This window comes from Schistocerca serialis, chromosome 7 (genome assembly GCF_023864345.2).
Source record: "Schistocerca serialis cubense isolate TAMUIC-IGC-003099 chromosome 7, iqSchSeri2.2, whole genome shotgun sequence".
Taxonomy (NCBI): Eukaryota; Metazoa; Arthropoda; class Insecta; order Orthoptera; family Acrididae; genus Schistocerca; species Schistocerca serialis.
In genome coordinates, this window is record NC_064644.1 from 124,234,781 (window position 1) to 124,478,573 (window position 243,793).

General features: G+C 41.4%; 1 protein-coding gene across 1 annotated transcript; it reads right to left on the bottom strand.

Annotated features, from left to right (window-relative positions):
* Positions 1-98,924: 98,924 nt before the first annotated feature.
* Positions 98,925-242,369, bottom strand: LOC126412782 (post-GPI attachment to proteins factor 2-like). The gene is made up of 5 exons (XM_050082552.1): positions 242,218-242,369; positions 199,693-200,018; positions 145,605-145,869; positions 145,235-145,447; positions 98,925-99,450 (listed from the first exon to the last, which is right to left on the bottom strand). The coding sequence occupies exons 2-5, from the start codon at positions 199,852-199,854 to the stop codon at positions 99,284-99,286; spliced, it is 807 nt and encodes a 268-aa protein (XP_049938509.1). The 5' UTR covers positions 199,855-200,018; positions 242,218-242,369; the 3' UTR covers positions 98,925-99,283.
* Positions 242,370-243,793: the final 1,424 nt, after the last annotated feature.

Genomic DNA, 243,793 nt, shown 5'->3' on the forward strand with positions numbered 1-243,793 from the left:
AAACGGCGGTGCGGGACGGTGTCAAATGCCTTCCTGAAGTCAAGGAACACGGCATCTACCTGAGCACCGTTCTCTACGGTGCTGTGGATCTCACGGAGGAACGGAGATAGCTGAGTTTCGCAGGATCTCTGTTTGCGGAATCCATGTTGATTTTTATAAAGGACAGTTTCCTTATCGAAGAACGTCGTAATTCTTGAGCATAAAACATGTTCCATAATTCTACAAACAGACTGACGTCAACGATAAATGTCTATAATTGTGTTCATCTGTCCTACGGCCCTTCTTAAAAACGGGAATGACCTGCGCTTTGTTCCAGTCGCTAGGTACTCTTCGTTGCTCAAGCAATCTACGATAAATTACCTTTATAAGACGAAAAAGTTCTTTCGCATAATCTTTGTAGAATATTATAGGTATCTCATCTGGCCCTGGCGCGTTCCCACTACTACGAGTAAGCGATTGCAGTTGTTGTTCTATTCCGCGATCGATTATCTCAATATCTGTCATACTGACGTTCATACGACGATTGAGAGGAGGGACCGTTCCGGCCACGGTGGTCTAGCGGTTCTAGGCGCGCAGTCCGGAACCGCGCGACTGCTACGGGCGCAGGTTCGAATCATGCCTCGGGCATGGATGTGTGTGATGTCCTTAGGTTAGTTAGGTTTAAGTAGTTCTAAGTTCTAGGGGACTGATGACCACAGTAGTTAAGTCCCATAGTGCTCAGAGCCATTTGAACCATTTGGAGGGACCGTGTACGGTCTTCCGCGGTGAAACTATTTCCGAAGACCGAATTCAGTATTTCGGCCTTCTCTCTGTCATCTTCCGTTTCGGCGCCAGTATGGTCACTGAGTGAATGAATAGATGATTTTGATCCACTTACTGATTTTATTTTGGTCCCTTTATATCCCAAACCAGCGAACCAACCAAACTGATTTTACGTATGACCAAAACCTCTTAGAGTTTTTACTCAGACCTGTTGAAAAACGCTTTACTTTCAAAGCCACTAAAACCTTCTCTTATTGCTCTCCTTATTCTTATTTTCGTGTCGTTCAGCTTTTGTTTGTCAGCAAGGTTCTTAATTCTCTTGAAGCTGAGGTCAAGCTCTCTTTGTTTACGTAGCAGTTTTCTAACACGGCTATTGTACTATGGTGGGTCTTTTCCATTCCTTAAGACCTTACTCGGAACATATTTGTCTAGGGCATATTGCACGATTTCTTTGATTTTTTTCCATTTGTTTTCCACTTCTTCGTCCTCGTCACCGAATTTGATGCTGACCGCTCAGATACTCTGAAATTTGTATCCTGCCACTATTGCTAAGCAAAAATATTTTCCCACCTTTCTTAAATTTCTTTGTCAGACTCGTTCTCATAGATGCTATCACAGCCTTACGATAACTGATACCTTCCTCTACTTTAACTGAATCGATAAGTTCAGGTCTGTTCGTTGCCAGGTCTAAGACGTTGCCCTGACGAATTGGTTCTCTAATTATCTGCTTAAAGTAATTTTCGGCCTAGACCTCCAGGATAATGCCGCACGAATCCCTATCTGGCACCAGTTTTGGTAGGTGACACTCCCAATGTATACCTGGCAGGTTAAAGTCACCCGCTATTACAACGGTATGATCAAGAAAATTACCAACGATATTCTGCAAGTTCTGTCTGAAGCGCTCTACCACTAGCGCTCCTGACCCAGGCGGTCTATAAAAACATCCGATTACCGTTTTTGACCGATCTTTGATACTTAACTTCACCCAGAAGCCGACCGCGATGGCCGAGCGTTTCTAGGCGCTTCAGTCGGGAACCGCGCGACTGGTACGGTCGCTGGTTCGAATAATACGTCTGGCATTGATGTGTGTGATGTCATTAGGTTAGTTAGCTTTAAGTAGTTCTAAGTGACTGATGACCTCAGATGTTAAGTCCCATAGTGCTCAGAGCCATTTGAACCTTCACCCAGAATAATTCACAATCGGAATCCGTGATAACTTCGCTAGATTTTATCGAATACTTTACTGCAATAAACACGCCGTTACTACTGCTGACCCTTACGATAAACTCGATGAACTCAGTGTTTGGTTGTCATTAACATTCGGTTTCAACCAAGTACTATCTGTGTAACTTCCTGGCAGATTAAAACTGTGTGCCGGACCGAGACTCGAACTCAGTACCTTTGTCTTTCGCGGGCAAGTGCTCTACCACCTGAGCTACCCAAGCACGACTCACGCCCCGTCCTCACAGCTTTACTTCTTTCATATCAGCGCACACTCCGCTGCAGAGTGAAAATCTCATTCTGGAAACATCCCCCAGGCTGTGGCTAAGCCATGTCTCCGCAATATCCTTTCTTTCAGGAGTGCTAGTTCTGCAATTATCACAGGAGAGCTTCTGTAAAGTTTGGAAGGTAGGAGACGAGGTACTGGCAGAAGTAAAGCTGTGAGGACGGGGTGTGAGTCGTGCTTGGGTAGCTCAGTTGGTAGAGCACTTGCCCGCGATCGGCAAAGGTCCCGAGTTCGAGTCTCGGGCCCGCATCTCATGGTCGTGCGGTAGCGTTCCCGCTTCCCACGCCCGGGTTCCCTGGTTCGATTCCCGGCGGGGTCAGGGATTTTCTCTGCCTCGTGATGGCTGGGTGTTGTGTGCTGTCCTTAGGTTAGTTAGGTTTAAGTAGTTCTAAGTTCTAGGGGACTGATGACCATAGATGTTAAGTCCCATAGTGGTCAGAGCCATTTTTCGAGTCTCGGTCCGGCACACAGTTTTAAGCTGGCAGGAAGTTTCATACCAACGCACACTCCGCTGCAAAGTGACAATCTCATTCTAACTATCTGTGTAATTCTTCAGTTTCTCGCAGTGTATTTCTTGCTCGAACAGTCCACAGGTATACTGCCGGTCCATAGTGTCTAACGGGCACAATATTTCGGCGATCAGATACGTCGCCATCGTCAGGTGCGCTGACGAACTGAGCTCCCAAGTTTGTTTTTTTTTCCCAATTCCCTCCTCTGATGGAGGAGGGCGGGCTGTTTGAGGGCATGCTGGCGTCTCTTTTCAGCCGTTGGGTTTTTACATGGTTATTTTTTTATTTGGTACAATTTATTTTTCCTGCAAGTGCATTTTTATAATTTGTTGACAATTTTGTTTCTGCATGTTTTTAGCAGAATGAAGACATTATAAACAAGTATTTTAACATAATAAATTTAAATTTATAGTAAAAGAAAAGATAATGAAAGTAACATAAACAATTTTGTTAACATTGTACAATTTAAGTTTACAAGAAATGAAGGTAAGTGAAGATGAATGAGGATAAAGTAACCAGGTATATTAGCGGTGAAAGAGCAGAGGTATATAGAATACAAAATAAATGGGGCGCAAAAGACATATAGAATGTAAATTTATGTTAACATTATGGGAATTTATTGGATGATTGATACATGTCTTGTGCTTATGTATGTGGTTGATATTGTGGTGTGTGAAGTTGATACATGTATATATATAGTTAGTCTGTGTCTATTACAGATTCCGAGCGTAGCTGGCTTTATATATATATATATATATATATATATATATATATATATATATATATATATATATATATATATATTCTCCCATAGTTTAATTTGCAGAATACATAACAAATAGGTGTATGTGATACATCATTTATCCTGTTTCTTCTTTTCCTTTCCCTGAGAGGGGGTGAGCGCTGTTTGGTGTTGTTTGGATTGTTTGCGTTTCCTGTGGTGGATTGTTGTGTGTGTGTGTGTGTGTGTGTGTGTGTGTGTGTGTGTGTGTGTGTGTGCGGGTGTGAGTGTGTTTGTGGCTAATCTGTTGTTCTTTCGTCAAGGTGAGTTGGTGTTGTTGTGTCTGCGGTTAAGGGTAGTAGGATGGGGATGAGGTCAGGGAATGTTTTGGCTGTGTTTTGGGCTATTGTGCGTGATGGGGGAATGTATCTGTATTTCGGTTTTCTGTTTTCTCTTGCGTTTATGGTGAGAATGTCCTCTCCTCCATGTCCGGTCTGTTGTGGATAATGTGATTTCCATATCTCGCCCTCAGTTTGGTTATTCTGGTTTGGAGTGGTTCTATACCAGAGCTCGTATATACTTCGTTGCTGGGGGTTGTAGGGGGTAACTTAGTGATGCTGCGTATTAACCTCCTTTCCGTTTTATACAGTTTTTCCGCTACGTGGGCCTGTATTCCCCCGAGTGGGGCGACTGCATATTCGAGTATTGGTCTTATAAATGTTTTGTATGTATGTAGGGCTGTTTCGTCGCTGCATCCGTGGAAGCGTCCTTGAACCTGTCTTATTAAGTTTTGTCGTAGTCGTGTTTTGTTCAGAAGGTGATTTAGGTGCGTTTTCGAGGGCGGGCGGGCGTCTTAAATCCCCTCCCCCTGTGAGGCGTTCTCTCCGCGGTCCGCGCCCGCGGCCGCGCCTCGGCGGCGCTCAGACGCTGAGATCTCCAGTCCTACCTGCGAGGGCGCACGTTCCATGTGCGTGCAGACGGCGGCACGTCGACGGCGCGCCACATACGTGCCAGAGTGCCGCAGGGGTCAGTCCTTGGCCCCCTGCTGTACTCCCTCTTCACCGCCGACGTCCCGAAGACGACGCCGAGAGTTCATCTGGCGCTCTACGCCGATGACACCGCGCTGTACACGCGCAGCATGAGCGCGCAGCTGATGCGCCGCCGCCTGCAGCTCGCCTGCAATGAGATTGGAGCCTGGGCCACCAAATGGCGGCTCAAGTTCAACGCCGGGAAGAGCCAGGCGGTGGTGTTTACTCGCCGCCGCATTCCCGTCGCGCTGCCGCCAGTGCGGATCATGGGAGGCCCCATCCTGTGGTCGCGTACTGGAAAGTACCTCGGCGTCACTGGGGTCCACACATCAGGGAGCTGAGGGGCCGGGCGCTTGGACGGATGCGCTCGCTCTACCCCCTCCTCAACCCCACGACGACACTGCCCCCCCACTGCGGCCTCACGCTCTACCTAGCACTAATCAGGCCAGTGCTGGAGTACGCGGCCGTGGTGTGGGGAAATGCCGCCGACACACACGTCCAGACGCTGCAACGGGTGCAGAACAAAGCCCTTCGGCTGGCGCTCCACCTGCCAAGGGACTACGACACCCGTATGCTTCACGACATCGCGGGAGTTCCGATGCTGAAGCGCCGCTTCCGCGCGCTCGCACGAAACTTCTACGAGTCGGCGAGGACATCCAGGAACCCGCTGGTCAGTGGACTGGGAAACCAACTCCACTGGCGCCCAGCGACCAGATGGCCGGACCGGTTGCTGGAATAACTCCAGCACCCAGTGAGGACGACCCACAGTTGTGAATTCGAGATGACCTACCATAAAGTGAGGACCGCATCCATCTTGAGAATACAACACGCAGGAACAGCAGTTGACCTGCTTAACCTGCTTCAAATCGTGCAGGGAATTGCACTTGAGTCACACGGTAAGCTGAGATCCCACAGCAAACATACCAAGTGTACGCTGGCATTCCTTCCCGCCTGGGCTGCCATTTCCCTGAGGGACTCCTATCACCCGCCTAACATTGGAACGCCCAATGACAAGTATACCCACCCTCTGCACTTGTCTGGACGGGGCAGGAAAATCCGCCGCTGACCCAATAGGAGAGGCATCTCGTGCTGGCTCAGAGTTATCATCAACACTGGGTAGCAACTCGCACATGTGCTAAGGAGTAGGGAGCCAGCCGCGCGACCTGCTCCCTTTCGTCTTCCGTCCAGTGACGCGAGAACCCACTTCTGTCTACCACCCACTCTGAGGTGAGGACGGACCGGTATCAAAAGATGCAGCGTCATCCGGGTCACAAGAGGATTCCAAAGGGACCAAAGGAGTCGCAGGTCTCGTCCCCAGCGTCCCGATGGCGCCACAACTTTGAACATTAGTCAGAAGCATGTCGACGGTAGCCAACGTTGCTTCCAGTTATTTACGAACAGCAGCCAATTCTCCTTGCGTCCGGTCACAACAAGCTTAGTTCCTAGCCATATCGTAGTGTGCAAAAATAGATATAAAATCTTAAATGGCGCTACTGTGTTTGGAATGTACGCAAATGTAACGAGGAGAACAATGAAACGCTAAATACTGCTCTTCAGATTTCTCAGGATGTCCTGCGACAGCAAACTCTTAAACAGAAATAAATTTCTCTATTGAGGTGGATGTACCTCTTACTAGAAACTCTGCTTACGCAAAAGCTGCTGACCGAAATAAGTACGCAAACCAGAATGCACTGGTCTAAACTACACTCCTGGAAATGGAAAAAAGAACACATTGACACCGGTGTGTCAGACCCACCATACTTGCTCCGGACACTGCGAGAGGGCTGTACAAGCAATGATCACACGCACGGCACAGCGGACACACCAGGAACCGCGGTGTTGGCCGTCGAATGGCGCTAGCTGCGCAGCATTTGTGCACAGCCGCCGTCAGTGTCAGCCAGTTTGCCGTGGCATACGGAGCTCCATCGCAGTCTTTAACGCTGGTAGCATGCCGCGACAGCGTGGACGTGAACCGTATGTGCAGTTGACGGACTTGAGCGAGGGCGTATAGTGGGCATGCGGGAGGCCGGGTGGACGTACCGCCGAATTGCTCAACACGTGGGGCGTGAGGTCTCCACAGTACATCGATGTTGTCGCCAGTGGTCGGCGGAAGGTGCACGTGCCCGTCGACCTGGGACCGGACCGCAGCGACGCACGGATGCACGCCAAGACCGTAGGATCCTACGCAGTGCCGTAGGGGACCGCACCGCCACTTCCCAGCAAATTTGGGACACTGTTGCTCCTGGGGTATCGGCGAGGACCATTCGCAACCGTCTCCATGAAGCTGGGCTACGGTCCCGCACACCGTTAGGCCGTCTTCCGCTCACGCCCCAACATCGTGCAGCCCGCCTCCAGTGGTGTCGCGACAGGCGTGAATGGAGGGACGAATAAAGACGTGTTGTCTTCAGCGATGAGAGTCGCTTCTGCCTTGGTGCCAATGATGGTCGTATGCGTGTTTGGTGCCGTGCAGGTGAGCGCCACAATCAGGACTGCATACGACCGAGGCACACAGGGCCAACACCCGGCATCATGGTGTGGGGAGCGATCTCCTACACTGGCCGTACACCACTGGTGATCGTCGAGGGGACACTGAATAGTGCACGGTACATCCAAACCGTCATCGAACCCATCGTTCTACCATTCCTAGACCGGCAAGGGAACTTGCTGTTCCAACAGGACAATGCACGTCCGCATGTATCCCGTGCCACCCAACGTGCTCTAGAAGGTGTAAGTCGACTACCCTGGCCAGCAAGATCTCTGGATCTGTCCCCCATTGAGCATGTTTGGGACTGGATGAAGCGTCGTCTCACGCGGTCTGCACGTCCAGCACGAACGCTGGTCCAACTGAGGCGCCAGGTGGAAATGGCATGGCAAGCCGTTCCACAGGACTACATCCAGCATCTCTACGATCGTCTCCATGGGAGAATAGCAGCCTGCATTGCTGCGAAAGGTGGATATACACTGTACTAGTGCCGACATTGTGCGTGCTCTGTTGCCTGTGTCTATGTGCCTGTGGTTCTGTCAGTGTGATCATGTGATGTATCTGACCCCAGGAATGTGTCAATAAAGTTTCCCCTTCCTGGGACAATGAATTCACGATGTTCTTATTTCAATTTCCAGGAGTGTATATGCTATGTACCGGTACGAAATTTAAACTTAGCGGCGTGATGTGGCGGTCTGACGGCGGTGAAATTACACTAGGAAGCCGCCTTGCACAAGGATATGCACGCAAAAATAAAAACTTACAGTAATTTGCTAACCACTAGTCTGCACAGTAAAATACACAGGTATAGTTCTTTGCAGTAACGCGTGAAAAGAAACAGAAACTAAACTAAATTGTTGTGTATCAGGCAAATGCTGCTGCTGCTGTACCTCTGCTGGCGCGTCCGCTCGGCTCGGCGTCTCTCGGTACATTCAGTTAGCAACAGAGCTTAAGAAAAAAAAAAGAGAAAGCTTGCCAAATGGCATTCAATTACATTAACTTATTTAGCACAAACAGATACAAAAACTACAGTTCGGCCGTGGGCGACCTGACTTCTACAGCTATTGCTGCCAACACATACGTAAGTTCAAAATGGTTCAAGTGGCTCTGAGCACTATGGGACTTAACATCTATGGTCATCAGTACCCCAGAACTTAGAACTACTTAAACCTAACTAACCTAAGGACATCACACAACAAACAGTCATCACGAGGCAGAGAAACATACGTAAGTAATCATTGGTTATTAAACAAAACTATTTTTGTGTGGAAACTTCTAATCAGAACATGGTGTAGCTTCTCGCTATGGAGTGTCACTGCATGAGGTAGCCTTATTTTAAAATACTCAGTGAGTAATGGTCTTTCAGTTGATGAATGTAATTACTTGGGGGAAGGAATGTGGATATTCTTCACGACATCTTCAGTTGCTCCGAGGAAATATTGTGGAATTTGTACAACGTCACTCGGCGGCAGACCTGTGAAACTATTTACAACGTATTCGTCGCAAAAACTTGTAGAGTCACAACAGGGGGAGGACTGTTTGAAGCATGTTTATTCAACTGAAGGAAAAAAAAAGTATCATTCGTTACCTCCTGCCAAGCTGAGATTAATTTCTCCAAAGAGTTTTTCACATTAAAAAATGGACGTTTGTCTAATAGTTTCTGGCCCATTTTGCATGATCATTGGACATCATAGACAATCCACCTGTGTTTTTTTTCTGTTCAAGATACGGGTCCAAGAAATTAGAACATAGTGAAATTTGCCGAAAGCTGCACTCCAGTTTCTTGTTCATTTTCCTAGTCAAATATAAAGCGTAATGAACTGGATGAGGTATGTAATCATAGCTGTTCAAAATGGTTCAAATGGCTCTGAGCACTATGGGACTCAACTGCTGAGGTCATAAGTTCCCTAGAACTTAGAACTACTCAAACCTAACTAACCTAAGGACAACACACACATCCATGCCCGAGGCAGGATTCGAACCTGCGACCGTAGCGGTCGCGCGGTTCGAGACTGTAGCGCCAGAACCGCTCGGCCACCAGCGGCCGGCAATCATAGATGTTATTTATTACAATGGCAGAGCAATTAGCAATAACAAATGTATCAGTTTGAAGGTGTGCCAAAATCCTCTTGAGAGGAGTGTCGACTGCCGGAGTGATATCCTGCTCCTCCATGACTTATCACAGCACTCAAAAACACTTTCAGCAGATCCTGACTGAGTTTATATGCCAGTACGAAACTCCTTCGTGGTGCCAATCTGCTTCTGACAGCGTCATACACAACTAAAGATAAATACAGATTGTTAATTATACCTATAAAGCCAATTCTCGTTGAGTGAACCAGTTAATTTCCTTCGGAAGACTCTTAATGTACACTGGCAGTCTTTTGTTTGCTTTACTTACCGGTATCACTATATTGAGGCAAAAGTCATAAAATAAAAACGCTTATTTTGCGTAAAAACTGGATATTATGTATATGAACGGAATTCATTTCTTACAAAAACATAGCAAAACGTTTCATACATTTTGTTGAGGAACTGTCAGAGAAGTAATTCTGACTGCCAAACTGATATTATGTCTTATACGCCTATGGAAGCGGTGGATTAAAAGACTCCCAGCGCAACAAAAGCAAGAATTCACTGAAGAACTGTAATTCTGTTGCTTGTAAACAGAACTGTCAAAAAATGGTTCAAATGGCTCTGAGCACTATGGGACTTAACTTCTGAGGTCATCAATCCCCTAGAACTTAGAACTACTTAAACCTAACTAACCTAAGGACATCACACACATCCATTCCCGAGGCAGGATTCTAACCTGCGACCGTAGCGGTCGCGCGGTTCCAGACTGTACCGCCTAGTACAGCTCGGCCGGTTCTGCCGCCAAACAGAAATGTCAGTACGTTCCACGTGCCACATATAAAAACGATAAAAATCGTTTTAATATTATGAATTTCGGAGAAAAATGAGGTTAACTGTACTATTATATGTGTCGTAGCAATAAGGCAAATTGGTTGATTGTTAAATCAATGCTTGATTACAGTTATTAATGAGAAAAACTGTAACTGTCAACTCCAGACTGCGCGTAATGTCAGAAACTCGGCTTTCAGCCCCGAATCGCGTGACTTAGACGTTGGCGTCAGTGTAATGACTTCACGCGCAATCTATATTAATGATCTATGGTCACAGTAGTAGGGTCACGTGACACTATAGGTCCTACGAGTTCGAGCGACTATCTCCGGTGGAGAATGAGTTTCGCTACTATTGTAGATCAGTTTAATAATTCCTAGCTGTGTGTTTAAATATATGCAAGCTGTCGCTAACGAATGTCAAAGTTAAGGCCTTTGGTGGGTCTCCTAATTTTCATTGGCATACTGACTTTAGCGGAACCTTCTAATAATGCAAACTGTATTGCAATACCTCATTTTGACAGATATTATGCAGCCAATAAAAACGACCGAAAGCATAAACGTACATTTCAGACTGCTTCCTTGCAGAATACATTCCTCCTGCCAGTCATTCATTGTAAATTGTATTCAGTTTATTATTTTGAAATGAACATTATCTTCTGTTGAGGTTCTTAATAGTCATATGAAGTAACTACTTCCATTTCTTCATTAAGCTGTAACCATCTGTTACATGAACAACATAATAATTTTTACAGGACTTTTCTCACTGTGTAATTACCTATATACGTTAGTACTACTAAAGTGTCACCAGAAATGTCAATTTACTTAAAACTGAAATTCAGTATTTCTGAAGACAACTACAAATCAGTGTTATGATACTGAATCTGCTGAAGAGGAGTAAGAGTTATCAGGTGTATATTTGTATTTTGAGCGGCGTATAGCACATAATTTCTAAATCTAAATTCCATTTGCGAACTTGGCTATGGATTATGAAATAGTTGGTATCACTTAGTTGTTGATAGGATCCAAGGCGGCTCCCAAGGCTGTCAGATTGAAATTTATGCAGCAAAACGTAGTCAACTCTATAATTTTCCAACAAATCTAAGATTAATTGAGGGAAAGATTCTGTTGTTAAGATCAGTGCTGAAATGTCTGTCAGGACAAAGCAGCACTTGGTGGGACTGACGGTCTCCAAATTTTCAGCCAATGACACGTATCACGTAAAATCTGTATGTGACTACAGGATACTCCTCTGTTGGCTTCTCTGCTAGGATCATTAAATTTCTGGCCGCAAGACACAGTTTGCTCAGATACCCCACTCAAGAAGAGTATTTTTTTTATTTGACTAAACCGCACCATTATATAGAGCGTCGGGTAAGATCAGGAAGAGATCGTGTAAAACAACGTGGCCTGTATCTATACAGACAGCGCGTTAGGGGCGGGGACGGTAGTGGGGGAGGCTCCCTTGTCAACGGCCATGTGCGGTAAGAGGGGCGCTTACGACAGCTGAAACTTTCGCTCCATATCTCACGTAACTTGTAAGCTACAGCTACCTGGTTTGGAAAACAATCTTATTAAAGATCATGTCAGCATGGCCAGTAATTCAACAAATACAAAAGTTCAAAATAGCATTATCAACCAAATATCTGAGCTATGGGGAAATTTGGGTACTGATTTGTTTTAGAGCCAACAGATTGAAAAAAAAAAAAAGACAGTAATGCAGTTTAACTGCAATACTGCTTTATGCCTGCATTTGAAGTGAATAGCAATAGCTCAAATAATTACTATGAAACCTTTACAGTAATCATTTCTTTATGACAATCTGCCGTTTTACTCCCTGATCTGAACATTAAAGTCGGCCGCTGTGGCCGAGCGGTTTTAGGCGCTTCAGTCTGGAACCGCGCGACCGCTACGGTCGCAGGTTCGAATCCTGCCTCGGGTATGTGTGTTTGTGATGTCCTTAGGTTAGTTATGTTTAAGTAGTTTGCCGGCCAGAGTGGCCGTGCGGTTCTAGGCGCTACAGTCTGCAACCGAGCGACCGCTACGGTTCTAAGTTCTAGGCGACTGATGACCTCAGAAGTTAAGTCGCATAGTGCTCAGAGCCATTTGAACCATTTGAACATTAAAAACACATCTGGAACAAAGTCGGGTTTTCCTCCTGTAGAGGAATCATTTATTTGTTTTCAAGACGCGGATAAATTTCTTGCATTCTGCATGGCTGTACCTTCACATAACATACGATTTTTATCTGTATGTACTACAGTGAGAAGTTGTCCTTTTGAAAGTGCCACTTTTATTCGTTTCCTTGATACATCTGACCACTCACTGCATCTAATGTGAGAACCATGAATGTATCTTTCTTCGACTTAGTTGATGAACCTGCCCTTTTTACGTTAACTTCTCACGTTATTAAGAAACCCAGTACCTATCTACATCTACAGTTATACTCCGCAAGCCACCCAACGGTGTGTGGCGGAGGGCACTTTACGTGCCACTGTCATTACCTCCCTTTCCTGTTCCAGTCGCGTATGGTTCGCGGGAAGAACGACTGTCTGAAAGCCTCCGTGCGCGCTCTAATCTCTCTAATTTTACATTCGTGATCTCCTCGGGAGGTATAAGTAGGGGGAAGCAATATATTCGATACCTCATCCAGAAACGCACCCTCTCGAAACCTGGCGAGCAAGCTACACCGCGATGCAGAGCGCCTCTCTTGCAGAGTCTGCCACTTGAGTTTGTTAAACATCTCCGTAACGCTATCACGGTTACCAAACAACCCTTTGACGAAACGCGCCGCTCTTCTTGGATCTTCTCTATCTCCTCCGTCAACCCGATCTGGTACGGATCCCACACTGATGAGCAATACTCAAGTATAGGTCGAACGAGTGTTTTGTAAGCCACCTCCTTTGTTGATGGACTACATTTTCTAAGCACTCTCCCAATGAATCTCAACCTGGTACCCGCCTTACCAACAATTAATTTTACATGATCATTCCACTTCAAATCGTTCCGCACGCATACTCCCAGATATTTTACAGAAGTAACTGCTACCAGAGTTTGTTCCGCTATCATATAATCATACAATAAAGGATCCTTCTTTCTATGTATTCGCAATACATTACATTTGTCTATGTTAAGGGTCAGTTGCCACTCCCTGCACCAAGTGCCTATCCGCTGCAGATCTTCCTGCATTTCGCTACAATTTTCTAATTCTGCAACTTCTCTGTATACTACAGCATCGTCCGCGAAAAGCCGCATAGAACTTCCGACACTAATCACAGCAGCACGGACTTCGGGGCGTTCCGCCGGCGACCGACCCCCCATCTCTTCAAATCAGTAGACCAGTACTTGAGTCGTCTCAGTGCAACGGATCTCAACGCCTGAGCGTAAAGACTTTGGACGACAGTCAGTGCCACTCAAATCATTTTGTTTTCTTCGGTCGAATCGGCTGACGTTAACATACTTCATATATCTAACGAACATTTAAACGTATAAACAAGACAAGAATGTAAAAATAGAAACTGGTGTACCGGTAGCCTAGTTTGTGCAGTAACAGCCATAATGATGAAATACCTCCTTTAAATTCTGTATTTTCTTTGATTAATGGAGCTAGTGTCTTTAATGTCAGGCATTGTTTATGTGTCGTGGAGAAATAATGTATTAATCTACTCACAACTTGTTCATAATGTGAATTTTACTTCTCCTCTCTTTCATGGAGTAGAGAAGCCTTGGGGAATACCTGTAGCTACGTTTTCCCCCTCGAACTTTATTCCGCTTATTGTTTGATGGGAACTACTAGTGACTGCTGCAACCCTCTCTAGTAAACTTTTAATGGGGTTTTTGCTTCCTCAGACCTCTTTCAGCTTTTATGACAGCGCAGTTTCCTGTACACGATATGAAGCGCTTCCCCTGCACCTACAGTGTGTGGAGAACGCGATGCCATCCCTTGAAGTACACAGGCTAGCAGGTGAGAGACGGTTGACAACTGTGGTGGCCACTGCCAACAAATGAAGCGCACAGCTCAGCAGGCAACACGCATCGGAGGTGGACCCCCCTTAAGAGCGAAGGAATGGACTCGCCCAGTGGCCAGGACGAGAATGCATTTCTGCGCGGGGACCACGCTATCCTGCATGACCCCAATGTAAGCTCTGTCCCTCGTGGAACCACGTGTCGTGCCACTGTAGTGCGAACTATGGAGGAACAAGACGACTCACACAATTTTAGATCAAAGCAACAGTGCAATTCAGAGTGGCAACAAGTTATCTGCCCCTAGTGAGTTTTTCGGAGCACAGGACTTAACTTTGGTGTTCTCTGCGTTGGAGACTGTAACAGCGCCTAGCCCATCTAATAACAATGGAAATGTTAAAGTACCTAAGCGGAACATTGGGGTTGTGTCAGACAAAGCAGTTTCAGCTTATACTGGACAACATAAGTAGCCTAAAAACTTTCATTTTTAAGGTTGCTATCTTTAACAGGTGAAGATGGAGAAGTAAGGACATAGATGGAATGAAAATAACATGAAGGGAGCTGTGGAGAAAGTGAGATGTTCGGAAAGTGAAATATGGGAGCAAATAAGAAATATTCAGTTCCAACAAGTAGACCTGCATTACGTGACAGAGTTAAATCTTCATGGGGAAATAGAGAGGGGGCATGAAATCCGCTTTTGCAAATACTACTTTCTTTGAGAACATTTAATTGTGTAGAGGAAACAGCATTGTGCGAAAATATTAAAATTTTAGACAGCCAGTTTATGTCTTTGAATACAGAAGAGTTCTTAAATCTAGTGTACAAATATGTAGGACAACTGCAAATTAATCACCGATTCAGGAGGACGGAAATGAAAGCGGGTAAGGACTTTTAATGACTGTACGAGGAGACAAGGTTGAGAATAGTTGAATCCACGATTTTGCAGTGAGAAGCAGGTTTCAATAAGGAACAAGTTGAAGGATTTTTTTTTTTTAGAAACTACGTGAGCTGATTGACAAGTTCAAGTTTATAAGCATTTACTACCCAATTAAAAGTTTTTTGCAACAAAACGACTTTTTCACAAATTAAAATTCCATGTCGAATACAAACTTCCAAAACTCAAACGACAAGAACGCAAAGAGTGGATTATTGTACTTCTTTTATTACACAATAGACTTATTCTATTGCCTTCATAAGGCCTATTCTCCTACTCCCTACCCCCCTCGACTCTAACAGTAAGCTGCGACGATTTAGTCTATTGTCACAGCAGCACGGACTTCGGGGCGTTCCGCCGGCGACCGACCCCCCGTCTCTTCAAACCAGTAGACCAGTACTTGAGTCGTCTCAGTGCAACGGATCTCAACGCCTGAGCGTAAAGACTTTGGACGACAGTCAGTGCCATTCAATTCATTTTGTTTTCTTCGGTCGAATCGGCTGACGTTAACATACGCAAAACATGTTTTGTGAGAATTTTTAAAGTTTATTACACTAAAGAAGGAGTTTGTGGCGTCCTGAGATGACAAATATAACAACGGGGATGTGGCTCAGAATCTGAAGTCGCTACTTCATTGGAAACCACAAATTTCGAACAACTTAAAAATTTATTGATAATTTGTTGAATGCTACCTTATATTACATAATGCGTGTTCTGTGGCTGTTTAGCCATTTCAGTCTCATGTCTGTGCTTAAAATGCAGCATGTCAAGAAAAATCAGTATTTCAAATTTTAAGCCTAATTTATAACGTCAAAGAATTAGATTTTCAAATGAGAAAGGTGGCGTGTGTCAATTTTGGTGGCTTAGGTTACTTCAGCGTATCTTTTTTGGATCGTGATAGGTGAGCATTAGTTACTTACAAATTATTATTACAGCTTACTGGTGCTTTTATGCCAGTAGTATGGTGACTCTGTTATATGAGGTGGTTTGCAAATATGATGTATGTGTTTCCACTTTTCAGTGCTTTAGGTATGCAGGGTGTATTATTCTAAAATACAGGGCTATTCAAAAAGAAGGACCAGATTTAAGTCATTTATTGCTTCCGAACTACAAAAGATAAAACACAATTCCAACGTTCCTGGAAAGAGAAAGATCAAATTTTTATGCATTCAATATGAGCACCATGTGTTACACGACACATATCAGAACGCTGGCTCATTTCCTGCCAACACACTAATCAGCTGGTCTCCCAATTCACAGCTTCATCAATGCGATACCGCAGACTTTCAAGAGAGACAGACGTAGGGGGGATAGAAAAGCGGTCTTTTACGCAACCCCGCAGATAAAAGTCACAAGGCGTCACATCTAGAGACCTGGGAGGCTACCTCCTCTTCCAATCCAAAGTCCTGGAACGGCGCCATTTAGGTAACGTCGGACGTAACATGTCGTTTCGTAGGGCGGGCAACCACAGCCAAACTTTGACATTTTTTCAAAGACAATTCCGTACTGGCTGTATGAATGATTTTTATTAAGTATGCGACCGGTTTAGCACCACTTATCGGTGCATCCTCAGGCAATATACACTATTAATAACATAGTAACGTTGAACATAGTTAACATTAAAAAAAAAAACTTTTTAAAAAATTTTTTAAATGATGCGAGCGGCAATGACCGTGAAAGTTGAGAGGAGCCGCGGCCCAACTGCACTACCGCTTTCACCAGATGACGGTATATTGGACGTGAATGGTGGGGAGTGGCTACAGGGCAATGTTCAACGTTACCATGTTATAAATGGCGTATATTGCCTGAGGATGCACCGATAAGTGGTGCGAAACCGGTCGCAGATTTAATAAAAATCATTCATACAGCCAGCGCTGAATTTTCTCTGAAAAAACGTCGGACGTGCTTAGAGAATTTCTCTAGTCAGAGGTAATAATATCTTTTACGGTTCACCTATAACGTCTTTTGATTGCACTTGGAGCAGCTAATCTGATAGACATCATAAAAATGGTGATTGTGGGTAAACTATAAAAAATAAACGTGTGTTCTCGCTGGAATATTTCGTGGATTTTTTTAGATATATGTTTTAATATGACATTAAATTATGTACGTCATACTGATTAGGCAGCGAGTTGCTGTCGACAAGCTCTTTACTTTATATAGCAGATTACATTTAAACGTCTGATCAAACTTTCGGCAAATATATGTTATGACAAGTATGATTAAACTGGCCTTCAAACAAATAAAAAATCTACATTCAAAGCGATGCATTCGCGTCGGAGCTGTGATGCCAAAGACACAAAGACGTTAAACGTATAACACCCGATGAGTTCGTCCGATGTGGGAGGGGAGGGGACGGTGCACATTGCGAGCGTCGCTTATCCAACACTTAGTCTACATAACAATACTACCGACACGAGAACAAAGTCACGGGTAGAAGCTAACTGAATATATAAATAAATACACACTGTTACTAATAGATGCAGAATTTTCGCAAATGCTTACAGGTGGCACGCTGTTTATGTACTGTAGTAATGTACAGCTATGCCTTGAACAGATCAGCAGACACAGTATGTAGAAGAGTTTTACAGTCTGTCATTGTTCGTCCCTTTTCTCGCTCATTTGTTAAATGAGATGTCATTAAGACTCCCTGCAACTCAACTAAAAGGAATCGGGCATCTACAAAAATTGCTGCCGCAAAACCTTAGTGATACAGAACATGTTTTACAAAGTGTTGAAAATGTGGAAAAGTCTCCTGTAGAGGCCTGCAAAAGATCCAAGTCTTGTGTCAGTTGCTGTGTACATTTCGTGTAACAAACAGCGCTGTGAAGAGACCTTTCTCAACCTTACGCCATTGAAGACATCTTCGCAGCAGAGAGACAGAAGATTGTTCAGACTGACTGGCACTGACACATTTCCATCAATGTGCTACATCAACGACGGACACTGAGGGAACACGAATGGAGACTTTCGTTGAATCATATATTTATTTTCGTTGAATCACATATTTATGATATGTGTATCATTTGTGATAATGACTATAAAGAAATTCATTTCTAATATGTAATATTATGTGTTTATTTTAAAATTTGACTCACAAAGCCTATAAGGACACGTTCACCCTTCTAATACTTGTGCCCCGCCCCCAGAAAAAGATTCTGTATCCTCCCCTAACGAACCCACTCCTTCCCTTGGGGGTGTTGATTCCCACACTTTTCGCAGTCGACAACGACAGTTCACAGTGCGATAAGGAACAGGAGGACGACACTGACAACGTTCGACACTGCGGCCACCTCATGGCCGTTTCAGCCCTACTCTAAATACTAAGTATATCGTTGGGCTGCACTCCGATTGAACATTATCTGGCTGCTTTGGAGTGTAGTGTGACTGCAGTTTTTGCTGTGGTATAGAGGATGTAACCACTAGAGACCTTTGAAAACCATTCGACGAAATGTGAACATGTTCCGAAGCAGAAATACGTTGTTATGCTTTTTCACCCCTCCTTTTTCAGGCACCATTGTGGCGTGATCACGTTGGTGGGTAGGGTTGGGAGAGGGGGGGGGGAGGGAGTGCAAAATTACTTAAGAAGTACATGAATGAAAAGACAAAATCCCCCCCCCCCTACCCCTCTGACACTCTCCAAATTCTACAACACTCTCTGTGCGTCACACAAGCACCTTAATTGACCACATTACATGTGTACCAGTTAAGAACTTCCACACACTTTCTGCCTTGCAGCTGTTTTAGTGCCTGAAGGCAACGGTCTTGTAAGGTGTCAGGCAAATCCAACACCTTCCATGAAAACCCTGGCATGATAAGCAAATCCAGTAGTATGTCACATAGCTCCGAATAAATCGTGACATTAAATTAACCAAAGTAATACGAGTAACGAGTGAGCAAATGGAATACCACAGACTAACACAAGAATGCCTAAATGCATGTCATGCCTTCCCACCGTGAGACAGACGCAGTTCCGAGGGGAGAAATGAGAACAGAAGCCGAGAGCAGAACCGTGTTAAGCGAGAAGGCCCTACGATAAGGGACGGACACCCACGTCGCCAGCTAACCGCTACGACCACACCACCCGCAAGTTTTTAGCGCGAGACTTTTTCGCGGCCGGCCGCGGTGGTCTCGCGGTTCTAGGCGCGCAGTCCGGAACCGTGCGACTGCTGCAGTCGCAGGTTCGAATCCTGCCTCGGGCATGGATGTGTGTGCTGTCCTTAGGTTAGTTAGGTTTAAGTAGTTCTAAGTTCTAGGGGACTGATGACCACAGCAGTTGAGTCCCATGGTGCTCAGAGCCATTTGAACCATTTTTTTGAACTTTTTCGCGTCTCTGTTACGTTAGGACCACCCCCCAGCCCATGTTAAAAGCTAGAGCCCTCCAGAAGAACAGTATAGATCTTACGATAACACAAAAAGGGCCACACCACCCGCAAGTTTTAGCGTGAGACTTTTTCGCGTCTCTGTTACGTTAGGACCATCCCCCAGCCCATGTTAAAAGATAGAGCCCTCCAGAAGAACAGTATAGATCTTACGATAACGCTAAAAGGACCACACCAGCTGCAAGTTTTAGCGTGAGACTTTTTCGCGTCTCTGTTACGCTGCAAACTTTAAAAACATTGCCCCACCACGAAAAGTATAACGTTTCTCATGGATAGACAGAATTTTTGTAGGCGGAGCTTAAGGTTAACATTGAGATCCTGATTGGTCAGATGAAAACACAGCCAGATATTTTTTTAAACCAACTTCGGTAAATTGTAGTAAGGAGAAGTTAGGAGAGAGTTGCTTCGGAGACGGCGAGGTGAACGGAGCTGCGCCAGCCGCCGCCCCCTGACGAACACCAACAAGGTAATGAACGCACGCGATGCCGCATTTTTGAGCGCATAAGGCTTCACTCAGAACTTCAGAAGTCTCATCTGTTACATCCCCTTTACGTAATACTAGTGTCGATCGTCAATTAAAGCTCATGGTGTTCACATTTGCCACTTGAAGTAAAAATCTGAAACGCGATGATTTTTCTGTTATGTAGTTCCTGAAAAGCCACATCAGCCACTGTAATTTACGACAAGTTAGATAAGTAATTAAAGATAATTGAGGGACACTGTAGACCATTTTGATAATTTTCTCTTTTGTGAAACTTAATTTAAACCTAGATTATAGATGTGATATGGCATAGGTCATCCTTCGATCCATTGTAGAACTTGGAAACCCATTCAGGGAATATTCGTTCACATTTTTGTTGAACGCAGTTGGTTTTTACCATCCTGTATTAAAACATTTCCTTTTATCAATAGTGCAATTTATAAACGATGTTTTGTGAGTAGAATAAATTTTCCAATGGTAAACTTAACTGCTTTTTCGACGTTATTTTACCAGCTAACTAAAAATAGGAAAGCCTTGAACCCCTTCCACTAAATTTAGTTAGTATTAAGATTCTTTTACAGGGAGTGCAGTGGAGCTGACGCTGAAACCATTAAGTATTTGGTTATATCATCGCTAGTCTCTCTGAACTCTTCTGAATTCTACATGTCATGTGTGGTGTGGCGTCTCCTTACCAGCAACAGGTCCCAGGTTCAAACTAGTCAATTCCCTAAAAAACACGCTCAGAGCGTCGTTGCGCGAAAGTGGTAGGGAGACACGATGTAGAACAGACAGACACCACGCAGAATGTTTAGAGTCTGAGGCGTCTTACCATGGTTCGCGCGGCTCCCCCGTCGGGGTGCAAGTCCTCCCTCTGGCATGGGTGTGTGTGTTGTACTTAGCGTAAGTTAGTTTAAGTAGTGTGCAAGCCTAGGGACGTATGATATCAGCAGCTTAGTCCCATAGGAACTTAATGTCAAAGGGGCTGCCTAACCCTCAGGCACAGGAGCAGCCACGAAGCTGAATGTGTGTCGAAGTTTGCGACAGGCACATCTGTAACGTGCTCAACTAAGGCAGGTGGCTGGCAACAAGGGAGTTGCCGAACTGGGGGCATTAGAGGGACCCTCTGCCGTTTTACTCACGCACATCTTAATGTTGTATCCCTTCCCCCACCCCTCTTCTCGCCTTCGGAGTGGCGCCAAAAAGGAGGGATAAAAAAGCATATGGACTCTTTCCTGCTTCTGATCACGCTACACTCCGCGGATCACGTTCATTGGAGTTGCAGGCTCGATGATGTCAGTCGAAGGAGGTCTGAATCGGACAGGAGATGTCAACAGTGTCAAAGCTTGTCAAGAACGTCGTCACATTGCTCATCGCACCGGGAACTACCGTTTTCGACCTCGAACTGTGTGGGAATCAACGTCCTAAGGAAGGAAATGGTCTCATTGATGCCATTTATACCACCCACGGAGGCCTTTTCCTGGTGATTCTGCGTGGCGGTGTGTCTGACATGTTTCCCTCGGCCACTTAAAACCGTTTGATTTCAATTCTGGGGGTCGCTGTTCTGATTTCCATCGCAGAGGTGTCAAACAAGGGAGGGGAGTGACGACATTCCGATGGTATGACAAGTTGTAAGGGGTTCACCACCCTGCTGGAGCAAATGTAATTTCGATGTATTGTTCACGCGCTGCCTGCGACAGAAAATATCTTTGCTGCAATAGAGTCGCAGGTCAGAGCAGTCTCGGCAGTTGTTGCAGTCGCTCGCTGCTACAGTGCAGTTGTAGTCTTTCGCTGGTACAGCGCAGTTCATAGTCACGTATTGTAAGGTAAATTTAATTATTTTTATTGGCATGCGCGTGGTTAAGTCACTTGTCTGAGAAGTTAATATGAATTTGTTTGAATTTTTTGTGATTCGTCAGCACCAATTGACTATTTGTAATATTCAATTTTTCATATAATGGACTGCAGATCTTTATCAATAATGTAAAAGATTTTCAGAGTATAATTTTTACGAGTCAACAAAAAAAGGAAGGAATAATTTTGCCTTAAGTCATTACCAGTCCCGATCCAGTCATTTATTTAAATTTAAATATTTCAGAAATTTTCTCAGATCATAGTCATGTGTTCTTTAGTAATCAGAAGACCAGCTGTGCAGGTATGTCAATAAGCAAAGTCAGGTTTTCTAATAATTCAGATCTCAGACAAATGTTGTCCAGTATTAGTAGATAGGCCAACATTGCACTAAGCTGTGCCACTGACGAGCAAATATATAGACAGTGTTATCCGGCGACACCATCACGAGGTAATAATTATTCAGTTTATTCAGATTGATTTCACAGGGCTATGGCGTAGCTCTGCTTACGTCGAAATTTATCAGTTTTCATGAATTAAAATATTAACAAAAAATTATCATTTTTATGTTTTTATACGGGAAGGTTACAACGTCTACGGTGGTATTGGGCAAAATTGTGGTGAAATTTGGTGCCAATAGACATCATTAGCCCGCCTTACAGCTCAAACGAACTTATGAGTTGTGGCCTTTTCTTTTAGCGAGTGTCGACATCTTACTGTCCGAATCGTAGCCAAACCGGAGGGTGATGTCGCAGCGTGCCACGCTTTTGCATCATTGCAGGGGAAGATTGTAGGCATCTTTGAGCCAAATTACAAACTTGTAAGTCTACATGGGATACAGTTACGGTATTTCGAAAAAGTGATCCTTTAATTTAGTTTCGAGTGTAGTTAGGTTAAAACTGGTAGCTTATAAAACCTACACACGTTCAAAGATTTTCAGGTGAGACAAACTAGTCACATGTTATTTCCACTACGCGTCACCGATGTATACCGAATCTCTGATGTAAACACGACAGGAAGGGGCGCGTAACCACTGGAGATAGTGCCACAGGTTAAGTGAAAGTCGTACTAGCAATATATACTCTAAGCCAAAAATTGATTCTCCACGAAGGAACTATCCGAATGGGACGGAAATCTGTAGATCTGATGTACAGGTACAGACAATTATTACAGTTATACGAAAATTGGATGAATTATTCAAGAGGAAGTGATTCACAAATTGAGCAAGTCAATAACACGTTGGTCCACCTCTGGCCATTATGCAAGCAATTATCCGTATTGGCATTTATTGATACAGTTGTTGGATGTCTTGCTTAGGGATGTTGTACCAAATTCTGTCCGATTGACGCATTACATCGTCAAAATCCCGAGATGGTTGAAGAAGATCCCTGCTCATAATTTTCCAAACGTTCTCTGTTGGGGAGACATCCGGCGATCTTCCTGGCCAAGGCAGGGTTTGGCAAGCAAGTAAACAAGCAGAGAAACCCTCGACGTGTGCGAGAGGGCATTATCTTCCTGAAATATGGGCGCAGGATGGCTTGTCATGAAAGGTAACAGAACGTAGAGTATCGCCGACGTACCGCTGTGCTGTTGCAGCGCCGCGGATGACAACCAAAGGCGTCCTGCTATGAAATGAATTGGCACCCCAGACCGTCGCTCATGGTTGTCGGGCCGTGTGGCAGGCGACAGTCGAGTTGGTACCCCACCAATGTCTGGAGCCCGTCCACGCACGTCTTCGTTGGTCATTGGGGCTCAGTTCGAAGTAGGACTCATCACTGAAGACATTCCTACTTCAGTCAATGAGACTGCAGCCGCATCTGCCCGACACCAGTGCAAACTGGTTTGTTACTGTTTAGATTAGATTAGATTAATTATTCATTCCATAGACCCATAAAAGAGCGAATCCTCCTGGGTGTGGAACATGTCAGATAAACACATTACAAAAATGTAATTAGAAAAACTTGAGTTTCATTAATTTTAATGATCCTCAGTCAATAAAAAGTAAAATTATGTACATGAATTAAATTTAAACTTCTGATATTTACAGGTTTAATACTTACATCTGCTATCATTAAATCCATCATTCAGACATTTGTTAGTTTCTTGGCTATTACAACCAACTATTGTCAAAAGTTAAAGTAAATTATTAATTTCAGTGGTCCTCAGTTAAGAACAGTCAGATTATGTACAAGATTTAAAATTAAACTTCCACTATTTACAGACTTAAGACCTACATCTGCTTTCCACACATCCATCATTCACACAGTAGGTTGGCTGTTACAACCAAGTATTGTCAAAAATTAAAGTATAATAAATTTTCATTAAAATGGTCTATTGCAATTGTTGAGAAACTCATGGATGGAATAGAAGGAGTTGGCCACCAAAAATTCTTTTAAATTATGTCTAAATAGTGCCTTGTCTGAAACTAAACTTTTAATGGTTGCGGGTAACTTATTGAAAATATGCGTTGCTGAATACTGGACTCCTTTCTGGGCAAGAGTAAGTGATTTCAAATCTTTATGTAAATTGTTCTTATTCCTATATTGATACTGTGTACTAAGCAGTTAGTTGGAAAAAGAGCTGTATTATTTACAACAAACTTCATTAAGGAATAAATATACTGAGAAGCTGTGGTTAATATGCCCAATTCTTTGAATAGGTTTCGACATGATGTCCTTGGATTTACACTACTCATTACTCTTATTATACGCTCCTATATTCAAAAAATTTTTCTCTGTTTGTGGAATTACCCCAAAATATTTATATCACCTATGTCTGACATCATTCGCATTGCAAACACAGACTTGTTTAGGCGCTTTATCAATTCGTTAGTAGAATGAAATTTTCACTCTACAGCGGAGTGTGCGCTGATATGAAACTTCCTGGCAGATTAAAACTGTGTGCCGGACCGAGACTCGAACTCGGGATCTTTGCCTTTCGCGGGCAAGTGCTCTACCAACTGAGCTACCTAAGCACGACTCACAGTTAGTATGTTGCTCCCAACTGAATTTATTATCAAGTTGTAATCCCAAGAATTTTACACGCTCAACTTCTATTTCTGTGTCATCATATTTTATACGCACACCAGAAGGAAATCTCTTGGGAATTCTGAACTGCATATAGTGGGTCTTTTCAAAATTTAATACAGTGAATTGGCTATGAACCACTTATTAATGTCAGTAAAAATTTGATTAGCTGCCCTTTCTAAATTTATATTTGATTTATTATTTATTGCAATGTTTGTATCATCTGCAAATAAGACAAACTTGGCATCTGTTAATGAAACAGATGACAGGTCATTAATATATACAAGAAACAGTAGTGGACCTACTGTGGAACTTTGGGGAACACCACATGTAATTTCTTCCCAGTCAGATGATGTCTGACTGCCTACTGCTGAAGTGTTACGTAATGACACCCTTTGTTTTCTATTAGTACGATATGACTGAAACCACTTTGCAGCACTACCAATGACGCCATAATATTTTAATTTACTTAAAATAATGCTGTGATTCACACAGTCAAACGCCTTTGACAGGTCACAGAATATGCCAGTTGCCTCTAATTTTTTGTCCAATGAATTAAGGACAAAAAAAATGGCTCGGAGCACTATGGGACTTAACATCTGTGGTCATCAGTCCCCTAGAACTTAGAACTACTTAAACCTAACTAACCTAAGGACATCACACACATCCATGCCCGAGGCAGGATTCGAACCTGCGACCGTGGCGGTCACGCGGTTCCAGACTGAAGCGCCTTTAACCCCACGGCCACACCGGCCGGCCAATTAAGGACATATTCGCTGTAAGTGTAAATAGCTTTCTCAATATCAGAACCCTTAAGAAACCCAAACTGTGACTATGACAGTATGTTATTTTCACTAAGGTGCTTAAGTAGACGCTTGAACATAACCTTTTCAAAGATTTTTGAAAAATCAGGCAAAAGTGATATCAGTCGGTAATTTGACGGCATTTCTTTGTCCCCTTTCTTTTGGAGAGGTATAACTTCAGCATATTTAAGCCAGTCCGGGAATGTTCCTGTGACAAGTGATTGATTACACTGTACAGAGATCAATGATACTCAGCGCAAGAGGTGTCGTGAGTTAGGCTCCCTTTCTGTGTGCCGCCTAGTAATGGTCCTTTAGTCGTTGTCACTGAATCATCAGCTGCACATCGAATCGATGATAATGGTGAATCCGGGACTGTAAGTGCCTCTCTGACATTTACTAGGTCCTCACGTTATGTTGTCTCTCTAGAACGATCGCTTCCTTCTTCACATTGTGTTCGGCCATGGTTCACCCATTCTTGCGAACGTTGTCGAATAGTGGCAGTACTTCTACACTCCTGGAAATTGAAATAAGAACACCGTGAATTCATTGTCCCAGGAAGGGGAAACTTTATTGACACATTCCTAGGGTCAGATACATCACATGATCACACTGACAGAACCACAGGCACATAGACACAGGCAACAGAGCACGCACAATGTCGGCACTAGTACAGTGTATATCCACCTTTCGCAGCAATGCAGGCTGCTATTCTCCCATGGAGACGATCTTAGAGATGCTGGATGTAGTCCTGTGGAACGGCTTGCCATGCCATTTCCACCTGGCGCCTCAGTTGGACCAGCGTTCGTGCTGGACGTGCAGACCGCGTGAGACGACGCTTCATCCAGTCCCAAACATGCTCAATGGGGGACAGATCCGGAGATCTTGCTGGCCAGGGTAGTTGACTTACACCTTCTAGAGCACGTTGGGTGGCACGGGATACATGCGGACGTGCATTGTCCTGCTGGAACAGCAAGTTCCCTTGCCGGTCTAGGAATGGTAGAACGATGGGTTCGATGACGGTTTGGATGTACCGTGCACTATTCAGTGTCCCCTCGACGATCACCAGTGGTGTACGGCCAGTGTAGGATATCGCTCCCCACACCATGCTGCCGGGTGTTGGCCCTGTGTGCCTCGGTCGTATGCAGTCCTGATTGTGGCGCTCACCTGCACGGCGCCAAACACGCATACGACCATCATTGGCACCAAGGCAGAAGCGACTCTCATCGCTGAAGACGACACGTCTCCATTCGTCCCTCCATTCACGCCTGTCGCGACACCACTGGAGGCGGGCTGCACGATGTTGGGGTGTGAGCGGAAGACGGCCTAACGGTGTGCGGGACCGTAGCCCAGCTTCATGGAGACGGTTGCGAATGGTCCTCGCCGATACCCCAGGAGCAACAATGTCCCTAATTTGCTGGGAAGTGGCGGTGCGGTCCCCTACGGCACTGCGTAGGATCCTACGGTCTTGGCGTGCATCCGTGCGTCGCTGCGGTCCGGTCCCAGGTCGACGGGCACGTGCACCTTCCGCCGACCACTGGCGACAACATCGATGTACTGTGGAGACCTCACGCCCCAAGTGTTGAGCAATTCGGCGGTACGTCCACCCGGCCTCCCGCATGCCCACTATACGCCCTCGCTCAAAGTCCGTCAACTGCACATACGGTTCACGTCCACGCTGCCGCGGCATGCTACCAGTGTTAAAGACTGCGATGGAGCTCCGTATGCCACGGCAAACTGGCTGACACTGACGGCGGCGGTGCACAAATGCTGCGCAGCTAGCGCCATTCGACGGCCAACACCGCGGTTCCTGGTGTGTCCGCTGTGCCGTGCGTGTGATCATTGCTTGTACAGCCCTCTCGCAGTGTCCGGAGCAAGTATGGTGGGTCTGACACACCGGTGTCAATGTGTTCTTTTTTCCATTTCCAGGAGTGTATTTAAATGCCGAACGAATCGCCGATTTTTCCAACTGGCGTATTTGAGCCCAGCCACTCTCAAATTCTGACGTATGCGTATATTGTCCGCCCGCCTGTCTGCGAGGCATAGTTAGTGTCCAAATGAGTACACAAAATGCAATTTGCAAAGACTTCACGTCCTGATATCGACATATCCCCTGTTTACTCTCCTTGCCAGCTCCTTGGTAAAATTGCAGCAGCGTGACTCATTCATACATTGGTCGCCGAAGTTTACAGTTCTGCATTTTCTGTCGATACCTATATGAATATGTATTTGAGAACCAATTTGCTTAACTTCTTCAAGGTGTGTCGCTTTTCCTGTCAGAGTGCATATGTGTCTTGGTAATACACATGAAGCCATCTGTTGATAAGGGCTTAATCCTCCACAACACACAGTGCAAGTAAAATAAGTTGTGACTGAGAACAGTAACTTAATTCATATTCATAAAATTGTCGGTAAATCCTAACCTGAAATGTTCGCATTTACGGGTAGAACTTTTTTTTTTTTTTTAGGAGTTCACTTTTCGCCTTGCTCAATGCTAGCTAATCGGTGTTATCGACCGCCTTTGTTGACAGTAATTTCGTTCCTGACAGGATTTCCCGGTGGTTTCCGCAGTGACGCCCTTGTGGCTCTTACGCCTGTTACCACCTCGCGGGTCCCGCTACCGCCGCAGTCCCACACAGCGGCGCCACCGTCGCCCCCGAATATTTCCGTGCAACAATCTGAAAATGCAATCTCGGGATTCCTCGACTCAAGAATCCAGCCGGCTGCCGATAGAATGCGCGCGCCGCCGCTCCGTGCCCCGCCTTGCGCCTGTATAATAATAATGGCTGCACGCAGGTGGCATTCCGCCTACGCTGCCGCCTTTTTAATAATGTTTCCTGTAGAGTTTATTTATCCATTCGTCCCGGAAAGCGCCAGAAAATGTCGCTCGCTCCACGAGGCTGCGACATTCCGCGCACCGACGTAGCGGTGATGTCTGCGCCTGCCGTGACAAATTCTTCCTCCTCCTTCACCCTTCGTTAAACTTCCGATTCTCTGGAACCTCAGATAATATGTCCAATAGCATTTGTACAATTGGCAAAAGTTTTTGATAATACTGACTGGAGCGAACGCTTTGGAATTCTAAAGATGTTCTCGTTGTGGTCTTCAGTTCAAACACTGGTTTGGTGCAGCTCTCCACGCTAATCTATCCCGCGCAAGCCGTTTCTCCTCCGAATCACTCCTGCAGCCTACATCCATATGAACCTGCTTGCTGCATTCATCTCTTGTTCTCCCTGTGCAATTCTTACCCCTCCCTCCGCTCCACCTCCCCATCCAGTCTCACCTCCACCACACACACACACACACACACACACACACACACACTCTTCCCTCCAATACTAAACTGATGATGCACTGATGTCTCCGAATTTGTCCTATCAGTCGATCCCTTCTTTTAGTCAAGTTGTGCCACAAATTTCTTTTCCTCCCAATCATGTTCAGTACTTCCTCAATAGTGACCTATCCAACAAATCTTCAGCATTGTTCTGTAGCATCGCATTTCAAACTCTTCTTTTCTCTTCTTGCCAAAACTAATTATCGTTCAGGTTTCACTTTCTTACAAAGCTACGCTCCACATAAATACACTACTGGCCATTAAAATTGCTACACCAAAAAGAAATGCAGTTGATAAACGGGTATTCATTGGACAAATAAATTATACTAGATCCGACATGTGATTACATTTTCACACAAATTGGGTGTATAGATCCTGAGAAATCAGTACCCAGAACAACCACCTCTGGCCGTAATAACGGCCTTGATACGCCTGGGCATTGAGTCGAACAGAGCTTGGATGCCGTGTACAGGTACAGCTGCCCATGCAGCTTCAACACGATACCACAGTTCTTCAAGAGTAGTGACTGGCATATTGTGACGAGCCAGTTGCTCGGCCACCATTGACCAGACGTTTTCAATTGGTGAGAGATCTCGAGAATGTGCTGGCCAGGGCAGCAGTCGAACATTTTCTGTATCCAGAAAGCCCCGTACAGGACCTGCAACATGCGGTCGTGCATTACCCTGCTGAAATGTAGGGCTTCGCAGGGATCGAATGAAGGTAGAGCCACGGGTCGTAACACATCTGAAATGTAACTTCCACTGTTCAAAGTGCCGTCAATGCGAACAAGAGGTGACCGAGACATGTCATCACGCCGGGTGATACGCCAGTATGGTGATGACGAATAGACGCTTCCAATGTGCGTTCACCGCGATGTCGCCTAACAGGGGTGCGACCATCAAATGGTTCAAATGGCTCTGAGCACTATGGGACTTAACATCTGTGGTCATCAGTCCCCTAGAACTTAGAACTAATTAAACCTAACTAACCTAAGGACATCACACACATCCATGCCCGAAGCAGGATTCGAACCTGCGACCGTAGCAGTCGCGCGGTTCCGGACTGAGCGCCTAGAACCGCTAGACCACCGCGGCCGGCGATGCGACCATCATGATGCTGTAAACAGAACCTGGATCCATCCGGAAAAATGACGTTTTGCCATTTGTGCACCCAGGTTCGTCGTTGAGTACACCATCGCAGGCGCTCCTGTCTGTGACGCAGCGTCAAGGGTAACCGTAGCCATGGTCTCCGAGCTGATAGTCCATGCTGCTGCAAACGTCGTCAAACTCTTCGTGCAGATGGTTGTTGTCTTGCAAACGTCCCCATCTGTTGACTCAGTGATCGAGACGTGGCTGCACGATCCGTTACAGCCACGCGGATAAGATGCCTGTCATCTCGACTGCTAGTGATACGAGGCCGTTGGGATTCCAGCTCGGCGTTCCGTATTACCCTCCTGAACCCACCGATTCCACATTCTGCTAACAGTCATTGGATCTCGGCCAACGCGAGCAGAAATGTCGCGATACGATAAACCGCAATCGCGATAGGCTACAATCCGACCTTTATCAAAGTCGGAAACGTGATGGTACGCATTTCTCCTCCTTACACGAGGCTTCACAACAACGTTTCACCAGGCAACGCCGGTCAACTGCTGTTTGTGTATGAGAAATCGGTTGTAAACTTTCCTCATGTCAGCACGTTGTATGTGTCGCAAACTTGTGTGTATGCTCCGAAAAGCTAATCATTTGCATATCACAGCATCTTCTTCCTGTCGGTTAAATTTCGCGTCTGTAGCACGTCATCTTCGTGGTGTAGCATTTTTAATGGCCAGTAGTGTATCTTCAGGAAACTCTGATGAACACTTAAATTTATGTAAGAAATGTATTCGGAATTGCGAGTACAATTAGACTACAGCTGCACAATTTATTAGTGACAAACGGAAATTCGTGCCGTACCAGAACTCGAACTCAGAATTCCTGCTTTACACGAGCGGTTGCCTTAACCACTTTGGCTATCCGATCACGCCTCCAAGATCGACCCAAATCTCCGTATATCACTGAGTGTTCACGTTCTGCTCACGCGCAATTGCTGTATTCCTGCATTAAATACTGTTTAAATTGCCTGTGTTTTCCTGTGTACCATGCAAAGTCCTTCACATATGCATGCATGTCTGAAAGAACAAACACTGTTACGATCGTCAGCTGTATGAAACGGAAGAAATGTATTCGAAATTGCGAACACGATTAGACTGCAGCTGTATTTACCAGTGACAAATGAAAATGCATGCTTGACTGAAAGATACTGCTTAGTACACCTAAAAACGCAGATACTGAAAACATAATTACATGCTACATAGGCTGCGACAATAATAATAATAGAGTCCCTCAGTGTGCGGGAATACAGCAATTGTGCGAGTGCAGGAGGTGGACGCTCGGTGACATACGGATATTCAGGTTGGTCCTGGCGGTGTGCTCGGGTAGAAGAAGTGATTTAAGCAACTGTTCGCGTAAATCTGGGTTCAAGTCCCAATCCAGCACCAATTTTCATTTGTCACTAATGAATTATGCAGTTGCAGTCTAATCGTATTCGCAATAACAAATACATTTCTTCCATTTCATGTAGTCGTCTATCGTAGTAGTGTCGTTCCTTCAGATACGCATGCATGTTTGAAAGGCACTGCACAGTATAGCGAAAGACACAGAAACTGCAAATGATAGTACTTAAATTTACATTAGATTAGCTAAATACCCGGCATTGTCGGGATATGTATTTATTCTCGACTTGTATCTCTTCTTTCCCCCTCTCCGTGTCCATCTCTTGCACCCCCACTCTTTGTCCATCTGCTCCTCCCTCCACTCTCAGCCCATCTCTTCCTATTCCCTTTCTCTGTCCGTTTTCTCCACCCCCTCTCTGTCCGTGTCTCTTCCCTTATCTGTGCCATCTACTCCCCCTCTCTGCCTATTCTCCTCCTACTCCCCCCTTCTCTGTCCACGTTATCACCCACACCCAGATAAGATGTTGTTGGTTCCTACCCCACAATATTTCCTTCCATATAGTAATACGTGTACAAAATTTAGTTAAAATTGGTCCAGGGGTTTAGGAGGAGCTTTGCCCGCGTAAGCACATGTCATATTTAACATGTTTCAAGCACATTCGTATACATATTTCACCGGTAGTTTTAGCGAATTTGGCCCTGCAGTTTCGTTTTCACGCAGCTCAATGTTTGTGGCCTCATATCTCCTGAACTGTGTGTCATAACATGATGTAATTTTGCAGGTACATATGGATACTGTCTGCGAAATATATTGCAAATAGATTGAGCTGTAACGAAGTAATAAATCGAAACGACATGCCTCATACGGCAGTTTTATAAATCTCGTAAGGATTTGAAATTATGTGTAAGGTTGGTTGCAAGCCACTAAGTGCTCTGATTCTCAAATACTGGATGAATATAACCTACCTATTTGCGCGTCGTGAGCTACGCTTCTTTTTGCACCCCCACCCTTTTGAAACGTAGGTCGTTCTTACCCCACAGTTGTTATTTCCAGACAGTAAGTGGTATGTATATCAAGCATTGTTAAAACCGATCTAGTGGTTTAGGAGGAGATGTGGAACATACATATAAACATCCTTTTTCATAGAATTGAAACCTCCCCTTGGAAAAATTAGTGAATTACGGTGCTGGTAAACCCCTTACGTTATATGATTTCCAAACAGCTGAGCAGAACTGAACGTACTCAGACATTTCTCTCTTTACTTATTCTGATCAGCACTAAACTGACACACAATATTTTTAGTGCAACGCAATCTGACTTTCAATAATCCCTACAAAAGAATGGCCCTGACTAACAATAACCTATACCTTTCATGAATCACTTACCTCACAAAAATCTTCGTTACTCAAACTACTGCAATATACTGAGTGCCAATACTGCCGGCTAAATAAAGGATTCTAACTACTGAAGGCACTAACTACTGATAGGCTTAGTTAGCAAATGAAAGATTTTGATAGAGAACAAACAATGTATTTACCTTAATAGTGTTCAAAAGTCATCATATATACATCAGTTCATGACATCCAGCCTTACAAATTTACTCTCTCTGATGGACACAAGTCCAGATAATCTGCTCTCAAAACTCCATCTCTCTCCCCACATCCACCACTGCTGGCGGCTCACCTCCAACTGCGCAACGCTACGCGCTGTTCGCATCGAACTGCCCAACACTACAATAGCGAATATTCCAACAATGCCAACCAGCCACAGACTGCACACAGCACAGCCAGTGATTTTCATACAAAGCGCTACGTGACCTGAACAGCCTACTTACATAGCAAACAACCTACTTTCAGAATGTATGGATGATAAACAAGTCCTCTTTTTTAGGAATGCTATTCTTATTATACCCGGTCTGTATTTTATATCCCCTCGGTTTTGACCATCACCAGCTTTGCTGCCCTAATAGCAAAACTCATCTACTACTTTGTGTCTCATTTCGTTAGGTAATCCCCTCAGCGTCGCCTGATTTAATTAGTCTACATACCACTACCGTTATGATGCATTTGTTAATGTTCATCTTATATTCCACATTCAAGGCACTGTCCAATCCGTTCAACTGCTCTTCCAAGCCCTTTGCTGTCATTACAATGTCATCAGCAAATCTTAATGTTTTTATTTCTTCTCTCTGAACTTTATTGCGTCTCCAAATTTTTCTTTGCTTTCCTTTGCGCTTGTTCAATATACAGACTAAATAACATCATGGATAGCATACAACCCTGTCACAGTCCCTGCTCAACTATTGCTTTCCTCTCATGCCCTTCGGCTCTTATAACCGCCGTCTGATTTGTGCACAAATTGTAAATAACGCTTCGCTCCACGTATTTTATCCCTTCCACCTTCAGAATTTCAAAGGGTGCGTTCCAATCGACATTGTAGAAAACTCTTTCTAAGTGTACAAATACTATAAACGTGGGTATACCGTCCTTTAACATATCTCCTAGGATACGTCTCAGTGTATTACCTCGTGTGCTCCTACACTTCTCTGGAACCCTGACTGATCTTCACTAAGATCGGCTTCTACCAGTTTTTCCTTTCTTTTGCGGTTAATTCGTGCAAGTCTTTTGCAACCTTGACAATTAAACAAATAGTTTGCTAATATTCACTGCTGTCAGCACCTGCTTTCTTTGAACTTGGAATTATTACATTATTCTTGAAGTCATACACGCCAACTTAACAAAAACTTTAAATTCAGACGTTATAGGAAAATGAAGTCGATTGGCGAACAGACTGTAGATGCTCGAACAAGAAAACTATAATGCCAAAATTTTTGTGCAGTAAGAAATGATAATGGTTTTTGTTTTGACAAATTACAATCATGTCCATCTTTAGTATTGGAGGTAAGCAGGAAGTTGATAAAAAATGCAACAGAAAAAAAAGAAAGTCGCGTGGAAAAGGGAAGTAGCGTCATTACTACTTCTGTTTAACTTATTTGAAACATGAAGAAATAGGAGATGCGTTTAAGGATCTAATGGGCATTATGTCATGAGAGCCTATTAATCACAGTTTTCGCAGTCTATCTCACAGAAAATGGCACGCCATGAAGGAATCATCCGAATCAAAAGAAAATTAGTAGTTGTGGTGTGCGTGTACAGACAAACAAATCAATACAATTTCAGAAAAATTGGATAATTTATTCATGAGAAAGAGCTCCACAAATTGAGCAAGTCAATAAGCGTTGATCAAATCTCTGGCAGTTATGCAAGCAATTGTTAGGTTTGGCATTTACTGATAGAGTTGTTGGACGTCCTCCTGTGAGATATCGTGCCAAGTTGTGTCCAACTAATGCTTTAGGTCGTCAAAATCCAGAGCTAGTTTGAGGGTCCTGCTCATAATGCTCCAGAAGTTCTCAATTGAGGAGAGATCCGGCGATCTAACTGCCCATGGTAGCGTTTGACAAGCACGAAAACAAGCATTAGCAACTCTAACCGTGTCCAGGCGGGCGTTTTCTTGCTGAAATGTAGGCCCAGGACGGCTTACCGTGAAGGGCAACGAAAAGGCGCGTAGAATATCGTAGATGTACTGTAGTGCTGTAAGGGTGCCGCAGATGACAACCAAAGGGGTCGTACTATGAAATAAAATGCCACTCCATACCATCACTCCTGGTTGTCAGGCCATATGGGGGCGACAGTCAGGTTGGTACCCCACGTCTGTCCGGGGCGTCTCCAGACGCGTCTTCTCTGGTCATCGAGGCTCATTTCGAAGCAGGACTCATCACTGAAGACAATTATACTCTAGTCAATGAGATTGCAGGCCGAATGTGCCGGACACCAGTGCAAACGTGTTAGTTAGTGTTACGCCCTTCGCCAAGGTAGCCCCTGCAGGCCCGCAACACATCTAACACGACACAGGACCGAGGTTGCCTATGCCCAAAGGCGTAAGCAATGGTAAACATTGGCTGTTTTGGAAACAGACATTCCGCATACTACTTCCTGCAGAGGGAGTTCGAGATGGCCTGCAGGAAGTATTACTACACCAACACCTGATTGGCCAAAAGGCTAGAACCAGCACCGGACGTCAGTTCATGCCGAATACCGACCTCAAGGACGTCTCCACGGAAGACTACGTCTTCGACATCGGAATAGTACTTGGAATTAAGTGTATGTGTGTTACAACGGACTCTTGTGGGAAACTTAGAAGTTATCTTTTGTTGTCTCTAGTAGGAAATTCTTACTGGCTTTGTGATTGTGACTTTTCGTTGTTATTCAGTCATTTCCATGTAGACTCACGTCAATAAAACTTGTGTTGTAATAACGTTCGAATTGTCAGTTACAACAGTTAGTGTACAGAGGTCAATGACAGTCAGCGCAGGGGATGTCGTGAGATCAGCCTCCTTTCTGTGAGTCGCCTATTAATGGTCCTTGTGGTCACTGAAAGCACCAGTTGCACGTCGGATCGATGATAATGACGAATCCTGGGCTATGAGTTCCTCTCTGACGATTGCTTGGTCCTCTCGTTCTCTCTAGGTCGACCACTTCCTTCCTTACATTCCTACCGTTATTCCTGACATGAAAGTCGCCTGAGACACACTGTCGTTTCGTTTTTCCACCGTTGAGATGGCTTCATGGGCACGAACCGATGGCCAGTAAATTGAAAAAAAAAATTTAAAAACTTCGCAAAGGCTTTATGACTTGGTACCGACATCTCCCCTGTTTACTATCCTTGCCTGCTGCTCAGTGAAATTTCGCCGCAGTGTTACACATTCAGCCATCGGTCGACAAAGTTTACAATTTTGCATTTTCCGTCGATACCTGTATGAATATCGATCTGTGAACAAACTGTATAACTCCTTCGTAGCGCGATGTTTCTTTTTTTTCCTTAGAATGTACCGGGTGATCAAAAAGTCAGTATAAATTTGAAAATTGAATAAATCACGGAATAATATAGATAGAGAGGTACAAATTGACACACATGCTTGGAATGGCATGGGGTTTTATTAGAACCAAAAAGATACAAAAGTTCAAAAAATGTCCGACAGATGGCGCTTCATCTGATCAGAATAGCAATTAGCATAACAAAGTACGACAAAGCAAAGATGATGTTCTTTACAGGAAATGCTCAATATGTCCACCATAATTCCTCAACAATAGCTGTAGTCGAGGAATAATGTTGTGAACAGCACTGTAAAGCATGTCCGGAGTTATGGTGAGGCATTGGCGTCGGATGTTGTCTTTCCGCATCCCTAGAGATGTCGTTCGATCACGATACAATTGCGACTTCAGGTAACCCCAAAGCCAATAATCGCACGGACTGAGGTCGGGGGACCTGGGAGGCGAAGCATGACGAAAGTGGCGGCTGAGCACACGATCATCACCAAATGACGCACGCAAGAGATGTTTCACGCGTCTAGCAATATGGAGTGGAGCGCCATTCTGCATAAACATCGTACGTTCCAGCAGGTGTTTATCAGACAGGCTGGGGATGACACGATTCTGTAATATATTGGCGTACCTCTCACCCGTCACGGTAGCAGTTACAAAACAAGAATCACGCATTTCCTCGAAGAAAAAAGGCCCGATAACGGTAGATGTGGTAAATCCAACCCATACCGTCACTTTCTCGTCGTGCAATGGAGTTTCCATGACAGTTCTAGGATTTTCGGTAGCCCAAATTCTGCAGTTGTGGGCGTTGACAGACCTTCGGAGCGTGAAATGAGCTTCGTCGGTCCACAACACGTTACTCAACCACCTTTTGAAACACCCACACCGCAAATGCCCTCCGCTTCACTAAATCGCCAGGTAACAGTTCATGATGCCGATGGATTTTGTACGGATAGCATCGGAAGGTACGCCTAAGTGCCAACCAAACAGTAGTGTACGGAATGCCGGTGCGACGTGCGACTGCACGAGCGCTGACTTCCCCGTGCATAGACGAATCCGCTACAGTCTCCATTTCTTCCTGAACTGTCTCAGCAGCATTACGCCTTGTGCTCGGTCGGCCACTGCGGGGTCTATCGTCTAAACAACCCGTGGCTTCGAACTTCGAAATCATTCTCGCCACAGCTGCATTTGTCAACGGACCTTTACCCGTTCGAATCCCCTTCCTATGGCGATAGGATCGTAACGCTAAACTAGCTCACTCCCCATTCTGATAATACAGCTTCACTAAAAGCGCGTTTTCAAGTAACGTCAACATGCTGCGACTGCTGGCGCATCTGAGTCTCTCTCTCGTTACAGCTCCTTTTATACACGGTTGTCATGCGCAGTCACTGACGTTTTGCTGTCCAGCGCCATCTGTCGGACATTTCATGAACTTTGTTTTTTTCGTTCTAATAAAACCCCATGTCATTCCAAGCATGTGTGTTAATTTTTACCTCTCTATCTACATTATTCCGTGGTTTATTAAGTTTTTGATCACCCTGTATATAGATAAGGAACATGCACCTTTCCCCACTGTACTTAGGGTGCTTTTTCGAGAGTGACAAATGCTTGTGAGAGTTTTCATTATCGTTTTAACTCTTTGATGGAATCGACTCACCTTAAAATTTACATTTTTGTGAATATCTTGAGAAAAGTATAAACAGACGGCTAAATTATAAGGGACAGTCAAACGAAAACGATAGAGGTGGAAGCAAGTAAGTAAACTGTTTATTATTCCAAAAGTAAACGTCATGACTGTTAATACATTTATTCCACTGTGTGACAAGTCGGTCAGTGCCTTCATGGAAAAATGTTTGCGTTTGCCTACGCAGCCATAATTGTACCCAGGCGCGCACCTCTTCGTCCGAAGCAGATCGACGGCTACGAATATCTTTCTTCAGTGCTCCAAAGATACGAAGATGGCGTGGGGAGAGATAGGGGCTGTACGGATGATGCGTAAGGGCTTTCCAGCGAAATTTCTGCAGCGTAGTCGAAACACCCTTGGCAACATGCAACCGGGCATTACCCTGCAACAGAATAATGCCGTCTGCCAACATTCTTGGGCTCTGGACTTGATGGCGCGCTTCGATTTTTGCAAAGTGTTCATATGGACGCAGGTTGTTTCGGATACTCTGCAGAAGATTCTCTGGGAAGCCCTTACAGATCCTCCACACAGCTCCGGTTTCTCCCCATGCGATTTCCATGTTCCTGGAACCCTCAAGGAAGACATTCGTGGTCGTCCATTTGCTTCGGACGAAGAGGTGCGCTCCTGGGTACAACCATGTTTCCGTAGCCAACTGCAAACATTATTTCATGAAGGCATTGACCGTCTTGTCTCACAGTGAGCTAAACGTATTAACAGTCATCGCGATTACTTCTGAAATAATAAACTGTTTACTTACGTTTTTACAATCTGTCTCGTTTTTTTTACTGCGTCTTATATTTCGTCACTGGTTCAATACCAAAAACTGGCAAGAAAACTAAAGAAAGACAAGTATTCAACCACAAAAAAATTGTGCAAAGGGCAATACACAATACCACATTCGTGGTCGTCCATTTGCTTCGGACGAAGAGGTGCGCTCCTGGGTACAACCATGGTTCCGTAGCCAACTGCAAACATTTTTTCATGAAGGCATTGACCGTCTTGTCTCACAGTGAGTTAAACGTATTAACAGTCATCGCGATTACTTCTGAAATAATAAACTGTTTACTTACTTTTTTACAATCTGTCTCGTTTTTTTTACTGCGTCTTATATTTCGTCACTGGTTCAATACCAAAAACTGACAAGAAAACTAAAGAAAGACAAGTATTCAACCACAAAAAAATTGTGCAAAGGGCAATACACTTTTTGAAGTGTGTTGTGTTAGAATGAGTGTTAAGTTAATAATATCCTCTGACTAAAGGTACTTTCATTTGAATGTTAATGTTATATATTCCATTTCCTGTAAACTGCTAATTGTTTGTGTTTAACTGCTACCAGTTACATTTATATTTATTTTTTGTTTATCTTAATATAACGCTATACGTTTCCAGCATGGTCCGGTCATGTTCGGACAGTATGCATAGATACATACACATTACCAAATGTTGTTGTTGTGGTCTTCAGTCCAAAGACTGGTTGGATCCAGCTCTACATGCTACTCTATCCTGTACGATCCTCTACATTTCCATATACCTACTGCCTTCTACATCCTTCTGAATGTGCTTTCTGTATTCATCTCTTGATTTCCCTCCATGAATTTTATTCCCCACACTTCGCTCTAATACTAAATTGGTGATGTCTTGATATTTCAGAATGTGTCCTATCAATCGATCCCCGAATTGAGGTAAGAGTATGTATGGAATTGTTGGACGGTGCATTATTTCAAATTACGTTGGTTACGTTTTCGATTTAAGACAGGCTATTGTTGAATTTCTGAAGGAAAGAGGAAAACAAGAACAAAAATTAGAAGATCCTGAATGGGTTGCAAATCTTGAATTTTCAGTGGAGCTAGCAGACTGCCCTCAGTAAGACACTGCAAGACGAGAAGCAATGGCGAAAGCGGCTGCATTTAAAAGAATAATCACGTTGTAGAAAAGACAACTTTAGCAACGAACATCATTCATTTCCCTAAACTCACTGCCATAAAAAAAGTCAGTTGTGAACAATCAGTTGTGACAATGTATGAATTACGGGAGTAGCTTTCTAAATGTTGCAGGACGCTGCCAATCTTACATCTGTTTTTCTGCTGTTTTCGAGACCATCTGCCATTTCAGTTGAAAGCGTCCCCGAGCGCATGCAGGTAGAACTTGTCGATCTACACTGTAATGCGCTTTTAAAAGACAAATACCTTTATGCCACAATCGTACAGGAGTCCTACGATGTTTTCATCGGGAATAGTTTCCCATCTCCAAAAAGAGGTCGCAAATGTGACACCCTTGTTTCGATAAACATATATGCGTGAAAGGCGTTTTTCGATTATGAAACCAAATAAGTCGTAATTATGTGGCAACCAGAGTGAAAAATCTTTGAAACTGTCTGCATCTGTACGTATGCTGACAGTTTGTCCCACGCATAAATTTTATTATGTCGTCAACGTGTAAAAAATAATTAAATAATACTGAAAGTTTGTTTTGTTTGTCATTTATATTATTCAGAAATATGAAATATGATGGTGCATGCAGTACTTTCGCTGCCCCCCCCCCCCCTGCCCACCTTGCCGCTCTTCTCACTCAGGCAGCATAGTGTGGTGGAGTGGGAAGTGAAGTGTGCATTCGGGCGAGAGAGATTCACACCTATGCTTGGGCACCACACATGAGCAGTGTTCTTGGTCATTCCTGCCCTATAGTGTTTCATAATTCCTATTACAGGCTTCTAGGGTAGGGGTCGTCAAACTTTTTGGATCAAGTGCTAATACTGAAACTGTTGGATGCCAACTCAAGCCGCATGTGTACCGATCTTGTTATTAACTGGTGATGTACATAAATTAGTGTGTTATGAGCCCCAACAGACTAAGGGTGCGACAAGGTGGCTCCCATCTGTAAGTACTGATCGTTAAAAGTCGGCACCATTCGGAACATTTCATGCTGACTTTTCTCTTGTTCGGAATGCTACTACGCTCAGATACGCAATGCTGCGACAGTGGGATTGCGCGACGAAGGGTTGTGTTGTGAGTGTGACCACATGATTAACTGATTGATAATAGTACTTGTAGGGATATTGAAACACATTATGAAATGTGAGACATGATCACAAATATTTACTGAATATTTCTTCTACTGATCACAACTATCACAACATCATTGATTTAATTTCATATTCGTCGCTACAAATATGTACCACATTTGGAGATGACAGCCTTTATATCAGTGAAGTGACAGAAGTCACTGGATACCTCCTAATATCGTGTCGAACATTCTTTTGCCCTATGTACTGCAGCAACGCGACGTTGCAAGGACTCAACAAATCGTTAGAAGTCCCCTGCAGAAATATTGAGCCATGCTGCCTCTATAGCCGTGCATAATTACGAAAACGTCGCCGGTGCAGGATTTTGTGCACGAAATGACGTCTCGATTACATCTAATAAATGTTCGATGGGATTTATGTCGGGCGATCTGGGTGGCCAAATTATTCGCTCGAATTGTCCAGAATGTTCTTCAAACTAATCGCTAACGGTTGTGATCTGATGACGTGGGGCATTTTCATCCACAAAATTTACTTCGTTGTTTGGCTGCAAGTGGTCTCGCAAGCCGCCGAATATAACCATTTCGAGGTAATGAGCTGCTGACTGCCCCGAAACTTCTGGGAAATTCCATTATGAAAGCAGTTTACTGGATGCTGTGGCGACACTCCATCTTCAAAGTGCGAGCCACCACCTGCGTCCTCTATCGGTCACTCGGTGGACTGGGATTAATCGATTTCTGGCGCAAATGCAGGGCACTCCTCATCCACCGAACAGCGACGCTGCAGATCGACAATCCGAACGGGACAACAGCATCCATATTGGATCGATACCGGCCTCAGTCACAATGCGCTCCAGTTTCAGTAGTGGGCATCCCCTTCAAGATGGCCCGCATCTCGTGGTCGTGCGGTAGCGTTCTCGCTTCCCACGCCCGGGTTCGATTCCCGGCGGGGTCGGGGATTTTCTCTGCCTCGTGATGGCTGGGTGTTGTGTGCTGTCCTTAGGTTAGTTAGGTTTAAGTAGTTCTAAGTTCTAGGGGACTGATGACCATAGATGTTAAGTCCCATAGTGCTCAGAGCCATTTGAACCCTTCAAGATGTCCTACATCGGGGAATTTTATCTCGCACGCATTTATGTCTTGGAGGCGGCTACAGATCGGAATACGTTGGCTCGACGGATCTACAAAGCTCTCCTAGGCTGTCCACCAGCACACAAACTGGGATTACGGATGCCAACGGTCGTCTGGAAGCAGGTATGGGCAAATATTAGCAACTCATTCCTGCCGTCGGACATCAGTTCGTTGTGGTACCGAGTCGCCAATGACACCTTTCCAACTAAGCAGCGTCTATCAGACATTCACCTCAGCCAGACGAACGAGTGCAGCCAGTGTGGAGCTGCCGACACAAGAGACCACCATATAGAGTGCCGCTACGTGTGGGAAGTGTGGGAGTTGTGTCGATTGACGGTGCGGCTTATGAACCAGACTGCACCTTCCAGTGCGAGACCAATATGGTTGATCCTTCCTGACCTTAAACTGCACCCAAAAACGAAGTGCACCGCCGTGGCCTGGCTACAGGGACACACTGCCTACGTCATTTTTGAGCTACAACTCAGTGACGCCGTGCATGGCCTACCTGTGTGAATGTCATCAAAGATTGCAAAGTTCACCGCAGCCTACAGTGAACATTTTGCCAACAATTTGTCGATCGCGTTGTTGTACAGATATCAGAGGACGCAAAACTTACAGTGAATACTTTCGCTAAAAGTATCCCTTTTGTTTCTCTTTTCTCATTAGAGTCTACCATTTTCTCATAGTTTCTTACATGATACACTTAGATCAATTTTGTTTACATTTCACAACTCGTACTGATTGTTTTTTTGAGAAATGTTACCAAAATGCTCTCTATGAATAACTTGTCACACATTGTTACCAAAAAGCTCTCTGTGAATAACTTGTCACACATTTCAATTGTTTTTGATTTAGTTCTGTTTTTAAAGGATTTCGATTATGAAAAATATTGACCAGCTATTCACAATCACATTTTAAAAAAAAATGGTTCAAATGGCTCTGAGCACTATGGGACTCAACTGCTGAGGTCATTAGTCCCCTAGAACTTAGAACTAGTTAAACCTAACTAACCTAAGGACATCACAAACATCCATGCCCGAGGCAGGATTCGAACCTGCGACCGTAGCGGTCTTGCGGTTCCAGACTGCAGCGCCTTTAACCGCACGGCCACTTCGGCCGGCTTCACATTTTTCTGTTCATGTATTGTTGTAACGATGTTATGTTCATAAATAAATTTAAAAAAATGCGCGTCCCTCGGGCGCATAATTTTTGGAAATCGGGATTGCGTACGCGCTGTCCTGACGAATTTAAAAAAAAGAAAAAAAACACACCATCAGCTCTTACCGACTGAAGTCGGGACTCATCTGGCCAGCGTAAGGTTTTCCAGTCGTCTAGGGTCCAAATGATATGGGCACAGGCGCAGGAGAAGCGCCGCAGGCGATGTCGTGCTAATAGCAAAGGCATTTGCATCGGTCGTCTGCTGCTATACTCCATTAACGCCAAATTTCGCCGCACTGTCATAACGGATACGTCTGTCGTACGTCGCACGTTGGTTTCTGCTGTTGTTTCACTCAGTGTTGCTTGTCTATTAGCGCTGACAGCTCTATGCAAACACCGCTACTCTCGGCCGTTAAGTGAAGCCCGTCGGCCACTGCGTTGTCCGTGGTGGAGGGATAATGCCTGAAATTAGCTATTCTCGGTACACTCTTGACACTGTGGATCTCAGAATATTGAATTCCCTATCGATTTCTGAAATGGAATGTCCCATGCGTCTAATTCCAACTAACAGTCCACGTCCAAGGTCTATTAATTTCCGCCGTGTGGCCATAACCACGTATGAAACCCTTTCACCTGAGTACAAATGACAGCTTTGCCAATGCACTACTCTTTTTATACCTTGTGTATGCGATACTACCGTCATCTGTATACAGGGTGGTCCATTGATAGTGACCGGGCCAAATATCTCACGAAATAAGCATCAAACGAAAAAACTACAGAGAACTAAACTCGTCTAGCTTGAAGGGGGAAATCAGATGGCGCTATGGTTGCCCAGCTAGATGGCGCTGCTATAGGTCAAAAGGATATCAACTGCGTTTTTTTAATTAGGAACACCCATGTTTTATTACATATTCGTGTAGTACGTAAAGAAATATGAATGTTTTAGTTGAACTCCTTTTTTCGCTTTGTGATAGATGGCGCTGTAATAGTCACAAACGTATAAGTACGTGGTATCAGGTAACATTCCGCCAGTGCGGGCGGTATTTGCTTCGTGATACATTACCCGTGTTAAAATGGACCGTTTACCAATAGCGGAAAAGGTCGATATCGTGTTGATGTATGGCTATTGTGATCAAAATGCCCAACGGGCGTATGCTATGTATACTGCTCGGTATCCTGGACGACATCATCCAAGTGTCCGGACCGCTCGCCGGATAGTTACGTTTTTAAAGGAAACATGAAGTGTTCAGCCACTTGTGAAACGTCAGCCGCGACCTGCAACAAATGATGATACCTAAGTAGGTGTTTTAGCTGCTGTCGCGGCTAATCCGAACAGCAGTAGCAGACAAATAGCGAGAATCGGGAATTTCAAAAACATCGGTATTGAGAACGCCACATCAACATCGATTGCACCCGTACCATATTTCTATGCCTTTGAACTTCGTGTATAGTTCTGCACAAGAGAAATTACGGGACGACGACAGATTTTTTGCACGAGTTCTATTTAGCGATGAAGCGTCATTCACGAACAACGGTAACGTAAACCGGCATAATATGCACTACTGGGCAACGGAAAATCCACGATGGCTGCGACAAGTGGAACATCAGCGACGTTGGAGGGTTAATGTATGGTGCGGCATTATGGGAGGAAGGATAATTTGCCCCCATTTTATCGATGGCAATCTAAATGGTGCAATGTATGCTGATTTCCTACGTTATATTCTACCGATGTTACTACAAGATGTTTCACTATATGACAATGGCGATGTACTTCCAACATGATGGATGTCCGGCACATAGCTCGCGTGCGGTTGAAGCGGTATTGAATAGCATATTTCATGACATGTGGATTGTTCGTCGAAGCACCATACCATAGCCCGCACGTTCAACGGATCTGATGTCCCCGGATTTCTTTCTGTGGGGAAAGTTGAAGGATATTTGCTATTGTGATCCACCGACAACGCCTGACAACATGCGTCTGCGCATTGTCAATGCATATGCGAACATTACGGAAGGCGAACTACTCGCTGTTGAGAGGAATGTCGTTACACGTATTGCCCAATGCATTGAGGTTGACGGACATCATTTTGAGTATTTATTACATTAATGTGGTATTTACAGGTAATCACGCTGTAACAGCATGCGTTCTCAGAAATGACAAGTTCACAAAGGTACATGTATCACATTGGAACAACTGAAATAAAATGTTCAAACGTACCTACGTTCTGTATTTTAATTTAAAAAACTTACCGGTTAGCAACTGTTCGTCTAAAATTGTGAGTGATATGTTTGTGACTATTACAGTGCCATTTATCACAAAACGAAAAAAGTGGTCCAACTAAAACATTCATATTTCTTTACCTACTACACGAATATGTAATAAAAATGGGTGTTCCTATTTTTAAAAATGCAGTTGATATCCATTTATCCTATGGTAGCGCCATCTAGCAGGCCAATCATAGCGCCATCTGGTTTCCCCCTTCAAGATAGATAAGTTTCGTTCTATGAGCATTCTCGAATCCATATTACTCCATTTGAATTTTGTGATTTTTTTATGGAACCCATGTCTGGAAATCTACCATTTGGATATACAGGGTGTTTATAAATGAATAGCGGGGTTTTAACGCTTTATAATATTTATTACATTAAACTTACAGTTATAGATGATGTGTCAAAAGAAAGAGCAACTCAAACAGTTTTGTTTGGCAGCAGTGCGCATGCGCAGCGCGCAATGTTTCCACTGCAAGTAGCGAATATGGCGACTAGTGAACAGAAAGCGTCTTGTGTTTTGCAGTTTGCAAAGACTGATACTGTAGTTACTGTGCAACGTGCGTTCCGGTTGAAGTTCGGTTCAAAATGAATTGCTCAAATGGCTCTAAGCACTGTGGGACTTAACATCTGAGGTCATCAGTCCCCTAGACTTAGAACTACTTATACCTAACTAACCTAAGGACATCAAACACATCCATGCCAGAGGCAGGATTCGAACCTGCGACCGCAGCAGCAGCAGTGCGGTTCCGGGCTGAAGCGCCTAGAACCGCTCGGCCGCAACGGCCAGCCTGAAGTTTGGTTGTGATCCTCCAAGTGATAGAAACATTCGCAGGTGGTATCATCAATTTGAAGAAACTGGCTGCCTTTGTAAAGGGAAGAGCACAGGACGACCAAGAGTGAGTGAAGAGAGAGTGAGAGAGTCGTTCACTTGTAACCCAAAGAAATCAGTCAGGAAAGCTAGTCGTGAATTACAAGTTCCCGTGTCGACTGTTTGGAAAGTTTTAAGAAAACGCGTACAACTATGTCCTTACTGTTTACAGTTATTACAGGCTCAAAAGCCGGTAGACCATGGATTATGTGCATACTTGGCAAATGAAATGTTGTTTCATGGCGATGAAGATTTTCTGGATAATGTTGTCTTCAGTGATGAATTGACGTTACATCTTAGTGGATATGTTAACACTCACGATGTGCGCATCTGGGGCTCAGAAAATCCTCACAAGGTGGTACAAATGCAACGAGATTCCCCTTAAGTTGTTTTTGTGCTGTATCCCGGCAGAAAGTTTATGGGCCTTTCTTTTTTGGTGAACCTACTGTAATTGGCACTTTTTACCTTGATACATGGAGCAGTGGCTCTTCCCTCAGTTGGAAGAAAATGAGCCAGAGAACTTCATTTTTCAGTAAGATGGTCGGCAACCTCACTGGCAGAGCGAAATAGGTGATTGGTTGTACTTCACTGTACCCAAGCGCTGGATAGGCCGTAAGGGGCCCATTGACAGGACTTGCTTTGCATAACCTCTACATTCACCCTACCTAACGCCATGCGATTTTTTCGTTTGGGGCTTCATCAAGGATCGTGAGTACGTGCCTCCGCTACCAGCGGATCTCTCTGAATTAAGAAACCAAATTGAAGCAGCTGTTGCTACAATCACTGAAGACACACTTATCAATGTTTGGGAAGAACTCAGCTATAGACTTGATGCGTGCCAATGAGAAATGGTGCTCACATTTATAAGGTTCTTGGTAAAACTGAGTTGCTCTTTCATTTGACATATCATTTATAACTGTAAGTTTAATATAATAAATATTATAACGCATTAAAACCCCGATATTCATTTATAAACTCCCTGTAAAATAAGTGTGAAGTCCAGATCACTTTAAAATCTTCCGCTTCACGGTGCTCACTCAAACAGAGAAGATGTCGCCGTCTTCAGCTAATTGGTTCGAGGCACACACGCCCATGAGTTGTCATTACTGGAAGACAAACTATGAAACATTCCCCAAGCTCACATCCTCCAACCCCACAGTGGCCGGACTACTTCCTCCTCTGCCCCTGAGATAAACAGCCAAGTCAGCTCGTGGCCGAACTCATCAACGTCAAATAAAATTAAGACGTCCTAAAATATTACAGTCTGTAAGTATTTTTGTTTCTTATTGGGCAGGAAAACTACACTCTTATAGGCTCTTAACGTTACTTAACGATTGTGGTTTCGGCTATTGGTTGCTGGATGCATATGAGAACTGTACGTCGCACGGGAACTTGTGTGGGCTGCTATTTGAGGACTGCTGTTCTAGGGGGCAATAGACAGGACTTAGTAGACAAAGTTTTGATTTGAAACCCATGTCCAGAAATCTACCATTTGGATATAAAATAAATTTGAAGATCGGATCACTTTCAGATCTCCTGCTTCATGGTGTGCATTCAAACAGAGAAGACAGCACCATCATAAGATCCTGTTGTAATTATGATTTCACTCAACACCTCCTCAGACTATAGCAAAAACTGCGAAGAACTGGTATGTCCGCAGATAGGAGAGTTGACTGTGGTGCCCTACGGACACACTGTGCTCTAAACTTCGAAGGGGATGTTTTTCGTCATGTAGAAGAGAACCTGACAGAAAATACTCGAATCATTGTCCATGCCATGGGCTCCTGTACAGCACACAGGTCAGAGTTCATAGTCAGCACTGTGTGTACCGTTAAGCTGGAGATTTGAAAATGATCCGATCTTCAAACTTACTTTATATCCAAATGGTACATTTCTGGACATGGGTTCCATATCAGAACTTAATCTACTGAGTTCCTTCTACAACCCCTAGAAGCCCATGATAGGAACTGTGAAATCCTATCAGTTATATGAGTATGTGTCACACAGACCAGTCAGTCCCAACTGAGATGATTCATTCAGTTTCAGATTGCTGAAACGCATGTGTTGCGTGTGGAAAAATACTCAAAATTGTGTATTAAATTAATTACATCACACGAATTTTCCACACTTCTTTATTGAGAAGTTTCTCACAGGTGCTGTTGCAGTCTGACGAAAGTGTTACGTGATGTTGTAATTACAACAGGGACTGATGATGGGGACATTTTCTCTGTTTGGGTGTACTGTGTGAGTGGGAGATTTGAAAGTGCTACGTTCTTCAGACTTATTTTGTGTCAAAATCCACCAATAACCAGCAATCACAAGCACCGCAGCGCTGCCCCACTCGCCTGACAGTTGTGCGCAGGCAAGCCACTTTTGCATTTCACTCCATGCCGCAAAAATATATGAGGGTGGTTTGGAAAGTTCTCAGAACAGAATAGAAAAAAAGTGCTCATATGAAAGAAACTTTTTTTATTTTTCAATGTAGTCTCCTTCTACATTAATGCACTCGGTCCAACGATGTTCCAGTGCCTTGATGCCATCTCGAAAATGTGTTTCCTCCAGGCCTGCAAAATAGTTGTCAACTCTGGCTATCAATTCTTTGTTTGAAGTGAATCTTTGCCCTCCAAGAAAAATTTTCAGTTTTTGGAAGAGATGGAAGTCTGACGGAGCTGCATCAGGTGAATAAGGCGGGTGTGGCAACAATTCATAATTTTACCAAATACTGATCACAACTTGTCACATCTGTCTAGAAAATAGTTTAGAGTAATAACATATCATGGGGCATTAAAATGGTTATTGGAGTTAAAGAATCCTTCTAGTAAGTTGACACAACAGGCAGTAAGACTAGGTGAATTTGAGTTTGAAGCACAGAAATGTGGATGGCATAAGTAAAAAAGTAGCAATATTACGAGGGGGAGGGCATAATGAGCAGCATAATGGCAAACTGCACAGGGAACAGATGATAAACGTAAGCAGTATTTTAATCAATCACAGTATTGTATGCAGGATTGGTTGCTATGCACAGAAGAAACCAAGTTGGCACAGGGGGTAGTGGTACCAGCAAAGTTAAGGAATATAGTGCTACAAGAAGATTATGATCACATATTAGTATGTCTTGGGGTTGCAGATCTACCATTAGAAGAACAGCAGAAAGGTATTGGTGGAGGAATAGGCAGATGGACTTAAGCTAGTATGTGTGGAATTGTATACAGTGTGCACAGAGAGCAGATTTGTGCTGAACAGGAGTATCATTACAGAGGTTTCCTGAACAATTCAAGTTTCTGGGACTAATGTTTTAAGTCAATTCAATAAAATACCTGCAGAAGATCCCAAACCAGCAGGCAGCAACAGTGGCAGAAGCACTTGTGAATAATCGGACACTGAGGTTTGGAGTGCCTGAAACAATAGTAACAGACCAGGAAACAAACTTCATGCCAGATATGTTCAAGGAGTTGTGTAAATTATTGAATGTAAAGAAGTTAAGGATGAGCCCTCTCCATCCACAAGTCAATGGAGGAACTGAAAGAGTGCATAGGACAATTGGGAAGATGCTTGGATACTACACTGACTCTCATCACACCGACTGGAATATCTACTTGAAGTACATCATCTCTGCCTACAACTCAGACCAGTATATGAATACGGGATTATCACCATATGGAGTAGTATATGGTCATAAAATGCCATCAACATTCAACATATTGAAATGAAGAAAGACTGGAGAGTCTGTTAAGGAATTTGCCAGAGTGATTAGGGAATTTAGAACAGAGTATGGAGGGCAAATACATGAGCACTGGAGAAGCAGGAAGAAGCAGTGGGCCATATGTCAAGAATGCCATAGTATAAGGTTGGTCAGTGGGTGATGCTATCAACTTTGTATACACTGAAGGGAAAGAAAAAGAAGTTTTTTGCAAAGTATCAGGGGCCATACCAAATGGTAGAGACTACGTAGCCAGTAAACATCAAGATTCAGTTGCCGATGTGCAGGTAGGGGGGTTAAAATCTTTTCAAGAAAGTCTGGAAGTTACTCAAGGGTAGGAGATGTAGACCAGAAAGGGTGAGTGAGAAGAAAGGTCTCAGAAGATAAACAAGTGGTTGTGAATGAAACGGTTGTCAGGAGCCCGTATGGTTTAAGGTCTAGGAGGTAGTCATTTAAAAATTTTTTTTAGGTTAGATATAGATTTAGTATAATTAGTATAAGCAACTGTGGAGCAGCAATGAAATTAAGGGGAAGAAATGTAATAGATATTCCTGCCCGCAGATGAGGTGCAGAGAAGGCGAGATGATGTGGTTCATAGCAGGACTACTGATCTTTGTTGCGGTGTTGGCATGGAAGCGTTATGGTGCCAGCACATGGAATAATAATGAAAAACACATGACTACTATGACAACAGACTGGAAAAGTAATGCAGTATTCCAGAGCTGTAGAAGAGGCAGTTAATCAGAATATCACGGAACTACAAACTGAAGCAGAAGTCTTAGATAGGGAAGTAGTAACGAAGCAGAAGTCTTAGATAGGGAAGTAGTAATGACAAAATGATTGCAGTTTGTAGAAGATAGTGTCTGGGAAGGCACAAGGGAAAATAACAGAACTCCAATAGCCTGTGCAGAGATTAGCTAGGAGTAAACTGTTGTTGCCAGATCAGTATTTAGACTGTCTAAGCAAAGTACAGAAGGAACTACCACCAGATTCGGGGTTGATTATAGAACCCGAGCAAAAAAACTTAACCTTTTTATTTCAAGGTAGCCACAGTATCAGTGAAAAAGATTGAGCAAAAGTTTACATTTCTATTTCTATACCAGTAGCAGGGAAAAAAACCACGTTACAAGTGCTACGTAGTTCATGCATATCCTGTCAAGTGAGGGATACTGAAGAATTTGTAAGAATAAAAATGCAGTGACTATTATTAATTGCAAAAGACAAGGGAAGATATCTAGAAATGGAGAAAGCAAAGTTACAAAAAAGCTACCAAGGGGAAATCACAGTCTGTCCGAATCTGATTATAAGGGAGGGGCAGGATTCCTGTGCAGCGAAATGCTAATGGGATGATAGGAGGTAAGAGACTGCAATAAAGAAGTGAGTGAGCTGGAATGGTATTTTCAGCAGATTGAGCTCCATTGGTTGTACTCTACCTTTGACAAGATGATAGTAGTGGCTAGTTGTTTTGAGCAGGGGAAGCTTTCATCAACAAAGAGGCTAGAATTAAGTGGGAGTGGTTTGATGTTAAACGGAACAGTGTGCAAGATAATGGGGATATCTCACCTTAATGTTTTACAGCCTCATTTGTATTGCCCAGAGGAGCCCTTAGAAGTGCTATCTGCCACAGATCTAACCAGCTTAAATTAAACTCTAGGGCTGAATTAATGCAGTCTATAAACACGCCTCTGAACCAATAGGAGCGATGAGTCTTCCTGGAAATCTTATTGTAATACTGGGAAAATCAGTAGTGTCAAGAGACAACATTGACTATTGCCGTACCAACTACCACAGCAGCACTTGTTCTGCTGAGCATAGTCCTTGTTTTGGTATGTAGAAGACAAAGCACAAGACTGACTTTGAACCCAGCCATTGTTCAAGGTTCCAATGGATTTGATACCCCGAGCATAAAAGCAGCAGAAGGAAGATGAATGTACAAGGGGATAATATTAAGGCTAATTGAAGTATTTTAGTTTGTAAGTTTGGAACAGAGTGTTAGAAGCTATTGTAGAAGTAGCCTAGTAATGAAATAAGTTCCATGGTGTTTCAGTTAAGGAATAGGACAAGGGGCCCAGTAGAAACATGAAAGGTTAAGTGATAGGGTAAGGAAACCGGTTGTTAGAATAATTCTTAAGAGATGAAACAGGGCCAGAAGGACCAGATGCAGGAACTCTAGTTTAAATGATAATCTAGTTTGGTTGAACTGAGGGACCGGCTCTTGATAAAAAGAACGACAATGTAGTGTACTGACTGTATTTGCCAGAGTGGAAGTGAGTTGCAACAGAGCCAGCTGTAGGCAGCCAGGAGTGTTATGCATTGTGAAGCAAACCATGGCCAACAGGTGTTGTGAACCAGAGCCAGCTGGGCGCAGTATAGCAACAGTAGATGCTGCTGTATGCTAGCAGAAAGGTGGAAGCCTTTTCTCACTTGCCAACACATACGTGTTTACAGCATGTGCTTTATTCTGGAGAATTTAAGTTCTCAGCCACTCATGTACTAAAATAGCCTCATCTCAGTATCAGAGCCTACACCATAAGCCTTTGACACCCGGAGCAACATCCCAGAATCTGCTGTTTGACAATGGGACGGGACTGCCAGCTCTGAGTCATGTGAGTAGCCACCACCAGAGCAGAGAGCCGTTTGCTTGCTAGAGGGAGGTCATGGCCACCCCCATGGAATTTTCAGCTGCAGTGCCGTGCTGTTATCACAGTCGCAGTTGGATATGTCACTGACAAACACATCCGAGTCGCACCACACTTGGCCCTGTTCTTTGCACTGTCAGTGATGCTGGATGTCTATTGTTTCACATGAGAAGCAACTGGACACCTCCATCAAGCTGTTCCTGATGTACAGGGTGCATCAAAAAGAATTTAAAAAATCGTAACTTATATTATTTGAGATATGTGTGTGAACAGTGTGCTGTTGGAAAGAGCAAACTCTTGAGTTTTACATGGTTCCCACTAGGTAGCAGCAGTGTACATTCACTTCAGTACTAGTAACAATGATGTCAGGACAACAGAAAGCATTTTGTGTTCTACGTTTTGCACAATGCACATAAATAATAACTGTTCAGCATGACTTTGATATTACATATGGTGTGGATCCTCCTACTGCACAGAGCGTTAGACAATGGCATGAACAGATTGTTTGTGTAAAGGCAAATCACCAGGCTGTCCCTGAGTGTCTGACACAGAGATCAAACATATCTGCCACAGTTTCACAAGGAGTCCGCAGAAACCCATTTGCTGTGCTGCTTGACAGCTCAACATGCCCCCAATGTCCTTCTAGCATGTGTTGCGTTAACATTTACATATGAAACCATACAAAATTCAGCTAATGCAAGCTCTTCATGAATGTGACACACAACAATGTGTGGAGTTCTGTAATTTCATTCTTGGCAAGATGGAGGATGACATTTTCTTCCAAACTTAGTGTTTAGTGACAAAGTAACATTCCATTTAAATGGAAAGGTGAACTGTCATAATGTGAGAATATGGGGTATGGAACAACCACATGAAGTTGTACAACATGATAGGGGTTCTCCAAAATTTAATATGTTTTGTGCAGTTTCATGGGAAAAGGTATATGGTCCATTTTTCTTTACCACAAACTCTGTTATAGGAAACACACATTTCAATATGCTTGAGAACTTTCTTTTCCCACAGTTAGAGACTGATTCAAATGACTTCATTTACCAACAGGATGGGGCACCACCACACTAATATCTGGAAGTGTGGGAATTTTTAAATCAAAGGATTACTGAACCATGGATCGATTGCACTGGACCAAATGATATAGCCTTACATTACTGGCCTCCAAGGTCACTGGACCTGACTGTGTGTGATTATTTCTTGTGGGGGTTTATAAAAGACTCTGTTTATGTGCCTCCATTACCAAAAACAATGAATGAACTGAGACATCACATAACAGCAGCTGTGGAAGCTGTAACTTACAAGACATGCTCTCTGCAGTGTGGGAACAATTTGAGTACAGCATTGACATATGCTGTGCATTCATGGGGGGCATACTGAACACCAATGAAAAAGTATGAAGAAAAACTTTTTGAGTTCCATTGTTTTTTCACCAAAATACAAAATTCTTTGTATCTGCTAATTAGTTTCAGAAATGTAGACGTGCCAAATCAGATGATTCTTTTTGATACACCCTGTACTGAGGCCAAGAGCCAGAATAAAGAAGTTAATTAAACAAATCTACTGTCTTCCTGACATTCATTTCACTCTCCATGAGTGACAAACCATGGATCATCTAACACCAGAAAGATTTTTAGATGATATTCCGCTTTCTGCGGGGGGGTCAATGGAGTGCAATTGAAACTCAACTGTTGTTTCATAAAGCATTCGTGGCTTTACTGGGGCTTTTGACATCCACATTTTGTTAATTAGCAGTTTACCACTCAGCTGAAATAATCATTATGGACATTAACTTTCTGCAAAACAGTGTGGAAATATTTTTAGTATTATTCTGTTACTTCAATAAATGTGATCAGTCACTGGCCGCGGTGGCCGAGCGGTTGTAGGCGCTTCAGTCCGGAACCACGTGACTGCTACAGTCGCAGGTTCGAATCCTGCCTCGGGCATGGATGTGCGTGATGTCCTTAGGTTAGTTAGGTTTAAGTAGTTCTAAGTTCTAGGGGATTGATGACCTCAGATGTTAAGTCCCATAGTGCCCAGAGCCATTTTTTTGTGATCAGTCACGAATTCTCACAACTGCCCGACAGGCACCAAAGTTTCTGTCCAGATGCTAATGCCTGTAGTATTTTAATGAAAACAAACTAAAATTAAACACAAATAAATCTGTCTATATTGAATTTGATCTTGGGAGGCAAAAAACTCATGAAAACCAAATCTTAATACATTAAAAAACAATACTCGACCAAATTTCTTGGCCTGACACTAGATGCAGAGTTAAACTGGTCTGATCATGTGAATGATGTTTGCAAAAAGCTATGTACTACCATATATGTCCTAAGAAAACTGACACCTTTTTGTAACATCACCACTCTGAGGCAAATATATTTTGCACTATTTGAATCCCATCTAAGTTATGGGATAGAGGTATGGGGATCCAGCAGTAAAGGTAATATGAAAAGTGTACTTACCTTACAAAAGAAGGCACTTAGAATTATGGGAAAGAAATGTGCCAGGGAGTCCTGCAGAAATTTGTTAAAAGAATTTAAACTACTAACTGTTCATAACCTGTATGTGCTGAAGATAGTCATTATGGCAGTAAACAGTAACAAAACACTTAATACAGAAATACACGATCACAACACTAGAGGTAGAGAGAGACCCCACATCACCTCTCATAGAACAACACTTTATGAGAAAAGCCCTCACTATGCAGGCATAAAATCACTGAATTGCTTCCATCCTAATATCTCCAAATTGCCCATTACAAAACTAAAAATGAAATTACAATTATGGCTCCTAAGCAATCCTGTATATTCAATAGATGAGTTTCTAGATTTAGTACACTCGTATGATGGAAGACCATCTATCTAGAAATATATGTAATCTCATATCTTAGACTGTGTCACAAACTGTAAATATTTGAATGTCAGATATGAATACTGTGTTACAAACTGTAGATTCCTTAATCTAAGTATGGCGATAACAATTTTTTTAATGTATAGTCCATATATGTAACTCTGTTCTTTCAACTAAATTTAGAAAAAGTTGTGTAGATAAAAGTGCCAGCCAATAATATGTAACCCTAGTAAGTAAGGCTCTGACTTATCCAGAAGACTGGAACAAAAAAAAAAAAACTTTTTTTTGTACTCAGTTGATGTTGGATCAAAATAAATAAATAAATTGAAACTGAGCATAGCAAAGCAGAAGCAGTAATGTTGAATTCCATTTTTAGATGTTCTTTTATTTAGAAAGACACATACATACGCTCCTGTTAACTTCTTGCATCACTGCAAAGATGAGTGATATAGCTGTTAGTGTCATCAGCACTATGAAATAGCTAAAATTGCTAAAAGTAAACAAGGCTCCATGGTCCAGTGAGACCCCCATCAGATTCTATAAAGAATTTTCAACTGAGTTAACTCCCATTTTAGCTGTAACATACTGTAGATCCCTTCAACAAAAAATTGTGTCCATTGACTGGATAAGGACTCAGATTACATCTGGCTACCAAAAGTGTGGAAGAAGTGATGCACACAACTACCATCCAATTCTATTGATGTCCTTCTGTTGTAGAACCTCTGAACATCCTCCAAGTTGAAACACAATGAGGTATTTCAAACATGCCAACCAGGATGTAGTCCAAAAATACTGATCATGCACAACCCAACTTGTGCTTTTCTCACACGACATCCTGAAAGCCATAGACCAAAGAATTCAAGTATTTCAGAAATGTATTTGATTCAGTACTGCACCAATGTTACAATTACATGGGATATCAAAGAATATTTGAGCCAGGGTTGAGTATTTTGTGGTAGGCAAAATGCAGCATGTTATGTTAAATGGAATGTAACTACCAGGAGTAGAAGTAACTTCTTCTGGGACATGTGTTGGGCCCATGTTGTTCATGTTGTATATTAATGACCTGATAGGCTGTATCAGTTGCCCCCTCTGACTTTTTGCATATGATATATCTATTTATAATGAAGCACTGTTTGAAAAAAACTGCACATCCTGATATGATTTTAAACTGGTGCAAAGATTGGTGAATTGCGTTAAATTTGAAATTATGAACTAAAAAAAAATATAGTATCTTATGACTAAAATTTTAATGAGTCACATTGGGGTCAGTCATCTCATACAAATACATGGGTGCAACAATTTGTAGGGATATGGGACTGAACAACCACAAAGGCTCAGACATAGATACATCACAAAGGCTCTTTCAAAGGTACATCCTGTGGCAACTTTTAGGTCACTAGTAGACTACTAAGGGAATGCAATCAGTCTACAAAGCTGATAGTTTACGAAACACTCATGTGACCCACATTACAATATTGCTCAAGTATGTGGAACCTATACTAAATGGGACTAAAAGGAGTACTGAATGTATACAATGAAATGCAACATGATTGGTCACTGCACGAACCATTAGACGTGAACTGTTTTATAATTTACAAATATCACATATCAAAGCAGACCAAAAAAGACAGCTTTTCTTTACAAAATGAACAATCCTTCTACTTCATTGAGAATACATATATTATTAATGACGTCCAATAATGTGAGTGTTGCAGTAAATCTAACAAATGCACATCTTTAGTGCAGTAATATGATCAATGTAAATAAATTGAATAAGGTGCTTTCTATTTGATGAAGCATGGCTACTATAGACTAACAATTATCTCATCCAGTTCAGTGTGTTAATGACAAGTTTAGCAATACCTCTTAAATGAAAATATGTTTCAGATATTTTGGTTTGTGGATATTACAGTAATGATGTAGACTACACTAGTAATAGCCAATCATATATGATTTGAGTAGATTTATTCAACATGAGAACACAATACAACACTTTACAAAGCATGGTGTGAAACATAATAGAAAAGACACAAGTCAATGAAATCAGCACAGAGGGGAATACAAAACCAGCAATTATGCTTTGTCATGATCAACACTCACCACAGATTCATTCTGTATCGATAAGGGCCATTTCACTTAAGACATGTGGAAGAAATATTTGGATTCTCTTTATTTTGTAAATGTGTACTATCTGTTCTTTATTCTTGTGCCCCCCCCCCCACCCCCCCCACCCACCCCCCCCCCCCCACCCCCTCAAGAACCATGGACCTTGCCGTTGGTGGGGAGGCTTGCGTGCCTCAGTGATACAGATAGCCGTACCGTAGGTGCAACCACAACGGAGGGGTATCTGTTGAGAGGCCAGACAAACGTGTGGTTCCTGAAGAGGGGCAACGACCTTTTCAGTAGCTTCAAGGGCAACAGTCTGGCCTTGTAACACTAACCAAAACGGCCTTGCTGTGCTGGTACTGAAAACGGCTGAAAGCAAGGGGAAACTACAGCCGTAATTTTTCCCAAGGGCATGCAGCTTTACTGTATGGTTAAATGATGATGGCGTCCTCTTGGGTAAAATATTCCGGAGGTAAAATAGTCCCCCATTCGGATCTCCGGGCGGGAACTACTCAGGAGGACGTCATTATCAGGAGAAAGAAAACTGGTGTTCTACGGATCGGAGCATGGAATGTCAGATCCCTTAATCGAGCAGGTAGGTTACAAAATTTAAAAAGGGAAATGGATAGGTGAAAGTTAGATGTGGTAGGAATTAGTGAAGTTCGCTGGCAGGAGGAACAAGACTTTTGGTCAGGCGAATACAGGGTTATAAATACAAAATCAAATAGGGGTAATGCAGGAGTCGGTTAAATAATGAATGAAAAAATAGGAGTGCGGGTAAGCTACTACAAACAGCATAGTGAACGCATTATTGTGGCAAAGATAGACACGAAGCACACGCCTACTACAGTAGTACAAGTTTATATGCCAACTAGCTCTGCAGATGATGAAGAAATTGATTAAATCTATGATGAGATAAAAGAAATTATTCAGATAGTGAAGGGAGATGAAAATTTAATAGTCATGGGTGACTGGAATTTGAGAGTAGGAAAAGGGAGAGAAGGAAACATAGTAGGTGAATATGTATTGGGGGTAAGAAACGAAAGCCGTCTGATAGAATTTTGCACAGAGCATAACTTAATCATAGCTAACACTTGGTTCAAGAATCATAAAAGAAGGTTGTACACATGGAAGAATCCTGGAGATACTAGAAGATATCAGATAGATTATATAATGGTAAGACAAAGATTTAGGAACCAGGTTTTAAATTGTAAGACATTTTCAGGCGCGGATGTGGACTCTGACCACAATCTATTTGTTATGAACTGTAGATTAAAACTGAAGAAACTGCAATTAGGTGGGAATTTAAGGAGATGGGACATGGATAAACTGACTAAACCAGAGGTTGTACAGAGTTTCAGGGAGAGCATAAGGGAACAATTGTCAAGAATGGGGGAAAGAAATACAGTAGAAGAAGAATGGGTAGCTTTGAGGGATGAAGCAGTGAAGGCAGCAGAGGATCAAGTAGGTAAAAAGACGAGGGCTAGTCGAAATCCTTGGGTAACAGAAGAAATATTGAATTTGATTGATGAAAGGAGAAAATATAAAAATGCAGTAAATGAAGCAGGCAAAAAGGAATACAAACATCTCAAAAATGAGATCGATAGGAAGTGCAAAATGGCTAAGCAGTGATGGCTAGAAGAAAAATGTAAGGCTGTAGAGGCTTATCTCACTAGGTGTAAGATAGATACTGCCTACAGGAAAATTAAAGAGACCTTTGGAGAAAAGAGAACCACTTGTATGAATATCAAGAGCTCAGATGGAAACCCAGTTCTAAGCAAAGAAGGAAAAGCAGAAAGGTGGAAGGAGTATATAGAGGGTATATACAGGGGCGATGTTCTAGAGGACAATGTTATGGAAGTGGAAGAGCATGTAGATGAAGATGAAATGGGAGATACGATACTGCGTGAAGAATTTGACAGAGCACTGAAAGACCTGAGTTGAAACAAGGCCCTGGGACACTACTGACAGCCTTGGGAGAGCCAGTCCTGACAAAACTCTACCATCTGGTGAGCAAGATGGATGAGACAGGCAAAATACCCTCAGACTTCAAGAAGAATATAATAATTCCAATCCCAAAGAAAGCACGTGCTGGCAGATGTGAAACTTACCGAACTATCAGTTTAATAAGTCACGGATGCAAAATACTAACACTAATTCTTTACAGATGAATGGAAAAACTTGTAGAAGCCGACCTCGGGGAAGATCAGTTTGGATTCCGTAGAAATATTGGAACACGTGAGGCAATACTGACCCTACGACTTATCTTAGAAGCTAGATTAAGGAAAGGCAAACATATGTTTCTAGCATTTGTAGACTTAGAGAAAGCTTTTGACAATGTTGACTGGAATACTCTCTTTCAAATTCTGAAGGTGGCAGGGGTAAAATACAGGGAGCGAAAGGCTATTTACAATTTGTAGAGAAACCAGATGGCAGTTATAAGAGTCGAAGGGCATGAAAGGAAAGCAGTGGTTGGGGAGGGAGTGAGACAGGGTTGTAGCCTATCCCCGATGTTATTCCATCTGTATATTGAGCAAGCAGTAAAGGAAACAAAAGAAAAATTTGGAGTAGATATTAAAATCCATGGAGAAGAAATTAAAACTTTGAGGTTCGCCGATGACATTGTAATTCTGTCAGAGACAGCAAAGGACTTGGAAGAGCAGTTGAATGGAATGGACAGTGTCATGAAAGGAGGATATAAGATGAACATCAACAAAAGCAAAACAGGGATAATGGAATGTAGTCGAATTAAGTCGGGTGATGCTGAGGGAATTAGGTTAGGAAATGAGACACCTGAAGTAGTAAAGGAGTTTTGCTATTTGGGTAGCAAAATAACTGATGATGGTCGAAGTAGAGAGGATATAAAATGTAGACTGGTAGTGGCAGGAAAGCATTTCTGATGAAGAAAAATTTGTTAACTTTGAGTATAGATATAAATGTCAGGAAGTTGTTTCTGAAAGTATTTGTATGGAGCGTAGCCATGTATGGAAGTGAAACATGGACGATAAATAGTTTGGACAAGAAGAGAATAGAAGCTTTCAAAATGTGGTGCTACAGAAGAATGCTGAAGATTAGATGGGTAGATCATATAACTAATGAGGAGGTGTTGAATAGGATTGGGGAGAAGTTTGTGACACAACTTGACTAGAAGAAGGGATCAGTTGGTAGGACATGTTCTGAGGCATCGAGGGATCACCAATTTAGTATTGGAGGGCAGCGCTGAGGGTAAAAATCGTAGAGGGAGACCAAGAGATGAATACACTAAGCAGATTCAGAAGAATGTAGGTTGCAGTAGGTACTGGGAGATGAAGAAGCTTGCACAGGATAGAGTAGCATGGAGAGCTGCATCAAACCAGTCTCAGGACTGAAGACCACAACAACATATTCTTGTGGATCTCCTCCCTATGGCTCTACTTAACAAGCAGTTTATCTAATCTAATCTAGTCTAATCATATTATGATGTCATTGTTGATGGCAATGACATTATGTGATGAAACCTTACATACACAATTATATGTATTATGTTGGTGCTAATTTTTTTGCATGTTGGTTTTTTGGTTGCTATGGGCTTATTTATGGATTGTCATTTTTAATTTGTAATTCACAGTTGCTGTTTGAGTTTACAAATTGCCATTTGTTATTTGGAGATAGTGTTTGGAGCTGCGGATGCTAGAAAATGGAGTGCCAAGTGGAGAAATTGGAACATTTCCGACATATTCTTTTGCTTGGGTAGTAGTGGGGTGACAGCAGCAGAAGCAGCCAGAAACATTTGCGCCATGCTTGGGGAAATGTCACCGGACGGAGCATGGCAAGAAAATTGTTCTCATTTTAAGGAGGATTGATTTGACATTAGTGACTCTCCACATACAGGAAGACCTTTGGTGTTTGATGAAGATCATTTAAACACATTAATCCACAATGATCCACATCAGTGTACTTAAGAATTGGAAAATGTGATGAACTGTGATCATTCCACCACAGTGCGACATTTCAAGCAATGGGGAAGATTCAAAAATTGGGTGTATGGGTACCACGTGCTCTAAGCCAAAATCACAAAAATTAGTGGATGGCCATATGTGCATATTTGCTTGCTCATCATTAATTGGCTTGTGAACAGCACCAACCATTTGTATCCTGTACTGTTACTGGTGATGAGAAATAGTGTCTTTATGCTAACATAAAGAAAAGAAAGGAATGGTTGAGCCCAAACAAAGCAGCAAGTCCCCTTGTAAAGACCTGTGTGCATCCAGAAAAGATAAAGTTATGCATCTGGTGCAACAGTGATGGTGTGGTGTACTACAAATTCCTTCCCTGAGGTGTAACCATCACAGCTGACATTTAGTGTCAACAACTGAGACATCTTGCAGACACAATCAAAGAACAACAACCAGGACAACTGTGTGAAGTGACACTGCTCCTCTAAAATGCTTGCCGGCATTCTGCTAAACTGATAAAAAACACTGTACGGGCGTTGGATTCGGAAGTCATTCCACACTCACCTTATTTTCCTGATTTTCTCCCTCAGATTTTCACCTTTGCTGCCCTCTATCAAATAACCTTCAAGGAACTTCCTTTCCAGATGAAACTGTGCTCTGAACATGGCTTGACAAGTTCTTCACCTCAAAACCACATGATTTCTACGGCTACAGAATCAAAATGATACCCCAACATGGGCAGACTGTTGTAAATTGAGAATGAGAATATATTACTGATGACTAAAGTCTGTTATGTGTATCTGTTGTATTTATTAAACTTATGGAAAAAATGCTACAAACTTATGCACCAATCCAATATTTGAGCTAATATGTATTTAAAAAATCAAATAATACATAGACACAGTGTTCAAACAAGAAGGTTGTCATATTCCAAATAAACAATAAATAGTGTTTTTTATTTCTGTTAACAAAATATGTATTTGAATACACTGAAAGGATTTTAGTGTTGTACTTCATAGACATTCAACAAACTTTCAACAGTCAACAGATTTTCAGTAAATATAAACAACTGAAGATTTGGGATGGAATAACAGTATGAATTAGGAAAATTGCTATTCATCACATAGAGGAAGCATTGGATGGCAGACAGGTACACTTAAAAGTAGACTAAGCTATTGGACAAAGGCCTTCATTTGATATAGAAAAACACACACACATTCACTCATAGTTGTGTGTGTGTGTGTGTGTGTGTGTTTTTCTAAATCTGATAAAGCCCATTGTCCAACAGCTTAGTTGACTTTTAATGTCTACTACTCAGTGCCTCATCTGTGTGGTGAGTAGCTATCTATCGTAATTTGTATTATTGTTACTTAAAAAAAAAAAAAATAGATGTCAATACGCATATGAAATAATGTTGCAGGTGAGGTCTTCTGCATGTGTACGTTGGCTGTATACTGTACATTGCTCTTTAGATTAGATTAGTTTTCGTTTTTTTTTTTAAGCTGAAATAACAATACTAATAGTATGAATATATACATTACATCATTTGTTTCTATTAAAATTTGTTTTAAGCTGAAATAACAATACTAATAGTATGAATATATACATTAAATCATTTGTTTCTATTAAAAAATTCGTCAGTGGAGTAGAAGGAGTTGGCCACTAGTAAGTCTTTCAGGCTCCTTTTAAAATGATCTTTATTTGTAACTAAATTTTTTATGTTTACTGGCAAATTATTGAAGATGAGTGTTCCTGAGCAGTGGACCCCTTTTTGAACTAAAGTAAGTGCTTTTAAGTCCTTGTGCAGATCATTTTTGTTCCTGGTATTGTATGTATGAACTGAGCTGTTTGTTGGAAAAAGAGATATATTATTTAGAACAACTTTCATTAATGAGTAAATATACTGAGAGGCAGTAGTTAGTATGCCCAGTTCTTTGAAGAGGTTTCTACAGGACATCCGTGAATTTACTCCACAAATAATACGTATTACATGCTTTTGGACTCTGAAAACTTTTGTTTGACTTAAGTTTTCTGCAATCAACCCAGACAGTTTTCCCTTCCCTTTCCTATTGAGGTGAAGGCCATGCCTAGTGTAGTCCCACCTATCGATAGCATCCACAGGAATCAAACCAATATGGGACCCTATATCCGTCCTAAAGCCGTCGGCACACGGACCGTGCTGTCGAACGTAAACGTTGAACGTGCCAAGTTCAACGTGCTGCTGAACGCTTAGGAACGATGCGACTTGTGCATACGGTACGTGGGCCCCAACGTGGTATACGCGATCGCAACGCACTCCAGCGGCAGTTTGAGGGATGTTTCTGGTTCGTAAGTCACACTGTTTACTCAACGGGCACGCGTAAAATTCCCACGTTAGCTCTATTAAAACGCACATTTCCTCTATCGTCCACGAAAAGGAAAGTGCCATGTCCAATTAATAAGGACACAGGCTTGTAAAAGTTCCATCACAAACAGTGCGGTACAAATTTAGAATACTTCTCCGAATAAGATAAACATTATTTCATCATTCCCACATTTTAGTAAAACCCCAAGGTCAGTCTTACTAGATCACTGTTCCTACCCAGCACAGAATCTCTGCAACATGTGAATTACGAAGCGTAAAAGAAAAAGGAGCAAAATATCTTTCTACAAGTAGCGCAAGCTGTCCTGTAGATTAAGCCAATCCAACAAAGTCACCCCTCATAAAAAGGTGAACTTATATTTACATAACATCAAATATTGTAGCATATTCTTATATTAAACTAATAATAAAGTATCAGAACCTAATAAAAACGCAAATGTTGGTAAACAAAATTTGGAACTGTTCAGACGCGAACCACCACCCCAACAAAAATTCATTACTGGACAGAGAGGCTACTCATTACGCTAAACATACAACACAATCCTTTTTATTAAATATATTACATTACCCCTTGCTAAAAACGTTAATAGTAGATAATTATGTTACTAATTGAAATTTAATTATAACAAATTGTACGAAGAACAATGCGCTTTGGATGGATCTTCAGTGAGTCGCTGCCTTCAAATGGCCTATTCTCATAATACGCTCGTTACAATAATTCTTTTGCCACGACTATGATGTTTCTCATTATTTTATTGGAACGAATCACACAGTTAACAACGGGGTTTCCAGTGATTCTCACTTCGCTGGTGCTCAGAAACGGCATATACATGTATAGACTTGAAATGAATGCCAATATGGCGCCTCACAACTCTGTGCTGAAGGGAGACGGCGTGCGTGTGACGTAGGTGGCGTTGTGCCATCTCATTGGTCAACGCTCAGACGCACGCTCAGAATATCTGACATGCTAGATATTGCTCTGCACATTCGGAAAGACTCCCGAACGTGCTGTTCCACGCTATGACGTCACAAAATGGGCACGCTCAACGTTCGGATGCACGGTCCGTGTGCCGACGGCTTAAGCAGCCACTCCAACTCCAAGTTCACCCTCCCTATGGAAGAGTTCAAATGAGGCCGATCATGGCGTCTCAACACAGACACAAATCCCACACTCGTATGCTTCGTTGCTGATGCTCTCATATCTCTGTTCTGATTGAAGAGAATAATCAAATGAAGGTGGACAGTGTACCCAGAATATTATAGCATACTGCATTATGGTGTTAATCTAGATGTAGTACAGGCAATATGGACAGTCTATGACATTGTGCTGTGTGTATTAATATATTCATTGCAACACTTTGTATTTAACTTTCTGTTAGTTTCATTGATGTGTGTCTGTCAATTTAGATTATCCTAGATTCACAAGTCTAAAAATCTAATTTTGAACACAGAGAATATTTCATAATGTCAGCTTTTATATCACTCCTCATTCTTGTTCTTAGACAGAAATTCAGGAAAGTAGTACTGCAAACTTTGAAGCTGAAATGGATCTTCTGTCTCATTAAGTGTTTGGTGTTTGTAAAGTATGTCAATCAATTTTGCACAGCAGCAGCAGCAGCAGTTGCAGTAGTAAAACATTTCCCTTATGATGTGCTGTTTAAAGTTTTTTCATTATTTTGAAAGGGTGTGTTAAAGGAAACAAAGTGACACTGATGTGGATAAAGCTGTAAAAAAGATGTTCACAAAATACAGGATGAGCCAAAAGGACTTTACAACTTTGGAATGACACATAAATTTATTGAAATAACTTGTCTGTTACAACTTTGGAATGACACATAAATTTATTGAAATAACTTGCAGAATTGGTGGTTGCGTCATTTTGTAGCAAACCACCTCAAGTTTGATTCATGTAGTCCATTAGTACACCCTTCCACCCAGGGGCATCAGTATAGTGCACAGTCAAAATGTCTACTTTCACTGGTGTGGAACATGCTTGCTGTGTGTTTTGATTTAATGAAATGAACTCTGCGACAGATTCATTAAAGACAGTGTTTATGTTCTTCCCCGACCAAACAATTTATCGGACCAGAAAAATCAAATCTACACTGCTGTTGCACTGTTTATCCCCAATTTGCTGCAATGAATGTGGACAGAAATAGATTATCAGTGGGATGTTTGCCCCATCACAAGTGGTAGTCACATCATACCAAAATGACACTTGACACTTTTATGTCAAATTTGATGTTGTCTGCTACAAAATGACACATCTATCGATTCTTTAAGTTATCTCAATAAATTTGTGTGTCGTTCCAAAGCTGTAGAGTCATTTTTGACTCACCCTGTATATTGTTAAATAAATCCTGAATTAAGTTCCAGTTAAGATAGCAGGGTTGTCAACAAGAACTAACATGTCACACTGAAAGTATATTTTCCAAGCACATATTAAAGCACAGACAAAACTGAACTGCCTACCTCAACAAACAGTGTTCTTATTTATACAGACATAAGATTGTTCTAGTAAAAAGCAGTCTAGTCCTGGCAACCAGAGACAGTGGTCACGTGTATGTGAGCTGTGTTTGCATGTATGCGCATGTGTATGTTGTCTGTTTTGAAAGTAGAGCTTCTGGCCAAAAGGTTACATGTTTAGCTGTCTTTTTGTTATAACATGTCTTTAATTATGTTTGACAGAAAATCACAGAGCGAAAGACAGTTCATTGGAGTAAAAATAACTTATTGCTCCTTTCTTTATTGCAACCAAAATTATACTGGAACCGTAACAACAAAAACAAAAAACAAAGATGTAATTTTATAATGTCACAGAACATGGTTGCACACAGAATGAACATAAATATCTGGTGCACTCACACCATGAAAACTGAAAATAATGCCACTAAAGAAAACTCAGTACAACAAGCTCACTGCTGTCAACACTCTCACTCTTGTTTTATTGAGTTTGTTTTGAGATCATTGACAGAGCTTTCCTGTTCGATATGAATTTGTCTCTAGTTAAAGGTTTTGAGAATAAGTCTGCCAACTGTTTGTTAGAATAAACATATCAGACTTCAATCTAATTATTTTCAGCATGTTCACGTATATAATGGTATTTAATGCCAATGTGCTTGGTGTGTTAGTGAATGTCTGTGTTTTTAATCAGGCAAATAGCACTTTGATTGTCAACATGGAGTGTTGTTGGTTTGTTCAACTGAAAACCAAATATACTGAGAAAACTATGCAACCAAACAACTTCAGTAACAGCATCTGAAGCTGCTATGTATTCTGCCTACGCTGTTGATCTGCTTGCACATTTCTGCTGACGTGAACACCATGTCACAGGACCACCTACTAACGAGCTCACATAGCCCGTTGTTCACCGACGAGTGTCACAGTCACCAGCAAAGTCAGAATCTGAGTTGACCACCAGTCCAGTAAAGTCAGCTTTGTATGTTATGGTCAGGTCCCTGGTCCCCTGTAGATACTTCATAATCCTCTTAACAGCATGCCAATGATTGAAACCTGGATTATTTAAAGACCTACTCACCATGCTCACAGTGAACATGATGTCTGGCTATGAGACAGTTGCTGCAAACATTAAGCTGCCGACTGCCTGCTGATAAGGTTTGCTTTCAATCTCCTTTATCTCACTGTGCAACATGGTTCCAACATCAAAAAGAGTGGAGTTCAGTTTTGAATCATCCATGTTGAACTTCTGAAGTAAACAATTGATGTATCTTTGCTGGCCTATATAGGTTTCTTTTGTAGAAGGGCTGTGTTCAATTTCCAATCCACAGAAGTATTTTCCATTGCCCACTGATCCCAGTGCTGTCAAAACATTTTCCAGTATTTTTGGAGACTTACGAATAAGCAAGCCATCATCCACATAAAGTACCAGGTACACATCAGTGTCATCTGTTATAGCATTTGTCTGCATTCAGTTGCACAAAGCCAAAAATTGTCAGAAACTGTACAAATTTTTGATTCCAACAATGTGGTGATTGTTTGAGTCCATATAGACTCTTCTTCAGTTTGCAAACGTTATTTGAGGCTTAAAACAAAACCTTTTGGTTGCTCCATGTAAACTTCTTCTTTCAAATCCCCATTCAGGAATACAGTCTTAACATCAAACTGTCTAATTTCCATATCTTGTGAAGCTGCTATGGCTAATAAAACTCTGATTGAATCATATCGGACCACAGGAGAGAATGTCTCTTCACAATCAATGCCCTCTCATTGTGAAGAACCTTTTGCACATAATCTAGCTTTAAAGCAGTCAATTATTCCCTCATAATTCTGCTTCACACGACAGACCCACTTACATCCAAATGCCTTGCAGTTGTGTGGTAATGGTACTAGATCCCAAGTTTTGTTCTTCTTCGAGGATGTCATATCCTCTTCCTTTGCTTGTTTTCACTTCAATGACTCTTTCGATGCCATTGCTTCTTCTAAAATTTGAGGTTCAAAGATAATGGCAGAACAAGCTATATCTTGGTCCCGAAAACAAGCAGGTGCTCACAAACTAGACTGATCTCTCAGATTCATCCTCTGATTTTCTTTCATTTGTTCACCAGTATCATCCTCTTCAGATTCCTCTCGAACATCTTTTTGATTGATGCTCAGATGTATCAGTTTTTGTATCAAGATTTGCTAAAAGTTTTCTGCACTCAGATTTAAAATGTCCCTTTTTGTGGCAGTAATAACATTCAATGTCTTTTCTATTGACCATGTTAGATGCACTGTTGTTACCGGTATTTGGACTGAGCTTGTGTGTTTTGTCCATATTAACTGCTGTTGAGTTTTCATCGCATTGTAAAAGTTTTTGTTCTTCTTTCAATAACCTTAAAGTCAAATTATTGAATGTCTGTTGGTCTTCAGCACACGAGTCCTAGGCAGCTGAAAAAGTTGCAAACTTTGCTGGCAGGCTTCCCAAAATTTTAGCCATTTTGTCAAATTCTGTAACAGGTTCCCCAATGCTTGCGTCAAGGACTCAACTTGACTGATGTGTTGTACGATTATGTCTGTTGGTGGCATTCTGTAATCAAAAAATTTCTGCTTCAAGGCCATTTTATTAACTATGGATCACTGTTCATAAATAGTCTTTAGTCTGGTCCACATTTCCACTGCATTTGTGCACATCATAACAGATTGCAATTTGCCAAATTCCATCACAGTAGATAAAATGAGCATTGCCCTAGCATTTAAGTCATCCCAAGCAGTTTGACTCTCACCAGTTTCATTTGGCCTTGGTTTCCCCTTGATGATATCGAGCACTTTTTCAGCATGAAAAATAATGTGAAACTAATATTTCCACAGCTGGAAATTTTTACCATCAAATTTCTGGATACTATATGTTTTCCCATCTTTGTGTAGGCTGAATGTAAGTCAAGGTTATAATACTCAGTTCAAAATGAAAATAAAGGTTTTTACACAATAGACCAGTGAAATACAATGCTTCCAGAACTTGATCGTCACAGTTCATGCGAACAAAACTCCAACAAAAAGCAATGAATTCACAGAACAGAAACAAATACCATGTGTATGTGTTTGCCTGGACCCATAACCCGATGTCTTTAATTATGTTTGGCGGAAAATCACAGAACAAAATACGGTATATTGGAGTGAAAATAACTTATTGCTCCTTTCTTTATTGCAACCAAAGTTACACTGTAATTGTAACAACAAAACAAAAAAAACAAAAAACAAAGATATAATTTTATAATGTCACAGAACACGGCTGCACACAGAATGAACATAAATATCTGGTGCACTCACACCATGAAAACTGAAAATGAAGCCACTAAAGAAAACTCAATACAACAAGCTCACTGCTGTCAACATTATGCCTGTCTGCAACTCAAAATCTCCACTGTATGGCGAGTAGCAGTCTATACTTTTCATAATATTGTCATTATTCCATCCTGGAGTGTCTAGTAAATACCAATATTTCGTAAATAAGTGTGTCTCAGAAGTTGCAAGAAGTGGAAATTGAGGTGGTGATTTGTACATTGCAAGCCTGCAGCTACACACACTGCACCTTAGTGGATGACATATAGCTTCTGGTACTGCTTCCCCTTCTTGCACACTTGCAAGCTGCTGTTTTGGAGTGAATACAGCTTTCTGGATATTTATCTAGGCAGAGGTCCTTTGTTTGATGGCAGTGGTGAATGTTCACATTCTAGCCTTATTATCAAGCAGTCCACATCACTGTGATATTCAAGTAAAGCTACTTCCATTGAGGCATTGCAGCGGCAGGCAGATCATCATATTTCTTTTGTTGGAAGCCCCTACTATTGATACATACCTCAGAACTATCTTCAGCTTCATAGCCAACATCTGACAAGTGAGGTAAGATTTGGTATGAGCCCGAGTAGCACTGTAATAATTTCACAATTATGATTATAAATTTATTTGCGAATACCAGGCCCTCGACTCACAATAAATGTGTCCTTCCTGGACAGGATTATATGTAACAACAAACCAGTGCAGGTTGCGAGATGTAGTTGATGACATATGGGTGTTTGGGTCTGGCCATAATTCATGTTCAGATGGCCAAAGCTTTTAAGGCAACCACTTGTGTAATGTGGGTAAGCCAAGTTTGAGTACTAGGCTAGCATAAATTTTCATTGCTGTCATCCCAATATACAGCCGAAGGTGGTTCATATTCACAACTGTGAATGTATTTCCTGAATTTTCTGTCTGACCAACCTTCCACACAGATGTAAAAATCCATATTAGATGGTTTAGATTGAAGTTTACATGTTGGAGTTTAGCATTATAATGTTCACAGTTTGTATGCAGGGTGTTTGAGTTAGGATGATGAGCAACGCACACATCCTCTGTCTCATCAGACTGAAGCAGAAAAAAATGTCCATGTTCTTTTAGTCTCTTGAAATGAATCAAGAAAAATGACTTGACCTGTAGTGTCTTGCTTTGTTGTGTTATTCATAAATGTCACAACAGACAGTTTCATATCCCAGTTCCTGTCTTCAATGTCAATGTATATTGAGTGCATATCTGCCAATGTTTCATGAAACCATTCGTTTGTGGGTGGCAGGTATCTGTTACCCTGTGGACTACATTGCCCTGTGACATTTCTTCTGATATAATCCTTGATTAAAATACTTTTCCATTATCAGAGATCATGATGTGTGGTGCCCCATACTATAAAATGATGTCTTCTTCAAGAAAGCCAACGGTTTCACGAATTTCAACAGTTGGCACAGCCTTGGTAACAGCGTAGTGAGTCAGATAGTCAGTGGACACTGTTAGTCATAATTTCCATTTTTTGACATTGAGAACCTTCCAAAGGAGACAATTTCAGGCTGGTGAAATCGAGCAGCTGCAGGAGAAATTGGTACCAGACTTTTTGGGACTAACTGAGGCACATGCTCTGGTCATTGGTATTGTTGCAGCCCAGAATAATATTCTGGGCGGCAATGCCAGAGGCCCAGCAGAATGGGTCAATGACCAGGCAGAACGCCAGCGAGTAGGTGCAAACATGGAAACAACTGCAACAGCTTGGATGAGCGAGCACTCAAGCAAGCAAACATGGGAAACTGACATGATGGAAATAGAGAAATAACATCACAATGCTGACTGCACAAAGCGTCACAAGAAAGCTCAGATCCAATGCAAGAGTAACTATCAGTTGCCAACACAGCAGAAAAGAGCATCTGAAACGTGAAACTGCAACATCCAGAGGTACCCTGGAGACTGATGATCTTAGAAAACTAGGACACATTTGGTCATACCTACCAAAGGATGATATCATTGGCATAGTGCAACAAATACTTACATCCTGACTTCCACAGCTTACTTCTCCGTTGTTTTTAGTTATGATTCAATGTTGCAGCAACTAGTACCAAGTCAGAATGTATGACACTCCATTTGCAGCCTACTGAGATGACAACAGTCTTTGATGCCATTGCCAGCTGCTGCCGAGAGCTGCTGTTGCCTCAGCCATACCACTGCTGATGAGACGACTTTGGCACCTTACAACACCATGGCCTCTGCAGCTCATGCTGATGAACCTCAGTGAGATGGTCAACCACCGTCATTCTGGGGGAACAAACTAATTACTCCTCCTTGACTTGTTGCTATGGACAGACTCTAGCATAGTGGGCTGGTCTCTCACGGAGAGGCTGTTGCATAACTCTCAATGACTACAGCTGCCTCGTGCAGAGCTGCTGGCCACCTTTCCGGGGCATAGTCTATGACATCCTGGGTATGGGGTGCGAAGAGCTGCAGGCCACCAGGCAGCATTGGCTGCTTTTATGGTTCTATTGGGTCGTTAACCATCCCTGACACAGCAGTTGCTAGAAAGCTGCAACTGTTGCTACCTGAGCTGCCACTGCCAAGCCGACAGAGGGGTGCACCTGCAACAGCACATACTGGCTAGCAAGAGCTTTGCTGGCTCAGCTCACTGCCACTGATTTGAGGAAGATGACGCTGTACTTGTTGTTAACAACTGTATAAACTGATAGTAATATACCTCACTGTACTTGTTGTTAATAAATGCATAAAGTCATAGTAATATTTTCTTATCACTTTCAGGTGTTTGAAAGATGCTCACTACCACATTCAGTGCAGTGCTATTCTGACAACTCTAGAGGTCAAGGCCCCAGTGCTCTATATTTGGTGTCAGCAAGTGGTTGCCAGCAGTAAAGATATGTATTCCGGGTAGCACACTTACACGTCATCTGTCCAGCTCCTCCTGAGTTCCACAGTAGTAGCAGTTTTATTCATCCATAGATCACTTTTTACAAGGATACAGGACGTGTCAAAGTATTTACAAGTTTAGACCAATTTAAAGTAAGCTAATTCATATACACATACATTTGCAGACTACTAGTTAGAGACAATCATTAGATTTACTCCTGGTGTATAATACTTTTTTTTTACAAATAGTGTATTAAATAATGTAATTCCATGCTGTTCACTCACACCTCACTATCAGACACCACACACACTATACACACATTGTTTCATAACACTTCACTAACTACACACACAGAGACACACGCACACTGGTGATCCCTGGGCCATTTTCTGTACTGCAGGTTCTCATTTGCTATCCTGAAAAACTGTGTCAGCTTTCCTCTATAATGAGTGAGATGTTGAGTTCAGAAAGAGGATGAGGTCTTAGTATTGCGCTATGCATATCTTGGGGGTTAGTTTTTCTAGAAAAGGAAAAAAAAGAAGGAAAAAAAACCTTAGTGTGAAGGTATTATGTGAAATGTTGGATGTTTTATAATCCTTATTATTATTATTTATTTGTATAACATTTTTTTTACCAAACCCCCTGTTCTGTTTTATGTAAGAACTCCTCCAATGTATAAAATCTATTGCTTAACAGGTACTATTTAGCTGCCTTTTTAAATAAGTGTATTTTTGCAATTTCTTTAATCTCTTTTGGTAATTTATTGTACAGTTTTATTCCTTGATAGAAAATGCTGTTTTGAGTTTATGTTTATTTTTTCTTGGTAAATGTAAGTTGAGTCTAGCTCTTGTTCCATGGTCATGGACAGAAGCTCTTGTTCCATGGTCATGGACAGAGCTGTTTGTACAGTTATGTTATTTTTGATGTGTACAACCGACTGGCAAAACGTATTCACATGGCGCAGTTAAAATCCCCAGTGTTTCGAACAAAGCTTTACAATGAGCTTGACTACTATTTTTGGTTATTATTCTTATGGCTCTTTTCTGGAATTTGAACATTGTGTCCATATTTTGTGCATTTGTTCCCCAAAAAGCCACTACATATGTGATGAGTGACTGTCTTTTGTTCGCCTTTTCTTGTTTACAGACAGGGAGAAGCATCATGACTGTGAGATGAACATGATAGTATCATACGTTAAACCACAGGACCCTGATGACTTGTCTCAGCTCCATGGAAATTGTACAGTAGTTTATGTATAGCCAGTGGCACGTGCAGAAGGTTTGGCCATGAGACACAGCAATGCATGGAATCTGACTGGGCTGTGATATGTTACAAGCATTAATGTAGTTTGTCTCTTGTTTTTGCTCTCTGAGTACAGTTTCCTTATTGTTTCTCATGTAACAGCATATGAAGGTTGCACAAATGTCAGAAACACATTCAGTGATTTTGACCAGTATGTTGGAAGCCTGGGAGGGGCAGATAGCCACATTCCTGAGAACTACAGCTGAACAGAAGAAATTGAATGATACATTATTAATGGAAATAACAGTGTTGGAAGCCAAATGCCAAACTGTGGTGATACTATGAAACAGGTGCTGACATTGGACCCAGTTTTAATATTTCCCAGCTTCAAGAGAAATTAATTTTGTCCTGCGATGTGTGCAGTGTGATGCTGGGATGCATTCTCAGCCGGAATATCAATAACAAGGAAGTTCCAGTAGCATACAAATCCAGAAAACTGAACAAAGTACAAGGAAATTATCCACTATGGAGAAGGAATGATAGTGGTTATCTATCTCATCTGTATGGTTAAATGATAATGGTGTCCTCTTGGGAAAAATATTCCTGAGGTAAAATAGTCCCCCATTCGGGTCTCCGGGCGGGGACTACTCAGGAGGACGTCGTTATCAGGAGAAAGAAAACTGGCATTCTACGGATCGAAGCATGGAATGTCAGATCCCTTAATCGGGCAGGTAGGTAACAAAATTTAAAAAGGGAAATGGATAGGTTTAAGGTAGATATAGTGGGAATTAGTGAAGTTCGCTGGCAGGAGGAACAAGACTTTTGGTCAGGTGAATACAGGGTTATAAATACAAAATCAAATAGGGATAATGCAGGAATAGGTTTAATAATGAATAAAAAATAGGAGTGCGGGTAAGCTACTACAAACAGCATAGTGAACGCATTATTGTGGCAAAGATAGACACGAAGCACACGCCTACTACAGTAGTACAAGTTTATATGCCAACTAGCTCTGCAGATGATGAAGAAATTGATTAAATCTATGATGAGATAAAAGAAATTATTCAGATAGTGAAGGGAGATGAAAATTTAATAGTCATGGGTGACTGGAATTTGAGAGTAGGAAAAGGGAGAGAAGGAAACATAGTAGGTGAATATGTATTGGGGGTAAGAAACGAAAGCCGTCTGATAGAATTTTGCACAGAGCATAACTTAATCATAGCTAACACTTGGTTCAAGAATCATAAAAGAAGGTTGTACACATGGAAGAATCCTGGAGATACTAGAAGATATCAGATAGATTATATAATGGTAAGACAAAGATTTAGGAACCAGGTTTTAAATTGTAAGACATTTTCAGGCGCGGATGTGGACTCTGACCACAATCTATTTGTTATGAACTGTAGATTAAAACTGAAGAAACTGCAATTAGGTGGGAATTTAAGGAGATGGGACATGGATAAACTGACTAAACCAGAGGTTGTACAGAGTTTCAGGGAGAGCATAAGGGAACAATTGTCAAGAATGGGGGAAAGAAATACAGTAGAAGAAGAATGGGTAGCTTTGAGGGATGAAGCAGTGAAGGCAGCAGAGGATCAAGTAGGTAAAAAGACGTGGGCTAGTCGAAATCCTTGGGTAACAGAAGAAATATTGAATTTAATTTATGAAAGGAGAAAATATAAAAATGCAGTAAATGAAGCAGGCAAAAAGGAATACAAACATCTCAAAAATGAGATCGACAGGAATTGCAAAATGGCTAAGCAGCGATGGCTAGAGGAAAAATGTAAGGCTGTAGAGGCTTATCTCACTAGGTGTAAGATAGATACTGCTTACAGGAAAATTAAGGAGACCTTTGGAGAAAAGAGAACCACTTGCATGAATATCAAGAGCTCAGATGGAAACCCAGTTCTAAGCAAAGAAGGGAAAGCAGAAAGGTGGAAGGAGTATATAGAGGGTCTATACAAGGGCAATGTTCTTAAGAGCAATATTATGGAAATGGAAGAGGATGTAGATGAAGATGAAATGGGAGATATGATACTGCGTGAAGAGTTTGACAGAGCACTGAAAGACCTGAGTCGAAACAAGGCCCCGGGAGTAGACAACATTCCATTAGAACTGCTGATAGCCTTGGGAGAGCCAGTCCTGACAAAACTCTACCATCTGGTGAGCAAGATGGATGAGACAGGCAAAATGCCCTCAGACTTCAAGAAGAATATAATAATTCCAATCCCATAGAAAGCACGTGTTGACAGATGTGAAAATTACCGAACTATCAGTTTAATAAGTCACAGCTGCAAAATACTAACGCGAATTCTTTACAGATGAATGGAAAAACTGGCAGTAGCTGACCTCGGGGAAGATCAGTTTGGATTCTGTAGAAATATTGGAACACATGAGGCAATACTGACTCTACGACTTATCTTAGAAGAAAGATTAAGGAAAGGCAAACATATGTTTCTAGCATTTGTAGACTTATAGAACGCTTTTGACAATGTTGACTGGAATACTCTCTTTCAAGTTCTGAAGGAGGCAGGGGTAAAATACAGGTAGCGATAGGCTATTTAAAATTTGTACAGAAACCAGATGGCAGTTATAAGAGTCGAGGGGCACGAAAGGGAAGCAGTGGTTGGGAAGGGAGTAAGAAAGGGTTGTAGCCTCTCCTCGATGTTATTCCATCTGTATATTGAGCAAGCAGTAAGGGAAACAAAGGAAGAATTCGGAGTAGGTATTAAAATCCATGGAGAAGAAATAAAAACTTTGAGGTTCGCTGATGACATTGTAATTCTGTCAGAGACAGCAAAGGACATGGAAGAGCAGTTGAATGGAATGGAGAGTATCTTGAAAGGAGGATATAAGATGAACATCAGCAAAAGCAAAACGAGGATAATGGAATGTAGATGAGTTAACTTGGGTGATGCTGAGGGAATTAGATTAGGAAATGAGACGCTTAAAGTAGTAAAGGAGTTTTGCTATTTGGGGAGCAAAATAACTGATGATGGTCGAAGTAGACAGGATACAAAATGTAGACTGGCAATGGCAAGGAAACCGTTTCTGAAGAAGAGAAATTTGTTAACATCAAGTATAGATTTAAGTGTCAGGAAGTCGTTTCTGAAAGTACAGCATGATCAAAAAGTCAGAATAAATTTGAAAACTGAATAAATCACGGAATAATGTAGATAGAGAGGTACAAATTGACACACATGCTTGGAATGACATGGGGTTTTATTAGAACCAAAATTATACAAAAGTTCAAAAAATGTCCGACAGATGGTGCTTCTGATCAGAATAGCAATAATTAGCACAAAAAAGTAAGACAAAGCAAAGATGATGTTCTATACAGGAAAAGCTCAATATGTCCACCATCATTACTTGACAATAGCTGTAGTCGAGGAATAATGTTGTGAACAGCACTGTAAAGCATGTCCGGAGTTATGGTGAGGCATTGGTGTCGGATGTTGTCTTTCAGCATCCCTAGAGATGTCGGTCGATCACGATACACTTGCGACTTCAGGTAACCCCAAAGCCAATAATCGCACGGACTGAGGTCTGGGGACCTGGGAGGCCAAGCATGATGAAAGTGGCGGCTGAGCACATGATCATCACCAAACGACGCGCACAAGAGATCTTTCACGTATCTAGCAATATGGTGTGGAGCGCCATTCTGCATAAACATCGTACGTTCCAGCAGGTGTTTATCAGCCAGGCTGGGGATGATGCAATTCCGTAACATATTGGTGTACCTCTCACCCATCATGGTAGAAGTACTGATGTTTTGCTGTCCAGCGCCATGTGTTGGACATTTTGTGAACTTTTTGTTTTGTTCTAATAAAACCCCACGTCATTCCAAGCACGTGTGTCAATTTTTACCTCTCTATCTGCACTATTATGTGGTTTATTAAGTTTGTTTTCAAATTTATACTGACTTTTTGATCACCCGGTATTTGTATGGAGTGTAGCCATATATGGAAGTGAAACAAGGACGATAAATAGTTTAGACAAGAAGAGAATAGAAGCTTTCGAAATGTGGTGCTACAGAAGAATGCTGAAGATTAGATGGGTAGATCACATAACTAATGAGGAGGTATTGAATAGAATTGGGGAGAAGAGGAGTTTGTGGCATAACTTTACAAGAAGAAGGGACTGGTCGGTAGGACATGTTCTGAGGCATCAAGGGATCACAAGTTTAGCATTAGAGGGCAGCGTGGAGGGTAAAAATCGTAGAGGGAGACCAAGAGATGAATACACTAAGGAGATTCAGAAGGATGTAGGTTGCAGTAAGTACTGGGAGATGAAGAAGGCACATGATAGAGTAGCATGGAGAGCTACATCAAAGCAGTCTCAGGATTGAAGACCACTACAACAACATCCCATCTTTTACTTCTGTATGGGCAAAAGGTTACAGTGGTGACAGATCGCACCAGTAGTTAACAAGACTGGCACTAAGGCTAAATGAATTTGATGATGAACTGGTTCACAAACCAGTAAAAAAGCATACTAACACTGATAGTTTATGCAGGAAAATTCCATTTCTGCAAGCACTGAGCGAGGCCGCTACCAACTAGCAAAGAGCGCAGGCCAAGGATGCTGACTACCAGGTGTTCCAGTCACCACCACAACTTGTGACAGATGATGACTTCCTGTGCAGAATGACAAACTGCAGACCACATATCCACAACATACTGGGATGAGGTTTTGAAGCAGGCAAACGACTGTGTGTTGGCAGGTCATGACAGTGATAGAGCAAATGACTGGTGATGGCAGAAAAATTTTAGTGGAGGAGTAGGAAGCAGGCTCTTGAGCAATATGTTAGGAAATGCATACCTTGTGTGCAACAGGATCACCTTATTATCAACCAGTTCCTTTGTAATGAGTACCAGAAGCACCAAAAGCATGTGAAATGACAGGACTGGATATTTTAGCTCCATTTAATAGAACTCCAGTGGGTAATAGGTATATATTGACTGTAATAAACCATTTCTCACACTTCATTATGATTGTGGTAATGCGTGACAAGCAAGCAAATATGGTAGCACCAGCAATTGTAAATAATTGATTATTCACATGTGGCACTCCTGATACTTTAATCACAGATCAAAGCACCAACTTCATGGCTGAATTGGTGGAACACTTACATCAACTACTTAGCATTCGGAAACTTAAAACAAGCCCTTACCACCCTCAAGCCAATAGGAGATCAGTCAAAGATCATTGTACAATTTCTAAGATTTAAGCTATTATGTAAATAGTAATAATGACAACTGGAAAGTGTACCTCCAGTACAACCACCACATACAATTCCAAAATGCTCACAGAACCAAATCTTGGAACCAACTGTGAACTGGTAAAGACATTTGCAAAAATGTTGTGAGACATTTGGCAAAAAATTACAGTGCAAACATGACAGCTTTAGTGTCAGGAACAGACAGGAAAAACTTGGGGAAAGTTGCCACAATACATAATTAATCAATGGTTTTAGTAGCAAATCTGTCCACATCTAAGAGTAAAATGAAGAAGTTCCTAAGTCAATATGTTGGACCATACCGAGTGGTGGAAATGACATCACCTGTGAACATTAACATACAGATGCTGACATAAACTTCTCTAATTCACAAGGGGCCTGTTAAGCCATTTAATGGAGCTGCTAGTGTGTTACCACAAGTGGCTGGTGATGGCAGTATGGAATGCCAAATCTAAAAGCAGAAAGGTAAAGGAAGTATCAGCCAATAATGAGCAAAGTGCACACAGGATGTGTTATGCACTTAGACCATGTTGATAACTAGGGTTATGACTGAGTTTTTAGATTATTTTTCATGATTATTTTGTCCACTGATTGTATTTGACTAGTTTATAAAGGGATATTACTAGTTATTTTTTCTGCTGTGTATCGTATGTTTCAGGCAGGTTGCTTTCTTTATTGGTAAATTGTATCAGTGGAAATCTGTAAGGAAATGGGCACAGGTACAAACTCGGGACATATTAGTAATTTCAGAGCAAATGGAAGCTTAGCTGCTGATGTTACTGGAAGACTTACGGGGATGTCAGATGGAAAGTATTATGATCTGCCCACATAGAGTGGTACAGACTGGTGCATCAAGGCACGCAAGGTGCAATTGTTGGTGGAAAAACCTGAAACAATTGAATGAAAAAAGGAAGTGTTAGCCCCACATTCTCATTTCCAGAGTATGGGCACACAGGGGTCTACTCAGTTTTTTCACCAGAAATAGAAATAACTGATTCTTACAAACATGGGAAATCAAACAGCATACCCAGAATGGAATTGTGGGACAGTCAAATACTAATAAACGATATGACTTGTGATGTAGTGGGCACAATGTTCCATCTTCCACCTACAGACACAAGTACAGCTACACTCTACATTCAAGTGGACACAACTTGTGTTGCATTGGCCAGGGAAGTCTCTGGAGGTGCTGCCAACCCACCCTAATCTTCCTGAATAATACTATGAATCTGGGCATCCTACATTTGCTAGATGAACTTTTAGTAGTGCAAAAAGGATGAATCACAACAGAGCAAATGCACCAACATGTGCAGAAATATTGTGACAGACAATGTCACAGCATTATTATCATAAGTGTTACGTCTTCCAATGTCGTAGTGGTCCTCATTGTGATTTGTGGAATCCACTTTTGCTTTAAACAAAGGTCTATAAACTGTTCAGAGTTACTTGTACAAAAGATACCCATTGATTGGTTTGTTAACAGAGATAAGGTTTAATAAGTGATTGCACATTAAACTAGTAGGCAACCTTATAAATTTATGGAAAACTTTATCAGTGAGAAAGTGATGACTTTGAAAAATACTAAAATGACAAGTTCAATGAACTTAATGTAGACTGTAATGTTTCAGGATTAAAGGTCAACCAGTGGGAGCAGAAGGATAATTACACTGTACAGTGTATGATTATTGGTGTCAAATATGTTTGACAAGATTGTTCCAGAGGTACTCCAAGCAGAGAAACTAGAGGTGAATTTTCTAAAGGAAGAGGTGAGTGTTGTGCTCAGAATAATATTCCAGTAGGATATTAAAAAAATTGTTAAAAATTATTCCCTGGCAATATCAGAGGCCAAACAGAATGGGTCAACAATCATGCAGAATGCCAGCAAGTGAGAAATAGTGACAGAGTACCTGCAAACATTTAAGCAATAGCAACACCCTGGATGAGTTGAGTGCTCTAGCAAACAAATGTAGAAAACTGATATCATGATGACAGAGGGATAATACTGACTGCACAAAATGTCACAAGTAAGATCAGATCCAATATGGAAGTAGCTATTCAGCTGCTGACACAGCAGAAAAGAGCATCTGAAAGGGGAAGTTGTGACATCCAGATGGATCCAAGAGCACTGATGAGCTCAGGAAACTAGGGCACACTCAGTCATTCCCACCAAAGGATAATGTCATTGGCACAGACCAACAAGTAATTATATCCTGACTTCCACAGCTTAGTTCTCAGTTACTATTCAACGCTGCAGCAACAAATACTGAGGCAGAACTAATGACACTCCATCCAAGGACTACCGAGTTGACTACGATTTATGCCATCACCAAATAGATCTGAAAAACTCTTCTGCTGAGAGCTGCTACTGCCTCATCCTCAACATTACAGATGAGATGACTTTGGTGCCTTACAGCACCTGGGCCTCTGCGGTCCTTACTAATGGATCTTGGTGAGCCACTCAAACACCACTATCATTCTGGGGGAGTAAGTGCAGTGATTGCTGCCCTAAACTCACAGCTATGGGCAGACTCCAGCATAGCAGGCTGGTCTCTTACAGAAATGCTGTTGCATAACTCTCCATGACTATGGCCACCTTGTGCAGAGCTGCTGGCTGCTTTCTGGGGCACAGTCAATGACATCAATAAGAGCACCCTGTAAACCTGGTGAGAGGAGCTGCAGGACACTGAGTGATGTTTGCTGTGTTTGCTGTCCTATTGAGTCATAAACCACTCCTGACATAGCAGCTGCTATGTGAGCTGCCACCACTACACAACAGAAGTGCACATCTGTGTCAGCAAATACTAGCTGGTAAATAATCTGTTGGTTCACCTGGCTGGGGAAGACAACACCATACTTGTTAATAAATTCGTGGCACACTTGATGCAGTGGAAGTCAGGTTAGTGAAACCTAACATAATTTCTGAAAATGTGACCACCGAACAAAGGGTGACGTACAAAAGTGCATTAGAAACCTTCAGTAAAGCAGACAGCAATGCCTTACTTGTTTTAACATCGAATACATTGGAAGAAACTTTGCAGAAGATAATGTGTTTGCGTACAGCTCAGGAGGTGTGACCAGACCTGCTCACGGTGTTTCTGAAGACAAAATTAAAACAGGAAATGGCTAAATGTACAGTAAATAATTCAGAAATGCCCAATTTGTTTTTGATTTTTTTTAAATATTAGGTAGACTACCAGATGACTATTTTTTTGTTCAAATATAGTTGGATGCTTAGATCTAGAGCGAACAGAGCAATTGAAAATCTTACAAATCGATTTGTGCATATGAGAAAGCCTTGAGAACAAAGAAGAATGATTGTAGTAAACAAGAAGCTCTCCCTACAGATTCATCAAGGCAAATAAATCCCAGGGAGAAAAAGAGGAAAAATAAATTAATATGTAATTACTGGAAGAAAACTAACCATACAATTATTAAAGTTTGCAGGAAATGGACACCTGATGGCAAACCTCCAAACCCATCTAACACAGATACAAATATGATACTTTTTGCTGTTACATCCTCTGTAATAAACTTTGAATGCAGAAATGATGACTGGTACATAGGAAATGGTGCAACAAGTCACAGTACAAATGATAAAAGTTGTTTCAAGACTTTTGAGCCACTTTCAACAGCCCTCAGTAACCACAGCTAATGGTGACACAATTGAATCAATTGGAAAAGGTGCAATTGACACTGAAGCAGCAGTTGAAGGGAAATGGCACAGAATTACTCTGTCAGATGGTTGGTATTTACCTCAGATTCACAAATATCTGTTCTCTGTCCTTGCAGCACAGGATAAACTGCCAGAAATTGTATTCATATCAACAGCAGAAATTTTTACATTCAGTGTTAATCATGTCACTAGAATGGTAGGTGTTTGCAGTCACTTTGGGGGACTTCTTAAACTGGCTGTGTGAAATGCAAAACCCAGCTCCCTCGGTGAAGTCAATGCCACTAGCAAAGACAATATTTTCCTGCTTTATCAAGACAGATTTAGACACTAAAACAAGTGCCATGTGAAATCTGTACTTAGCAGTGAGCTAAATACTAATGTGGCAATGGACAGTGAATGTGTGAAGGCTGTATTTATGGCAAGGCTCCTTGTTTACAATTTGGCACCAGGAAGAGGACTTAACAACTGGGTGAGATTACTCACAGACCTGTGTGGTCCATTTCAGAATTCAGTGACAGGATATCGGTATTTAAAGATGATTATATGAAGTTCAGGACAGTATATATCATCAAAGAAAAATCTGGAGTTGCAGGTAAGTTACGTTAGTACATAACTGAAGTAAAAACTACTGGAGATACCGTCAAGGGACTTCTGAGTGACAATGAAACAGAATTTTACAATAAAGAAGTTAAAGAAATTCTTTAGAAAGGAGGTATAATTCACTATCTCAAAATGCCGTACGCTCCAGAACAGAATGGATTTATAATGGATCAAGTCAGAATGGATGCAGTGAAAGAGAGAACTGTACAGTCGTGGAAACTGCCAGAGCTATAATGTATAGCACATGGGAACATTCCACAAAAGCTTTGGGCGGATATGGTGAATACTGCAATCTACATCTTGAACTGAACAGGACCTTTCAGTACTCCAGGAACATCTCTGTATGAATTGCAGTGTAGTAAGAAGCCAAGACTGAAACATGTGTGTGTGATAGGCTCCATCTGCTATGCTCATGTTCTGGAACATCAGAGAAGGAAGATGGACCAGAAAGCACTGAAAGGAATTCTTATTGGATATGATCACAGAGAATATTTCAGAATTTATTGTGAAGAGGAGTGCAAACTAACTAGATCACAAGATGTAATCTTTGACAAGAGGTCACTGAAATCTGAGAAACTTTTAACTTTGCCAGTGATTATTTTTAATCATTGGGATCCAACATCTCAGACTGCTGACCAGTCCATTATCGATACTCAGAGTGATGAGGATAACAAATCTATAGATAATAAGACCCTCAGGAGAAAGCTCAAGAAGACATAAATGAAGAAGCATTACCTCATCTGCATGATTGATCAAATCTCAGAGCTCCAGAAAAGTTTAGAGATTATGTGACGCATCTCTCAACACTGTCCCAAGAACCAGAAACACACAGTGAAGCCATGAAGTTGTTCAGAAGAATTTCTGGAAGGAAGTCATGTATTATGAAATAAAAGCTTTTCAGGAAAATAAAACATGGGGCCTTGTTGAACTACTGTCAGGAAAGAGGGTCATTCTGAACAGATGGATGTACAAAGTGAAAACAAATGCTATGGATCAGTCAATACATTCAAGGAAAGATTGATGATCAAATGTTACTCACAGTGGCAAGGAGTTGACTATGATCAAACATTTAGTTCTGTAGGTAAAATTTCTATCATTCAAGCACTACTCAGTTTTGCAACAAGTAAGAGCATGAAACTTGCACAAATTGATGTTTCAACAGTTTTTCCTTATGGTGACTTGAAAGAAACCATATACATGCAGCAACCTGAAGGATGCAATGATGGGTCTGGGAGAGTAAGTCACTTGAAGAAAAGTCTGTATGGACTGAAGTAGGCTCCTTGTTGCTGGAATGAAACATTCAGTAATCATCTCACTAATCTTGGATTCCAGAGGAGTGAGGCTGATCCTTACCTTTTTATGAGATAGAAAGGCTCTAAGAAAATATTCCTTCTAAGAAAATATTGTGCTTCATGTTGATGATGGTTTGATTGGCACTCACTGTGAACAGGAACTTCAAGAATTTATCAGTGATTTAATAGAAGAGTTCAAAGTTACTTCAACACCCGCATCATTTTTCTTATGTCTGGAAACTGATCAACAAGAAGATGGATCTGTTCATATAAGTCAATCTCATTATGCAGAGAAGATATTACGAGTGCTTCCACATGAATAACTGCAAGGCTGGGTTATAAAGGACAGAGTTGCAGAAGAAAGTCCTCATAACTCCGAGTTGAGTTCCCGTACAGGCAATCTGTTTATTATGTGTGGGACATGTCCTGATATTGCGTATACTGTCAGTGTGGTATCCAGAAATCTGGAAAAAGCAACAGATTAAGATATTGGAGAAGAGGATTCTGCAATACCTGAGTAGTTCAACAAATTATGGGCTTGTTTATAAAAACAGTTCAAAAAGGGGGATTTTAGAATGCTATAGTGATGCTGATCATGTTGGTAACATTGGCACAGGGTGCTCAACATCAGATGTTCATTGTCTATATTCTGGGGCACCTATCTCCTGAATTAGTCAATCTTCTGTTACCATATCCACAACTGAAGCTGAGATTGTAGCTGCTAGTGAAGCAGCTCGAGAGATAGTCTGGATGAAGAAACTTTTCACAGAATTGAGTCAGTTGAAAGCAACACCAAATTTACAGATTGACAATGAAGTTGCTATCCAGCTTGTCCAGAATCCTGAATGTCATCAATGAATGACACATATCTGTATAAGACACATCTTGGTTTGAGTGTTACATTTGTCATCAAATGTATCTAATTTCATTCATCTCCCCTTCAGATGTTTTCCTGTACATGGATGCTTGTTCATTATCTGGGTAACTGGTTGTTTAGTATCCATACAATGCATAAGAATGCTGCAGATCATCACTGTTGGCATGAATGTACGGTATACAAGCTAATAGTGGCTTAACTACCAGCCAGGAGCTCAACACTGGAAGAGGGAACAAAACTCACTGTACAAGTCAATCTATGGAGGACCAGAGAGCCCAAAAATTCTGTAGAGACAAAGTGCAGAGACAAACACAAACTCAACCAATGCTTACGACTCTCATAGCATGTGGAAAACAGTGAAAGTCTGGTTCACAGTAGTTGAAATCAGCATACGAACTGCAGGGCCAGGCCTATCACCACCCACAAGTAAACAACTAAGTGAATGGCTCTGCCTGTGCCACACTTCACATGCATCCTGTCACAGCACCCAGTACTATTCTGCTTCAATAACCACACCAGATCATCAGCATCCATCTCAATAACTGCTGATGGGATTCACCCCGATGGGTTGAAGATTGTAAAATGGTTCAAATGGCTCTGAGCATTATGGGACTTAACAGCTGAGGTCATCAGTCCCCTAGAACTTAGAACTACTTAAACCTAACTAACCTAAGGACGTCACACACATCCATGCCCGAGGCAGGTTTCGAACCTGCGACCGCTCGGTTCCAGACTGAAGTGCCTAGAACCGCTCGGCCACTCTGGCCGGCTGGAAGATTGTAGACTGGGTTGATGGTTGGACTGCCAGCACTGGCAGTGGCACAGACTCAACCACTGACGAGTGGAGGGAGGGGGTAATAGGTTAAATTTCATTGGCTTCACGCTGGCAGTTGTGGGAGCGATCCTCACCGGTGCCCCAGTCGAAGGTTGAAGATAGGACAGCAGAAGGCATGGAGGGCCCCGGCAGTGGGTGCACATGCTTTTGCAATTGAGAGCCTTTCTACAGACCAACGCTTCTGCCATCACCGTCATGTGGCTGGCTTACGGACAGTGGCAGTTGGAGCCCCACAGGTTGACAGCACAACTGATTGGAATGATGTTACCAATAAACATCCATCACAAACAGATACTGACTTTGGTGGCCCACTACTGCAGCCGCTCCTGCTGCCACCTGAAACAGCAGTTCTGTGAGGATAACGGGATGGTTCACAATGGTCTGGGGCATATGACCCACATAATAACTAATCCAAAGGACCCCACAACTGGCACCCTTGCACTCTGCAAGGTTGCATCCATTAACCAGCATCACTGTGTATGTGGCAAGAAATCTAGACAGTGCATTGTCACAGGATGAGGCACACACAGACTTTTTCATTTGAATTTTAAACTTTCCCACAAATCACTCCAACTCCAAGTTAGAAGCTGGGTGTAATGGTGGGGTAGTGAGGTGGTGGGTACCATTGTGTACACAAAAATCTGCAAACTCCGAACATTATGGAGAACAGTTTGTCAACATATAGAAAACTGGACACTGCATCAATCATCAACAACCATATGCTAGCCAAAGAGGGACTGCAAAATCAGTGTGCACCACAGGGTGCTATGACAGAACTGTCCAAGGGGGAAAAATGAAATGGCAGTGCAGACTGACTCTGTGTACAGGTTGCACAAGCCCATGCAAGGCATTCCGTATTGTGATCAAACACCGTGAAACGAATTTCCAGAAAAGCAGTTTGGTGACCATGACCTCCCAAACCATGAGAGAAAAATCCAGAAATTTCTGGTGAAATATATGCAAAGCAACAATTAAAACTGCCTGTCAATCAAACATGAAATTGGGACCAGCTGGTAACTGCGATAGTGCATTCACATTAGGATGCTGGGCGGTGGACCAGTAACAAAGGTCATAACTGTAATTATTGAGAAAGAGGGCCCACCTCTGCAACCAGCGAGCAGTCTGATCTGATAACTTAGAGCAAGGAATGAATAAGGAAATGTGGTCAGTGATGAATAAAGAAAATACAAGAAAAAGTGACATTTTTTACTGCTTTTTCCACCTGTGAATAGTTACTCACTGCAGAAAGCATCTTTGATGTGTAAGTGGTGGGCTGCTTGGTTTCATTTGTGTATATATATTTTTCTCTGTGTGTGTGTTTTTGGAGCTTACAAGCCCTCTACAGTGAGGTAATCAGTGCCCTTATGCATATTAAAAGAGACGAATGCGGGCAAAGTTACGAAAATTGTTCTGTAAGTGTCTCTCCGCTACTTTCACATGCTGCAGTCATGCCATATGGTCATGACGCATGTCTGCAGGACACAGCTCGCCTATTGCAGGTCATATAAGATTCTGACTGCTTACACTGGAGCCCACATACATTCATACAAGAAAGCTTTAATAGACAAATTGGCGATCGTGCCCTAGCTGCGACGCCTCATCATGAAGACACCGTAACAGTGCGGCGCTCAGTTAAAATGTTCTTAAATACTGTATTAGAAACATATGCATGAGTGCAACCTCTCCTGCTTTGCATCAAATCTAAAATTACTCTCAGCGTCTTCAGTAACTAAGGTGGCAGATGGTCAGAAGTGTGGATTTGTGGTTGTATTTGCTCCAAACCAGGTGTCTCCAACACACGCTGCATGCAGATCCAAATAGCATTTGGCATTATTGATCATGGATGATTGGAGAAATAGCATTCCAGGGATGGGCTGCAAGGAACTTACATGCCTGACACACCATGAGGAGCTGCTGCTGCCTGGTGTCAGTTCCCCAACCTCAGCACAGAGACTAGGTATGAGTCTGGTCCTATGAGCACCTGTGACCAGCTAAATCCCCTCATGGTGGACAGCATCAGTAATGTTTAGGTAAGAAGGCCTCGCTGACCTGTACACTGTGCACTCATAGTCTAGCTGTGAATGACAAAAGCCATGTAAAACTGGAGCAGATGTGACCTGCCTGCTACCCAAGATCTGTGGCTAAGGCACTTTATAACATTCAGTGCCTTTTGTGTTCTGGCTTTCAGGTCTCTCAGATGTGATAACCATTGGTAGTTTGGAGTAAAAAAATGATGCCCAGAAACCTTACTAAGTCTATAAAATGTGGAATGGTATCCCTCATACGCAAGTCATGTCAATTAAAAATACAATGAGACTGATTAAAATGAACACACATATACATTTATCTGCAGAAAACTGAAAACCCATCTTTGAAGGCCACTCCTCTAATCTCTGTACTGTAAGTTGCAACTGACGGGTCACTGTTGCAACACTGGAGAAGCCAAACAGTGTGCAAATGTCTGCTGCCTAAAGAATGAAATTAGCATAATAAAAGATCTTATCCAAAAAGTTCTGGAGCTTCTTCTGGTTCTTGGACAATTGTAAGTTGATGACAGCTTTGACATGCTTGTCCATAGAGACAAGAACATTTTTTCTGAGCACATGTCATAAAAAATATACCTTTAAGGAGATAAAACTGCATTTTTCAAGCATGCAATGAAGACTATTTTCCAGGAGGTGTTGGAAAACCACCTGCTGATTTTGTAAACATTCATCTCGTATGGAGACCTTCACTAAGATGTCATCAAGGTACTTTATACAATGGGGAATGTCATGAATCAACTGCTCCAAATATCATTGGTAAAGTCCCAGAACAAATTAGATTCCAAAGGGCAAGCGACTGAACTGGTAAAGTCCAAAAGGGGCATTAAGCACCAAGAAATTCTGAGAAGTTGTGTGAAACATCAACTGTACGTATGTATCACCCAAGTGAATGCATGAAAAATACTGGCCCACTGACAACTTAGCCAACAACTCCTCTGGTCATGGAAATGATAAGAAACTGTGACACATGCATGTTGATTGTCTGTTTAAAATCACCTCATAGGTGCAAGGTGCCATCTGGTTTCTGAATCACCACCAAAGTGGTGGCCCACTAAACCTGTGACACAGGAGAAAGAAACCCAAGGTGCAGCCAACACTAAAACTTGATCTTGGCCTTGTTGTGCATGGTTAAGAGAATGGGGTGGGCATGACAAAATTTAGTTATTGTTGATGTCTTTAAGGGAGACATGTGGTTCAGAATTTTCTGCCCAAACCAAGGTATTCACAAATGAAAGGTTGCATGAGTGTAGTAAGGAGTACGCATCGTGAAAGGGGACTGATTGAGATGCTGCATGTACTTTATCAACTATCTGGAAGCCAAACACACAAAAGGTGTCTAATCAAAATACATTTTGTACTAACAATGGATTTACCACTAACAACATGAGTCACTGTTCCACATTCTTACAACACGCATCTTGATGTAGTGGGTGTTGCAACATAGAGCAGTCCAAGAGCCTGCACATACCTCTGGTAATTAGGCTGATCATCATTCCCATGTCTACCTGAAACTCAAGCGGTCACCCACCCAATACCAACAATGGCAGAATATGCTGGAGCAATGCTTGTGGGGTGTCAGTGAGAGAGCCACTGAGTCCAGGGAAAACACTGGAGCCTCTAGCAACCATCCAGCAGGTTGCTGACTGTCACTAAATGTTGACAAATGTTCTGTTTTGCAGCAAGCTCCACACATGGCCTCTAAGTGTGGACAGTCCTATTGGACATGCATCAAATGACAGTTGGGGCTAGGCTGCTGGCTCTCTCATTGAACAGAAATAGGTGAAGAAGGAGAGCAACACAATGAACCTGAAAAACATTGTGAGCAGGGATTATGATGCTTTGATTGATGCTTACCAGCCAAACTTGAAGCCAGGAATATGGACAGTGCCATGATGTCACTGCACTCAAAGCATCAACGGCGTCAACATACAGCAGTTCAGTGTAAGGCAAGCCTGCCTGGTTCACCCTACAAGTCACAAGAGGCTGTTTACCATGCACATCTAACATTGCCAACTGCCATTTGTCAGGAAGTACAGCCCTTGCTGCCACCGTAAGTTCATATGATTCAGCAAATTTTGCGGCTTTGGCTGTTGAAGGGTTGGACAATGCCAATTCCCTAATTTGGACTTCCAGGTTGGGTGTTAACCAGACAGTCACACCCTTAATTAGTGAGTCTGGCTATAAAGTAGTATGTAGGGACCATTCAAACCAACACTTGCACAAGAGACCTTGCAGGTTGGCGATCAAAAACACATATGCCTGCTCAGGGTGCTTGTGATACTGGTTAAACTGCAACTGTGCTATCCTAACATAGATGTGATGACCAAAATACTGCACAAGCAACTGACAAAGTTCTTCAAAGTTACGTTTCACAACGTTAGTAGAGGGCTTCACATTCTGCATGATTCCATATAATCCCACACTTCTAGACAATAACAGGGCAAACCTATCAACAGAGCCACTCATATGCCTTACCTGGTTGTGCAGCAAGAACCAGTGCAGATAATTTTCTCAAATTTCCATATCTTTGTTGAAACCGGTAAATGGCATCAGCAGCGACAGGTGAAAAAGCATCTCTGCTGGTGTCTGGCCCACTAGCAACATGGCATGAATATGGAGTAATTACACATTCTGTTGAGCAGTTCCTGCATCTGCTCCAGCTCCAGCTTTTTTTGCCATTCCTGGAGATGCAGCTGTTCCTTCAAGAATTGCAAAAATGCTACGTCCATCGTGGCCTCAAATTTAACACTATGAAAAATTAAAAAAAAGTGTCACGCATTTTAGAATGTTCGACATCACCTCTTTAGTTTCAGTACAAGATGTGTCAATGCCGTGGAACTGTCACTGTTGGAATGAATGTAAACTATACAAGCCGACGGTGACTTGACACCTGCACACAGCCACACCTCGGATGAGGGAATCAAACTCGACATGCAGTCAATCTACAGGACAGCAGGGAGACCAAACACCACATAGAGATAAAGCATGGAGTAGACACAAACCTGACTAATGTGAAGGACTCTCATTACCATGCAGAAAACAGGGCACAGCATGAGGCAAAGGGTTGCTCTGCGGTAGTTGAAATCAGCATAACAACAGCTGGGCCAGCACGATCACCATGTACAGGTAAACTCCAGAGTCAGTGTCTCTTCCCATGCCATACTTCATGTGGAGCCTCTGTGACAGCATCCAGTACTATTCTGCTTCAATAACAACACCAGTTCATCCTTACTCATCTTGACGTTTGCTGGTGGGGACACTAAAGATTGGCACTGTTTTCTCTAATCAATCAGCTACTCCATCTTGTTCTTAATGCAATATGTAGTTGCTGTTAGAAAAAAATAGTTTTTCCTAGAAAACCTCGTTTCTTTTGTCTTCATGTTCTGAAATGTTTTACTTTACGTTCTTGCACTGTTTCATTCTTTGGTGGAATCTAGTTCTTCAATCTGAAGTTCAGCATCAAGTTTTGTTGATCCTTCTGTTAGCTGAATTCTGGATGATAATATGTCTAACATAGTATGTAAACTTATAGCTGCCAGTGAAAATAAAGATAACCAATTCTAATGTGGAATTTTGAAACTTTTTCTCTAAGTAAATGGTTATAATGTACTTAGCAAGCATTATTAAAGACACAAAATGTTTTAATAAGGGATCATACTACTACCATCAGTTGTGGAAAAAGAAAATCATATTGATGACACAGTTAAGAGATGGAGCCCGAGCATGTTTCCTTCCTTTTGAAAGGAAGCATCTCAGCATTTGATAAAATCTTCTTGGATGATCAGCCGAGTAGTGGTGTCACGTTGTCACAATGTTTTGATGAGTTTCGTACCCATCATCTTCAAGCTAGGTGGCAGGATGCTGTGTTCTGCCTATTTATACAGCTGCTGCATTGCTGACCTCTTCCGTGTGTGGACCAATCACACACTTCTGGAAGAGGGTACATCTCCAATGGTGGGGGAACATGGCATGGCCGGTGGTGGGGGAATGCAGTGCAGAAACACATGATTGGCCTACACACAGAAGAACTCAGCAGTCCAATGGCTATATAGATACACAGAACACAGCATCCCAACACTTCACCTGAAGATGATGGGTTCGAAACTCATCGAACTGTGACAAGACAGTGCCACCACTTGACTTACCATGTGAGAAGATTTTATCATTGGAATATACCTACAAAGCTTGTAGTCAAATATATCCCAGGACTTGCCTTAAGGAATTTAGAGAAATCACAAAAACGATAAATTTGTGTGGCCAGAGAGAGATTTGAACTGCTGTTCTCATGAACATAAGTCCAGTTTCTTATCAATGTGCCATTCACTTGATGAAGGAAGGCTGAAAGCCTCATGATGGAGAGAAGATTGACAAACTTACAGATGTCTATGTGTGCGGGTGGAGCAACCAAGCCATGAACATAAAAATGCAAGTGAAGCAAGACATGAGAAAGTCATATTTGTTAACAATATTGTATCACTAAACAAAGACACCTGAGTCTCAGGCCTTGTTTATCTAGAAATGTTTGATAACATTACATGTAAAAAATAGGTTTGTGATCTCTTTCATAACATTACTTAACATACTGTGGATTACTGAAATTGAAAAGAAAACATTGCAGTAGTGCAAATCATTTATTACCTCAGAACAAATGTTTTATGAGATCCTGTTTAACATTAATCTGACAGTCTGCTGATAGGTTATCACAGAAACAAAAACAATTTTTATAAAAGTATTAGGCATCAGGATTGATTTCTATATGTAAACAGCAGTGACAAAATAGTGCACTTTAATAACTTAACAGTTATTAAAATAAATACTGTTTGGTTATCACATTATCACAACCTAAAATCACACTAACTCAAGCAAAACAGAGACTGCACAATATGCTTGAGACATAATCACTGATTTTAGGGGTAATATAATATTTAATAGAGAACAGGATATTTTCAGTTTTATTTTTTGTGTCTCAGACATACAACTGTTGACAGATACTTCTACACGTGAACTGTTATTTCAAAATCACATTCTCAGAATGAACTATTAACTTGGGACAAAAGCTGTTTCTTTACATAAATCCAGCTTAAATTCTTAAGCAACTCACAACTTTTGCAATTACCTGCTACAATTCAAATTTCATTGCAGGTTGAACATGACTGATTAGACAGATAAGTTTATACAAATATTACTTCTGTCCAGAAAAGAAACACTACAGTACCTTGTATTGTGCAGAAACATTTTTCTAGAACAATTTTATGTAAATTTTTAAAAGATTTTGTGAATTTCACTTAAAGCAACTCACACACAGAAATCAGAAAGAGATCCAACTTTCTTGTATTGCTACTTGGTTGTCATTAATAATGTTTACAAAAAAAGAAATGTTTTCTAAAAATAAGTTTGTGTAACTGCTTCAGTACAAAAATACAACATAAGACACTTGGAAAGTGAACATGTCCCTTCATTCAAAGACAAACAATGTATAAATTCATTTACTGCCATTGCATTTCCAACTCAAGCTTCTCACAAAAAAATTGTAAACCCACACAACAGTGCACACAAACATTCACACCTTATTGCACTTTTCATAATAAGAGCTGTGCTCTTGTAATATAGTACATTAATTGTATCAGTTTGCATTACGGCCACACACACACACACACACACACACACACACACACACACACACACACAGTATGGCTCACTTTGCAGATTTACAGTTATTATATTATGAATTTTGGCCAATGATATAATGAAAATAAATAACCTTCTGAAAATAAATATAATTTTTAAATAAGTCTTCATAGTATTTTAGTTAAATATAAAACTTGATTTAAATAAAGACAGAAATGTGAGCTGCCTTCTTATCACGTAGGAAACAAAATAAATCATTCAACTTACACTGACTCCATATTTTACAATAAAGAAATAAAAAATAAGAATAAATATATAAGAAATTATGGTAAATGCATTTTGATTAAAATATGAGACTCCTTGGAGCTAATTAAAATCACACAAAGAGAAACCATCTATTTAATTACAGAGACTTCACTACAGTCTTTACTCAACAATCACTGACAAATAGAAGTGCAAGACAATTTGAAGCTTATGATGCTCTCTGTGTATGTGACCATAATGCCCTATCATACTGTCATATAAAAATTGAATATGAAATGCCTTCATTTAAAGCATTTTTCTTATGTAATTATGATTACTTTAACAAGAAGGCAGAAATTTACAGCAGTAGAAATGTATGGACAAGAATAACAGCCAACAGGTAAAATATGAGTATTGACAATAACTGACACACAGAGAAGATCATACTATCTACAGATTTCCACAAAAACAACAGTTTCAAAACCAGAAGATAAAAGATAATTGATGTGTCTTGCTCTCCTCACATGTGTTTTGAAAGTATTAAATTTCCAGGTCTTGTTTATGGTTTGGATTTTGCCAAATAACAAAAAATAATCTATTTGTGTACACAACAGTGATATGTAAATGTTTATGTGTAGGCAGAAACACTGTAAATACTTATAAAAAAAATATGTATAATGATAATGAAAGCTGAGGCATGAATAATTAATGACATTTACAGAAGGATGCTTGAAATAATTAGATGCTATGTATTTCACAGCAGTGTTGATAAATTACACAAACAAGTTAGTCATGTGCTCTGAGCATATGCTACACACAGCATGGTGAGATAACATAGATTCTGGCAGTTCATTAACTGAAAAGCTGTCACAAAATATACACTAACTTAACAAGAGGGTGTACAAGAAGGAGGAGCAATAAGATATATGGACTAATTGGTATTCCCAAACAAGAAACTTGTTAACTGGTTTTCTTGCAAGAGTAGAGATACAGTGAAGAGGTGGATGACATGGAAGGAAAATCTGGTGTAAAACCATGCTACAGAGAAATATGAAAAAGAGAAAAAAGCATTGGAGGAATTTAAGCCTCAGTTTTTCATTTGAGCGATTGGCAGGGAGATGCTGCATTATGTCCTGTTGCATTTTAAGTCTTCGTTTGAGAATGGAGACTTCATATGCAATAGGACAATAATACAACTGAGGCTTATCTGCCAACCACAGGAAGAGCCATTAGTATTAAATCTTGCATTCAGAAAACACAGTTTTGTGATGTGTGAATGAACTTATCATACACCACAAGCCAAAAAAAAAAAAAAAAAAAGAAAGAAAGAAAAGTGTATGGGGTATATTTGTAGGCTGTGGCAATAAAGCTCAGATAGAAGCTCTTATTAAATAAGGGACACAAGACATACATTATGAGTTGAATTTGATGAACATGAAGTGGTACATTGTTACAGACCTGCTGAAAAATGTATGCAGGGCACATAATCATACATGGTTTATGTGTTGACAAAAGACAAACCAACAGCAGCTATACAAGCATAAATGATGTGAATTAAAACAGCACTAATGAAAAAAGGCGTTTAATCTTTCACACTGAGAGGAAAAAATTGCAAGCTTGCCTTCATGCATGTGTGATAGAGAGACATTCAGAAATGGAAAAATAAATCTTGATGGGGAGTGCAGGAGCAAGATGATGAGGCAAATGAATGGGGGAAGCAAACAGAAAGGCAGAGAAAAGGAGTGTTAAGGCAAGTATTTATGGCAAACTTCTAATAACAACAAATAATTGGTGTAGCCTGACAAAAAACTATAGTAATCAAAATCTATGTCACAGTTAAAAGGAAGGAAAGGAAGCTACAATCACTTGGGCTCCCACTATTTTGTAATTGGCATTAATATTTTGAGAGAGGGAGTTGAGTGTTTTAGGTACATATTCAACTACTACTGACCAATGAAAAGAAGAGTAGATTTATGAGGCTTTGATTACAAAGCATAATAAATGATATTCATTCCTATGTGTAGCAGAAAAATGTCACAGATCACTGATACCTGATCTGACCTCAATAAGAAAGGTGACCTCTCTAATTTTAAATGTTCTTATTGTTGATGTAAATGTATTTTTTATTCAGGGTCAATTAATAATGGTACCTGCTGAATCAATTGGCAGTTATGATAACATATCAGCTCTCAAGATGTGTTACATCTCCAAGGAAAAAGATAACAACGTATCTTGTTTCATGCAGATGGGATTGAAGATGTTACACTTTGTTATTTCAGAACAAGAAACATATTCTGATTGAAGCTGTATGATATAATAGGTGCAATTGAATCTCTTAGCACATATACTTTGAAAAGTATGCATACTATTTTTCATCTGCCAAATAGCAGAATGCCTCTCTTTGGTCATGAAGTCAATGGTGGACTGCTGTTTAATCCTGTTCATCATGGACAGATTGTTGCCTTTGGAAATCATATTTCATTTTACTGATTGCAAGATAAACCAGATGGTTCAACATGAGTTGCCATAGATGTAAATGCAGTGTCCAAACATCATATACAATAGTTTTTATTGTAGCAGCTCTGACCAGACATAGAAAATATTCGGGGTGCATGAAGGATACTGTGCTACCTGATATTGTACGTTCACCAAGTTGAGGAACATCTTGGAGGGCAAAATCTTGTCAAGAGTGAAAAAATGCAAGCCAATGTACACCAATAGTTCCAGAAGCAAGAAACCGAATCACATAATCACAATCACTGGAACATGCAGCCATCTTTTGTGAAGGGATGGCTGACTACTGGTAAGTTTTTTAGGTATTTTGTACTGTAATGATCGGATCAATTACAGTTTCTTGCTGTGGAATAATAAAGTGCAAGTCTCTTTATGTCTTCCCTTGTTCTTCAACAGTAAAGTACCATATTTCTCACTGCAGGATACATACTAATCATATTGTTGATTAGTTGATTTCACCGGTAAGTATATGTTATAAAATAATATCTTAAGGCCTACAAACCAGAAAATCTTGTATGCAACAAATTTAGATGTTCACCTTGTTGTGTTGTGTTGTTTTTTTGGTTTCGTCTAGCGCTGAGAATTTGTTTAAAGGTTACAGTTCACTCATTCCAGTTCCTCTAAGGGCATTAACCAAGATACATTTTCATTAAGGTGTGACATTATAAAGGATTATTCTGCTTCATGTGAAGATTTTATCTTAGTTGACGGGGCAAAATTGATTCATTTGACTAAATTTTGTAATGCGTGTGGTGTACTATAATATGTAGGTGAAACAGGTGGCCACAAAAGCATCACACTACATATTTTGAATGCTAATGATTAGATGGCTTTCTTGCTCCTTGAGATGGGTGACAGTAACACTAAGAGAGAAGAGAAGTGGAGGGAGAGAGTGCAAGGAGGAGCAGATGAGGGGAAGGGTGGAAGAATTAGTAAGATGGAGAGAGAGAGAGTACCAAATTTAATTATAATTTTTTTGACTTTTTTTTACAAGGATACAAATGACAATATACTTATCTCCCTGACTGGTACAGTAAATGTACAGTAATTGGATCACATATCGAACTCTGTTTATAATACCGTACTCAACCTGAATCTCTTCACTATGAATTTTCCACTCATGACTAGAGAAATGTTATCTGGATAAACTTCAACCTCTGTTAGCTGTATGATACTCACACTAAGGCAACGTGACACTTCTATGAAAGTTTACACTACCCATTAGCAAAAAGTGACACTGTCCCACAATACTGAGCTACGTTAATCTAATGTTACTCTTGTCATGGAGCTAATCCCCAGAATAAGAGTAATCTTACACTCAACCATAACAAGCTTCGAAATTAAAGGATCCATACAGGTAAAACAAGATAGGAAAAAAATTCCACACACAATGTTTATCATAGGCAATTCAGTGTACATTTATAACGAAAAACAATAAAATATTAATTAGGGAATGGAAGTCCAATGAAAACAGTCTTTTAAGTCTTACTGATGGAATCATTACCACAACACACACTATCCATCACCTAATCTGAGACAAAAAGTACTGGAAGTATTAATTATGTCTAAGCAGTCACAGGAATGTTTCACAATTGTACTGCAGAATAAATTCTGAACAACATTAACAAAGCTCATAGTTATCACTTCTGTCCCATATGGGCAAACAGCTAAGATTGACAGAATTATTATGAACAGAGTACAGACTTCAAGAAAAAAATGAAATAAGAGGTAAATTTTACAAAATTCTGCACCAACATTTCAGTATCTATCTAAAATGTATACATGCTTGGTGCTTTCTTTTGTATTCTGAAGCAATTACTTTTGATATGTGCAATTAAATGATGTCCCTATGTTAATGTGTCTTATTTGGCAAGACATTAAAAGTAACAAGGATGCCTCCCTTTGTGAGCAGGTACTAGTGAAATGCACAGACTTGATACTTGAAAGTCACATTCACCTCGACTCTCAATCTACACAGTGATCTTCTAGTGCAAACCAACCACTACACTTCATGTGTTGTGTATCACAGCTGCAGAGACTAAGAAATAATACTAATGCCAGTTACTAAAATTATTATATAAATAGTGTAAGTATTAAAACCTGGTTGATGCGTTACAGAAATAGTTGGTTTTAGACCTGGAACTAATGTAACAAAATCCAACCTACAAATAATGTCAATAATCACAAAAAATATGTGTTATCAACAATGTTTATGTCTTAGATTAAGTACTAATTTTGATAAAAAAATGACTAGCCTCATTTCAAAATTTCATTCATTATAAGTCCTTTCTGTTTCCAGATGTGTGTTATTCTCTAGGCCAAATCAAAAAGAAGAAAAGGCACACAAGAGTTTCATGAGGCAATCTAGATTCAAGTACAACTAGCCACCTCAGTTTGACTTTAAGAAGATAGTAAGCACCAATGTTATGCAAACACAACTAAAACTAGTGCTAAGTTTATAATGAGAATGCAGCTGACAAGTACTTCTTTTCGTTGACTACTGTAACCACTGCTTACTAATTCTTAAATTCAGATGCAAATGTTGTACATAAAAAACAACCTGTGCCACTACTGGCTATCCCATTCCAAGAAAAGCAAGTAACGGCAGTGTCACACTTTAGTACTTGACATGGCAAAAATACCTGAGTTACTATTTCACTTTTTGTTCTGAATCCACAGAATTAAGTGGAAGCGGCACGGAAGATGAACCTTGGATAACAACAAGGTTCTCTGTAGGGAAGTCCATGACCACTGTGAAGTGGAAGGCCATGTTGGCACAAGCTATGATGTACTCACAAAGAGAGAACCAACTGAAAGCTGAAAGATAAAATTAAAGAATAATTACTGTTTTAAAAGTATTCTGGAATTACAAAATAATGATGCATAATAATGCTTCTGATATAAACTTCACAAATTATATTATAGTGCAGTTTAAACAGTATATGACTTCTCAGTTCTCTATCTTGCTGACACACACACACACACACACACACACACACACACACACAGAGAGAGAGAGAGAGAGAGAGAGAGAGAGAGAGAGAAGTAGGTGCAAGAAGGCAAATATTACTTGGAACACAGAACTGGCAAGAGTTGAGATAGATTGCACATAAATTTCTTTAGTTATTGCTCTGTTTTTTGGTGAGATTCATACATAGTATGTTTCTGGATGTCCAGCTAGGTTGATGATTTAACTGTTGTACCAAAGTAAAACTGTCAACCAACTGGACAGCAGAAACATAGTGTGAAACATCATGTTGTTTTAGACAGCATTGAGGTACAGTGAGACAAAAAATTACAAAATAATCTGGAAAAAATTAAATGTAACTGCAGGCTTTCACAACCATTATCACAGTCAATTAAATTCGTTCAGATATGTGACTGCATTGTCAATGTGTAAAATTCTCCAACGTTTCAGCCACTATCGAAAATGGCCTTCCTCAGGGTGTTTTTAGCAAATATACCCAGAAGCATTTTATTGAATGGAAAAAATTACTTTGGGAGAAACTGAAGAACGATTGCTACTGATCTCCAACTATATATCAATATACTTCTGAACTCCATATCCTTTTACTGATTAAGACTATTTACTATATTTATATGCCCATGTTGCAAAATTCCATGTAATTCTGAAAGAGCACTAATGTTTCTAGAATATTACATGTTAACTTCTGGTACATTTATAGCACAGTCAGAATGCATTATGAAGGTGTATAAAAGTGAATCTGTTGGCTGTTAACAAATTTTTAACAATATTCTGAGCTTTTAATGAAAGATAAAATCAGCCAACTGGTTGCACAAATTGAAGATTTACTTCAGATAGCTGATAGTTTCTTTGCAGAGTGGACATAGCAACATCTTTTTGAAATGTCAATATGGCCAAAGATTCCCTCAGAGGATATGTAGATATCAGAACCTACTGATAGAATTCTCAATATTTAAACAGACATCTTCACTAGAAGTTAATATACTTGCATTATACTACTGGCTTGCTGTTGTTGCATTTCTCTGTGTGGCATCTTCTATCATCATCCAGTGCCGTGACATGCTCAGGTGTTTGCAAGTACAGTGCCGCGAAACTTTCCCACTGGATGCCAGAGAGGCTATACACAAGCGACATTTGTTCTGTGATTTACTCTTTGATTGTTGATTTCTGTTCCACGTCCTACTCCTTGACATAAAGCATGAATCCCAATATTAGATATGGAATAATTTGGCATACTGAACTCTTCTCCAGCCTTTGCATGAGTTATTGATTGCAGTGTATTATTGTCTGTTCTGCCCACAGGGCTTCATTAGTAAATTGTAAAATCAAGCCGAGTCAAACCTACTTTCCTTATTCAGCACACACATATGTTAAACCGTAGATAGCGGTAATGCAAACCGGTACCGACATGCTGGTGACCCCAACGTGATCTTCTGTATGCACGCTGAATTTACGAGAAGTCCTTGCAAGAAATTGAGATGGCGAATCCACCAAAGCCGACAAATACTTCTGTGGTGCATCTACCACCCTTCGAGCCACACAATCCATCCCTGTGCTATGTGCAAGTTGAAGCAAATTTTTCCTATGCGAGTATCATGGTCAATGCCACGAAATTTGCACTAGTGGTCAGCCAGCTAGATCACCAGTATGTCGCTGAGGTTCAAGAGATCATAATTAGCCCACCCAGGAATGAACAGCTACAACTGATTGAAAGCAGAACTAATTTGGCATGTGTCCACTTCACAAGAAGAACAAATCCAGCAGGTACTTTGCACACGATCTGGAGCAGCTGGTTACCACCACCAGTGAGGGCAATTGTGGCGTCGCAGACTGACTCATCTTTAGATGCAGTGGCTGAATTAGCTGATAAGATCCAAGAGACAATGATGCCGTCAGTAGTTAGCTATGCCACCGTGGCATGTGCCTGCACGGCAACAACGGTTTCATGCATGGATTACGATATTCTCATCAACGAAGTGGGCTTGTTATCACAGCAAATCAGCAAGCTGTTACACTGCTGTGACACAGGCAACGGGAGCCGTCATTGATTCCTCTGTCACTTATGCAGCCTCGTCTACGACAGGGTCAGAACAAATAGTCTGTTGGTACCATTGCAAGTTTGGCAAGCAAGCACATAAGTGTACAACGCCCTGTGCCTACCCAAACAGCAGTGGTGATCAGAAATGAGTGCCTCCTCCGGTTACTGTCCGACATCCAGGCGCCCGTTTGTGAGTGACCGACGTTCCACCTGGAAGTACTTAGTGGACACTGGTTGTTGCACGCTTTCGCGTGGGACTTTACTATCGCAGACGCTGCTGAACCAATCATTGAAGCCAACTTCCTCACCCACTACAACCTGCCACCTGACATGAGGAACTCTTGTTTGATTGACAACACCACCGGCCTAACAACTTCCGGATTCCATCGAGACACTACTGTCCATACTGCCAAGGTAATCCAGGCAGTGGATGGCGAGTACACAAAGCTGCTTTGAGGATTTCCGGCCCTGATGCAACCAGCTGGGGCACCTAAGGAGTTAAGACATGATACTGCACATTATATTGAGACTACTGATGGACCCCCTAACTCTTGTAGGCCACGACGTTTAGCCTCATATCACCTCAAAATAGCAAAGGCATAATTTGACTGTATGTTGCGCAAAGGTGTAATCTGGCCTTCCAACAGCCCTTGGTCCTCACTATTACATCTAGTGCCAAAGAAGGAAGGTGCGTGGAGGCCATGCGGTGATTATAGAACCCTGAACGCCCAGACAATACCCGATCGTTATCCCGTACCCTTGTTGCATGATTACAATTACGCATTGAGTGGTTCACTGTTAGACTGTGCAAAGGCCTACACACAGATTCCTGTAGCCAAATGTGACATTCCAAAGACAGCCATCATCACTCCTTTTGGTTTATTCGAGAGCATGTTTATGACTTTTGGACTGAGGAATGTCGCACAGACATAGCAGCCTTTCATAGATTCTGTGCTACAGGGTTTACTTTTTGCGTTTGCATACCTGGATGACATTTTGATTTTTTCGTCGTCACCTGAGGAACATCGCCGCCATCTAACCGAAGGATTCAAGCAATTGGAACACTAAGGAATTGTGCTCAATACCTCAAAATGTGTCTTTGGCCAGCATGAAGTAGACTTTCTCGGACATAGAATTTCTGCAGCAGGATCACTACCACTACCTGAGAAGGAGGAAGCCATTTCACACTTTCCGAGGCCTGCTACAGCCAAGGAACTACGCTCTTTCCTTGGAATGTTAAATTTTTTCCTCTGTGACCTTTAGTCGCAGCACTAACTGGTCCGAAAGCCAAGGCTAATGCGCTCATAACTTGGACTCACGAAATGACTGTCGCATTTGAAGCAGCCAAGAAAAGCGTCATCAACACAGCCCTGCTGGCACATCCAGACCCTACCGCCATGTTAGCACTGGTAGACAACACTAGCCAGACTGCAACTGGCGCTGTGTTGCAAGAACAATGTAGTGACATGTGGTAGACACTCACATTTTTTTCACGTGAGTTGACAACCTCACAAAGACTTTGGAGTGCATACAACAGAGAACTTCTGGCCATTTATGAATCTGTCAAGTACTTCCTACCACAACTAGAAGCACGTGACTTTGTTATCTTTACGGATCGCAAGCCACTAACATATGCATTCTGTCAGAACAACATGAACTGTTCCCTCAGACAACACAACCAGCTCATGTTTATTTCTCAGTTTACCATTGATATACGTCATGTGTCTGGGATCGACAACGTAGTGGCCGATTGTTTGTCCAGAGTCAGCAGCATTGCCAATACGATCGGTTACGCCAACCTTGCTGCAGCACAGCAAGCTGATGTGAAATTACAGACAATTCTGTCAAATGGTGAATCAGCGCAGCCTGCAGCTGGTAGACATTCCTGGAAGCGACGTAAAGCTATATTGTGACATGTCAACATTGAAGCCGGGACCCATCCTACCTCTGGAATTTCAGAAGGATGTTTTCCATTTGCTGCTGTCACCCAGGAATATGAGCTATGACACACTTAATAACAATGCATTACGTGGTGCCTGGAATGCAAACGGACTGCTGAGAATGGGCGAGATGCTGCTTGAAATGCCAGCATAGCAAGATAAATCACCACGTCTACTCACCAGCAGGAAGCTTTCCAATCACGATAGCATGATTCACGCATGTCCACCTTGACTTGTCGGCCCACTGTCATCATCCAATGGTCACCGTTACGTACTTATGACAACTGATTGGTACACTCAGTGGCTGGAAGCTGCACCAGGGGACAATGCTACGGCAGAAACTATCACTTTCACCTTCATCACACACTGGGTGTCACGTTTTGGTTGCCCGCTGCACATTACGATGGACAGGGGACGTCAATTTGAGTCCGATTTGTTTCGAGAGTTGACAAAATTTTGTGGCACACTTCACCACTGGATGATGAGCTGCCAGCAATGGTTTAATAGAGCGATGGCAAAAAAGTTGCCCTAATGTGTCATGACAGCGGATGGACCAAAGCACTTCCTGTGGTTTTACGTAGAGTCCAAAGCACATTCAAGCCAGACCTGGATGCTTCTTCAGCCAAATTGGTTTACTGCAAAGCATTATGCCTGCCGGGAGAACTCATGGCTACCGACGCTCTGCTGAATCCTACAGGCATCCAGACGGAATTTCTTTGCCAACTGCGAGAAAATGTGGCTCCCCTCCGTCCGCAGCAACCTCACTGACACAGGGCTCCTGCCGTTTGCCCATCATGACCTATGCTCCTGCACACACGTCATGTTATGAACCCTTGCTCCAACCACCATATTTCAGCCCACACCATGTCATAACCAGAGGAAGCAAGACCGTAGACATCTTGATCAATGGGAAACAGACTACAGTCTCCATTAACAGCATGAAACTGGAGTACGTCTTTCCGGAAGCAACAATGCCTGACCTACCACGATTTCCACCTCACTCAGCAATCACTCCATTAACATTGTTGCCAACACAGATGCAGCCAGGGACTGCAGTTGACCCACCACCACGCACCTCAAGATATGTGCGACATGTCAATTTTCCAGCATGCTATTTGGAATGATGCTCTGCTTCCACCATGGGGGCTGATGTGGCGTTTTCTGTCATTGTCCAGCACTGTGATATGTGCGTGTGTTCGCAATTACAGTGCCGCGAAACTTTCCCGCTGGACACCAGAGATGCTATACACAAGCGACTTTTTTTCTGTGATTTACTCTTTGATTGTTGATTTCTGTTCCACGTCCTACTCCTTGACATAAAGCATGAATCCAAGTGTTAGATACAGAATAATTTTCCATACTGAACTCTTCTCACGCCTTTGCATGAGTTGTTGATTGCAGTGTATTATTGTCTGTTCTGCCTGCAGGGCTTCGTTAATAAATTGTTACATCAAGCCAAGTCAAGTTTACTTTCCTTATTCAGCCTACAAGCACACACAGATGTTAAACCATCAATCGCAGTAATTCAAACTGGTACGGACACTCTGTAAAGACAGGGCATTAAACAACGAATCTACTATTTTTCCCTTGTTCTAAGATCTCTGGAACTGACCAGGCCTCTCTAAGAACTAATACTGTATCCTAAGATTTCACAGGTAATAAATATTAGTCAATCTGCTTAAGGCAAATGGAGAGAAGACTGACATCAGAAAGTGAGGGTCAACAGTTATAATGAATATTTAGCTAAGTTGGCCGTCTCTTTCTGCTGCTCTTCATTCTTTTAAGAGAGATAAAGGTCAGCACATTTGTGCAGAACGAAATCACAGAGTAATCTAGTGATCAGACAGTTAGAGAAGAAAGATACCCCTGTTGAATGCTTCTGGCAAGTTAAGAATGTATGCCAGACCAAGACTCAGATCTGAACACCTATCTTTTGCATGAAATTGTCTTCCAATTGAGCTACCCAAGCACACCTAATAGACAATTTCAGTAATTTTACTTGCCTCTAGCACTTTGTACAGGAAAAATTTGACTCATTCATTTATTCATTCACACATCATGACCTGTCATGAATGAGAGCTTTCAGGGATTTGGAACAAGTCAAGTAATACATTAGCAGGCAGAGGTGATCACTACTGTATATTAACAGCAAATTATATGTAGTGCTAATCTTCTAAGACTATAATTGTAGCAATTACTTCTAGATTACCATGTATATGTATGTTTGTAGAAAAACAAATTCTTTTGGGGGCAGGAAAAAAAGATTTGTCTTCCTCATATCCTACACTCAGCAGCTGCTTTTATGCAACACTTCAAAACAAAGTAGTGATGTAACGTTATAAAGACCACTATTAGCTCTCTATGTACTGGCAGAGAGTCAATCTAATACAAATATTATGCAGAATTTGCATTCTTGAGTCCCAGTACTCTAATAAATTGCAGGAATGGCTACTGAGCTATTCTTTTACTTTGTTTTTAAATAACTGTGAATTTTCAGTTTCCTGCCTAATGTCTGCTGTTTTAGAGTTTTTAGTGCCTCAAGAATTCCGGGGTAAATTCTAGAAACACTCGGCCTTCCACCGTCTCGAACAGCTGATCGGTAGCTAAGGTAGAATATTCAAAATTTCTAAGTGTATGCATTGATGGGGTTGAACTGGAAAAAACACACTGAGGATCTGCTGAAACGTTTGAGTTCAGCTATTTATGCTATTAGGGTCATTGCAAATTCTGGCGATATACATCTGAGTAAATTAGCTTACCATGCCTATTTTCATTCTCTGCTTTCGTATGGCATCATATTCTGGGGTAACTCATCATTGAGTAAAAGAGTGCTCATTGCACAAAAGTGTGTAATCAGAATAATTGCTGGAGCTCACCCAAGATCAGTCTGCAGACACTTATTTAAAGAGCTAGAAATCTTCACTGTAGCCTCACAATATACATATTCACTTATGAAATTTGTTATTAACAATCTGAACAAATTCAAAAGTAGTACATGGCTACAACACTAGGAGAAAGGATGATCTTCACTACTCAAGGTTAAATCTAACTTTGGCTCAGAAGGGGGTAAATTATGCTGCCACAAAAGTCTTTGGTCACTTACCTAATAGCATCAAAAGTCTGACAGATAGCCATATAGCATTTAAAAGGAAATTAAAAGAATTTCTTAATGGCAACTCCTTCTACTCATTATATGAATTTTTGGATATAGTAAGTGGGTAATTTCCCAACCTCCACAAAAAAAAAAGAGTGTCATGTAATATTTTGTCTAATCTAATATCTTGTATGGACACCTTTTATTAACCTGACACGTTCCACATCATTACGAACTGTCATATTCATGATCTATGGAACAAGTACTAATCTAATCTAAGGTACGAGTGCGGGAGAGTGAGAACGTTTCTGCTGATCCACCTGTTTCTATGTGCAGGTCAGAAGTTTGTTATTAGAAGACTGTAAGAGGGGTGAGTCACTGACGATGACAAGTGTTTGCTACCAGCGCCACAGAAGACATGAGGAGAATTCAACGAATAATTCTGTCGTATTCTTTGTTGTGTTTGTGTCTGTGGTGATTGTAAAAATACTATTGAACAGTTGAAAACAGAGTGCTAAGCACATTCATGTATTGGACTCATTTGAGACTAGTTGTTGCTGTTGTGGTTTTCAGTCCTGAGACTGGTTTGAGGCAGCTCTCCATGCTAACCTATCCTGTGCAAGCTTCTTCATCTCCCAGTACTTACTGCACCCTACATCCTTCTGAATCTGTTTAGTGTATTCATCTCTTGGTCTCCCTCTACGATTTTTACCCTCCACGCTGCCCTCCAATGCTAAATTTGTGATCCCTTGATGCCTCAGAACATGTCCTACCAACCAATCCCTTCTTCTTGTCAAGTTGTGCCACCAACTCCTCTTCTCCCCAATTCTGTTCAATACCTCCTCATTAGTTGTGTGATCTACCCCACCACATTTCGAAAGCTTCTATTCTCTTCTTGTCCAAACTATTTATCGTCCATGTTTCACTTCCATACATGGCTACATTCCATACAAATATTTTCAGAAATGACTTCCTTACACTTAAATCTATACTCGATGTTAACAAATTTCTCTTCTTCAGAAATGTTTTCCTCACCACTGCCAGTCTACATTTTATATCTTCTCTACTTTGACGATCATCAGTTATTTTGCTCCCCAAATAGCAAAACTCCTTTACTACTTTAAGTGTCTCATTTCCTAATCTCATTTCCTCAGCATCCCCCTACTTAATTCGACTACATTCCATTATCCTCGTTTTGCTTTTGCTGATGTTCATCTTATATCCTCCTTTCAAGACACCATCCATTCCGTTCAACTGCTCTTCCCAGTCCTTTGCAGTCTCTAACAGAATTACAATGTCATTGGTGAACCTCAATGTTTTTATTTCTTCTCCATGGATTTTAATACCTATTCTGAATTTTTCTTTTGTTTCCTTTACTGCTTGCTCAATATACAGATTGAATAACATCGGGGAGAGGCTACAACCCTGTCTCACTCCCTTCCCAACCACTGCTTCCCTTTCATGCCCCTCCACTCTTATAACTGCCATCTGGTTTCTGTACAAATTGTAAATAGCCTTTCACTCTCTGTATTTTACCCCTGCCACCTTTAGAATTTGAAAGAGAGTATTCCAGTCAACATTGTCAAAAGCTTTCTCTAAGTCTACAAATGCTAGAAATGTAGGTTTGCCTTTCCTTAATATTTCTTCTAAGATAAGTCATAAGGTCAGTATTGCCTCACATGTTCCAATATTTCTGTGGAACCCAAACTCATCTTCCCCAAGTTCGGCTTCTACCAGTTTTTCCATTCGTCTGTAAAGAATTCGTGTTAGTATTTTGCAGCTGTGACTTATTAAACTGATAGTTCGGTAATTTTCACATCTGTCAACACCTGCTTTCTTTGGGATTGGAATTATTATATTCTTCTTGAAATCTGTCTCATACATCTTGCTCACCAGATGGTAGAGTTTTGTCAGTTCCAATGGAATGTTGTCTACTACCAGGGCCTTGTTTCGACTCAGGTCTTTCAGTGCTCTGTCGAACTCTTCATGTAGTATGGTATCTCCCATTTCATCTTCATCTACATCCTCTTCCATTTCCATAGTATTGTTGTCAAGTACATCACCCTTGTATAGACCCTCTATATACTCCTTCCACCTTCCTGCTTTCCCTTCTTTGCTTAGAACTGGGTTTCCATCTGAGCTCTTGATATTCATACAAGTGGTTCTCTTCTCTCCAAAGGTCTCTCTAATTATCTTGTAGACAGTATCTATCTTACCCCTAGTGAGATAAGCCTCTACATCCTTACGTTTGTCCTCTAGCCATCCCTGCTTAGCCATTTTGTACTTCCTGTCGATCTCATTTTTGAGACGCTTGTATTCCTTTTTGCCTGCTTCATTATATTTTCTTCTTTCATCAATTAAATTCAATATTTCTTCTGTTACCCAAGGATTTCTACTAGCCCTCATCTTTTTACCTACTTCTCTCTCTGCTGCCTTCACTACTTCATCCCTCGGAGCTACCCATACTTCTTCCACTGTACTTGTTTCCCCCATTCCTGTCAATTGTTTGGGACTAGAGACTTTTAAATTATTTCATGTCTTTGCTATGAACGAAACAAGACACATGTATGCTATTTGAATATGTGTAAATGAGTCTAACATGTAAGGAATAAGTTAGCTTGCAGAAGTTATTATCTGAGAAAGTTGAAAATATAAAGTGATGGAACTGAAAAGTATTATACGAGTACCAAAATTATTTCAAGGGTAGAGAAGTATTTTAATAAATTCCCTTAACCAGCTATAGTCTTCAGAGAAGAAGCTTGTAGGAGATCAACATAGCTGATTACCCAGAGAAGAGTATCAGGTACACACAACTTGCAACTGAATTGAGAGACGCATGTGCCTTACAACCTAATACCACACTGTCTCTTGTTGTCCGAAAATGTTTGAAGTTTTGCAGGAGAATATAAAACTCCTGCCCTTGAGATGTATGCATAGTATGTATGGACATTATTTCTACTTGTAGATTGTGGTAGTGCATTGCTGAGTTCATCCTAAATTCAGTCTTGTTACTGACCACAAATACTGTTAGTGAGTACTTATATTGTCGTATAAAAGTAAGAATTCATAGGACCCTGAAGGGGCTTCTGCAGTATGTTCATCAACTGTATACAATATTCTTATTGCATACTTCTGTAGTTGTACTTTAAATACAGTGCCCTAAAGGATTATGCCACAGGACAGAACAGAGTGAAAGTATGCTAGCAATCCTGTCTGCCTGTGAGTACACTGAGAGACTTTTGGTTCTACAATGTCAGCACAAGATTTCAGTGCTTTGGGACACCCCCATAGTCAGAAGAGTTGCTACTTTTTTAGTGAGTTACCGTTTTTTATCTCTCTAACAGATAAGTTGGCAAACTTATGTCTGATTGTAGAGTGTATATTGCCCGTCTGTGTACATTTATTGGATATCTTTCAATGGACTATTTTTGTCCCTGTGTTTTCAAAATCTGATTGGATTTTTCTTTGTAAATAGCAAATTAGTCTCAATTTTCCTTCATTCTTTTAAATGGAGACTGCACAAAGTATGTGGTTCTCATACGAAGAGAGCTTTCACAGGATATTCTGACCTAGTGTACAGATCTGGCCATACTGTAAATGTTACAGTGATCACTGCCCAGAAAGTAGAAAGTGTAGGGAATTTGTTCAGGCTATCTTGGGGGTAATGACAGTACCAATTAATGACATAAATTGACAGAAAATTTTTCTTGTCCTCTTCCCCTTCCCTCTTTTTTTCTCATTTTCTATTCTGTCCTTCTGCATTCTCCCTTTCTCCTCTTTTCTCTTTCACTTGCTGTTTTTCCCTATTCCTCTTATATCACTCATTTTGCAAACATGATTTGGTTTTGCACTGCTTTTGGAACATCATGTATTAATCAGCAATAACACAGGTGAAAGCTGCACAAGCTGTAGAGGACCATTTGTACTAGGAAGCAGGTACACTGTATAATGATCCATGCTCTGAAATATGCAAACAGTTCCCTGTGGCTTTATTACAGAGCACACTGCCAAAAACTTCTATGCTAAGAAATTTTAATTGGCTGATGAGTGACGAGAAATTTACATCACTGCCTACACTACTGCATCCGATAATGACTACACTGTAAACTGTCATCTGAAGATAAGCTTTCTGATTTTGCACAGCTTTGTAGAGCATGGGTTTTAGTGGTAAGATTCCACTGTGCTGTGTGTGTTTCTTTCTCTTATGAGGTTTTTTTTTATTTTATTAGCAGGTATTTTACAATAACAGTAAGATGATGTAGTATAACCATGGAGACTCATTGCAGCGATTGTTGGGAAAAATAATGTTGCAAAATGAATTATATAGGAGGAATAGGAAACAACAGCATGAGAAAGAGAAAAGAGAAGGAAGAAAGAATGCATAAGGAGAGAACAGCAAATGAGAAAACTGAGAAGGAAGGGGAAGAGGACAAGGAGAATTAAAAGAGGGACAGGAAAAGAAAAAAGAGGGGGATAAAACAGAAATGGAGAAGGAGAAGCAGGAGAAAAAGGAAAGAGAGGAGAAAAGCTAGACAGAAATAATGCAGAGGATAGAAAACAACCAGGAAATTCATGCAATTTAGGGAGAAAATGTTCTTAGTAATTCATAACTTGGCCAAAAATAACCAAGTAAAATTTTGTAAAGGTAGATGAGAGAATAGGAAAATGCTGAAAGGTCAGTATAGAAAATCAAATAACACATAAAATCCCATGGAATAAAACCACAAGTTGCACATGAAAATAGAAACAGTTGGAGATGGAATGAAATCCACACAAATAATAAAGACAGTATTTCAGAGGCAGGCAGGCAGCCTTTTCAGTTTGAGGTGAGAGGGGAGCACACCTGGCAGAATTTCTCAACCAGGTCAATGATTTTCATGATACTGGCAATTATAGTGATTGGGAAGTAATTGTAAGGACATTCCAGAATCTGATTGGAGAAGCTAAATTAAGAGGTTCACATTTACAAACTACTTGTAGCTTGTTTCTTGAATTTCATAAGAACTTTGGGAGCTTAAGGCCAAGCATACTCAGGAGCACTGTCATCACAATATTCGCCTGTGGGAACCATACCATAATTGATACAGCACACAGAGAAAGTATCTGATACAACTAGCAGAGAAAGTATAGTATCTAGGCATGCCTTTCGAAGAGCAAGGTTTAATCACAACAATTTCTGAATAGCTTCTAGTGATAATGCAGGAGTTGTTGATAATAGCTAATGTCTGCACAATCAAAAGGACATTGGAGATTTAGATGAGGTAAAAACATCATCCTAGTGGTAAAAATGATCATTATGAGGTGAGAAGCTTGAAATCAAGGAACAGAAATGGGTATGACTGGCTGTGGCTTTATCAGAACAGCTTAAATACAAAAATCTGTGACACTTTGGAAAGAGACCAAGAGATACAATAACAAATGATGATAAAGTAGAAGTTTGAACACTCATATCCAAAGTAGCCATTAATTGCACCATTTTCTCCTGAACTCTTAGCGACAGTGTAGGAGAGAACCATTTTTATGCTCATGGACAAGTGCAGTAATGTATCTGTGCTTTCCCATTGGACGCTGAACTACACTACGTGAAAATAAAGTAGACAGTTTCCCTGTTACTAGAACAAGCTCTGTAAGTGCCCTAGGCATAAAAGAAGAGAAGTAACCCAGCAAGTCTACTGTTACATAGAGATTATTGGATGTGACAAGAAAATATCTCCTTTGGTCCATAGGGAACAACAGAACTATTCATATTTGGAGCAGATTGGCTGACATAAAAAGGAACTACTCTTAATTTCAGAGAGGGGCTACTAGTAACCAAAAAATTATAAGTATCTTTCTGAGGCAGGTGCTAGCAGAATGAAGTGAAACCCAAGGGGAGACAAGTTAACTAATGCCCTACATCACATCTGGGGAGGGGATTCTGAAGCGACAAGAGGGAAAGATCACAAATAACAAAAGAATAAATCTGTCAGATCGAGTGACTTGACAATTAAGCTGGAGGAAGGAATCAGTCAACTTGAAGAATGACACAGGAGTGACACTATCATGTTCTATGTTAGTTACTGTGCCTTCTTATTATTATAACCCAAAGGACTGGGAATAAAAAAATGTGGGAAACAAGCATAATGAAACTGGTCAGTGGTACTCTCTTACTGTTTAGTAAAACATGATAAACTAATTTAATTCACATAATGGTAAACTAAAACTTCTTGTACAATAATCTCTTTTACATCTATATTTATAATGCAGTTATTTTTACCATAAAATTTATGAATGTATTAATGTAAAATGTGCATATAAAGATTTTTACTCATGTGATGTAATTTAAAAATTGAATTATATATTTTGTGTTATTTGTGTAACTGGATAATTGACTAATATTAATATGATTATTCCTATCAGTATCGGTATTGATGACTGAAAAAGTTTGAAACACTAAATTAAAAATAAGTTGTAAGTGAAATATGTATAAGTTGCTTGTGTTTATTATGTGAATAATATCTATGAAATGTTTTATCTTTGGGGATGTTGTCTTTGTGGGAAGAAGAGAGATTGTCAGACATGTTTTTTAGGCAGTACTGTGTAGATTGTGATGGTGTATGGTATTATGTTTTGGAACACGTCAGATGACTGCTAACAAAATGTGAAAAATGCAATGAAAGGCATGTTATATTTCATTTAATAACATATTTAAAAACTGAAACCTTAAAATATGATACTGAAGCAGAACCATATCACTAGAAATACTGTGCCAACTACAAGAAATACAAATAAAAAGTGGACAATATCTTAAAGGGTAAGATGCCCCCATGAACTATGGACCTTGACATTGAATGCCTCAACGATACAGATAACTGTACCGCAGGTGCAACCACAACGAAGTGGTATCTGTTGAGAGGCCAGACAAACATGTGATTCCTGAAGAGGGACAGCAGCCTCTTCAGTAGTTGCAAGAGGCAACAGTCTGGATGATTGACTGATCTGGCCTTGTAACATTAACCAAAACGGCCTTGCTGTGCTACTACTGAGAATGGCTGAAAGCAAGGGGAAACTACAGCCATAATTTTTCCCAAGGGCATACAGCTTTACTGTATGGTTAAATGATGATGACTTCCTCTTGGATAAAACATTCCAGAGGAAAATAGTCCCCCATTTGGATCTCCAGGCGGGGACTACTCAGGAGGGCGTCATTATCAGGATAAAGAAAACTGGCATTCTATGTATTGGAGTGTGCAATGTCAGGTTCCTTAATCGGGCAGGTAGGTTAGAAAATTTAAAAAGGGAAATGGCTAGGTTAACGTTAGATATAGTGGGAATGAGTGAAGTTCGGTGGCATGAGGAAAAAGACTTTTGGTCAGGTGAATACAGAGTTATAAATACAAAATCAAATAGGAGTAATGCAGGAGTAGGTTTAATAAAGAACCAAAAAAAAAAAAAAAAATAGGAGCATGGGTAAGCTACTACAAACAGCATAGTGAACACATTATTGTAGCCAAGACAGACACGAAGCCCATGCCTACCACAGTAGTGGAAGTTTATATGCCAACTAGCTCCGCAGATGATGAAGAGATTGATGAAATGTATGATGAGCTAAAATAAATTATTCAGATAGCAAAGGGAGACAATAATTTAATAGTCATGGGTGACTGAAATTCGATAGTAGGAAAAGGAAGAGAAGGAAAAGTAGGAGGTGAACATGGAATGGGGGGTAAGGAATGAAACAGAAAGCTGCCTGGTAGAATTTTGCACAGAGCATAACTTAATTATAGCTAACACTTGGTTTAAGAATCATGAAAGAAGGTTGTATATGTGGAAGAGGCCTGGACACACTTGAAGGTTTCAGATAGATTACATAATGGTAAGACAGAGATTTAGGAACCAGGTTTTAAATTGTAAGACATTTCCAGGGGCAGATGTGGACTCTGACCACAATGTATTGATTATGAACTGTAGATTAAAACTGAAGAAACTGTAAAAAGGTGGTAAATTAAGGAGATGGGACCTGGATAAACTGAAAGAACCAGAGGTTGTAGAGAGTTTCAGAGAGAGCATTAGGGAATGATTGACAAGAACGAGGGAAAGAAATACAGTAGAAGAAGAATGGGTAGTTTTGAGAGATGAAACAGTGAAGGCAGCAGAGGACCAAGTAGGTAGAAAGACAAGGTCTAGTAAAAATCCCTGGGTAACAGAAGAGATATTGAATTTAATTGATGAAATGAGAAAATACAAAAATGCAGTAATAGAAGCAGGCAAAAAGGAATACAAATGTCTCAAAAATGAGATCAACAGGAAGTGCAAAATGGCTAGCAGAGATGGCTGGAGGGCAAATGCAAGGATTTATAGTCATCTATCACTAGGGGTAAGATAGATACTGCCTACAGGAAAATTCTAGTACCTCCCACCGCGGAAGTCGAACACGCACCAGAACAAATGGACGTGGTCAGCCCATAGAGGGCTCCGTGTCCGCGGCAGCTATTCCGCACAGCGAGCGCACCAACGCTATGCCACGTGCAGACAGCGGCCAATAGTCACTCCCTCCGGTGTCGTAGGGACCCGCTCCTCTGCCCTAGTCCAGTCAGTCTGGTACTCGCTCTGGATTGCGGTTCTATCTCGGCGGTACTGCGTTCTGGTCGTTGCTCATTGTTGACGTTGCCTGGCTCTGGTTCTGAGTGGATTTACTGTTGGTGTTTGGTGTTGTGGTTTCTACAAGCCTCCGTTGTTTATCTCTCCTTGTTGTGTCGGTCACAGTCTGTCGTGCTTGGTTGTTGTCGTTGGTCTGTCGTCTGACTCATCCTTGTGTTTACCCAGTGGTGCATGTTCCACCGCCAGCGGCTTCCCCACCTGGCGGCTCCGATCCACAGCCCAAGGCGTTCCCGCAGTTGGTTTTGGTTACTACATTGGTGACGAGGTAAACGGAACATAGGAGTATGGAAGAGAAATTACTCACTCTCTTAGAGCAACAGCAGCAGCTCATGTGACAGCAGCAGCAGCGGTTGGAGGTCTTACAGACGTTGGTGCAGTTGCTCTCGGACAGGGTCAATAAGCGGGACTCCCTCCCGAGGTAAACGGAACATAGGAGTATGGAAGAGAAATTACTCACTCTCTTAGAGCAACAGCAGCAGCTCATGCGACAGCAGCAGCAGCGGTTGGAGGTCTTACAGACGTTGGTGCAGTTGCTCTCGGACAGGGTCAATAAGCGGGACTCCCTCCCACCCCATCTCCCAGGTGCCCCGCTTTCAGACATGTTCCCATGTCCGCCATCGTTCCCACCGTTCAACGACTCAAAAGAGGATCGGGAAATGTACCTGCATCATCTGAAGCAACATTTCATGGCCTTTCAGGTGTCGGATGACTCTCTGCAGCGGTCGTTATTCTTGTCTTGGGCCTCACCGGACATATTTTTTTTGCTCCGCAAGTTGGCACTGTTGGCCAACCCCGTGGCTCTCTCCTTTCATGAGATCTGTGTGTTGCTAACTAACTATTATTCCCAGCGATACCAGGTGGTTGTGTCTCACTTGGAATTCCTTCAATACCACAAGCTGCCGGGTCAGTCCTACCGTTCCTGGGAGACGGATTTGCAAGGCCTCAGCCGCAAATGCAACTTCACGTGCACCAATCAGCAGTGCAAGGCATCATATGCAGATTCGTTAATTCGGGATGTGGTTATTCAAATGGCGCTCGATCCAGAGGTCCGCACTGCGGCATTAAAGTTGGTCAACCCCTCGTTGAAAGACATTCTGCGCTTTGTCAATTCCTTTGAAATTGCTCAAGCGGCGAACGAACGTCTCATGGCGTGGCCCCAGGTGGCAGCGGTCGAGTCCGCTTCCCGATCCACTCCTTCCTGCCGTCGACGGGGCGCAGTCTCCAGAGGGCACCGCCGTCGAGATTCCTTGCTGTCTGACATCTCTATGGCGTCCGAACTGCCGGTCGCCTCTTGACGTCAGCCGCATGGCCCCCTCCCGTTGTGCCCCTAGTGCTTCTTGCCCCACACTCGAGCTGACTGTCCCCATCGCTGGAAGACCTGTTCGCTCTGTGGGAAAGAAGGCCACCTTTGATCAGTCTGTCGTAGCCACCCGACCCGCCCCTGTCCCGCCCCTGCAGGCCAACAAGAGGCCGTCCATGCTTTACACGCGGTTGCCCCTCGGACCGACACATTGCCTCAAAAGTTATTCCTCACCCTATGCATCTTTAACGAGGACGTCAGTTTCCAGGTCGATACGGGTGCCACCGTTTCTTTGGTCAATCTGACGATGTATGCACGTCTCGGGTCTCCAGAATTGTCCCCACACTCTCGGAGGTTGGTCGCCTACGGCGACGGTTCTCTCCCTCTCCGTGGGCAGTCTTCTGTTATGGCCATCTACAAAAACGTTCCCTGGCCCCTTACCCTCTTTGTGGTGGACCACCCGTCGGCGTCGGACATTTTTGGACTAGATGCGTTTACACGGTTTGGCTTTTCCATTCAAGACGAAGTGCAGTTTGTTTCAACTACAGTTCCATTTCAGGACCTAGATGATCTGTGCATGTCCTCTTCCTCCCTGTTTTTGGCAGACCTGGGCTGCGCCTCCGATTTCCAGGCACACATCACTTTAATGCCGAATGCACAGCCTCACTTTTGTCGGGCTCAGCCTATTCCGGTAGCCTTGCGTGCGGCCGTCAAGCAGGAACTCGATCGGCTCCAGGCTGCGGGGGTTATGAAGCCAGTACAATCGAGTGCCTGGGCAACACCCTTAGTGGTCATCGAGAAACCCAATGGATCGCTTCGGCTTTGTGGGGATTTTGGGGCTACGGTCAATGCTTAGTCTTTGGTCGAAACTTATCCCATTCCTCGACAGGAAGACCTTCTCGCTAAACTGGCAGGTGGCAAGTACTTTTCTAAGATTGATCTGGCAGAAGCCTATCACCAATTGCCGTTGGATGAGGAACCGCAGGCCATCATCGTCATCAACACGCCTTTCGGTCTCTATAAATACAAGCGTCCTCCGTTTGGCATTTCCTCTGCCCCTGTGATTTTCCAGTGGTATCTCGAGCAACTTACACAACCAATATCGGCTTGTGTCAATTACCTCAATGATATCTTAGTCACGGGGCGCACGCGCCAGGATCATCTGTGCAACCTCCGTACCTTATTTCATGCCCTGCAGGCTGCGGGTTTACATTGTTGGCTGGAGAAGTGCAGTTTTTTTCAACCGGAAGTGGAGCACTTAGGACTTTGGCTCAGTAAAGATGGCATTTACCCTTTGGACCGCAATGTCGCACCCATCGATGCCCTTCCCCGTCCACAAAACGTATCCGAACTCCAGTTATTTTAGGGGAAAGTCAATTATTACTTAACGTTCTTACCCCAAGCTGCCCACATCGCGCATCCCCTAAATCGCCTGCGTCGCAAAGGGGTACCTTATGCATGGACTTCTGCCTGTGATCAGGCTTTCATCTGCCTGAAGACGATGCTGAAGACTGCCCCTTGCCTTACGCCTTTCTCTCCGGATCATCTCTTGGTGGTGGTGGCCGATGCCTCAATGTACAGGATTGGGGCAGTCCTGGCACACAGGAATGAGGATGGGTCGGAACAACCTGTGGCATATGCCTCCAAGACATTAACCCCTGCACAAAGGAATTACTCTCCGATCGAAAAGGAAGCTCTTGCCATTATTTTTGAAGTTCAGAAATTTCACATTTACCTGTTTGGGGCGCAGTTCACCCTCCTCATGGATCACAAGCCCTTAGTGTCACTTTTCGGGCCCCATTCGCACCTTCCAGAATGGACGGCTCAGCGTCTTCAGCGCTGGGCATTGTTCTTGCGTAATTACACTTACACCATCCGCTATAAGCCCACCAGTCAACACATTAATGCAGATGCCTCATCACGTCTCCCAGCAGGACCCGATCCGGCGTTTGACCAGCAGGAAGTCCTGTGCTTCACATCGACTCTGCCCACCGGGAGACTCTCGATGGATTTCCTCTGACGGCTACGCATATCGCCGCTTCCATGCACAGGGACCCCATTCTGTGGCAAGTCCTCCACTATGTGACCCATGGTTGGCCTCCCTACCTTACCCGACGTTTGAAAACTGACTTCAGCCCATGGCGTCATGTCTCACACAGACTATCGGTAATGGAGGACGTCCTCCTGTTGTCCATGGACTCAGACACCCATCGGGTGGTCATCCCTCCGGACTTACACCACCAAGTCCTGCACTTATTACACCGCGGACACTGGGGGATGTCTCGCATGAAGGTGTTGGCTCGACGATATGTCTATTGGCCAGGGATCGATGGAGACATTGAGCACCTGGTCCGTGGTTGCACAGTGTGTGTGCGTCGTCAGGCTAGTCTTCCACAATCTTTCGAGCCCTGGCCAACACCCAGCCAACCCTGGGACAAGATCCATCTAGATTTTGCAGGCCCCTTCTTAGGCTCCATGTGGCTTCTCATCATTTATGCCTATTCCAAATACCCATATGTGGTCCGCATGGTGTCCACCACCGCTGCCACCACCCTCACCGCCTTGGCCCAGGTGTTAGCCATTCAAGGCCTTCCTCACACGTTGGTCACAGATAACGGGCTCCAATTCACGGCGTCCTCATTCCAGAACTTCTGCTCCGCTAACGGTATCAAACACATTCACTCTCCCCCCTTCCATCCTTCATCCACTGGCGCTGCAGAATGCCTGGTCCGCACTTTCAAATAGCAGCTGATGAAATCAGTGGAGCCGTCGGCCACCACCTCGGCCCTCACCTTGTTTCTAAGCACCAACCGCACTACGCCGGTGGCTGGTCATAGTCCTGCCGAACTCCTTCATGGGCGACAACCTCGGACCCTCCTCCACCTGCTGACACTATCTCCTTCTGGGCCCCGCTCTCGCCACTCCAAGCACTACGCCCTGGGCATGGCCGTGTGGGCCCGCTCCTATGGCAGCACACCTGCATGGACGCTCGCTATGGTGACAGCGGCTCATTGGCGGCATGTGACGACCGTACAGACACACAGGGGGCTTGAGTGTCGCCACCATAACCAACTCCGCCCTCGGGCCCCTGCCTTGATTCCTCCCCCACCGCCTTCCCTGCTTCCTGGTGCGGACACGTCCCTCGAGGTGGAGCCCTTCCCTTCAACCTCCATCTCCTCGCCGGCTCTGCAGACGCCCCTTCTGCCTTGCCAGGGTATAGAGACTCCATCTGACCCCCTGCCCTCTGGTGATACCTTGATGGATGTCGCCCTCCCCTCCCCCAGTGGTCCCTCCGGACGTCTCACAACCTGTGCCCTCGTTCCCCCCGCCTCGGCATCGTCCGGGGCATTTCTGCACCTATGCACCAATTTCGGAGGGGGGGGGGGGGGGGGGTTCTAGTACCTCCTGCCACGGAAGTCGAACACGTGCCAGAACAAATGGACGTGGTCAGCCCATAGAGGGCTCTGTGTCCACAGCGGCTATTCCGCGCAGCGGCTCTCGCGCAGCGAGGGCGCCACCGCTACGCCACGTGCAGACAGCGGCCAATAGCCGCTCCCTCCAGGGTCATATATAGGGACCTGCTCTGCCCTAGTCCAGTCACTCGCTCTGGATTGCGTTTCTATCTTGGCGGTACTGTGTTTTGGTTGTTGCTCATTGTTGACATTGCCTGGCTCTGGTTCCGAGTGGATTTACCGTTGGTGTTTGGTGTTGTGGTTTCTACAAGTCTCTGTTCTTTATCTCTCCTTGTTGTGTCGGTCATAGTCTGTCATGGTCGGTTGTTGTCAGTTGTCATTGGTCTGTCGTCCGAATCGTCCTTGTGTTTACCCGGTGGTGCGTGTTCCACCGCCGGCGGCATCCCCGCCTGGCGGCTCCGATCCGCAGCCCAAGGCATTCCCACAGTTGGTTTTGGTTACTACAAAAATTAAAGAGATGTTTGGAGAAAAGAGAACCACTTGTATGAATATTAAGAGCTCAGATGGGAAACCCTGTTCTAAGCAAAGAGGGGAAGGCAGAAAGATGGAAGGAGTATATAGAGGGTCTATACAAGGGCAATGTACTTGAGGGCAATATTATGGAAATGGAAAGGATCATAGATGATGATGAAAAGGGAGATTTGATTCTGCATGAAGAGTTTGGTAGAGCACTGTAAGGCCTAAGTTGAAACAAGGCCCTGGGAGTAGACAACATTCCATTAGAAGTTCTGATAGCCTTGGGTGAGCCATGTGGTGAGCAAGATGTATGAGGCAGGTGAAATACTCTCACACTTCAAGAAGAATATAATAATACCAATCCCAAAAAAAGCAGATGTTGACAAGTGCGAAAATTACTGAACTATCAGTTTAATAAATCATGGCTGCAAAATATTAATATGAATTGCTTACAGAAGAATGGAAAAACTGGTAGAAGCTGACCTTGGGGAAGGCCAGTTTAGGTTCCGTAGAAATGTTGGAACACGTGAGACAATACTGACCCTATGACTTATCTTAGAAGATAGATTAAGGAAAGACAAACCTATGTTTCTATCATCTGTAGACTTAGAGAAAGCTTTTGACGATGTTGACTGGAATACCCTCTTTCAAATTCTGAAGGTAGCAGGGCTCAAATACAGGGAGAGAAAGGCTATTTACAATTTGTACAGAAACCAGATGGCAGTTACAAGAGTTGAGGGGTGCGAAAGGGAAGCAGTGGTTGGGAAGGGAGTGGGACAGGGTTGTTATTCAATCTATATATTGAGCAAGCAGTAAAGGAAATAAAAGAAAAATTTGGAGTAGGAATTAAAATCCATGGAGAAGAAATAAAAACTTTGAGGTTCGCCGATGATATTGTAATCCTGTCAGAGACAGCAAAGGACCTGGAAGAGCAGTTGAACAGAATGGACAGCATCTTGAAAGGTGGGTACAGGATGAAAATCAACAAAAGCAAAACGAGGATATTTAGAATGCAGTCGAATTAAATCAGATTATGCTGAAGGAATTAGATTAGGAAATGAGATACTTAAAGTAGTAGATGAGTTTTGCTATTTTGGGAGCAAAATGACTGATGATGGTTGAAGTAGAGAGGATATAAAAATGACTGGCAATGGCAGGGTAGTGTTTCTGAAGAAGAGAAATTTGTTAACATCAAGTATAGATTTAAGTTTCTGGAAGTATTTGTATTGAGTGTAGCCATGTATGGAAGTGAAACATGGACGATAAATGGTTTAGACAAGAAGAGAATAGAAGCTTTGGAAATGTGTTTCTACAGAAGTATGCTCAAGATCAGATGGGTAGATCATGTAACAGATGAGGAGGTACTGAACAGAGTTAGGGAGAAAAGGAATTTGTGTCACAACTTGACTAGAAGGAGGGGTTGGTTGGTAGAACATGTTCTGAGGCATCAAGGGATCACCAATTTATTATTGGAGGGCAGTGTCGAGGGTAAAAATTGTAGAGGGAGACCAAGAGATGAAAACACTTAGCAGATTCAGAAGGATGTAGGTTGCAGTAGGTACTTGGAAATGAAGAAGCTTGCACAGGATAGAGTAACATGGAGCACTGCGTCAAACCAGTCTCTGGATTGAAGACGACAACAACAACAAAGGGTAAGACATGCTGAAATGGACTAATATTATTTGTGGAAGCTTAGCATTTCTTGTAACTATACTGTAGGTATGTTAATTTTAACCATTAACTTTTCCTAGATATGTGTTCACACTATTTAAGTCATGCTGCTATTGGCTGACTACATCAGGTATCCTATACTTTGATTATCTACTGCCATTGGCTGACAAGATTATGTGACATGATCTATGAATGGCTGGCAAAATTGCACTGCCATATTGAGTTCAGTGGTTTGGTAGCTACTGTGCTGTATTTGGTGAATTTTGTACTTATACAGGGTGTTACAAAAAGGTACGGCCAAACTTTCGGGAAACATTCCTCACACACAAATATAGAAAAGATGTTATGTGGACATGTGTCCGGAAAAGCTTAATTTCCATGTTAGAGCTCATTTTAGTTTCGTCAGTATGTACTGCACTTCCTCCACTCACTGCCAGTTGGCCCAATTGAAGGAAGGTAATGTTGACTTCAGTGGTTGTGTTGACATGCGACTCATTGCTCTACAGTACTAGCATCAAGCACAGCAGTACGTAGCATCAACAGGTTAGTGTCCATCACGAACGTGGTTTTGCAGTCAGTGCAATGTTTACAAATACAGAGTTGGCATATGCCCATTTGATGTATGGATTAGCATGGGGCAATAGCCATGGTGCAGTACATTTGTATCGAGACAGATTTCCAGAACAAAGATGTCCCGACAGGAAGACGTTCGAAGCAATTGATCGGCGTCTTAGGGAGCACACAACATTCCAGCCTATGACTCAGGACTGGGGAAAACCTAGAACGATGAGGACACCTGCAATGGATGAGGCAATTCTTCGTGCAGTTGACGATAACCCTAATGTCAGCGTCAGAGAAGTTGTTGCTGTACAAGGTAACTTTGACCACGTCACTGTATGGAGAGTGCTAAGGGAGAACCAGTTGTTTCCGTACCATGTACAGCATGTGCAGGCACTATCAGCAGCTGATGGGCCTCCACGGGTACACTTCTGCGAATGGTTCATCCAACAATGTGTCAATCCTCATTTCAGTGCAAATGTTCTCTTTACGGATGAGACTTCATTCCAATGTGATCAAATTGTAAATTTTCACAATCAACGTGTGTGGACTGATGAGAATCCGCACGCAATTGTGCAATCATGCCATCAACACAGATTTTCTGTGAACGTTTGGGCAGGCATTGTTGGTGATGTCTTGATTGGGCCCCTTGTTCTTCGACCTACGCTCAATGGAGCACGTTATCATGATTTCATACGGGATACTCTACCTGCGCTGCTAGAACATGTACCTTTACAAGCACGATACAACATGTGGTTCATGCACGATGGAGCTCCTGCACATTTCAGCCGAAGTGTTCGTACGCTTCTCAACAACAGATTCGGTGACCGATGGATTGGTAGAGGCGGACCAATTCCATGGCCTCCACGCCCTCCTGACCTCAACCCTCTTGACTTTCATTTATGGGGGCATTTGAAAGCTGTTGTCTACGCAACCCCAGTACCAAATGTAGAGACTCTTCGTGCTCGTATTGTGTGATGGTTGTGATACAATACGCCATTCTCCCGGGCTGCATCAGCGCATCAGGGATTCCATGCGACGGAGGATGGATGCATGTATCCTCGCTAACGGAGGACATTTTGAACATTTCCTGTAACAAAGTGTTTGAAGTCATGCTGGTACATTCTGTTGCTGTGTGTTTCCATTCCATGATTAATGTGATTTGAAGAGAAGTAATAAAATTAGCTCTAACATGGAAAGTAAGCATTTCCGGACACATGTCCACATAACATATTTGCTTTCTTTGTGTGTGAGGAATGTTTCCTGAAAGTTTGGCCGTACCTTTTTGTAACACCCTGTATAGGGCGTACATAAAGTCTGGGAACACTTTCAATTATTTATTGCACAAGAACTAAACATTGTACAGAAGTCATAAATATTGCATTTTGAAGAGAAACTATAAAAGTTTTTTTTTTTTTTTTTTTTTTACAAACATTCAATATGCAAACCATGAGTGACCCGGCAGACATCAATACGGTAATCGAATTCTTGCCATATCCATCCCAGTATGGCATCATCGACTGTGGCAGTCACTTCTCATATTCTCTCCTGGAGCTCTGCTACATCACATGGTAGAGGCGGTACATACACCAGGGTCTTTAATGTGTCCCCACAGAAAAAAAGTCACATGAAGTGAGATCTGGTGATTGGGGAGGCCATTTCATGAAACATCTGTCCCCTTCTGTGGAATAGCTGATCCAGCCATTGATGTGGTAGCTCCATGTTCAGGTACTTACGCACTTCACGATGAAAATCTGGTGGAGCTCTATCCTGCTGAAAGATGAACAGAGAGTCCAATTGCATTTGAGGCATCAGCCATTGCTGCAACATGTCCAAATAGGAATATCAAGTGACAATGCTGTCAGTAAAGAAGAATGGTTTGCACAATTTTTGACATCCCAAGGAACAAAAAACATTTACCTTGGGGGAATCACACTCAAATCCAATCCATTCATGTTGGTGCTTTGCACCCCAGATTTGGCAATTATGCCTGTTCACTTTCCCATTAGTGTGAAAAGTGGCTTCGTCGCTAAAAATTAGGTGATCAACAATGCCATCCCCATCCTCATTCAATTGTTGCAACTGTGTACAAAACTCAAAATGCTTGTCTTTGTTGTCATCACTGAGCTTCTGCACTAGCTCCAATTTGAATGGTTTCACAGACAGCTTCTCTTGCAGAACATTCCACAGTGTCACTGGAGCCATTTCGAGTTCATGGGACGCACGATGCACCAATTTCTTTGGACTCCTTATGAATGTCTCTCGTACACACTCCATATTCACTTCACTCTCACTGGGACATCCACTTCTCTTTGCTGGGCACAAGCAACCCGTCATAACGAATTTGTTATGCCAGTGGTAAATGGCCTTCCTTGTTGGTGACTTCTTACCATACTTGGTTCTAAACATACGTTGAACAGCTGTAGCAAACTTGTTTTTGTTTAACTCCAACACACAGAAAGCTCGCTCCACACCTGAGCTTGCCATGACTATCGGCAAATTACCAAACTACACTGTGATGGTATACATGAAAAAGAAAAACTTTCAGGGGTACTCTTCAAAATGACATATGTATGATATCTCTACAACGTTTGGTTCTTGTGAAATAAATAATTGAAAATGTTCCTGACCTTTATGCACACCCTGTATTTTGGCAATATATTGATGATACTTTTATAGTTTGGTCTCATGGTTTGGATAGTCTGTGAGAGTTCCTACAACATATGAACTCCATACACGAAAATATAAAATTTACTATGGAGTTGGAGACGGAGGGTTGCCTGCCATTGTTAGATGTCTTGGTGTGAGTAAGAGTGATGGCATGCTTCGTCATTCGCTATATAGAAAGCCCATGCACACAGATCTTTACTTGCAAGCTGCTAGTTGCCAACATCCAGCACAAACAATGGGTGTTTTGAAGACATTGATTCACCAACCCCACATCATCTCTGACACCAATAGTTTGCAAACAGAACTGGAACACTTGCAGAGTGTATTTCTGAAGAACAGGTATTCGTCCCAGCAAGTGGAGAGAGTGCTGCAGACCCGTAAACAACAGAGCGAAGGAGAGGAAGAGGTCTTTAAAACAACTGACTATTTACCACATATTGGTAATATTTCAGTGCAAATAGGCAGAATACTAAGAAAATATAAAGTCAAAGCAATCTTTTGCCCTCCTGCAAAAATTTTGTTGCTGTTGGGATCTGTCAAAGATGACCTAGAGCTTTGCAAAGCATGTGTTTACAGGATTCCGTGTGAATTCGGCAAATCTTATATAGGGCAAACGACAAGTACTGTGTGGGATCGCATAGTAGAACATCAGCAGCATACTTGCCTTCTTCAGCCTTGTAAGTCTACCATCGCTGAACACGGTATTTCCACTGGTTATGTCATGAATTACAGTGAGAAAAAAATTGTGGCCCATACGTATAACTTTTAGAGTTCTATTAATAATGAATCTGTGGAAATACAACTATCTGAGAGTGAGTCTCTTATTAATCAAGACAGTGGTTTTCAATTGAATTCGGCATGGAATCCAATCGTTGAAAAAATTCATGTTCTCCATAGTTGGCATAGTACTGTGAGGGAATCGAATTGATATCGATGCGGCAAATTTTCACCAAGGAGCGTGCACGGCACAGCAGAATTGAATGCACTCAAGTAGCGCACACACAACGCAAGTGAATCCACCATGCATGTGCCAGCAGGGCCTTAAATACCAGAGCTCAGTGCATTTTCACCAGTATCACCTGAAGAGGGCTAGAAGACTCTGCGCCAAAATATTGTTGCAGGAAGTTACCAACATCCAGCAGTTGTCCCAAAATTTTGTGGAACACATGGTGCTTTCCTGTATAGAGTTCCACCAGCAGCAAATGAAACCAGGCGAGCCCTATCAGGTGTGGGTAGCTGACCTCTGTGGACTAAGTAGCAAGTCTAAATTTGTGTGTGCTCGCTGCCAACACTCTTATGCTGATTCTCTGATTCATGATGTCATTCATTCTACCTTGGGCAGAGAGGTCAGTCAGGAAAGTGTTGCATTAAGGAGATCCAGCAGTTGGGGAACTTTTAATTATTGCTAAGGTGTTTGAAGTATCACTAGCTGCATCTAAACACTACAAGGATATCATGGATGTAGCATCAGTGCACTCATTTGCGCAAAACTGGCAGCTTTCCCCTACACCCTCAATTTGCTCCTCTAGTTAAATTGGGCTACAGTCAGACATTGTTGTATTCCACCATGGTTTCCTGTCATGTCCTGACTCTTTCCATGTACACTCCTGGTGCCAGTGTGTGCATAGGCACGTCATGTGTGACACTTTGTAAGGGGTCCGTAGGCCCTTACTATAAGTTTGCACTCGGCACAGGTCGAGGGGGCAAACAATCGATAGTGTGTCGGGTTGCGAGAGCGAGTGTAAAGTTGAGTTAGTTTCCCAGGTTGCGGGCCGAGCCGTGTGGAGGCCTGTTGCGGTAATACAAGGCTGACCGACAAAAGGGAGTGGCCATCACAACGGTTTAACCCCTCTGTGTTAGAATAATACGGGAAAGTGAAGAAGTACAATTATGAGAGTGATCAGTGATATTTCTGTGCCGATATTTGTGGTTTCGCGTCTACCGCGCCGGCATCATTTGCATTGCAGTGTTGGATTGCAGTGATTGTATTTAGCGTGTGACGATTATGAATAATGAAGAAGCCTGTGCTGAGATTAGCCGTTATTAAATATGTATGACGAAGGCAGTGGCTGTCTCCTTTTTCTTGTGTTTTTGAGACGAATATAGGTCTTGATTAATGAAGCTGTGTTGTTGTTCTCCTTGTTACCAGACATTTCATTATTACAGCATTTGAGAAGGACAAAATGGAATGTAACAACTCCGTAGCAGTCAAATCCGATTGCCAGCCCCATTAGGTACACGGTCACATTAATTAATATTTATTTGGGCTGCTATTCAGATCCCGATCGAGCGGGATACATAAATTGGAGGTGTTACACCCTTGGCTTACCGTGAAAGGACAAGTGCAATTTTCGGACGAATCGTAAAGAACAATAGGTAATTTTATCTTGCTTAACGCGAGAAAATATTTTTCGATGTTGGATCGGGACAGAGCATAAACTTTAAAATCACGACAAGAATCAGTGCATTTTTTAACAATACGAAGTAATAACATCTTACAATTGTGACTAAACTTCTTTTCTTGCCATATTAGATAAGAATAATAGTGTCAATAAACTGTGGTATAATGTGCAAATGCGTAAATCCGCGCGAAAAACTGTGAAAAGTGAACACTGAAGAAAGACATGTGTGAACTTTAAAATAGCAAAACGAGCCAAGAATTCGTCACTAAAGCTTTTACAGAAGTGTTTAATAGTAATATTGTGACTGGAATTGCTTTTTAAATAGTGAAAATCGGACAGCTTCATGTGGACCCATAAACTGTTATGCGGACGACAATTCATGTGGCGACACAATTGTTGAGTGACGTCATGCAGACCCATGTAGCAGCTGCGCCAAAGAACTTCGATCCGCGAGGTCATTTCACACGTCATCTCAACTACCTGTGCAAGGAGTAGTTCAAGCACAGACGCACTACACCGAGCGCCGACCCGGCATCTAGCGGCCGAACTACAACTACGCCCACCTGCAGCGCCACGGAGCGGCCGACGGAGAACTACGATGACTCGCCACAGATCTTCAGCACGACTTCACGCGGCTCCGACAGCAGTACAGCGCCACGCCCACTTCGAACGTCAAAACATCGCGACTCGTGGTAACGTCAGTTGGTGAGTGAAGACGACTGGTTAGCATAACATTAAATTGTAGTGCGCAGTCTTCGCGGTAAATAAACAATTGTAAACGGAATTTCACATTAGGAAAAGTGCCCAATTACAGTAATTTCCGAAAAGTTTGCGAAACATACTCTGAAATATAACATACTTATTTATGCATACTGCGCAGTCTAAATGGTGGTTATACAGATATGCTTATTGTTTTTGGGGATTTTACATTTATAGATTTTATGAGTGGTGTGATTTATCTTATTTAGAATATTTTACATAAGCTGTGTATGTTAGAATTGATATTTGAAGTTATTAGGTTTTGAGAGTTGTTATGTTCGGTATTCATACATATTGTATCAATTTGGGGATTAACTGAAGATACTGCAGTTACTGTTTGATTAGTTTCATGATAATTAGGAGTGTTTTGGGTTGCTAGAGGTTATTTTATATTGTTTGCTTGTGCATTAAAAATAAACCAAATATGTCTACTGAAGATAAGCAGGTTTGTGAGGCAGTAGTTGAAAGGAAAGGGATAGGACAGGAAGACAGAGATGATTCAGGAATCAGTGGTTATGGATTGTCAGTAGATAGCCCATTAGCACATTCAACTAGTTATCCCGAGACACCGGGACAAACGACGAGAGATAAGCCAGTTTCAGAGGATGCAGATATACGGTCGATATTAGCAGAGTTGCTAAAGGAGGCCAAGGCAACAAAAAGGGTTTACAAGAAACTAGAGAAGAGGGAAGAATATTCCGAGAATCATTAGAGAAGGGTTTACAAGAAACTAACGCATCATTAGAGAAAGGTTTACAAGAGATCAAAACATCGCAAATGAAGATGGAATGTAATCTGAAGAAGGAAATGCAGGAGTTACAAGAACGACTGAAGATGGACATCGACGAGAAAGAGAGGAAGCTACAGAAGAGCATAGACCAAGTCTAGGGAGACGTGGAGAAGGTGGAAGGAAAGTTAACAAAAAAGATAGAAGACGATATTGAAGAAACGAAAGCCGAATTGGGAGAAAGAATCAACGAGGTGGAAACAAATTGCAATCATCGAATTGCCGAGGTGACGCAGATGCAGAAACAATACAATGATGCGGTTAAGGGGATAGGAGATAGGCAAAACCAACTAGCTGTCAATCTGAGAAATGCTATAGCCGTGCAACGAGAAGAGGATAACAAGAGGGTTGCAATGGAGGTCAGACAATTACAACAGGGAGTGCAGCAATTGGAGAGCAAGACAGAAGAAATTGATAAACGAATTAGCAATGCCACTTTAACTGTTGGGGAAGGTAGAGTCGTTACCTTGATGAGCAGTGATAATCGGTACGTCTAAAATAATACAGGGCAGAAATTTAGACCGAAAGGAGGGTTGCACCCAATGATATTTATGAAATGGTTAAAAGGAGTTTTCCCAGCACATCTTAAAGACTCAGACAAGATTCAATTTGCAATAGATAGAATGGAAGGTGAGGCCTTCACTTGGGGAGTCAGGAAGAAGGAAGGGACTACTAGTTATGATCAGTTTGAAGAGGAATTCTTGAAGAAATACTGGTCCAAAAGTCATCAGTGTGCAGCAATTGAGGACCTACTCCACCGCAAGTCACTTAGTACATGGAGAGGAACATTGAGAGAGTTTGCCGAACATTTGTGGGAATTGAACGAGACCTTGGAACAACCCCTGAGTGATGACGTAATGATATCAGCGATAAAAAGAAGAATGAGCCAGAGAATGCAAGAAACTGTATCCGGGAGCCTAATTAAAGATAGGGAGGCCTTGATGGAAATACTGGAACAGTTGGAATCTGTTCGATCGCAGGAACACAATCAAGCTAATGATCAAAACCGAGGGGGAAGTAATGACCCAAGGAATCATTTTGGTAATTCGTTTAATTATAGAGGAAGAGGTGGTGGCCATAGGTACAGGAACCATGGTGGTGAACGGCAATGGAGAAATGATTGGAGAAGGAGTGAAGAACCAAGAGATCATGAGAGAGGATGGGATAGGCGAATGAATGACACAGTGCATATAGAAGAGGCGGAGAGACCGGAAAACTGAATGACACTCCAGATGAGGTCCGGTCAGGAGTGAGAGCTACAAGGACCAGAGTAAACCTACTAAGACACGACAATGGTGGAGATCTGAGAGAAGATCTACTGGAGGAAAGAAGTGGGATTCCCAAAGAACCCATGCTACCCATGATAGGGATCAAGCTATGTGGACTGAATATTGAGGCATTAGTCGATACAGGAAGTGAAGCATGTGCAGTATCCAAAAGGTTATATGAACAGATACTAAAAGCAAATATTAGCTTGCCTAGTTTCCCGGTGAGTGGAGTGAGAATTGTGAACACGTTGGGTGCAAGGAGTAAACCTATTAAAGAACAAGTGTTGATTACCTTCGAGATAGAGGGAGGAGAATACGAAGCAACATTTTTGGTGGTGGCCAGATTGAACACATCAATTATTTTAGGGATAGATTGGTTGAATGAAGTTGATGCAGTAGTGAGTTTTGATGAAGGTACTATCGAGGTCAAAGGAAGAAAGGGAGAAGAGAAGAGGTTAAAGTTTGCTGAGGGGAGTGCAATCGAAGAAGAGGAGGAATTCAGAAGAATAAATTTGTGTCATGAAGAGGAACCCACCATGGGATACGGGGAAGAGGAACTAGGAGAAGAACTGTTGATATACCTTGAGGGATTAGCACGAGAGGATAGACATAAAGAGGATAAGATCAGTAAAAAGTTGGAGGAGATGACACACCTAGATGAGGGGACTAAGAAGAAATTAGCCACAGTATTATACAGACGTTGTAAAGCATTTTTTCAACGGCCAGGTATCATGAAAGGGGTGGAGTGTAAGATAAAGATAAAGAACCACAAACCGTTCAATATAAAACAGTATTCCATTCCCCAGGCGAAACGAAGAGCAGTAGATGAAGAGATACAGAGGATGATGGACCTTGGTGTTATAGAAAGGGCCAACAGTCAATATAACAACCCCCTATTTGTTGTTGATAAGAAGGATGGAAAGGTGAGGATAGTTTTGGATGCACGAACAGTGAACAAAATCATCGAGCCGGAGCGGGACAAACCTGAGACTATAGAAGAACTGATTCAAACATTCCGAGGAGCGAAGGTGCTTAGTAGTATCGACTTAACTGCTGGTTACTGGCAAATACCATTGGCCGCAGAATCCCGCCAGTATACAGCATTTACTTATGGAGGAAGGTGCTATCAATTTAGAGTGTTGCCATTTGGGCTTAATGTGTCAGTGTCCGAATTCATAAGAGCGATGGATAAGATACTAGGCGAGGAGTTACTTAAAAAGGTCACCGTTTACGTGGATGACCTCTTGATAGCAAGTGAATCATGGGAAGAACATTTGAATAGATTGGATGCAATCTTGGCAGCTTTTGAAACCGCAGGGGTAACTGTAAACCTGGACAAGTTGGAATTTGGCAAATCAAAGATAAAATTCCTGGGCCATATAATATCCGAGGAGGGTATCTATCCTGATCCTAGTAAAATGGAGGCTATTACAAATTTTCCGACCCCCCATAGTAAGAAGCAGTTGCGAGCATTCTTTGGGGTTTGTGAGTTTTATAGAAAATTTGTCAAAGGATCTGTACTTAATGCCCCGAGTGTGAGGGAATTGACCAAGGCGAGGATGCCGTGGCATTGGAGTGCAGAGTGCCAAACTGAGTTTGAGAATATCAAGGAAGCACTATATAGTGCAGACATATTGTACCACCCGGATTTTTCCAAGGATTTTTATTTAGGAGCAGACAGCTCTGACTATGGACTAGGAATACATTTGTACCAAATAGAGAGGAGCGGAAATGGTGAGAGTGTAAGAACAATAGCGTTCGGTAGCAGAAGTTTAAATGCTTGGGAGAGAAAATATTCAATTACTGAAAGGGAGGCATTGGCAATTGTGTGGGGGTTTAAGCGTTTCCGGTATTATTTGGCCAGGAGGCATGTGAAAGTAGTGACTGACCATAAGGCCCTTACATTTCTGACCACAAGCAAGTTGAGGCATAGCAGGCTAACGCGATGGACCCTGGCATTACAGGACTATGACTTCGAGATAATTTATGAACCAGGAGCAACACATATAATACCTGATGCTTTGTCAAGATTACCAGCTGACTCAAGAGGAATGTTGGTGGACAGGCCAGAAGGAGAAGGAGTTAGAATTAACCTGATGAAGGGAGTACAGTATGAAGAATTCATAAGGAAGTTCCTAAAGAATGTGCGCAGGGAACAGAACGAGGACGAGAAATTAAAGACAATTGAAAACAAATACAGGTGTGCAGGAGAGGAAAGAATTCGCACATTTTATTATATTCATAATGGGATACTTTATAAAAGAAACAAGGAGAGTGAGGAGAACTGGAAACTCTGTGTGCCTGAGCATGTGGTAGAAAAATTAATTTGGTATACGCACTATAGTAATGCGCATTATGGACCGAAGAAGTGTCTGGAAAAGTTGAAGTTAGATTGTGCATTCAACAACATATGTGTGGATGGATATGTGTGTGTGTGCGAGTGTATACCCGTCCTTTTTTCCCCCTAATGTAAGTCTTTCCGCTCCCGGGATTGGAATGACTCCTTACCCTCTCCCTTAAAACCCACATCCTTTCGTCTTTCCCTCTCCTTCCCTCTTTCCTGATGAGGCAACAGTTTGTTGCGAAAGCTTGAATTTTGTGTGTATGTTCGTGTTTGTTTGTGTGTCTGTCGACCTGCCAGCACTTTCATTTGGTAAGTCACATCATCTTTGTTTTTAGATATATATTTCCTACGTGGAATGTTTCCCTCTATTATAACCAACAACATGGGAAGGCATATACGTAAGATACTGAGTACATGTGACACCTGTCAAAAATCTAAAACGACTACAGTACAGCACAAAGGATATATGCATCCAATTGTACCAACAGCAATTAAGGACATAGTTGCAGTGGATCTCTTTGGGCCACTTCTTGCCTCACGAGGGAATTACACAAAAATCTTAGTAGTGGAAGAACTGGTTTCCAAGTACATAAAATTTTACCCATTGAAGAAAGCCACTAGTAGAGCCATCATTAACCATTTTGAGAAAGACTATTTTCAAAAGGCGTGTATTCCTAAGCGAATTTTGAGTGATAATGGGTCACAATTTAGGTCAAAGGAGTGGACAGAGATGCTAAATGAGCACAGAATAGAGCAAATTGCCATTTATAGGTATAGGCCAGCTTCTAACCCTGCAGAACGAACAATGAAGGAATTGAGCCTTTTATGCCGAACATACTGTCATAGGAAGCATGGTTCATGGAAAGAATATCTGGAAGAGTTTGAGCGGATCAGGAATCACCTCCCACATGATTCTACAGGGTTTGCACCATGTGAAGTATTGCTCAATCAAGAACCCGACAGTATTTTCCGTGAGTTGCTAGTCTACCCACCAGGAAGTTCATTGACTTGGGAAAGGAAATTGGAGCTAGTGGAATTAAGTATGAAGGAGAAGGCTAGGAAAAGACAGGAAAGACACGACAAGCTAGTGAAACCGATAACTTACCGAGTGGGAGACTTGGTACTAGTAAAGGTTCATGTAAAATCAACCAAATAAACTCTGAAATACATAAATTCAACCACGTTTATAAGGGACCATACAGGATTATAAAAATTGGTTATCCTAACACTGTGGAGTTGGAATACGCACGGACAAAGAGAGTGCATGGTATGGAACATGTGGAAAACGTAAAAAGGTACTACTCACACGAGAACAGGGATAACCCAGATGAGGAAGGGGAACTCGATTAGGGCAAATGTCTGAAATGAGAGTGTTCAAGCTCCTTGATGTAGTTGGGTAGGACATATTTAGGACATTTAGTTGTTGAACGGACATTTGAAAAAAGGAGAATGTTTATTTGCATTGTATTTTCTGATGTATTGTAACTAGAACTTCATATTTCATATCGACGGTTATCTGAGAATGGGTGTAAAACCTGTAACAACTATTTTGTAATATAATAATTCATATGTCATGTGTTCAAGTAATAATTTTTGATTGTATGTTGTGTGTTTCATTCAATATTGGACTCTAGAGGACTATTGCTGTTTGAAAAAAAAAATTGTAATTTGAACAATGCCATGTTTATGAGGTGTAATAACCATTTGTAGATTATTATTGTGGAGGCAGCCCACTACCGGAGTCGAGGGATTATTTGGTGAATTGTAATTTCATTAATTATTTACACTATGTGTTTTGTTCAGATGTAGCAATGTCTACTTCCCTTGCCGATTCTTTTACACCGGAGGCTCCAAAGAAGTTATCGAGGGCGGGGATGTAATGGGTCCATAGGCCCTTACTATAAGTTTGCACTCGGCACAGGTCGAGGGGGCAAACAATCGATAGTGTGTCGGGTTGCAAGAGCGAGTGTAAAGTTGAGTTAGTTTCCCAGGTTGCGGGCCGAGCCGTGTGGAGGCCTGTTGCGGTAATACAAGGCTGACCGACAAAAGGGAGTGGCCATCGCCACGGTTTAACCCCTCTGTGTTAGAATAATACGGGAAAGTGAAGAAGTACAATTACGAGAGAGATCAGTGATATTTCTGTGCCGATATTTGTGGTTTCGTGTCTACCGCGCCGGCATCATTTGGATTGCAGTGTTGGATTGCAGTGATTGTATTTAGCGTGTGACAATTATGAATAATGAAGAAGCCTGTGCTGAGATTAGCCGTTATTAAATATGTATGACGAAGGCAGTGGCTGTCTCCTTTTTCTTGTGTTTTTGAGACGAATATAGGTCTTGATTAGTGAAGCTGTGTTGTTGTTCTCCTTGTTACTAGACATTTCATCATTACAGCATTTGAGAAGGACAAAATGGAATGTAACAACTCCGTAGCAGTCAAATCCGATTGCCAGCCCCATTAGGTACATGGTCACATTAATTAATATTTATTTGGGCTGCTATTCAGATCCCGATCGAGCGGGATACATAAATCGGAGGTGTTACAACTTGCTGTAAACGAGGCCATGTGGCCATGGTATGTTGTAGCTCACCATACAGCAGAGTCTCTGACACAAATGTGGAGTTCACAGAAGTGCATAGTGTTATGCCAGTCAATGCCACAAGCTCAGCATCTCCAGCAATATTTACATTATGCTGTTGATTCAGCAACAATAATCCCATTTCAGGTTGACACCGGGTCCTCAATGCCCCTTGCTGTCCCTTGCGAACCTGCAAACATAACATCGTTTGAGTTGACATCTTCTTTCTCCTCCACAAATCATCATTTGGTCAGTTACTGAAACAAGCCCATTCCTTTTCCTTGAGAGTTCATGATCAACGCTGAGCATCAACTCGTCATGAAGGCAGTTGTGTTAGTGGCAGTGGACAGTCCGACGTCAGAGAACATTTTTGGGCTCAATGCATTCACGGCCATTGGGTTTCAAATTCAAGATGCAGTAAGCCTTGTTTCTGACTCCATCCCATTCCAGGAACTGGACGACCTCTGCCATGAGTTTGGTCCCTTGTTTTCACCTGGTTTGGTGGTGACAAAGTGTTTTGAGGTTCACATCGCCCTCAAACTAATGGCCATACCCAGATTTTGTTGTGCTGAGCCTCTCCCACTTACCCTGGGATCAGCAGTCAAGGAGGAACTTGATATTTGCAGGGCCTGGGTATCATTGAACTAGTCACTGCTCAACAACGGGCTACGCCATTGATGGTCATTCACAAATCTTCAGCATACTTCGTTTGTATGGAGATTTCAAATCTACCATTAACGCTCAGTCTTTAGTGGATTCTTATCTGATTCTGTGGGCTGATAAAAACCTTGCAAAACTGGCAGATAGTGAACATTTTTCATAAATTGATTTAGCTTCATCTGGATTCCACTTCCCAACACATTATGGTTGGCATCATCACCTCGTTCTGATTGTACCATGACATGCACTTGCCTTTTGACATTGCAAGTGCCCCCGCTATGTTTCAGCGATTCTTAGGAAAGTTCATATGTGATGTCAACTGTTGTGCAAACTATCTATATGACATTAATGTCACAATCCTCATGGCACAAATATCTTGACAACCTTCAGACTCTTTTCACCAAACTTCAAGAGGCAAACCTTAAGAGCAACCTGTGGGAGTCAAAGTTTTTTCAGGCAGAAGTAGGATATGTGGGCCCAGTTCTTTTGAAAGATGGCATCCGTCCTATGCAGCATCATCTAATGGCTATTGCCAATTTCTGAAGCCATGAAACCTAAGAGAACTCCAAACATTTTTGTGAAAAATGAGTTAATTCATAATTTATCCCCAATGCAGCAGATGTCATTCATCTCTTTAACAGCTTACAAATGAAAGGTATTCCTTTTGCTTGGTCAGTGGACTGCAACAAGGTGTTTGCCCACACCAAGTTGTGATTAATGTCTTCCCCATGGCTTGTTCTTCAACAATGGGTAAATATCCGGTTCTTGCCAAATACACATCCCACTACAGACTTGGGGCACTTTTGTCTTATAGGGAAGCTGATGGATTTGAACAACCTCCAGCATATGCCTCATAGATATTGACAGCTGCTCAATGCCATTATTCACCAATAGAAAAGGAAGCATTGGCGATTGCCAACCGGTCCACAAGTTTCACTATTTCCTTTATGGAAACAAACTCCATCTCACCACCTACCATAAAATGCTTGTGGCACTTTTCGGCCCCCAGTCTTGATTTCTGTTTAGGACCACACAAAATCTTCAGTAGTGAGCTTTATTTTGAATACACATCAGTATGAGATTCATTATTGTCCCACTGCTTGTCATGCCAATGCAGACATGCTGTCACATTTATCCACTGGTCCTTACTCAGCATGTGACAAAGTTGTGTGTTTCCAGTTTGATAACAATGTGTAGCAGGCATTCAATAGGCTCCCACTCACAGGAAAGTGCCTAGAGAAAGCCACCCTGCAAGATCCAGAGCTCTGTCAGGTGTCTCATTTTGTGCTGAAAGATTGGCCCAAATGGCAACCTGCTAAGGAGTTGGGCCTGCTCTGCAATTTTTTCCTTCTTCATAATGGGCCTGGTGGTGGATGAAGGAACACTCCTCCTTAATAAGGACTCGTATTAAGTTTGCGTTGTCATCTCCCCAGACCTATGGTCCCGGATTAATGCACTTTTCCACTGTGGCATAAGCCACTTGAAAATGTTAGTGAGGCATCTTGTCTACTGGCCTGGCATTGATTCTATAGTTGATAAGCTTGTCCATGAGTGCAAACAGTATGCCAGGCATCAGGCAGCCTACCCCCTCTTTGCCCCATGAACTTTTGTTCTGTGGCCCACACTTGATCAGCCGTGGGACCACACGGACACACTGTCAAATTTACCTGTATGACATGCACATGTGCTCCTCTTTGGCAGAAGCTACTGTTTGAGCTCTAACACAGATTTTTGTGATTGAATGATTTCACGGATGTTCTGCATCCAGAATGGTATTACTCATCTCACATCTGCACTATTTCACCCCCACTGGTGCAGTGGAACATAGCAATATGCCATGGACACTGTTCCTAAGCACCTACAAGACCGCTCTGCTGAACGGGCACAGCCCAGTGGAGGTTCTCCACAGCCAACAACCCCAGATACTGGTGCACCAGCTCAGTCCTGTGCCATAGCCTGTAGTGCACCTGCACCCTTCATGATATGCTGTGGGTGACTAGTTTGAGCACACACCTTCAGTCGGAGCACCGGGCAGACATTTATATGTCATTGCTGCCTCCATCTCTCCACTCCACAGTCTGCAGAGCCCCCACAAGTGGGTCATTACTGCTACAGTTTGGTACAACCGTGGCCAGTAAATGTTCACCGCAGATGCTGGTGGGGCATCAGTCGCCACCTGCTATCGGAATCAACTACACACTCAGTGGGCCAATGACCCATCGCAGCTGTGGCACACACTGAGAGGGCCCTCGTGCAGGCACCGCCCTCTCTCAGGATCCAGGTGCCACAGAGGCTCCTTCCTCGGATGTGCCGGTGCGTGTTGACGATGTCAAGATGAAGCTACTGCCCACCCCAGACCCTCGAGTGGTATTCGACGGTGGCTGCCCGGACGTGTCCACTTGTCAGAGCACCGGGTAGATGTTCTTTCATTGCTGCCTCCTTCTCTTGCCACTCCACGGTCCACGGAGCACCCACAAGAGGAGGGGTCATTGCTGCAGCCAGAGCACCATCGTCCAGGCCACTTCTGCCCGTATACCCTACTGGGCTGGAGACAGCTGATGGCCAATCCCTGTGAGGGTGACGCCTCTTCCAGTGCTGATGAGCTGATGCTTGCTAACACTGTCACTGTGCAGCTGCCATTGCATTTCTGCCATCACTGATGTCATTATCGTCAGGTCATCTGGGCAGATGAGGTGGCTTCCTCAACCATCCGACTTCCTACCAAGAGTGATCTGACCGGTGTGACCCGCCTTTTTTGGGTGTCGATGCCTGTGGCGCCAGCCCTGTGGTAGAGGGGAGGGATGTGGAGGAGAGCTCATGCAATCTGCCACTGTAGCATTTGTATATGGTGCCAGCAGCAAGCAGGCAAAGCATGTGTGCCACCGTCAACCACAGCCTATGCCCTGACTGGCAAATATGAGCACCCTGGGGCCGCTGCCAATCCCAGCCTCGTCCACTTGAATATGCTCCACTGTATGCAAAGGTTCTCTAGTCAGATCAGCTCCTTGCTTATGTGCATTCAGTTGCAAGTGACAGCAGTCTGTACTTGGACAGTTAATAGTAGTGTTAATGTTTCTCTAAGCTTGTTATTATTTGGCATTCAGTTATCAGCTGATGTAATTTTTGTATATGAAGAGGTTGCCAATCAAGAGTGTACATACAGCACTGGTATGGTTTGCAAGTCACACAGCACTAAGAGGGTATAGATCTAGTGGCGGACACATGTAAGACTTTGCGTGACACCACAAAAGCTCTATGAACAGTTGAAAGGAACATTTCAAGATGTAATTAAGAGGTTCCCCCACAGTTCTTTGAAGAATCACCTCCTGTAGACATATTATGAGTGATCTCTCAGGTGGTAGCGGCCTGATTGATTAACAGTGAGTTTCCAAGTGTTCTTGCTAGTTGTTTCCATTTTATGGATAATAATTTTGGATGACAGACTCCTTCAAGCGCTGTGAGTTTTGTTGTTATGTGTGCTCACTGTCTGGACTCCAATCGGGCTGTGAACTGTTGTTGGTCTCACACAACTATTTATAACAGAGTTTGATTCCAGATGCCCACTGTGCTCTTTGATACTCTATTGTTTCTCAGAGCTCACACTGATATTCCATGAAACACAAATTCTCTCAGCATTTTCTAACTCTGGTAGATGTGATGGCTGGTGAGATTTTAATAAACTGAATGCTGGACCCCAACAATTATTTAAATTGAAGCCCTCATCTCTGATTAACAGGTTATTTGACATCTTTATTTTGAGTGACTCCTTAATTATGCTGTCCCAGATACTTGGTGTTTACACCACAATACTGGTCTCATCATGTTTCATTTCATGACTTTATTCGAGTTGGTGCTCAGTGACAGCTGATTTGCTGGTTGTTTTAGTTGGGTATGCCGCCGATGTTCCTTGCATCTCTCTGTGACTGTTCTGATCACATTCCCATGGAATGTGACCTAGCTCATCTCTAACATCACAAAGAATACTTTTTCCTTAGTGAAGGGAGCAAAATACACTGGATACTGTGTTTCCTTAGGAGTCTATCAATCTTTCCGGATATAGAGCCAGCATAAGGTAGATAGGTGATTTTTGGTTTCTCTTCCTTGGTCTCCATCTCATGTTCTTTCTCAGGCATTCTGAGTGCCCATTCCTTCAGAACACAATTTGTAGGTGGTGTAATTCTTTGGGAAGACTCTTCTTGTATTAAAGTGTTTGAGCTCTATGGACCAGAGTCCTTGGCATCAAATTTCTTTGTGATGGTGATGGCTTGAGGCTTTGAGATAGAGGTCAGTGTGCGTAGGTTTTCTATATACACAGTGTTCTAACTAACATATTGAGAAAGGTGGGTGGCCCTCTTTTTCATGTTCCATCATGGATTTTATATTATGATGGATGGAACTGAAATATTTCAGGATGTCTTGATGATTTTGCTCTCCATGTGACCACACTACAAGAAGGGTGTCCATGTACCAATAGAAAAACATTGATTTTGCGGATTCTAGTGCCTTTGCTTCAAAGTGTTCCTTGTATAAGTTCACCACAACAGATGGTAAAGGACTATGCATTGCATGCCATTAGTTTTTGCTCAAAATATTTTCTCTTGAATAGGAAATAAGTAGATGTCAGAATGTACCTAAAAAGTTATGTGAAACAACTGTTGAACTTTTCTGCAGGTAGCTCCAAGAGACCAGAAATTGAAACTCTCATAAAGAGGTGGACAACATCAAAACTGAGCATAATATCCACACCTGGAGCAACAACTAACTGAGGTGATGTAAAAAATCAGCTGAATTATGGATATGATGGTCACATTTCTCCATATATTCACTGAGAATGTGGTCCAGATATTTTGCCAGCTAGTATGTAGGTGCACCAATATTACTAATTACGTGTCTTAGAGCAATTCTTTCCCTGTGTAAGCTAGGAAGGCTGCATAGTCATGGGGGCACTGCTGCTCATGTCTTAAGACCCTTAACGATGTTATGTGGCAAGCCTGACTCATTAAGAAGAATCATCAATTCCTCTCAGTTTTATTCATAGGTTCATCATCCATCTGTCTGTGTGCAGCATCATTCAAAAGATCTAAAATCTATTTACTGTAGTCCATACATGATATTAGGACTGTAGCATTGTCCTTGTTGGCTGGCAGAACTACAGCTTCCTTATTCTCCTGAATATTTCTCAGTATTCTCACTTGGAGACTTTTGATCTTAACAATGACTGCTTGGTAGATGCTCCACAGATTTTATGGTGAACTTCTTCTGCTGCTTCTGGCTGGAGAGAAGTCAGAATATGCTCCATAGAAATGATATAATCCGTTGCTAGTAGCATTTTTTAGAGTGTCACAAATTTTCGCCCTTTTGCAGTGAGCTTCACTGTATTCTCATCCAGATGTTTGTCGGTGAGATTAATTGCAATCTGGCTCCCTACATCTTGTCATGGCTTATTGTGCAGGCAACTGAATTTTGCTTTCTGGTGTGCAGATGTTTGCAACTACACTGATTCTGCTTGTGACCACGTCATATTATCAATCCATTCCCAAGTACGGTGACATTTCTAACAAGGTGTTGAGGTGAACAAGTTGTACCTATGCTCGCTAAAACCAAACATCACATTAACATGCCTGCGCATCATGTAAGCCTAGCTCTAGTGCCAAAGAGATTTCACTATACTTGATGAATGCTAGATGTCACTTCAAAAGAGCTTCTTCACTTCTATCTTTGCGGATTCTTGGGAATGGGGTGATGACAGTCACCTGCAGAATTAATGCAGTTGGTAACATCTGCATGGCCACAGTGAAAAACATCTGGACTAAAATACAGTGAAGATCTCTGCTAAAAGACTAAATTTTGTAACCAATGCAAAAATGCTACCAAAAGATAACATAATTTACATGGAGCATGATCTGGCTTTTCTCAAACCAGAAGCAGCAGAAGGGATTTACCTTGAAACTTGTAGAGCACTTACCAAAACACCATTGCTAATATCAAACACCTCCAAGTGAGAATGACTAACACAGAGAAATCTTTGAGAGGACAAGGAAACTGTAGTCTGCCAGCTGAAAATAGCAATGCTACAGTCCTAATATCATGTATGGACTACACTAAGAAGATTTTAGATCTCTGTAATGCTTCCAGAATGAGATTTTCACTCTGCAGTGTAGTGTGCATTGATATGAAACTTCCTGGCAGATTAAAACTGTGTGCCGGACCCCTGTCCTCACAGCTTTACTTGTGCCAGTACCTGGTCTCCTACCTTCCAAACTTTACAGAAGCTCTCCTGCAAACCTTGGAGAACTAGCACTCCTGAAAGAAAGGATATTGTGGAGACATGGCTTAGCCACAGCCTGGGGTAAGTTTCCAGAATGAGATTTTCACTCTACAGCGGAGTGTGCGCTGATATGAAACAGGCAAGGTCCCGAGTTCGAGTCTCAGTCTGGCACACAGTTTTAATCTGCCAGGAAGTTTCTCTTTAATGCTGTTGCATACATACAGATAGATGTGAATCCTACAAATAAAATTAGGAGGAAGAGGATAACTCTTTTCAGTGAGTCAGGCTTGCCACTTAACACCATAAGGGTTTTAAAACATGGACAGCAGTGCTACCAGAACTATATGGTCTAAGGTACACAAGGAAACAATTCCTCTAACACTGGCACACCTTCATACCAACTGGCAAAGTACATGAAGTGCATTCTCAATGAATATATGGAGAAGTGCGAATACCATATCTGCAAGTCAGCTGACTTTGTACACAGCCTCAGTCAATTGTAGTTCCACGATTTGGATATTATGTCAGTTTTTACATAGTCTCCCTCTTCATGAGAGTTTAACTTTCTGATTCCTTGGAGCTACTTGCGGAAATGTTTAACAAACATTTTATAGAACTTTTTAGGCACATCCCGACATCTATTTATTTCATGTTCAATGGGAAATATTATGTAAATACCAATGGTATGGGGATGGATAGTCCATTATCAACTGTCATAACAAACCTATACATGGAACAATAGACAATAGTCTATTGGTACTGGGATGACACATTTGTAGTGTGACCATCTGCAGCAGAAAAGCATCAAGAGTTCCTGAAACATTTATAGAGTCCATCCATTGTAATACAGAATTGGCAATGGAACTTGATAAAAATGGCCAAGTACCTTTCCTTGATGTGTTGGTTAAGAGAAGAACAGACGGATCCATGGATCACAGTGTATATAGAAAATCTATGCACACTGACCTCTGTTTCCATGCCTCAAGCCATCACCATCGCAATTTAGTAAACCATACATATTGTTTGTCATAGAATCCCAATATACAATAACAATGTGGAGTTTCCATTTGAAAATACAATGTTTACTCCATTTACCCCACCTACGCAGGGAGGTTCGTTAGAAGGTGGCCAGTTGTAACACAGACAGATGACGCCTTTACTAATATTAAGTGTTCATCCAGAACATTTTCTCATACCATGTGTCATATTTTAGATATTTTTAAGATACTTAGTTATCTCAAGTTAAACAAACTCCTTGTATAGTAAAATTTGGGAATGTGTGATAGCTGAAAAATATAATCTTGTCCTTAAAATCTCTAACTTTATAAACAGGTACAATAACAAGTGAGACTAAGCAGGTAATGGAAAGCACAGTGATTATACAAAGTAAAATATTTTTAACATGGAAAGTGATACTACAGTAACTGAAATGAAGGAAAAAATTGGGCAACTGAGTGGAAGAAGTAACTTACAAAGTGGTCTAGGTGAGATTATTAGTAGTATACACAGTTAGAAGTGGTGAGTAATGGAACTGAGTACTAAGCATGGAAAAGTGGACATACGTTTATTAATTTCCACTATTTCTAAGTAGTTCATAGTCTTTTCTTTGTGGATATTATGTAAAACTTCATGTTGTACACTGTTATGTGTTTTTTCATTTGTAATGTATAAAATATTCTACCACGAACTGATGGAGTAGTCTATTAATGTAAATGAAGAAGGTTGAGTGAAGACTTTCCCCTCAATCCTACAGAATATTAATCCATCATTTTAACCACTGTATCATCTTATTTCATCCTGTTGGAGAATGTAGTGTCCGGTAATGGTTTCTTCTGCAACCTTTGCAGTCCCCTGCTTATGACTTCTCTTCCTTCTTCTTATACTACCGTTTCATATTCCCTTGTTTTAGCTTTATTTTTCTCATCCCATACTATAATTTTTGGTATCCAATTCTTCATATCTATGGCTGCTCTCAGAACCCCCCTTCACATTATTTTCCCAGCAGTTTCTCTGTTCAAATCACCTCCTTCTGCCCTCTTTTGCTAACCCACATTCATTCTCCACTGTGAGCAGGTCATTCCCTCAATCAGCATAGGGTGGAACACCCTTACCTTATTTTTATCCCCCTCCAGTATCCTTCTGTTGTGTCCATGCTCTTTGCACTTCCATTTACTCTCTATTTGTGGCGAATTGGTCTATACTTGTACACTGTTTTATATTTTGGATCCAGAAAATGACAACAGGATATATTCATTGGCAAAACAATTGTACTTCCTTGTTAGTGACTATTGAACATAAGAATGGACAGGTTGCAATAGCGAAGATTTAGTGCCGAGTTGAAGAGAGAAAGGCTTCATTATTTCCAATAATATAATAATAATGTCATGAGACACACCAGCCTGGCATAAGTCTTTCAATTGGAAGCCACTTCGGCAACATTTGTGTCTGTCAGCCAAGGGCATTTCCCTGGATGCTTACCAATATAAGTAATAACTGAGCCCAACTTTGCTTAACTTCAGTGATCAGGCATGAACTGATGATACCAATGTGGCAAGGCTGCTGGCTATTATTTCCAATAAGTTATGTTAGAATCCATGGTGGTCTCTTAAACGTATATCTCATTCTCTTCTCTGTGTAATAAAAATCAATTTCTGTTTCCAAGAACTCACACTTCTCTGTTAAGTTCAGGTGTTTGTGTGCTTTACTCACCCATTTCATGGCATAACAGTCGATGCTTGAGGAAGAAGACTAACAGTCCAGCAGTACTGCAAATAGATGTTCCAAACAGAACCTTTTTCATAAAATATGAACGCCTTTCACTTTCTGTCATAGTTGGTTTAACCATTTTGAAAACTTTCAAGGTCACAAGCATGTAACTTAATGATCCAATCATAAAAGTGATGAATATTTTTTCATGTGCAGCTGTAAAATAAGAAATACATATCAAAAAATTGAGAGCTTTAAAAATGCACAACTCAGATTTTTTTAATGAAACATAACTAGTTTTGAAACAGATAGACATATAGCTCATTCATTAATTATGCATATGGACTCCAAATGAATTCATAAGAATACTTACGATAGTTTTCTCGATTGGAAACATATGTAACTCCACACAAAGCTCCAATCTCGAGCATGTTCAGCCAGTAACAGAGATTCAGAAGCCTGTTGGCTGTGGCATTTGGTTCACTATACAGCTTTGACAGCAGATAGCGGTAATGAATTTTATATACAGATGCTATTATGACCCGTGGTCCAATGTGAAATGCTATGCAGGTCCTCCAAAGATATCTCTGAGGACTGATGCCAGTGATGGCACTAATTGAGGGGATGACATTGTACACCTGTGGGAAGCATATGTAAATAGTGTTATATCTGTCAATTAAATGCTTTCTGCATTCATATCATGGCATGCTAGTAAAAGTTATTGCACACATTTTTCTGATGCTAATGTAAAGAATTTAGATCATATTTTATCATGTTGGTTGCAAATAACTTAACACTATAAGTGTTAGCTGAACTATTAAGTGAGCTCTCAAAGTATCTGGAAAGGAATAAATTGTGATGTTTCAGAGTGTAGTGGCACCACCCAATGACACTATAGAAACTGAACAGCTAGTGCAACATTACTGTCACTAGCTGTGGTACAATTACCTACAGGGTACTTGTCTTCAGGAATGCCCATACTATGGCATACGAGCTGCCCCAGGACCAGTCTGAATAAGTTGTGATGCAGTCTGTGAAGTAAGTGGTAAGTGTGCTATCGGTTTGACTGAGGTGCTTTTATTGTGGAGTCTTATTTGTTATAGGTAGAACTTTGATACGGCATGGTTGGACTTTGCTTTGGGATAAGGACGTAAGAGGTCTTGCAGTGTTTCTGAGGAGTATCCTGTATGTATCTATTGTTTTGAATAAACTGCAGTGAGCCTCTGTTAATTATGTGTGTAGCTTGCCTTTTACAGAGTGGTGATGACAAAGGACCCATATTGTGTGCACACTGAACAATGAACATTTTTGTACTTAAGCAAGATTGTGGGTTTTCAAACAGGAAACACCAACAATGATCACAAACACAAATCACTCCGGATTATCAAGAACTAACTACAGCTATATTACAGGCAGTGTAAGCATTAGCGAATGTAGCGAGAATGTCTCCTATACCACCCACATACATGGTTTTTCCATCATTTAATGAACAACATGATTTAATGAACAGTCTGAAGAGTGGAATGCTTAATGCCAATGATGAAGTTATATTTTTTTGCTTTTCAAATTTCTGGACTTGAAAAGATAAGCAGCCATATTCTGTCAGGAAATACTGGACTGTATTGTCTAATATAGAAATTAGAGCTGTTAACAAATCCAGTAGAACTTGAGTGGTCTAGAATATTTTATACATTACAAGAACATTTTTTGAGAGAAGAAACATGTTATAGCATCCAGGTTAAAATTTGGCAGCAAAAAAAGGATCTGCATTGATCTTATGGAGACTGGGCTGCCAACCTATAAGGATAAATGTTCATGTAGGCAGAACTATATAGACTCTTTAATCAGGGACACTATAGTGTGGCTTATGCCTGATTTGGAAGTGGAAAAATAAGTACTGAGAAAACTGGATCCATAGCTCAAGCCCACAAATAAAAATTTGTTTTGAATGGAAGAAGATGTCATGGCAGCCAGCTTCCTAGTACTTGTCATATGGGATGTCAGCGCTACTTCCAGCAGAGCCCTCATCTGCTCTGTAGCCTGGGCAACTCTGAAAGCAGCTATATCAGCAGTGATGGGCCATGTTGGCAGCAATGTCGTTGCTCAGCTATATATATCATTTCCTTCATCAAAGATGCAGTGCTTGGCCCCATTGGCATGCAACGTGTCACAGGTAAGGCAAAAGAAAAACTTGAATGGGTATGTTTTAGTAGTTCTGCTGCAAATACACCCCAACCAGTGAAAGCAAACCCAGTGAGTGATTGATCTACTGAAGTGCACACAGTGATTGACAATGCATATCTTTGGTCTGCTGTTGGTAGTAGAAACTGACTTGTACCCCACAGTATTGGCAACGTCCTGTTTGGTGAACACAAACACTTACTAGCTATGCCTCACTGAGGAACAAAGTCACATGTCTGTACCATAGCACTGCCAAAGGCAGACTGAGCTTCAGCTATCCTGATATACTTCCCGTTCAACCCCAACCCAAACTCCCATCCTGTCAAAAGTATCCACTCTCCTTCTGCTGGCAGCTCACCCCGATTCCCACAGGAGCTCTGATGTAATGTGCATCTGCACTGAAATAATTGTCTGATCTTTTGTCAGAATCAGGGTGGTAACATGGGAATTTGGGTTAGATGGGTAGTGTCCCAAAAAAGCCAAGGCAGTCAAGGCGATCACTCATGTTAAGCTGGAAATCCAGGTTCTAGTCCTGGTCTGGCACAAAATTTCCATTTGTTGTCTATGGATTTATTTCAAAGCCCAGAAGCAGCTGATGTCACTGATTTCTCTTAATTCAGATAAGTAAGACCTGTTTCACCTATTGATGTCTGTGCATACGCTTCCAAAAAATTACCCACTTCTCAGTAATGCTGCTTCCAAATAGAGCAGTGGGCTCCCACTATCATTTAGGCAATTCAAGAATTTAAATTGATCATTTATGGACAGGAGTTTTATCTAGTCACAGATATTATCATGAGTGACCAAGGGAATCATGATAGGACCACTTTTACACAAATAAAATGGCAGACATAGTGTGCAGCTGTCTGCTGATGATGCTGTGGTGTACAGGAAAGTGTCAATCATTGAGTGACTTTAGGATGATACAAGATATCTTAGACAACATTTCTAGTTGGTGTGGTGAATGGCAGTTTGCTCTAAAAGTAGAGAAATGTAAGTTAATGCAGATGAGTAGGGAAAACAATCCCATAACATTCAAATATAGCATTAGTAGTATGCTGCTTGACACAGTCACATCGGTTAAATATGTGGGTATAACGTTGCAATGGAATATGAAATGAAACTAGCATTTAAGGGCAGTAGTAGGGAAGGTGAGTGGTCACCTTCAGTTTATTGCCAGAATTTTAGGAAAATGCATTTCATCTGTAAAGGAGATGTTGTATAGAAGACTAGTATAACCCTTTCTTGAATACTGTTCAAGTGTTTTGGATCTCCACCATGTTGGATTAAAGGAAGACACCAAAGCAATTCAGAAGCAGGCTGCCCCAGATTTGTTACCGGTAGGTTCGATCAACACACAAGTGTTATGGAGATGGTCTGTGAACTTAAGTGGAATCCCTGGAGGGAAGACAACATTCTTTCCATGAAACACTACTGATAAAATTTAGAAAACTGGCATTTTAAGCCGACTATGGAACAATTTTACTGCCACCAACCTACATTTAATATAAGGACCATGAAGTTAAAATAACAGAAATCAGGGCTCATATGAAGGCACACAGACAGTTGTTTTTTCCTTGCTTTATTTGCAACTGTAACAGAAATGAAATGACTAATAGTACAACATACCCTCTGCCATGTACCATACAGTGGCTTGCAGAGTACGTATGTAGACATAGATCACCTGTCATTTACCATATTTGGCCCCAAGCATCAATTACTGGATCAGACCACCAATCAGCTACAGCCAAGGGCGCTTTATTTGGCTAATTTTCTTTACTCTGTCCATTATGAAGCAGTCACATTACAGGAAAATATGGACAAGCAATTCTGATCTCCCATGGGACCTGACATGGCCTTTGACCAACATGAATTGGTTTGTTTCAAGCTCAATTCAGAGCTGGATTCAGATGCTCCAATCTGTACTGACCCACATAGATTGACAACAGAGACCCAGGTGCACACATGTAAGGCATGACACAGAAGTCAGCAGATGCAGCTAGAAGTTCGATAAGTGTCAGAGGTTACCACTTGTGGATGTGTGTGCAGCATCTTGTCTGCACACTCTACCCACCAGTTGACAGCTTTTAGAGATGGGCCCAGCTGGCTCTAATTCACTCACATGTTTACCTCTGCATAAGTGATATCTGAATAGTATTGTGTGTCACTCTGTGGCTAGTGTACCTATTATAATAAGTTGTGTTTGAGACTTAATAAAGTTTGTTATGTCTGTCACTATGTGATGTTCCTTTGTGGGATTAGAACATACTGACATGTTTTTTGTTGTACAATTGTTTTTCTCATTTTGTTGTGGCATGGAGTCTCCAATTAAAACATTTGTGCAGCAACAGCAGAATTTCATCCATCACAGTCAGCACTGCTCTTCAAATCTTTATCTTCAGCTCGATTTCCTACTCAGTTCCCACCATTTGATGAGGCGGTGGAAGATCAGGAGGTATCTGAACACTGGTTATGGCAGCATTTTTGAGCCTTCCACATTACAGATGCTGAGGTTTGTCATGCACTGTTTGTTTCACAGATTACCCCCACCTTGTGTCAGTTGTTGTGACAGCTGACCCTGTTGCAGAAACCTCCCTCGTTTTCATTTGACACCTTATGTTCATTGGTGTCTCCCTATTATGACCACCACACACCTGTTGTGACCACTAGGGTTGAATTTTATCACTGCCAGAACCAGCCCCATTAGCCTTATCTTGCCTGGGCTGCAATCCTCCACAGCCTTAGACACAAGTGTCATTTTGTCACAGACAGGTCAAAAGAGTCATATGCAGACACCACAGTTCACGATGTTATGATCTGCTCTCTGCCCCAGGTACAGAAGTCAGGCAATGGGCCCTCCAATCAGAAAACTCCTCCCTCAAAGAGGTATTGTTGATTGCCCAGTTGTATGAAGTCTTTCATGCTGATGGTCAGAAACTGGGAGACTGGGAGCCTGGTATGATTTCACATCAGTGCAGTGTGGGCCACCTATGTCCACTGCATTTAGGGAGGATGACATCACAGCTGTCCAAGCAGCTGATTCGGTGGCTCCTGCACAACCTGTTTACAGTGTTTCAGCTGCTGCTTCCTGTTGCCTTCGTGTGTGTTGCATGACTCCAAACACAACAGGTCAGAGTGTCCCCAGCATTGGATTGTCTGTCATAAGTGTCGAAAAAAGAGCACATTGTGGTAGTCTGCCAATCAACTGCACAGAATGCAGCCTCAGAGAACATGGATGTGGATATTCAGGAAGAGTTGTTGTCAGGGGTGGTTCCTGATCACAATGCCAACAAGCTTTTTATTGAGGTTCTAGCTCCCTTGCTACAGCTGTGCCTCCAAGTAGATAACAGTGTGGCAGTTTTCCTGCTTAATGTCCAAACATATTCAGACCTCACACTTCACAGTTGTCACTGGTAACCAGGTGCCTCAGGGGATATTGTAAACAGCAAAGCCTCTCACTTGGGCAGTTCATGGCAGGAGTCATCCATAAATTAGTGACTAAATCTATTACCCTTATTGTCATCCATGACGCTAGCTCAGAAAAACTTTTTGGTTACATGAAACAACAAGTTTACTGTTACCAGTCACTGTGACTGGTAACAGTAAACTTGTTGTTTCATTTAATGTCAGTAACAGTCATGGTAAGGCCTAACCTACAATGTTCACATTTAAACCTTTTTGGATTTGATGCTTTTCAGGTCTTTGGCTTTTCAGTCATGGACTCCATACAGTTGGTATCTGCAGAGGTCCTGTATTAGTCTTTGAAATCTCTGTGCTCAGAACTTCAGAAGATTTTTTTGGAAAGCCTAGGGTGTATCACGGACTTTCAAGCCTACATAACCTTGAAGCAGTCAGCTAGTCCTAGATTTTTTTCATGCTAGGCAGATTCCCCTGACCCTCTGCTCAAAAGTCAAGGAGGAGAAGCTGGACCAGCTTGCCTCTCTCAGGGCTGTGGTTCCCATTTCCTCCAGTGAATGGTGCATACCCTTTGTCATCATTAAGAAACCCTCTGGTGAATTGTGCCTTCATGGCAATTTTAAGGCCACCACAGTCAATGGTCAACACGTACTCCTTGTCATGTCCTGACAAACTGTTAGCAGGGGGTCAGTTCTTCTCCAAAGTTGATCTTTCCAAAGTGTATCACCAGTTACAACTGGATGATGAGTCCAAGCATATCATGGTCATTAACACACCATTCAGCATTTAACAATATGAATAGTTGATGTTTTGGGTAGCAAGTGCACTTGATGTTTTTCAACAGTATCTGGAACAGGTCATGTCCCTTATTCAGCACTGCTTCAACTACTTGGATGACATCCTGTTACAAGACATACTACAAGTGACCACCTGCACACCTTCTGGGCCCTCTTTTGTAAACTCAGGGCCATGGATCTGTGTTGCAGTCTGCAGAAGTTCAAATTTTTCCAAGCACCTCTTGAACATCTGGGCCATGTCATCTTGACGCAGGATGTCTGACCCATACAGTGTATTTCAGGCCATTACAGAACCGCCACATCCTTCACCATTGCATGAACTGAGGGCTTTTTTTTTTAGATAAAATTGCCTATTTTCACTGGTTCATTCCCAGGTAATTCATCATGCGCCCACTGCATCTCCTTCACAGAAAACGTGATCTCTTTGTCAAGTCTCCAGCATGGGACCAGTCCTTCACCTAGCTGAAGGAGTGCCTCTGGTCAGCATTGTGTCTTGTTACCTTGTCTTTGGTCCCAACAAACCAATGGTTTTGACTACAGATACCCCACAGCATTGTGTGGGGTAGTCCTCACCCATCAGAATGTGGATGGCTCCAAGCAGTCACTGGTGGTGTTTGCATTTAAAACTCTTTGTGCAGCATAGCTCCAACAGTACTCGCAGGTGAGGAGGAGGCTCTGGCCATTGTGTATACAGTCACCAAATTTTGAATTTTCTTGAATGGCACCAAATTCTGACCAGTAATGAACCACAAGCCTCAGTCCGTCCATGCAGGTCCCCGAGGAGGCGGCCCAGAGCTTGCAGCAGTGGGCCTTGTTTCCCTCTAAATACAACTATGACGTTCACTTTCACCCTATGAGATGCCCCGCCAATCTGGACACCTTATCCTGGATTTCCATTGGCCTGAACCCTGAGTTCAAACTGGAGGAGCTCATGTGTTTTCATTTGGATGTCTCCTCCTGCCAAAGGGTAGACAGGTTTCCTGTCATTAGCACCCGAGTCGCCAAGACAACAGTAGCTGACCCCATCCTCAGACAAGTAGTCCACCTCATCCAACAGGGTTGGTCTTCTCATACTTTGGGTTGCTGGTCCGATCCTCTCTGCAGCTACTTTGTCTTACGCCATCATCTCTCGGTCTCCTCATCTCCAAAGATGATTAGGTTGTCATTCCCAGGAGTGCGCAGCAGGAGGTTTTACAGCTATTACATCAGGGTCAGGGGGATGTATCCTGCACCAAAGCCGTGGCTTGCTGTCATATTAACTGGCCTGGCATTCACTAAGAGCCAGAACACTAGGTTACTGCATGTCCCAAACGTGCTGGTCATTGGCCTCTCTATGGCAGTCAGAAACACAGCTCTGGGAACACATTCATGTTGATTTTGCAGGTCCATTTCTGAATGTTCTGTCTAATTGTCACTGACATGTTTTCATGCATGGTCCAGTGCCCCTCGACCACTAACAAGGTAAGTACTCTCGCTCTCTCCAAAATTTTTTCTGTGGAAGGTCTTCCAGTTACCCTCATTTCTGACAACGGACTCCAGTTCCTGTCTCACGCATTTTGTGATTTCTGTGTGTGGTCAGGCATTCACTGCGTTCAATCCCCTCCCTTTCACCTACAATCTAATGCGGAGGCCAAGCATATGGTTCATGCCTTTGAGACCCAGATGAAAAGTATCTGGAAGACTTCCCCACCGAAGTGGTATTTATTTTTCTAACAGCCTATCGGGTGACAACTCCTATTGGTTCCCACAGCACAGGAGAGCTTCTCTGAGGGAGCCAGCCTAGGCACTACTTCCATCTCCTCTGTCCTGCTGGATCTCATCTGCCATTGCTTTCTGGCATACCAGGTGCCAGGGATGGCAGTCTGGGCATGTAGTTATGGTCAGAGTCCCTGCTGGATACCAGCAGTCACTGTGTGCCAGAATGGCGGCCACGCCTACACCCTACAGACAGGGAGCCAGGACGTCTGGCACCATCAAAATCACCTATGTGCCCTGGTGATCACACCATCAACCCCTCCACTCATTTTGGCCTTCTCCAGTACCCCAGCTGTCAGGTGCCACCAACTCAAACTGTGAATGGTCCATCCTCCCATTCCACTTGGGGCAGCACCTCTGCCTGAAGCACCTATGCCTTCACAGTCTCCAGCAATAACTCCTGTGGCAGCCAGAGTGCATACCCGTCACCATTTTTATGTCACAGCAGCAGTCTCAGCCTGCAGTGGTGTCATCTCCACCTTCGATATTGCTGCTGGACATTATCATGGATCTCGACCTAAGCTGTCTGTCACTGGTTCTGCTGTATTGTGATCTGATGGGGGGGGGGGGGGGTATTGGGATTCTGCCCAAGCTGGAAGCTGGCCACTTTCATCTATATCCCTGGGTCTCCAGCAACTGGGCATTGCTCGCTCCTCTCACCTCTAGGGCCTCCATTGTTTCCACATTGCAGCAATCCACAACTTGCCCTGGGGGTCAGCAACACTCTGGCCCCCCAAGAGAGGGGGCAGGGCTGGGGAGAGGGGGGGGGGGGAGGAGAGATTGTAGTAGCCCACATAGACCCACACCCAAGATCTGGGCATGCAGTCTCAAGCCACACCACAGAAGTCGGCAGACACAGCTAGAAGTTTGAAAAGTGTCAGAGGTCACCACTCGTAGATGTGCACATAGCCTACTGTCCGTCCACTCCAGCACCTGGCCAAGAACTTTTAGAGATGAGCCCAGCCTGTTCAGATTCAGTCACATGTTTACCTTTGCATAAATGATATTGGACTGTGACCGTGCGCCTCTCTGTGGCTAGTGCACCTATTATAGTAAGTATGTCCTAGACTTAATAAAGTTTGTTGTGTCCATCATCACGTGGTGTTCTCTTTTGTGATTAGAATACAATCTTTCCCACAACATCGCATGACATGAATTTTATTCCTACTGGTCATGGAGGCCAGTATTTCACCTGAACGATGGGAACCTGTTGTGGGTCTTGGATGAGGACTGCTGTTCTATCTTGATTCCTCTGCTCTTTGGCTGTGAGTGCTGCACCTCCTGAAAACTTGGAGCATGTCCCAGACGAGATGTTTGGTGTGTCAATGCATATTCTGACCTAATATTAATTTTGACACTGCAAACCTCTGTGAGTTAGCGCATGTGCTGGCAAGCTGCCAAAGGGGCACAGTCAATGAAAGCATAATTTTTGGCACAGCTTGGGCTGAGCCAGGCTGAGCGGCCACAGCTGCTGGCGAGAGGTGAGCAGAGCCAAGTCACAGAAGGTAAGGATGGTTTTCCAAGACCCTTGGGTTGGGGGAAGACAGCATTTGGATAGCAAGGATGAAGATGGCTAAGATAGAAAAAAATGGTAGCTGTCTGAGAATGGTAGACAGTATCTGCTTAGTAATACTTTAAAGTTAAACAATAATTCATGGATTACTCATAACACGAAATAAATGTCATCAGCTTAATCATGGTATTGACAGCACTGTAAATGTTTTGTTATACAACCATTATAAACTAATAACTCTGAATGTGTCATGTGATCTTCATGATCAAGGTGATGGATACAAGCTGAGGACATTAACTATCAACAATGAAAGTAACATGTGTGTATACATTTTATTTATTGAATAATCCTGTGTTTTATAATCCTCTGTTTTATAATTATGCAAATGTGTCAGAAAATCAGATTCTCCACAGTTATGGAGAAAATGAAAGCATCATGTCATCCCTTACAATTTCCTTATGTAACCATGTATCATCTGTGTAGTTTATTGAGTAATATCTTAATTAAATAATTAAATGTTAAATCAGCCTATAATAGAAGGACATTCATCATATGAAAGTGTTGATATGTACATAAAATCTAAAACCATCATTAAATAGAGCACATAGTGATGTTTCAATTGAGCCGGCCATCCTTACTATTTATCAGGTATTAACAACAATTTCTTTGTCATTAATACTGAGTGTGTGTGTGGACGAATTTCATACTTTAATTAGTTGTCGGTAAAATATTAGAAATAAGACACTGTGTAGGGTCTGAGAAGGACTGAAGAAAATTGCTTCATTTAACATTTATGTTGTATTTGTGAACTGTATATATTTTTAACTGTGGTCCATTTTACACATTTTTGGGATCATTGTAAAATTCCGTGTTGAGCTATCATTCTATTCCAGTCAGACGAAAACGTAACTTGCTTGTTGGAGATTTACTAGTGTGGTTTCTAAACATATAACTTGATAGATTTTAGGTGGCAAATGACTGTGCAAATATTATAATTTTCATTCACTCTTAGAAGAATTTTGAGGTGAATGGATTTAGAATCTGTGAGTCAGTTGGGATTCTCAACATTTTACAAGTGTCAGTGAATCTGGAATTATTGCTGGTTAGCCTGTTGGAATCTACTCATGGTTACATGAGTTTATATATTTTAATCATTATATTGAACTTAAATTATTTGTGAGCCGACGATTATTTTGTGTACAGTTTAGTGGACTGGGGCATTGTAGTTTTTGGACCACTGAATCTGGGGAATCTGCTAGCACTTACATACACAGATACACATCTTTATTGCAACTGATTATGATTATTATTTTATTTCACTCATATATGAATGTGCCAATGGCCTTGCTGCAGTGGTAATACCGATTCCCGTCAGATCACCAAAGCTAAGCACTGTCGGGCTGGGCTAGCATTTTGATGGGTGATCATCTGGTCTGCCGAGTGCTATTGGCAAGCGGGGTGCACTCAGCCCTTGTGAGACAAACTGAGGAGCTACATGACTGAGAAGTAGCAGCTCCAGTTTCGGAAACTGGCATATGGCCAGGAGAGTGGTGTGCTGACCACATGCCCCTCCATATCCACATCCAGTTACACCTATAGTCTGAGAATGACATGGCGGCTGGTCGGTACCGTTGGGCCTTCATAGGCTGTTCGTGAGGAGTTTAGTTTAGTTTATATATGAATGTATGTAGGGCCACCATTTTTACTGACTGAATAAATCACCAGTTCATTCAAGCTAAATCCTACAGTGTTGTCTATAATCAATTATCCAAAACAGTGCAACCCTTTTCACTATTTTATTTATATTTCATTTATTTCAATGTGTGTGTTATTTAATTTTCCTTAACTTGCCAAAACTTAGATTGCCAAATCATGTATTAAAACGATCTTGCAGTGAGTCTAGTTGCTGGGCATGAGAGCAGACTGCATGGCTTGGCCTAAGATAATATTTACCTAACATTTCAGAGTCGAGTATTGCCCATCTGTGTGTATGTGTGTGTGGTGTATTAACAGTTGTTCATCCCAATTGCTTTTTCTCATCTATATAATAATTTTATGACACAAGGTTAAAGTGCCCTCCAGTACACATGCATAAGATCTGCCATGGTTCCACATGTCGGGCCCATCAAGCTGTTGCTCCTCAGCGGTTTTCTCCTTGGCCCAAAGCTGCAGAGCAGTGTGAGCGTATCTAGTTAGAATTTGCTGATCCATTTTTGAGCTTCATGTTGTTAGTCATGTCTGGCTCCTTTTCTCACTTCTCTTTTGTGTTTCACATGTTTCGGGTTACTATAGCCCATGTCATGTAGGACTGCACTTCCGCACATAGAGGCAGAGCAATAGGGAAGCATGGAGGGGATGAGGTCTGCGTGTGCATGGCAGCAGAAAGCAGGCAAAGAAAGTCCATGTTGCTGAACTGTATTGCTGTGGACAACAATCAGGTTCATTTGCCTTCAGTACATTGTATTAAAGGTTCATATCTAAGAGGTAATAATACATTTTAAAACCGATTTCAATCAATCCTCTACATGAGGGAAATACACTATTGGCCATTAAAACTGCTACACCATGAAGATGACGTGCTACAGATGCCAAATTTAACTGACAGGAAGAAGATGCTGTGATATGCAAATGATTATCTTTTCAGAGTTTGCACACAAGGTTGGTGCCAGTGGCAACACCTACAACGTGCTGACATGAGAAAAGTTCCAACTGATTTCTCATACACAAACAGCAGTTGACCGGTGTTGCCTGGTGAAACGTTGTTGTGATGCCTTGTGTAAGGAGGATAAATGCATACCATCATGTTCCCGACTTTGTAGCCTATCGCGATTGCAGTTTATCGTATCGCGACATTGCTGCTCACATTGGTCAAGATCCAATGACTGTTAGCAGAATATGGAATTGGTGGATTCAGGAGGGTAATACAGATCACCGTCATGGATCCCAATGGCCTCATATCACTAGCAGTCAAGATGACAGGCATCGAATCCGCATGGCTGTAACGGATCGTGCAGCCACATCTTGATCCCTGAGTCAACAGATGGGGACGTTTGCAAGACAACAACCATCTGCACGAACAGTTCGATGACGTTTGCAGCAGCATGGACTATCAGCACGGAGCCCATGGCTGCGGTTACCGTTGACACTGCATCACAGACAGGAGCGCCTGCGATGGTGTACTCAATGACGAACCTGGGTGCACAAATGGCAAAACGTCATTTTTTCGGATGAATCGAGGTTCTGTTTACAGCATCATGAAGGTCGCATCCGTGTTTGGTGACATCGCGGTGAATGCACATTGGAAGCATGCATTCGTCATCACCATACTGGCGTATCACCCGGAGGCATGGTACGGGGTGCCATTGGTTACACGTCTCGGTCACCTCTTGTTCGCATTGATGGCACTTTGAACAGTGGATGTTACATTTCAGATGTGTTACGACCCGTGGCTCTACCCTTCGTTCGATCCTTGCGAAACTCTATATTTCAGCAGGAAAATGCATGACCGCATGTTGCAGGTCCTGGACGGGCCTTTCTGGATACAGAAAATGTTCGACTGCTGCCCTGACCAGCACATTCTCCAGATCTCTCACCAATTGAAAGTGTCTGGTCAATGGTGGCAGAGCAACTGGCTCGTCACAATACGCCAGTCAGTACTCTTGATGAACTGTCGTATCATGTTGAAGCTGCATGGGCAGCTGTACCTGTACACGCCATCCAAGCTCTGTTTGACTCAATGCCCAGGCGTATCAAGGCCGTTATTATGGCCAGAGGTAGTTGTTCTGGGTACTGATTTCTCAGGATCTATGCACCAAATTGCGTGAAAATGTAATCAAATGTCAGTTCTAGTATAATATATTTGTCCAATGAATACCCATTTATCATCTGCATTTCTTCTTGGTGTAGCAATTTTAATGGCCAGTTGCGTATTACTTCATGTCTTGAGGTTGTGTCCACCAACTGTCTGTGTTATGCCGGAAGGCAAGAACAGCTGAAACAGCTTTGTGAAGATGTTAAGTACAATTTTTCTCAGAACAGTGATTGACTAATAACAAGATCATGGAAATGCTTGCAATAATTGCCATTTATTGTGATTTGGACAATATTATAGGTAAAAGTGTAATTCACAAACTTCAGACTCAAATCAAAACCATTATATTTTTTTGACAGTTGCTTCTACTCCATATAATTTTTTTTAATGTTTATAATGCATGTATGTGGGTGTGTTCCATTGCAGGTCAATGTCAATCACTATGCATAAAAAAGAATTACTGGTAGCAAAGACTAGTGCACAAGACTATTGCAAAAATTGTCAGTATTTTATCATATTTTTCAGTGTCAACAGGCATTATGATTTTCAACTACTTTTTTTTGACATGATAGTGGGAGAATATATTTATGATTCACTGAATAAGCAAATAATTAACCATCTTCTGTGAATAACTCTACAGAATGCTGACCAATAATGTTGAAGACCACCAATATCTTGACAGATAATATTCCCTTTCATTTTAAGGCAGTTTCCAATTTGTGCCTTGAAAATTAAGGGGTTTACTTGTTGAAATATTGGAGTTTTCGATGAATTTATTCGGCTCACAAGCAATTAGAGCATACAACATGCTGGGAAAAGCTTAACTTCTCCTTGGGCAATGTGTTGAACATCATTGTTCTGAATACTTCATACGCTACATATTCTCAATCAATGAAAGCTAGGAATTTGTCCCGTACTATGTATGCAACTGATTTATTGACAAAATAATTTTTAAACCATGAGTCTTAAAACAAAGATAGATTATTACTTTACTTTGTTTCAACATCTACATTGTACTACCACCTGCTATCTGAGTCCATGTCCAAACCATCTGATTGTACATTGAGGATGATAGGTTCAAGACTTTTATCCATCTTCACCTCCCTGTCAAAGTCTTATTTCTTGAACTTTACAGTGTGCTGCACACAGTGTGCCCACACTGAAGGGAGATGTCATCTACTGCTCCAAGCACAATCATCTCAGTGTCTGTTATCTTGAATGTTTTGTTTTCGTCCCACATAGCATATAAGCTGTGTGCAAATTAATTCTGTCAGATAATACTGACAATGATATGTGGGTAAACGCAAAACTGTGTGACCACATTCACATGCAGAAAGTAAAATTTGTACATTCTGTTGCATGACATTTATAAATTAATGAGCTGCAACAGTTCAGCATGAGTCTGGCTTATAGTGTCCAGGATATTTTTATTTTTCAGCCAGAGGATAATATCCCCTTTCCTGGTGCTCATACTTGGTCTTTTCTCGGTAACAGCTGAATGATAACAGGCCTGGTATTTACAACTGGCCCACTTTGAAGCAAGATATGGCAAGAATTGTCCAGTGAACTACTTCTTGAAAGTGACTGCATTCATTTCTGAATGGTAGTCACTACTCTTTTTCTTATACCTAAATACAAGTTTACCCTTAGGAACCAAATTAGAAGAAGAGCCAGCATGCAGAATAAGTATCTGAGAACCTTTTTCTATGAGAACTTTATAACCAGGAGTACCATCACTCATTTTCCAGCACGTACTCATGGGATGATTCTAATTCACCCATGTCTCATCAAGGTAATACACAGTAGAACTAGCTCCTCATCTTGCATAGTGCATCATTATAAGGGACGTGGTTCATGCTTCATCTATGTCACTTCATTTAATTAAAAATTCTCTTCTTAACACATTTGAAACCAATGTCTTAAAATTCTTCGCATTGAGAAGCATTATCTTTGAAGCCAATTTGCTCAGGCATAACTGTAATGAGTTTTTGTGATGTCAGCCATTCCCTTCTTACCTACATTTCAAACATGGAGTGCTTTAAAATATCATTGTCAAAACCATCTATTTGGTGTTACAGGTTTCTTGTGATTTTGATGCTTTCCAGGTGACATGAAAATAAAATTTTCCTGGCATTTCTACAGCTCTGACACTCTTGTTTACTATTCTCTGTACAGTTGTCTTGCTGACACGTGCTTCTGCAGTTTGTTCTTGAGTCTTAAAAATGTCAAAAATAGAAGTCTCGCTTTCAGATTCACACTTGAAAAAGTTATAAATGCAAGACATAAATCACCTCAACTGCTTGTGAAGCATCTACACCTACATGATTACTCTGAAATTCACAATTAAGTGCAAGACAGAGGATTCATTGAAGCACCTTCAAGCTATTTCTCTACTGTTCCACTCTCGAATAGCACACAGGAAATATGAACACTTTAATCTTTTCATGCGAGCTCTAGTTTTTCTTATGTTATTATGAGGATCATTTCTTGCGTGTCTCAGCAATACAGATAGCTGTACAATAGGTGCAACCACAACAGAGGGGTATCTGTTGAGAGGCCAGACAAACGTGTGGTTCCTGAAGAGGGGCAGCAGCCTTTTCAGTAGTTGCAGGGGCAACACTCTGGATGATTGACTGATCTGGCCTTGCAACATTAACCAAAACGGCCTTGTTGTGCTGGTACTGCGAACAGCTGAAAACAAGGGGAAACTACAGCTTTAATTTTTCCCGAGGGCATGCAGCTTTGCTGTATGGTTAAATGACGATGGTGTCCTCTTTGGTTAAATATTACAGAGGAAAAAATAGTCCCCCATTCGGATCTCCGGGTGAGGACTACTCAGGAGGACATCGTTATCAGGAGAAAGGAATCTGGCAGTCTATGTATTGGAGTGTGGAATGCTAGATCCCTTAATTGGGAAAGTGGTTAGAAATTTTAAAAAGGGAAATGGATAGGTTAAAGTTATACATAGTGGGAATTAATGAAGTTCAGTAGCAGGAGGAACAAGACTTCTGGTCAGGTGAATACAGGGTTATAAATACAAAATCAAATAGGGGTAATGCAGGAGTAGGTTTAATAATGAATAAAAAAATAGGAGTGTGGGTAAGCTACTATGAACAGTGTAGTGAACACATTATTGTAGCCAAGATAGACACAAATCCCACACCTAACACAGTAGTACAAGTTCATATGGCAACTAGTTCCACAGATGTCAAAGAAATTTATGAAATGTATGATGAGATAAAAGAAATTATTCAGATAGCGAATGGAGACAAAAATTTAACAGCCATGGGTGACTGGAGTTTGATAGTAGGAAAAGGAAGAGAAAAAAAAGTAGTAGGTGAATATAGAATGGGATTAAGGACTGAAAGGGGAATCTACCTGGTAGAATTTTGCACAAAACATAACTTAATCATAGCTCACACTTGGTTCAAGACTCATGAAAGAAGGTTGTATACATGGAAGAGGCCTGGAGACAATGGAAGGTTCAAACAGATTATATAATGGTAAGACAGAGATTTAGGAACCAGGTTTTAAATTGTAAGACATTTCCAGGGACAGATGTGGATTCTCACCACAATCCATTGGTTATGAACAGTAGAGTAAAACTGAAGAAACTGCAAAGAGGTGGGAATTTAAGGGGATGGGACCTGGATAAACTGAAAGAACTAGGGGTTTTAGAAAGTTTAAGGGAGAGCATTAGAGAACCATTGACAAGAACAGGGGAAAGAAATACAGTATAAGAAGAATGGGTAGCTTTGAGAGATGAAATAGTGAAGGCAACAGAGGATCAAGTAGGTAAAAAGACGAGGGCTAGTAGTAATCCTTGGATAACAGAAGAAATATTGAATTTAATTGATGAAAGCAGGACATATAAAAATGCAGTAAATGAAGAGGCAAAAAGGAACACAAACATCTCAAAATGAGGTCAACAGGTAGTGCAAAATTGCTAAGCAGGGATGGCTAGAGGACAAGGGTAAGGATGTAGATGCGTATATCACTAAGGGTAAGATGATACTGCCTACAGGAAAATTAAAGAGACCTTTGGAGAAAAGAGAACCACTTACATGAATATCAAGAGCTCAGATGGACACCCAGTCCTAAGCAAAGAAGGGAAAGCAGAAAGGTGGAAGGAGTATATAGAGGGTCTATACAAGGGCGATGTACTTGACAACAATATTATGGAAATGGAAGAGAATGTAGATGAAGATGAAAAGGGAGATATGATACTGCATGAAGAGTCTGACAGAGCATTGAAAGACCTAAGTTGAAACAAGGCCCTGGGAGTAGACAACATTCCATTAGAACTACTCATAGCCTTGGGACAGCCAGCCCTGACAGAACTCTACCAGCTGGTGAGCAAGATGTATGAGACAGGTGAAATACCCTCAGGCTTCCAGAAGAATATAATAATTCCAGTCCCAAAGAAAGCAAGTGTTGACAGATGTGAAAATTACTGAACTATCAGTTTAATAAGTCATGGCTGCAAAATACTAACACAAATACTTTACAGACGAATGGAAAAACTGGTAGAAGCTGACCTCACGGTAGATCAGTTTGTATTCTGTAGAAATGTTGGAACACTTGATGCAATACTGACCCTACAACTTATATTACAAGATATATCAAGGAAAGGTAAACCTACATTTCCAGCATTTGTAGACTTAGAGAAAGCTTTTGACAATGTTGACTGTAATACTCTCTTTCAAATTCGGAAGGTAGCAGAGGTCAAATACAGAGAGCAAAAGGCTATTTACAATTTGTACTGAAACCAGATGCCAGTTATAAGAGTCGAGGGACATAAAAGGGAAGCAGTGGTTGAGAAGGGAGTGAGACAGGATTGTAGCCTCTCCCCGATGTTATTCAATCTGTATATTGGGCAAGCAGTAAAGGAAACAAAAGAAAAATTTGGAGTAGGAATTAAAATCCATGGAGAAGAAATAAAAACTTTGAGGTTCGCCGATGACACTGTAATTCTGTCAGAGACAGCAAAGGACCTGGAAGAGCAGTTGAATGGAATGGACAGTGTCTTGAAAGGAGGAGATAAGATGAACATCAACAAAATCAAAAAGAGGATAATGGAATGTAGTCAAATTAAGTCGTGCGATGCTGAGGGAATTAAATTAGGAAATGAGACACTTAAAGTAGTAAAGGAGTTTTGCTATTTGGGGAGCAAAGTAATGAATGATGCTCGAAGTAGAGAGGATATAAAATGTAGACTGGCAATGGCAAGGAAAGGGTTTCTGAAGAAGAGAAATTTGTTAACATTGAGTATAGATTTAAGTGTCAGGAAGTCGATTCTGAAAGTATTTGTATGGAGTGTAACCATGTATGGAAGTGAAACATGAACGATAAATAACTTGGACAAGAAGAGAATAGAAGCTTTCGAAATGTGGTGCTACAGAAGAATGCTGAAGATTAGATGGGTAGATCACATAACTAATGAGGAGGTATTGTTTAGAATTGGGGAGAAGAGAAGTTTGTGTCACAACTTGACTAGAAGAAGGGGTTGGTTGGTAGAACATGTTCTGAGGCATCAAGGGATCACCAATTTAGTATTGGAGGGCAGTGTGGAGGATAAAAATTGTAGAGGGAGACCAAGAGATGAAAACACTTAGCAAATTCAGAAGGATGTAGGTTGCGGTAGGTACTGGGAGATGAAGAAACTTGCACAGGATAGAGTAGCTTGGAGAGTTGGATGAAACCAGTCTCAGGACTGAAGACCACAACAACAACACATGACTTTATAAGACAGTAAATCATAGCATCACCTGCAAGCAGTCTAAGAGGACTGCTCAGATTGTCTCCTAAATCATTTATTAGATCAGGAGTAGCAGAAGGCCTACAACACTTCCTTGCAAATGCCAGATACCATGATTTTTCATCGATTACTATATACTGTGTCCTTTCTGACAGGAAATTACATATCCAGTCATACAACTAAGACGATACTCCATAAGCATGCCATCTAATTAAAGCTGCCTAGTGAGGAACTTCATTTTTATTGCCATTACATGACTTATTCATTTGGAAATCACAGTAAATAATTTACTGCTATACTGCTACAGGAAAGTAAAATCATCATCTGAATGAATAATTTGGTTGCTCTGTGAATGAAATTCATTGCCTCAAAATTTGGCAACAGCACAGTGTTCAGGAGAAAGAGTCTTGAAATCTAGTTTGTAACTCTCAGCTAGCCACTCGGAGAGGGAGTGAATCTTATTGGCTGCTAGCAGTTAATGTTGGTGGATGCACATAATGGCTGAAAATAGGCCCACCTTCAATACTGCTATTACTACATCCTTGGAAAATGTCTTTGCCCCTGAAGGCACCATGCACAACTTTGTTTCTGGTAATGGGATGGCATTTACCTACAACTTTGAATGGTTTTGTACCTGCAGTGGGATTAACACTCTGTGCCTTTTCATCCATCTTCCAACAGTTGTGTGGAATGCTTTATATCTCAATGCACTCTCTCGGATATGTTGTGCCCACAGCCAGCATGCATCATCACTTAGGTGTGGGCCCATCAGATTGTGCACCAGCCAACGTGTATCTGCAGGACAACCTACATCCAACACGGATCTGTGATGATCAGCTACCTTTACCAGTAACAGATTATTCAAAACAAGCACCACCTGTGTCTTCTCTACCAGCAGTTGTGCTGCTTGTGGGGAACACTGGTGTCAATTTTTGTGTTTTTATCACTACCTGGAGGGCACTTGTCTTCAGTGTGCCCTCTGATAAGACCATACCACAATCTGATATAAAGCCAGCTCAGGGCTCATCTGAGTTAATTGTTATGCAGTCTGTGAAGTGTGTGGTGAGCATGCTATCGCCAATGAAATCTTGGGTGAGCAGCCGAGTAGTGGTGTCATGTTGTTGCAACATTTCAATGAGTTTCACACCCATCATCTTCGAGCAAAGTGTAGGGATGCTTTGTTCCACCTATCTATATATCCACTCAACCAGTGTCCAATTCTGCAGGCAGGCAAACCATGTGCCTCTGGAAGGGGGTTCTACATCAGTGGTGGGGGAACACAATGCAACCGGTGCTGGGGAATCACGGCGCAGCCCTGACACGGCCGTTAAGCCCCTGTTGCTGTCCAATCTGTCTGCAGACACTGCTGCCTTCAGAACGGAGTTTCTTAATTGTGGAACCCCTTGCTGTGCTAAGCTGAAATCTATTATTATTTTTTACTAGTTTGCTGTGCAAACGTATTTCCACTGCCTCTTTTACAACCAAGTCTGAGAAACTGTTGGTGCTGCATAGCTTCTTCATTGTTTGAAATTCATGGATTGTCCCTCATTGAAGCTATGCTCTGCTACCACAGACTTGTTTGTCTGTCCTAGTTGTACATTCTTGATGTGCTTCGTACAGCACTGTAAGATACATCACAGTGTCTGCCCAATGTACTGCATCCCACATTTGTACTCAATACTGCAGATATCTGGCTTCTGCAGACCTAGCTGATCTTTGGTCGAGCCAAGTATTTTCTTAACTTTTTGCGCAGCATGGAAGACTGTCATTATTTGGTGCTTTTATAATATTCTTGCAATCTTGGCTGTCGGTGATCCAGCATACGGCAAGAGAGCCACATGTTTACTTAATCTTCTCCTGGTTTGTCTTCCCACCTCTTGTCTGTACGTAAGGGCCATCTTATTTGTGTCTTCTTGTAGACATTTTGTGGAAAGTTTCCCACAAATGCTGCAACTCCTGCAACAAGCTCTTCCTGTCACAGATCGAACTGGCTTTTTGTACTAATATGTTTAGTATGGATGGTGGCAGCTCAGAGCATTAAGGCATAGGTTTATGAGGATCTTCTTCCTGTAGCCCAAGTGTCCCAATACACTGTCCAGATTTCTCTTGATCAAAACGTCCAAGAAGGGTAGGCATCAATCCTCTTCTACCTCCATGGTATACTTGACACTGTCATCTATGCCATTGAGATGACATAGGAACTCTTGCAGGTTTTCCTTGCCTTGTGGCCACACTGCAAAAGTGTCATCTACATTTCCATAGAACACCTCTGGTTTAAGGTGGGTAATATCCAATGCTACATCTTGAAAGTACTCCCTGTAAAAGTTAGAAATACTTGGAGCTAAGGGAGAACCCATGGCAACACCATCTATTTGCTCAAAGAACCTCGTATCACATTTGAAGTAGGTGATGGTTGGCACATGACAGAAGATTTTGATTGTGACCACATCAAAGTGACCCTCAAGTAGAGCTAAGGAATCATCCTACAGTGCTCAGATGAAAAGGGATGTGACATCGAAGTTGACTTGTATGTCCATCTCATCCATGCGTAGCCCTTGGAGTATTTTAACAAATTCTGTTGAGTTCTTGACATGATGTGGGCAGTGACCCATTAGTGGTTTTAGCAGCTGTGCTGAATGCTTGGCTATTCCAAATGTTGGCAAATTTATTGTGTTCAGTATAGGATGCAGTGGGACATTCTCCTTATGGATCTTGGGGTGGCCGTACAGCTGTGGTGGCACTGGTGGCCTAGGGTAAAGTTTCCTGATGGTGTTTCTACCAAGTCCTGAGCTGCTGAGAACGATGGTCTTACATGTAACAGAAGTAGTCACATCTTTCCAGACTTCTTTATATGTTGCATTGTGCAGTAAAGTGTTGATCTTCTGCCAGTAACCTTCTGACTTCAATGGCACTTTCAAATTGCCTTTATCTACTGCTAAGACCATTATATCTTTGTCGTTGTGAAGGGCCAGTAGCACCTCCCATTCTGCCGCCAAAATGTTGCTCTTCAGCATTCTTGCTTTCTCAAGTACCCTGCAAGTCTCCCTCCTCACTTACTCGGCAGCCTCCAATGGGAGACCATGTATGGTTTGCTCAACGTTGCTGATGATGTCACGTTTTGGTAATGTTCTTGGAACTGGAACAAAGTTCAGGTCTTCCAACAACACAGAGATTGTTGGCACATCTAGTTCTCTCTCTTCTACATCTACATCTACATTTATATGATGATGGTCTTAGCATTGCTGGGTTTGTTCTCCTGCTGTCGAGCCATATGGAGTTCGAGAAACATTTTGCACTATTTCTTAGTGGTTTTCTTCTTCTAGAGCTCACTGCTTGCATACGTGTTACCATCTGATCACTCCCAGGAATAGTGCGCACAAAATTCCATGGCCAATAGATGCGCGGTTGGCTGGGGAAGTGTGGGGAGAGCGGCAGTGGTAGGGGGTCACTAAGAGCACTGTAAGGGAAATGCTGAATGCTGGAGGGGAAGTGCTGTTCTAAACTGAAGCCTACGCTCACATTTTTTGTAAATATTAAATGGGGCTCCTCCATGCCCACACTTGTATGGTGACTGTTCAAAAATATCTACTGTCGCCTCTGCTTTTATTAGTATCTAGAAAAGATTCCACTGAAAGTGCTGCAATTCATTTTCACCTGGCTTGTTAACCATTTGTAACATTCAGACAAGCATCAGGAGTGGCGAATTTTGAGTAAAGTCTACACATTTCTCTGGTTGCCATGTCAAAATTTGCTTCTTTTGCCAGAACACTGTGGAGTTTACACTGTCTCACCTCACTAACATGTTGTGCAGACACAATCACAAGAGTATTCTGATGCAATGGTTTGTTAAGTTTATTAAGAGAGGAACTGAGGAAAAGTAAAGTCAGTAGCTTATGAAAAAGCACAACCTCGGTACAAAAATATGTGTAATGTCTTCACATATGTTGTTCCAAAAGCCATAGCATTTCTCATTTCACCAGCTACTGATGGCCCTTAAAAATTACACTCTTTCACTAAAAAAGTTATTGGAATAACACAATAGATAGTGAAGTTTTAAATAATAATGATATAGTAAAACACTCTCCTCTTTGCATGCTATCATTTTCCAAAACCTTATTTCGATATCTCAAACAATTTATGAAATATGAGGAATGTTGTGGATATTTCACTCTGGCTTTATCACTGGCATGGCATGATCACAAATGAGTGTGCTACATCAGGTAAATTTTGTCAAGATTGGTGACAGAGAGATACCTCTACGCAAGTATAAAGAAAATTTCAGTATGTTTGCTAAATTTCACATACAACAACATATTATGTAATATGACCAATCACAAAATCATAGCAACCTCTATTTCTCATTGCAAATTTTTCTGCATTTCATGCAGTGTCTTACTTTCACAAAAAAAATCACAATAACTATGGCCATTAATGAAACAGTGGACACATCATCATGAACCTGACATATAGAGCTATAAGTAAAGCAAAAATGAATTTTTTTTTATGGAATAGTTTCTGTAAAATCATTTGAGAAAGATTGCCAGGTGCATGCCTCGATTCCTTCATCACTGACCATCCAAAAGGTGGAAAATACTTATCGGCCTCCCCTTCTGTATAAACAAATGAACTCACCCAGAGCTTTGGACGAAAACTGGTCACTGTGCATCGGCCACCGTATCCTATGTGAACTACATGCACTGGGAGAGTAGAAGCCAGGTAGAGGTGATGGTGAGCAAAGTCCTTGCATTCTTCAATCAACTTAGAGAACAAAGAGAAAAGGGAGGTAAGGAATAGCGTGCACGCCAGACAGCAAAGAGACTGCGAGAAGATCAATAGTAGGTGCAACTAATGCACCTATCAGGAGAGAGGCCACAACGAGTGCATACACAGCCACGTGGATGGCCACGTAGACATGTAACAGACCTGTGAATTTAGTGAAGTCTTGCCCTAGATGTTTTGCTCACCATAAATGACAGGATTGCCCATCACGTAACGCGACGTGTTACACATGTGTAAAAAAAGACCATGTCCAAGCAGTTTCTTTGCAACCACAAAAACGCCAGTTTTCCCTGCTCCCAGAAAAAAACAGGCTCGTGCACATGCAATGAACACTGTGTTTTCAAAACCTACAACAGGTTCTGACAAAAGTAAGATTAAGGTTGTGACTCATTCTCACCCTAGTGCCATCCAGCGACATTCTAACAAACTATTTGTCTCATTACAAATTGCTGGCTGTTGTGTGAACTTTCAGTTGGACACAGGTGCCTCAGTAACTTTGCTTAATCATGCCATGTATGAACAGTTAGGCTCACCATGCCTTTCTAAATCGAGCAAGCACCTAACTGCTTACAACAGACAGGAAATTCCAGTGCTTGGACATTGCAGTTTGCCTGCAACTTATATATCTCACACTAGGACAGTAAATTTTACTGTGTTGAAATCAAGTGACAGTGAGAACATTTTTGGTTTAGGTGCCTTTGATTTGCTTGGCCTTAGCGTCCAAGACAATGTACTTTCCATATCCACATTTGCACAAAAGGACAGTGTTACTAGCTTGCTTAAAGAATTTCCTGAACTATTTTCGGAAGGAATGGGAAAAGCAAATAACTTCATGGTGCATGTTACATTGAAAGACAATGCTCAGCCTAAATTTCTCAAGGCCCACCCCATTCCAATTATTTTACGTGACAAAGCAGCCAGTTAATTGAAAGAATTGCAGGATAACGATATAATATCACTATGAAATACTATACAGACCTACAGCAAAGCACAGATATGCAGACGCCCTATCTTGCCTTCCGATTGGCCCAGACTCTGATTTTGATGCATCTACCACATCTTGTTGCCAAATCGAAGCTTGGGACTCTGAATTGCTGGAATATTTTCCCTTGCACTAAGGAAATAAAGCACAGGCCACAGAAGCAGACCCAGATCTCAAGATTTTGTTGCATTACATTTGCAAATCTTGACCTCGTTCATTGAACAATATCCAGAATTAACCTTTCAGTTTAACAGGGTGTAATCCTAGGTCAAAATAACAGTGGGCAATCACATGTGCTTATTCCCAAAGTGTTGCAAAATGCTGTACTGGGATTCCAAGGACACTGGCGAATTGTTCGCACTAAACAGTTAGCGCAACAGCACTGTACTTGTCAGGGGATGGACACCAACATTGAACAGGTGATATCACAGTGTCACACATGTGTGGTGAACTAATCTGCTCCACCACTGACATTCTCAGCTTGGCCTAAGACTCAGTTGCCATGGCAACAAGTACACATAGACTTTGCAGGACCATTTTGGAACACTCGTTGGCTCATAAAGGTAGACTCTTTTAACAAGTGACTATGAACTCTACCACATCATGTAGCACCATTCAAGCACTGTCCTCCATATTTTGCATAGAAGGTTTGCCAGAAGTACTTGTGTCAGTCAACGGACCACAGTTCACTTTGCATGACTTTGGACAGTTTTGTGAATGCAACAGCATTTGTCATCTAAAAAGTTCTCTGTTTCACCCACAGTCCAATGGAGAATCAGAACACTTCATAAGCACTTTCAAACAACAGATGGCCAAGCTTTGCACCACCCAAACATGGCAACAGACACCCACCCATGAGACGGATCATCACTGGTGGAACTTCTGCACGGCCACCGCCATTGGATGTTGCTGCACTTGCTACACCCACTGCAGCATCTGGTGCCGCCAATGGTCCACAAGTATCGCTTTATGCCATGCAATCTTGTTCTTTTCTGGGTTTATGGCAACCATGGGTGCTGGGAAAGAGGCATGATCTAGGAATGCATTGGCTCTTCTATGTATTTGGTTGCAGGTCCTGATGAGTTGCAATGCTGCCACCAGAACCAAATTCACGCATGTCATTTGCCCTGTGATTCTGCTGCTTTTCTTCCCCCAGATTCATAGCCTCAGGTGACCACGCAGCCTTTGCAGCTAGCAGCAGGTGCCACCAGAGCACCCCCAAGAGGAGTGAATGGACGATGCGTCTCACCTCCGCTGTTCCTGCTCGCCGACCCAATGGACCTGGACCCTCCATCACCATCGCCATCACCATCGCCATCATCACTCCAGGACACACCTGCATGTGTGCCCTGGCATCAGTTTTCCAGAGGATGCTCCTGTTGCTTCGCAAGCCAAATGGCGGGGTATGGTCGGAAGTACGCCGGCCTCCACAGCCACGGCTCCTGCCTCATCTCTACGTCCAGATTCCTGCCTCCCTCCCCATTGTCATTCGCAGCTTTGCTACATGACAACAGTGCAACATTTCTGGGGTGGAGGGGGGGGGGGGGGGGGAAATGTGGTGGCATAAGCTGTAACCAGCACATCAGGCAGCAAAGAGGTTGCAAGAAGATTGATAGTAGGTGCAAGCAATGTGCTTATCAGGAGAGAGGCCAAAAACAGTCTCACAGGCAATGCACCAGCTTATGCCCTCTCGACTGCCAGTATTTAGATTGCCGCCGCAGACCAGAGGGCACAGTCAGTTGCAGTTACATCCAGTCAGTCATCCAGAGTCAACGAGTTGAGTCATCAGTCGCAGCCCAGTGGGAGTCGCAGGTGTAGTTAGCTCAGCCTCTAGCTCAGAGTCAGTCAGTACCTAGAGACCAGAGTAGTGTACAAAGTGGATTTGTACTTCACCAGCAGTGAGGCTAACATGGACTATTACAGGAGAGCTTGTAACATAACTAGCTTAATTTGTGTAGCTTTCTTATTCCTATGAATAAAGAACCCTGTTAATATATGCACGCAATTTGTGTTATAGAAAGAGGATATTGGGCACCAAACAACATCCTCTCCTTGCTTTCCATGGTACAAGCCTGCAGTGACAACAATACAATACAAAAATTGCAGACTCAGACTTTTACATTGGCAGTTAGCTAAGAAGGCTGGCCTCTAGTTACCTTTACCTCACAACGAGAGGAGCTAGTACTGATGTCCCTCTTTGGAAAAATTGTGGAGGATACAAGTCAATTTCCCAAATTCAGGAGTGTCCATATGGATAAGGGTGCTCTGATATTTGTGAGGGGATGGGGACAGTGAATTGACTGAAGGAGATGCTGTCCAAGATATCTTTGTGGATGAGGTGCATCTGCTGGTCCAGACAGCAGTGGAACTACTCAAGACGACTGAAATATCAATCTGGGTACCAAAACAACTCAAGTATGTTTTGTCAGAGACTGTGTTAGAGAAAGTACAGGTTCAGAATCAAAACATCTCAACAGAGGACTGGAGAATCACAAATTGAGAGGTTGGAACTAATGGCCAAACTCTTATGGTGGAAGCTGTAGAAACATCCCTGATTGCAATGCAAGAGCAAGATTTAAACGTATTTGGGGTTGTCATAGGTTACTGTAATCAAAGACATCAAAGCTGACAATGGTCGCACGTTGGTGGCAAGAAGTATTTCGGATAAACCTACAGCACAGCAAGTGTACAAAATCCCACCTTGACTTGCCTTGTGGCAAGATAGGAGGTGGAAGTGGCCTTGATCAAAGAACCTGCTTACATAAAAGGGGTATATTAGGCCTCAAAGGACCTGAAGTTAAACTGAGTAACACCAGGAATATAAAAACTCAATAACTGCATTATGTTAAAAATGGAATTTTACTGATGCTGATGGTGAACATCAGAATGAAGAGGGTAGGAACGTTAGTGAAGTGGCATTGGCCTAGAATACCTTCCTTATTAGGACAGTGCCCCTCCATCCCAGGAAGTGAGATGATTGAAACTGTCAGCTGCTTGCAACTGAATGAATGAGTGAATGCTGATTGGCTGTGATGCCAATGAACACAACTCAGTGTGGGGAAGTAGCGACACCAACAGCAAAGGCAAGTTCCAACTTGAATACTTACTGGAGAGTAAGCTATTGATCATGAACAAGCGTAAGGAAAACACTTTCAGAAACAGAATAAGGGAGGAAGTAGCTGACATAACTTTTGGGACCATCTTAGTGGGTAGTTACATCAAACAATGGAATGTGGCAAATGTAACCGTCCTTAGCTGACCACATATATATTTCATTTAAGGTTTAAATAGATGTTAAACAAGCCATGGCCTATAGAAATCCTAGGCATACAGACTGAAATTTATATAAGAAAGACATAAACTCACATCTATCTGAACTTAAAACTTTTATAGGAAATTCAGTGGACTTGGAGGAAATGGCAGTTGAAGTAGTGGCTGCCTTCATGACCTTATATTTAGAAAACTGTCCAATTCCCAACAAGAGCACAAACAGAAATGTATCTTGGTGGAATAACAATCTGAAATTGCAAAGAAAACATGTAAGAACTTAACTTTGCAAACAGGAAAGACCAATGAGCAAAATCTTGCTGTTAACCTGTGACTGGGAATGCATATGTATACAATGTTCCTACCACAAATAACATTGTCTTGTACATTCCACTGCTGCAATTGCAAGCCCGTACCTGTTCCCTCATTATTGCTTCAGCCAGCATTGTGATAAGTTGTGCTGTCACATGTCCAAGTTGGCAGGAGTAATATAAAATGAACAGTGAGTTAGGTGAGCAAAAAATTTATGATCCGTGCAAGAAAATGACCAAGATTCTGAGCTAGTGGCACAGTATCACAGTGAGGTAGTTGTCTACAAGATAATTAGCAATCTAATAAGTGAGTGGCTGGGATTTGAAGCAATTGCACTGTTTAATGCATCAAGAGGGTCATTACTGTGGGGTAACACTTGTACATGGCAACAGAGTGATATAATGAAAGTTTATTTTATTATTGTTTAATTAGACAGTGATTTAGCTATTATAATGTAAGCTTATTTTATCATTGTTTAATTATGATTAAAATGCAATTGTGCTCATACACATTTACCTTGGTAAATAAAGACAGCTATTCTTTGCATGTATACAACATATGTTGCATGCCTGCTTGCGTTATTAAAAAAAAATGGCATGCCTGCTTGAGGGTTAAGCAAGTGAAACAACCATCCTGGGAGCTATTCTGTGAGGAAGTAGAAGGTACAACTGTCATAGACAGACTTCACAAAATACTCACTACCAGGCTCATGGTTTCCATACTAGGCAAGGCTGTGGCATTTATCAGTCAGAATCAACCTAGATCTCGGACTACGCTGCACATCAGTCTGTCACCGCAACCAAGATTTCAGTCAGGGAGGGGGCAATATCACACTCTAGCCAAAAGCTGACATATTTTTGTCTTCTTTCTGTTACATAATCAGTTAGTCAATAACACCAAAAACTAATTCCAAGATAAAATCTATAGGTAGCATATTTATTCACTGATGTCACCTTCCCGGAACTTTATCACAAGAAACCATACTAAAAGACACATTTTGGAGAGATCTTTAATGCTCTGTGTGTTAGCTTTGCTGTAAGCTTAATGTTTTTTGTATTAGTAATTCCAAACTTGGGGCATTTTAACATTCTAATTGTGCAAAATCTGTGGCACTTCTGAGTTTGCATGATGGAATTATGGTGTTTCTGTGATGTCATGGGTCTTGTGCTATGACTGTGATTTTTGGATTACTAAATAAACCCTGAACTGCAATCAAATCAGGCAGCAACTCAGAAAATAATATTCTTGAGTCCATATTCCCCAACAAGTTAACACAATGGAACAAACTCACTTCTGAGAAAGACAGCTGTTACACATACATAACATCTAAAATTACACAAGGTACTTCTATTAAATTAATACAAAAGTCCCAGAATCATTAAGAAAACACAAAGATGGATAAAAAAATTGGTGATGGCAGGATGTGAAACAATGAACTTTAACACAATAGATCTGCAGCTGCATCTGTTACAAAACACCACAAACTATGAAGCTGGCATGATGTAGATGTGACACAGGATGGCTAGGCTGAGCTGGGGAAACTTGTTTTGTCTGGTGTCAAGAGGAGGCAAACACAAATGGGTAGGCATCTATTAATCATTGGCAGTTCAAACATATGCTGAATGATAGTAATCCTTACGGAAATGGCAGCAAGGACAGGAAACGACATCACGTGCAGTCAGTGTGTATGCCTGGGGGCCTCATTCAACATGTGGTAGAGGCTATTGTAGCAGTCACTGAGGGAACAAGCTGCAACTAACTACAGATTGGGGGCCATATTGGAACAAAGTATGCCTGTCATCTAGGCTTTGAAGTTGTACCTGTATCATTCCAGTGACTGGCAGAGAAGGATGAGCAGACCAGCCTTGTGCATAGTGTTTCAATGTAGCTCACAATTTGCAGCATTGTCCCCAGAACTGAGCGTGGCCCTTTGGCTCTGAGTTAAGTGGAAGAACTGAACCAGAGACTTCAAAGTTTCTGTGACAGGCTAGGCTTTGAGTTCCTGGGATTGTGCCATGGGTTAAGTGTGCACTATATATCAGAGACTGCTACTCAGGTATCTGACTTTGTGTGGGGTACACACAAGGTTTTTTTTAGATGACACAATTCTCATCCATTCCAGATAACAATAACTGTAGGAAACCCAGAAGTGTCAGTGTAAGATCAAAAGAAATGCCTCCCACAGGTGAGAGTATTAAAATTTTAATGATAAACTGCCAAACCATTCAAAACAAAATGTCAGAGTTTGAAGCACTCATAAAAGCAGTGAAGTTCACATAATGCAAGGTACAGAAAGCTGGTTGAAACCTCACTGTTGTGAGACTTCTGGGGAAAATTTCATTGTACATCAAAAGGATAGACAAATGGGAAACAGAGGTGGTGTATATGTCACAGTAGACAAGAAACTCAAATCCACCAAGACAGAAATTGAAGCTGCTTGTGAGATTGTTTGGGCAAAACTAAGTATCAGGGGTGGGCATAAAATGATAATTGGACCCTTCTATCACACACCAGACTCATCTCCTGTTGTAACTAAAAGCTTTAAAGAAAACCTCAGTTCACTTGTATGCAAGTTCCCAATCATACTGTAATCATCATTGGAGAATTTAATCATCCAACAATTAATTGGGAAAATTACAGTATTGTTGGTGGTGGGTGTGATAAGACACCCTGTGAAACTTTACTAAATGTCTTTTCTGAAAACCACCCAGAACAGATAGTTAATAACCCCACTCATGATGGAAATATATTGGCTCTAATGGCAACAAATAGACCTGACCTCTTTCAGGATGTTGACATCAAAACTGTTATAAGTGACCATGACGCGGTTGTGGCAACAGTGATTACTAAAATAAGCAGACATGTCCCACATGACATACTGGAAGGTTTGAATCAAGGTGGTTAGGTTTCCTGAAAGCATTTGACTTAGTGCCACACCTACACTTATTGATCAGTAAACTAGACAAAAAAATCAACTGTGTTGTATCTGGATGAGGAACTTGAAACTTTCAGCACAGGGCAGGAGCATGTAGAAGAACTATGGCTCAAGTTTAAAAGAATAGTTGACCGTGCACTGGATAGATATGTACCCAGTAGAACAGTTCATAATGGAAGGGAACTTGCATAATGTACAATCACTGTAACGAAACTTCTAAAGAAATAGATTTTACGGCACAATAGGTGTAAAACAAAGCATAGGGCTATAGATAGAGAGATGCTGAATGAAATACATCTACCTGTGAAGAGAGCAATGCATGATGCATGACTACTGTGGCAGAATACTGTCAAATGATATCTCACAAAGCCCAAAGAAATTCTGGTTGTATGTAAAGGCCATTAGTGGCACCAAAGTTAGTGTCCAGTCCATAGAGAATGAGACAGGAACTGAAATTGAGGGTAGCAAAGTAAACTCTGAAATGCTTAACTCCATTTTCAAATGTTCCTTTACAAAGGAAAGCCCAGGAGAACTGTCCCAATTTAATTCTCATACCACTGAAAAGATGATTGAAATATCATTGTTAGTGGTGTTAAGAAACACCTGAAATAGTTAAAACTGGACAAAGCTCCAGGGCTTGATGGAATCTCTGTCAGATTCTATACTGAATTTGTGGCTGAGTTACCCCTCTTCTAACAATAATCTATCATAGATTCCTTGAATAAAATAGAGCATCCAGTTCTTGGAAAAAAGCACAGATCACACCTGTCTACAAGAAGGATATAGAAGTTACCCACAAAACTATCATCCAATATCTTTGATACTGATTTGTTGTAGAGTCTCAGAACATATTCTGAGCTCAAACATCATAAGGTATCTTGAACAGAATGACCTCCTCAATGCCAACCAACATGGGGATCGAAAACACTGATCATGTGAAAATGGACTCACACTTTTCCCACATGACATACTGGAAGGTTTGGATCAAGGTGGTTAGATTTCCTGAAACCATTTGACTCAGTGCCACACCTACACTTATTGTCAAAAGTATAGCCATATGGGGTATCAAGTGAAATTTGTGACTGGAGTGAGTACTTTTTGGTAGGGAGAATGCAACATGTTATCCTGAAGGGGGTGTCATCGTCACATGTAGAAGTAACTGTAGGTGTGCCCCACGGAAGTGTGTTGGGACCCTTACTGTTCATGTTGTATATTAATGACCTAGCAGACAATATTAATAGTAACCTCAAACTTTTTCAGATGATACAGTTATCTATAATGAAGTACTATCTGAAAAAAGCTGCATAAATATCCAGTCAGACCTTGATAATATTTCAAAATGGTACAAAAATTGGCAACTTGCTTTAAATGTTCAGAAATGTAAAATTGTGCACTTCACAATGAGTCACTGTTGGAATTGGCCAGCTCATACAAATACCTGGGTGTAACACTTTGTAATGACATGAAATAGAATGATCATATAGGCTTAGTTGTGGGTAAAGCAGGTGGAAGGCTTAGATTTATTGGTAGAATACAGGGGAAGTGTAATCAGTCTACAAAGGACATTGCTTACAAATCACTTTTATGACTGATTCCAGAATATTACTCAAGTGTGTGGGACCCATACAAAATAGGACTAACAGGGCATATTGATCATATACAGAGAAGGGCAGCACAAATGGTTGCAAGCTTTTTTGATCCATGGGAGAGTGCGACAGAGATACTGAAGGAACTGAATCGGAAGAGTCTTGAAGATAGATGTAAACTATCCCAAGAAAGTCTGTTAATGAAGCTTCAAGAAACGATTTTAAAAGATGGCTTTAGGAATATACTGTTAAAGTAAATAAAGCAGAACTGTATGTTTCCTTTATTCTCCTACATTGGTGCTTGGTTTTGTGTTGTGTGAATTTATTTGCCCCTAAGAGTTTTTTTTTATTTTCAATGTTTTTACTCTATGAAGTTTTTATTGTTGCTATGAGTCATCTTTTAGATATTAAAGGAAGAAGATCACTATTCCTAAAAGTGTTGTGTTCTTGCTGTAAAATTATATCCTATGTTCACCCACAACAGGTTATGGGTCCAGGTTTGAACGTTTCAGGTTCTGAGTATTATAGTATTTGTTCACCAGACTATTTTTCCATTTACTATACACACACACACACACACACACACACACACACACACACACACACACACACACACATACACATGTAAATGCAACTCACACACATGACTGCAGTCTCAGACAACTGAAATCACATTGCGAGCAGCAGCACCAGTGGATGATGGAAATGGCGACTGGGTGGGCGTAAGGAGGAGGCTGGGGTGGAGAGGGGGAGGGATAGTACGGTGAGGCTGGTAGACAGATGGAGGGCAGGGGAGAGTTGGGAAGAGGGGGGCAGGAAGTAGTGGAAAAGGAGAGAAATAAAAAGGCTGGATGTGGTGGTGGAATGACAGCTGTGTAGTGCTGAAATGGGAACAGGGAAGGGGCTGGATGGGTGAGGACAGTGACTAATGAAGGTTGATGCCAAGAGGGTTATGGGAACATAGGATGCATTGCAGGGAAAGTCCCCACCTGTGCAATTCAGGAAAGCTGGTGTTGGTGGGAAGGATCCATATGGCACATGCTGTGAAGCTGTCATTGAAATGAAGGATACCATTTTTGGCAGCGCATTCAGTGACAGCGTAGCCCACTTGTTTCTTGGCCATTCATGCAGACAAACTGCTTGTTGGTTGTCATGCCCACAGGATGCAGCACAGTGGTTACAGCTTAACTTGTAGACCACATGACTGGTTTCACAGGTAGCCCTGCCTTTGATGGGATATGCGATGTTAGTGACAGGACTGGAGTAGGTAGTGGTGGGAGGATGTATGGGACAGGTCTTGCATCTAGGTCTGTTACAGGGGTATGAGCCATGAAGTAAGGGATCGGGAACAAGAGTTGTGTAAGGATGGATGAGTATATTGTGTAGGTTTGGTGAATAGGGGAATAACATGGTGGGAGGGGTGGGAAGGACAGTCAGAAGGACATTTCTCATTTCAGGGCATGACAAGAAGTAAACAAAACCCTGGCAGTGAATATAATTCAGTTGCTCCAGTCCTGGGTGGTACTGAGTTACGAGGGGAATGCTGCTCTGTGGTAGAATGGTGGGACTTTGGGAGGTGGTGGGAGACTGGAAAGATAAGGATGGGAGATTTGTTTCTGTACAAGGTTGGGAAGATAATTACAGTCAGTGAAGGCTTCAGTGAGACCCTCAGTATATTTTGAGAGAGACTGATCTCCACTGCAGATGCAATGACCGTGGTAGGCTAGACTGTAGGGAAGAGTCTTCTTGGTATGGAATGGGTGGCAGCTGTCGAACTGGAGGTATTGCTGGTGGTTAGTAGGTTTGATAAGGACAGAGGTACTGATGTATCCATCTTTGAGGTGGAGGTCAACATCTTGGAAGGTAGCTTGCTGGGTTGAGAAGGACCAGGTGAAACAAATTGGGAAGAAGTTGTTGAGGTTCTGGGGGAATGTGGATAGGGTGTCCTCACCTTTCATCCAGATAGCAAAGATGTCATCAGTGAATCTGAACCAGGTGGGGGGTTTACAATTCTGGGTTTTTAGGAAGGATTCCTCTAGATGGCCCATGAATAGGTTGCCATAGGATGGTGCCATGCAGGTGTCCATTGCCATACCCCGGATCAGTTTGTAGGTAATGCCTTCAAAGTAGAATTAATTGTGGGTGAGGATATAGTTGGTCATGGCAACTAGGAAGGAGGTAGTTGGTTTGGAATCTGCTGGGCATTGGGAAAGGCAGTATTAAATAGCGGTAAAGCCATGGGCATTAGGAATGTTAGTGTACAGAGGGGTGGCATCAATAGTAAGGAGCAGGGCATAAAATATACCAACCATTTCCTCCACCGACTCTCCACAGTTCCTGTCCCTTTACCACATGGTGCCCTGCTCGTCACTACTGATTCCACCTCCCTGTACACTACCATTCCTAATGCCCATGGCCTTACTGTTTTCTGGTTTCAGTATATCACTTAAGTGCCCTCATACCACATCGTTTTGTGATGGATGTGTTCTTGGCAAATCCCACCGTAAACCATTTAGCCACTGCAGAGATCATCCACAAACTGTCAGTGAGTTGATCAATGCAGATGTTGATGGACCCATGTCTATTGACTCTATACATGGTTTTCATTACTATGTGATTTTCAAATATGGTTATTCTTGTTTTGTTTGGATATATTTCATGCGAAATAAATCTGAAGTGGCTAACAATTTGAAAAAAATGTTGAAGGAGTGTGATGCTCTTGATCATAAGGTAAGAGTATTTCAGTCTGATTGTGGAGGAGAGTTTAATTGTAACATTCCAGACACTCCTGAGCAAAATGGTGTTGCTGAACAATCTAACCGACATATAGTTGAATTAGCTCGCTCAATGCTAACGTCTAGCAGTTTACCTAAATCATTTTGGGCTCATGCATGTGACACAGCTGTTTTTCTACTCAGTCATACTGGGGAGTCAAATGTTGAAGGTAAAAAACCTTTTGAGATGTGTACTGGCAAAGTGTTTAACAATATTAGCTATCTACAAATTTTTGGATCAAAATGCTACATTTATTTGCCAAAGAAATTTTGTTCTAAGTTCAATCACAAGGCTGTGCCTGGCCATTTCATTGGCTACATGAATGACAAGAATGGTTACAAAGTCTGGATTCCATCAAAACATTGTGTGATGAAATCACGCAATGTTGATTTTCAACAAGAAAAGCTATGTACAACTGGAAATTTGATTGAATCAGAATTTAATTCCATACCTTAAGAAACAGGAGAGAAAAGTGAATCTACTGTTGATCACACTGAAACTAGTCACCAAGAATATTCGAATGAGTTACCAAATCAACATTCAGTTCGTGAAATACATCCCCCAGTGAAATTTAGTGACTACGAATTAGGATACCAACCTCACCACTCTCAAGAAGCAAATGCATTAGTTTGCCTGACAAAAGCAATCCATGAAGAGCTTGCACCAACAAACTTCAATGAAGCTATGGAAAGTAGTAATTCCAATAAATGGTTTAATGTGATGAAAGAAGAAATGACAGCATTTGAAGAAAATGATACCTGGGACTTGGTAGAACAGCCTAAAGGAAAACATGTTATTGATAATTGATGGGTACTTTGTATTAAACATAAACCTGATGGATTGATTGATTGATACCTTACTCACTTAGTTGTGCGTGTTATGTTTCAATGTGCCAGACTTGATTATGATGAAATTTTTAGTCCAGTTGCCTCTTATGACACTATTCGTGTTGTAATAGTGATTGCAGCAGAAGAAAATGTGAAACTTGGTCAGTTTGACATTAGAGCTGCATTTTTATATGGTGACTTGGATACAGAAATAGACATGGCTCAGCCAGAAGGTTTCAATGATGGGTCAAGTTGTGTCTGTCACCTCACGAAATCATTGTATGGACTTATGCAATCACCTCAGTCCTGGAATAATAAGTTTCATTCATTCGTGACAAAAAATGGCTTTATTAGTTCGACAGCAGATCCTTGCATTCACATTTGACAAAGCAAAACAGAAAAATTGCTGACTGCTATTTATGTCGATGATGGACTTATCGCAGGAACAATTGAAAGTGCAGTGAATTCATTTTTAGTTATGTTAAAGTCTGAATTCAAAATAACAATGGTATCCTTAGATGCATTTTTAGGTACACAAATAGAGCAACAAGAGTCAGACTTCTTTATTTCACAGCGAGCATACACAGGAAAGATTCTACATCATTTTAACATGGCTGATTCAAAACCATTAAAAACTCCCTGTGATAATGAACAATTAGACAGTGAATATAACAATACTCTTGACAACAACATTCCTTACTGTTCAGCTGTGGGATCATTAATGCACCTGGCATGCTCTACTTGTCCAGATCTTGCTTATGCTGTTCCAAAAGTTGCTCCATCTATGGCTAAATCCATTTCTTCTGATTGGAATGCTGTAAAACACATTTTCAGATATCTTTGTGGTACTTCAGACTTCTATACTTCATCTGGTGGTAAACTCTGTGCCTATGCTGATGCCAACTTTGCTGGCAGCACTAAAACAAGATGATCAACAAATGGTTTTATTTCAATGATTGGCAACATGGCTGTATCGTGGACATCTCAACTGCAGAAATCAGTTGCATTATCCACCACTGAAGCGCAGTATATTGTTGCAAGTGAAGGAGCCAAGGAATTAGTATGTCTCAACAGACTGCTGTTGGAGATCAGTGGAAAAAGAAACACACCGGCATTGTTAATTGACAAAGCCAGTGCCATTAAATTAGTGAAAAATGCAGAGTTCCACAAAAGCTCTAAGCACATCGAAGTACAGTATTATTTTGTGTGGGAACTCTATCAAAATGAGGATGTCAATGCAGAATATGTGTGTTCTGAAAATCAACTTGGTGACATGTTTACAAAGCCTTTAAAATCAAACAAATTTAAAGCAATGTGTACCAAGAGAGGACTTCGTAACTAATGTGTTTTGACTACTTATTTTTTATTTAAAAGTTGTTCAGTGCACCAGTTTGATTTGGGGGAAGTGATAAATTAAATAAATCAGAACTGTGTGTTTCCTCTCCTCTCCTATGGTGGTGCTTGGTTTTGTGTTTTGTGAATTTCTTTGCTCATAAGAGTTTCTTTTATTTTCCGTGCTTTTACTCTATGAAGTTTTTGTTGTTTCCATGAGTCATCTTTTAGATGTTAAAGGAAGAAGATCACTAGTCCTAAAAGTTTTCTGTTCTTCCTATAAAATTATATCCTAAGTTCACCCACAACATATACTAAAATCCCTTAGGTATTACTCACATAGGAATCTGAGGTTAATTATTGGATATAGGTTCCACCTTTTATGCAAAACACTGTTTTTTCTTATTACCAAAACATGTTTCAGCACCTCTGTGCCATCATCAGTGGGTTTTGTTTATTGGGCAACTTTATTCTACATTATATGGTTTTGCAGTTCGATGTGTATGGTGTCCTGCACTGCTAGCTTGTCATGTTTTGTTGGGACTGATCCTTCTTCTTTCTCATTCCAAGGGCACTACACACACTTATTACATGTACTTTGTATATTTTAGGTTTTGCAATCTCCTTTTCACTTCACAAAACATGGTGTGCACATGCATGTGGAACATCATGCACACCCATTACATCTTTGGGTTACATTGGAGGCAGCAATAGGAGCATACAGATTAAAAACTGGGAAAAAACTAGAAATCTTCAGGGTGCCCAGGATCTCACATTAATATAATGAATGTGGCAAATATAGGAATGGTTGAGGAAATTCTGGCTCACTATATGATGTTTCAATAGACCTTTCTATGGAATGATAGACAGTAGGGATCAGTGGAAGAATGAACTACAATACCTTTTGGGTGACTTTGTACAATTTACTGGTGAGTCGGAACTGACAAAGGTGCTGGGGCTGGAGTATAGAGGTTGCAGCCTCTAATGGAGAGCACAGTCTTTCTAGGGAAGCTTGCTATGGTGTTCCAGGTAGAGATATTTGCTATCAAGAGTGTGTGCTGAGGAGAATCTGCATAGATGTTTACAAGGACTATAGCATCTACATTCATTCAGACAGCCAAGTAGCTCTTAAATCTCTACCAACCCCTGCAATGACAACAAAGATCATTGCAGAATGCCATGAAATCCTTGTGAGGCTAGGGGAAAGCAATAATGTAAACCTTCTGTGGGTATTAGAGGAATTAGAGGCAATGAAAAATAGTTAGGATGCCCAACACAGGAGTGATGACTCCATTTGTTGGACTGGAACCTGTCTTAACCGTCACAAAGGCAGTGGTAAAATCTAAACTATGTAGTTGGGTCAGGAAGCAGCATGTTGAACACTGGACTACAACCCAAAAATAAAAACATGGTAACCTAATGATGCCGAAACCATGTTCAAGCAAAATTTCTATGCTCCTGAACTTGGCTTGAAAGGAGGCAAATTAAACTCATGGTAGGTCTAAAAATGCCCATGGAAACTTCAACAAACATTTGTACACAGTAGGAATAGAGGAAGAAGCCCCTAAGTGTGGATTGTGCAGTATAGAGGATGAAACCATATCACATTTAATTTTCCAGTGCTAAGCACTGGAGACCAAAGACACAAAATATTTGGCTCATCAATTTCTGTAGAAACTGTGGCTAAAGAAAGGGTAAAGGGACTCCTAATAGTCTTTATGGGTACTAGTTGGCTGTTGTAGAATGACATAGAGAGAGAGAGAGAGAGAGAGAGAGAGAGAGAGAGAGAGAGTACAATAAACTTATTTTGGCATGGTGAACATAGAGTTAGGATCACTACTGTTTTATTACCCTTGTTAAATCAAATCAAATCAAATGTGCCATTAACTAGATTTTGTCTCACATACCAGTATGTTCAAGAGGCTATTCTAGTAGCCATTGAGGGAACAGAGTGTAACCAACTGCAGACTGTCAGTCATTTTGGGACAAACAATGCCTGTCATCTGTGATCCATGGTCATACTCAGATCATTCCAGCAACTGGCAGAGAAGATTGAGAATAAAGCTTTGCTTTTGATGAAGCTCACAGTCTGTAGTATTGTCTCCAGAACAGATCATAGACTCTGGTTCTAATCTGAGAGGAAGGCATAAACCAGAGACTGTGGACGTTCCATGACAGGCTAAGCTGTAACTTCCTGGGCTGGCACCATGGAACTGAGAACTGCTGGGTGCCCTACATAGGTCAAGGCATGCACTACACACCAGAGGCTGCTAGTTGACTGTTTGTGGGATGCACACAAGAGATTAGACAACTCTCCATCAATAATGATAGCTGTAGGAGAACTGGAAGAATCAGTGAAGATCCAAAGAAATGCTCCCTACAGGCAAGAGTATAAAAATTCTAGTGGTTAACTGCAGAAGCATTCACAAACAAAGTGCCAGAGTTTGAAGCCCTCTTAAAAACCAGTGAAGTTCACATAATACAAGGTACAAAAAGCTGATTAAAACCCAAAGTTGACAGCAGTGAGATTTTGGGAGAAATTTTAAGCATATATTGAAGGGATAGTCTCACGGGAAATGGAAGTGGTGTATTTGTCATGGTAGACAATGAAATGAAATCTACTGATATAGAAACTGAAGTACATGCGAGACTGTTTGGGCAAGACTCAGAGGACATAATATTATAATTGTGCCCTTCTATCAACCACAAGATTCACCTCTTGGTGTAACCAAAAATTTTAGTGAAAGATCAGTTCTCTAATGGGTATGTTCCCCAATCATACTTTAATTATCAGAGGAGACTTTTATAATTAACAATCAAATGGGATAATTACAATTTTGTCAGTGGTGGACATAACAAGGCATCCTTGAAACACTATTAAATGCACTCTGTGAAAATTACATAGAACAGATGGTTCAGAACACTCTCTTTATGGAAATATATTGCATCTAATATCAACAAACAGACTTGACCTCATTTATGATGTCTATATAGAAACTGCTATCAGTTACCATGAGGCAGTTGCAGCAACAATGATAACCAAAGGGCAACTCAAACAAGTAGGAAGATTTATATTTTCAATAAACTAGATAAAGGCTCAGTAGTATCACACCTCAGTGAGGAACTTGAAACTTTTAATTCAAGTCATTAGCATATGGGGGGAACTATGTGCATGTTTAAAAGATTAGTTGACCATGCAGTGGATAGATACGTACCCAATAGGACATCGCGATGGGAGTGACTGACCACGGTATACAATAACTATAGAAAAACTCCCAAAGAAACAAAGACTACTGCATAATAGTTGTAAAACAAAGCAGAGGGCTGTATATAAAGAGACACTGAATGAAATGTGTTTGGCTGTCAAGAGGGAAATGGATGAAGCTTTCAATGACCACTACAGCAGAATATTGTTAAAAGATCTTTCCCAAAATCCAAAGAAGTTCTAGCCATACATAAAGTCTATTAATGGCACCAAACTTACTGCCCAGTAACTCATAGATGAGGCAGAAACTGAAATTGTTAGTAGCAAAGCAAAAGCAGAAATTTTCATTTTAAAATGTTCCCTTACAAAGAAAAAGCCAAGATTACTGCCCCAGCTCAATTCTCATACCAAAGACAATATGAGTGAAATAGATAGATGTGACAGTGGTGCCGAGATGCAGCTGAAAGCATTGAAATTGAAAAAAGATCCAGGGAGAGATTCTGTACTGAATTTGCAGTTGAGTTATACCCTCTTTTAAGTATAATCTACCATAGTTCCCCTGATCAAAATAACCATGCCCAGCATCGGAAGAAGGCACAGCTCACATCCCCATCTACAAGAAGGGTGGCAAAAGTGATCCACAAAACTACCATCAAATACCCTTGACATCCATTTGTTGCAGAGAGAACATATTCTGACCCCAAACATAATGACCTCCCCCATACCAATCAGCATGGATTCTGAAAACACAGATCATATAAAACCTAACTCACACTTTTCTCTCATGACATCCTGAAAGCCATGGATCAATGCAGTCAAGCAGATGCAATATTTATTGATTTCTAAAAAGTATTTCACTTAGTATCATGTCTATATTTAGTATCAAAAGTACAATTATATGTTGTAGAAGTGAAATTTGTGACTGGATTGAAGATTTCTTGTGTGGAGGGTAGAGTGTGTTATGATGGTTGGAAAGTCATGGACAGATGTAGAAATAACTTCAGGTGTGCCACAGGGAAGCGTGTTGGAACTCTTGTTGTTCATGATGCACATTAATGACCCTGCACACAATATTAATAGTAACCTCGGGTTTTTCGCAATTGTCCATAATGAAGTACTGTCAGAAAAAAGCTGTTTAAATATTCAGTTATTGATAATATAATGTAAATGTACAGATGAAAAAATCTACTCTCCAAGCGGTGGCAGGGGAACACACTGGACTTCTGGTAAGTGTCCCCTGACCTGAGGTTCAGGGTGACTTTTGTAAACTGTACCCCTTTTCCTAGACCTCTCCAGTTCTTTTTCTTCAACCCTCTTCCTCCCCCTTCAACTCTTCCACCAGAAGAAGGAGCCACCAGCTCCAAAAGCTTGTGAAAGTTAAATCCTTTTGTGTGGGTGTTCCCCTGCTGCCGCTTGGTGAGTAGATTTTTTTTATTTGTCCATTAAAATTGTACCAAATACTCAGTAAGATATTGGTAACATTTCAAAAATTCACGACTTGGTTTAAATGTTCAGAAATGGAAAACTGTGCACTTCATGAAATGGAAAACACAGTATCCTATAATTGCAGTATCAGTGAGTCACAATCAGAATTGGTCTACCAATCAAAAAAAATGTACATCATTTTAGTTCCAAGAGTTCCAGAACCTGTACAGAAAACTGGAATAGAGGTCAACATAAACATATTTTCTGCCCTTTTTATTGCTCATGAAAACCACACATTGCATGTGGTACCACCATATAGTGAGACCTTCAGAGGTGGTGGTCCACACTGCTGTACACACCGGTACCTCTAATACCCAGTAGCATGTCCCCTTGCATTGATGCATGCCTGCATTCATCGAGGCATACTGTCCACAAGTTCACCAAGGCACTGTTGGTGCAGATTGTCCCACTCCTCAACGGTGATTCGGTGTAGATCCCTCAGAGTGGTTGGTGGGTCACATCATCCATAAACAGCCCTTCAATCTATACCAAGCATGTTCAATAGGGTTCATGTCTGGAGAAACATGCTGGCCACTCTAGTTGAGCAATGTCGTCATTATCCTGAAGGAAGTCATTCACGATATGTGCATGATGGGGGCACGAATTGTCATCCATGAAGATGAATGCCTCGCCAATATGCTGCCAATATGGTTGCATTATAAGTCATGGCCTTCCATGACCACCAGTGGTGTACGTTGGCCCCACATAATGCCACCCCAAAACAGCAGGGAACCTCCACCTTGCTGCACTCACTGGACAGTGTGTCTAAGGCATTCAGTTTGACTGGGTTGCCTCCAAACACATCTCTGATGATTGTCTAGTTGAAGGTATATGTAACACTCATCTGTGAAGAGAATGTGATGCCAATTCTGAGTGGCCAATTCGGCATGTTATTGGGCTCATCTGTACTGCACTGCATGGTGTCATAGTTGCATAGATGGACCTTGCCATGGACATCAGGAGTGAAATTGCACATCATGCAACCTATTGTGCACAGTTTGAGTTGTAACATGATGACCTACAGCTGCACAAAAACATTATCCTACATAGTGGCATTGCTGCCAGGGTTCCTCCAAGCCATAATCTGTAGGTAGTGGTCATCCACTGCAGTAGTGGCCCTTGGGTGGCCTGAGCGAGGCATGTCATCAACAGTCCCTGTCTCTCTGTATCTCCTTCATGTCTGAACAACGTTGCTTTGGTTCACTATGAGACACCTGGTCGCTTCTCTTGTTGAGAGCCCTTCCTGGCACAAAGTAACAATGCGGACACAATAAAGCAGCGGTATTGACCATCTAGGCATGGTTGAACTACAGGCAACACGAGCTGTGTACCTCCTTCCTGGTGGAATGACTGCAACTGATCAGCTGTTGGACCCCCTCCGTCATGCATGGTTGTTTACATCTTTGGGCGGGTTTAGTGACATCTCTCAACAGTCAAAGGGACTGTGTCTGTGATACATTATCCACAATGAAGATCTTGTCTTCAGGAGCTCTGGGGACTGGGGTGATGCAAAACTTTTTTTGATGTGTGTACTTATACATATACCTGGGTGTTACACTATGCAGTGACATGAGATGGAATGATAACATCAGCTCAACTCTAGGTAAAGTCGGTGGCTGACTTTAATTTTTTGGTAGAATGCTAGAAAAATGCATTCAGTCTACAAAGGTGAGTGCTTACAAATCACTCACATGACCAATCCCAGAATATTGTTCAAGTGTGTGGGACCTGTACCAGATAGGACTAACAGAGTATAGTGAATGTATACAGAGAAGTTCAGTACAAATGGTTGTAGATTTGTTTGATCCATGGGAGAGTGTCTTAGAAATATGAAAGAAACTAAACAGGTAGGTTCTTGAATATAGGCAACAACTATTCAGAGAAAGCCTGCTTACAAGGTTTCAACAACCAGCTGTAAATGATGGATCTAGCCCTCTATGCATCGCTCCCATAGAGATCATGAGGACAAGATTAGAGTAATTCCAGAGGATACAAAAACATTCATTCAAAAACAGTCATTCTTCCCATGCTCCAAACTTTTATGGGATGATGCTGATGATAATTTTAGGTGATGGTCACTCAACATCATGGGCATCAGCACCCTGATGAAAAGTCAGCATGCCAGTCTCATGAGTGGGGAAAAAGACTGTCCTCACATGCACCGCAGTTTATAATGCAGCAAAGTCTGCTTCCCTTCTCTCCAATTTAGTGGTTAGACTGACAGTTCACAAAATTTCACCACTCTTGTAACACTGGAAAAAGTATTGGTGAGGATGTTGGGCAGATCTCCATCAAGACAGAAGGCATCCCTGATATCAGTATGTAAGACACATGTCAAAATGTGCTGAACTGAAAGTGGCACACCACAAACCTCACAGAGTGGTGGATTCTACTGCCAGAGGAAAAACCATGTGTTAAAGGGCTATGTCTGACGTGCAGCCTGGTAAGCAGAACCTCCTTCCAGAGGTGAGGCTGCCATGAAGTCTACCATGCCTGTGTGAATGATTTGAGTGACCACAGTTTGTTTTCTGTCACCTGCAACCATTCAGTCTCCTACTGGTGCATGACACTTCTGTCAAAAAATGAGATGATGGTGTGCAATGGGATGGGACACTGGCGAACACCACGATCCCAACATGTTTTCTTGGCTGCTTTGTTGGCCATGTCATTGCCCTGTATCCCAATGCGGCCAAGTAATCAGCAAAAGATCACTCCCTTGTCACAGTGTTGGGAGTGGCTGTAAGGAGTCATGGTGAGCTGAATCAACTGGATACATTTGGTGAAGTGCTTGTAATGCACTAAACGGGTCAGAACAAGCTGTGTATTTGGAGGTCTGATAGATCTACATCCTTGTGACAGTCAGTAGCATGCATCCCAAATAGCTTGGTCACATGGGGCTGATTTCTGAACAGCCATTCAAAGCTGAATTGGACCACTGCACTAAATGCCAATTACTGAGGTGACACTGAGCTTTTCAGTGTGAGCCAAAAAGATAAGTTGCCAAATCCAGAGAGGTGGTTCACCAGCCTCTGCACACAGACTCTAAACTGGGCTGGTCAAAAAGGCTCCATTGATATCCGAATGCCCTTGTGGTGGACAGTGCCTATCTTGAGGTAGCAAATATGGCCTGATCCACAGACCACACTGCCATAATCTAAACATGATAATGCAGATGCCCTATTAAACTGCTGGAGGTGGGACCTGTCATCTCCCCATGCTTTTCCACTATGGCATATCAAAATATTGAATGACTGGAAGCCATTTGTTCATAGGTGTTTCAGGTATGGAAGCCAAGTTAATTTTCAGTCAAATCACAAACCCAAAAAGAGCAGTTTTTGAAAACATAAAATATTGTCCCCTCACTGTGAGCACTGGTTGGTTAAAACTTTGACAAGCATGGTTAAAATTGACACACTCTCCCTCTGATGAGAACTGAAGACCAGTCGTCTTGACCCAGGTTTCCAGCCTTCTGCTGGTCAGCTGTGGCTGCCTTATCATCACTGTAAGATTGGAGGAAGAGTAGAAGATTGCGAAGTTATCCACAAGCAAAGAGCATTTGACAGGGCTCGTAACTGCAGAGAAAATGCCACTGACAGCAATGGCAAACAATGTGACACTGAGTACAATGCCTAGGGACACCCCATTCTCTTGAACATAGCAGTCAGACAAGGCATCGACAACGCGATATCGATAAGCTGGTCCTCTAGGAAAGATTGGATAAGAAGTGGCAGACGTCCATGTAGTCCCCATTCATGAAGCTAGTGAAGTTTTTTGTACCTCCAAGTAGTATTGTATCTTTTTTGAGGTCAAAAAAACACACAAACCAAACAGTTTTGGCCTAAGAAGGACTCTTGTATTGTCTTCTCCAGTAAAGTTATCAAGTGTTGACTGGTAGCACCTGACACCACACTGGGAATGGCTCAGGTGACTTTGGGATTCAAGCAGCCAGACGAAGGAGCAGTTGACCATGCATTCAAGAGTGTTACCCGTACAACTGGTAAGGGCTACATTGTGGTAACTGTTATGGGTGCTATGGTCCTTGTCTAATTTCTCTAATGAAACTCATATTGCCTCCTTCCAACTCATGAGGTACTGTCCATCAAACCATACTGTCCATCAAACCAGATCTGATTGAAACATTAGAGGAGCTGTCCTTTTGCTTCAGGGCACAGATGATGGAGCATGGCATAATGAATCTCATCAGGTCCTGGAGCAGTGTCTCTGGCCACAGGCAGAGCTGATTCCAGTTCTCACATGGAGAATGGAAGGCTTTAGACTTCCTCATAAAGCAAGAATAAATGGAGCTTCCTCATCTCTGCAGTTCTACGGAACACCTGAAATGCAGGAGATTGCCTGGATGATGCAGTGACTGTAAAAAAGTGTTCAGCTAAAACCTGAACCATATCTTAGGCATGTCCACCAAGACCCCATTTCTCAACAAGGACATACGGGGTTGTGTACTGCCCTTGCCTGAAATCTGCCTTATTCATTCCCAAGCTTGCGCAGTGGATGTGGACCAGTTAATGGAAGTCATGAATTCCTTCAAGGAATCCCTCTTCCGTTCTTTTATCACTTGCCTTGCACGTGCTCTCACAGATCTGAAGGCATGAACGTTTTCTGTAGTTGGATGGTGTTTGAAGATCTACAGAACTGTTTGTCTGGCTATGATTGCTGAGCGATAGTTGTCATTCCACCAAGGTACGGGCCATTGTGTGACGTGATTGCTAAACTGGGGGATGTACTCTGTGGCAGCCTGTTGGATCTCACAAGTGAGGGTGACCAATGTCTCATGCGCACATTCCTTTTGTTCAAAAACAGCCAGGTAGCAAAAATGGAGGTCAATGGCTGGAAAAGATCCTGTAACTGTCGAAAAGTTTGCGATATAACCCAATTTCTAAAGGCAGATATTCTCAGAATGGACAAGTCACTTGATAATTCGACCCATGGAGCAAGTGGTAGCTGAGCCTCACAGCACATTGTGTGCACTGAAGTCCCCCACAATGGGGAATGGGTGTGGGAGTGCCCAGAAGATTTCTGTCAGTGCACCTGCATCAAAAGGATTATGAGATGGAAGATATAAAGAACACACTGTGATGTTAAATGGTGCTAGAGTTTTCATAGCAACTGCTTGTATGGCCATGGTAAGAGGGACAGGACAGGAGTGGCATCTGTCATCAATGAAAACAGCCACTTCACCTTTAGCCCTATCTCCAGTAATATTGTCCTTCCTGTAGGGGTGGTAACCCCTTAATGCAGGTGTGTCAGTGACTTTAAAATGAACTCCTTGCAAGCAGAAGTAGAATGGTTTCTCCTGGATCAGGAGCTGTAATTCTTCCAAATGTGATCGGTCTCCATTTAAATTCCACTGCAACACGGCAGCCCCTGTGGGAGCCATTGATTATTGATGGTTGATCTTGTCTTTCTCCCTCAGAAGCATCGAATTACCCAGGAGGCCGTGGGGAATGTAAGATGGTGCCTGGCTTTCTGTTTCCTCTAAGTGGAAATCCATATTCTCAAAATTAAAGTCCTCATCTGAGAGCTCACCAAATCCAAAGGTTTAATGCCACTTTATTAGATTTTGAACTACTTTCTGAAGGATGTTTTTCATTGCTTATTTGAGGAGTTGGTTGCTTGGGTTGAGGGGACAGCTTAGTATGCTTCTGATGGTGGGCAGAGAGCTGGTTGCTTGGGTTGACAGGATGGCTTAGTAGGCTTCTAATGATGGGCAAAGGTATGTGGTTTAGGTTGTAAGCCCATCGCCGATGGCTTCCAAATGATTTCTGGTTCGAGTGTAGCTTTTCCCCCACAGGTACACCAATAAGTGCATGTGCTCATACTTGAATCTGTGGTCTGAGTTTGTGTGGCAGTGTCACACTTGACAATTGGCTTCTTAAGGCCCGACACAAGCAGAGTAACAAAAACCGGAGGTTGCATACCTTTGTAAGCTTTTTTAACTTCACCATAGGGTTGCATCTCGTGACTTTCAACTTCTGAATTTTCCTTTCCTTTTTGTAAACCTCATTCTTTCTTCTCCATAGTGAGTGATCCCTGGAGCAGTTGATACATTTAAAAGGAAGTGCGCATGAATTGCCTGATTCATGAGCGGAGCCTCACAATTTACACATCTAGCCTCCCATTACATCCGTAGTGGTATGGTCAAATTTTTGACATTAGAAGCATCGCACTGGGTTCAGAACAAATAGGCAAACCTTAAGATGGATATAGCCTGCAAGGATGTGCCCAGTTAATTCTTGAGTGGAAAATGTTGCAGATCCTTCCAATAGCCATTGACTCTCCTCATACAGTTCTGCGCTTCTGTGATATCCATATTTTTCCATTCTTCACGTAACTTCACAGGGTCAATCTCCATTGTGTCAGAGCAGGTAACCACACCTTTATGGAAGTTAAGAGTGGTCACCTAAAACCTTACATCCCAGACACTTATATACTTGGTTTGAAATAGCAGTTTCAAGTAGAGGCGTTCCATTAAAAAGTCATTTGACACTTTTTAGGGACCCAGCAATAGCCTCTGACGCCTTGTGAATACAGGAAGGGAAGACCTTCACAGGTTCCCCCTATTCTCTTGATTAAAATGAAAGTGTTATGGCACACTAGTGCCCTGTTACTATGATTCTGAGACTTCTTCTCAGGACGACTGACCAACTGAGCTCTCTTTGATGAGTGGATGTAGGTACTACCTAATGATACACCCACCCCATCAAGAGTAGTTGGTTGATGAGACCATTCCATAGGGATTCCACGAGACACTAGGGAAACAAATGTTGACCAGGCAGTGCACTGCATGCTTAAAGAAACCGTATAAAATTGGGTGGTGGCAGGTGTCCCAGAGGTTGCCTGCTAGAGATTGTTGTACCTCAACAGCCATTCACCTCAGCAGCACGTAGCACGCTTTGAGGTTGACGGTTTTTCTATAGAGGTGTCTACCATCCTTTTGGTCCAGGCAATAAAGGCAAGGCCCTGTTCTCCAAAACACACAACATTCCACCACCGTGGCCGCTGAAGCATGCCCATAGCTTACAATAGCAGGGGAGTGGCAGCACTTACCAGTCTCCAGCTCAGGAACCCAGGGTCACTAAGCCTGTACCCAGTAAATGAATGATGAGCCCCTGGGAGGTTAATGGAGTGGGAAGAAGCCCTAGTAATTAGTCAAGGGATGGTACCTTCTGCCATGCACTTCACAGTAATTTGTCACGTATGGATGTATATGTAGATATCAATATAATGGAAGGAAACATTCCACGTGGGAAAAATTATATATAAAAACAAAGATGAGGTGACTTACCGAACAAAAGCGCTGGCAGGTCGATAGACACACAAACAAACACAAACACACACACAAAATTCAAGCTTTCGCAACAAACTGTTGCCTCATCAGGAAAGAGGGAAGGAGAGGGGAAGACGAAAGGAAGTGGGTTTTAAGGGAGAGGGTAAGGAGTCATTCCAATCCCGGGAGCGGAAAGACTTACCTTAGGGGGAAAAAAGGACAGGTATACACTCGCACACACGCACATATCCATCCACACATACAGACACAAGCAGACATGTGTTTGTGTGTGTGTTTGTGTTTGTTTGTGTGTCTATCGACCTGCCAGCGCTTTTGTTCGGTAAGTCACCTCATCTTTGTTTTTATGTATATGTAGATAGGTGTATGACCAAATGATTATGATCATACACGTGTTCATTTTTCATTTTCCTTTACAATATCTCATAAAAGTATCATAATGTATATAATTTAGGAAAACAATTGATTCTGTACAATTTTTGTTGGAAAAACATCAAACACTTGATAGTGAAAAAGTGAAAAAGTAGATGTAATCTTATACTGTCTGTAAGTTTCATAAATTGTAATAGGCTTATTTGTGTTTAATATGGGGAGAAAGATATCTGTTTGATTCAAATTAAATAATTTGTCCAAACAGAACAGGCATTTTAACATACTGTTATGCCAACAACAAACACATGTGACTGATTTCACACATCTGTTATAATTCGTTATACTGCTGCCTTGCATGATGCAGATGTAAAACACTCAAAAAATGAAATCAGTGGAAGGGGGTGGGAGGGGGGAGAGAGAGAGAGAGAGAGAGAGAGAGAGAGAGAGAGAGAGAGAGAGAAGCAAACGAAAATTGATTCTGTGTGGCTTCAGTTGCCTGAGACTGCAATCATGGCACTGAGTTGCATTTGCATGAGTGTAAGTGTGTGTGTGTGTGTGTGTGTGTGTGTGTGTGTGTCCTTTGTTGTTGACAGAGGCCTTAACAGTGAAAAGTTACAATTGTTAAAGTCTTTCTGTTGTGCCACACATCTGTTATAATTCGTGATACTGCTGCCTTGCATGATGCAGATGTAAAACACTCAAAAAATGAAATCAGTGGAAGGGGGTGGGAGGGGGAGGGGAGGGAGAGGGAGAGAGAGAGAGAGAGAGAGAGAGAGAGAGAGAGAAGCAAAAGAGTGGAAGGGGGTGGGAGGGGGGGGGGAGGGAGAGAGAGAGAGAGGGAGAGAGAGAGAGAGAGAGAGAGAGAGAGAGAGAGAGAGAGAGAGAGAGAAGCAAAAGAAAATTGATTCTGTGTGGCTTCAGTTGCCTGAGACTGCAATCATAGATTGAGTTGCATTTTCATGAGTGTAATTGTGTGTGTGTGTGTGTGTGTGTGTGTGTGTGTGTGTGTGTCCTTTGTTGTTGACAGAGGCCTTAACAGTGAAAAGTTACAATTGTTAAAGTCTTTCTGTTGTGCCACACATCTGTTATAATTCGTGATACTGCTGCCTTGCATGATGCAGATGTAAAACACTCAAAAAATGAAATCAGTGGAAGGGGGTGGGAGGGGGAGGGGAGGGAGAGGGAGAGAGAGAGAGAGAGAGAGAGAGAGAGAGAGAAGCAAAAGAGTGGAAGGGGGTGGGAGGGGGGGGGAGGGAGAGAGAGAGAGAGGGAGAGAGAGAGAGAGAGAGAGAGAGAGAGAGAGAGAGAGAGAGAGAGAAGCAAAAGAAAATTGATTCTGTGTGGCTTCAGTTGCCTGAGACTGCAATCATAGATTGAGTTGCATTTTCATGAGTGTAAGTGTGTGTGTGTGTGTGTGTGTGTGTGTGTGTGTGTGTGTGTGTGTGTGTGTCCTTTGTTGTTGACAGAGGCCTTAACAGGGAAAAGCTACAATTGTTAAAGTCTTTTTGTTGTGCCCATTTGCGACTCAGCATCTCTGCTATATGGTGAGTAGCAACTTTCCTTCTCATACTATTGTTACATTCCATCCCGGATTTTCCACTGATTCTAAACTTGTTCTAGTAAATGCCTCAGTATTTGCCAGTTTTTAAATTTATTATGAAAGTTTTGTGGATCACTCAGCAAAATTATGTAATTTTTCTGACAATAACTGAGATCTTCTCAAGATTTTAACTGGTTTCTGCTAGTCAAGTATCAATCAGTTTCATATTTAACCGGGATTGGCATTTCCTTATCCATTCCACAATTTGAACCTTGACTACTAGGTCCTTAATTGACTTCCTTCTTTTGAAATCCTACAATAAGTCATTCCCAGTATGCTCTCTGTACAATTTATTTACATTTGTATTCCTCTTTAACTCCCAGCAATGGAAGCTTGTATTCTAGATTGAAGATGTCACCTAGTCTTTCAAACATTGTTTTATAATATAATTTACCCATCTTCAGTCTTCTGTAGCTCACATAGACGGGGCGGGGGAGGGGGGGGGGGAGGAAGGCCAGAGGAAAGATGCCAGGTGGAAGATGGTGGGAACAGTGTCTTAGAATATTATGCCAGCATATATTCAAAATCTTGGAATATACTACATGTTAAATTTAAGAGCAAGATAGCTTGAATAAAACAAGGAAGTTTTTTTAGAACACTTATAGAGAGTTGTTCAATTGAAATTGCATCTAACTGTCAGAATGTTACAATCTGTTAAAGATTACTATGTTGCTAGACATCCAAATGCTGTCTTTCCAACTACACTTCATTAATGTATCAGGAATGTCAATCTTAGCTATCAAACTGTTGTGGCTCATTTTCATCTTCATCACTTCAACTGCTGTTCGTAACATTATCGAGATGGTATCAATAGATTCAGTAAAACATTCTAGTTCATCCTTACAACCTGTTCACACAATATTTTGACCGATAACACCTGTACACACCCTATAAGTTTATTAGACAAGAAATGCAATTTGGATTTTGCAGTTTACCAAAAATTATCTTCAATGTAGACTTACAACAAATTTCATGGCTGCACAATTATCAAGAAAACATAAATTTTGAAACAAACAAAATGCATATTACATGTAAACAAATGTCTGAACATTAACATCATAGAAATATCCATGTTAATTTCAGTAAGAAACCAAAAGATGAAAATTATAAATTGTGCAATAATATTAACTAAGTAATTAAATATCTTTCAGATCTTTATGTTTCATCTGAAAACTTAGGAGACAGAGACACTGAAATGTATCCTAGTTTATGTCAATTTTATCCCAAACAGAAAATAGCTACATTTGAAATATGAAAATTGAACTGTACTTCTGAATTAAAAAGCATGACTAATTCACAAAACTGTTCACACCAAAATTACTTTTATTATTTGTGAATCCTGATATGGAACATAAAACAGATGTAACCTATTTGTAGAAAAACATAAAACTGCAAAACACCTGTTTCACAATCAGAATGGAAAACATGCGAATGTCAAATTGAATATACCATTGTTAACATCACATTCACATAAATAATTACCAGTAGTTACTGTAAGTATTATTATCAACCTGTAAGTTTCACATTTTTCTAGTTTTTGTAATAGTTTTAACCTATGTCAAAGGCTTGTGGACAAAATCCACAATAATAACTTCACCCTGAACCTGGAGGTTTTGACATCTTGAGGGAGACGATGCGCTTGGTTGTGCCAGGGATGGCAGGAAGTAGAAAGTGTTTTGAGGGTCACCCTACAAACTGTTACCATCACTAATACTTGTGAATATTGCAACCAGTAGTGGAAGTGTATCAGAATTTGTAAGTAAACCATATAGTGGAAAATGACGTCATGGCCAAGACTTTTTATTTACAGACGAATGTCAAACTTCTTACCAGAACCTTTTTTTATAAACTTGCACAAGAAGCAGCAACAGCACCCTGGGAGATATTACTAAGAACTTCAACAATGTCAAAAAGCTAAGTATAAATTAATTCATCTATGCCTTGTACACTTTGAACAAATTTAAATACTTTGCGGTAGAAGATAAATACTGGAATCTGCTTATTCCCGAGAAGGTATTAGAACAGGTGGATGAAGTGACATTAGATGTTCTTGATCTAGGCCTTCCCTTTACATTTTTCTGTGGCTTTCTGTGTCTTTATTTACTTTGTTTTTCCATCTTTAGCAACAGAAAAAAACATGTTGCTCCAAAAATCTGATATACTACAAACCTGATTCCATCTATTTCAATACGAATATAACTTATTTTTATTTAACTATTTCTCATCTGTAAACAGTTTAAGGAGCATTGTGTAATGAATTTCAAAATAAAAAAGTGTGCATTTCTTCAGTAATTTCTTTGCAAGTGCATCTGAGCATGAACTAACCCAATGTGTAGTGTGATACCTCAGAAAAGTGTTACATGTGCTACACATTTAAGCAAAGAAAAAAAATTCTGTAAAAAACATTATGTGGGGACTTTTTCAAAATACATTTATAACAATAAAGAAATTGATATTGTTTTAACTCACCCTGCAATGAGTCTCATGGATGTCATCTTGTTGGAAGATATATGCAGTAACAAAACAAATGAGCAATGCACAAAGTGGTAGGGAAACTGTCACTAGACACAACTGTCGAAAACTTATGAGGAATACGACAGCTGCTCTGTTACAAATGGAATTTCCTTCCATTGTAAACAACTTGAAATTATGGGGTATTTCTGATGTTAATAAATATTGAATTTGATCTTTAGGAATAGCATCTCTTTCCAGAAGTAGGGGAATATTGTCTTTAGCAAAATTTCCATGCTGAGAACTCTCAGCTTGCAACAGCAATTACCTCCAGCAAATGATACCTGAAAGAAACAAAGAAATCAATACTCTTATTTTTATTTCTCATCTACTTTCACAAATTTTAGAGTTTCTGAAATAAATTTGCTTTATTCATTAATCTCAAGATACTTCAAAGAATTATGTGTCACTATAACAATGAATTATTTGTGCAACCCCCCCCCCCCCCCAAGAGGTCCTACCTGTCAACTGTTCAATAAATTTTGCTTATACTTATCATTTCTCACATACAGAATACAAATATACTATGAAAAGACAAGGACTAAAAGCACTATTTTCCTAAGCTATTATATTTATACAAACAGGAAATTTCAGAGTAAAATATTGCAGTGTGCGTAGCAAACTACACCATATTAGTGAAGCACCATGATCCAGTGTTGTAATGAACATGTTTTATACATAGTTCACATCACACATGTCCTTTTTCATTAGACTTGCTCTATCTTGAACTCACATGACATACACATTTTCGTAGTGGTTAACCACGTTTTTTTTTTTTTTTTAAGTCACTAAAAGAAAATAATACAAAGTAATAGGATTTCCAGCTATATTTATATGGGTGAAATAATTATATCTAGCAAGACAATACACACAAAACAGCTTGCAGTGTTAAGAGTGTAAAACTAGAAAGCTACTTTGCAGCACAAAATGGAGACACATGCACAAGCAAAATTGCATTCAAAGTTAAATGTACTTGCTCATTCAGAAAGGAGTTAATAACAGTGACATGAGTGATGAAATGACAGATTCACGCATTGTAGAATACCTTACACACAAATAATATAACACATGATACATGTGTATGTTTCCTTTGTCAGAGTTTTTCTTGCAGTCTCTATACTGCTTCACGATATTGCATCGATACAGTACTGTCCAATTATGATACTCATTTCCTTTAAATGAAGTAGTTAACTAATCCAATTAATAATATGGATATGCAAAACATTGTACTGTTTATGTCACATAATTTGTCTAATTTTCATAATTATAAAGGACTCAATTTTGAAGAGTCATATTTCCTGGAAGAATGGTTATACTAATTAACATTCTATTTGGTGTGGGTGAATGTTAAAGCCCAAAGCAAGCATAGAAGGTTTTGTAATTCTGTCAAAAAATATTTATAAAGAAATCATGAATGTAATTTGTTAGTGTAAATTTTCAAGCAAATTTTAATGTGGCTCTTGCAGTGAAATTACTTGGATAATAAATCTGTCACCATATTATAAGTTCTAACAAAGAAGTAGACATCACTTTCAGTGTCAAAATGTTGTAAAAGTGTTTGCAACTGTGACTGCATGGCTCAATTTAATCTTAATTTGGACTCAGTGTTTTCAGAGTGAAAACAGCATTTGCTTGGCACAGTTTTGGCTCAAGTGTGTTACAAAACATTGTTATGAATAAATAAGGAAAGCTAAAAGATTGTATTTATTGAACTTTTATTTCAAAAAGAAAAAAAAAATCAAAAAGAGATTTAAATTATAATACAGTGCAAGCCAAAGAAGGTTATCACAGATCATGCGCATTGAACAACAATAATGTGCTAATTTGATTATTAATATTTGATAACACAGGACCATCAAGATAAGTAATAGTGTGTCAACAAATCATTTCCTACTCCAAAACTTTTTATCATTTGCAAATAATAATTTGAGGACATTGTAGTTTGTGAGGTGAAACTCTCAATTAACTTACACTGTCATTGTGAGCAGGATCATTTCGAGTTACAGTTTTTAAGTGTCCAGGTGTGTTGAGAGATTAACTGAAGTGTTAGATACTGCTTTGGCAACTAACTACCGAACTGTCACCTTTGAACCTAACCTGGAGCTCCAGCTGTGCTACAGATCAGTTTGTCACCATGCACTCTGTTATAAAGTATTAAGAGAAATTGTTCCAAATGTGTGTAATTGCTGAGGTCAGGAGGCAGATATATTTACCGTGCAATATTTTGTTTTATAAAAAATCAATTTGTACACTACCTATTTCCTGCCTGAGGTCTTAATTATCACAATGAGATTAAAATTGAAGATTTATGCCTGACTCAGCTTGTTTGCAAGATTGTAACCATGTACAACTGTATATGCCTAAAAATATATATTTTAAAAATATGGATTTAGTGATGCTTCCAATACTGCTTCATCAACTCACAATAAAACTGCCACTTTTCAATATAATCTACACCTCAGGCTATGATACTGATCAATATGTAACCAAATCTAAGATTTTGTACTCACATTCATTGGATTCGCCAACTTATAACCATATTGTCACAGTCAAACATAATCTAGCCCTTGGACTACACTACATACCAATCTGTCACCTCAATCTACATTCCAAAAACTAATATAAAAAGAAAGAAATATTGTCCAAGTTCTGTTCACACCATATCTTTAAAAAATGGAAGATCGAGGAAGGAATGTAACAATATTAGAGAAGGAAAGTTGCTACTCACCATATAGTGGAAATGCTGAGTTGCAGTTAGGCACAACAAAAAGATCCTCACAATTAAAGCTTTCGGCCATTAAGGTCTTTGTCCACAACACACACACACACACACACACACACACACACACACAAATGCAACTTGCACACACGACTGCAGTATCAGGCAACTGAAACCACACTCATTATTGTGTTATGAGATGAAGCCAACATCCAGTATTGGCAGGTTCAGTCGACCTGCAAGGTGACATCATTTTCCCCACAGAATATTTACAACTCATTATCTGTTGACAGGTAGACAGTTGGCTGTCAACAAAATATAGTGTGAAAAAAGGGCACAAACAGCACTGCTGAAGATCCAAAGGCAAACTGCATGTCTAATATGAGAAAAAAATTCAAGAAAACACAAAACCAAGACTGCAGACATTATTTGTGGTTAGTGTATTTTTGCTGTTGAAAATGAAACAGATAAATAATATGTTTGATGCAATTTTTGTAAGTTTTGAGACTATGGAAGAGGATAAGAGATCATTGGCATGTGTAAGATAGTAGAGCTGTTTAATGTGTTCTTTATGATAGTCTTGAATTTAGTACCTGGCATCAATCGGAGCAGTTACGTAATATTATCGTAAGCCTTTAGGTATAATTAATTATGTCTATCACTTCATTTGATGTAGAAGAGAATTCAACATTTAATTCCTTCGTCTAAATCTAGAATTTCATAGCTCTTGATGAAATAAGAGTTACAGAGCTATTTTGGTATGGTGTAATACATTAGTTTGGTGCATAAATTTGAAGCATTTTTGTTTTGCATGTTGGTATTCTGGCTGCTTTGGGTTTATTTATCAACTGTCATTTTTCATTTGTAGTTCACTGTTGCTATTTCAGTTTACATATGGTCATTGGAGATAAGTGAGTGGAGCTGTGGATGCTAAAAAATGGAGTGCCAAGTGGAGAAATCAGAACATTTCCAAAATGTTCTTTTGTTTGAGTTCAACAGAGGGGTGACAGCAAGGGAGGCAGCCAGGAACATTTGTGATGTGTACAGGGATAATGTCAATGGACAGAGCATGGCAAGAAAATGGTTTTCTTATTTTAAGAAGGATTGTTTTGACATTAGTGACTCTCCACATTCAGGAAGACCTTCGGTGATCGATGAACATTGTTTAAACACATTAATTATTGTATTGTATTGTATTGTGTTGTATTTTATTGGTCCAGGCAATCATAGTATTGTACAGTTGTACATATGATATTGGACAGGTCAAGAGAGTGTATTTACAAGTAATTTTTACAAATTGAATTTTACTTTATTTTACAGTGAGGAAATTATCTATCTTAAACAAAACAGTCAATACAAATCATAGAATTGTATGGTTGTACATATAATATTGGACAGGTCAAGAGAAAATATTTGCAAGTAATTTTTAATAAATTGATTTTACATTATTTTGGAATGAGGAAATTATCTATCTTTAACAAAACAGTAAATACAAATGCTGTATAGTAAAATACAAACAGCCAACACAAATGTATAGTAAAATAATCCAGTATATTTCATAGACATGCACAGTATACAATTCAACCCCTTTCAAAAAAATGTTCAACTGCATAAAAGCATTGGTCCAAGAGATATTTTTTTAACTAATGTGTGAAGGCTCTTGGGTTCTTTGTTGCTTTGATTTCATTTGGTAAATTACTATACATTTGTATCCCAACATTTAAAACACTTTTTTGGTAGCAGGTAGTTCTGGACTGAATCATATGTAGGTCAGATTGTTGCCTTGTTGCATTGTTATGAATATCTCCATTTAATTTTAATGTGCAGTCATTGCTGAACAGGTATGACTTGACAAATGAGATGATATTATAAATGTAAGCAGAGGGCAGTGTCATAATGTCATTTGTTTTGAAATGTTGTCTACATGATTTGTTATGTCTTAGGTTACATATTATGCGTACAGCCTTTTTTTGCATTTTGAAAATATATCTACCCCCAGGTGAGTTCGCCCAAATTATGATTCCATACTGTAACGTAGAGTGGAAGTAAGCATAATATACATGTATGAGAACAGATTTTGTGACCGATTTTTTGAGTATCCTTAAAATGTAACACATAGTTCATAGCTTTTTTGAGATATAATTTGTGTGAGTCTCCTACTTAAGATTTTCTTCAAGTCATATGCCAAGAAACTTGACAGAGTACACACACATAAGCTCTTGGTTATTGAGAAACACATCAGGCATTTCTTGTTTTTGGGATGGGAGTCTGAAGTTGATGTACGTTGTTTTCTGTATGTTTATAATCAGTTTGTTCTCGTTGAACCATTTGCTGAGTGACGACATAATCTGTTTAATTTTTTGGTTGTGGTCCTCTGTATCAGTACCTGTTATTAGTATACTCGTGTCATCGGCAAATACTGTGGTATGTCCTGTAGCAAGCTTCGTGCTTATGTCATCAATGTATAGCAGAAACAGTATGGGTCCCAGGATTGAGCCTTGTGGCACACCATATCATATCTAATAGGCATCGTGTCAGAGTAGTGGATAGTACATTGATGGGTGGTTGTATTCTTTTTTTCACAATGATCCACATCAGTGTACTCTAGAAGTGGCAAATGTGATCATTCCATCATTGTGCAACATTTTCACACAATGAGGACAGTTCAAAAATTGGGTGTAAGTGTATCAAATGCTGTAATCCAAAATCACAAAAATCAGTGGGTGGCCTTGTGTGCATCTGTGCTTGCTTGTCATCAATTGGCTCATGAAGAACTCCAACCATTCCTACCCTGTATTGTTACTGGTGATGATAAATGATGTCTTTATGCTAACATAGGGAAAAAAAAGTAATTGCTGAGCCCAAGCAAAGCAGCAGCACCCTGTGCAAAGACCTGTGCGCATTCACAAAAATAATATTATGCATCTAGTGGAACAGTGATGGTGGGGTTTACTACAAATTTCTTCCTGAGGTGTAACTATCATACTGACATTTATTGCCAACAACTGAGACATCTTGCAGACACAATCCAAGAACAATGACCAGGAAGACTCTGTGAAGTGATGCTACTCCACGATAATGCCCACCCACATTCTGCTAGACTGACAAAAAACACTATACAAGAGGTGGGTTGGGAAGCCATTCCACATCCTGAACTCGTGCCCTCAGATTTTCACCTTTTCTGCTCTCTATTGAATAACCTACGAGGAACTTCTTTTCCATATGAAAACCCACTCAAAACATGGCTCAAAAAGTTCTTCCCCTGAAAACCAAACAATTTCTACAGTCACAGAATCAAAATGTTACCCCTGGCATTGGCAGACTGTTGTGAAGCAGAATATATTGTTGATGACTAAAGTCTCCACTATGTGTATTTGTTGTGTTTATTAAACTTATGGAACAATGCTACTTATGCACCAACCAAATATCTAATTTTGGAAGACAAACACAGAACATGGAGGTACACTGTATCAATACTTATAGTAAGTATTACAGTATGTGAGCAAGCATTTACGAATCATAAAAAGGATCACAGTTTAACGTAAGAAGTACAAGAAAGCTCTTGTAGCTATATACTCAACAGAAGAAGAAAATAGGTACACATGCAATTTTTCAGACAACAATAATAAAAGCTACATCAACCACAATCTTTGGTCAATCAGATCTGAATAACTAAAAAAAGTAAAGCGTTATTGGTATAAAAGCTGCAGACGTACTTATAAATAAATTTAAACACATACAGGGGACAACATACGAAAACCATTGACATTCAAGACAGCTTCCAGTCATCTTAGGATTGATAAATACAGATCCCATATGGTTTTCTAGGGAATCTTATACCACCTCTCTCTCTCAATAGGAAACAGACTGAGGTAAGACCAAGCAGTGGTCTCAATGGAGGCCTCTTCATAGCATTCCAACTAAAGTGATTCAGGGAACCGAGTAAGAAGCAGAGCTTTAAACTGTTTTCCTCTAAAAGTTACTCAAATTAAACAGAAGTCTATAATAAAACCATGGATTACACAAGGCATAAAGATTTCCTGTAAGACAAAAAGTAAAATGTATCTGTCGACCAAGAATAGCTCCAATGCTGGTGATTTAGTTAAATACAACGAATACTGTAAAATATTAAAAAAAGTAATTCAGACTTCTAAACAAATGCACTACGAGAAGAAGATAGCAGTGTTAGGGAACAAAATAAAAACAATATGGGATATAGTGAAAGAGGAGACTGGTAGAACCAGAAAGGAACAGGAGCAAATAGCACTGAGGGTAGATGACACATTAGTAACCGATGGGCATAGTGTGGCAAATCTATTTAACAAGTACTTTATATCCGTTACTGATAGAATGGGATTGTCAGGACCAGTAAATAATGCCCTTGAATATCTGAAACTAGCCTTTACAAATAGCTTCAGGTACATGAATATGTCACTCACTTCACCAAAAGAAATAACTTCATAATAAAAGCTTTAAAAACAAAGCATTCTAGTGGTTACAATGAAATATCAACAAAGTTAATTAAGGCATGTTCTTGTGAGTTTAGTACAATTCTAAGTTACTTGTCTAACCAGTCAATTATAACTGGGACATTTCCTGACTGGCTAAAATATGCAGATGTTAAGCCTCTATTCAAGAAAGGGGATAAAGAGATACCATCAAACTACAGACCGATTTCACTTTTGCCAGCATTCTCAAAAATTTTAGAAAAAGTAATGTACAGGCAGCTTCTCAACCATCTGACCACAAATAACATATTATCAAGAACACAGTTTGGATTTCTGAAGGGTTCTGATATCGAGAAGGCTATTTACACCTGCAGTGAAAATGTACTTAATTCATTAAATAACAAATTACAAGCAGCAGGTATTTTCTGTGATTTGTCAAAGGCATTTGATTGTGTGAACCACAACATCCTTTTAAATAAATTAGAATTCTATGGTGTCACGGGCAGTGCTGCAAAATGGCTCAAGTCATATCTCATTAACAGGAAACAAAGGGTGTCAGTGCAAGGGACTAGTGAATTAAGTCATCAGTCATCATCAGAATGGGAAGAAATTACATGTGGTGTCCCACAAGGATTTATCTTAGGGCCATTGCTTTTTCTTGTGTACATTAATGATCTCTCATCAGTTACACTGCCAGAAGCAGGGTTCATTTTGTTTGCAGATGACACAAGTATTGCAATAAATAGTATGTCGAATGTAGTCCTAGAAAGATCTGCTAATGATATTTTCATGGATATTAATATATGGTTTAAAGCCAACTCACTGACATTAAACTTTGAAAAGACTCACTATATGTAATTCAGAACCTGTAAGAGGTTTCCACCCAACATATGCATAAAGTATGAAGAAGAGCAGATAGAAGAGGTTAACAGTCTTAAATTCCTGGTATTACAACTTGATAATAAATTCAGTTGGGAGGAGCACACTACAGAACTGCAGAAACGCCTTAACAAATCTGTATTTGCAATTCGAGTGTTAGCAGACATAGGCGACATAAAAATGAAAAAGCTTGCATACTTTGCCTACTTTCATTCCATAATGTCATATGGTATAATATTTTGGGGCAACTGTTCAAGTCAAACAAAAGTTTTCAGAGTCCAAAAACGCATAATACGTATTATTTGTAGTTAAAATTCACGGACGTCCTGTAGAAACCTCTTCAAAGAACTGGGTATACTAACTACTGCCTCTCAGTATATTTACTCCTTAATGAAATTTGTCCTAAATAATATATCTCTTTTTCCAACAAACAGCTCAGTTCATACATACAATACCAGGAACAAAAATGATCTGCACAAGGACTTAAAAGCACTTACTTTAGTTCAAAAAGGGGTCCACTACTCAGGAACACTCATCTTCAATAATTTGCCAGCAAACATCAAAAATTTAGTTACAAATAAAGATCAGTTTAAAAGGAGCCTGAAAGACTTACTAGTGGCCAACTCCTTCTACTCCATTGATGAATTTTTTAATAGAAACAAATGACGTATTGTATATATTCATACTATTAACATTATTATTTCAGCTTTTTTTTAAAAAAAAAAAGACGTGTTCCACATCCACGAGGATCTCCTCAGCACAGATCTATGGAATGAAAAACTAGTCTAATTTAATCTAAGGATTTATTAATGCTTCAAAACTTTCCATCTTTTATTTTTCAATGCTGCTGGAGAAGTGAACACAAAGTGGCCAAACAGTTGATACAATGGAGTATTGTGCGGTAATTCATTTTCTGTATCTACAGGGTGTTACAAAAAGGTAAGACCAAACTTTCAGGAAACATTCCTCACACACAAAAATATAAAATATGTTATGTGGACATGTGTCCGGAAACGCTTACTTTCCATGTTAGAGCTCATTTTATTACTTCTCTGCAAATCACATTCATCATGGAATGGAAACACACAGCAACAGCACGTACCAGCGTGACTTCAAACACTTTGTTACAGGAAATGTTCAAAATGTCCTCCGTTAGCGAGGATACATGCATCCATCCTCCATCGCATGGAATCCCTGATGCGCTGATGCAGCCCTGGAAAACGGCGTATTGTATCACAGCCGTCCACAATACGAGCATGAAGAGTCTCTACATTTGGTACCGGGGTTGTGTAGACAAGAGCTTTCAAATGCCCCCATAAATGAAAGTCAAGAGGGTTGAGGTCAGGAGAGCGTGGAGGCCATGCAGTTGGTCCGCCTCTACCAATCCATCGGTCACCGAATCTGTTGTTGAGAAGCGTACGAACACTTCGACTGAAATGTGCAGGAACTCCATCGTGCATGAACCACATGTTGTGTCGTACTTGTAAAGGCACATGTTCTGGCAGCACAGGTAGAGTATCCTGTATGAAATCATGATAACGTGCTCCATTTAGCATAGGTGGAAGAAAATGGGCCCAATCAAGACATCACCAACAATGCCTGTCCAAACGTTCACAGAAACTCTGTGTTGATGACGTGATTGCACAATTGCGTGCGGATTCTCGTCAGCCCACACATGTTGATTGTGAAAATTTACAATTTGATCATGTTGGAATGAAGCCCATCCATAAAGAGAACATTTGCTCTGAAATGAGGATTGACACATTGTTGGATGAACCATCCACAGAAGTGTACCCTAGAAGCCAATCAGCTGCTGATAGTGCCTGCACATGCTGTACATGGTACGGAAACAACTGGTTCTCCCGTAGCACTCTCCATACAGTGACGTGGTCAACGTTACCTTGTACAGCAGCAACTTCTCTGACGCTGACATTAGGGTTATCGTCAACTGCACAAAGAATTGCCTCGTCCATTGCAGGTGTCCTCGTCATTCTAGGTCTTCCCCAGTCGCGAGTCATTGGCTAGAATGTTCCGTGCTCCCTAAGACGCTGATCAATTGCTTCGAACGTCTTCCTGTCGGGACACCTTCGTTCTGGAAATGTGTCTCGATACAAACGTACCACGCCATGGCTATTGCCCTGTGCTAAACGATCAAATGGGCATCTGCCAACTCCGCATTTGTAACCATTGCACTGACTGCAAAGCCACGTTCGTGATGAACACTAACCTGTTGATGCTACGTACTGATGTGCTTGATGCTAGTACTGTAGAGCAATGAGTTGCATGTCAACACAAGCACCGAAGTCAACATTACCTTCCTTCAATTGGGCCAACTGGCGGTGAATCGAGGAAGTACAGCACATACTGACGAAACTAAAATGAGCTCTAACATGGAAATTAAGCTTTTCCGGACACATGTCCACATAACATCTTTTCTTTATTTGTGTGTGAGGAATGTTTCCTGAAAGTTTGGCCATACCTTTTTGTAACACCCTGTATACAGCAACCACACTGCATCAGTAGATGCCAAATTGGTGGAAGTGTACAGTAAAACTGTGCCACCATATAACACAGAGGTTTGGTGGTGCAGCCATTTCCAGTATGGTCAAAGAAGTCTGAATGATGAAGATCGAAGTGGCAGACTGTCTCTCTGGTGAACCGAGAATCACAAGGGCAGTAGCGACACTGATGCCCAAAATTGACTTATCACTATTGAGGCAATAGTGGAAAAAGTGAAAACAAATCATGGATCGTTATCAACATTTTGCATGAAATTTTGAACAGAACAAATATCATTGCCTGCTAGGTTCAGTGGCTATTCACACTCATTCAAAAGCTTGCTAAACTGAAGCATCAGTTAAAATGTTGCAGCTGTGGCTGGCTGATCCAGACTACTTCTTTATCAGCTAATCAGCATGGATGATTGCTACATGTTTCACTGTCATCCCAAGTCAAAGGAGAAAAGCAAGCAGTGGAAACGTGGATTCGCCACTGCTGAATACCCAAACACCAACAGGCAAGGTGATTTTTTTTTTGGACTGCCATGGTGTGACGCTAATAAGTTATCCTTGTTAGGGGCTAACCATTACAGGAGCAAACTACTGAAATCTATTGATGAAGTTATGGGAGTATGTCCAACCCATGTGTTTTCTTCCTGGCAAAGCTACAGCTCATTCTGAACATGACACAGCCACACATGCTGCTTGTCTGAACAATCAAATGTCACTTTCCTTCCCCCTGTCTCGTGTTCTCCTGGTATGGTACCCAGTGACTTCTTCCTTCCTCTTCAGACTGAAAAGCTGTTGTGTAGCTGGTACATCCAGAATGACAACGAAGTGATTTTTGAGGTGGAATGTTTCTTGAACATCCAAAACGTAGTCCTTTTTAACCAAGTTCTCAGCCAAGTCATATACTGTTAGGAAAAATGTGTTCACACTGAACATTATCACTCAGTTTCAGTGTCACATAATGACATTTTTAGGCGATAATTAACACTTTATGACCACCCACAGTATTGCTCCATATTTGTCTTATCCAGATTTCAGAATATTCCTGTCATTACCCATATGTCTGGAAGAAAACAGCCTGTCTGATTTGGAAAGTTTTAAATTCTGTTAACATCACATTATTGTTGTGTTGGTTTCTATCAGCTGTTTCAGTAGGCAGAAACCTTACTCAAAAGCTGTTAGTGTATTAGAAAAAGAGGAGTAAATATTCCTATGCATGAACACACGCCAATTTAGTATGCCTTGTGACCGTGGCGACAAAACGTATGTGAAAGTTAAATTTAACTATTTTTCTCAGTGTGAGTTACAACTCAATCATGTTGCAATAGCAATCACATTGCCCCATTTTCTTCTTCTTCTAACAATTTTTAAAAAGTCAATATGCTAGGTAAATTGCTAGCCATATGTTCACTACCCAACACATGTTGCATTTTCAGGATTAACTTTTACTCTGCAGCAGCGTACATGCTGATACGAAGATGATCAGGCATTGGCAAAAGTAAGCTGTGAGGATGGGTTGTGAGTTGTAAGGGGGTAGCTCAGTTGGCGGAGCACCTACCCGGAAAAGGCAAAGATCTGAGGTTCAAGTCCTGATCTGGCACACAGCTTTAATCTGCCAGGAACTTTCATATGAAGCATTGTTTGAGATGTGCCCATTTCTAATCTTTCAGAATGGAAACTTCCTCTTTTTCACTGGGTATTGTTGTTTAAAAAGAAATGGTTATTACACAGGTTTCTCCCTGCTTCATACAATAATGAGACTAACATTCCATCACAGAAAGTTGAGGTTGCCATTTAGTGTCTTTCGCTGATGTTATCCACTGTCTCAGAAACTGGTGAAATGGTTAACAGTGGGTTTTGTATGAGGTAAATTACAGGTTAAGATGCCTTGATTGGCCAGCAAAAATGAAACAGCATTGAGCTACAATGGAAAAGAAATACATTTCCTACTCTCCAGCCAATAGCTCAGTTAGGCACCACATTGACAAAGTTTGGTAAAAAACTAACACTGTTTTTTTAAATCCATGTTTCATGGTAGGGAAAATATCTCACATTAAAAAAAATTGAACAGTTTTTGAGTGAAGGAAATAATTATTTAAGTGCTGGTTCTTATAAAATTCTATACAAGATATCAATATAATGGAAGGAAACATTCCACGTGGGAAAAATTATATATAAAAACAAAGATGAGGTGACTTACCGAACAAAAGCGCTGGCAGGTCGATAGACACACAAACAAACACAAACATACACACAAAATTCAAGCTTTCGCAACAAACTGTTGCCTCATCAGGAAAGAGGGAAGGAGAGGGAAAGACGAAAGGAAGTGGGTTTTAAGGGAGAGGGTAAGGAGTCATTCCAATCCCGGGAGCGGAAAGACTTACCTTAGGGGGAAAAAAGGACAGGTATACACTCGCACACACGCACATATCCATCCACACATACAGACACAAGCAGACATATTTATATCTATACAATTACATATTTATATCTATACAATAAATTTATATGCTAGGAAATGATACAAACTTTTAATATTTGTTCTTAACCTACTTCATTTAACAAATAGCATATTTATTTATTTAGCATATTTATTTATTTATTTATATCTATACAATTACATATTTATATAATGGAAGGAAACATTCCACGTGGGAAAAATTATATATAAAAACAAAGATGAGGTGACTTACCGAACAAAAACGCTGGCAGGTCGATAGACACACAAACAAACACAAACATACACACAAAATTCAAGCTTTCGCAACAAATTGTTGCCTCATCAGGAAAGAGGGAAGGAGAGGGGAAGACGAAAGGAAGTGGGTTTTAAAGGAGAGGGTAAGGAGTCATTCCAATCCCGGGAGCGGAAAGACTTACCTTAGGGGGAAAAAAGGACAGGTATACACTCGCACACACGCACATATCCATCCACACATACAGACACAAGCAGACATATTTAAAGACAAAGAGTTTGGGCAGAGATGTCAGTCGAGGCAGAAGTGTAGAGGCAAAGAAGTTGTTGAAAGACAGGTGAGGTATGAGTGGCGGCAACTGGAAATTAGCGGAGATTGAGGCCTGGCGGATGACGAGAAGAGAGGATATACTGAAGGGCAAGTTCCCATCTCCGGAGTTCGGACAGGTTGGTGTTGGTGGGAAGTATCCAGATAACCCGGACGGTGTAACACTGTGCCAAGATGTGCTGGCCGTGCACCAAGGCATGTTTAGCCACAGGGTGATCCTCATTACCAACAAACACTGTCTGCCTGTGTCCATTCATGCGAATGGACAGTTTGTTGCTGGTCATTCCCACATAGAATGCGTCACAGTGTAGGCAGGTCAGTTGGTAAATCACGTGGGTGCTTTCACACGTGGCTCTGCCTTTGATCGTGTACACCTTCCGGGTTACAGGACTGGAGTAGGTGGTGGTGGGAGGGTGCATGGGACAGGTTTTGCATCGGGGGCGGTTACAAGGATAGGAGCCAGAGGGTAGGGAAGGTGGTTTGGGGATTTCATAGGGATGAACTAACAGGTTACGAAGGTTAGGTGGACGGCGGAAAGACACTCTTGGCGGAGTGGGGAGGATTTCATGAAGGATGGATCTCATTTCAGGGCAGGATTTGAGGAAGTCGTATCCCTGCTGGAGAGCCACATTCAGAGTCTGGTCCAGTCCCGGAAAGTATCCTGTCACAAGTGGGGCACTTTTGTGGTTCTTCTGTGGGGGATTCTGGGTTTGAGGGGACGAGGAAGTGGCTCTGGTTATTTGCTTCTGTACCAGGTCGGGAGGGTAGTTGCGGGATGCGAAAGCTGTTTTCAGGTTGTTGGTGTAATGATTCAGGGATTCCGGACTGGAGCAGATTCGTTTGCCACGAAGACCTAGGCTGTAGGGAAGGGACCGTTTGATGTGGAATGGGTGGCAGCTGTCATAATGGAGGTACTGTTGCTTGTTGGTGGGTTTGATGTGGACGGACGTGTGAAGTTGGCCATTGGACAGGTGGAGGTCAACGTCAAGGAAAGTGGCATGGGATTTGGAGTAGGACCAGGTGAAACTGATGGAACCAAAGGAGTTGAGGTTGGAGAGGAAATTCTGGAGTTCTTCTTCACTGTGAGTCCAGATCATGAAGATGTCATCAATAAATCTGTACCAAACTTTGGGTTGGCAGACTTGGGTAACCAAGAAGGCTTCCTCTAAGCGACCCATGAATAGGTTGGCGTACGAGGGGGCCATCTTGGTACCCATGGCTGTTCCCTTTAATTGTTGGTATGTCTGGCCTTCAAAAGTGAAGAAGTTGTGGGTCAGGATGAAGCTGGCTAAGGTGATGAGGAAAGAGGTTTTAGGTAGGGTGGCAGGTGATCGGCGTGAAAGGAAATGCTCCATCGCAGCGAGGCCCTGGATGTGCGGAATATTTGTGTATAAGGACGTGGCATCAATGGTTACAAGGATGGTTTCCGGGGGTAACAGATTGGGTAAGGATTCCAGGCGTTCAAGGAAGTGGTCGGTGTCCTTGATGAAGGATGGGAGACTGCATGTAATGGGTTGAAGGTGTTGATCTACGTAGGCAGAGATACGTTCTGTGGGGGCTTGGTAACCAGCTACAATGGGGCGGCCGGGATGATTGGGTTTGTGGATTTTAGGAAGGTACCAAGATGGCCCCCTCGTACGCCAACCTATTCATGGGTCGCTTAGAGGAAGCCTTCTTGGTTACCCAAGTCTGCCAACCCAAAGTTTGGTACAGATTTATTGATGACATCTTCATGATCTGGACTCACAGTGAAGAAGAACTCCAGAATTTCCTCTCCAACCTCAACTCCTTTGGTTCCATCAGTTTCACCTGGTCCTACTCCAAATCCCATGCCACTTTCCTTGACGTTGACCTCCACCTGTCCAATGGCCAACTTCACACGTCCGTCCACATCAAACCCACCAACAAGCAACAGTACCTCCATTATGACAGCTGCCACCCATTCCACATCAAACGGTCCCTTCCCTACAGCCTAGGTCTTCGTGGCAAACGAATCTGCTCCAGTCCGGAATCCCTGAATCATTACACCAACAACCTGAAAACAGCTTTCGCATCCCGCAACTACCCTCCCGACCTGGTACAGAAGCAAATAACCAGAGCCACTTCCTCGTCCCCTCAAACCCAGAATCCCCCACAGAAGAACCACAAAAGTGCCCCACTTGTGACAGGATACTTTCCGGGACTGGACCAGACTCTGAATGTGGCTCTCCAGCAGGGATACGACTTCCTCAAATCCTGCCCTGAAATGAGATCCATCCTTCATGAAATCCTCCCCACTCCGCCAAGAGTGTCTTTCCGCCGTCCACCTAACCTTCGTAACCTGTTAGTTCATCCCTATGAAATCCCCAAACCACCTTCCCTACCCTCTGGCTCCTATCCTTGTAACCGCCCCCGATGCAAAACCTGTCCCATGCACCCTCCCACCACCACCTACTCCAGTCCTGTAACCCGGAAGGTGTACACGATCAAAGGCAGAGCCACGTGTGAAAGCACCCACGTGATTTACCAACTGACCTGCCTACACTGTGACGCATTCTATGTGGGAATGACCAGCAACAAACTGTCCATTCGCATGAATGGACACAGGCAGACAGTGTTTGTTGGTAATGAGGATCACCCTGTGGCTAAACATGCCTTGGTGCACGGCCAGCACATCTTGGCACAGTGTTACACCGTCCGGGTTATCTGGATACTTCCCACCAACACCAACCTGTCCGAACTCCGGAGATGGGAACTTGCCCTTCAGTATATCCTCTCTTCTCGTCATCCGCCAGGCCTCAATCTCCGCTAATTTCCAGTTGCCGCCACTCATACCTCACCTGTCTTTCAACAACTTCTTTGCCTCTACACTTCTGCCTCGACTAACATCTCTGCCCAAACTCTTTGTCTTTAAATATGTCTGCTTGTGTCTGTATGTGTGGATGGATATGTGCGTGTGTGCGAGTGTATACCTGTCCTTTTTTCCCCCTAAGGTAAGTCTTTCCGCTCCCGGGATTGGAATGACTCCTTACCCTCTCCTTTAAAACCCACTTCCTTTCGTCTTCCCCTCTCCTTCCCTCTTTCCTGATGAGGCAACAATTTGTTGCGAAAGCTTGAATTTTGTGTGTATGTTTGTGTTTGTTTGTGTGTCTATCGACCTGCCAGCGTTTTTGTTCGGTAAGTCAATTACATATTTATATCTATACAATAAATTTATATCTATACAATATTTATATCTATACAATTACATATTTATATCTATACAAGATATGTCATTTCCAGCCTACTCTACTACTAATCTCTGTAGTGGGGATTCTGGAATTTTCTTCCTAAAAATACATCTGCCTCACACTTGACTGTATTCATTTTTTACCTCCCACAGAACTCTTTTAATTTATTGTACTCTTTTGTACTAGCATGATTTTATTCTTATTCTCATTAAGTTGATCAAAAATTCTATTGCATGGTATTTTGTAGTTCAAGCTGACTAGGAACCTATTGTTACATCGAGCTGCTCATTTTTTATTCACATTTATGTAGTCATTATGATGATCCCAGTTTATTTCTTACAGTCTTTTCCTCCCTATTTTGATGGCTCCATTTTTATTTTAACTTAGGCATTCTGATTTTCTTAAACTCACTTATTTCATAATTCCATAAAATTACATTACAATAATTGTGTTCCTCCAAGGAAAAGAGTCCCTGGGATGTGGAAAGAAGTGCAATACAACAGAAGTAATTAATTTCATGAAACTTTTATTATTACAGTGGTCAAAAAAGGTTTGTGCAAACCTTGTGAATTGCACAGTCCCCCCCTCCTTTAAAAAAAAAAAATCACAAATTTGTTCCCCAATACTCTTTTAAACTTTTGACCATGGTAAAGCATTACATACTGCCATCTACGTTATGGAAGGTGGAAGGGGATAATGGAACTTGTGCACACTGTTAAGTCAGTCAAAATGCCTCAAAAGTCCTGTCGAGGTTCTACCAGTCAGCGAAGACCAAAAAAATGTCAACTGGGAGGAAAAATTTGGATAGTCGTAGATTTTTGAGCAGTGGTAGGGAGGAGTGTCATGAACAACACAGTAAACATCCTTGTCGTTGGGGTGGTGGGGTGTGAGCACGGCAACAGGGAGTAGGGGGGTGGGAGGGGGCTGGGTAAGGGAGGTGGTGTGTAAGCATCACTTTTGTAGGTTTTCTTTTAATATCTTGAAAACTGCAGCTTCTAGTGAAAATGTTTCCCAGTACAAAATTAAACCCATTACATTTCTTACAAAAAGGATCTTATTAATTTTTTTCTCTATGGCTAATAGTTTGAGCATTGCAGATTATTAAAACTAATGTTTCAGTGGCATAAATTTGATGCTATTTGTTAAATGAAGTAGGTTAAGAACAAATATTAAAAGTTTGTATCATGTCCAAGTGCAGAAGAACTGTATTAAGGGATAAATTAAGTTCTAGGGGTGTAACAGGTTGGAAATGTGTGGGTGGAAGTTAGAAGTGTAAGACACAGTAGGTTGGCAGATTGTGGTCATGCACTTCACCCTTCCACAGGTCTGTCAAATGAAAAGCAAGCAGGCAATTCCCCATTCTCTTTAACACACTACTTCACAAAAAGAAACTATAAGGTATTTCACAAACTTATACTGAATCTTCCACAGCTCACCTTATGAATTATGAATCGTTGGCAACACAGTACACAAATACCACCAGACATGTGTTGCTAGTAATACTAATGCAAGCACAGTGTACGGACAGAGTCTACACAAATCTCTGCACGGTTTTCTACACTGTTACAGAGGACTGAATCGTTAGTCATTCCGTACAGCAGTTATAGCATTCTTCTGGGAAAGGTGACATCCCCCACCATGAGTGCTGCTCACTTTCCTGTTTACAGACTATATCTCCCCAGCATTTCTTGTCCATTTCTCATGTCTTTTCTCATGTTTATATAGACGAGTAAGCAATGGTGAGAGAGGTGCAGTAACTTCCTGATCATTCTTTAATTAACAACCAGACAACTGCAACACATTTAATGGCTTTACAATATGCTATCTATGACAGACAGCAGCAAGATGCCACATTTATGAATTCAGTCCCACAAACACTACAGAGGTCACTGACAACATCACACTTACAAACTAAGCACTTCTCAGCAACTGTTTGTAGGGATATATTTTACATAAAAGCTGATTTCACAACTACAAATAAGTATTCATTTAATAAACTGAAAATAGATTGTGTTACTGGAAGATTGTATAAATCTCTTCCATTCACGAATTGCTGGCACTGAGTCATGCCTTTTAACAAACATCTACAGTATACCTTGCAAGATGGGTGTCTGTCTGTCTGATGGAATAGGATTGATCATGTTTAAATCTAGAACAATAATCTTCTGTAATGCTTGTCTTGTGTTGAAATATCTGGAGTTCCATAATACCTAGGTTACCTTCTTCTGTTACAGATGGATCCAATTAAGTCCCTGGGCATCTTCAGATGTTGTGATTGCTGAGGCTGTGGTGATGCATTTGATGCCCTCAGGCTGCAAAAAGTATTCTAGCCATTGCTAGTAGAGACAATGACACTGCAATTGTCAAATACTTATTGACAGTGTGTTACACAGGAGGGGGGGGGGGGGGGGGAGCTTATCTAATAACTGCAAATAAATTTTCACCTAATAAACTAAAAGTAACTCCACTAAGTTAACTTGAGCTCAGTGAAATCATTTTGTCTACTCACATGAGAGATCTGGGCAGGAAACAATGGAGAGGTATAGTCAGTCTGTAAATAGAAACATACACAGCACTCATGGTGGAGGAAGGTGCCTTTGCCGGAAGAAAACTACAGCTGCCGTGCTGGATGACTTGGAACCAGTTTCCCTCTGGCATTGTAAAACAGTGTGCTGAGGTTTCTATACAATCTGTCCATAAACTTTACTTCTGTTTGTAGTATTATCAACTCATATTCAAACTGTTTTCAGCAAGAGTCTACGAATTTAAGGTGCTACCAGGGACCTCAATCTATAATCAGGTTAGTAACATTACACCCCCAGCTCAGTGGTGCAAGGTGAGTATCAGAGCACCTGGATTAAAACCTGGATCAATGACATTGGGTTCTCTTTGCAGATAAATACAGGATATGTCCGATGCCTGATGATAATTGTAGAAGAGTGTGCAGTTTTCCAGGTACCAATTAACTACTCAGGTATGCAGTGACACAGTTTTAGCAGAGAACAGGATCAGTCATGGTTTAGGGCAGTATCTTGTATGGATGTCAGACACCTTTCATGACTAACAATTTGAGGGTAGTGCAGTTTCAGGAGATGATTCTTTGCTCTATTTTGCAGCCCTGCAGTCAATCAATATTTCAGTAATGGGTTCATATTTCGAGGTAGTAATACATGAGCACCTTGCATCCACATTGAGACCCCTGGGAGGCAGGAATCAAATATATGGAATGGCATGTAGTATCTGCTGACTCGAAATTGATTGAAAGGGGTTGTAAAACTGAAACTTGCAGCGTGTTATCACAGGAAACCTCCACATACATTGGGTGATCTCGGGAAGGCCGCCACTGAATAGTGAGATAAGCTTGAGCAGCAGTGTCCCAGTCACCTTGTGGACCACATGCCAAGAAGAATCTATGCATATTTCAATGCATGGTGTGGAATGACACAGTATCGAAAATTTCCCAGCAGCAGATTTTAACATCACAAATGTGCACTTTTGAACAGACTGTGTTTGTTTTTGTTTACTATTTTGTTTTTATTTCACAGCAATGTTTTTTCCCCACTAGGCTTTGCCTTTCATTCCCTTAAATCTAAGCCCATACATTTTTGTACATATGCAGAAGGTGAAGGGCTGATGCTAATTCTATTATAATTATTAATTAGAAGAAACAATTCAGAGATAATATTCAATACTGGAGGTGAACTAGCCCTAACTGAAGATAGCCTAATATATGCAGTAATTATTATGCTTATGCATTTTAACAATTTTCTTTCTAGGTAGACAAATTGTGTATATTTGCTGAATTTAGTAACTCACTAATACAACTAAAACCCTTCTTTTGTAATGATGACAGGATGAACATTTTACTCAGTATTAGCGGGAGCTATGATGGAGTATCAGTACACTTATAAATTTTCTCCTGAACATGTTGATTGCTACAAGAGCCACAACAGTGTGTCTGGTAGGACACCATGTTCCCACACATGGCTATTTGTTCCTCTCTATTTAGAACACAAGATCTTGGGTTGGCATGTTTTTAATACAATGCAGCTTGTTGATTAAACATGCAATGTTTAATGCCACATGGCATGTAGATGCAATCTTGAGTCAGTGAGAAGTTATCATTTTAGTCTTGGTTGCAGCTGTGGCTTCTAACAGTTCTACCTGCTCTTCTGCGCACAGACTTGCATCCTTTGATTGAGCTGATGTTGTTATACAGTAAATTAGATATAATGTCTTGTTTGATGTTTTTAATTTCCATTTTTATGTTACCAAATTGACTTTCAACTAAGTTGTTGTTACCAATTATTACAAAAATTCAGTGTTGCTCTACTTACATCATAAAATTCCTTGTTAATGAATGTTTTGTTGTTAATAGTGAGATTTGCATTATTATATAATATAAATGGTTTCAACTCACATGGCTCTTGTACTGTCAACCAGTGGGATGACACAAAATTATATACAGCAACAATGACTGTTTTTAGTGATGAAGAATTATTGAAGATGCTGGAAGAATCAGATTTTTAGAAGATCCTGAATTATTGGAGTTTCATGACTAAGAAAATATTTTGTGCAAACAACTGATGACAAATCGCATTGGCAAATATGATAACTGTGTTGGTAACAGTGAAGTTCAGAGGTCTTGGTGAAGATATTACTCAGTCTACCTTCACTGCAAAATGGTGTTATGTCAGTGGTGTACAGATGAATGGGAATATAATTAAAATGCTTAGTGACCTATTGATAATAATGCTTTGAAACCACACCAAGTTTTCATCACATTTCTTGGTGAGGAAATAATTTGAAAGTGACTGAGACCAGTAGATATTTCAAGAACAACATTTTCCTATGATAATGAGAAGAAATCACTTTCAGTTACTCACACATTCCAGTCATTCATTTAAAAAAGGCAGAAAATCGTAAGTTTGGGCAAATATCAAACATGTTGCAAATAAAAACTGAAGCTCTGAAACAAGTGAAGAAAGCAATCACACTTCGTGAAAGCTGTAAGAAATGGACCTGCCCACCTTGTTATTCACAAATGCATTAATTGCTACGTGTAAGTACAGTACAAATAGCCGTGCACAGCATGTGGTAGCGCACAGTTTTATTGCTTCACCTAATACACAGAAGTGCTTACAATTCCCGTCCAAACTGATCAACAGCTAGGTGCAAACTGGGCTTCTTACCACAAGTAATCTGTCATAGTTCTGGGTAAAGCCTGGCCTTGATGTTGCCAGTCACCTGGAATGGAAGTGTGGGGAACTGGAGCCACCACACCACAGCTTATAAAAATCACCAGTGGCGCCAGGTAAAATTGCATTTGTTGTCTGTATTGACTCTTTACAGATCTTGTCCTCACTGGCTGCCAGCTGAGCTGCTAGGGATGTGGGCTGCAGAGGGGCTGATGCAGTTGTGGGTGGAAGTCAGTGACATCATCAGCTCTAAGATCTACATCAATCAATCAACACTGCTTCCTTTTCATCTTTTACCTGAAGAATCAGCATCTTGTTAGCCCTTTCTACAACTGTCCTTGGTAAAATGGTTCCAAAGCTTAACATAATGTATCTATGTGCAAAAAAGCGTATTTCATCTTGGCCAAATCTGTGAAAACAAATGTGGCTTCTTTGTTGCGACAAGAGGTGTGCTTGGTCATAATACATTCATTTTCTTCTAGAGGTTCATTACAAATCCACATGCTGCACAAGCAGGTGTAGCAGACTGGAGAAAAAACTCACCCATCAACCACAGAGGTTTGGCATACACAAGCTTTGTTGTAGATCCCTGACACTCATCCTTAAGCACACTGCACAGTAAGAGCAGTAGTAGTGAGAGTGTCTCCATCCAAGAGCGAGTCAAGTGGCACATGACAGCAGCCTTAAGTGAATGGTGACACCATTCGAAGCTGCATGATATGGTGTTGCTCTGTTGAGGTGAATAATATACAGTCTCACGATGGTACAGGACACCTCTGCCTCCCATTTGGGACTTAGGTCAAATGTCACCTATTCTAGGGAGCCAAAGCACATTTAACCAGCTGAAGATAAAATGTTCAAATGGCTCTAAGCACTATGGGACTTAACATCTGATGTCCTCAGTCTCCTAGACTTAGAACTACTTAAACCTAACTAACCTAAGGACGACACACACATCCATGCCCGAGGCAGGATTCGAGCCTGCGACCGTAGCAGCAGCGCGGTTCCGGACTGAAGCGCCTAGAACCGCTCGACCACAGCGCCAGCGCTGAAGGTAAAGGCACGGGCCACACACTCAGCTGTCTGATCTTGCAGTGGTAGAACTTCTGGCCACCTCATGAACCTATTTATCACTGTCAGGTAGTTGTGGAAATTATCAGAAACAGTGGGTCAATGAGATACATATGCTGCTGTACAAAACTTTCTTCTGGAGTAACAAGGTGCCTGTATGTGAGATGCCACTTAGTACTTCTGGTAGTGGACACATTTCTAGGTCCCTGACCAGTAGAGTTTCTGCACAGAAGGCCATAAGAAAAACATTGCCCTCATAATGCAGATGCCTGGATGACTTTCCTCTGCATGGACTCAAATACACAGTAATAAACTGAAAAGGCTACATATGGCTGTGGATGGACTGTGACTTCATCACAGTTAACTGTTACATCAGCTCCTGTCAGTGGAAAGTGCCACAATTTAACTGCCAACATTCCTTGGAGCAGGTCTTTGAATTCAATGTCACTGTTCCGTTCCATTGCCAGATTGTTGAAATCTATTGCCCGAGTTATGCCAGTGTCTATATAGACAGAGCTTCAGAAACCACTTTTTTGCCACCACTGATGTGCCAAATGTCAGTTGGAAACTGAGCTATGAAATTTAAGTGGTTCTGTTAGATTGGCAGATAGCTGTTCTGATGCTGAGAAAATGCAAATGTCAGCAGTCAATGCTAGAAGCCAGTGTATATAGTGAAGACATGCCCTTCAGCCAATGAACCTGAAGTATTTCGTGGCCTCAAAGGCAGCCAGTAGCTCCATGTACAAAGATGGCCAAAAGCACTGTTTTACTATGGCCTTTTGGTGAGAAAAGATAGAGGGGTCCCCAGGTTCCATTAACATGCTGATGCAGGGCTGCACCCACAAAATGGGCTGAAGCATCTGAAAAAATCATCAAGGGGGCTCCAACAGCAGGATATGCAAGCAGTGCAACCTACATGAGGCTTGTCTGGTGAATGACACCTACTGTAGGGCACTATTCCACAAGAGGTCCAGAACCGCAGACTGTAGGGGCCAGTTAGGACCCCCGTGCAGCGGTGGATGGACTTCAGTAACGTGAGGTATAAAGCGACAACAGAAGTTTATTTCACGCAGTTATTGACACAGTTCTCAAGCTATCATTGGCAATCAGATAATTTCTCACCATTGTGATCTGACACAGAGGTGGGCACATGTCAGTAACAGATATCTTGTATCGACTAAAGGTCACTTCCGTAATGTCAGTAACGCATCCGGTGGGATTCAGAAGTATCGTGTAGTTGACAAAGTGGTAGAAAACTTCCATAAGCTGGTGTTAAAGTTCTTCTTGGGTCACTGATTTCTGGTTGCAGACCATGACAAAGTTCAATGCGGGAAAAATTATGTAACTGGAAAGATAATATGTGAAATCTCCAATGCATCACATTAAATAGTGGTTGGGAATTGTCTAAGCATTCATAATCACTGCTTGGTCACCAACCAACTGGCTGGTTTGTCACCACATGCAGCGGTGGCACCTATGTGCTTTCTAATTGCCATGCTGTAACCGCTTGAACAATTGTGTCTAATTCCATCTCAGTGATCTGAAGTTTGTTGGGCGCAAGATGTTGCTGCTGAGAGTAGACAGAACGTGAAGATGTGATAGAATGGCAGAAAGGAGGTACTGTATTTAGATGTACCCATGAATACACCATCAATGAAGTTGCCCGATTTCTTGGTGAATCAACATACACTATTCAACATATTTACAAGAAATGATGTATCACTTACAGATGTACTGCCACTAATAAATTCTGGGTGCTGCCACGGAAAATAGCAGCCCCGCTACAATGGTCGCAAGACAGTTGCAGACCTGAGCAAGTCATAACATCAATGCAAAAGCCACTGGCTCAACACTTGCTACATTGAGGTCAGGCATACACCTGCAGTTCTGGTGAATCAGCTAAACTACAAGCCAGCCTCTTCAACAGCAACTTCTTACCACATGCACTGACCACTGTCATGAAAAAACTGTCGTGGTTTCAGTATGTTAAGGAAAACAGCACCTCTGGACAACAAGTGCATTACAATTGAGCATAAATGCCCTCCCATTTTAACAGGAGAGAATTAGTCCAGCTGTACCTTCCTGAATGTGAGGGCTACACTGGGCCAAGGGGGAACAGCATGCAGCCACTATGAGAGCCAGCCACCACCACACCATCTCCAAGTATAACATCTGCCTTTCTGGACTTTGTGCTCATCACTGATCAGCCTCCGGCATTGCACAGCAGCCACCAGATACGTGCCCTGAAGGGCAATAGCTCAGTACTCAGGCAGTGTGACCACCCAACCCACTTCACCATGTTCCTGAGGTTGCCTACACGACACAAGCCATCAGTTGAAGGAGTGAGTTTCTTTACCCACAGCTGGCATCCTCAACAAGATTTCCCATCTCATTCCACCCACACCACCTTAAAGTGGGAAGTATGCTGCACTTGCTGTGTTCATTGGTACTGGAGTCAACAGTCCCGGGGACATTGATGCAGCTGAGGGAAGGATGACAACAGCAAGTGCGTACTGTAAGCCATCCTAGTCAAGCCGAGAGGGATATGGTCATCAAGCAGTGACACCGCAATTGTAGTTCCTTCATTTGTAATAAAAAGAGTCAATCTTTGACCTAGTTTATTTGAGCTGCAAACAGTTCACCATCTCACCACACCTGACGTCACTACCCAGTTCTGCACTAAAATGGACCTTGCATCACCAGGTCACTTCATTTGATGTCAGAAATCATCTTCAGATGTTTCAGGATGTGGCCTGGACATTCATCCTTCATGTAGCACATTGTCACAACCGCAGCCATCATGGTGAGGTGAATGAGCAATCCGTTAAACTTACTCTGATGTGCAGATAACTCAGGGTTGAGGTGGTATAACCATCTTCAGAACTAGCTGACATGTCACAGTTTAGGAGCTCTATCAGGGAGCATTAACTGCAGCTTGTGATGTGTTCCCTACATTGCTGTTGCACACTGTACCATGTACTGAGTCAGTGGCAGTAATACATCTTACTGGCACAGGCATGACCATGTGGCTACTGTGAGTGGTATTGTATTGTACTGAATTGTATAAATTAGTATATCGGAAACAAAGGTTCAACAATGGTAGAGTCAGGGACGCAGGGTGTGTCTGACTGGATGGCAGTATGTGTGTTACTGGGTAAGGTAGTACAGTTCACTGTGGATAACATAGAACTACTAAGCTGAATAGCAGTTAGGGATGAGCAATTAGTGGCAAGCCCAGCCACTGGAACCCATAATAGATATAGCCCTGAAAGTTTGATTACGACATAGTGCCTTTCCTACATGAAAGGCAGGGAACGGTAGTTGGTTGGATGGTCAGCTGTTGCAAGTAGTAAGGTTACGATAAGTAGAAGAGGCAAAAACATTTGTTAGGTGTATGAGGCATTGAAAAATGCAAAGCTATTTGGGCTGTTGGAACAAGGCCTTTTGCATTGATATATGAAGTGAAACAGCGTGAGTTTTTTGCCGGAATGGTTAAGTGGAGTAACAATAAGACACAGAGAAGAACTGGAGGATTTTGCACATGAAATAAGCACGACCGATGTACAGGCACATGAGTTAGGATGGAGTGACAAGGCAAATAAGGTTATACTGCAGGAAGCCAAACCTAGGGCACTCGAAGCTTTCCTAAGAAGCCTGTCACCAGATATGTCAAGAAGAGTTAAGACTGGTTCTCTGAAAGGTCTGTATTCTACTGTCACACAGGTAACAAAATTTCAGGAGATAGATTTGGCAACAGGAGTACAGAATGAATGTTGTCTGCAAATGTGAAGTGTTATATGTGTGGACGATTGGACATATCCAGAGGCAGTGTAGGCAGCCTCAGTGGGGTAGGAACAGTACGGGAAGATACCAGCAATGGGATGATAGATTCAGTGGTAGGTTGAGGCAAGGGCTAAATGCAGAAGTGTTAAATACAAAAGGGAACCCCATGTCCACCAAACAGTGTTCCCATTAAGTTTTGATGCTACATAAGTGTATGGAAGTGGAATGTGGAGTAGTGGAAATTGCGAAGGGCAGAAACGTAAGTTGGACATGGTGTTGCATGTGTCATTGGCCAATTGGTGCCTTATAGGCTGGGAGTGACTCAGTCCACCAGGCTGTGGGCTGCATGGGTATGGGATAACGACATGAAGTCATTAGGGTCAGAAGTACTGAAATTCCAGGTGGGGGAAGTTCAGTTTTGTAAAGTTTGTGGAAATGGTGCCCCACGTGAGTGAGTGTTACTGTATGATCCTGGTCTTAGACTTTCTGTTAAAACAGCATGCCAAAATTGACTTTCAGCGACATATGGTGGAACCTAGAGGCGACATTCCAGCTGGTGGAAACTGTCACCAATGAAGTACTGTGGACTTAGTGGACATATCAATTAAACTGCATACAAAAACACTAAGGCTTGGTTCAAATGATATTGTGCCACAGGGCACTGAGAAGTCATGTTGGGTGGGTGTAGAACCTGACTTATTTGTTGATATGCTGCATGTAACAGGGCCACTACAAGACAACAACGTGTTGGATCCATCATATTGTTTTGTAAGAGCAAGTATTATACCTGTACAAGGGAGAGATAGTGGGAAGGTGGTGCCCATGAATCTAGATAAAGGCAGTGAAGGTGAGCTGACAAACGAACTGTTAGTAGTGAACTTGGACATTTTAGAGGAGGATGATTGTCTCACGGCAAGTGGAAATGGTGATCAGGTGCAGACTGCTGCTAGAACTGCATTGCACAAGAAGGTAGAGCATCTGGAAGCACCAGAAGGAGTGGAAATGAGAAAGTTGCTGGTGGAGTCTGAAGATCTATTTTCTCTAGTGGGCCCGTCCGCCCCGGTAGCTGAGTGGTCAGCGTGACAGACTGTCAATCTTAAACGCCCGGGTTCGATTCCCGGCTGGGTCGGAAATTTTCTCCGCTCACGGACTGGGTGTTGTGTTGTCCTAATCATCATCATTTCATCCCCATCGACGCGCAGGTCGCCGAAGTGGCGTCAAATCGAAAGACCTGCACCAGGCGAACGGTCTACCCGACGGGAGGCCCTAGCCACACGGCATTTCCATTTTTATCTAGTGGGCCCGTACCTATAACATCCTAAACTCAATACCGAATCCCAACGGTGAATGAGGCACCGGTATATCATAAACCACATCACTTACTTCAACATTTACAACAAATTATGGAAGACATCATTTATCAAGAGCTAGCCAATAGAATAATAGAATGGAGTATTCGTCCATAAGTGCAGCTGTTGTTGTCATGCCAAAGTAGTTGAGATTTCTCCTGTGATTACTGATATCTCAACAGTAAAATGGTGACATATGTATATTCCATACCTAATATTACGGAGACCATTGATAACTTAGGACAGTGCCAGTCTTCTCAACCAAGGAGTTTAAGGAGTGGGCACCATCAGTTAAAAGTGGTTCTGGAGGTCTGACCAAAAATTGTGTTCTTGGCTCCCTGGGGTCACTATCAATACCACAGGATGCCAGCAGCTTTTGAATAGGGTACTACGACAGTTGTAACCTTGGCAGTGTTATTATACCTCTGTGACATAAATGTATTCATAAGGGATACGAAAGAACATATACAGTGGCTGAGAGAAATTTTCAAAAAGTTATGGGCTGCACATCTTACGCTGCACACGAAGAACTGCTCTTTTGTCTTAAGAGAAGTAGGATGCTTGGGACATATATTAAGAACAGAATTGGTAAGGACAGACCCAAAGTTGACTCGAGCAGTGAAAGATTTTCCGGTTCCTGAGACTAGTAAGGGGCTATAATAATTTTTACGTCTGACAAATTTTTACAGGAAATTTGTGAAGGGGTTCACAGATGTGGCTAGACCATTCATGCAGCTATTGAAGAAAGATGCAAAATTCGAGGAATGCTAAGCAGCCTTTGAGGGATTGAGAAATGTGTTGACACTGAGCCCAGTGTTGACTTTTGAGACTATCAAATGGAATTGGCAATGTCAAGTGACGCTTCTAATCAGCCATTAGCATATTGACTGAGTAGAGTAATGAATGGTGAGGAGCATTTGGTGGGTTAACTTTGTGACAACTAAATAAAGCAGAAAAGACTATTCCACAATGTAAAAGGAAATGCTCAGTTAATCTATGGAGTTACATATTTTCAGTGTTATTTAAATGGGAAAAAATTAAAGGTAGTGAGCTAGCATGTAGCTCTAAAATGGTTGTTGGAGTTGAAGGACTCTTGTAGCAGGCTCAACAAATGGGTGATAACGTTGAGAGAATTTGACTATGAAGCTGTGTGTAAGGCAGGCAAGAAGACAGAACAGTGGATGACCTGAACAGAGATGTAGCTGGAATACATGTGCTGTGGGCAGAGGACTTGCTGGAGGCAAGAGGTACAAACCGCTGATGCTGTCTACAAGCAGTGACTCGGCTGCAGTTCAGCACATATATAACAGCCTGTTATCCAAGCTAACTAGTTTGGGGCTGTGTATGGTAGTACTAGCAAATCTCAGGGAAGAAATGTTATGAGAAATACATGAGCACGAGCTATTTGGGCATGGAGATCAGACGGCCATGAGCCGGCAGGTATCAGAATGGTACTGGTGGAAGGACGATGTGGATCAATACATGAAAAATTGTGTACATTGTGAACAGTGAGTGGCCATGAGACATTAACAGATGCCGTGACAGAGGTTACTAAAAGCAAGAAAAGCATTCAAAATGATTGGGATGGATGTTTTCAGTCCATTTAATCAGACTACAGTGGGAAACCTTTTTGTTTTAACAATTATTGACCATGTCTCACAATCCATGGAAATGATTGTCATCCTCAATCTGCAAGCAATAATGGTTGCACAAGCCTTGGTTAACAGCTGGTTGCTCAAGTCTGGCATACTGAGACATAAATCAGTGATCAACAGAAAACTGTCAACTTGGACTTAATGAAACAGTTGTATCATTTGCTACGGGTTCAGAAATTAAAAACAACTCCACTGCTCCCACAAGCTAACTACGGGTTCAGAAATTAAAAACAACTCCACTGCTCCCACAAGCTAACGATAGACTGGAATATGTTTATCCTACTTTTGGTAGGATGCTGAGTTACTACGTAAACTTTCACCACAATGACTGGGGTATGTATTTGTCATTCATCATGTCAGCTTACTATTCAATGGTCTATAACAGACTGGGTTACTGCCTGGTCAGTCAGTTTATAGAAGGAAGATAATGTCACCATTTGACATGGTTAGACTGATAAATGGTACGAGACATACCATATGGTCTGAGGTCGAGGAAATGAGGGGTAATAGTGATTATTTTGTATTGTGTTGTGTTAAGAATATGAGCTAGGTAGAATTAAAGTAAGGAAGAGGGGTGTGTCAAAAAGCAGCAGGAATTTATGGAAACATTTACTGGATAAGTTTGCGTGCCACAATTTTGTAGTTGTGTATAGGATTTGTGTATATTAGCTGTGTGGGTGTTGTCGATCATCGATACTGTCACACAAGTAATCGACCACTGCAAAGTTGCTGCATGTCCATACAGCACCACCGACAGCACCAATCCTGACAAGGCTTAAGCCACGGCTCTTGGGAGTTGCGAGGCACTGCCACCGTGAAGTACTTATGAAATACAGCTGTGGAAGACAAACATGGCAGTTCCGTTTTGAGTTCCGGTTGCAGTAGTATGTCTACTTGGAGTGGACAGGGACGTCATGTCAGCACTCTGTGAAGATTATGTCCGACATGTATATTTGTAGTGTTTAGTTGTATCTAGTGGACAGTGTTTGTAACTGCACTTACAACAGTTAGAGTGCGAGATTAACATACTTGCCACATAACACAGCTCAGTTTTTTCAGCTATCAATCAAATTTTATTGTCATTCAGCTCATAAAGCAATAGACAACGTCAAGATAACTTACATTTTTAACATTAATTACTAAATACAATTTAGTTTGGATTACATAAGGCCATCCACTAGATACAGTGTTGAAAGACAGTATTTCCAGTTTCAAAAAATTCATCTACTGTGTAGAAAGGATTATTTACTAGTATTCTGTACAACTTAGCTTTGAAGATATTGACAGGTAACTCTTTTAAATCTATACTTCACTTGCTTCTTATATTACATTGGAAATCAAGTGTTATATTAGTAGAAATAATTCCACATATATTCCCATCAGTACTGCTGTGGAGAGCTATAAAGATAAGTGCATTTCAAAAGTAAATGAATAGTTATGTTATTTGACTGTGAGTTGTGTTAGTTCAACAGACTGTTCTCTTTGTCCAACTGCATGCACAGAAGGGAAAGATAAGCTGTATAAGATATTTTCCAAATAACTGCAGACCTCTCAAAAGGGGGAGGAGGAGCTTGGTGAGTGCCAAGGATGGCGATGAAGGAGATCTAGTCATAGCAGTGCTGCATCTTTTCACCAAAGGTGGGACTGGAGTGCTCCAGGACCAGCTCTTAGAGAGTGGAAAGCTCTTTACCAGACAAAAAGATATAGTTCTCACCATCCACTCTTACCCATTAAGATGGGGAACTTTCCTAATGTTTGTGCAGGTAAAATGGGAGAAACCTTGCCAACATCACAGGATGGCGGTTGACACACAGTGATAACAGCAGAGGCATTCCAGCACTGTCAGAGGGAAATGATTTCAATCTGCCTGACCAGAGCCAACCATACTGGCATGGACACATGCAAAATTCATTTGCACCCAGACAAAATAGACAGGCAACATTTTTCACAAGACAGTTTGGAGCTGCAGCCCATTTTCAGCAAGCAGGGCTACATTGGATTTACTCCACGTATAATTCCACAGTGGTGGTAGCAAATTGTTGTAAGCAGTGTAGGCTCACAACGGCAAAGACACTGGAACTGCACAGCAGTGGGTTGCTGATAAATACAATGGTTTGCGACATAACCAGATTGACATTTCACCTGTCAGGCACTGTTTCATGGGTTACAAAGATGAACATGACACAGCTACAGCTGTACTGGCCAGAGAAATTCACAGAGGTACTTCCAGAGCAGAATTTGACTATTCTTCACAACTCTTTGAAGCCAGAGTAACCCTCTCCCTAAACCAACTTATGGATAATTAAGAAGGCTGTATTTTGGTGGAATAGATGTCCAGCAGTCCCAGGAAAAGCAACACAGTATGGTCTTGACTTTGAGTGTCACCGTATCAGGCACAACGCTAACTCTGACTCTGTTCTGTGCCGCCTTCATCTACTTGAGACAGAGTTGCCCGCGCAAGTAAACCACTGGCACACATCCCAGTCTGGATCGCTGATACTGCACGAAGCACTGAAAACGGAAGTGTGAAGTAAGGAAATGTGTATGAGTACATGCAAGTAGTGTTAAAAGCTATATTATCTAGTACTTAAAATGTTGTAAAAACTACTGAATAAGGCAAGCAACTCTTGAGGGACATAAATGATGCAAGGAGCACAATGCTGTGGTGGCACATCTTAACATAAAGTGATGACAGTAGTTGTAAGTGTGTTGACATATTTAATAAGAACTGTGTAATAGTGAGACATACTAGTGTAAGAGAAGGAATCACAGGGCTGAAAACCTGTAGAATAAGGTAGCAGCCACTGAAGATGAGGTTACAGGCATTAAGAAAGGAAACTGTAAATATTGTACAATTGTCCATATTTGTTCAGGTCTGTTACAGACAGGTCTGGGACTGAGACCCAGGAGCTGGGCCTTCTGAAGGGGCAGGTAAACAATTTTGGTAGCTGACACGAAAAATGGTAGCACCACCAAAGTGGATGCAAGACTGCCACGGGTGCCAAAGAAGTCATAACATCACTGCAACTGCTACAGGCCCCACTCTAGGTGTATCAAGGGCAGATGAACATCTACAATACTGGTGAGTCTGCTAAACTACAAGCCAGCTCTGCAACAGCGACCTCTTACCACACACATTGCCCACTGTCATGTTTTCAGTATGTGATGGAAAACAGAACCTCGGCACAAGTGGGTTAAAGTTGAGTATAAATACCCTCCCATTTTAGCAGGAGAGGATCAGTCCAGCAGTACCCAACATGACATGAGGGCTATGCTGGGTGCCCGGTCGACGTGGAACAGCACGCACGTGCTACAAGTACTGGCCACTGCTAGACCAGCTCTCAGTACTAAGTCTGCCTTCTTGGGCTTAGTGCTCATGACTAGAGGGCCTCCCTCAGTATCACTTAGCTGTTGCCAGACACCTGCAGCAGCTCAGGACTCTGGCAGTGCAGCTATTCACTTTGCTGGCCGGTGTGGCTGAGCGGTTCTAGGCGCTTCAGTCTGGAACCGCAAGACCACTACGGTCGCAGGTTCGAATCCTGCCTCAGGCATGGATGTGTGTGATGTCCTTAGGTTTAAGTAGTTCAAAGTTCTAGGGGACTGATGACCTCAGATGTTAAGTCCCATAGTGCTCAGAGCCATTTGAACCATTTTACTCACTTTACTGTGTCCCCGAGTGCACCCAGGTGCCATATGCAGCCACTCACAGGGGCGAGTTCCAGCACTGGAGGCCGGCATCATCCTATACAAGAGTCTGTTCCCTCTGTGCTGCTGGCTCCTCAAGTGGACAGTCGTAAAGCAGGAAGTGGGCTGCACATGCTGTGTCTGTTAATTCTGGAATCGGACATGGTGGGCATGTCAACACTGGTGAGGGGAGGCTGACGACAGCAAATGTTCACAAAGGACCACACTGAGCAGAAATTGCTTCGGGAACTGAATGCAAAGGACATTTGTAGTTGGGTACCTTGTGAGAGGCCATTTCTCACAGTGATGCACAAGGCTGCACATCTTTATTTGGCCAAACAACACTGGTACTGGATAGTAACCGACTGAATGCATGTAGTGTCGTGCTGTGAGTCACTATGTAGCTTCTTTTCAAATGATGTAAGGTGCTGAGGGCACCAAGAGCCATACCATTCCTTGGGTCTACTCATTCAGGAGACCGTGAACCATGATGTTAATTTCAACTTTCTTGGTAACCAAGTGTTGCCCTCACTTCTGCACTTTCTTGCATACTGTGAACATTACCGTATTCCCAAATGGCAATAGACATGTGCACGGGGCCACACACATACATTTCTGGTTGAATGAACACTCATGCACCCTGTCACACATTGACTCGTCTGTTAATAAGTCTGATCTTAATCATATGAAAAATGTCTTGGACTATCTGAAACTGTGTGTAAAATGTAGCAATCAACATCCCTGTGATTTGGTAGTTCTACAGATTTAATAATCAATTAGTGACTCCAGCTATATATAGTCTATCCAGAGTGTATTTCACAAATACTTCTTGAATGCCCCAATTCCTTTTTCCATTTATTACCTTTGTGATTTTTCAGTACTTATTATTTATGGGGTGCACCATGATGTTAGTCAGCACTTGAAGATCATGAGCCAAGAGGTAACAACTATGTGGTACACACTATGACTTTGCTATCTCAATTTGTTCATCAAAATCTTATCAGTAGCAGTGCATGTTGTTCCTGTAACTCCAGTTACTAATAGTATGAGGGGACTTTGACTATTTTATATGTCAAGGGAGTCTGATGTATCTCTAGATCAGGTGTGCTTTGAAAACCTCACTTTAAATACTCAGTACTGTATTATTTCATTCAGTTAACGCACTTAATAAAGCTCGACCATACTGTTTAATTACTAACTGAAAATAAACAGCTGGGAACCCAAAAATACGATTATTATATTTAAATTATAATGAAGTTTAGCAGCTTGGGTAGGGAGGTAGGTATCTCTTATTTTAGATCTCTTTGGTAAACTTGTTGCCTTCAACTCAAAGTTTAATGTCCTCTCCATAACACGCCTTCACAAAGATATTTAAATTTACTCACACACTAAATTAATCTTCAATCTTTTGTTGTAAACTTGGACTAATTTTTGTGAAATATGTCTGGAAGCTAGTTTTGTACAACCCTCTTTAAACTGTGGCTTGTTTTATTGCTGTTCTTAAATTTTCAGGCAAATCTGAAGGACCAGCATTAACCCTCAAAATTATTCGTTTTGAGAACCTTGCAGATGCCACGTGCCTGCTGGCTGCCACGGCAGGGCCTCATGTGATGATACTCCCATCTTTCATCACTATTTATGTGGCAGTCAACATGTAAATTAGCACTTTGATTCTGTTCCATGCACAAATAGCCTTTCTAGAATCTTTTTTCATCATGTCATGTATTGGCCTTTAAAATTATGAAACAGGAGTTCAGAAACAATTCTATATATAATTGCCAACAACATTATTCTTCTGCGGCTGTTAATGACCATCTTGCTTCCACTCTTAAGCAGAAGAGTGGACCTATACGCATTTCTGCTTTTTTAGAGCTTCCTGTTTTTATGTATCATCTGACTTGTTTAAATGTCTATGTTATTTTCTACGATTCTTCCCACATTTCATCTTCACTAGCAAACTTGTAGATTTTTATTACATTTACAGCTGACATTTGTTATGATTTTTTCATTAATTGAGTTTGTTTAAATTTAAATGTGCTTTCTGTTTTATTTATTGTGATAGCATTTTTTTCGTGCTAAACTGGGAAAAAATCCCTAACAAGGGCATTTCTTACCACCAGGAGGAAAAATTCCAGAACTTTTGCTACTTACATATACAAGCAGAAAACACTATATCCTAGCTTTCAGAATTGATAGTAGCTCCCTCAGGGAGGGAGGGCCAACGAGTTGGGGAAGGTTAGACAAGAGGGGGCAGGTTACTTACACTCACCTGTTATGAGAACTAACTTCTCATGAGGGCAAAGGAAGACAAAAATGAGGGCACTGGGCCATCTTGATCCAACGGCCAGTTTATTGTGAAGGGTTTGCTGAATGAACTCTGTCTCCATGACTTAATATTGGACAATTAGTGTAATATGTCCTTTTTGTCGTCATATTTCTATTTTTTCACAGACCCACCTATTGTGAGGATGAGAGCAATGATGAAGGAAATATATTCATAATTAATATTTATATTAATATGGTACTAGTTAGGGGACGCATTTGTAATTAAGAGTTATATTGATTTGATACTAGTTAGATATTTTATTTGTCTCTATACAGTTTGGTTTCCTTTTCATCAATTACTGTATTGTTGACCATCAAAACTGCAACACCTGGAAGGATAACAAGTGACAAAATTTTTATAGTTATTGTTTGTATACAGTATGGCTCTAAGAATAAATAATTAAATTTATACCTAATTTTGCATACACAGGACGCAAAAAGACAGTACACACAGCTGAGACTTATAGCAGCAACAGTAACTCCAACCAGGCTGGATATTGAGTCTAACAGAGCTTAGGTGATGGACACACACACATCATTCCACACTGCTTAAATTCTATAACAGAATTCATCACTTATGGTGGCTGGCACTGGTGTGCCATTCTTTTCAGCATCTCATGACTTCAGCGAGTAAAAGATCTGGAGACTGTGCTGGCCAGGGCAACAGTTGAATACCATCTATATCAAGGAACGCCAGGATAGCATGAGGAATATGTAGCCTCCCATTATTTTATTGAAAGATGACAGCAGAGAGACCCTGAAGACAGGGCACAACCACTGGTGATAACACATTAGAAATGTTAAGCATCTTGTTCAAATGACTGGCTATGCTAACCAGAGTGAGGTGCTTACTGAATGATACACTATACCATCACACCAGGTGTTGAACCTATATCATTATGATACTTGTTCTCCTTGGAACCTCCATGTATTGGATATGTCTATCATGATACTGTACACAGTACCGACACCCACCAGAAAAGATGATGTGGTAATACTCAGTGCCATCTCCTTGTTGGGTGCACCACTGGTGCTGCACAAAAGGAACAGTCCATCATGCTCCAGACGTCATTGTACTGTCCCTGTATATACTAGTTTTGCCACATACAAATGTCCACTTCTCTTTCAAGGTCCATCAGGTAACTGTATTACTTTGCACAGGAGAGCTAACAATGTCCGTGCTCTTGGCATTAATCACTTTGGATTACCAGCATCCAGAATGGCCCTCCTGAACCTACGTTTTCCATATCCGCATGACACCTGTGGTATCCTAACCAAAGAAAGCACCACCACCATGGAATGATAAACTGCATTCTCAACAGACTGCTATACGGACACTGTAGAATTTTGACTTCGATATTTCTGAAAGAGAAACCTGCTGCATATTTCTTTATGCCATGAACTGGGAATACTTGAACCAATTTTAAGATTTAAATGTGATTATCATGACTACTTTATAACTTCTGTGATATGTACGTTAGTGAACGTAAGGTCTTGTATGAAAGAGTTACATTCTAAGGAATAGAACAAATTTTCTAAAATGTAGAGGAAGACATGTGGGTAAAAAACAGGTGGTCAAAATTAGCACAGACTTGAGGATACACTTACGGGCCAGTACTTCCACCACAGCTGTCAGCTATCATTCAAAAAATTTGTGATCAGTATTTTAAAAACACAATGAAACTTCAACTACCATTAAATAAATACATTGATCTAAAGTTTTCTTAAGTGCTTTATTCAGCCTCATAAAAAACCTCTTACAGAACATAAATCAAACAATGTGATCCATCATCAAAATCATAAATATAATGAGGTACTATGATGGAGGACCATACACACAGCTACAAATTTCGCTCAGCATAATACCTTCAATTTCACCCCTCTCAGACCTAAATCCTAGTTTCAAGCTATCCATTGCAGTTAGAATTAAGGCTATCTGTTCTTCACTTACTGAGGCAATATCTGGCACTTGTGGTCACACTAACTTCTTTCCTTGGTTCTGGAGATATTTGTCATTATATGTCATACCACAACAGCTTGTAATTTGTGCAACATATGATTGACATTTGTTTTTCTTAGCTGTAGGTACAAATGAGCCTTCATCTGTATACTGATGGTTACTGTATGTAATCCTTAGGTCCACACTGTCACTGACATCAACACTGTTTAACCCTTTAACTGCTCTTGACATGTTAACGCGTGCACCTTTGTAGCTCTCCGTGTGCTCTGAACGTGTTTACGTGAACCACCAGTCCTTCTACCCGGTACTCTGACATTCAGAGCACACAGGGACAGGTACAATGGCGCGCACATTAACACGTCCAGAGCACTTAAAGGGTTAATAAACTACATATCCACAATCCTTGGGTAACAATGACCAGTGGTCAAAATAACCCCAAAACAGAGAAACCATGCACATGACCTACGTTTTGAGAATTGCTGGAGTAACATATATTATATAGTTGACAACACCAGTCGTTTTGCAGTTAAATGATATTGGTGGATCTTGCACCACCTGATTTTAACATATATAATTGTAAGCCGAATCTTGTTTGTCAACAGTTGGATAAGAAAATTGGCAACACATGGTGCCATTTAGTGTATACTGATGGAACTTTACCACCAAACAGTATATACTAAACATCAAGCTGAGAGCCAGCAACAACTGTAAGACTTTTGGTGTGTGAGTGATCGAAGTATAACCAGTTTCAGTATGCAAAATGTTGCTGTTATCCATACCTATTACATGAATTTGCACTGAAATACTAATAATTTTGATATAATATACTTGTGTGTAGTACACTTCATGTCAATTTGAGATCTGTTGCATGTCATTTTCTCAGGGTTGCTGTTTTAATGGTAGCAGTGTATTACATGAAAGTTCATGATCAGATCCGACATTTCAAGGGTAACAACTTGTACGCAGCGCAACACAAACTCTGTCATCATTGAAAAATAAAAGCTGTTATGAAGCTAATAGCTGTCCACATCTAGATATAAAGTATAGTTTGTTAACATGCAAGGCAGGGGAGTGAACACAATGAAAGCAGTGCCTAATTCCTTTTTCAGGGTTTGACGTTTTACTTTCATTACAGTGATGCAATGAGAGTTGTCACTGCAGATTGCTCTGATTAACAAATACTTACACTCTGATAATAAAGCAAGTACATTGTGCTTCACTGGGTCTCGTACTGGCATCTATATTAGCGTGTTTGGAGTACTTTACTTAATTGCATTTATGTGCACTGTTACTCGTCACACTACACTATTGTTTTCTTACTTCAGTTGTAAGTGTAAGATGCTTTCAGTAAAAGGTTTAATTTTAATTAATGTCAAAGTAACAGGTAGTACGAATTAATTTATTGTTGAAATCATCTGTTACAGTAATATAATGGCGAGTAACATCACCATTTTTGAGATGATTCCTTCGAGATGCTGTAGTTTACAAGACATCAATGGTAATTATATTTGCTTGGATTCTAAGAATTACTACTAATGTCTTGCAATTACCATTAATGTCTTGTAAACTACTTGTATGGGAAAGTATCTCCATCTGCCAATGTAGAAACATTAATTTTAATAAAATAATTAACAGCCTCAATTGCACCGTTTACCTAGGTTTCAGTTGGGATAACCTAACCTTCTTCAGAATAACAGTAACTACCGTCTCTCCATAGTGGACATCGTCAAGCTAAAACTACAAATCCATAAATTATCGTCAGACTATAGGCCCAAGACTAATCTGGAACTGCCACGGCCACACTTCGCGACCGCGATGCGGCAGCCACGAGTGCTGTACTGGAACTCAAACTGAGGCTGCTAATTATTAAAATTAAAATTTACACAGTTGCTGACAGGGCCGCGAAATGTTAAAGAAATTTAAATGTAGAAAAACCTCGCAATATTTGTAGTAGTCAGAAGTGTAAGATTTGTGATGTTGAGAAACCAATTATTGGGCATACAGGAAGTGCTGATGTCACCAACTACAATATTCCAATAATCTGATGTGTATAATAGTTTATAACCAGGACCTCTTTGAGAACATTTTTCCTCACAAGCCACTTATCATTTGGAGCTTGCGCCCCTCCCCTCTTTTCCCCTCTTACACTTTCATCTGTCAGTTTTTGCTACTAACTGTTATATGCACTATATAGAAATCTTGCACCTGGACACCCCTCTTTCCATGGCAACTCAATCAGCTGCAGCTAACTGTAGTATGTCCTGCACATAAATCTTTCAGTTGGGTAGTAGCTTACGTCGCTTGGGCCTCAAACTGGCCCTGTTTAACGGAGATTAAATAATTGCTCTTTTCATCTGGTCACAGGTAGCAATCCTTTCTTTCATCTCTGAACCAACAATGTTTTCATATATTGCTGGACAAAAATGTTAAGATTCTGAATAGCTTCCACTGACATCACCAATGTCATGGCACAGAAGCACACGCAGGTTTTCGGCACAAAGAAATTGTACTACCACACCAGTGCACACTGTCGATCCTCTGTATGTGCTGGAATAGAAGTAATATGCTACAACCATGTGTTAATTACTGAGACCATTGCCAAGCACTCCGAACATAACATAATATAATACGACTCCCACACGTTGAAATCGCCAATGTAAGAGTTGATGCTTTATCGTGAGCTATAAAACTTATTTAGCAACAATGTACCAATAATATTACAAAGTACTGATGAAATGCCCTCCATCATAATGTGCAAATGCTGGCTGAGAATTATCAATTTGTACAATGTTTAGTTTCCTTCTATATTCATCCATTTTATTAGTAACTTGTGTTCCATGCTATTTTTCAAACTTTCAATCAAAGAAATGATAAATGATACTGAAATAAACAGGGAGTTTACACTATCCCCTGTATATAGTTGCTTGTGTAAAGCAGAAGAGATTCACAGCAGTGAACACTCAATTGATTTGTAAAAATACACCAACTATTTTGAATTTAGAAAACAAGCTGATAAGGGCATTATAACACTTCATTTGGTGTTACATCATTGGGAAGAGCTCCCAGCACAACCACAGAGGTTATTATTTTAGCCTATAGTCAGAAATTCTACTTGCCCAAACCAAAAATCTCATTTTGACAATTTGAACTCACAGAAGCTTACCACACGCCCTACTTCCTTTCCATAATAAGCGACTGGAACAGAGAAGCAGTAAATGACAGTGTTACACACAGTACCCTTTGCGAGACACCATAAGATGGCTTACGGAGTCTATATGTAGATGTACTTCTCTTTATACTGATGATTAGGCTTGAGTGATAGCTTATTTGCATACTTCCCCTCAGCTTCTGTCATATGGAATTCTCTTTTGACACACTAGAGATTAAGAAAATATATTATTCACTCAGCAAAAGAAAAACGCATTACAAATTATGAAGTAGGTACTACCACAAACTATAGAGGTCTTTGTAAATAGCTTTGAATTCTAGTATATACTCTCAAAAACTTTCATTTTTTGTTTACCAATAAAAGTCAGTTCCAACTGGACAGTGATTTACACTTTCTCAATAAAAAACAAAAAATAATTTCTTTCCAATGCGCTCGGCTGCTACACTTCGCTTATGAAAGAAATGCACCACACTACTTCTACAGTTCGATCAAAAATAATGAAGATCAGGGTGTTTATGTCCCACTGCCAGTGAGCTCATTAAAAACGATATACAAGCTCGGATTTTGAAGGGCGGGGAAGGAAATGGGCCTTGTTCATGCCAAAGGAATTATCTAAACATTAATACCCATCAATTTGTGAAAATATGGGAAAGTTCTTGTTAACAAGACAGGTATTTGAACACTGCTCCCCAGGAGTCAAGAGTCGTGTAACTTATTTGTTGAAGCACCTTGCTCAGTTAACATGAGGAATGCGAGAGCAGGAGTTATACGTTTCTGAAGATAAGTCCTGCAATCTGAGAACGCCACTCCTTACGTGAGTTAATTCTAAATGTTTACCTGTTTGACAGATACCATCTTAACACTGCGAAACTGACTGGAAATGATTTTTACGTAGGTAATTAAGATCCTTGTACTGATGAAAGTTGGGCAATAGATAGCTTGCTTGTTGAGGGTAGCCTTTTCGCTATCAGGCCTATCTGCTGAAAGTAGCGAGTCGATAATGTAATAAAACTAACAGCAGTAGTTTCATTTTAAGAACTTATTCTTTCAGGATTCAATTTATGACAAAAATATTGCCTAACGCCTCCATAAGAAACACTTAGCACATAAAATTTCACGCTGTCATCAATTATTCGTAAACTACTACTACACGGTCACTTTCACACGTAGAGCAGCTATCACTGCAAATAATATAAAATTATTGCAAACAAGTTATTTCCCATAAAGATAAGTCAGGATGTTTAATAAAACATATTGAACTCCTACTGCTCATGCATCTAATAAAACTATTCTAAATAACAAGTCATGCGTCTACATGCAGTATATACACAGAAACTGTCCGTCCGGACACGCACGGTGCTTTCCGTTCACACAACAACTTCCGTAAACGCTCGTGCAGTGAATTCGTGAAGTACTGACAAAATCGATAAGCAGATATTCAAAATTGCCGGTTTACTACATCCATACTGCAGATGCGGGAAAACACTCGCATGCAAAACTTTATTACCCAAGTATTCACTGTGCCTAATCAAATGGTAAAGTGAATCTCTCAGAGAATATTAACCACATTATAGCCAATTATCTCATGATGTACATCACATTTATTCAAACGACATGGAAACACTTCTATTTGCGTTTGTGATTATAGATTTTCGCACGTTTACATCATTCCATAGATTGGAAAACACATGCAACACAAATGTATCTTTGAATGCGCTTCACTTTGCAATAACTGCATTAGGCACTGTTTCCACAGGCAACGAAAACTTGCACATGCATCGCCCCAGTACCCCACCGGCCAGTTAACTGGCCAATGGAGACACCCTACTGGCTCACTGCCGTGCCAACTCTACACTCTACATCTATTCATTGCAAATCCCTATGAATGGCATGGCAAGGGATATTTTTCATTTTGTCAGCTATTAGGGCGTTTTCCCGCTCCATTCACGTATGAAGAGTGCTTCTGTGTGCGGTGCAGGTATCTGTTCTTGTCCATACGATTAATATGGGGGCGAAACACATATAAGCACGTATGAAGAGTGCTTCTCTGCGCGGTGCAGGTAATTTGTTCTTGTCCATACGATTAATATGGGGGCGAAACACATATTTATAATGTCATTATATGCAGCTGGTTCACTTTATATGTAGGCTTTATCTGGTTAGCTTACGTCTATCTTCAAATGTCTAATAGTTCAGTTTCTTCAGCATAACTCTGACACTCTCCCATGGCTCAAACGTACCTAAAACCATTCGTATTGTCCTTCTTTCTATCCGTATCTCCTGTTAGTGCTGTTTGGTCAGGTTCCACACACATAGGCAATATTTTAGATGGATCGCACATGTAATTTGTATGCAATCTTCATTGTAGGATTACCGCATTGCCCTAATATTCTACCGATAAATCTAAGTCATCCGCCTGCATTACCTACGACCGAGCCAATGTGAGCTTTCCATTTCATATCTCTACAAAGCGCTACACCCAAGTATTTTTCTGAGTTGAACGATTCCAGTTGTGACCCGTTGATACAGTAGTCACGAAATACTACTTTTGTTATATTTTGTGAAGTGCGCAGTTTTAGATTTCAGAACATTTGAAGCAGTTTGCCAATCTTTACACCACTGCGAAATCTTATCAAAATTTGATTAATATTTGTGCAGCTTTTTTCAGACAGTACTTTATTATAGACTAAAGAACCCGGCGATGCTCTGCCGTTGTTAATATGTGTGGGAATCGGACGTATGTCGTAATCTCCAGCTCTCTAACCATCTTCTCCTCCATCCCCTCTTCGTCAATCTCCTTATCCTCACCCCATTCCCTGTCCAAAAACCTCTTCCTCCCTCTCTTTGTCTTTCACCCCCTTTCCCTTGTATCAGTTCATCTCCTCCCTACCCTCTCTCCAACCACTTCTTCCTTCCTCTTCTTTCTGTTCATTTCCTCCCCCTCTGAGTACACTTCCTCTTCCCCCTCTCTCTGACTTTAGGCATTGTTTATTGGTGTTCCAAAGGAAATCTGGATTAGGAATTGAAGTCGCTTGAAATGAATGAGTAAATCAGGTGGATCATTGACACGAGGGATATGAGAG

What these genes read in the sequence shown, in the direction of transcription:
- LOC126412782 (XM_050082552.1), bottom strand. Translation starts at nt 199,854, where the DNA reads ATGGAAGGAAATTCCATTTGTAACAGAGCAGCTGTCGTATTCCTCATA. An exon ending in TCCATGAGACTCATTGCAGG is followed by an intron (nt 145,870 to 199,692) that starts GTGAGTTAAAAC and finishes TGCTTCCCACAG; the next exon opens with GTGTACAATGTCATCCCCTC. An exon ending in TTCCAATCGAGAAAACTATC is followed by an intron (nt 145,448 to 145,604) that starts GTAAGTATTCTT and finishes CTTATTTTACAG; the next exon opens with CTGCACATGAAAAAATATTC.